At 44.0% G+C, this 272407-nt stretch overlaps 19 protein-coding genes and 2 long non-coding RNA genes across 50 annotated transcripts; 12 read left to right on the forward strand and 9 right to left on the reverse strand.

The window, feature by feature from the left end:
- The first annotated feature begins 519 nt into the window (after nucleotides 1-519).
- Nucleotides 520-54859, forward strand: LOC120953519 (filamin-A). 13 transcript variants are annotated; one of them, XM_040373527.2, is made up of 19 exons: nucleotides 520-587; nucleotides 3301-3786; nucleotides 9989-10358; nucleotides 18382-18868; nucleotides 19357-19371; nucleotides 20183-21724; nucleotides 21819-22057; nucleotides 22128-22694; nucleotides 22928-24060; nucleotides 24172-24305; nucleotides 24395-24527; nucleotides 35042-35221; nucleotides 35291-35516; nucleotides 50928-51238; nucleotides 51343-52291; nucleotides 52379-52618; nucleotides 52686-52879; nucleotides 52982-53630; nucleotides 53705-54859. In XM_040373527.2, exons 2-19 carry the CDS (start codon nucleotides 3769-3771, stop codon nucleotides 53887-53889), a joined length of 7572 nt encoding a protein of 2523 aa, XP_040229461.2. In that variant the 5' UTR covers nucleotides 520-587; nucleotides 3301-3768; the 3' UTR covers nucleotides 53890-54859. The 13 variants fall into 13 exon arrangements, with proteins under 13 accessions (XP_040229461.2, XP_049463383.1, XP_049463384.1 ...); XM_049607426.1 differs by lacking the exon at nucleotides 19357-19371 and having other exon boundaries at nucleotides 521-587; XM_049607427.1 differs by lacking the exon at nucleotides 22128-22694 and having other exon boundaries at nucleotides 524-587.
- Nucleotides 54860-61051: 6192 nt separating this feature from the next.
- On the forward strand, nucleotides 61052-62015 carry LOC120950397 (probable U3 small nucleolar RNA-associated protein 11). The gene has a single exon (XM_040368385.2). The coding sequence runs from the start codon at nucleotides 61156-61158 to the stop codon at nucleotides 61912-61914; it is 759 nt and encodes a 252-aa protein (XP_040224319.2). The 5' UTR covers nucleotides 61052-61155; the 3' UTR covers nucleotides 61915-62015.
- A 118-nt stretch (nucleotides 62016-62133) lies between these two features.
- On the reverse strand, nucleotides 62134-64016 carry LOC120950396 (DNA-binding protein Ets97D). Its single transcript, XM_040368384.2, has 3 exons — nucleotides 62714-64016; nucleotides 62529-62642; nucleotides 62134-62456 (listed from the first exon to the last, which is right to left on the reverse strand). Exons 1-3 carry the CDS (start codon nucleotides 63897-63899, stop codon nucleotides 62170-62172), a joined length of 1587 nt encoding a protein of 528 aa, XP_040224318.1. The 5' UTR covers nucleotides 63900-64016; the 3' UTR covers nucleotides 62134-62169.
- A 71-nt stretch (nucleotides 64017-64087) lies between these two features.
- Nucleotides 64088-66215, forward strand: LOC120951546 (uncharacterized). Its single transcript, XM_040370322.2, has 2 exons — nucleotides 64088-64366; nucleotides 64458-66215. Exons 1-2 carry the CDS (start codon nucleotides 64268-64270, stop codon nucleotides 66135-66137), a joined length of 1779 nt encoding a protein of 592 aa, XP_040226256.2. The 5' UTR covers nucleotides 64088-64267; the 3' UTR covers nucleotides 66138-66215.
- A 188-nt stretch (nucleotides 66216-66403) lies between these two features.
- Nucleotides 66404-72975, reverse strand: LOC120949224 (alpha-tocopherol transfer protein-like). 2 transcript variants are annotated; one of them, XM_040366369.2, is made up of 4 exons: nucleotides 72654-72975; nucleotides 67609-67805; nucleotides 67367-67526; nucleotides 66404-67301 (listed from the first exon to the last, which is right to left on the reverse strand). In XM_040366369.2, the coding sequence occupies exons 2-4, from the start codon at nucleotides 67784-67786 to the stop codon at nucleotides 66638-66640; spliced, it is 1002 nt and encodes a 333-aa protein (XP_040222303.1). In that variant the 5' UTR covers nucleotides 67787-67805; nucleotides 72654-72975; the 3' UTR covers nucleotides 66404-66637. The 2 variants fall into 2 exon arrangements, with proteins under 2 accessions (XP_040222303.1, XP_040222305.2); XM_040366371.2 differs by lacking the exon at nucleotides 72654-72975 and adding an exon at nucleotides 68369-68400.
- Nucleotides 72976-73555: 580 nt separating this feature from the next.
- On the forward strand, nucleotides 73556-74824 carry LOC120949225 (uncharacterized). Its single transcript, XM_040366372.2, has 2 exons — nucleotides 73556-73751; nucleotides 73836-74824. Exons 1-2 carry the CDS (start codon nucleotides 73700-73702, stop codon nucleotides 74792-74794), a joined length of 1011 nt encoding a protein of 336 aa, XP_040222306.2. The 5' UTR covers nucleotides 73556-73699; the 3' UTR covers nucleotides 74795-74824.
- A 14-nt stretch (nucleotides 74825-74838) lies between these two features.
- On the reverse strand, nucleotides 74839-77116 carry LOC120949223 (traB domain-containing protein). Its single transcript, XM_040366367.2, has 3 exons — nucleotides 76856-77116; nucleotides 76576-76780; nucleotides 74839-76505 (listed from the first exon to the last, which is right to left on the reverse strand). The coding sequence occupies exons 2-3, from the start codon at nucleotides 76682-76684 to the stop codon at nucleotides 75154-75156; spliced, it is 1461 nt and encodes a 486-aa protein (XP_040222301.2). The 5' UTR covers nucleotides 76685-76780; nucleotides 76856-77116; the 3' UTR covers nucleotides 74839-75153.
- An 8765-nt stretch (nucleotides 77117-85881) lies between these two features.
- On the reverse strand, nucleotides 85882-120619 carry LOC120947939 (metastasis-associated protein MTA1). Of its 9 annotated transcripts, XM_040363787.2 has the most exons (15): nucleotides 120275-120616; nucleotides 117869-118025; nucleotides 116886-117148; nucleotides 110879-111040; nucleotides 102363-102470; nucleotides 89588-89805; nucleotides 89123-89443; nucleotides 88845-89033; nucleotides 88358-88630; nucleotides 87974-88278; nucleotides 87633-87895; nucleotides 86924-87559; nucleotides 86717-86844; nucleotides 86513-86628; nucleotides 85882-86410 (listed from the first exon to the last, which is right to left on the reverse strand). In XM_040363787.2, exons 3-15 carry the CDS (start codon nucleotides 116911-116913, stop codon nucleotides 85882-85884), a joined length of 3276 nt encoding a protein of 1091 aa, XP_040219721.2. In that variant the 5' UTR covers nucleotides 116914-117148; nucleotides 117869-118025; nucleotides 120275-120616. The 9 variants fall into 9 exon arrangements, with proteins under 9 accessions (XP_040219721.2, XP_049464009.1, XP_040219722.2 ...); XM_049608052.1 differs by having other exon boundaries at nucleotides 116886-118025; nucleotides 120275-120619; XM_040363788.2 differs by having other exon boundaries at nucleotides 116886-118025; nucleotides 120529-120616.
- Nucleotides 120620-123547: 2928 nt separating this feature from the next.
- LOC120961732 (protein hairless) lies at nucleotides 123548-157243 on the reverse strand. 4 transcript variants are annotated; one of them, XM_040385737.2, is made up of 6 exons: nucleotides 156857-157243; nucleotides 151698-152221; nucleotides 149204-151275; nucleotides 131099-131245; nucleotides 127949-130996; nucleotides 123548-127651 (listed from the first exon to the last, which is right to left on the reverse strand). In XM_040385737.2, the coding sequence occupies exons 3-6, from the start codon at nucleotides 150054-150056 to the stop codon at nucleotides 127623-127625; spliced, it is 4077 nt and encodes a 1358-aa protein (XP_040241671.2). In that variant the 5' UTR covers nucleotides 150057-151275; nucleotides 151698-152221; nucleotides 156857-157243; the 3' UTR covers nucleotides 123548-127622. The 4 variants fall into 4 exon arrangements, with proteins under 4 accessions (XP_040241671.2, XP_040241668.2, XP_040241667.2 ...); XM_040385734.2 differs by having other exon boundaries at nucleotides 151698-152240; XM_040385733.2 differs by having other exon boundaries at nucleotides 151698-152245.
- Nucleotides 157244-160433: 3190 nt separating this feature from the next.
- Nucleotides 160434-166511, reverse strand: LOC120949834 (serine/arginine repetitive matrix protein 2). Its single transcript, XM_040367387.2, has 4 exons — nucleotides 166168-166511; nucleotides 163206-166083; nucleotides 161366-162648; nucleotides 160434-161281 (listed from the first exon to the last, which is right to left on the reverse strand). Exons 1-4 carry the CDS (start codon nucleotides 166178-166180, stop codon nucleotides 160821-160823), a joined length of 4635 nt encoding a protein of 1544 aa, XP_040223321.2. The 5' UTR covers nucleotides 166181-166511; the 3' UTR covers nucleotides 160434-160820.
- Nucleotides 166512-167034: 523 nt separating this feature from the next.
- On the forward strand, nucleotides 167035-173055 carry LOC120953412 (zinc finger CCCH domain-containing protein 13-like). Its single transcript, XM_040373310.2, has 3 exons — nucleotides 167035-167248; nucleotides 167331-170632; nucleotides 170718-173055. Exons 1-3 carry the CDS (start codon nucleotides 167218-167220, stop codon nucleotides 172809-172811), a joined length of 5427 nt encoding a protein of 1808 aa, XP_040229244.2. The 5' UTR covers nucleotides 167035-167217; the 3' UTR covers nucleotides 172812-173055.
- An 866-nt stretch (nucleotides 173056-173921) lies between these two features.
- Nucleotides 173922-177780, reverse strand: LOC120953413 (rRNA 2'-O-methyltransferase fibrillarin-like). The gene is made up of 3 exons (XM_040373311.2): nucleotides 177678-177780; nucleotides 176713-177160; nucleotides 173922-175650 (listed from the first exon to the last, which is right to left on the reverse strand). Exons 2-3 carry the CDS (start codon nucleotides 177125-177127, stop codon nucleotides 175493-175495), a joined length of 573 nt encoding a protein of 190 aa, XP_040229245.1. The 5' UTR covers nucleotides 177128-177160; nucleotides 177678-177780; the 3' UTR covers nucleotides 173922-175492.
- Nucleotides 177781-181651: 3871 nt separating this feature from the next.
- Nucleotides 181652-184425, forward strand: LOC120949041 (synaptic vesicle glycoprotein 2B-like). The gene is made up of 5 exons (XM_040365999.2): nucleotides 181652-182398; nucleotides 182476-182535; nucleotides 182612-182936; nucleotides 183011-184006; nucleotides 184079-184425. Exons 1-5 carry the CDS (start codon nucleotides 182260-182262, stop codon nucleotides 184287-184289), a joined length of 1731 nt encoding a protein of 576 aa, XP_040221933.2. The 5' UTR covers nucleotides 181652-182259; the 3' UTR covers nucleotides 184290-184425.
- Nucleotides 184426-184868: 443 nt separating this feature from the next.
- LOC120949040 (probable ATP-dependent RNA helicase DDX43) lies at nucleotides 184869-188004 on the forward strand. 3 transcript variants are annotated; one of them, XM_040365996.2, is made up of 3 exons: nucleotides 184869-184979; nucleotides 185037-185518; nucleotides 185588-188004. In XM_040365996.2, the coding sequence occupies exons 2-3, from the start codon at nucleotides 185230-185232 to the stop codon at nucleotides 187438-187440; spliced, it is 2142 nt and encodes a 713-aa protein (XP_040221930.2). In that variant the 5' UTR covers nucleotides 184869-184979; nucleotides 185037-185229; the 3' UTR covers nucleotides 187441-188004. The 3 variants fall into 3 exon arrangements, with proteins under 3 accessions (XP_040221930.2, XP_040221932.2, XP_040221931.2); XM_040365998.2 differs by having other exon boundaries at nucleotides 185157-185518; XM_040365997.2 differs by having other exon boundaries at nucleotides 184870-184979; nucleotides 185046-185518.
- LOC120949042 (succinate--CoA ligase [GDP-forming] subunit beta, mitochondrial) lies at nucleotides 188002-190404 on the reverse strand. Of its 2 annotated transcripts, none has more exons than XM_040366002.2 (5): nucleotides 190279-190404; nucleotides 189685-189846; nucleotides 189467-189602; nucleotides 189283-189382; nucleotides 188002-189202 (listed from the first exon to the last, which is right to left on the reverse strand). In XM_040366002.2, exons 2-5 carry the CDS (start codon nucleotides 189745-189747, stop codon nucleotides 188230-188232), a joined length of 1272 nt encoding a protein of 423 aa, XP_040221936.2. In that variant the 5' UTR covers nucleotides 189748-189846; nucleotides 190279-190404; the 3' UTR covers nucleotides 188002-188229. The 2 variants fall into 2 exon arrangements, with proteins under 2 accessions (XP_040221936.2, XP_040221938.2); XM_040366004.2 differs by having other exon boundaries at nucleotides 189685-189841; nucleotides 190279-190396.
- Nucleotides 190405-197505: 7101 nt separating this feature from the next.
- Nucleotides 197506-228297, reverse strand: LOC120953835 (uncharacterized protein ZK757.2-like). The gene is made up of 4 exons (XM_040374132.2): nucleotides 226632-228297; nucleotides 222286-222396; nucleotides 217405-217629; nucleotides 197506-199434 (listed from the first exon to the last, which is right to left on the reverse strand). The coding sequence occupies exons 1-4, from the start codon at nucleotides 226690-226692 to the stop codon at nucleotides 198518-198520; spliced, it is 1314 nt and encodes a 437-aa protein (XP_040230066.1). The 5' UTR covers nucleotides 226693-228297; the 3' UTR covers nucleotides 197506-198517.
- Nucleotides 213413-216747, forward strand: LOC120953836 (uncharacterized). 2 transcript variants are annotated; one of them, XR_005751413.2, is made up of 2 exons: nucleotides 213413-215851; nucleotides 216252-216747. It is a non-coding gene; the product is annotated as an uncharacterized LOC120953836 (long non-coding RNA). The 2 variants fall into 2 exon arrangements; XR_005751414.2 differs by having other exon boundaries at nucleotides 213413-215828.
- A 170-nt stretch (nucleotides 228298-228467) lies between the features above and the next one.
- On the forward strand, nucleotides 228468-231108 carry LOC125906874 (uncharacterized). The gene is made up of 2 exons (XR_007452187.1): nucleotides 228468-229964; nucleotides 230056-231108. It is a non-coding gene; the product is annotated as an uncharacterized LOC125906874 (long non-coding RNA).
- A 15342-nt stretch (nucleotides 231109-246450) lies between these two features.
- Nucleotides 246451-258378, forward strand: LOC120953194 (odorant receptor Or2-like). Of its 2 annotated transcripts, none has more exons than XM_049606096.1 (5): nucleotides 246451-247380; nucleotides 256861-257115; nucleotides 257184-257283; nucleotides 257949-258209; nucleotides 258279-258378. In XM_049606096.1, exons 1-5 carry the CDS (start codon nucleotides 246860-246862, stop codon nucleotides 258342-258344), a joined length of 1203 nt encoding a protein of 400 aa, XP_049462053.1. In that variant the 5' UTR covers nucleotides 246451-246859; the 3' UTR covers nucleotides 258345-258378. The 2 variants fall into 2 exon arrangements, with proteins under 2 accessions (XP_049462053.1, XP_040228872.2); XM_040372938.2 differs by lacking the exons at nucleotides 256861-257115; nucleotides 257184-257283; nucleotides 257949-258209; nucleotides 258279-258378 and adding exons at nucleotides 247446-247700; nucleotides 247765-247864; nucleotides 247924-248184; nucleotides 248255-248334.
- LOC120953670 (odorant receptor 22b-like) lies at nucleotides 251334-252165 on the forward strand. Its single transcript, XM_040373826.2, has 4 exons — nucleotides 251334-251446; nucleotides 251514-251613; nucleotides 251672-251932; nucleotides 252005-252165. Exons 1-4 carry the CDS (start codon nucleotides 251334-251336, stop codon nucleotides 252068-252070), a joined length of 540 nt encoding a protein of 179 aa, XP_040229760.2. The 3' UTR covers nucleotides 252071-252165.
- Nucleotides 258379-265983: 7605 nt separating the features above from the next.
- LOC120953677 (odorant receptor Or2-like) lies at nucleotides 265984-269772 on the forward strand. The gene is made up of 4 exons (XM_049606095.1): nucleotides 265984-266647; nucleotides 266723-266977; nucleotides 267046-267145; nucleotides 268259-269772. Exons 1-4 carry the CDS (start codon nucleotides 266136-266138, stop codon nucleotides 268652-268654), a joined length of 1263 nt encoding a protein of 420 aa, XP_049462052.1. The 5' UTR covers nucleotides 265984-266135; the 3' UTR covers nucleotides 268655-269772.
- The last annotated feature ends 2635 nt before the right edge of the window (nucleotides 269773-272407 follow it).

The raw sequence follows: 272407 nt of genomic DNA on the forward strand, positions 1-272407 counted from the left end.
TATTGGGAAATGCAAAAGTAAATGTTAACTCAGAAAATTTAAATTATTACCTACAAAACACATATTTTTTTTATAAAACTCTGTTCTACTCTCTCTTATGTCCATTTTTTGTAGACCGTGACATTTTTGAAAAATTGTAAGTGTTATGTTAGTGCAATAATATAATAAAATAACAAACTATATATAATTGACCTCAATTAACCGTATGATTGTGCTAAAATGCGTTAAACGAGAAAAACTTTCAAAAATATCAATGCGCAATACTCATTATACCATCACAATAAAAAAAGGAAAAAAATACTCATCAATTGGGAAAACTAAAACTTCGCCGAATTGTCTAATTTGTTCGAGACTGATCAAAGCACAAATTTTGACCAAACCGAACTACGATCACTGTGCGAACGTACAACCCAAGACCGCTTACTAGCCGGCAGGGAAGAAACGTTACACTCGCTTCACAGGTACTATGCAGCAGATCGTAGTTAACGTTGTCGGTTCGATCGGTAAGCACGCGCTCAAGATCTTTAGTACAATACCGTGCAGAACGGTCATTTTTCAATGCGCAGCGCATCGCTTCTTCTACCCAGGTGGACTAATCGTAATAGTGCGCTAATCAAAACCAGAAACAATTAATGGGCGTAATCCGTGTGAAAGTAAAGTGATTTGAAGGATAATATTGTGTATGGGAAAATGATACCCGTAGTGCGTGTGTGATGTGATTCGATGGCGCACCGGAAATACACAGCACACCTGAAAACGTGCATCGCATCAAGAGACAGATGACGCAAGTGTTATGAAAGCAGGGAAAATTTACGAAACGAACAATCCACAACCTAACTAAAAAGGGTTACCTTATCACTCCCAGAGTTCATTAGAACCAAACATTTTCCATTTACCGTACGAACACGGTGTCGACGCCAAAACCCCACATCCAACTGGTCAGTTACAAGGCCGAGCTGAGGCCGGGCATACGACAACGTGAATCACAGCGTGCAGTGTGAAAATCGTTTTTCCACGCAGCTAGCGATCGCGAAGATCTCAGTTTCTATTCGCGTCCTACCACACGCGTACGCGTTGCCTTGCTTCAAATTTCCGCACGGGAAAATGTCGGTGGAAAACGGCGGTGAAACAGAGTATTCAACACAAGTGCAACTGCCACACGCACACATGCCTGCTCGTTCGTTAAAATGTCTGTGTACGATCGCTCCGTAAACCGTCCCTGCTCGAGTTTGTTTGTTTTCCCGTTCTGCCATTTGCGTGAGCGTGAGCACCACTATCAAGCGCACATCTACGACAATCTGAGCACGGAAAACAAGGGCAAAAATGGGAGATGTTTAGGTGAAACTGGGAGAACTGTTCATCTTCTGAACACTACGGCATTGTGCAGGAGAGAAGAAGGAAGCCGAGGTGCTTACTGGTCGACAGCTAAGGGGAGAGGCAGAATCCAAGACACTAGACTCTGACAGACGTTAGTTCGCCCATCGTTCGGAAGGGAAGGTTGATCCAATTTGGCACCCGAAAAACGCTTAGCATTGACATATTTTCTGGCATGTGACGCCCGTTAGCAGGCAGCTGCCGTTTGGCAACGGTACGTTCCCACCACCGATTGGCCAGTAATAAACTAGCGAACAAGTTATGATCGATGAAACGAAGCATGGAGGGAAAATTTAAATCCTTGGAGTAATATCGCTACCAGTCAAATGAATCATTTAGATCGTGAAAAAACACTGTCTTATAAATAGCTCAACAGTGTACTTTAATGATTTTTAAAGTTTTACAATTGTAATATGCAATTGAATGATGCGCAAAAGCATTATACTAATTTGAAGAAGCTGCAGTGTCATTAAAAGTCAAGCCGGAAATAAACAGTCGCCCATGTGCAACAGACACCCAGACACTTCTTCCGAATGTCCCACAACATGGCGAAAAAAATCCTAACAGCTATATAAACAATGTCTACCGAGGCAGCGAAAGCTAACGACCGCCAGTGACACTTGTGAACGAATTAAAGTGAGAAAAAGAAAAGGGAAGAACAAAAACACTTCGGACGTATTTGTTCTGGCTGCACAACAACCGTTTGCCGAAAATAGAAGCGCTTCCGTAGGCCGTGCAATGCACCTTTTCTTGCCATCGGATGCAGTTTGCACTGTGGCTCACCTGTTTCATGGTGTGATGGCGCAGTCGTCAGTCGAACGGCACAGCTGTGTCTGCGGATGTGTTGATGTGATCGTATCTACTCTATTGATCTGGTACAAGGGAGGGTTCATCGTTAATCAAACTTTTAATTTATATCAGATTGAAGTGGTTTGGGTTGCTTAAATTATATTTATTAAATTGTTTTTCTTATGATTCATTCATATCCTTGGGAAGTGCATATCCGTTTTTCACCGGCACGAGATCAACCAGTAGGAAGTAGTAGCAGAAGCAGTGCGGATGAATTGAGTGGTTGAGTTATTTTTAAACCTTGCGCCGTCACAGACATTGGACCATCGTGTCTCACCCCTGCACTTTCGCTGGCGGTAATGGAAATGGGAGTGTAGTGTCGATCGTAGTCGGCTGCCGGTTTTGTGTTACAGTGAATCGCGTCCACTTTCATTCACCTGACTTAGGGGAGTGTGTAGTGCGTAGCTTGTTGTGGTGCTAGCAGAAGCAGATAGGAAGAACAAAAAGTGTCTTCAAGTGTGCTACATTTGTGATACTTACGACACACAGTACTCTACGCGCTCAATTAAGGAAACGATCTGGTAAATGACTTGACGATTGTGTGACGAGCAGCTGAAGATCAGTGCACAGTGTTATCCAGAACACTTCAACACCTAACGCAGAACCACTCCCTGAGCACGGTACAAAGGAAAGGTTGTAAATTATCCTTCTGCAACCTATCATCCTCCTTCCTTCCCCTGAAACTTTTCACATCCACTCCCTGATGTTCCTTGTTGGTGATGTGCGTAATCAAAATGTGCTATGTGTACGTGTGAGAGCGTTTTTATTAGCATCAAACAGTTTCGCGAACCGTTTCACTGACTAAATATACCGACTCCGGTCTTCTAGGCTGGTTATTAACACGGTAGCGAGTACGGGAATGTTCCGGAACAGATCAAGCTGCACAGACACATTTGCGTGGGTGCAGGAAAAACAAGAGACTATACTACTATGTAACAGGTCGTGCTAAAACCTTTCCTTGTGTTAAACGTCTATGTACCATTTCTACGCGGCAGACCCAATAATGGATGTGTGAAACAAAACGTGACATATGTGCAATGTGTAGTATTTGTATGTCGTTTCGTTTATCTTCTTCAGGTTGATTGCTGTTTATTTTTATCCAACCGTGTGATTAATTGTGAATAGAGCGCATCCTGCAGAGACTTTCATGTAAACAAAAGAATAACACGACTATTTTCGGGTTCTGCATCATACGCCTCCCTTCCACCACCGTGAAAACACGTGCCAGCAAACGACCTTGCTGTGGCGTGACTCATACAAAACAACAGTGTAATTAGTGTAATGTTTAGTGTAGAGCACAGAGTCTAGCGAGTGCACGCAGCAGGACGTGAAAGTAAACCACTGACCCACCACATATAACACTCTTTGGGGGAGACACCCACAACGCACATCTCATCACACAGCAGCTAGCTACAGCAGTGAAGCGATCCTCAGAGCAGAGTAGAACGTGGAATACTATCACCATCACCACTACCCGCCTTCCTTCTACTACAGACACTCTACACCACTCCGTTTAGCGGCAAACGTACCATTTACTCCGATAAAATGGATATTCAAGTGCAGGTATTTTCCGATATTCCTCTCCCCCCCCCCCTCCCCCCTCTCCCCTGTTGTTAGTGAAAGGCTTCGCTTGGGTAATACACTACTTGGTTTTCCTAAAAAGGAGGCAAGGGCACAGACGCATACTTATGAACATGGTATTAATTTTCACATATTACTATTTCGGTACAGTGTGTTCAATTCACATAAAACATAAAGTCTCGAAAGAGAGAATGTTCAATTTTCATGGTAATGAATATTTTATGCACAAACAATAAGTTATCATTACTTTTTGCTGTGCGTAGCAGAATCATATCAGAATATACATACAAAGCATAGAGTAATTTGCCAATAATGGCACACTTAAGGGAACAGTGAATGTCACATATACATGTACAATGTCTAAGATGAATAAAATCAAATTTTGCATGATATGTGTGGTATAATTTCTGTTTAATAAATAGTATTTATATTATATTTTATGCTGAAACAATGGATAAGGAAATAAGGACGGATAGAATGACAAAAATACTATTTTGAAAATCCTTAATCCAATTTATGCACTCTATTGGACGCTGTTACATAACATTTTAATCAAAATATACCGTTTAAATGGCTAACCTTATGTTGTGATGCACAATTCATAACGGTTTGACCTCCATTTCAAATCCATTCGATTGGATGACATTCGGTCACAATATCGTCATTAGTATTTTAAAATTCGAAAAAGTATTAACAAAATAAATCAATAGAATATGAAACAATGTTCATCTACGTTTTATAAATAATTGAAATTACGGTACAGTACAACATAGTGTACAATAATTGGTTGGTGTGCAACACTAGGCAAATTGTTTCATCTGTATTAAGGAAAAGATCTTCTGAATCGTTCATATTTTATCTTCCACAATCTAATTAATGCAAATTGCCAACCTAAATAGAAACAGTTTGTTTAGATATCACATCATGCTTGTTTGATAGCGAATTCAAGCTATGACATCCTTAAAATGTACATATAATACATCAAAGTTGAAAACACGAAATACGATTAAACTAATGTACCGCAGCATTGGAGAAATTGTAAGTAATCCATTAGTTTTGCCATACTAAATTACGTTGATTGTTTACACGAAACTCATCTGTTTCCGGATGGCTTTCATCAAGCAGAAAACACAAACAGTAGGGTTGCCTATTCACTCAGGAAATCATCGAAATTTTGCTGCCTAACATATGCAAATTTTGCACCACTATCTGCTTCCCTGCCGGGTGTATATTCTTTCTTCAATCTTTGCCGATCTAAACATATTTGCAGGATGTGAATCAGCTGCTCGTAGTATGTTATACAGAACCAAAACACGCTTCTGCGAACCACTGTCTGTTCGCTTTCCGTTGAACCATGATCGTCGTGACTAATGCGCGAAATGTTTAGTCGGAAAAATATTGACCACCATCTGCGTTCTGGTTGATGGTAGCGGAAAGAGCATCTTCAATTTGAAAACGCGTTTAGCTTTGAAAACCATCCTATATGACCTGACAGCAAAGGACAGGCGTAGGTGTTCGAAAGATGAACAGGTTGTACTGTTTCTCGGACAAACAACAAGCCTGTTGCACATCATACGATCATATGAAGTAAATACGACGATTGAAGTTTGCCATTTTCAGCCCAATGTTTGTTTGGTTGAACACTCTTTCTCGTAATGTTTATGACGCCGCAATCCTAGGCCCTGATTAAACGTTTTGATCTGACTTAAACAAAGATTTTAAATTTTAGAAAGATTTAGATAAGCCAATGTTGAACTATTCGATCACAAATATTTTTTTAGTTTAGAATATATAAACTTATTAATTTACTACAAAACACTCAGAAAAAAAATTATGGTTCAAATATTCTAAATTCTATTTCTAGATTTCTCAAAATTCTATCAAAATGGATTGGTTTAAAATCTTAATCAATTTTTCTGAACATCATTGTGGAGGAACTAAAACAAGACTTCACATGTTTTAATAGATGATTTGTTAAATATTCAGTAGCTCATTTTGGATGCTGTTGGTTCGCTCATTGAGGTATAGTTTTCATAAAGGTTCCCAAAAATTACTCTACGAAATACATGGTTAGAGTACGTATGATAAGAGCTGTATTTGGCTTTAAATTATTTCTTCTCCTTCTTCTTCTCTGGTGCAACAACCGTTGTCGGTCAAGGCCTACCTGTACCACTAGTGAGCTTGGCTATAAGTGACTTATTGAAAACCCATAGCAGAATGATCAATCCTATGTATGGCAGGCGTGGTCCAGACTGGGATTGAACCCACGATATGCATGTTGTTAAGTCGTGTACCGCTGGACCTGTTCATATTAAACACATCACATTAAATTACTTCAAAGCCATAATATTACATGATGAAGTATCAAATATAAAGAAAATTATACTTCAGAGCTAAATGATTAAATCCATATGGGTCCTTTTATAAAACTAAATAGTAAAAAAAACGAAAATCATATCTGATAGCTCCCGAACAAGTCGCGTAACGATATAGAAATTACTTTCTCATAGAAGTCAAAAAATGTTTAATCGCCGAGTTTCGCTTTGTTTACGACTCGCAGCAACAATATCATATACAATTTTTGACCAGATTTACTTTTATTTCCACACTGTGTCTAGCAGGTGGTGATTACAACACAGTGGTTTCATTATGGTCATGATTGTCCATGCTTACTCTATTTTAAATTAATCTAATTTCTGTTTAAAATCTTTTTTTCTTTCAGCTATGTTGTATCGGCACTAGCCTGTGGCTGAAAAATACACAAACAAATTGTTGATAATTTGATAGCAATATAAAAGAATATATAAATATTTAACAAAGAGTGTAATGAAAAGGCAATACGAAATTGTACGACCACGATCGAGTGTATCACCTACTAAAGCATTTCTACACTTAACACAGTGGAAACAAATGTAGGACATAAAATCGTTCAAATAAATTTACAGCGATCAATAATTTGGAAGTTAAGTCAATTTGTGTTTGAATTGTATAGATCTAGTCCAATAAAAAAAAAAGATCGATCTGATGAATAGTCATAGCTGGCATGGCTCATATCATTTTTTGTAAATCAATTCATGTACAGTTTGCTATCAATATTATGCATGATAATTATTGTTCAAAATATGATGCATAATTTGTGCAACAATCAATTGCTGTACGTTATACATAATAACCAGTTCCGCTTATGGAAGAATCCATTACTACGAAAATGAGCCCATGACGTGCATGTGCAGCTCTTCCTCAGGACTGTCCTCAAGTCCACATAAAAAATTTGATGCAAACTCTGCAATAACCAGAATTTATTCTGTTTTTATGATGGTTATAAATGTCGCGTTATTGCTTTTGCAATGGTCATGGTAATTTGAGATGAGATTTTTACAGAAAATATTGAATTATTAAAATAAAATATGTCTACAAATGCGATCAATTTATTCACATACTGAGAGGCTGTTAACTATGTAGTTAACATGTAAAACTTTGTATTTTAACAAATGAACTTGTGTGAAAACAGCCCCATTTCGTACTTTGTTTCCATTTGATTGATAAATGTTTACAGAGATTAGGTCTTAAGTCATATGACTTAAGTCATATGCTATATAGCATCATGTTAAGTCGAGTAAATTTATTTTTTTACCCCACCAACAGTACGACCATTGCCCATTGTGTGACGCTATCTTGCAGCCTGCTGGCAGGCTCTGCCATGCTCTCTTTGCTCTCTCTTCTTCATTCAAAACGAACCGCGCAGCGCGAATCGACGCACTTGCCTAGACGTACGCCCGCATTCCGAGCCCGCGAGCGTTTCTTTCTGTGTTTGTGTTTTGTGCGTTTGTGGCCCAATCTTGGTCATTGTTGTCCAATCAATATTGCTCGATCGGTTAGTGATTGCTACTAGTGCTGTTAGTCTCTCGCTGGTGCGTTTGTGTGTGGTGATACTCTTCCCTAGCAGTGCGCAGAAGTAGGCGAATCGCTTCTTTTATCTGCCACCGACAACAATAACAACCCGCGTGGCGACAGCTGTCTAAAAGGTAAACAACCACACACCACTTGCCGGTTCGCCAAGGAATCTAGCAGTGACACAGAGACATGTTTAGCCATCATCATCAAGCCCTCAGCAAAAGTACATACAGATTTTGTCAGTACAAACAGCAACACTGCCAAAGAAAATGTGCACAAATGTGAGATAAAATAACACCGCAGTGTTTGCCGGTAGTGCAATAGAAGAACGTGACGATTGCCGTGACGAGAGCACAAGGGGGGTGAATTTATTTCAGTGATGTGCAACAGTACGCTTATGTGGCTCTGGATGGTGTAGCAGCACGGTTGGATCTCGCGCATAGGAAGTTGAATGCCACGGAATGGGATCGATGTAAAAAGGTTCGAGAAAGTGAAAGATAAAGAACTGGCCGCGTGTGGTTCGGTTCTGTTCTCTCTTTTTCTCGCGGTGCGCCGCGGGCTTACCGTGTGTGGTGGGCTCACATACACTGGCAGCGCCCAGACCGGTCACAGTTGGTTCTGTCCGGTCTTGGATTCTGTTTTCATCCGCTGAGAGAGAGCCGGATGATCTCAAAAGGCTGATGAGGAGGACAATAAAAATGTATATTCCCTCACACGTACGCACCCCTAGAATGAAGCGGTAAAGAAAAGGTGCCCGGAATCTGTGGGAGCTTTGGGAAGAAGACCGATGGGCTTACAGAGTTTGTGTGTGTGTCTGTGAGGGTGAAAGAAGGCGTACCACATTCGACATTGTGTATTCGCTTCTGCCACGGTGGCTTCAGCACAGAACGGGCAGTTGCTGTGGTTTCGGGGTGGTGGTTTAATTAGCGTTTTTGTGCTCTAGCCTAACGCCAAATTGTGGGGCTAGATCACATCTCTAGCTCTCTCACCATTCGGGCTCACGGTGATCGGTGCTTCGACGCCAATTTTTCGGTGTTTAAATGCGGAACCACACCACCACCCGACCGGGTTTGGCCTCATGCTTCCCTTTAAAGCGTCAGGAATTCTGGAACCAAATAAATTATACTCAAAATACCATGGGAACACTTCCCATGAAAGTCGACGACAGACAAAGAGCAGCATACACAGAACAAAGACAGCGGTTGAGCCTCAAGAGCTCGTGAAGTGATTGGTCTTTTTTGTTTATCGCAAAAATATGCAACGCTTCAATGAATTCAACACAAATACAAATACTTCCAATCACTCAAACCCCACAAGTAAGAGGGCAGTCGTTTAAACGGTGCAAAAGTTGAGACGATAAACCCCCATCAAACTGATAGCACGCCCAGTCACTCCACCCCTCACCCAACAAAAAAAAACAATTATTTATAAATAGGCCCATATAGGCCTGATTATTCATTGGAGGTGGCTTTACTGATCGTTACAATAGATTCGAAAAAAAGTCCAAGTGAAAACGTGGATCTCTTCGTCCTTTGACTCATTAATTTCTATGAATATTTTGTGTGAATCAACATGCATTCGCGGGCTGATTTTGAATGGATTTAGTGAATCAACATACTCTGCCGTATAGTCCCCATACCTGTGTGAACCTCTTGCACCTGTGTTGAGTCATTCGCTTGAACTCGTCATTGATGTATTCCTTGAATCCGCCAACCTGGACGTATGCGAGATATAAAAAGAATCTCTTTTTGCATGAGTAATTTAAGTACTTATCTCATAATTTAGGTTAATGATTGAGGAATTCAGGCTTTCGAGGTATTACATACTTTTTTATTATATAGGAACCGCTTTCCTTGCACAGTTTATTACCCTAAAAGAGACTCGAACAATATTCACAAACTGTTTATCTACATTGCAATAACCTGGTTTACTCAAAAGCTCGCCTAAAACCAGACTATAAATTACTATCCCCTTCTCGTACGACTCGGACAACCGACGCCGTCCAACATACAGGATCATATAAAAACACCGCCCATGCACATCCTTAAATATCCCCCCAACCCCTTTAATATCTATATGTATTGTATGCATTTATGTTCCCCGCAGTGCAGCTTTACTTCTCTTTTCTCTTTTGCTCCAACATACGAACCAGAGCTGTAATAGTTACGTTTCTGTTTCACTCTTACCTTCTCTTTTCACTGCTCGGCGATTGTTGTTATCATGTTGCGACGTTGCGACTTGCTGGCTGATATATTTGGCTACGTTCCAAAAAACATTGGCCGCCGGACAGGGCGCCCCGCAGTACTACCAGGAACTGCAGCAGCAGCAGCAGCCCCGCGACTACGACGACCCGGACGCGGACGAAGAGGCGGAGATGGAGGCGGAGCGAGATTTGGCCGAGGACGCGCAGTGGAAGCGAATACAGCAAAACACGTTCACGCGCTGGGCCAATGAGCACCTGAAGATCATCAACCAGACAATTGCCAATCTCGAGAGCGATCTCTCCGACGGGCTGAGGCTGATCGCGCTCATCGAGGTCCTGTCACAGAAGCGCATGAGCAAACACAACAAGCGACCAACCTTCCGCAGCCAGAAGCTGGAGAATGTGTCCGTCGCGCTCAAGTTCCTCGAAGTTGAGGGTATCAAAATTGTCAACATCGGTAAGTACCAGTCGAAAGGAATTGATTTCAAATTGTTACCAATGTAAAGTTTTGTAACATCACACGTTGCGAATTACTTAGTCCCACTTTGTTAATAAGTACTCCCGCTACATCGTTCACAAACACACGCTTAATCTTCCCAGCGTTTAAAAATTCGAAGATGAAAATTTGTTCATTTTAGAATTGGACAAAGCTTCACTGCCACTCGCATACATACCGGCAGCTGCTGTGGGGCAGAGAAGCACACCAAAGCTTTACCAAACATTGCAATAAAACGAACCCCTCTCGACATTGTTATGCTCGATGCGTCTGTTTTTTCGGGTGCGTGTTGTAGTGTTGTTTCATTTTTGACGGGCCAGTAGTTGTGGCCACTCAATTTGGTTGAAACTGGCCACGAAGGGAAGCATCGCTTGATTTTGCAAACTGTGCCTGCAGTCGGTCTAACCTGTTTGTGCGCATCTTCCACGTGCCTTCGCCACTCTCCCGAACTTGGACTGAAATTTCATTATTGAGTGGTCGGATCGGTCCGGTCGAATGAAACCAAACGATTCTGCCGTAAAGATGGCAGCGTGAGAATGCGAAGATGAGATAACGAAGAACAAAATGAGCTTGGCATAAAGAAGAACGTCATCCCGAAGTGGCCATGCGACATACAATGCCATGCAAACGGATGATTTCTCTCGCTTTGCCATTATGAAGGCGAGTAGGAAGTTACCACGGCAAGGCTAAGTAAGGGTGATCCCAAAGGCTTCGTTTCGAGGCAACACACTATATAGCAGTGGCAGAGCATAGCGATTCACCCAAGTTGGTGCTACAAACAAGTTGTTTTTTTTTCGTTGGCACGCAAACCCAACATCCGTCAGGGGCATGGCAGTTTAGCGAAACGACAAAAAAATGAACGAGGAACGGAATGGCAATTCACAAGTTTTTGGAAACAGCGATAGAGAGGAAGCGTTTTGCAAGCTTTTCTTTCCGTCAGTGTTTTTATGGCGTTTTGTGTTCTTTTGCCCGTTCGTCCCAACTCTGGATACCTCTTTGTTAGCTGTGTGTGCACTTTGCGTAGTTTATTTTTAAAGCACGCGAGCACACGGCGCTGCGTCAAACGTTTTTCGTTAACGTTAGACTTCAACGATTCGGCGACAACGAACTTAGTGTGTGTAGTAGTAGGTACGGGCTGAATGTGCACTCTCTTGCATTCGGAATGCAATGTGTGGTGCGATACGATATGGTACAATATGTACGGGAAGGAGAGCAAGCGCACAGCAGCAAGTAAGCAAGCGATCGTTTTGGCTTTAGCGTTTATGGAATTGTCTTACCAAAACCACACACGCGCGACTTGTGGCGAAGATGGCGTGACGGTGGCAAGTTGTTTTACAAATCGCTCGGTTAATTAGTTGTGCGTTTTATCGCTTCACTAGGTGCCGAATCGAGCGCAACTAAGCACTTTGCGGACACTCACATATACGGTGATTGCGGCCGACTTTGGACCAGTGGCGTCGTAAATATGTCCTCTCGCGTTACCAACGCATCCGTCCGTCCCGGGTCACACCTGAGCAGAGAAAGCCCCGCAACGCAAGATGCGGCACGGAATTCAATCAAAGCTGAAGAATAACAATAATCTCCCTGTCGAAGAAGAAGAAGCGCGAAATATTTGCTCACCTTTGACAACCGGTTGTTCGGCTCATTGACTGACACTGGATCTGCCTGCGTATCTGTGGCTTCGTTGCAATTAGGGAAAAGTCGGTCGAATGCTTCCAACTTGTTGGAATGCAATTCATCGTCATATTCAACCCAGTCTCAAATGGCAAGTCTGGCTGTATCTGTCAGAGTTGAGTCAAAAGTGATCTTTGCTGATAGTGGTGTAAATGTAGTTTGTCGGAGAAATACAACCCGTTTCAGTGGGCCGGGGGTTTAGTTATTTCTAATTTACGATTCACCTTTTAACAACGTCCCATATATTACCGGTTGTTTAGTTTAGGTATTACTTGTCCTTGAAAAGTTTTGTTCACTTCACTCGATTATCTACTGGGTGGTAGGAGTCATGGCAATTCATGAAGGAGCTGTTTCTAATCATTTAATATGTAAATGATGACGCTTCTACTTCATGGAACTATTTGTGTTCATTTTATACCCGTGCTACTTTCGTGCCTTTCCTTTCAGTTGTATTTTTTAAACTACTATTTGTCCTCAACCAACAAGTCTGCAATTATTTATTTAACGTTATTTCCTTTGGGTCATATATCAACTGTATCTTATCAGTCACCGATCGTCACTGAACACTACTCGCAAATCACACCCCAAATAATCAATAGCTAGACCTGCATGTAACTTCACGCCTAACACCACAAAGGTTCTTTTTTATTTGAACAGCTGCTTTTGTGTTGCCATTGCCGGGTGCGGCGGCGTCTGATGCATTCTGCACACAAAAATGCACTTTTACTGTCCTTCACCGACCGCCACCCAGTGCAAGTGCTTAGACTCGCTGGGTGTGGAGACACGTTTCGATCGTGTTATTTATTTTCCAGACAGTGACATACACACTCAGATTGGTTCAGCATACATACAAGCTTTTAAAAAAGATTAACGAACTCCTCGAGCATGTCGGGGGCTGTGTGTGACCGAATTTGACCGACACCGTGTTACAGTCGGCAGTATCGCATGCAAACATTCACACTCAACTGCGATAATGCGAGACGTCGCGATTCGCTCGGACGAAACAGACATTAGGTCACTTAGCGCACTTTTTAGCGCGGTGGGTCATCAGAACAGTTGTTGCGGTTGATGGCGTCACGCGTTGGCATTTAATCGAATGCAGCAAATGAAACGCGCTGTGGCTTCGTCTGCATGACGTAATCGAGTTCCAATCTAGGGGCAGGATGTGATCATGGTGGTTTTTGTTTTTAACTTTTTACACTTTTGCCCCATTTTGCATCCAAACACAGCCATAAACACATGCTGAAGGCAAGCAAAGCGTGATGTGTTTTGCACAAACCCCAAGCAAACCACTGGTGAGTATGTGTGTTCGAAAATTATGATTGACAATCAATCATTATCAACCTCGAGCCTGAAGTAAACCCGCACGAAATTGATCGATTGATTCATTCCCTCGAAATGCGAGTAGAGTAAAAATTGCTCTGCATGAGTGCAACAGTTTTGGTTTTATTTTTGAGGACTTGTCGATGACATTGCTCAGCAACTACTCAGCCACAATGTTACAGGCCAACACCCGTTCCATTCCCGAGCGGCGCGCATATCGAAAAATAAAACTCGGTCGCCCAACTTTCCCAGATTTGGTTCAAAAACTGTCATGAAAACCGGCAACAGCCCCATTCGTCGGTGGGCATATGCGTGAAATTTATGCGCAACATTCTCCGATGCTACGGCCCGCCTCTACCCTCATCATCGTCTCAACTACCTTGCACTTATTTCCATTGAATTGATCTCACCCAAACAAACACGAGAAATGACGGGAAACTCGACCGAAACGTGCCGGGGTGCTGAATATAATATGGACAACCTAACCCAATAAAATAAAGCTTCTTTGCTTTTTTGGGATTCTCGGGCGCGCACCCGATCGACAACGGCAACCATCGTTTTGTGTTGGCCTTGCCGCTTATGGTCTAGTTGCCAGCGCCAACGCGGGAGTGGGATCGGTGTATGTATATACATTTCGTTCATATTTGGATGCAGACACGATCGACGATCGAGGCGAAACCCATGCGCTGAAACAGGTTCTTAGCTAGAGCATCGCGCGAGCGGGACGAGGTGATGAATGCCGGCATGTGACGCTTACTACTGCGGTATGCTTCGGTTCTTCAAGCTCTGCTCGTGGCACTTGAGAGGCTGTTGCTTCTATCTTGTGCTTAGCACGAGCCGGCGCTCAGCCACACTTGATCTTGAACCGTTTGCCGGCGCCCGATGACGCAATCAGTGAGATTTTCCCCCAGCTCTGATCACGTACGAACGACGTGCCTGAAATCTGATGCGCCAGAAATATGGGGGAGCCCGACGACGACGACGACGCGATAAATGCAGGAAACTGACGTGGCAAATTTGCATCCTTTTTGCAACATTGAAGATGAGCCGGTAAAGTGGGCAAGCAACATCAGCACCACCCGGTGTATCGCGGGAAGCACGTCAGCCGAAGCGAAACACTCCTATACCATGGCGTAAGAGTGTGAAAGCATACCATGGGAGAGCGGCCAATCTCTAGCACCGGCCGCAGTGCAGCAGACCGTAAACGTACATCCCGGACACGTCCAATCGTGGATGTCCGATGAAGGATGAGGGGTTTTCGGTGTGAGCCTCTGAATAACATTCACTGAATAACTCTTTTAAGCTTCCCTCTTGTGATGATTTCACATCCGTTAGCTCTAGCAGCTCTAACTGACTGTTCTGCTGGTGTGGGAATGTCTTATCAAATTTATTCACGATGTATTCTATTGCCCCGACAAAATAGAGCGTAATATGCATTTTGTCATTTCCCAGCCCAAAGAATAACATTCTTTTGTTGAACTTTTATTTTAACTGACGTCTTTTCTAGACTTTAGTGGATTGATTTGCGGTTCCGTGGTAAAGGTGTTCAATGCACGGTTCATGAGAAACATGTCTTCACCATATGGGTTGTAAAATTAACTATTTTGTTATCGGTTGATCTATGGATAAAAAGATCCAATTTGGCTTCGGCAGCCCATAGGGTGCAAACAAGCAGTGCAATTAATGTTTCAATTTTTCGATAATTTAATTATAATGTAATGTTTTGATAAAGAATTTAAAATATTGAAACTCGCCGTTCTAAAAACGCACACAAATGTAACTCGTTCAGAGGCTTCTCCACCCCAAACCGAGTCCATCTCGATCACTTTCCCTTTCGATCGCACCAACCACAACGACCACGGTGTGTTGGAGTAGGCTTACTGTGCGATTACGATTGTTTATGGGGCTATGTGGCTTCAAATGGGCCAGAGTGTAAGTATGCAAGTAAAAACAGACGGACTGTGGTAGCCCCATGATCATGTTGCTGGATACGCACATACGCATAATAACCAGTGCATGGCAAGCGGAACGTATTGTGGGTAGTTTTAGTTTTTTGTTTTTTACATTGCATTATTCGCCCTTCTTCTGTTGCTACTGACAACGTCCAGTTTGTCTACCAGTGGCCATAGCAGGCACAAGAAACAACCCTGACTTGATGACTCAAATGCTAAATATAGGCAAAGCAAGCTTCCAAGGAAATTCGGTGCCTTTTATGCTCTCTGCCTCTGTGTCCATCCGCGTGCGTGTATTCGTGTGCCCAGTGTGCTTCTACATCACGTGCCCTCGTAGGCTGATTCCAGTTTGCTCCCTTCCACCGCGTCCGTAAACACCCCATAAGAGGAGTTGGGCTTTTTTTTGCTGGGGAGCCTCTCGCCAACAGCCACATTACCCATGATTGCATTCGGCAGAACGGCGATACAGAAGAGTAAGCCAAACCGCTCAGGCTGTCTGTGGAATTCGCGATGAAGTTTGCAGCTGCCGATACGAGAGGATGATGTGTGCGTTTATGCACGTACGAGTAGACTGTTTTAAGTTTAGCGATTGCCATTGCCAGCCGGCCCAGCATCGACTGCAAGAGTAGGCGCCGTTTTGAGCGCCCGTTTTGTGAATCTAGTAATAGGGAAAAAACGGAATAGGGAAAAAATATATGCGATATGCAATATATAGGAATTACACCGTCATGTAGCCCAGACAACAGAGTTGGGGAAGTATGGGTGGGTTCGACACTGTGGGTAAGATCGACATCTTGCTGTTTTAGTATTTATAGAACATTTTGAAGAAAAACAATTAGCACATATTATATATATTAACTGTTTCGTATATTTGAGTCACATTTCCCTTATCAGAAATCTGTCAATTGTCCAAAAACAGCAAAATAAACATATGGTGTTTCTTGCCGATGTAAATTTTTACTTCTAGGACTTAAGGAATTGTGGCGTTTTTTTTCAACAAAATTATAGTTTTCGTGTTAATAGTATTGTTTTATAAACACTATTGATTAGTTCTGTATCAAAGTGCGTAATTTTTATATTAAACTATATAGTACAAAATGTCACTAAAACTTGTGTGGCCAATGGGGGTAAAATCGACACACTTTGTAGTAGTGCAATGCTTATTTGTAGCATGTTAACTTCTTTTTTAAATCGTATAGGCACTTTATATTTTCTACAGATGTCCCGTAATTATGTACGGCGGTAATGATCATGCTGAGCAAATACTCAATGAAAAATACCTTAAAAGATTTAAAACTCGCGATGTCAACAAACCAAGGAGTTTATAATTTTGGAATTTAGCTATCATTCTCTCATAGAACGTTTGTCACACTCGGATTCAAAATATGTACTTACTATATGGTTTAGGCTTATTAAAATTAATATTGTTATGGCTTCGACCGTATGTTAGGCTTACTTTAGGCCGGTTTAGGCTTAACTGAAGAAAAAATAGTCGGTATGGAATCACATTGACCGATGTTCGACTTTTGGCTTTCGAGTTGCCAGATAAAAATATAATTGAATACCCTATCGACTTTATTAAAAAAAGAAGATTGCTGGAAGATACTGGCTACAAGGTTTTTTTTAAAGGTATCTTAACCATTCATTCCGTAAACCAGATGCTATCTCCGCAGCTTCTACTATATGGAGTCTGATCCCATGCTATTTGTAACGATTTTTTTGTTCTTGCTTGAAGTTGAAATGAAGTTATTTCTTTCGCATATTTCAATACTGTTTTGTGTTAATTTTTCTAAAAATTGGTACGAAATACTTTTGATGTTCAAAATGAAAAACCACTGGCCATCTGAGTTTGTTATTTTAAAAGTTATGACCAATGGTGTTAGTCTCTATCAAAACTGCAGTCTTGATGCAACAAAAACACACTTTTTATTTTATCAAAATGTTATAAAAATTAATCCAAGAACCGTAGTTTCTCGTATGGTGGTACATAATGAATCAAAAAAGCTTTTTCAATGACTACTAGTAAGTTTACATTGGCAAAAGTATTGCAATCAGGGGAAAACCTCAAGGTGTCGAAACTACCCCCAGTTCCCCTACATGCTGAAAAGATAAGTTTGCAAAATAATCATTCAGCCACTTTCCCAAACTCGATCGAAGAAGAATGATAGTTGCCGTTGCCTAAATACAACGGTTACTTTAATTTATTCCATGAGTATCCTGCTCAGTTATACGTACAATATGGCAAAATGTCCAAAAAACATCCAAGTAATCCACCATTTTATGTCATGTTGATAATCGTAACGATCGTTCCCGTATTCGATCGAGTTTGAGAAAGTTGCTGATCATAAAAATCATTCTTTAGTATCATTATGAGTAAACCTTCATCCTTTTAACAACTGAAATCTACAGTGGCTCACTAAATTTAAGGTACAGGTGTATATGATCTGTACTATAAGATAACTTTTACAGTCCGTAAATTAGTTTATCCCAAAACCTTGTCCCTTTTGCGACAGTTGTGTTGGCATTACCTTTGTTAATTGATTAGTGATTCAATCAATTAAAATAAGACGTTTAAGCATGTTGAAGCCATTTTTTAGGCCAAGTATAATGTTGGAATAAAATAGGATGTTAAATGGTTTGACTGGCTGACTTAAACCTGAAAGGTGACACATTTGTAGATGTAATCATATATTGTATCTTATAGAGGTTGTTCTATTGTATGACTTCAAATTCTGGGGTTTTTGTAAATTTTATCTTAAATATAACATACAAAGTATGATAACATTACATTTTCAATCAAATGGTTATCAATACAAGATTATCTATCAAATGGTATCAACATCAATTAGAAAACCATCAATTAGATTAGAATACCATCTATCATTTAGAATAGAGTGTACCATTATTCACTGTATGCTTTCGACTCACAACATAGTATAAAAAAGTATATAAATGATTTATCATTGACTGCTTTCTAATGTATAAAAAATAAATTTTATAATTTCGTTTATACTTTCCATTCATGCTCCTTGCAGATTCTTCCGACATTGTAGACTGTAAGCTGAAGCTTATTATGGGTCTGATTTGGACGTTGATTTTGCACTATTCCATCTCGTTGCCGATGTGGGAGGGCGACGAGAATGGCGACAATCTGGCCAACGGCAACGGGGCCTCGCCGAAGCAACGGCTGATGAACTGGATACACCGGCTGGTGCCGGATCTCCCCATCAACAACTTCACCTCGGACTGGACCAACGGTAAAGCGGTCGGAGCTTTGGTGGATGCCGTTGCCCCTGGTCTCTGCCCGGACTGGCCAATGTGGGACCCGAAGGACGCGGTACAGAATGCGGCCGAAGCCATGGGTTTGGCAGATGACTGGTTGAACGTTCGCCAGCTGATACGACCGGAGGAGATGGTGAATCCCAATATTGACGAACAGTCCATGATGACCTATTTGTCCCAGTATCCGAACGCGAAGTTGAAGCCAGGAGCTCCGCTACGTCCCCGCACTAACCATAGCAGGTGAGTCGCGCTAAAGTAACAATGCCAAATCAGGTAAAGATCGACTGAAAAGGATCTGAACCAAGGGTGAGGGATCCAAATAGTTGATCACCCTAGAACAACTATCGTAGATATCATGTTGCTCTCGCATCCGTCCCACCCTTTGCTCATTTGGAATGGATTTTGGATAACTACTACCGTGATTAGTTGCATCTTTGTACTTCCCATTATTTCATCTTCATTTCCATTTTTTACGTAAATTGGTAGCCGTAGATTTATTAATACAATCCCACACCATCAATCAAACACTTGCCGATACACACACACACACACATTCTTCCACCTTAAATGCACAACCAGTTCGTTCGATTGCGGTTCTACGATCACAGCTGTGTGGTATCTATCTTTCTGTATCTTTTCTTCTTTTCTTTTTTTTCTTTTTACCCTTCTTTTGCTCGACATTGACCTTACAATTTCGATGTATGCACACTTACCCTTTTACATTGCAGTGTTCCACCGCCGCGGTAAGTTGCTGCTGCAAAGGAAATGTACCAACTAGCGACTAGCGATTATAATTTATTGATTTCAAGCAATGTTACCATTTGTTTTACGCTGCCCGTTTACCCACGTTGCTATAGATTCTTATGTATACTGTCGCGTCTGCTCACGATCTGCTCTCTCGGAACTCACGATTTTGGACAACAGTAACGATTAAATTATGGAAAAAGCAAATTTGTTCCCTTCAAAAGACGACCAAAACGCACACCTGCAACATAGCGCCTGAATTAACCCATCAGATAGTGTGCTAATGTTGTGTTTTGTTATTTCTATAACGGTTGATTTTCTTGCTGAATAGCTGCCATACATTTAAACAATAATATTTCTACATGCTTTAGTGTTTCTAGGTCTTAGATGGCCTCTTTTAGAACTCTCTTTGCTTGAATGGGAAACGTGGAAGAAACACGACTTAACGTGAATAGGAAAAGTTTTGGAAAAGAGTTTGGAATTGGAAGTCAGAAATTCAAAAGAAAATGCATCAAAAAAGCAACGAAAGTTGTCTACATTTACATGGTTTTCTTCTTTGTTTCTCCTTTACTGGCTATATGTGTGATCCTTTACGTGCTGGCTATTTGTGTGAATATGTTTTGCGTGAATGTGTGATGTTCCTGTAAATAGTTAAAGCTTTAATAGCAAACTGATTTACCTCATGACTTGTGTGCAACCGGCATCCTCAAAGTGATTGGATAAAAATTAAAAAAAAGTAATTTTAGCCGTCATATCATACCACCTTACTTATTTGCGTTTCGTGCGTTCCCTTTATCATCCGTCCAACAGGGTGCGCGCGTATGGGCCAGGAATCGAACCGACCGGTCCGACAGTTGGAGCTCCAGCTAACTTTACCGTCGAAACGTTCTCCGCTGGAAAGGGCAACGTCGATGTAGCTGTACACAATCCCAACGGTAACCCGGAAAAGGTGGACTGCCGCTTTAACAACGATAAAAACCTGACCTACTCCGTTTCGTACATTCCGAAACTGGAGGGACCGCACAAGGTGTACGTAAAGTTCAACGGCCGCGATATCCCCAAGAGCCCCTACGAGGTGCAGGTAGAAAGCCAAGCCGGTGATGCATCCAAGGTGACGGCGACTGGTCCGGGCCTGCTTCCGGATGGCGTTGTAGTCGGCAAGCAAACGTACTTCGACATCACAACGAAGGACGCCGGCAAGGGTACACCCGAGGTGATCATTCTCGATCCAGCGAACCACAAGACATCGGTAGCAGCCAAGCTGCGCCAGGTCGGCACGGACCAATGGCGATGCGAGTACACGGCCAAGCAGGTGGGACTACACTCAGTGAACGTGTTCTTCTGCGGCCAACAGATCCGGGGAAGTCCTTACGGGGTACGCGTCGCCCCTGTGTGTGATCCGCGAAAGGTCCGTGCAAGCGGACGGGGTCTACAGCCCGTCGGTGTGCGGGTAAACGACGACGATGTCACGTTCCGCATCTTTACCGAGGGCGCTGGCGAAGGCATCCCAGAGGTAAAGATATTTGGCCCGGGAGGGGTGGTACCGGAGCACAGCATTCGCAAGCTCGATGCTACCACGTACGAGGCACAATACATTCCACTGAAGGAGGGTCGCTACAAGATCCTGGTACTGTACGGTAGCCAGGAAATCCCAAAGTCCCCGTTCGAGGTGACGGTGGGGCCACAGAAACACACCTCAATTGTGGCGTACGGCCCAGGGCTGAAGTCCGGCATGGTCGGTCAGCCGGCCTGTTTTGTTGTTGAGACGAATGGGGAAACTGGCAACCTGGGATTCAGCATTGCCGGACCCTCGCAGGCCGAAATCGAGTGTCACGACAATGGGGACGGGTCAGCACTAGTCAAATATCATCCGACCGCGCCTGGCGAGTACGCCGTGCACATACTTTGCGATAACGAGGACATTCCCAAGAGCCCTCACATCGCCCAGGTGCTCCCGAAGGCGGACGATTTCCATCCGGAGCTGGTGAAGGTGAGCGGCCCGGGTGTGGAGAAGAATGGAGGCGTGATCGTGGGTAAACCAACGGAATTCACCGTGGACGCGACGCGAGCCGGTTCGGCACCGCTGGAGGTGAAAATTAACGACGTTTTCTCCAACACCATTGCGCACAAGATCGCCCAAACTGAGAGCGGTATGAAGAAGATCACCTACACCGCCCCCTCGGCCGAACCGGTCACGGTAGAGGTGAACTACGGTGGCGTTGCCGTGCCCCAGTCACCCTTCCGTGTGAACGTTTCCACTCCACTGGACGCGTCGAAGGTGCAGTTCTTCGGGCCTTGGTTGGAGCCCGGCGTCAAGCCGAACGCGGCCACTCACTTCAACGTGGATGCCAGGTAACGGAAGTCACACTCACGGTACGAGCGAGGGGTCTAAGCATTAACTTTTATGTCTCTCTTTTTATGTTGTTGCGCTGATTGAATTCGAAAGGGCTGCCGGTAATGGACTGCTGGAGGTGAATCTGGTGCACGAGGAATCGAAGCAGAAAGTACCGGTACGCATCATCGACAACAACGATAATACGTACGCGGTGGAGGTAATTCCACCGCTACACGGCACCTACTCGACCAACCTGCTGTACGGCGGGCTGAAGGTACCGATGTCACCGAAAGTCACCGTCGCACCACCGGTCGATGTGTCAAAGATAAAGGTGGATGGGCTGGAGCCAAGTAAGTATTGTCCAGTGGGGTTTCGCACTCATGTTCACATGAGCATTTCCATCTCGATTCGATCTGTTAGCTGCACCGCTGAACAGCCTGCAACAGTTCCGCGTCATCACAAATGGCATCGGGAAGGCAGATCTGGCCGTCACTATCACAAGCCCTTCGGGGAATCGGGTGAAAGCGCACGTCATACCGACTGCGGAAGGTTTTCTGGTGAACTTTACCCCGACCCAGCTGGGCGAATACCTGCTAAGTGTGAGTTTCGGTGGCACTCCTATTACTCCGCAACCGTTCCGATTGCAATGCCTGGTGGGGTCCGATTCGCGCAAGGTTCAAGCTAGCGGGCCAGGGCTGGTGCGGGGAATCATTAACCGGCCGGCCGAGTTCATGATTGACACGCGCGGTGCTGGCCAGGGTGGGCTGGGCGTAACGGTCGAAGGTCCCTGCGAAGCGGCAATCAACTGCCGCGATAACGGCGATGGAACGTGCAACGTGGCCTATCTGCCGACGGAGATCGGCGACTACACGATAAACATCACGTTCAACGATGACCATATCGCCGGTTCGCCATACCAGGCTATCATTGTGCCGGAACCGAACCTCAACAAGATACGCGTCTCTGGAATGGGCATACAGCCACACGGTATTGTGTGCATGTAGTGGGTTTTCTGTGTTTTGCTGGCTTTTTTTTTATTCAGCTAATCCCGAATCGCATCATTAGGACGAAATTCGTTTTGCTCCCTTTGCATCACAAGTTGTTTTGATTTCTTTAGCTTAATTTGTTGCATTTTTGTTCGCATGTTTTGCAGTGTTTTGTAGCGTACACTTAGTTGATACTACGCATGTACTAAATAAGCTATAAATGCATACTTTTAGGTGTGGTGATGAACGCTCCCACGGATTTCCTCGTCGATATGAGCAAGGTTGGCAATGACGTAGACAGGTCCAAGCTTTCGTGCAACATCTTCGACCCGAGGGGTAACGAAATACCCAGCAAGCTGGTGCCAAGTGATTCCGCCGATGACGTGTTCCGCATCATGTACACACCTTTCGAGGCCGGGCGGCACACGATCGATCTGCTGTATGATAACGTGCCCGTGCCAGGATCACCGTTCGTTGTGAATGTAAAATCTGGATGCGATCCGAGCCGATGCCGCGCGTACGGCCCAGGCCTGGAAAGTGCAATGACCGATAAGATGGCCACATTTACGGTCGAAACACGTGGTGCCGGTGCTGGCGGCCTATCGCTAGCGATCGAAGGGCCATCCGAGGCCAAAATGAGCTGTACCGACAATCGGGACGGCTCCTGCGACGTGGAGTACATGCCCACCGAACCGGGCGAGTACGACGTTACGATTCGCTATGCAGACAAGCACATCCCCGGGTCACCATTCAGAGTTGTCGTCAACGAATCGACGCGCCCGGAGAAGGTAAAAGTGTACGGACCGGGCATAGAGCATGGCCAGGTATACGACGGACTGCCGGCACAGTTCTTTATCGATTGTAGTGGAGCCGGTCCGGGCAAGATCGCGGTAAAGCTGAGCTCATCGGAAGGCAAACCGATCGCAACGCAAGTGCAGGATAAGGGCGATGGTGTGTACGGTGTCACGTACGTTCCACCCAAGGAGGGTTCCGTAATCACGGCGAACGTTTGCTTTGCGGACCAGGACGTCAGCTGCAGTCCGTTCGTAATGACCGTTGCTCCAGCGCCGAACGACGTCCCGGTGAAGGTGTATGGTGATGCGACGACAAAAAAAGCCCTGCCCGCATCTTTACCGGCCAAGTTCCAGATCGATGCGCCGAAAACCAAAGCCAAAGAGGACATCAACGTCAGTATCAAGGGCCCGGACGGGAAACCTCTGGTACCGAAAATGGAACAGGAAGCGGACGGAACCTACGGTGTTTCGTTCGTGCCGGATGAATGCGGCCCATACAATGTCAGTATTAAGTGCGGTGGAAAGGACGTACTTGGTTCGCCCTTCTTATTGCAAGCCATCCCTACTGGAGAGGTGAGTTGGTGTGTTGCAAAAGGCAGCCCATTTCGTCAGCAAACATAAAAAAAAAAACATTTGTTAGAACAATTTGAGCACTAAACGTATGATTCATGTTTATTTACGCAGGCTGACAAGTGCAAAATGGTTCAAGCCGTCCCAGTCAACCAAGAGTACGGGAAGAAGAACCACTTTGCCGTTGATGCCCGGGAAGCAGGAACTGGTGCAGTGACGTGCAAAATTGTTTCTCACTCTGAGGCGAGGTTAGTATAGCTTGTGTTAAGAAAAGAAGGAAAAACGAACAACAATAGCAATGTTTGCGACCTTCACATCCATTGCTTTCTGTCGACAGTGACGTGGACATTGATATTATCGAGAAAGACGGGTTCTTCGATATTTTCTATGTGCTCAAGGACCCTGGAGACTACGATCTGGATATCAAGTTTGGCGGTCAAAACATCCCGAACGGAACGTTCACTATCAAGGTATATTAACCCATTCTTTATTTACTATATTCCTTTTTCTCATATCCCTGCGTCTCTTTGTTCAAGGCATCTGCCGTAGTCACAACGTTTAAAGTGATTGCCAGTCACATTGTTTGAAACGTGACTAACTGGATTAGAATGAGCGATTTGTTGTTTATTTTTGAGTGATGTTTAGTCGTGTGATTGTTATTATTCTTCGATCTGGTTTTTTCATCTCTCAAGCAGGGTGAAATCAATAATGCAATTGCTGTTGATGCTGCTTTTGAGATCTCTTTTGTTTAGGTAAGAGGATCGTCTATCTGACAACATTACCTCACAGCAGCCGTTCACGTGTGGTTTTGAAATCATTTTTTCGTGGTTATTTATGAAACAGAAAAGTGTGCAGAGTGTGCAGGATAAGGGAATCATATGCTTTGTTTTTTCATGATATGCTCATGAACAACCTTTGTTGTGGGAGCTTTACTTGCGGCTCGTTATGAGAACACAGTATTCTTTGTGTGTTGAAGGTATCCAATCAAAAACAAGCGTATGGCTGTCATATGAATTTAACATCATGTATAAACAAAACAATATATATATCTTCCGGATTAATGGAACCTCTTAATACACAAAAATACGATAACTCGTTCGGCTGTTTGTTACATTGTGGAACAAGCGGTGGTAATAAATAAACAAAATTCAAAAACTAAACTTAAGCGAGACACATGATGCAAACACTTACACACTTTTGCTTATTGTTGACAGAGTTTGTGCTACAGATCGTCTACACTTGTTCAAAACTGAACTGGAAAGAAATCATTCATTACGGCATAATGCCTAGCTTTTGCTTGCCAATGCCACCGCTGCCATTTAACGAGTTGCATGCAGTTTTGGAACGCTTTTCAAATTGACTTCTAAACAAAAAACGAATTGCCAATGCTTTTTCACAAACCTTTCTCATTCGTGAGGTAGTAACGCATGTGCAAATGAAACATTCCGTTTCCTAGCTATTTATCATTCCATCTCACATGAGACGAAACGAATCATCTGTAGTTTTGAGCGAATCTTCTTCCCTTTCGTAAAATTTCGCTTTCTCCCAGCACAACACTGCCACTGCGATTACCAACGCCATGTGACACTCGCTTTCGTCAACCATCACACGCTACTCACCGTTCATCCTTTTCCCCGATCCTTTGCGTCGCAATACTAACAATTTGTCCCACCGTTGGCTGGCCCTTCCGTCGGCTCGGTCGGTCGGTGATTCGCGTGCGTCAAGAAGAAATATCTTCTGAATGGAAATAAATCATGAAATGTATAATTTTTTATACATACACACCTCCACATCATCATCATGCGCCACCCACTCTCGAGCACTCTGCTCCGTTGCACGGGAAGCACCAGTTGGTGTGCCATTCTTCTACAAATTCGCTCCGCTCCATCCACATCAGCATGTTAGCATGATTCCCTAAATACGGAGGGTCAAAAATAGCATTTCTCTCGCGTGGAAATTTTGCCCATCTCTTGCAACCTGTAAGCAGCCGACATGCCGTACCGTGGTAGATGACCGACAAGTGGCAAGTGTCTCTTTTCATTCATGTTGCATCTGCTTGGGAGCGAAGATTATCAGGCATGTGAATAAGTTGTAAATGAATAATTTTCTATTCTAATACCACTATACGCACCATTCAAATGTACATTTCTTCTTCAAGAAGCACACACAGCTAACTCACACTTATTCATACAATAGATAATGTCAAACGCTGAACTGGCAACGTGATGTGTTTGTTTGTTTATTTACTCTTCTGTCCAAACCGTGTGAGGGTTGCAATTTATTCAGCCTGTCCAACCAAACGGAAAAGTTCAACTTAAATCCATCTAAATGGTTTCTCTCATGGTAAAAATGAAGTTGATACACCCTCACACACTCACACACACAATCCCGCATTATGAAGTGGCGATCAACAGTTCACCATCCTATACTGGCTGATTGGTTCACACTCGAACGCACGCACCTTTGCACGAACGCTTTTCTGTTTCATAAATGACTTCGAACTCTCCCTGCTCAACCACGCGTGTGCCATTATGTTGCTGCCCTAACGCTGCCCGAATGAAGCTGCACAGAATATAATGTTTTGGCTAATCATGTACGAATGCTGCAACGCTAACCGCTAAGCATTCTCTAGTTGCAAGCGGCTTAAGCAAACATGCGCCGCCGTGTTATTCTAGAAAGAAACATGATCAGCGCCGATCGTTTGATTTGATCTTCTGTGTTTACTTGTGCAAGTTGTTTGCATCCCTTCGGGTAAGCGTCACGGGCAGGTAGGTGTTTCTCTGTTTTTGATTGAGAAAATTTATTGGGAAGCTAAATTTACGCATTATTCACCATTATATTGGTCTAACCTAAAAAAACAGACAAAAACTCTTCGATGAAAGTAGATTACAAGTTAGTGTAACTATTATTAGTTGAATTTTAGTTTTAAAAAATGACAATATCGTAATTAAATCGGCCATACTACCCAGCCTCTACGAAAGTTCCTTAATAGCTCGTTCAAAGTGCTTAAAACTAGCTCAGAAGGTTATAATGTAACCAATTCGTGCGTAAAGAAAAAATGAGCTGATAAATTGATGTGAGAGCTGTCAGTACAAAAGCCGTAAATCTTTAAGGCAGTTATTTTAATGCATTCATTGGACCTGCTGTCGACGAAACGACATGCTCTTAAAGTGAACAATTAACCTGACAATATGAGTTTACCAAGGGTCTTCCTTTGCGGTGAAAGGACCCTCGCATGTTGTACAACATAATTTGAGGCAAAAGTTAATGATTACTTCCCAGATGGTCAAGTGGAGGTGGTGCCTCTCGGTTTGGTGCATACAGTGAGAGCGATCGTAACGCCACACTGTGTACATATCACTCAAATATTGCGACAATTAGTGCAGAGTGCCTGTTTGTCGGTGGCGTACTGCCACCAGACGGGAACGAAAATGCGCCAACTATGCTTCGCCTCGCGTAATTAATGTGCTGGCTGGGCGTACACTTCCTAGAGAGGATGGTACGCAAAATAGTATATGGAACGCTTTCAGTTAAGATGTCGGTGTGTCAAAAGCAACAGTTCTTGAGCATCATTCGTAGTGGTTGGATGTTTTATAGATACACGCTTACCACTCGCCTTCTACTTAGGGTAGAAATTTGTCGCCAGCTCTAATCTCCCATTTTGTCCACATCAGTTTACCAAGAGATCTGAGCGATAATGTGAATCGTTCTGTTCAAGACTATAGACAAACACTTACATTTTAACTATTAGTACACCTCTTCGGCTTTGTTTGATTGTTTGATCACTACATTTCTATATCATTTTTCTGATTTTTCTGAGCGCTGTTTGATTGTGAGCGCTGAATTTGTAGTTATAGTTTCATTGATTTATTTATTTTTTATTCATTCATGCATTTATTTATTTATTTATTTATTTATTTATTTATTTGTTTATTTATTTATTTATTTATTTATTTGCGTGCATTCAATTAGGTTTGATTATTTGATCACAAAATTTTTATGGCATTTTTCTGTGTTTGAATATGAGATATGACTTTGTGGTTATAGTTTTTACTGTTTATATATTTATTATATATTTAGTTATTTATTTATAAAAACCGTATTCTCATAAATTTTGACACAACATTATTAACAAAACGTGTAACTAAATACCATAAAATAAGAAAAAGTGGACATCCTAAACCAAAATAGTAAATGACAAATTCTCATATCTTATCATTTCTCTCGTTATATATAGCAAGCAATAAAAGCGGGAGACATTTTTTTTGCACGATTTTTTTTTATTCAGGAGGAATTTTGCACGAATATATTATATCTAAATATACCAAAAGTAACCGATTATGCGAGCCAACCTCGCATAAAGAGATACAAAAAACTGCGTTTTAGATACATTTTTAATACGATCAACGATGTTGTAATGAAAAGAAAGGTGGAAAAACTCGAAGAGCAAAAGAGATTTTTTTTTATATGTGCCACTCGCTCAAAAGGTAGAAATTTTAATGTGACGAACAAGTCACTGGAACGAATTTGACTCATTATGCGAAGGTCCACTGTATTGGTCGTAAAGTTACACACAACAAATTAGATTGTGGGAGCTATGGCGGCAGTTGAATTCCGGATAAGATGTGTTGTTTCTTGGGGCATATAAGTTGATCGATGAAAACAACTCCAGAGAGTCAATTTTGGCAGATCGGAGTCAATGATCAGATTCAGCAGAATGGAAATGAAAGCTCTTTCCAGGTATAACCCCAACAAGAAGCATGATCCATTACGATCGAGCAATGGAAGATGTAGTAGTATTTCTACTATCCTCTTGAAGTTGCTTGATTACCACAAAACACATCGAATAAACTAATTTTCTTTCATATGCTGCCAACTGATTTCGTACGCTTTGAAATATCGTAAAATAGCACTGGAAACAGAACAAATTTATTTTGTATCCTCCCTTTCCACACATTAAAAAAAAACCATGCGCCTCCATCGACAAATGCAACCGTTACGGTCGACAAAAATCAACAACTGTTTATTGATTTTACTTGTATGCGCAGAAAGCCTGACAAAACAATGTTGAATTGTGAATGCACAGATCGTTTTATAGTTGCTACTCGATCATGCACAAACCACATACGTGTTTATTTTAGCAGTAGCAAAAGCAGTGGAATTGCATCATTTGCACCAACCTACGTATTATTGCAGTTTCACCATCGGGTTCGGCCTGTACTATTTTTTTTTTGTATAAAATGTGTTGCTTAATGCATTGATAAGCACCAAAAAGTACGCTTTTATAATTCATACAATTGTTGAACAAAATCATGCATTGCTGCTTGCTCCTACAAATTCACTCTTTGGCAAAATTACAGTTTATCCGTAAAAGACTACATGGTATTAGTTCCTTTCGAGCTTCCCTTGAATATTCAGCTCAAGGTCTCGCATACCAACAACATCGTTTTGCACATTTTGATTGGATTTTGTGTCTCCCCTTACAATCTTACAATTGGATGACCTAGTAATGTAGGTGACCAACCACGCAAAACACACATATCCGCACACATACCGATTGCAATCATACGTTTTTCCCGAGTGTCTGCTCAAAATGATGCCGTCGGCCAACACTATGCTAGAGTATTGCCAGTGAGATCTTTCAACTAAGTGCCTTAGATGTACGGCAAAAAATACAGCTCGATATCCATCTTAATGAATTTGTGTCACCATAAAGCAGACTCCTACACACTTACACAACCACACGGTATACATGTCCACTATCCCGTGACGATCTCCAATTGCCTGATCGGTACGGGGCACGCGCTCTCCGGCGGTGGTAGACATATGTCTCGTATGCGGGGGTTTTATACGATGGGCGTTAAGAGTACGGTTTGTGGTGGTTGGCAGGGAAAACGCGTGGAAAAGGTGTCCGTCCCTCTGCTGAGCCGGAACCCGAACGAATCCGAACCATCCGAAGTGTGCACCAAACGCGAACGATCGTGTGCGTCGGGCTTCGGGCGAGGTGTTTATTTTTCCACCCTCCGAATGGTCACGATCGCTGCGACCGGTCGGGGCAACTATTTCGACCGCATGTATATTTCCCCGCCAGCGGCAGCCCGAAAAGAGATTTTGCCTTGGCCCATCGAACTCCCTCAACCCCTCCTGCCAAACAATAGCGATCTACATCGTCCAGCAGAGCAAGAGCGGCTTGTTGTTGTTGGCGAAGATACGCCGCTGCGATCAAGAGCTAAAACATCGCCCGCACTTCTGTTTGGACGTTTCAGAGGAAAAGTCACACAGCCAGTTTGTGGTTAGCAAAGTAGTAGCGCGTTAGTTCTTATCGTTAATTACAACGTGTTTGTGCTTGTGTCTGTGTGTATTGAAGTACATTGGTGTGCTCTAAGAAGTCGCGGTACGTGCGAAAATAATCCCAGATATTAGGTGAAAGGTGAATAGTTTTCCCCCAATCAGGTGATCGTGCGATTAATTATTTAAACCGAACATTAGTCTTACGTGGTGCATTTAGCTTCTTTAATCAGAGGATTTATTGTACGTTACATAAACATTCAAAACGTAATATTTGTCCAAACTTTTGCTTTATTTTAATGGCGTAATGGTGTTTTTTTTGCAAAGGCGATAAAATATTTCAACATATTACGACGACCTGCCCAGCCGAGCGGGAAGATACTTGTACGATGACTAAAAACAAACATTCCTTCTGGTTCGCATCGTGTTTGCGTGCAGCCAAAAGTCCACCGAATAAAATACATAGCAGCTGTTGTTAGTCTCTCGACTCTGGTGACCGGTTTGTGCTACCTAAGCGTGGCCGGCCCTTCCAGCAAGTGAGTGGAGTGAACGTGAACATCATCACGGTCCAATTTAGCCGGTCGCGGTCACGTTAAGAGTCTGGCTCTGGCTTAAGATGGCGATGAAAAACGAACCGTTGCGAATGGACATTTCTTTTCCGCTCAAACGAGCCGAATGGATTGAAATATTTTCAGGGACCGTAAAACCGCACTGTTCTTACGAAATGTTTACGCCTTGACATGTCAAGAAACTTGTAGCAGTAGGTAGGGAGCAGCAGGACAAGCGGTATTTTGGATTCGAATGGAATTCTAGATTATTCCAAACCATGACGAATCGTTCAAGTTTGTCTTTCATGATGTAAACGCAATTGTAACATAGTATTGGTTTTTTTAAATCATTTTTGCACGAAAGGAATGTAGTAGTGTAAAATTTCTTAAGTTGAACATTGATAAAAGCAGAACAAATATGTATGATATTCTTCGTAAATATAGGACCACCTTGACTTTGAACGTAATCTGAATGTTTAAGACGGTGGTTGGCCGATATGTGATTTGATTTTGAGCGTAATTTTCTTAGTCACCGCAGAACGTAGTCATAAATAATTGTTGCAGGTTTGATATTTCCTTATTGTAGCTTGATAATACCGCTAATATCTCAACACGGTTTAGCAACATTCAAGCAGGTTCACATCCATACGGATTCAGTTTTATATACACACTCTAGACATGTTTAAGCCGGTCTCGTGGTACAGTCGTCAACTCGTACGACTTAACAACATGCCCGTCATGGGTTCATGCTCCGAATGGACCGTGCTCCCATATGTAGGACTGACTAGACTGCTATAGGGGGGTTATCCAAAAAGTCACTGAAACCCAACCCCACAAGTGGTACAGGCAGGCCTTGACCGACAACGGTTGTTGAGCTAAAAGAAGAATAAGAAGAAGACATGTGCCACAAGCTGGAAACTAGGCATTAAGCTGAACTAGGTGCAACCTATGAAATCTGAAGAAATCTAATAATTAAATTACTTTTTTCTGTAATATCAAGAACAACAAATAAAAGACGTATGTAATGGTCTGCTAGACTTACGTATCAGATCGATATGCCAAAGCATTGCTTCCATACTATACAAAGCTTCATATGTTTCAATCTACCCTTTCGCTTGATACTTCTTCATGCTTATCCTATACGTTTCATTTAACGTGGCCAATATGCTGCGCCAAGGATAATGCCCTGAAAGCGAAATCTTCAACAGTCGATTAGACTCACAAATCCACAATGAGGAATGACTGAAAAAGTTGTCGGCAATTTGTTGTGCGCTTTCACCACCGTTACAATGTTCTCTGCTGCTTCTGCAGTCTTCGTCAATATAAACCCAAACCCACCGGTGTATTACGAAACGATGCAGCATGTCTAATCCGGCTCTACGAATAATTAATCGCAAGTCGGCACGGTATGCTTGCTTAATTGCTTGTGTTTCGCTTTGCAACACTCCCCCTGGGCGCCCCGCTTTACCAATTGTCCCATTCTTTGCCTGTCAACCGTCGAACGGCGTAAATGAGCTATCGCTGAACCGGTGCCATTTTGTTGCTCATTCTGTTGCCCGCTGCAAGTCCGGCCGATGAAAAAAGATTGCTGAATGAAAAATAAGAACACTCATGCTGCCGGTGTGTTGCTGCTTCTGCTGCTAGACTGTCGACGGTAGAGCACAGTGTATCTTTACGGGGAATACTAGTATATTCTACCGTAGAGCGCAGCTGCAGGGAATTGTGATCGGACCGTCAGCGTTGATTATATCCTCACGCCACGCTCACACACAGGTGGCACCATTTGGTTGCGGCCAGCACATTTTGCGCATTTTGCCTGGGTGTCAATGGGCGAAGAAAATTCTGGCATGCCGATCATATGTCCTTGCAAACTGTTCGCGAGCTCGTGAAGGTATCTCAAGCATGATGTTTACGGAATGATAACTGGCTGCTGGTTGATTGAATGCGCTTGGACTTTGTTGTTTAGATGATTCGTCGTTTTCATTAATTCATATTTTCGACAGCAGGGCCAACAAACGAAGTTCGCTCGGATTGTGTCTTAATTGTAGTTTTATTTCTGGCCCCAACAATATTGAAACTGATATTTTGATCGGTTCTAACATCACAAGAAAAACATCAATCTTTACGGATTTCGTTGCATTACGAAACTTAAGCAAAGACAAAACAACCTCCCTTAAACTAATATCAAGTATCGCGGTTTCATCGAGGAAAAATCGTCTAGCTGCGTCTTGTGAAACCGACCCTGCTACATTCAAAAGGACTCTTCCCTCACCTCGCATCGCTTCGCGTGGAGGCGTTTGGAAGCAAATGACATTAATTTTATATGCCACAGTAGCGTGCGCCTTGCGCCAGTTCGTTAGTGCCGGCTGTAAGGGGTCATGCGTGAAAAGATTTAGAATGCGACTCTTGACACGACGTCGACGTCCGAATACAAACTTGTGTTGCCGGAGAAAAATAGAACTTTGAGCTAAATATATAAAATACGTTCCATTCTCGCATCGTAAGAATGAATATAATGATCATTTCGAGACCGTAAAGCGGTTTCGCTTGACAAACGAATCAGAGGAAAGTTTCACGAGTGTTTATCAACTTGCTGATTGATGTGAGTAGGTGCATTCGACTTACAAAATGTGGCGTCAACAGCGCATACTGTCACTTGAAATCAAGAATATCCGATTGTGATTTGTGTTCAAGGGCTATTACTTTTGCTTGCTTCCTGCTTCTTATTGAAAATAAAGCTTTCTTTTTGTGGAAATCATTTTCATTTTGTAGCAAAAGTAGAATAGCTTAAGGACGAACATGAGATTAAACGATGTATGTATTGGTCGTCTGTTACAGAAGCCTCAACGCAATTATTGTTGATTTGTTTTTCATTGCTGCTTTCATTAGAGCAATCTCCAGGGTTGTATGTATGATTTAAAATATAGAAAAATATTATTAGACAACATTGTTCAATCTAATATAAGTGTTCGAAAAAACGCGATAAGATAATTAAAATAGTCCACGATGATCTCTAATCCCACGGTCATGGAAATAGCTGTGTGACCTTGACCTAGTTCTATTCAGGACAGCATGGACAGGTGTCATAGATCAAGAAGTGCCAAAGTTTTACGAAACACCACCAAAATGGAGCCAATTAAATTAATTGCATTGTTCGTACAGCTTCCAAGCCAGAGCCTCTCACTACATACAATTAGTGACGCACAATTTAATCCCTGCAGCCGCAAATGTGCAGCGTTTCCCAAATACACTGCAGCTTGCCTACCTTTAGGCGCTTTTCTCTAGTACGACCACGCTACTACCAGCAGCTTCTCATTTGCAACATTCCGCTTTCCATCGCTTTCTACTTGTTGTTTGTGTGTAAGACAGCAATGCCGCAAAGCGTGGGTGAGCTCCGTCTTTTAATCTTTTTTGATGAGAAAAATTCGTTGCCCGTTATTCATCGTTTCCAAGGGTTCTTAAATTAGCCCAGCGGCCCGAGCTAACAGGCAAGCGATCGGGGACATCTGTGCAGGTCCGTAACAAGCTGGTAACGTGCGCGAGCATAGCGACTAGCGTCGTGCACTTTTCTCCATCGCACAACGACGCGGAGCGGAGAATATCCCGCGAACCGACTGACCCCGGTGTGACACCTGTCTCCGATACGTCTTATTAATATGTGCCGAGTATGCGCGCCCGGCAGCCGAACGTGTCTACGTACGGGCACGCAAACAGGCGACACAGCACCCGCAGCGTTGCCTTTGAAATCGCTTTTCGTTGTTAATCGTGCTGTTCAACAGCGCGTTATTTCAAAGCTAATCCATCCGAACCGGACCGGGTGGGGTTACAGGTTTTTAGAGACACCCAACCGGCGGGGAGGGAGAATCCAACGGAAACGGGAGGACTCCGTTGTGGGCGACGTGCCAAAGCGCTCCGTGCTGAGTTCACCGGGGCTCGCGTGTCTTCGACGACGCAGTGGTCGTGGAACTAGCGTACTAAAATATAGAACGACAGATGCTATGCATTCCCCTGGACCGTGTCCCTTTTTATATCTGGGAACTATGTCAATGCGTAGTGCGACACATGAGACACTGCGCGAGAATGTGTCCCTTCCCGTTCAACGCAATTCTTGCTGTATTGTCATTTCCGTTTCTTTGCTTCATTTGCAGGCTGTTGACAACGTAGAAGAGGAGCAGGTGACCAAAAGTGCTACCAGCTCCAGCAAAACTACTTCATCAGCTATCTCCGAAAACCATAGCTATCAGCACCAGGAGTCCTACATCGAGCAGGTCTCTTCGGTGTCCAAATCTAAACAGTACATCCAGCAAACCGCTAGTGAAGAATTCCTTGTAAGTTCGAAGCATCCGATGTACGCCTTACCGTTCGATCGCTAATTGTGTGTCTTGTCCTTTCGACAGGTCCGCGAACGTCTCGTCAACGGCAAACACGACAGCGTTTCAACGCTCAACAGTGTGCAGCAGTTGTCCGCATCCACCACCACCACTTCCAACAGCAGCGCAACAAACGGTAACGGAACAACCGAGCACGATAACCACTTGAACGGGACAACACAGTCGTCGAGCCGCTTCCACGTCTTCAAACTCGACCGCCTAAACACTCCCCAGACCGGTGGCACAGTAACAGGTAGGTGATAATGGAGCTGCTCTCAAACACTGAAGATAATCTTTCACCTCATATTACCTCTCGTGCCGGTTGTACAATGAAGCCAACGATCCATTGGCTTGTTTGTCAACTATTACGATTTCATCGATGTCTGCCCATCAGCGGCATTTATTTACAATCCCGTCAATACAAGCTATGAGACAAGTTAACGCCACGTCAATCAAAGCACGACGCTTTGGTTTCGTTTCCATGATGGCGGTAGCATGTCATCCTTCGGACGGTCGGGTGACACATTGTAAACCGCCACTTAATGATGCTGCGATACACGCTTGGCACACACATCATTCCTGTCGATCATTCATCTAACTGCCCGAAACCGGGAAGTGGAACAGTACCCCGAGCACGAACGTTGTAGTGCATGGGCGCAGTATGCGCACTGTCTCGCGTAACGTGCGATCAACCGAGCACAGATGGTGCCGATCAAGCGAGCACGTGCCTCGGGTCGCCTACTAGGACGGTGTGACACGATCCAACCACCGGACGGAAAGTGACCATCTTGCGCACATTGAGTAACGATGAGAATTTAAGGAATGTAAATGGTTTCCTTCGTTAAGCACGGACGGGTGAAACAGAAGTCACTCACTCTCTCTAGGGTGGGAGGGTTAGATTGGATGCTTACTTCTCTCGCTTGTGATGAGTTAGCGAAAGATTTATGCAGTCTTTGATTGACGTGTGGTAGGTTGGTTCCAATGTTCAACGGTAGCTCTAACTTTAATTGCTTTGTTTTACCGTATCAGACGACCCCGAGATGCGATTCATTTCTTACTAATTGCACGAATGCAATGAATGTGATTTTAATTGTGTTGTGGTATTTTACCCATTACGTACCATATGTTCTATGTTTCGTACAAGCTTAAGCACCCGATATACTGTACACGCTATAGGAGCGAGATAACTTCTGCTCTCGTTCGTTATTTATCGTATCATGCGAGTTGAAACAACGCGTCCCAATAAACAACGAAGCCTGCCAACATACTAATGGGAACACTCATCAAAATCCATGTGGTGTTGCCAACGTGTGGCGCGTTCCGGTAGAAACCGCTCCGGAAACAAACATGTCACATTCCATTACTCAGACCATCCGGGGTCCGACGGCTGCAGATTGGGGACGAACGAAAAAAATGTCCACCCACGACGCTGCGCATCTTTATGATTGTTCGCTTCTTTACGTAAACAACACGAGCAAAGGAACATCAATTCGCATAACTGTCGCCATTTGTCGTTGCACCCGTTGCTGGTGGTTTGGTTGGACCGACCGGCGCTTGTTCGGGCCTTGTGGAGTGGATGATATACGCCGACGGATCAGGAAACGGTTGAACAGTCATCTTTGGCGCTACGGTACTATCGTTGCGGTGGGGAGGATCAACAGACGCAACGCAACGGCTACCGATCCGCTAGGAGTACAATTTTGTATTTTTCGTTTATTTTCTCCCTCTCTTTCTTTCTTTCGTCCTTTCTCTCTCTCTCTCTCTCTCTTTATCTCTCTCGAAATGACATTTGCTTCTATTGGAGCGCTTACGTAATGGCACGTCGTTTCTCTTACCTTTTTTTATCGTGTCCTGGCCCGATCAAGGCAAAGCGGAAGAACACACAAAATAATCCCTTACCTTGTTCTGTTGGGATTGCAGTAGGCTATGCGAACACTGGTCTAGTAGACGCGGTTCACGCGTAAGGTTGCCACCGGACACAGATGGCGCGTCTGCTCATATATTTAACAACGGTCGGTGGATCGTTCGTTGCCCACATAATACGGCCGATAAAGATGATTTCTGTCTTCGCGCTACACATCCGCTCCAGCGAATTTTTGGCTTGTTTTCGTTCGCCGATTATTTATCTAACTGGCCAACTGGCCTCACGTTCCGGTCATCATGCTACATCAAAGATTTTAATCTAGTATTAAAAAGAAAAGTCGGACATTCGGAAAATTATACCGTGGTAGTCGTATAGTGGCTAGCCTAGCCGCCGGGTTTAGGATGGATTCTTTTATCGTGCCAGTTGGATCATCGTTTCCGTTCGGTTCTGACTTACCATTGATGCGGCAGAATGCTTGCTTATTTGCTCTCGATCTCGGTCGCAAAAAAAGATAAAGCGCGCATACACACCGGGTGTTCGATGGCGTTGCGCTGGGGGGTTAGGCAAACATTCATCCTGGCGATCTGGCCAACGGCTGAAAGTTATTTTAAACGCGTTCGGGCCGTACACTTGCATGCCTGACTGCAGAAGATGATCTTGCGTATGCCATATCATTTATCACGTCTACCTTTATCACAAAAGCCACAGTCCACGCAAAATGATTGACGTAGTTAAATAGTTGAATGTTTGATGAACAAAATTTAGCTAGTACAAGCAATATTAGGTTAACATTATATTGCCTTTAAACACGTTTACGTACTAAATGTACACGTAAAACTGGTTGAGGTTTGTAGATTCAAAAAACTGCACCTTGAATCGCGTTCAGTGTGTTGGAATTCCTTTTCCACTAATTCCGGCATGTCAGCCAAAATAAGGTCTTTCGTCTGTTTTCCTCCCTAAGAAACATCCGTAACACGTCCCACTACATCCAAAGATGAGCGAATATAACGAATGAAAGTATCATTCAATCGGCAACTCATCAGGAATCTGTTGCAACATCTTCTGAAGGCGACATCAGCCGTTCTACCATCAGGCGGAAAAGGATTGACACGACACGAGCAGGAGGCAACCCCATAGAGGCAGGCAACGGAAGCGTGAATCGGGGATTTATCACGAGTTGGGGACAAACCGTCGCACGGAACGGTCGAGATCACCTCGATGCCGGCGGCGATCGGTGATATAAATATCCGCTCCGGATACAGTCCAGCAACGTTTCGGTGGACGTTACGTTGCCCCGGGGGCTATAAAAGTTTTCGTCTGCAGCTGCCGCGAAAAGAGTTAGCACTGCTTTCTGCTCTGGTCGGCACCCGCAAACGACGCGCGCTGGTCGCTGGTCGGCAGCATATCAACGCGGCATCATCACTTGGGCCGCTTTGGGCACAATACACTCCTTCCCCACCCCAACACCCACCCACTTCCTTTCTCGCCCACGACGAAGCTAGCGACAACGCCGAGGAACGTTGATGTTGCGCCGGACATTTCTCGACTCGCACAAATTATGACACGCACTGATGGTAGATGATGGAAGATCGTAGATGATACCTGCCACGGATGAGGTAAAATATATGTGGAAATGGCTTCTTTCGGTAGCTGATAGATTTGCCTGCTCGTGCGAGCAACTGAATGCTGTGGCGAGACAGTGTATTTTGTAGCCGTTTTCAAACTTTAAGCTGCATTTCAACCTTTACTTACAAGCTTTGCCACGATCGCCATCGCCTGGGTTTTGTTGAATCGATTGACGTAAAAGACACATTTAAATCATGCTCAAATGTATCATTCATCACGAGAGAGACAGATTTGTTTTGTGTTGAAAACCGCCCATATTTTCTGGTGTCTCGCCCAATCCCTGCTGCAACGCGACGGCCAAAATAACGGCTATGATAACCACCAAGCTGTCTTGTCATCCCAAAAACAAAACCCATTAAATCAACACATTTTATTATTACTCACATGAGTGGCACGAGTGAAGCAGCCAGCTGTAGCAAAACCAACCTCCGACAGATCATTCTTTTTGCCGAGCGGACTATTATATCACGATGTGGAATAGTCCGCCGAGAATGGTATGTGCTTGTGTGATAAATAACAACCAGTAATGATCACCGGTTGCGTAAGCAGTGAACGCAAAACTACACGCTTACACTCGAACGCATCCCATCGAAACGGAAAACGTTTGACGAAAATAATCGCAATCCTGCAGCAATGGTACAGGTTGACCTTGCAAAACTTCCACACCACTATTACACGGCCACATGGACACGCGGAGGATCAACCATTCGAGATCCTTTTAACTATCATCGCTCTATGGACAGCTACAGCGCGCGCTGTGTAGCGTTAATGGAGACGCCTGGCCACTGTCAACGTTGTTGATGATTCCGTCCGTAGCTTTCGCTCAGTCTGTCACCAACGATGGATACAGTGATGCATCGTGGCAGCTGTGAAGGTTACCGGTTTGGTAATAAATCATTGCAGGTGGTGCTGTACGCTTCGAAACAGGTTAGGGCCTCCGCCGTGCACTATTTGGAAGCTTTAGTTTAACCTGATGAAACCATGTGTTGGATGATTTTGGTACCTTTTTGTTTTTAACGTTCATTAGCATCGGGTGTGAATTAAAGATGTATTTTTTATATATTTTACCTTACTTTCAATCAGTGCTATACATTCAGACTTCACAGTACAATTCATGCATGTACTAAATCCAAAAGAGAGAACGCACTGTATAGACCGTTGCTGGACGGACATTTGGAAATGACAAAGAAACATGTTACACAAAAAATCTATTCGGAAATCTTTGCGATCAAAACATGATTGCAATTCAACTATGCATAAACTAAGCATCAAAACTTGTGATTGATTGTAAGAACTATGCTTAAGGGCACCATGGCAAACATCAACGAATTGGTGCTGTTTCTTTCTAGTAAAACTAACTCCCCGATCGTAGTACAATGCGTGTAAACCAAGCCCTAGTCCGATGGAAATTTTGTAGTTTTAAAACAACGGAAATTTCATATTTATATCAAATAGCAAATTACTCAACAGGTAGCTGTACCCGAAGGGGAGAACTGAGACCAGGTAGAATAGAAAGGACATTCAACGTTCCTAACACATTGATATTATTATAAGGGACTTCTCCACGATGCAACCTATTTATGTTCATCCGTCAAATAGGACATAGGTAATGCTATCTTGCCCTTTCCGCAAGTAACTGTTTTAATATCATACACCTATTGGAAAACACCTTCACACAATCACATAAAACACCTTTACTTACACTCGTTGCAAAGTGTATTCCTTCCTTTAGCGAAACGCTCCCCATCAACATTCTACCGTTTTAAAAAGAGTTGTAAAAAATACCGTGCAAAATACGCTACGAAATACAATCCAATTTTAGCTGAGCTTACGTCACGTCAACAAATTGCTCAAAATCATCTATTGCAACCCGATGCACTGTTGATAAAGATGTTACTTTAACGAATTACTACTGCTCACTCTGCACACAAACAGTGGTGCCACCCCCCCCCCCCCCCCCACGCAACGGAAGAAAACGCTCATCCTTTCCCAGATCACTATCGGGCAGGCAGGGGTTTTGCTATCCTGCCTTCCTACCTTCCTTCCTAACGCGATTGCATTTATTATCGCAACGGGCAGGATCCAAGCCGAATGACGTTCACCACCATCGAATGACGCGTGGTGTGGTGGAAGCTGCCACCGATCGCCACGCACGGGCAAACGGAAAATGTTAATTAAATCACCAGCAAATAGTATTTTAATTAAAGCTACTAATTTGTGCCGAGCGCCGCCGATGCAGCAGCATCCAAATGTTTTTTTTCTTGTTTTTTTTTCGTCCATTCGCTGGAATCGCCATGGCTGTCGCCATCGTCGTTTGCATTTATTTATGCCACTCCGGTGCGAAACAAAATACCACCACACCATATGCACATGGCTGAAGAGGAATACAAAATGGATGCGATGCGGCAATTGTGGAGAAACGGGCTGTGCTAAAACGGCTGACAAACGGGATGCTACTTATTTTAAACTCACGTACCATTTGCTTTAATTTTCTATATATTTGTGAGAAATAATTAACGTACTGAGCAAGTAAAATTGCTCCAAGCCATATTTGTGTCTCTTTTTATGTTCTTCCCGAATGTTTAAATCTCATGCGTGTCCCCCATGCCTGCTGCATACGGCAACAATATGTCCCTGATACATATACCTAGTCCGTGTTTGTGTTAGTGGCACATTTTTCCACGGCAACATCCCCATTTTACCACTCGCATTCTTTCGGAAGTTCGCTCCCTCCTCCCTCCTCCCCTAAAATGGCCCCCGCCAGCCCCCCGCCCTGTTCGGACAGAATGATTGAGCAGCATAGGCATGAACGACACGAACGCCCAACAGCAGCAAGAGAGTCCGAAGGGAGGAGGCGAATGTGTCTCCATACACTGTGGCAAACGGAGGATTGCGCAGTTGTCACCCGTTTCATCGGCTCCAAAAATATACTGTCAACCACCGGCGTGTCGTGGCGTTCGCGGCACGATGGCACGATCTTGCGGCCGACTGTCGGAACCTGCTCGTTTTACCTGCTGCCTACATGTTTCCTGGGAAAGGGACGGTGGATCTCGGCAGTGCCGGGCGTTGTGAGCGGTCAATATATGAACGAATAGCCGGAGCAGCACACACAGTGTGAAGCTGCCGTCACACACACCTAACACTCTTTGGTCGGGGCGATCCGTACGCACCCGTCTTGTTATAAAAATGCATAAATTTATGGTACACCAGCGCTACCGCTACTACCGACGGCACAGCAAATCCCCGACAGTCGTCCCGATCGCAGGGAAATGTAAAGTGGCGAAATAAAAATTTCCTGCCATAAGTTTACCTCCATCCCGCAGAATGCCGATCGCACGGATCGTGTTGGTAGGCAAAGAAGTGTGATGGGTAGGGAAGGTGAGACATGGTACACGCAATACAGGCGCCAACGAATGTTTCTTGTTTCTTTTCTGGCTCCCTGAACATCTTGAATGTGTGAGGAGCGAATGTGAAATATCTTGGCGGAAATGTACCCTTCATGGTTTGATACCCGATTAACGATATGCCTAAATCGAGGTGACTTGACAAATTTTGTACACGTGCCACCGGACACGTGGTAAAATATATGTGAATCACCCTCAAATGTCATTGCAACGCTCGCAACCATCAACTAAAAGAAGTGTGCAATGTTACTACAAGTTGCTGCCGCACACGTTTCGTCCATTCGCCGAAATCGTCCATTCCCAGCCGGAGACTCATACTTGGCGGCAGTTTCCGATCGATGGCGTCATAAACATGGTGACTGAACAGCCCGGAAGAAACTTCCAATTTATTCCGGTGTTTGAAATAGATACCATCATCACCATCATCACCATCATCATCATCAGACGGAAGCCGTTGTCACATACACTTAAACCTTCATCCAAATCTCCTCCGTTCCGTGACATTGCTGCATGGAAAACAGTTTGCAGTGCGCGTAGAGCTCGAAAACCGCGGTTGTTTGGTGACAAACATGGCCCGACCGGCCAACGGCGCCGTCCCAATTTCGGACGGATCTTGTTCTTGCCTTTTTTTGCCTCGTTCCGCCGGAAACACCGAAAAATCCGCTCTAAAACAGCCATCTAATGGACGAACATTGCTGGCCGCACAGGAAACGACTTTGCAGCTCTGAGTGTGCGTTACCGTCACTGCGAACACACAGTTATGGAAAATGGTGATATTTTGTGTGTTAGTTGTATCGGCTCTTCACCACACCGATTCAACGATCATTCGATCTCCTTCCCCACATGTTGATCTTCCAACGCCAGTATAGAAACGATCATTTTTGTCTATATCTCACTCTCTCCTCTTTCCTCTCTTTCTTCATCTCCTCTTCTCTCTCTCACACACACACACACACTCCCTATTGCACTACACTATGCTGTGTAGCTATCCCGTTTTTCGTCTGCTCCGTTGCTCCATGATTCGTTTTCCTTCGCTTTTTGTTACACTGCGTATTTTCCATGTGTGTGTGTGTGTGGTAGGAGAGAATTTACACACTTTTCTTTTTGGCGGGGACACTCGGAACGGATTTGCTTCTTCTTCTTTTTTTCACGATTGGCTCACCCGTGGTAAGGGGAAAGATTCAAGCGCCTTTGCTTGTTGCTTTTAAAATGTGAGGAAAATGGGGAGAATTTGGAGAAAAAAATGAGCAAATCATAGCCGATTGCGCTCACCAAAATACCAAAACCAAAGCGAGCGCTCGCAACGAGCATGAACGAGGCGGGTTGTGGGGGGGGGGGGGGGCTGGTTGCCAACGTTTCGGGTCCGGTTCGGTGCGCGCGCTCTCCACACTGGAAGCTGCGAAGACCTCTATCGGTCGGTCGGGCTGGCTGGCTGTGCTATGCCAAATGCTTCAGAATCGCGTGTCCGGCCGCCCGTTTATCAGTTGACGTTCAGTATTCAGCTCAGTAGCACGCTTACGGCGGAAGGCTCAGGTTGATTTGACTTTTTTTTTATTCGACTGGTGCGGCGAATGCTACACACTCCATACACGACGACCGTCGATCGATCCGTATTTAGTAACGATCCCGCGCCTCAGCCACCAGCATTTAAGCTTGAGTGAGTGTGTGATCTGTCACGCCTAATACCCACCTACACCCCACCCCTCTGTGTGTGTGTACGTGTGTGTGTTTGAGGTCATGTGAATGTGTGTCGGTGTGGGTGGGTGTGTGTGTGCGCATCCTTGGTAATTGGGAAAGGAAAGCTTAAAGGAATAGCATTGCAAGTGTGCGAACCTCGATCGATTGTGCATTTCTCAACTTGTTCGGGTGTGAATGTGATCATATAAGGGAAAACATAACTCCAGATGCAGATACAACTGCGAGTGATCGATGCATGTGAATCAAAATGATCGGAAGTGCCGTTAAAAAATGCTGGTGATTGAGGGTTTTCAATTGTTGCGGTTCAAATCGATTTCGATCCAAAAATCGATCACTTGTTATTCCTGTGTCGCAAGGACCTTGTTAACGGATATCAGTGGACAGGGTTTTTTTGCGTTTTTTACGTTGCGATGACTCATCACAGGTGGACCGCATCCCTGCCGTTGGATGCTCAGAAGCAAGTGTTAATAGTGCCCCGACTCCGTGCCCTTCAAGCGCTTTCCGTTCTTTCCTTGGTCGTCCACCAAAGCTGCCCGATCATGCTGCCCAGGATACTGTTGCCGCCGTGTGGTTGCAGCTGTTCGTTTTAATTACGCTGCAGCACTGTCCGAGTTACATAATTTCGAGCCAAATAAGGGTCTCATGCCCGATGCTTCCATGCGTTGGAATTAGGTTTGCGACAATTTGCGACAGCTTTTGTACAGCTTGCTCAGCAGCCCGTTCCATGATACCCGCTAGTGTCTCTGAACTTAGCTTGTAGCGGTAGCGTAAAGACGTGCAGAAGTGGAAGAAAAAAGGGCCACCACGCACGCCATTTTTACCCGTCTTTCAAAAGATATTTTAAGAACGTTGTGCATCATTTGTTTGTCCATTTGAAATTTCGCATTCAATTCGGTTCGGGTCTCGATGATTCAGAGTCGTAATAAATTCGACAGCTGCTCCCGCACTCCACATGAAATCGCTGCTCCCCTTATACTCTTCCACCTACAACACGCACAGACACACACTCACATTCACGCACATACACATACACATACATCTTCTCATACACATGCACACATACTCCTAGGGGTCGATGCGAAGGTGCTCCTCAGGTGACAGCATCCTGGACGCATTCTGGCGGTTCTGGTGGCGCGTAATAAACGTACTTTGAACGAACTTTGTTTGTTTCCCCCCAATCCCCCTCCACCCCCCTACCCCTCTTCCCACCGGCCAAATGCTTCCCAAACGCAATGTCCTGTGCTAATCGTAGCGGAAAGTGGAAAATGAACGTATCCTTTTTACTAGCCTGACGAGTGTGTACGCGTAAAGTCGTCTAGGTTCGGTGAGCGCGCGGTCCGACGAAACGGCGAACGAAGTATCTACTAAGCAGCACCTCGCGGCCACGAGGAGATAACGAGTGTCCTTTCCATCGTCCGATCCGATTCTTAACCCTCGCCACCCTCCCTACCCTTTAGTCAGCTCTTTCGCCCCGACCGCCTCGGCCGTCCCGATAGCGATCAAACCCGCGAGCAATCATGTGGAGTGACGACGAGGAGCAGGGCACTGAACCGGTTGAGGCGACATGGGAAGAGCACAGTCAGTTCTATCGAAGCTTTTCGCGCTTCATGTCCGTGTCCGAGCACGATCGGCGCGAGATGGTGCGGGTGTTCTTCATCGAGCAGGACGTGCCGGTGTTGGAATCCTCGGATATCGACTTCGTCCCGACCAACATGCTGAGCGGATTCTTTCTCCACACGCATAAAGGTAATGGCAGCAGCAGCAGCAGCAGCAGTAGTTGGGCAGACAAGAAAGTTGTGTCCGGACCGCCGACTAGCGTTTGCGTAGAGTGCGTTGATTTTGCTTGCCTTACATTTCAGCCGATCGTACAAACGATCGACAGAGGGGTACGCCTGACAATAGTTCTTACAAAATCACAACGCACTAGTGCATGTTGAAATTTAAACACAGAGGGGAAATGTCAAAAATCAAGTTTTACTAACTCTTTGCAATCTCAACAACGAGCATGATCGTACGACGACCAAGTGGGTGGTGCTAATCGTAACACACGCAACACTTCGAAACAAACACCCTTTAAGCGTGTGGGAAATTTATTACGATTACGGCGCACCCGATGGGAATCCCTCTCGATCGACGATTAAATTTCATTCGAGCAATAAAACACATTCTACAACGATTCATTCACCGTCGATGAAGCATACGATCTCTTCCCACAAACCACTTGGCCAGTTGGCCAAAAGTGGCAAGCTGCTCGGGTGCAGCAATTTGTAGTGTGCCACGGGCACGCGCTCCCCCTCCCTAAAATACATTTAAAAAAACCCGTTCGTTCGCAAGAAGGTACCAAATGTCAGCAGTTGGCGCGAGCACTTGTGCCAGAGAACTCACAGGGTACAAGCGTCGCGTGCCGTGGGGATTTTAAGCGACTTGTTGATTGCCCACTGCGAACACACTCGAAACTAATCCATCCGAACCACTCTCGTGGTGCCGACTGTGTTCAGTTCGGACAGATATCGGGACCGACGAAGCTAACGAAAGTGGCTTTAAGGCCTGTTTATCGTTTTCGATCATTTTTTCAGCACTTCACGTGAGCGCCAGACTTGTGGTCTCACTAATCGTCTCGCGTTTCCGACGGTTGCGGGCGAACGAAAACGAAGGTATCCAAGGCATGACGGGTGTCGGAAGAATCGCACACACTTTAGGTACTAAAATAAACAACACTTGCTCTCGGCGTGTTAACACCTGAGGGCTTGGGTGGTTTTTTAATGAGGAGGCCAGAAATGCGTAACAAATACAACGCACCAGGGATTCCAATGCGCTTAGTGTGATCCTGTGGGGCGGAAAACTATTATGGAAAAATGAAATCCATATTTTAAATGTTTGCAAGAGAAATTCTTAAACATAGCCAACACTTCAGCAAAATTCACCTTCGATATGATACAACGTCATACAGTGCTTTGTCACCTTATATTTAATGTTTAGCTCTGTTAACCGCTCGGCATTCACAATTATAATTTATGTGCAGCTCACAGACACACACACACACATTTAAACAAACCGTAGAAGATCACACCACAGCGCTTCACACGCTTCGCCCCATCGCGCCAACTAAATGATCGAAACGCACATACACACTCACACAAATGAAATGGCCTGCTGCGTGACCTTTCGAACATTTGAAATAATAAATTTTACTTTCCCTCCATCAGGGATGCTGTTGGAGGTCATATCTATTTTCACTTACTCCAACACGTGAGTTTGGGTTTTTTTTCCGATAAATTCAAAACACTGTGCTGAGGGGATGGAGTTTAAAGATAAATGTAAATAAGCGGATTTATTTTATTAAATAAATTTGAAATAGATAGAATTTCAAAAGGGTGCGCCTGGTACTTTGTACATTTACGCTTTGTGTAGGTGAAATGATCAGTAAATATGAATAATGTATTCCTGATTTAAACGTTTTCATTCGCTGAAGAAAATTGTAAAATGTATTGTAAAATTGTTGCTTTCAAAACAAATTACAAAAGTTAAATATACGTACCGCGCTCGAAAAACGAAACCGATTTCCCCATGCGGTAAAACGATCTTGAAATATTCCTCATTCTACTTCTGCGCGGAATCCGATCAAACCGATACGGGTTTTCCCCCTCCCCAATCGAACCTAAACAAGCCAATAAAACCTCATCGGAAGCGCAAACTAGCGTAAACAACGGGCGTGTTTACTCGGTTCGCTTCATCTTTATACAATCGGCTTATGATTGCTGGCGGAGCAGCCAGCCGGAGGAAGTAACAAACAGGTGGAATGCTCTGCCTCTAAGTAGAATGTACATAAACGCTTGCCTCTGCGCCCACACACCGATCCTCGGAGTCGATGCCGACATGCGGGGCGGGAAATGGTTTAAAGTGAATAAACATTCGAACTGTTTTTACACAAGCTCTCGCACAAAGTTATGCTGTCGCATGATCGCCCACAAAAGCAACAGTGTGTAGCATTAGCGTTTCGTTGCAGTAGTTCACACACACGTTTCGTTCCGATCGCAGACTGTCCCGAAGCTGTGCTGTTTTCGTTCATCATTTCTGCTCAGCTTCATTGTAAAAAGCTACCACCACCCACGCAAAACACGAATTACCAGTGTCGCTAACAACCGATTCTTTCGATTGTTTGCCCCGAAATGAGTAACGACACGACATGCGACTACACGACACACGGGTATCATCGTTTCCGGGTGTGGGAATGGGAAAAAGAAAACGGGACCAAACTGAAAAATCATCCCCCGACCCCCTGCGCGCGCGTCACACGTCGGTCCCGCGACGATGGGCAACCAATCTTCTACAAATAAACAAACACCCATGCTGGCAACCAAAACAATGCTGGCAAGTGTGTACTGCCGTTGGGTTTGGTGGGTCGGTGTATATGTGTGTGTGTGCAAACGCATTCACGCTGGATAGGACTTGTGTGGTAGAATCAATCCTCCAAATTCCCTAACGCTGATGGAGAATCAAAAATGTTCGGTGACCATGGAGCTTTATGCGTTGTCTTTCACTTTTTGACTCGCTAATGCAATGCGCAGAGAATATCGGATCGAGCAAATGGAGCAAACGATTTTCTAAAAAAACACAAAAATAAACTATGATGGCGCGAGATCACCAGCCACATGATGCCATGTGCGGTGAGGTTGTGTGAGTGTCTTTTTATTTCCTTTAGTCACCCATCGCTAGTTCTCTGGAGGGCGGACCGGGACCCCACGGCTGGTGCAAAACCGTACGAAGGCCAGTCCAATTTTGTCGCTCGAAACGGCACGCGCTTAGAGTGAAACCAACTCACTCAAGAGCGGAACCAGTATCGGTGTGTATCACGCACAACCTCTGCGGGGCCCAGATGATGCGGGTGCCTAGTTGCTAGCGATGGGGGAGCGCGCAGGGTCCAACATTTCTACGGATCCATCCAAATAAATTGTGCCAAAAAAACAACAGGTGTACCCAATATGTATCCCAATGTTCAGTGCTGAACCCCACCCCTTAGGGCGGTTGAGAGGGGGAGCAGAAGGGAAAGAGGGGGAGAGGGGGGTCCGAAAGTCAAAGAACGGCCGAGAAAGCACACGGTTTTTTGATTGCATTCATGCGGGGGAACGACGAACCGAACCGAACCGAGAAGCGCGCTGAGCACATGACGTCGTCAGCTCAGCTCAGCGCGACTAAGCGCGCAGGAATTTTTATAAAAATATCCCTGGAATGGATCACACTTTTTTCAACATTCATTATGAGCTGTGATGGCTAGCGGTGATGATGATGATGATGATAATGATGACGATGAGGAAGAAGAGACGAAAAGGCATGAAAAAGACTTAGTAGTGGATTTAGCACCAAAGAGACGAAGATCGGGGTCGAAGCTATGGGTAACACATGGTTGCGGACGGTTGTGTAACGTGTTGTTGTTTTTTTGTCTTAAGCCCTCCACAAACCCAAATGGGGGTGGTGATTGTGGCGACATCCTTTTGATACGTGTAGGATGATAAATGTTCCCCTCCGGTAGCGCGCGCGAGAGATCGTCAGCTCTACCCCGAACGCGGTGGTGCGTGTTGTTTTTCTTTTAATTGGAATTTAACATTCCTTCTGTGTTTCCTTGTCGTCGCTTGGCACTACAAATCAAAAGCATATTTTTGGACTCTTTTCGGCTTGTTCAACATTGTTTCTGTCGATGAAATGTGTAGCACTTTGTTGAAAAAAAAGAAAAGCGTATTGTTTGACATATCTATTAGATGAACAGTAGATTCAACGGTAGATTTCGCTTTCGTCCAGTTAATTTTGCAGTTATCCACTAGAATTTCGTAATACCTCGATCATTGCTTCTACAACCTATAGAATAGAATAGTTACAGTCATACAGGATGGTGTAACTATAATGTATACAAATATGTGCGGTCTGAGAGAGTGGACATACTTATGCGGATTTTTCACTTATGTTCACTCTTTAGTCTGACTTCACTAGTGGGTTTAGGCAGGCCTTGACCGACAATGGTTGTTGTGCGAATGAAGAAGAAGAAGATAATTAGTTCGAATGTATTATTGTCAGATTATTTTACAATATTCAGATTTATTTTGGCTCTGTTATATCCTATTAAACCCTTCAGATTTACCTAAATTCGTTTGGTGGCATTACATTTAAAATAATTAAAAAAGGGCATTAATGTTACAGAAAATAATGACAAATTTTTTCATTTTATTCTAAATTATTTTAGTCTTACTGATTACTCTTAAATTCTGTATAATTTAGTTCAGCGATCGGCATGGTATGGCTTAACCGTTTATATATTTCATAGAACTTTCACACATGTTTGCTCTTCGTTTAAAAATTTGGCTCTTCACGTGAAGCTCTGCGGACATTTTTGTAGATTTTGGCTCTTTCGGTCGCAAAGTTTGCCGATCGCTGATTTAGTTGTATCTTGGCCTTCAAGTTTAGCTTGTAAATGTTGAGAATTGCTTGGAAAATTCATTATTCTGTTCTAGTTAATATCGGTATTTTTTCAACGGACTTGTCTAATTGAACATAAAATTCTTATATCAAACATTAGTCAAACATTTCAAATTAGTTCACCAGATTAATCCATGCAAATTAAATGTTGTCTCTAAATTTCCCAGTGCTAAAGTTATAATCGTAAAGGGAACTGAACTTTTTAAACATTTCTTTTCTATAACATATTCCATTCTATTATGTCTATACAACATTATAAAAACATTATTACCGTATTTTTTAAATTTAAATATAAGTCTCCTTTCTCTAATGTCTCCGATGCTATATGCGTTACCATCTCGGTATCATCTCAATGACGTATATATTTTGATGTTTCGCCTAGGATGTTTAGACATCAGTCCTTCAAGAACTCCTTTCCATGAGTACCGATGAAACGAAACGGCTTTGGAAGCTATTTTATAATCATTCAGACAGATCTTTTATGTCTTTATAATTTCCAACGATACCATTTAAGCGTTATTATTATTGTTAAATAGAGAAATAATTGCAATCTCTTGGGCACCTGTTAATCAACGCACTCGTCCTTTCCTTCTGTCATCCACAGCCGAAGTCAAGATGCCGAGCGGAGAAGTCGATAAGCCGGTGATCGATGACAACCACGACGGTACCGTCTCGATCCGCTACGAGCCGAAGGAGGAAGGCATCCATGAGCTCGCGGTCAAGTACAACGGCGAGCACGTGCAGGGCTCCCCGTTCAAATTCCACGTCGACTCAATCTCCTCCGGGTACGTGACGGCGTACGGGCCCGGTCTGGTGCATGGCGTCACCGGTGAGCCAGCGCAGTTCATCATCTCCACCAAGGGTGCCGGCGCTGGTGGCCTGCAAATGGCCGTCGAAGGTCCTAGCAAAGCCGACGTGAGTATTTTCGGCCACTCCTTTCATTCACTTCCCTTCCATCGAATCATCCTTTGTTCATCTGCTCATCTTCTTTCCTTCGGTTTCCGTTCCGCCCTGTGCAGATTACCTACCATGACAACAAGGATGGTACGGTTTCTGTGTCGTACTTGCCGACCGCCCCTGGCGAGTACAAAATCTCCGTCCGCTTTGGTGACAAGCATATCAAGGGATCGCCCTACTTCGCGAAGATCACTGGCGAGGGCCGCAAGCGTAACCAGATTTCGGTCGGCTCCTGCTCGGAGGTGACGCTGCCCGGTGTGATCAGCGATAACGATCTGCGCTCGCTGAACGCCTCGATCCAGGCTCCGTCCGGGCTGGAGGAGCCGTGCTTCCTGAAGCGCATGCCCACCGGCAACATCGGCATCTCGTTCACGCCGCGCGAGATTGGCGAGCACACCGTGTCGGTGAAGCGTTTGGGCAAGCACATCGCCAACTCACCGTTCAAGGTGAACGTGTGCGAGCGCGAGGTGGGTGACGCGAAAAAGGTGATCGTGACGGGCAACGCGCTGAAGGAGGGAAAAACGCACCAGGACAACGTGTTCTCGATCGATACGCGCAACGCCGGCTACGGTGGGCTGTCGCTCTCGATCGAGGGCCCGAGTAAGGCGGAGATCCAGTGCACGGACAAGGACGACGGCACGCTCAACATCGCGTACAAACCGACCGAGCCGGGCTACTACATCGTGAACCTCAAGTTCGCCGACCATCACGTCACCGGATCGCCGTTCACGGTGAAGGTTTCGGGCGAGGGCACCAACCGGCAGCGCGAGAAGATCCAGCGCCAGCGGGAGGCCGTGCCGATCACCGAGGTGGGCAGCCAGTGCAAGCTGACGTTCAAGATGCCCGGCATTACGTCGTTCGATCTGTCCGCCACGGTCACGTCGCCGGGTGGCGTGAGCGAGGATGCCGAGATCCAGGAGATTGAGGATGGCCTGTACGCGGTGCACTTCATCCCGAAGGAGCTGGGCGTGCACACGGTTTCGGTCAAGTACAAGCAGATCCATATTCCTGGTACGTTGTTGGCTGTTGCTGTTGTACCCCTGCCCCACGTCCAGTGGCCATTTTGTAACTGTTTTCCTTTCCTCCCGATCGCGATAGGATCGCCATTCCAGTTTACCGTTGGTCCGCTGAAGGATACCGGCGCGCATCTGGTCAAGGCCGGCGGTCCGGGTCTGGAGCACGGCGAACAGGGCGTACCGGCCGAGTTTAACGTATGGACGCGCGAAGCTGGCGGTGGCACTTTGGCCATCTCCGTGGAGGGCCCCAGCAAGGCAGAGATCGAGTTCAAGGATCGCAAGGACGGCTCCTGCGATGTTTCGTACGTCGTCAGTGAACCAGGTACCAGGCTGTGTGCTGTCTGGCCCGTTGGCATTCCACTAACAATGTTCTTGCTCTTCCTCATAAGGCGACTACCGCATCGGCTTGAAGTTCAACGATCGCCATATTCCGGACTCTCCGTTCAAGGTTTACATTTCGCCGGCCATGGGCGAGGCCCACAAGCTAGAGGTGGCTCAGTTCCCGACTGGCTGCGTACAAGCTGACAAGCCGGCCCAGTTTATGGTCCGTAAGAACGGTGCCAAGGGAGAGCTTGACGCGAAGGTAAGTGTCCGACCGGCCTGGGTAGCAGAGGAGCAGCAGCAAACCACAAACCTTCATCCCTTTAACATACTATTCCCTCCATCCGCTCTTTTTCTTCTGTAGGTCGTTGCTCCCTCGAACAACGAGGACGATTGTTTCATCCAGCTGATCGACCAGGATCAGTACTCGGTGCGGTTCTATCCGCGCGAGAACGGCATCCACGCGATCCACGTCAAGTTCAACGGTGTGCACATACCCGGCTCGCCGTACCGCATCAAGGTGGGCAAGGACGACGTCGATCCGGCGGCCGTGCACGCCTCTGGTAAGGGTCTCGGCGACGTCAAGACGGGCGAGAAGACCGATCTGATCATTGACACGTGCAATGCCGGCGCCGGCACGCTGGCCGTCACCATCGACGGTCCGGCCAAGGTGGCGATGGACTGCACGGAGGTGGAGGAGGGCTACAAGGTGCGGTACACGCCACTGCTGCCGGGTCACTACTACATGACGATCAAGTACAACCAGATGCACATCGTTGGATCACCGTTCAAGATCAACTGTACCGGCGAGAGTCTCGCCGAGGCAGGCGGACAGGAAACGTCCTCGGTCATTGTGGAAACCGTGGCGAAGGTATCGAAGGGTGGCAACCGGACCGGTGTCATTTTGCCAATCTTCAAATCGGACGCCAGCAAAATTCAGTCCAAGGGCATGGGTCTCAAGAAGGCGTACATGGGCAAGCAGAACCAGTTTACGATCAATGCCGGCGATGCGGGTAAGTGAAGCGTAACACGCACGACCGGCTTGCAGATTAATATGCTGCCATTGTTTTTTGTTTTCGCTTCGCAGGCAACAACATCCTTTTCGTGGGCATTTACGGACCGAAAGGACCGTGCGATGAGGTGTTCATCAAGCACACCGGACGCAACCAGTACACGGTCAACTACCTGGTTCGCGAGCGCGGCGATTACATTCTGCTTGTGAAATGGGGCGATGACCACATCCCCGGCTCACCGTTTAAGGTTGAAGTTTAAAGACCGTACAACCGTACAACCTCACAGACGCGCCATATCCAACACCACCACTACCACCCCCTCTGCCAAGCGACATCTGACATCGGAAGCACTCGCACACGAGGCAACGGTTTCTGTTTCCCCTTTTGCTCCCATTTTTATCCACCACCATGTGCGCGAACAGCATGGTCACTTGACGTTCTTCTTCAACATCCCATCCACCATCCACCAATCCCGATCGTAGCGGCGCCTCACAGACGCACGCAAGCCATAGGATGGATGCCTCTGTCCCCGTAAGTGTCGCGGAGAATAGCGAGCCCGAAAGCAGTCCTTGCCCCGTGTATGCTTTTAAAGTAGTGTGGTTAAGTTAAAGAAGCCGCTCTTTTGATCCAACATGTTATCGTTTTATCGCGTTCTTCTATCCCAACACTGTTGTACTGCATCCATTCGGTTAGGAAGGTCGGTATTAAGACATGCATGAGCGCTTCGATCGTAAAATGAAAGCAGATCGTTGTTTTACGTCCATTTTAATTACAACGCTCCCCCTCTTTCGCCTCTTATTCTACACTTACAATTGTTCAACTGATTGTTTTTTATAAGTTTTCCATCGCACGCTGATGCGTACCGTTTTTATGTTACTTGCTATAAGTAAGATCCGTTACTTTCAAACATCAAACATGCAAGTACGGTCGAAACCGCCAATCATCAGGTTAAGTGTTTATGTTTGTATTCATGTTTTATTTTTTTACATATATACTATTCGTATGCGGTAGCGCATTCACTCAATCCTTTCCACTATGCAGCGCTTTGGATTTTAATTTATTACGGTTATTCTTTCGTGTATTTTGTTTTTAGTCCCCATTCGTACCCCATAAAGCCCACACTCCCTGTGGAAACTATGATCACAGTCTAAATAAGGTTTAAGTAAAAGTTGTCAAATCGAAACATTAAAAAGAGACAAAAAAATAAATAAAGCGATTGTGTAAACGAATTTCTTCTGTTGTTTCATAATGCCCTTCCTCTTTCCCCTCTAATTTGCATTCCACGTGGTTAATTAAAAAATTGTATTCGTCTTCGAATAGCATTGAAATGTCTGATGCGGGCTTTTATGTACAGGAGAAAGGACATTTTTCCCAAAACCGCGGGATATTTTACAATATTTGAATTCACCACTGCGTATAAAACAAACCCTGTAAATGGGTTCCGGTCTAGGCTATGTTACATGTAATGCGGATTGCATGGCTCTAAGGCGAAATATATTCATCCGAATTACTCACGTCGTACTGATTGCATATCTAATAGGCGCCTTAATTCTCATCATCAATCTTTTATCCTTTATGCTCAGATAATTTAAAACCAAGCTAGCTCTTAATTATTTTCTTTAATTTCATTCATTCAATTTTCGTAATCTGGAGTCAATATTTACGCCTATTTAAAATCAAAAACATACTACCGGGGCATCCAAAACGTTTGATGATTCACATCCCCCACAGGCGTTACGCGTTACACCACCATAACGCGCAGAGCTGTGCCAAAACAAGCACAAAGAAGAAGCAGAGTCCTGAATTTGACGTTTGTTCCAATTGTCAAGCGACCGACCACCACATTCGACAGTTGGCAGCTGAAGAGTATAGACGGGTTCAAATTAAAGTGACGGTTAAAACAAGTGTGCGAAAGCAAAAAAAAAAAGTGTTGTTCACCTCAGGTTTGGAGCTGTTATAAAAAAAAAAAAAAAATCACATAAGGGAAAAGCGACAAAAACCACAAGAGGTGGTCACAAGGTAGGAGACATGGGGGTCCAGGACCCGGGAGGGGGCATTCCCCTCGGGAATTATTATGAGCTTTTGGAGGGGCAAATTGAGCCCAAAAGAAAAATGGGAAAAAATATTAAAAGACTAGCTATTGGGAACGAGTCTTCGGAAGAAGAGGTCTTTTTAGTAATGGAAGCAATTAATTCAAACAGAGATTTGAACAAAGTGAACCCATTTTTGGTATCAAAGAAAATAGAAAATGCAATTGGCACTAAAGCCCTTAAAGTATCTCGGCTGAGAGAGGGAAAGTTACTAATTAAAGTAGCCAACAAGAAACAGGCAAACAAACTAAAAGATCTAAAAAAACTAACGGACGGTCGAGGCGAGGTAAATGTGCTAACAAAAGAACATCCAACCCTCAATACAAGCAAAGGAGTAATCCGATGCCCTGACATAGAATTCATGACGGAGGCTGAAATCATGGAGGGACTGAGCGAACAACGTGTCGTAGAGGTCAATATCCTCAAAAGGAAAGTTGATAACGAATTGAAAAACACACGTACGGCAATCATCACATTCAACTCAGGCAAAATACCTCGCATGGTCGACTTTGGACTGTACCCAGTAAAGGTTGAACTGTACATCCCTCGGCCAATGAGGTGCATTACTTGCATGAAATTAGGACACACAAAAAAATGGTGCAAGAATGAGAAAACATGTGCTAACTGCAGTTTACCGGTACACGAAACCTCTTGCAAAGAAACAAAATGCGTGTCATGCGGGGAGGCCCACAACACGCTGGACAAAAACTGTCCTGTTTTCTTGGACGAAGTAGAAATAAATAAAATAAAGACAGAGAACAGAATTACGTATGGAGAAGCCAAACGCATACGGAGACGTCAATGCCCTACCATCCCAAAAAATTACACAACCGAACACTCATACGCTCAGAAGACCAAAGCAAAGACAAATGCTCCATCACCAAAACCATCCACTAGCAGAAACAGCGATACCAATACTACAGAAAACAACCAAAACACAAACACAGAAATAAATAACCTACCAACAGAAAAAGTACACATCAATAACACCCTCACCACTCCACAGAACAATATAAATACAAATATCACGAAAGATACAGAAATCATTTACGATCTGGATGCCCTATCCGATACCTCTATCGGGTCAAAGGACTCCATTTACGTTCAAGAGATTAACAATACTCCTACAACCAACAAATGCACAAAAACAACTGACTCCAAAATAACAGACACATACATGCACGAACCAAATTCAGACAACGAAAAATTCGAAATTTTCAACTAGAAAAGATTCATGTACCAAATAAAAATAAAAAATTCAAATCCTCTACATCTACCAATATAATGAAAGGCTTTCAATATATTACAAGCCAATATACAAGGATGGAAGAATAATAAAGACGAGATAAGAGAATTACTCCTCAAAGAAAAAATAGATGTAGCATGCCTACAAGAAACGTGGTTGAACACCAACACATACAACTCAATAAAGATACCTCAATTTCACGCCATTGCTCAAAACAGAGAGGACGGGTATGGTGGAAGCCTAGTGCTTATTCGCAACACACTCAACTACGAACAAATTGACATCATCGCTCCTAACCCATACATACAAGTTGCGGCAATAAAAATCAAACGTTCGGGTTTAGTCATCGCTTCGATATACGTGAAACCGAATACACCTGCTCAGCAGTTCAATTCGCTATGTAATAGAATTTTTTCTAGACTAAAAAAAAGCAACCGAACAATTATAGTAGGCGACTTTAATGCACACAGCACAGAATGGGGAAATCATTACTCAAATGGCAAAGGAAAGTCTCTTCTAGACACAATCATAAAATCTAACATGAAAATTATACATAATAAGGAATACACCTTCATTAACCCGGACCCCAATAAACGAAATTCGGCCATTGACCTCACAATAACATCGAGACAGCTTTCAACGGTTACACAGAGAAAGGTTACCGACATGCATGTAGGTAACAGTGGTCATCGGGTAATAATATCCTCGCTAGATGAGACTCCATCTCCCCCAAACCAAAGAGTAATTTATAATAACAAAAAAATAGATAGTCTAGTAAGAGTTTTACCATTTAAACAAAACACCAGCATCGACACTATAACTACTGACATCAACAAAATTATCAAGAACAACATGTCCAAATCCACGTTCATCCCCAAATCATGGTGGACAGACGAGGTTCGGGAGGCATGGACCAATAAAAATGAAGCTAGGAAACTTTACAATAACAATCACACTATAGATAATCACATAGAATATAAGAGAAAGCTGGCAAAATTTCGATTCCTAATGAAAAGAGGTAAAACAAGCAGCATCGAAAAAAAAATAAAAGAGGTGGACTCTCAAACATCATCTGAAAAACTCTGGAGGCTAATGGGGACCATTCAGGGAAAGCCACCAAAATCAAACATAATTGCCAAAGACACCGAAAAAGCCAAAGAATTTTTAAAAATAAACTTCAATAGCAACGATAATAAAATAAGATCCCCTTCTCCAAGATTCATAAGTGATGTAAATATCTTAGACGAGCAGAAATGGGATAGAATCATAAGATCTAAACGAAACTCTTCCCCTGGTGTAGACAAAATAAGTTACAACATACTAAAGCTACTGAACAGAGATAACACACATGCAATTATAAAAGACATTAACACTATGTACAAAACGGGAAAAATAGATAAAAAGCTAAGAAGAATCAAAATTGTTGCTATCAATAAGCCAGGAAAAGATGCTAACAATGTGGCAAATTATAGACCAATTGCCTTGTTGCCAACCATAACAAAGGTCACAAATACAGCTATACTAGAAAATATTCAGCTCATAACGGAAAAATACCAACTTCTACCTTCAACATCATTTGGCTTCCGGAAAAATCGAGCAACAACATCAGCAGTCGATTTTCTGACTAATAATTTAAAAAAAAATAACCGGAATAACAAACACACTGCCGTCATTTTTATTGATGTACAAAATGCGTATAACAGTGTAGATGTAAATATTTTAGCTGAAACTATGACAAGAAATATGATATCTCCCGAAGATATCAGATGGGTAAAAAACTTCTTGACCAACCGATGGGTTGAAATAGATTCAGATGGCCAAACAATTAGAAGAAGGATATCCAACGGTCTCCCACAAGGTGATGTGTTATCTCCGTTATTATTCAACCTATACACCAGCGACTGCCATGCTTTAAATGCAAATAAAATCAAGCTAATACAGTATGCAGACGATTTTGCATTGATAGAAAACGGAATTTCCCTACAACAACTAAAAACCAAACTACAACGGTCCCTGAACCAACTAGCTAACATGCTTGCAACACTAAAACTAAATATCAACATAGAAAAAACCAAAGTAATGACGTTCACGAAAGAGAATAATTATATTAAAATGAAAATGAACGGAGTCCCGATCGAGAGGGTCAAATCACACCGCTTTCTGGGAATAGAAATAGATGACAAATTGAAATTCCACTCCCACATAAAAAATCAAATAACGAAAGCGAAGAAGAAAATAAATTTCATTCAAATAGTCTGCAACAATAAAAACAATATAAACCCTGGTAAAACCATACAACTTCACCAATCTCTAGTGAGAGGCACTTTAGAGTACGGGATATCTCTCAGCAAAAATGCCAACAAGAACGTGTTAAATTCCCTTAATCCCATACTAAACCAAACCTTACGTAAAGTAACAGGCTGCTGTAAAACCACTCCCATCAACACACTCCTCGCAATTTCAGCAGAAATACCGTTCAATATAAGAAGTTCATTACTAGTAGAAAAACAACTCGCAAAAGCAATAGCCCATTCACTTTTTAATCCCCAATACCTCAACATCCATAGAAACACACCCCCTCGTAAATTATCAGCTCAAGAACAAACATATATAGCCAACAAAAGTATATACGATAACATAGCCCGACATGAGTTCAATCACTCCAAAAATAGTCACTTCCTCACCAATATCAACACCTCCATCCCTGATATAGACAAAAGCAAAAACAACTACAACATAACTGTTCTAAGACAAAAAAGCTTAGAAATCATAAACAGTCAACCAGGAGTAAAAATATACACTGATGGAAGCATAATAGATGATAAATGTGGCATCGGAGTTTACATAAAGATGACCAACAAAGAAATCAAATTATCAGAGGGACTCTACCATCCGACTTCCATTTGCACAACTGAACTATATTCCATAGACCTTGCTTTAGAAACCGCCAGCAAAGAAAACATAAAAAATTGTACCTTATATACAGACAGTCTAGCAGCATGCTACATACTGCTGGCAGCGCAGCAAGAAATGCATATTGACGAACTAATCAGCAAAATCTTGCACAATTGTGAAAGAACACAATGCCATATTCAATGGATCCCCAGCCATGTGGGTATCCCGGGGAATGAAATTGCAGATAGGCTAGCAAGAATGGGTACCACAATTCAAACAATACAAAACAAACTAAGATTATCAGATGCCATAACCCTCTTCACTAACAGAGCTAGGACGGAAGCCAACACTTGGTATTCCCAAACATGCCTTACTAAAGGAAAGAAATTCGCAAAATATCAGAAATCGATTCCCAAAAAAATGTGGCACCATAACCTGAAACTCCCCCCAAAAGAAATCAAAATAATCAATAGGCTAATCGCTGGTCATGATTATGGAAATTACTGGCTTCATAAGATGAAATTAGTCGACCATGGAACATGTTCGATTTGCAACAAAGATGATACAGGATCACATAGAGTGTTTGACTGCCAGAAATATGAGATAGAGAGAAACAGACAAGAAAAACTCAATGAAGAAAACTTCATAAAGGCATGGAAAACCAAAAACATAAAAATTTTGAAAATAGTCACAGAATTCATCAAAGACAATAAGATAACGTTCTAAAATAACGTTTTTTTTTCAAATTATCAAATATGAACTACCTTAGAATCCTACCCGAACTCATAAACGCAACAACTCATAAACAGAACAACAGTCAGAAAAAACAACACAAGGTTCACAAAAAGGAACACAGAGACAAAAATAACGAATCGATAGAACAAATCAAACGACAGAAAGGAATAAAAGAAAAGAAGGACATATAGCCTCAGTAGCTGGTCCTAAACTAAAGAGGTTCGCAGTAAAACGCAACCACGGACTAGTAGCGGAGGGCCCAGGAAGCTGGACTCCGTATACCGAACCGGGGTATAACCTCAAAAAGAGAAGAAGAAGAAGAAGAAGACCGACCACCAGTGTGGCCAGATTATTAGTAATAATTATTATTATTATTATATCGGGAACGCAAAAACCGCGTAACTCGGGAACAGACTGTAAATCGGTATTTCTGGTCACTCTGCCGACCATCACCAGCTCACAACACGCGTTCATTGTTTACGCGCATTCTCGGTGAAGTCGACGAAATATTCGCACCTCTGCTGTATCTTTTGCACCGTGTATAAAGCCGTCCGCCACCATGTCCAGCTGGAAGAAGGCGACCAAAACGAACCAGAAGGTGCACCGCGAACGGGCGCAACCTTCCGCCCGGCAGCATCTCGGGCTGCTGGAAAAGAAGAAAGACTACAAGCTACGCGCCCGAGACCGCAATCAGAAGGAAGCCACACTGAAGTTGCTCCGCAAACGGGCCTTGAACAAGAATCCGGATGAGTTTTATCACCACATGATCAACTCCAAGATCCAGGAGGGCGAACATCATGAGCTGGAAAAGGGCGACGAGTTTACCAAGGATCAGATCAAGCTAATGCAAACGCAGGATTACAAGTATGTTGCGATGAAGCGAACGGTAGAGGCAAACAAAATCCGTCGCCTGCAGGGCCAGCTCCACATGACCGACGTGGTAAACGAGACGCCCAACAAGCACATCTTCTTCGTGGAGGACGAGCAGGAGGCGACGGAATTTAATCTTGCCGAACGACTGGACACACACCCAGATCTGGTGGGCCGTCGGTCCAATCGTCCCCGGCTGAAAGATCTGAGCAAGCTGAAGCTGGCCGTCGGCCCGGAGGACATCGCGCGCATAAACCAGGAGCGTGACCTATCGTACAGGGAGCTGATGCGACGCATTGACCGCGAGAAGGAGCTAACCGTGGTGCAGAAAACGCTCGAGATCAAGCGTGCGCTAAAGCAGAAGCGTGCCCTGAAGCCTAAATTGGTGGCAAAGGGAACGCCCCACCAGGCGCCACAGTTTAAGTTTAAGTTTGAACGAAAGCGGTAAGGTTTGTTTCCGGTTTTTTTTTTTGTATATTTAACTTATGTACAAAATGCATTCGAAATACGCAATGTTAAATAAAGGAAATGTAATTGGAAGCAACCCGATCCATCCGTATCGTTAATTGTAACTATCGCACTTTTGATCGCTTAATATTTGTACAAAATGAATCGCTGCAGCTCAACTCTGTGGTGCAGGACAGAGTAGCATGTATTCTAAAACCATCCAAGAAAGGGACGCACAAAAGCACCACTGCCTAGATCAATCGAAATCAACGTCATAATTCTTCGTCCCGTACTGATTATCGGGATTCCCTTCGTTGACCAGGGAGGCCAATTCCGAAGCATCGTACCCGAGCAGCTCGCGCAGATCGCACACGAACTTGTACACGAACCGTTTGCCGTGCACCTTCGAAATCATGTCCCCGTCGTAGTAGTAGCGTAAGGCGCGAGACAGCTTCTCATAGTTCATCGTCGGCTTGTTCTTGCGCTCGCCCCACAGCTGAGCGACCTGTTCCGGATTGCACAGCTTGAACTCTCCATCGGTACCTGTGGGAGGGTGAACCGACAGTATGAAGACAGTTGTGGGGCTGTTTGGGCCACTCTTCGCTGCTATCTTACCTATCCACTGAATAATGGTGCGGTGTTCCCGGTCGGTGAGAATTTCCAGCAGAAACTGCCACAGCTGGATCTGTCCATTGTTTCCCGTGCGGTTGCCACAGTAGCTGAACTCATCTGCAAAAGCGACCAAATGGGTAAAGTGCTGTAGCTATTCTATCACTATTCCCATGCCCATTGCTACCTACCGTTCTTGCTGCTGCCAATGTTTGGCTTGGGGAGCTTCCGCCGGATGGTCATTTCAACTAGATCTTCCCCATCGACGGGCTTCTGCAGGGTGGCCACGATCTTGTGCCGTCGCAGCAGCTCCAAATGCATCCAAAACAGGCCGCCCGGATCGTTCGGTGCTTTCAGTTTGAAATCGTCCAGATCCAGCTCGCACAGCTCCTTGCCACTGATGCTCCAGTCCTGCAGCTTGATCCCGTTCAGGTTGAACGTCCGGACCGCCCACTGGATCCAGTGTTTTACCTGCGCCACCGTCCACTCATTCGGATCGTCCGGAATGTTCAGGCGCTGCTGGTCGCGCTTGAACGCACTGTCGTACACCCAGGGCAGGCAAGCCGCCGGTTCGTCGCCCATCTCCCCATCCGACTCGTCGCACTCGTCCAGCGAATTCTCCCCAAAGCCCAACACCTCCTCCTTGATCGCCGGGATCAGCTTAAGGCCGCCCTTGTCGCCCTGGACCTGCCGTTCCTTCTTGCGCTCCTTCTCACGCTCTTCCACACTGACCGAGTTGATGATGGCCGCCACGGCATTGGCCGTCTCCTGTGCTTCCTTCGTCAGGCCGGCGGGTGCCTTCGCGCCGGACCCGTCTCGCTCGCCCGTCCCGCTCGCGGGTTCCGCCGCATTCTCTTTCGCGCTGGCCGCTTCCGCCTCGGCCACCGCTGCGGCAATCGCTTCGGCTGCGGCCGCCTCCTCTTCCGCGGCCCGCTTGGCGGCGGCGGCCGCTTCCGCCTCCTTTGCGGCTTGCTCGATTTCGCGCTGGTAGGATTCGAGCACCTCATCGGTGGGTTTCAGCACGTCCGCGATGTTGATGCGCCGCTTGGTCGGCTGGACCTGTACGTTGATCTGCACCAGCCCCTCGCCCTGCACGCACTGGTCGACGAGGTTCTTGTGCGACTCGAGCATGGTCGAGCCCTGGAGCCAGAACTCGTAGTGCTTGAGCGAAAGCCCAATCCGCCGCTCGACCAACCCCCGCAGGGTGGACAAATTCTCGCGCAAATCCATATGCACCACAATCACGTCGTCGTCATCATCGCCCAGGAACAGGTCGTTTCCGGTCGGCAGGAAATCGGCGGTCGACATCATCAAACCATCCTCCCCGAGGGGCAGCGGTAAGTCCGGCACCTCCAGCTTTATATTAAGCGGATCCATCGCTTACAAATCGTACACGAACCCGCGTCCTGCCAGTAGTATCCACTGCTTGCTGTGCGATTTTTCACTCACAATGTGGCACCCCGCACACGCCAAATGTTGCTGGCACTGCTTGTTGTGTGTGGCACCACATCAAAACAAAAACCTGTTCTGGGCGACCTGTCAGTGCGGTCGCTAGCTGTCAAACGGGCCAAGCGCGATCATATCAACAAAATGTAGGATCGTGTTTCGTTTCGGTTTTATTGTTAGTTTGTGTCTTTTGGTTTTCGTTTACTGTTTCGTTTCCGTAATTATTGTTAGGGAAAAAGGGGCTAAATTTTGAAAGCGAATTTTGCGATGAAAATTCCGAACCGTAGTGCTGGCGCAAAATGTCCACCGGTGTCCCAAAGACTACCAACGTCGAGGAAGTGTTGCCGAACGATGAAGATTTAGGGCGACGAAACTGCAGCTGGCGTGAGCTGCTGCGGGTACGCGTTTGTTTATATTCTACCTAACGTTGTGGTTGCAAAACATGTAATATTGTTAATAACTATCCTTCCGTTCTCTTTTGCATGGTAGAAGTACGAAGAGCCCATCGGCTCGACGGAAAACCCATCGGATCAGAGCATGGACATCGACACGGCCATGGTGATGCTCGACCAGGAGATGAGCGACGAAAGCTCGGTCAGCGATGTCGTCGAGGCCTCGACCGAGGAGCAGAGCGCCGAAGAGAACCCGGAAGAGATCAAGCAACAGCTGCGGCGGGCGGTGCCGTTGCGCCAGCGCGAATGGGAGGCGAACGGGCTGAAGGAGATACTGGACGACAACGAGTTCCGGATGGTGAGCCACGAAAAGGTTGAGAATTGGTTGCGAAACCACATGCACACCATCACCGGCAACTACAATGTGCACTACCAGACGCAGCAAGTAACCACGGTAACGGAAACGCGCATGGACGCTGACGCAGACTCGCTCTACTCGGTCGACACGGCGCAGTACATTCGCTCGAACAAGCAGATTAGCAACAAGCTCAAAGTGACCACCATGATCAAACAGTACTCGGTAACGAGCTCCGTCCGGCGTCTCACCTCGCTCGGCATCGGCTTCGAGGAGCAACAGAAGGCGGATGCGCAAGCCGCACGTTTATCGCTGGAGCAGCGTGTCCACAGCAAATCGGACAGTGCGTGTGATGCAAAGAATCCTCCCAGACCGCGGTACAACTATCACCCGGGGCAGAAGATACCGCCCGCACAGCACCATCGGCCGTCGGGGCTGGCGGCGCTTGAGCCACCGAAGGATAGGCCAAATAGGCGTAAAGTGTTTAAGAAAACTGTTCCCCGCAAGCGACCAGGAGCGAGTGGGGTGAACCGTTCATTCGATCGCGCTTCACCAAGCAGCAAGAAGCAGCAGCAACCGTACGATCAGGACCAAGTGTACGCCAAAGCACTGGAACAGTGCGCGCGGATAAAGAAAAACAAAGCATTTTGTCGGCGCAAGGTCTCGAAACGGGCTGCCGCTGCTAGCCGAATGCAGAACACTTCCACCTCATCCTCGTCCGACAGTGACAGTGATGAAGTATTTTTTGCTCCAGTAGCGTCCTCGCGCGGGCATCGGGCACCCAACGCCGCATCAATCCGTCCGACGAAATCGGCGCAACACACCGTCCAACCGCAGCCACCATTGGTGGTAACGCCGGAAAAGTCCGTCACGCCTAGGAAAACGTCACCGACCGAGCGGGAGATACTGGAACCATTTCAGTCGATCACGCTAAGCGCTTCCAAGCGGCCGCGACCACATCAGCCCGAATCGTCGGCCATTTGTCCGCCCAAACCCGTCCGATTGAACGAGCAGGAAAGGAAACGGGTCGGCATCCAGCGGGACGGTTGCTATCACGACGAGGGACTGGTTATCTACCGACCGAAGGCAATCCGTCCAAACTGTCCCACCACCACGCGGATCAACCTGCGCGCGAAAGATCTCACGCTGACGGGCGTCACCAAGCAGCGTCATTTGGACAAATTTCAACACTTCAACTACAACATCCACCCGAACTCGACCGTGTGCTTCTATCCGAGCGAATCGTCCGACAGCGCGGACGACCGGGACGGTGGTGGTGGTGGTGGTGCGCCGGAAGCAAAGCTGAACGGTACCGCAAACGACACTTCGTACGATGATGATGATCCTATCCTCACATTCCATCCACGCAATACCAAGCTGCTGAACGTGGTGGAAATTCCCCACCGGCGGCGTGTTACCTGAAGCCTGAAGCCCGTGTCTTGCCAAAATGTCCCGAAACAAAAAAAAAATATACACACGAATCTCTTTGTCCAAACTTTAGCTTAACTGCGTTTGCTCTTTCTTTAACTTGAACGAACGAAAAGGGTATAGTTTAAAACAAAATATCAATTAACTTCGAATACCATCAGTGGATCAGGGGGAAAGCTTGGTCTAATGGTAAGAGCATTGGTGCCCTTTTTTCGTCTGAACTTGCATGGCCAAGAAGAGGGTAAGGGTACTAAAATGTGTAGGAATTTTAAGTTTCGTAACTTTATTAATTGCAAACACAAAAAACACACACATACACACAGTAGCAAATACAAATCCTACACAAAGTATATAGAAAAAAACGACTTGATACACGGGACCAGTGTGAAACTACCTTAATTCTTAAACACATCCTACATACTACGAATCATTCCTTCCGGACGTTCCCAAAACCTTTGCCATGCTTCAAAGCCCGTTCAAACCGCAATCAGTGATCAATCCACCTCCAGCTTCCGGAAGCTACCGGCCAACCCGTACGTCGAGTTATCGCTAGCGCCCGTGCACCCGTTCAGCGGCTCCTTCAGTGCACCGACCGAACCCTCCTTGGCCGCGTCCGAGTACATGCCCAAATTGACCGACATCTCGTCGTCCGCGAGCAGCCGCCCGCGGTACGCTTCCAGCTCCAGCTTCCACAGCCGTATCATCTCCGCCATCGGCATCTCGCCGCCGTACTCTTTCGGCAGCAGCCGCTTCTCCAGCTCGATGTCCTTAATGTCGGTGTACAGCCGGATGCGCTCGCGCAGCTTCTGCGAGATCAGCGACATGCCAAAGTCGACCGCCACCTTCATCGCCGGATTGATGTTGCACCCGTACATCTCGCGATGGCGCATCGGCAGTATCTTTTCGCCATTTTTCGCAATCCTTACCGCTTCCTTGATCGTGAACAGCGTTAGATACGGCAGCCCAATGCCGGTGCCGACGCCGGCATGAATGAAACCCCGGATCTGGTTCTCCTCGTCCGCCATCAGCGTTTCGTAGCAAATGCCGTGAATCTTCAGCATATCGGCGTTGGTGTACTCCCGCAGATCGAACACGCCCGGTCGGTAGAAGATCACCCGTCGACCTTCACGATCGCGCTCCGGCAAGGCAAACATATAGCTGAAACGCACGCGACAACATGAAAATCAGCACATTCTTACAGGAAGCTTGAATAGCTCACTTACCCCTGGTCGATCAGCTTGGCCATCTTGGGAAGTCGGCAGTCGAGATTTTTAAATGCGCCCTCAAACGCATTCTTCAGCAGTACGTACCGCTCGATGTTTTCCTGTACGACCGGAATTTGGAACTTTTTCGCGCGCAGAAACTTAAGGAAAAAGTTTGCATCTACAACAGGTGCAACGGAGAGGGGGGGAGGGGGATAAGTAAGTTGCGTTTGAGACGGGAGACTCTCACAAACCGAACTCACCCATTCGAATCTTGACGATGCGAGGATTCTTTTCAGCCCATTCGCGCAGCATCTGAAGCGCATGGTCGCGTGTGGCTTGCGTTTCACGCAGCTCCTCTTTGGCGATTAGGCGCAACTCGTCCGAGAGCGTGAAGCGGTACGCGTCCGCTTTCGTGATGGCTTTCGTACCTTTCTTCATTGTGTGTGTTGTTTTCGTCCTGTGGAAAAAGGAAAGTCCTTAACATTAGTGAACAATTGTACACCTTTTCTAAACCACAACAAGGAGAAATAATATCGAAATAAATAATAATACAATAGCGACAAACTTCAACCATACAAAGTCTATATTATTGTGATACAATCTTGCAATATCTTAGCCACGCAATGTTCGACGGTACACTTTTAGACCGTCACTAAACGAGATCTAGTTTCGTTTTGCCCGTGGGCGACCTATTAGCTCAATATTTAGCCGACGCTGGTGTTGTATAATCGTTCACCATTGCCTCCACAACAATCGGATTGTCCCGTGATTGAAACTGTACCGCAGAAACTCGACACGGCTTTACTTTTACCACAAAACTTTCCTTTCATTTTTTTTTCAGTGGTATGTGTTATAAACTCGGCCCCTAACGTCTAACATCAATCGACTAGATGTGTCCACGTGTTCCGACTTGTACAAGAGCCTTACAAGAGTTTGTAGCTTATATTTAGCTGCTTTTAGCTCATTTTCATCTTAGCATAATCAACAAAAAGCCTCAAAACTAATTCAACATAACCTCACCATAAGAAATTACGCATATTTTAGTCCAATCCATCTGATTCGAGCCCAAATAGCCTACTGATGCGAATTTCCACACCAAAACGCAATCCCAGTTCCCGACGACTCCACTCCACGACACCACCACCACCAACAGTTCAATGTCACCGGGAGACCAGTTTGCGCGGCTTGGCCAAACCCTGCTTTCCTTTCCCCTCACCGGGGAGCGAAGCAGTCCGGCGCAACAATTCGGCTTTTTCGCTCTCCACTTCCCAAATTCCCAAACGAAAGCGAATGTGCGATGACGCTAAGAGCGTGTCGATGGCACACGTACACATGTACACTAAAGGACACTTGCGCACTACGAACAGGTTTTTGGCGCAAGTTCAAAAGGATCTTCAGCGAGTGACGCGGCAATACGGGCGCAATATATATTACACTGCTGCACACGCGACGGTCACGATCACTTTGCGACGGAATCCTTCTTTTTATGTACAGCTCACCCTTAATGTAGGTCACTGGGCGACGGCAGTGATCATGGTTTCAAGATTAATCGGTACCGCTGTTTAAAAAAAATAAGTCCCTTCCCCACATCCAGACATCATTCCACCACCACACCACCACACCACCGTACACATACAACCACCGTTGCGCAAGCTTTAACCACTGGCGTCACAAATCAATCTGTCCGACGATCAACGTGTGTTCAACAACGCGTGGTCGTCGCATGGACCAAGAAGTGGCCAGGATGATGATGAGGATGTGGGGAATACATATTGTTTCTTGTTTTTGCTGAAATCTGCACACACCAACACACCAATCATAACCGCGACAGTCGGGCACTCTCTCGGCGGGGTGATGATTCAACCATTTTTCAATCAGCAATGTGGTAATATGTCAATGTGTACCACACCACCGGAGACTGTCCGTTTTGCACGTGTTGCAACAACAATTCGATCTGGCGACCAGAAGAACTCTTCTCAATCTGTCCTACACTGCAACAAACACAACACACACCGGGGTGTTGTTTGCTCAACCATCGAACAAACAAAAGCCGCACACCGCGGGTATTGCAACAGACATTGGAGATTTGCCGTTTGGTTGGTTGCTAAATTCGATTGGAGGGGAGCAGGGACTTTGTTCGAAGTTGTTAGGCATTCCCTATAGGGCATGGTACTAATTGAATATTGTTCGCATTCAAACTAAGCCGAAGTGGAATGAAAAAAGCCTTTCTGCCGTACAACGATTGCAGCAGTACGAATCTTTTATGAGAACTTTCACTATAGTTGCATTTGCATTAGATTAATTGCATTAGATTAATAAGCTGCATGGTAAGGGTGCCTTGAAACAGTACATTCCCATATACTCAACCCAAATATGTTAGCTTACTCCGTGCGTTTTGTTAGAACAGTTAGAATTTCGTCGCCATTTGGTTGCATCCTTTGAATCGGATGGTTCCATATTTTAACAGCACAAAAAGGCTTTAACCAAGAAAACTAGATATAAACAAGATCGCGATCGTTTTATGTAAAAGGAAAATCATTGAAGAAGATTAGAAGTCCTAGCCAAGAAGTTTAGAAAAAGTGTAAAAAAAAAGCTATGCATACAACACCTAATAACACGGATCTCCTCATTTTTCCGTTACATCTTAGCTGATCATAAAAAATAGCTTTAAACGTTTTGTAATTTATGTGGATTTTTTTTCTGTATGATAATGAACCTATCATCTCTTTGAAGTTTAGTAGTAGTACTTGAATTGTGTACATGCAATAAGAGTCATTGAGAATTTAACAACTGGAACTGAAAATATGGCCAACAAAGAGCAAAATATAATTTAATATTGATTTTACTCTTGTTAAGCAATAATTTGTTCAGTTAATGTTCGCGAAGCGAAATCACGACACACGTCCTCATATTATAATTCTTATTGATATTATTATTCCTAATCTTACAAGAATCAACCTAACCCCAACATGCGATACACACTTCGGAGCACTATAAAAGGATCACTATCACTGTTACCGGTACGATCGCCCAAACAGATGATCAATATTCTTCTTCTTAATCGACTCTAATCTTTAAAAAAATGAGAAAATACCACACACACACACAAAACCACCTGATCCAGTATATATTGGCAGACGAATTTATGTAGAATCAAACCACTTCCGGGGTGAATGATTGTGTTCAGGTTATAAGTATTTCGTGACCCCCAATCGCACGCGGCTCACGCGGTGGGATGTTCTTATGAAAATTTGAATATTCAAATGTATGTAATCTTCGCGGGTGCACACACACACACATACGTTCGCGGTATTCTACTTTTGTATTCATAAAACTCTGCTACATTTCATGAACCGGTTTCCAAAAACCATTCTCATCTGGCATGTTGTAGTATCCCCGTGTCACCGTAACCGTTCAAGGAAAGTTCCGGCATCTTTTGACGATAAACCTTGTCTTGGAATAATCAAATTGAATACTTGATAGCACAGTTCAGTGACATAAACATGCTTCATCAACATTAGTTATGTGGGGTGTGACGAAGATTACAAAGATGGTTTTAGATACAATGCCATTACTTTCTCACACGCGAGTAGAGTAGAAGCATGCGGATGCGACTATTGGCAATTTTGATCTGAAACGGAGCAGCAAATTTAACATACAATTGTGGCAGTGAACGTTTCTTCCATTGATATTGTAGTTTTTTCAACACGCTGCGAACAATTGACACAGCTTCAATGGATGCTTTATAGGTAAAGCTTTGAACGGTACTGAAAATAATACACCACAAGAAATGCAACTCGTGAAACTACCTTCGGCTCATGGTCAAGCGGTGCATCGATCAACCCTAGCCAGGTGCATCACTGCAACCATGTGCAGATTGCGGTGGAAAGGCAGGTGGGACAGACCACATTGCTCAACAACAGCGCAAAACAGCGCCTCACATCCAAGAGATGCATCACGCTCTTTGTCTATGTGTATCTTTCACCGGAGACACCCGGTAGGTCGAACAGACAGACACACACACACACACCTCCTCGATCCCTGGAGGGATTCGCTCTCGTTTCAAGGTTGCGTAGCGTTCAAAGGGCAAATAACCGTTGTTGGTCCCATGCTTGCGCAATCCGTCCCAGTGCGTATGCAAACTGCACATGAAAGCGCAAGTTTCGCTTGGCCTGCATTTGCGATGCACTTGAAGCCAACACACACTCACACACACGCACATTCCCGTTCACATCATCATAATCATCATCAGCATCATTACCATCATCCTGAGCAGCACGATCAAGCGGGTGGCAATTTGCCTTCTTGTGCAGGGTGTAATCAACGCGCCACACCACCCGACATGCATTAGAATGAAATGTGTTCCGGGGGAGGGAAACCAGTCCTTGAAGGTTTCTCGATATAGGCGCTGTAATCGATAGACCTGTGCGGTGGGGCCACAGCAACCACTGTCCGCCCCAAATGCACCCCTAAACGGGCGGATAACGCCGAAAGGGTAGGGGTGCAGTGTGTCCGCGTCAACGATCATAACCGCAAATGATCATACTGTTTTGTCCGTAGCCTTCTTTGATGGATTGACAGAAGGTGTACAAAAAGGTTGAACTTTTTCTCTTCCCTTCTCTCTATCTCACGATCCCTCTTAATGTCTCTCTACTGCACCATAAAGGTGCGTTGATGTATATGCTTCGAAAAAATGCAATAAAAATAAGAATTAATTGGACATCTCTAAGTCTTTCTTTGATACTCCTCGTAAGAACTAATTAACCGAAGGGGCAATTAGACACAAAATGGAGATGTAAGAAGAATTTTCCATTTCAACGTAATGTTGATTTGATTATTCATCAAATTATGATCAGCCTAAAGGCAAATGGGATAAGGAAACGTTACTTATTTTTCCTTTTAGCGTATCTGTACAATACACTACAGAGAAACAATTATATGGCAATTGCTAAAGGTTAGCGGTCTTATACTTTATACTACATCATCGAACCTCAACTGGGTTTGCCTGTATCCAGGGATCAAAGGGCATACAGTTTTATTGCGCACACAGGTAACGCACTGCTCATAAAGATCCATCACCAGCAGTTAAGAAATGGCAAGGACCTTGACGAGAAAAAGTGGTATGTGATCAACGTGTGTTTAAATAATAGTTATTATCATTCACCATCACACACACCTTCCTGTTCCCTTTTGATCGTACGGCTTAGGGGCAGTTCAAGAGCTGTGATCACGGACACGGCTGTGTACTTCTTCCCCTCTCTTATACACATTAGAACTATATTAGCATTAAAAACTACAAACTTACCTTTGGTTGAAGAGGATGAGTTAATATTCCGTCGAATTTGGTACACTATAGAGAATACTCAAGACGATTCAAGAGGTAGCACAAAAATAAGTAGTAAACAAACTCAAACGCATCAATGACTAAGCGTTCATCTCATCTTCACGCGTTCAAGTCACTAAAACCACGCTTCCGTTCGACGCCGCAATATGGGCTGGGCTGGGCTGGGCTAGACCGGGCAGGTGGTGCTAGGCGAACTCTGTTCCAAGATAAGCCAACTTCGCGCAACAATACGATCACCTCCGCGCAGTGAGCCGGTTAAACAACGAGTGAGCGCGATCGAGCGCGATCTAGCACCACCGGTTTTCGCGCGACTTCTTCGATGGGGGAGGGGAGAAGGAGTTTTTTTTCATTGGCGAGTTGGGGTAAGCACTGTATTAAAAAAAAAAACGCGCTTTGCAAAACACCCCGGAACCGGTGGTTTACGTTCTACGCTACGGGTCTGCTGAGCCGGCAGCTTTGTTTCGTGCCAGTGACGCAATGTGTTTTGGTTATTTTTCCTTCTGTTAGCTTGTACGATGTCTCAGCCATGGTGTGCTGTTCTAGTGACATTTTTCGTTTGCAAACGATTGTGTTTCGTTGTTTGCATAGATCAGCATTTAACCATAGAAAGTACCACGTAACGGTGAAAGCACAACATGCTTACAAAAGAGTTGTTTTTTTTTTTGTGTATTCGGGAAATCCGCTGACAATCCACACTTGATGGTGTTTACATTCATATACTACTTCATGAAAAGAGAAAATAGTTACGGCATTCCTTACTATCCCGATTTAGTGTCGTTCTTTTGTGTCCGGGACCGAATATCTTGAATTCATATTGCGAAACAACTGCAGCCCAGCACAAACCTTTTCAAAAAGGTATCTTAAGGCAAGGTGTATGTATTTTCTTGAGAAACTGGCAACACTGCGCAGGGCAAACGTCAGTGTCACCAATCGCAACACAAAACATTGACAGACAGCGCGATAATCGGGCGAAAGAAAACGTGCCGCATGTTGTGGAATTTTGCACCATGGCTTCGGTAGCTGCTAAAAAGCGTAAAAGCGGAGTAGACATTAAAATCGGTAAGAAACCATCCGTAAAAAGCATTGTCCTTTCATGCACTCCATCTATCAAGTGGCTAATGAGTTAAATTCTTGAGAATTCAGAAGAAAACTGGGATCCCGATGTCACCGTACCGCCCAGGGAGCTAGACGGCGACGACAACGACGATGAGCCGGATAACGTTGCAGAAGGCTCTACCCAAACGAAGGAAGTTGTAGCAGCACTGTGCAAGCAACGGCTCATACCGAGCGATCTGGAACTGCAACTGCAACAGTACTTCAAGGAGCGTCCGCGCATTAAGCCTCTGCCACTGTCACAATCGTGTGTAGACATCGATCTAACCGATCCGGATGAAGAAACGTGGATCATTCAATGCCCTGCCAGCGTTGACGTCAAAGCCGAACTGATGAACAAGAAACTCAATCTGACCGCTCCGCGTTCCACCATCAAAAACTGTTCCGTTCCGCTCGAGGCACACGTACAGTACAACAGGAACGAGCGGGTAGTGGGCCTGCAGTCTGGTACACGCGTAAAATCCTTCGTACCGGTCGGGTTTGTACGCATCCATGAAGCACTGCCTCCGCTGGCCGAACCAGTGCTGCAAGACGCGAGTAATGTCAGCGATGTTACTGTACCCTATCCAGAAGAGCTTCGCGAGCGGCATCCTCTGCTCGGCTACGATTTCAAAGAGTATTTAGCATTACCTAAACGCGTACGGAAGCGGCTCGCGTTAGCTCAGCAGAAGGCCGAACTATTGTACAAAAACACGCCCCTAGTGGCCAGCAACCAATCTCCGCAAACAGCAGACAATGCTCGAACAGCAGGTACTGGCGAACAGACTGTATCGGTGAAACCGGTGCCACCTGTCGGAACTCCCTCCAAGTCCAGGAAGCGAAAAGAGCCCCCTCCCGTGGAGGAAAATGCATTGGAAGTAGTACCAATCAAACAAGAACCACCTTCACCGAAACGGAAGAAGCAACAGAACGACGAAGAGGTGCAAACAGTTAGCGTTAAGCAGGAGGTAACGATGGAAGACGACATTTCCTGGTTGCTCAACATTTAGAGCTTTCAATAAACGGTACCTCAAATCGATCTTACACTTCGCTGTAACTGATGTGGAACTGATAACTGTGGCTTTATTTTCTAAACTTTATCTCCCTCGCATCTCTCTGGCACCTTGCGTTAGATTGTGCGTCAGTTCTGATTTTAACTCCCTGGAATGCTGGCAATAAAGGTAAGGTAAAGTCTTTTGGTGCATTTAGCGAGAAGAGATATGGAACTTCCTTGCATCTACTGCCACCACCACCTCCCACGCGCCTACACTCGATTAATATGTATAGTTTGATTCTGTGCTGTGGCCATCGCATAGTTAGCCTCACGACATGTTCTCGAGCCCGTTCTGCCAAGAAATCCGAAAATCAATCATAGGAAAAGTCGCTCGAACCGGGGACGAGCGAATCGGAACACACCGTATGCCGCGAGCCCGAGCAAACCATACTTGACAGTGTACTTCACCATACGATGCCCAAAGCTGGCCGGTGGAATCGTTATGATCGACTCGATATTGCTGATCTCAACCTTGCCCCAGTGCTTGGCGATGCCGGCAGCGTGGCCAATACCCACTACTCCCACCACTCGTATCGGCTCGGAACGTCCGTCGACCGGGTTGATCTGCGGCCGTGCGGCCAGCTGCAGCGAATGGCACAGGTAGAGATCCCGCTCGTGGATGAACACTCGCCCGAAGGCGGGATACTCGCCGGCCATTTCGAGCATTATCTCCTCGAGCAGGTCCTTCCGCTTGCATTGCTCCACCTCCTCGATACTAATGTCGTCATCGATGAACAGCAGCTTCGGAAGCAGTTTGATCGTTTGCCAGAGGGACAGGCCGCGCAGGGCACGGTGCAGCGTCACTTTGATCTCGCGGTCGCCAAGCTGTATGACGCAGTTCGGGATCTGCTGAGCCTCCTTGACCGCGCACCGAAACTCTCCTCCCGGCGCCATGCCTAGCTTCTTGGTGAACTTAGCGTTCATGTTTAACAGCAGAATGTAGAATATGCCATTGACCATACCATTCGTCCGGATGATCTGACGCATTTTGGCCACGTTCATATCTTTCGCTTCCTCCAGCAGCGTTTTCTCGTCGTACTTTAAAATATGCACACGGGACGGGCACAGCTCTAGCATTAATACGTGTGGACGTACGTTTCGCATCACCAGCGAAACGTCCCGCTGGGAGCTTTCGCTAAAATGAGCCGTTCCAACCAAGTACACCTTCGTACCGTCCGGCTTCGTTAGCAGTGTTACCGTCTCTGGAAGATTTCGGTCAAACTCCTCCAGTGTCGCGTACAGTGGAATCGCCGAATCGCTTCCACTTTCTACTGGCAGCTGCGATACGTTAGCCGTTGTGTCGCGAGAATCCTTCTCGCCCTGGGTCGTCGTGGTGGACGTGTCGGACTGCGACATGTTAACACTGACATCGGGAGCTCGGGGCGTGCTAGCCGTCAGCACCTCGCCATCCTCTTCCGAGGAGCTCACGAACGATAACGTTACATTGTTGATCGTATCAGACAGCTCACCGGCAGCGCTCAGATCCAGGCTGAGCGTGCTGGCGGTGCTATTCAGTGCGGTTGTGTCTCCTATCGTGTCGCCCGTCTGGTCAAGATTGTTATTGCGCAAACTGTCCAGTAAATGCAGTGTAGAATCTTTTGCATTTTTCTTCTGTTTGGCTCGAAGTGCCTCATTCCAGTCACCAGTCAGATTCACGTTTTCGATATCTGCGGCCATAAGGGAAAGATTTAGTTTGGAAATTATATGGGATCACCAGATAAACCATTTACCACCTACCACTATTGCTCAGGTCGGAATTATTTAACTTGTCCGAATCAAGCGTAGAGTTGAACGTCTGATCCAGCGCACTGTTGTATTCCGAGGACGAGCTGATCGGAGAAGACATTGCGCCCCGTAATCACAGATGGCAAGCAGGCACAAACTCCACGTTATCACTACCTCAACGAATCGTGATAAACTTTTGCACGAATATCGCTGGACGCTGGATGTAACGATGTGAACAAAAAAAAACTCTTCCTGAATGAGCCACGCACTCAAACGCGTTAATGTTATTCACCTGGAATTTTGTTTCTGAACGTCAGCAAAGTGACACACGATGGTTGCTTGATAACGAAAATGTAAACATGAAACGAGTGGGAGTTGCGTGTTAACGATAGGCGAGGATCGATCGATCGAAGATAAGCCTTTTGTCCTTTAACTGATAACGAACGGACTGACCAGCGTAACGTAGAGTTTTATTTGTAGAAATATTTACAATCTCTCACGAGCACTTTACGGGCCAACAATTTGTTTTGCATGATGTGTCGCCCGTATAACATAGTTAGAGTTTTTGACGTACAGAAATCGTTGCTTCTCGCTCATTTTCTCTACCCATCCTTTACAGACAAAGGTGGAAGGAGGCAGCCATGGACCAAGCCAACTGGAGAACGGTTGACAGCCTTCTTTCTCGTGTGAACACGGCGTGCTCAACGGTGAATGAGCCACCAAAGAATTGGAAAATAGAAGAAGATCCCAAGTGCCACAAATCCACTAAACGACCACTAAACGGCTTCTAAACGACTCAAGTTCTCTACCTAAACGGAATATAGAAAGATTTCGTTTAGCAGACGGCAAACGACTCATACATTCTAAAAATAGCGAAAAAGCTAGTGGCGCTTTCGGTTGGTGGGATACCCCAACCAGTTGACCCAAGTGCCACAAATCCACTAAACGACCACTAAACGGCTTCTAAACGACTCAAGTTCTCTACCTAAACGGAATATAGAAAGACTTCGTTTAGCAGACGGCAAACGACTCATGCATTCTAAAAATAGCAAAAAAGCTGGTGGCGCCATCTGTTGGTGGGATACCCCAACCAGTTGAGCTTCATCGCTTGGAGGAGAGCTTTCTCATTTCCTCTGTACTGTTGTATGGTTTCGCATTGAAGTTATGTTTAGGGGCGCCACAAAAGTGGTCCCTAATTTTTTAAAGAAATACGCAACACGCTTTGCGAACTACGTTTTTGGTAGAATTCGATTTATTCTTTTCTTTTAAGCCGCGGAACGGTGAGTTCGGGAGAGACGCGAAAATTAGTGTTGTTCGTTCGAGAGTTGCCGGAGAAGAAGTGTGTGTTGGGTAAGCCGGACGGATATGCGCGTGTCGGTGTTGAAACGTTTAGGACGAGAGAGAGCGTGTATGGAGCAAGCCACCGTTTTTATAGCTGCGGTGCAGCATGCTACCACTGTTTGTCCTGCTCTAGCTTTGTGTGCAGTCCCTGCCTAACTAGCCCGTTAAACATTTTCTGTCGGTAGTTCTAGGTGTGCGCACCAGATGGAACTCTGGTCGCTACAGGATTCCCCTCCTAGAGCGGTGTTACTGGTATCGTAGAGGAAAGCGAGTTTCCGTTGAGCCCTGGTAACACCGGTCGATACGATCGATTCCATATGTCGTAGGATAGGTGGTGGTGGGGCGAGCTGGCGGTTGGTGCAGCTGGCGGTCGATGCTGCTGCAGGTAGCGACGGTGCATGCGAAATCGATTAAGTGCACTTTCGGGCTTTCAGCGTTCAGGTCGGTGTCGACGGCGGAGACATCGAAGTCGTGTTTTGCCGGCTCGTCAACTGTTGTTCGGGCGATGGCAGTTGGGACATCGGAGTTATGCGCGCGTCCGGTCATCGGCGGGCGATCGAGTGACGGTATCACGAGGCCGATATGGTCGTGGTCGTTCGTTGCTTGGGTTGGTTTCAGGCGGTTGACGGAGATTAGCGTAGCTGTCCGTTACAAAGATCTGAAACGACTTCGAAAATTTGTGTAAGTGCTTGGTATGAAGCGTGATACGTTTGTTGCGGCGACGGTCGAATGATATGTTGCTATGGGCGAGCAACTGTTCCAATCGGTCAAAGTGCCAGACGGTGTCCTGTAGGAACGTTGAAACAAGTGTCGATACGTTTCGGTTTGATATCGTTCGGGTCAGCAGGTAAGCACATTGGTGCTGGTCGATAGCGGTTACCCTGGCTGAGCGAAAAAGTACCCGATGATGTCTGGGCAAGTGGATGAGCAGGAAAGCAGACGAATCCTGTTCCCCCTTACGGTCCTGCCAAACGAATCGTAGTGTCATCGGTTGGGCGAAGGATCTCGCTTTAGGGTTCGAGTAGCGGTCGATGTGGGGATTATGCTTCGAGGTCGGCATACGTAGCGTGTAGCGTTTTCGGTCGGGCCGCTGTGCGGCAGATTCGGTATCGATTCGATTAATCGCTTAGGTGTCGGCATCGGTAGCGACGAAGAAACGTGGGAAGGCGATCATTTTCCGTTGATACTTATCATCGGAAGTTTTTGATGGTTCGTGGTTAGGAAGTCGATTGCGTACTGTTTCGTTGCGGTCCATGGTGGCACGAACAAAGAGACCGGCAGTTAACGCCTCCTGACCGAATAGGTAGTGGTCGGTAGATTGTTCGAAAGCTAATAGAAAGCTTGGGTGCCTGGCGCGGACTGGAAGGTAGTCGTCTTCGGCGGTCCGGATGCGAGGTCGGTTATCGGTCGGTTGCGAGGTACCGCATGGTCGGCGGTCGGCGGCGGTTTTCCCGTTGGGGTAGCACATCATTTTTTTATTCGCTGCAGAATGTTCGCAGTTAGTTGTAAAAGGGTGGATCTTACATAGCACGATGATGATGACGTATGATCGTTGTCGTGGTGACGGCGTGCGTAGTGGCGTCTTCGCGGGGCCTGCTGTCAGCGGCCCTCCCGGTCGGGTAGATCCACGCGAACACGATGATGGCGGCAGCGGCTCTCTCGTCTATGGTGTTAAGCGGTGATGATGACGCAAACACTCCTGGTTGTCTCCACGTTCATGCACGGGTAGAGGTGAGAACGATGAAGTGCGTCGGTTCGCATGATGGTGTGCGTCGTCCTTTTTCGTGAGCAGCAAATGGTGTCTTCTCACATACGGCGGAATTGTGTAGACAAAATGGCGGCGTCGTCTTTCTTGTCGGCTGGATCCAAGCGGGTTCGCCTTCGAGCTAAATAATCGTGATGGCGGCGATGTGTCACTACTGCTACGGCTGGGTAATTTGCGTGCGCAACTCGACGTTGGTGTCCTCCTTCTTGATCGCACCCGTAGATCGAAGCACACACAAACGGAAAATTCCCAGTAGCACGAGGTATAGAAACAGCTTGCGAGGTGGTGATCGGCGTCGAGGAGACCACCAGCGGAGATTGTCGTCGATCCGCTTCCAAGAATTGCGTCGATTGCGTCAGCCGTCGAAAGAAGGATGGAATTTTTCTGCTGCGCCGATGATGGTGTGTGTGCGCTTGTCGCGCTTCGAGGCGGCGCGCGTGTGTGCGGGTGGTTCTTTTGTTCGCTGAATGCAGAAACGCTCCGTGTAGCTACGGGCGCACTAACACGGCGTTGCTGCGTTTTTTCGTCGGCCCGCACTCAACGTCCTGTGAATGATGAAAGGGCGCTCGTTGCACACTTTACAGGGAAAGGGGGGAGGAGGCCAGCTGCGTTGCCGGTACCTCTAACGCTGGTAGCACTCCCGGTCGTAGGCACACACACACACGCGTTGTCTTCTCTGCGTCGATCTCCGATGCCGGTGGCACGTTTTAACACGTTCAACGCGGTACAAGTTTGCGATGCGTAGTACACACACACACTCACGTACGAATTCGCGGCGTCGGTTGCGGATCACGTCGGGGTCACCAGTTTTAGGGGATCCCGACGGCATGCCGCGGCGGGTTGCAAATCACGTCGGGGTCACCAGTTTTAGGGGATCCCGACGGCATGCCGCGGCGGGTTGCAAATCACGTCGGGGTCACCAGTTTTAGGGGCGCCACAAAAGTGGTCCCTAATTTTTTAAAGAAATACGCAACACGCTTTGCGAACTACGTTTTTGGTAGAATTCGATTTATTCTTTTCTTTTAAGCCGCGGAACGGTGAGTTCGGGAGAGACGCGAAAATTAGTGTTGTTCGTTCGAGAGTTGCCGGAGAAGAAGTGTGTGTTGGGTAAGCCGGACGGATATGCGCGTGTCGGTGTTGAAACGTTTAGGACGAGAGAGAGCGTGTATGGAGCAAGCCACCGTTTTTATAGCTGCGGTGCAGCATGCTACCACTGTTTGTCCTGCTCTAGCTTTGTGTGCAGTCCCTGCCTAACTAGCCCGTTAAACATTTTCTGTCGGTAGTTCTAGGTGTGCGCACCAGATGGAACTCTGGTCGCTACATATGCATCGCTAGAACTAGAACGGCGATACAATTGTTTAAATACTAAACTCCAATGGAAACCACCAGCACTGAAGCAAGTGAGATTTGAGTAATGGTCGTTGTTGTTGATACCCACGTATCTGACCACACGACCATTCATATAGATTTTTGCTCGGAAAGTTAGAAGGCTATATAGGTCATGATAAGAAGAAACTTGTCGAAACACATTGCAAGAAAAGGATAGCAATATAATGATTAGTTTTAATACGCCATCTATTGATCAAACCAATGAAGCTGTGGAGCTTTCATTTTTTTTCTATGGATATTCAATTTTCCAGTCGTTTAAGCTTAATCTGTGGCGCTTGGGTGGGCTCATCAAAAACCGGCACGGAATAATTACATTAATAAAAGCACTGTTAATAGTTTATTCTTTTATTACCGGCTTTATCAGATGCCCTCAGGAACACAAGGCCCCCAGGGAATGCAGGCAGTACATAAAACGCCACCACCGGATCAGCTGAAGCAATAGCAGAACACGTGTATGAGTAAGTGAGATGACGAAGCGAAGATGCTAATATGGCAATATATGAAATGAAGGAGCCCGTGGGGACAATGAGGGAGAGATGGAGGGAGTGGCGGAGTGTATTTATTATTTTGGTCATTTAATTTTGTCCACCAACACAGTCGTAGCCAGTGCCAGCTTTTTGGCGGCCATCTTGAACTCTCAAAACCCCTCACAACACCTTTAAAAAACGCTCGCCAGAGAAAAAATCGCACCGATTTGGAGCGTTCGCGGGCTCACAAACTGCAGTACAGGTAGTCCCGGAGATACATGGTACCTCTTATACGCGGATTTGGAGATACGCGTTTTTCTCAATTTGGCAATTATTTGATCAAATTATACTAATTTGACACATCAATTGTAAGATTCCAAATAATTACCCTTTTGTTAAAAACCATTTCAAAAGGTTTAAAACTGTTACATTAAGTCAGAACTATATCGAATAATTTACTATGTGACTAAAACCACCTTTTACTTCCAAAAGTATCCTAAAATAAATGATGTTTTGGTGGGAAATTACGAGATTCGACTTACGCGGAAATTCGATATATACGGTATTTTGCAATCGTTTTTGATCCCCATTAACCGTGTATCTCGTGGACCTCCTGTAATTTGTTGCCCGAATTGGATTGATTTACAATTAATCGTTCATTACTATGCCACATTGTCAACGAGCCCAAGGTTGCTACAGCTTTTTGAAATGCATTCAAATGTTGTAGCCGTTGCGCGCGCTTCAATTCCCATTCTAAGTGATTGTACTGGTGGGAACAAGGATGAAGGGAATGGAAAGCTTTATTTTATTTTCAATCCCCGAAAAGGAATTTAACAGATGTGGCTTTTTTTGCAATCATAATTTCATACCTCTTTCGTCACAGGTAAAAACACTGGTGATTTTGAGCAAACGGGGAACAGCACTGGTGAATTTGAACAAATGCGGAAATACCACTTTCTCAATGATGTATTTCAAAGCACAACGGAAGTAATTGCATTTTATATGTCTTTTTATCATGTAGGGAAAATGTTTTCTTATGCACCTTTAAACCATTCGACAATCGACAGTTATTCCCACGCGGGTCGTGCAGCAGATCCCACCAGGGAGCCACTGAACCGTTGCTGTGCTGTACTTGCCCTTCGCACATAGCTTTCACTGCCTTCAATGTTACAACTGCACACTTTATATCTCTCTTCCGTTTTCTTTTCTGTTCCACGGCATAGGAACAGGCAGTCATTTGCATGCCCTTCTGCCTAATGCGATACGCACTTTCTATTACTTACACTCTTTTTCTTTCTATCTGGCCACGCACTCGATCCAGCATCTTCAATTAATACAAAACAGCCTCCTCGACCTACTAGTCATTCTCTTACAAGCTGTTAGTATTTTATCATTTTTACAAGAAAAATCTATTTTAAGGATTGGTACTTTGATTTACTAAATTACTTGCTCAACGCAATAAACTTCTCTGTTATTCGGCATGTTATTTACTGCACATCACCACCTTCACTCTACACGAAACATGTGTGACTATCGCAAAAGTGTTGTGTATAATCAATTGATGTAGTAAAACAATATAAAAGTGAAAGTAGAACATATAGCCACCGCTTCGGTAAACATTTACAACGAGCATTGTCTATGTCGTATAAATTGTATAAATTGAATGAACTGTAGATGGAAAGTTTTCTTACTTGCGGGACGATGTTTCGATGAACCACATGGCGAAGGAAAACAAACCAAAGAAGATAAAGGATGATACTTTTAGTTTAAATAATTCGAGACAAATTGCGAAGCATGAAAATAACGTACATAGCACATCGAAGCATATTTCATTCCATTCCTCATCTACCAGGCATACAGCAGCATCCACCTTATTATGCGCTTCCCCTACATTCTATTCTTTTATCATTTCGTTTTGCTACTCAGTCTTTATTCGGCATGGTAGTTCTAAATTCTGAAAATAAAAGGGTGAGTAGTAAAGAATGAATTATGATCTTTAATTTAACTCAACTTAATTTAAGGACTCAAATTCAACCTTAGAAAAGGGAAAGAAAGGGAAAAGAAAAAAGATAAAAACAATATTGCAATGCCGCGCAAACTATGAGTTAGTTACCTGCCTTTACAATATTATGTTTCTTTACTTTGTATTGTTAATTGGATGCTACCGTTAGCGCATCCATGCAAAAGCATCCATGTGGTTTGTTGTTTCGTGTTCTCCCATTGAGTTTCTATTCCCGAACAAGCTGCTGCCTGTTTGGATTGGAGGCTATATTTTAGAAAGGTTTCAAATAAAAGGCTTGGGTGTATAGTTATTTCCTTCCTTTCCTTTGCCATCATCCTATGGAATGGGAAAAGACACCCTAGCATAGAGCGTTGTTTGCCGTTCTGTACCCTTCGTACTAATTAGACAGAGATGGATAATGATTCCCACACTTTTGGCCATCGCTGCAATTGTTCATTTGTTTGGTGTTTCAACACATTATACGTTAATTTTAACGGAATTTTAAAATGAATGGTCTTTATACCACCCTCACAATGCTCCTCTAATCGCTGATCGTCCATCATGCATGGCTAAAATTTGGGTTGGGTGTTTCTCCTCGGTTGGAAACTCAGAAGGAAGAATCTCTAGCTGCATGTTTAATAACGCATGCATGTGTAGCAATCTTTGAGCGTGCTATTATCAACCGTTCGAAAGGTATCATTCTACCATTTTGACAATACGCGGTGTCTCACTCACTTGTTTTTGAGTTATTCTTTCCATATACACATTCTTCCCTCCTTAACGAAGATCGGTCATATGTAGCTCAGCTCTTGACTATTTCTTTCATCATACCATACCACCGATCGGCCATAAGATAGTCTGCTACTACTGTGCAAATGTATGTAAATGTGTGTATTTCGAGACATTAACCGAACTTTTTGTTTACGTACCTTCACTTTACGTTCATATTCGTCACTAGTTGTAATATTATTTTTTTGTTTTATATTTTGTTGCAGCTTTGTCTCCGTTCCGATCATGCACTTGTGCATGAGTACGCCAGTACGGTGTTTATCTCTATCGCTTCATTGCCCTTTTCCGTGGCTCCTAGCCCTAGCCTGCATGCTACACGCATCTACTAGAAACTGTAGATGGATCTGTATGGGGGGAGGGGAGTGGACCTGCGGACCCTTTCCCGGGTGTCCGGTGGGTGGTCCGTGTTAATTCATTCCCTCTGTCCAGTCCTTCGTAATGCTTCTATTAACTGATTTATTTACTTCTAAGTCGTCCATCTAATTTAGATCATTTCATTATCAACTAAAATTAAGAGCATCCTGCTCCTGCTCTACCATCCTCACTTAACTGCTTTCTTTCTTCCCTTCCAAAGACCCCGTTATTTTCTTTTAGCGTCATTTTTGTGTGTGTGTGTGTGTTTTTTTTTCATTCTAACTAATTCTTACTTTTCTGCTGTGGCTTCTATTTGCTTTGCTTCCTAACGCTTACGTGTATGATCCCTTCCATTTCGTTTGTTGTGTATGTTGCTAGATGTCGCTAGTTTGTAGCTGTCAGTATCCCCTTAGTCTTTTCCGGTTTTAAAAACTAAACCTACTCAAAACATAGATTTTACACACGAACCAATTGAAACAAAATGGTACGTCCTTCTCTGTCACCAGCGCCACACACTAGCCAGTGAGTGTGATTAGCTGCTGTTTGTACAACACAACGATTCTTGCAAAACATGCAGAGCCATATCTGACAAAATCTGACAATCTGATCTCTTTGAAATTTTCAATCACATGCCAAGGAATTGCAAACATTCCAAAGCTGAGTTTGCTTCCCTGTTAACAGCATTCATTGCCATCGTCATATTCATTTCTGTTTTTAGCTTATTAATTGAGCAGTGCTTCCATCGTGTAAGGATGTGGCGGTTGTTGTTGAGATTGGTTCTGTTGTCGTTGTAAAAGACTATGTTGATGATAGTTGCTGTGGTGTGATATCGGTGGCGCCAGTTGCGAAGAATGCTGTTGATGATGCTGTTGATATTGCTGATGCTGAAGCAGCAGTTGCTGTTGCTGTAATTGATGTTGCTGTAGTTGGGAACTGTTGTAGTGGCGCAAATTGGGCTCATGTAGATGCTGTTGCTGTTGCTGCTGCATTCCTTGCTGAGTGGTCTGGGGATGTGGTAGGTGAAGGTGGGAATGATACTGCTGATGCGAGTGCCGTTGTGAATTGGACTGTTGCTGACGTTGGTGCTGTTGCTGTAGTTGTGGCTGTTGTTGCTGTTGCTGTTGCTGTTGCTGTTGCTGTTGATGATGATGCTGATGAAGATGGTGGTGATGCTGCTGCTGGGAAAAGTGCATGTTCTTCGGCGGTTCGGGTCAGTCTAAGATTACAACCTGCAGATCACTTTTATTGCTGTCGGTAGCGATCACACCACTAGCACCACTACCTCCACCTCCGCTACTGCTGCTATTTCCACTATTGTTGTTACTACTGCTACTGTTCGTTAGACCAGTCACGCCGGAAGACACTAGCGACGTTCCGGTGGATCCTCCAGACAGTGAAGGTACGCCTCCCACTGGCGATATAACAGAGCCTCCCGCTGCTCCCAGCGTTCCACTGAGAGCGAGAGTCGAGGCCGCTGACAGTGGATGAACTCCTGCCAGGGCTGCTGCCGCCGCTAGGTTGAGATTTAGATTCGCTGAGGTGGGATGTTGCACAGCACTCGCCGCAGCTAGTTGTGCCGCGTGACCCAGCTGGGCCGTGAGCTGCGCCGGCAGACTAGGTGTCACAGACGCCACTGGCAAGAGGGCTGCCACGATCGCCGAGTACTTGGGATGCAAATTTCGCCAAGGTTTTCGTGCTGCACGACGCAACTCTACTATTGGAATTTCCCGCCGTAGTTTACTGTCGAAAATGAATTAAATATATAGTTAGTGAAACATGTCCGATCGGATTGTGCTTAGAAAGATATAAGGGGTTTTGTTCTACGAAAAAAACAACACATACCGGCCAGCTTTGGTGGAACGGTAGAACACATCATCCGGAGCATCGTTCCAGCTGATCACCTGTTTTCGTCCCGAACCAGTTCGAGCCATTTGGGCAATTTTTGGTTTTCCATTCATCTGTAAGGGATCATGATCATGATCATAAAACCAATTTAAATGCTGTTCTCATTTCACTCTCACGAGTTTTTTTGGTTTTTCGACTTACATGATGTCGAGGAAGAGGTTGTCCAGCGGATTGAGCAGCTGCAATCATAGCCGCATATTGTTCGGGAGTGGGCCGATGTGACGGTCTGGGATCTTTATTAGGCCGCTTAGCCGGCGGTGCCACAGTAGCTGAAATAATAGATTATTTTACGTTTTAGAGTAAGGTTAATACATGAAAATAAAGCAACAATAAAAAACACATTCTTACCATCGATACCATTTGCATCTTCGTATGGACGTCGTTTCAATGACGTCGCCCCAGATGAACTCCCTGTTGGGGTCGGCCCGCGCGGTGGACTGCTAGTCGACATAGCGCTTGCATGTAGATTAATCGCTGGCATACCACTATTAGCGATTGTCCCGGTAGTCACACCTGTACTACCCGTGCTTCCGCTTCCAGCCACAGCAGAGCAAGCAGCCCCAACGGAGTTGCTGTTTGTACCACTGACTACAATCGGCGTTACCGCTAGTCCCCCGGACCCGACCAACGGAGCTAATTTACTGCCCAACGCACCACCCACCGTTCCCGGAAGTGTTGCTGCGCCACCCAGAATACCCGCCGCCGGCGAGGTGACCGCATTCGGTGGTTTGCCAGCCTCTTCACCCTTATTTGGTATCCGGTCGTACAACAGTGTGCCGTCCGGAGCTTTCGGTGGTTTCGGAAAAGCTACCACATCTGGCTTGGGCATGTTTTCTTTCGGTGTTAATACCAACCATTCGTTAACACTAACGCCCGGGTTTCCAAGTCTGTTTGCAATCTGTGTCACGCTGCCGCGATCCTTCTTGCGGAACGTAAGCAACCGACGGATGTCCGATGCACTTTTCCCAGCTTCGGCGTTAGCAACTGCAAGTGTGATTTACATGTTACACAGTTACCGATGGTACCTGTTTTTTTCGGGATGTATTGTATTACTTACACTCTTGCTTCACGCTGGCAATGTTGATCGCGTAAGACGGTTGACGGGCCGCCTTCTTCGAACGTATAATGTGACGACATAACCGCCGTGACAACCGCGTCGTTAGAGTCGTGTGCAAATAGAATGCAGTTCGAGTTTTCATTATAGGCCGAGGTGAACCAGATCGTATCTGTATGCCGTGCGCTTGTGCGTAGTGCCTAGCGAGATGGGCCTTCAGTTTAAACTCCTTACCACAGTTCACAATCGAACATTTAAAGGAAGGGCTGAAATGATGACGAAGCACAAATGGAACAGGTTCAAATGTCGTTTTTCTTCTTCTTATTCTTCTTCGGCACACATACCTATGCGGTCGATGGTTACTTAAACCGCCCGGGGATGCTGTGGCCACGGTCGCACCTCCAAGCCCTCCAATAGGACCGGAACTAGCCACTATTGTTAGATCGTCGTCAATATCGCTCCCGGGGTTACGCTTCTTCAGCGAAACTGGTGAAGCATTGCTGCTACTGGTGTTGATCGTGGCCACCGGATCGACCTCCCCGTTGTCCGCTAGCCTAGATGCAACCTTAAGGCCTCCGTAACGCTTCCAATAGGTCCAACAGTTCTGACACAGCCGATTGTTGAGGTGCACTGGACCCCAGGAGTACCACTAGTAGGGAAACAAAATGCCGGTTAATGCAGTGGGTTACAGCACCCCGCTCATGCACATTTTCCTATTTAATTAGTACCTGCGGCGAAGCCATAGTAGCACAAGATTCACATGCCTTGGTACTGCTATAAATCATCATGTCCACGCTGCCCCCGTTAGAATTTCCATTCAATATGCCCTTGTTGTTGTTTGTTATCAATGCCGGGCTCGGTTTGGTGTAGTTCGGAATGTAGACCTGCTTCAACTTGGATTCCGCTTCGACCGCCTTCACACGTTTCTGCTGCACGTAGCGATCCGTCGTTTTCCACATGTAGTAGTATTCCACTATGCTTTTTAACGTCTTCCACGGCAGCTGAAATAACAATCAAAGAAAAGGATCGTTACTATTTTTTCAACAACCATTTGCAGCATGCCCACACACTCGGTACACTATTCTTCAGCCAATTGTGACCATTGTCTACCAGATACTGGACACTAGCTCGCTACTTAACTCACAGATACAGAGACAGGGGGAAGGGGGGAATGATAGAAAATCCTCAAAAGGTACTTTACTGCCATTTACTCACAAAGTCGTTTCTGATATCATTGAAGTCCTTGCCGTACTTATCGAGCGCATCTTCGAACAGGTTCGCCTCAGAGGAGCTCCATTCCTCCATCTCGTCCCGGCAAAGAACAGGCCCACTCGATGGAACCAGCGAACACATTGCAGTCTCTATCGAATAGTTGTGTTTGTGGAGTGTGTCCATAGCATGAAACTGCGGATTATAAAACGTCGAATACGGTAAGCGACTAGGGTGATATTTCGCAAGCTAACACAGGAGGATGTTCATCGCTCCCCACTCACCAAGGTAATATCACGGCTTGCAGCTGCAGCGGACATATGCAGGGACGGTTGCTTGACAGAGCTGGTACAGTCGAGCGCCCTCGCAAAGGTGCCTACCGAACGCGAAACTACCAGAAACTGATCGATCTTCTTGTCGGTAAGCGAATGCTGCGGCGTCCAAACAAGCGTCTCCAATTCCTCTAGGTTGCGTTCATCCTTTTCGCCTGGTTTCAGCATTTGCTGCAGATCTGTCTGATAACGAGCACCGACACGAATTTCGCCCTTATCCGCTAGCAACGTTTTCTGAGTCGGATCGAATACGAGGCAGTAAAAAAACGTGTCCTGCAAGAGCGAGATAAAGGAAATTAAACAGTAGGTAAACCGCACTAAGTTCATCCTAACATTGACCAACAACACGTCGGATTTACTCGATCACCAGTTTCATAATGTCGCCGGTTTGGAAATCGATCCTTTACTACTACTCACGTCTTTGTTCAAGTAACTGAGCAATGATTCCTCTTCGTTCAGCAGCGTTACGGAACACCTTCCCCGTATCTGGGTGGCGGGAAGTGTTTCGACTTGGCGCGACAGGAACAGTTCTCGCTGCTTCATCTGATGTCGTTGTTTTGGGTTAAGATGTTCCCCCCGTTCACTGCCGCCTCCACCATTGTTGGGACTGTTGTTTCGTTCCTCCTCCAAAGCGACTGTAAATGGAATGTTAAAACAAGGAACTACAGTTAAAGATTGTACATAAAAATATGAAAAATATAATTTAAGTAACATAAACACCGAGAATCATTGCATCAAATAAATGGTATCGGCAGAAACGATTAATAGCTATTCGCGTGAAACCCTCAACTCAATTACTGCCGATATTGTTAGAAAGATTTAAAAAAAATAATTCCTTATATTTATGTATGTGCCAGGCGAAATTCAAATTAATTAACCCTGCACATAACGTGCATTTGCCGGTTTTTAGTATAGATGCTAGGAAAGCAAGCAAGCTATCCAACTACGGACAGCGTAACGAGCTACGCACATACACAGTAAGGAGGAAAATATATCATCCTCCTTTTGCTTCCTTCCCCAATGTACTCTAAAGCCGCGGCGCAACGGAGAAATCGTCGCTTGACTCTTTCGCTGCTTGCCATCATCAGCAGCATCGTGCGAAACAACAACCGGAAGGCGACCGTATTAATTAAGCATGCATGCAATCAATTTCATGCATGTTCGCGTCATCGTCGTTTTAGCGTTTGGCCAGTATGGGCAGCATCATCGTATACGCATTTGATGCACCGCACCATGCTAAGCCCGTTGCACTCCCACCTACACATGCAATCATGAATCCGGAGCCTAAGCTTCTATGTGCTTTTAGAGTTAGCGAAAACGTAAAATTTTCTCTCTGATATCACAAATTAAGCAAGCAATATGTAAGTTAAGAGCGAGGTAAAAGTGAACTGATTTAGAATCACTTTGTGTGTGTTTTTCTTTGTTTTACCGAGGCTTTGAGCTTAAAGGCCGAACAATCGGGTTAATATAATGACAATCAAGGAATCAATTACAAACTATCTTCTTTTAATTAAAATTGAAAAATTGTAGTATTTTTGTGACTGTTTTTTTGTTGTTGTTTCCGTTCAAACCCTACTAGGGCATTTTTCATCCACATTTGCCTTAACATCTCTCAATTGTCTGCTGCTCCGTTGCACTACGTGATATCGCGGCCATTGCGACTGGAAACGTGCGCTGGTCGAATTTGCAACGCCGCATTGTGAAGGATTTTCTATCAAATACACGTCCAACCACCATCCCCACCCACCGTCCATATCCGCACAAACGTTCGAACGATTTCGATTTTCCCACAGCATTCTATATAAAGCATCACGAGCTGCAGGGTGTTATGGTAAGGACCGCACTGCCGCCTTCACTCAACATCCCAGCCCCTCCCCCCACCCTCGCCACCACTCACCCATTCCTTCCATTTCACTCCCTCATCACGCACATAATGACGCTGTATTTGCGCTTTGTTTACGCACACCATTACGCATGCAAGTCCGTTTGCTGCTGTTTGCCTGATTTCGGATTCCAGCACAACACACAAATCAATGGTGTCCTTTTCTGTTCTTCCGACCTGATCCCCGCCGCCGCCACAGCCGACGACACCACCATCTGCCATTTCCGTCCCGTACCGACGATGCTTTGGGTTCCGATATCCCTTCTTGCTTGGGTGGAAACTGGTTGGCTTTTCCCTTCTATTTTGCGAGTGCAATTTAAACGCAACCCGGGCGCAATGTGTACGCAAGCAAATAGGCCTCACACTCACGTGTACACATACAAATACATAAGCAGCCAGGGTACACCGACCGGTGCGGTGTGTGAGCGTGGAAAACCTTTGCCGCAGTTTCTACAAAGCTCGCGCGCCTTGTCTGCCCGGGTTAGAAGAGTGAGCCAAAAAACGGTAGGGATAGGGTGTTGTGCTTCGCAGGTCCACTGCCTGTCTCAGTGTAAAGGACTTTGAAGCAGAAATTTAATATACGCGGGTATATTCGTATTCTAGCGCGTCCGTACGTGTATCTGGGTTTCGGTTTTAGTTTATTTTCTTCTTTTTTTACGTAAGGGAAAGGTTGTTAGCTTGAGAGGTGGACCGGACCAGGGCGGTTCGAGGTGGTGGTTGAGGTTAGAATTGATGAGGCTTTTTTTTAGCATGCATCCCATTGCGCCAGTCACACCGAGCAGAACGAGAAGGTGATGGTGCTGGTGGAGTGGTTGAGTGTGAGTGCCCACTTCAGTTTTTGGCGAAATTCGATTTTTGGTTCACCGTCGCACCTCTCCCTCCCCACATCAATTACCTTCCAGCTCCCCGGGGGCCGACCGAGCGCTTCATCCTGTCCCATATTGCGGGAAAGCTGCCGAAGCGTGGAAAAGTTTGACAGACTTCCATGGCAACATGACGACCAGTATTAGTTATTGGGCTTAGGCCTGCAATGGGGTTGTGCGTTAATCGACCACGATCACTATGGAACCAATTCTGGCTGACTTTCTCATCTTTAACGAATATTACACATAATGTGGAAGTTGATGATGTATTTGAATATCCGTAGTACATACTTTGTTTTTCTTTTTTCAACGTTATTTGAATGTTGGTACTTAATATGAGCTTTATATTATTCTAAATAATCCATTAAAATGTAGTTAAACTAAAACGTAGGACACCAAACGTTAAATAACCTTTTTTCTTTTTCTGTCTTTCGTTGAACATATACATTTGACACACAAGTGCAGGATTTGTTTAGTATGTTCAAAATTAAGTAAATTAAGAATCAACTAGAACAAGCAAGTTCAACACAAATATATAATTGCCACCCCTGATGGTAACAACAGGGTTGCTAAGGATACCGCACAACCGCACATCAGTGCCTAAAAAAAAATAGTAAAAATAAATAAAACAACATGGAAGCACTTTCATCTTTCATTTTGGGGCGAAAAGTGTCGCTGCTATCGCATATCGACGGCAGAAAACCACCTTTTTCATCCGCCCCTGGAGACGACTTTTTTTATCCAAGTAAACGGAGCGTAACTGACGCGGGAAGGATAATGCAGGTCCCGCGCATGGTGAGATATATTTTCCACAGTTGCGTTTGCGTTTTGCAAGTACCCAAAACTCGATGACGGCGGCATTGACGTTGGCGATAGGTATTGCCGAATAAAAGGCAGAAACGGCAAGGGACAGGGTGCCAAATTTAGGAGTTTGGATGGCAGGGCGGGGAGATTGAACCAAACTTTCACCAATGAAGGAGAAAGGTGCGTGAAGGGGTGCGAGAGTGTATGAGAGAAAGAGCGAATGAAACTGAGTGCTCAATATTTAATGAAATTTCTCCCACTTTTCTAATTGCGCAGGAGAACAAACCATCTACCCCGATGACGGACTCTTCTGCTATTACCCGATCCAATATAGACGCTGGGCCCCGGGAAAACCACGCTACATCGCAACCTTCCACTAGATGGAAGCGTTTCCAGGGCGGAAAATGAAAGCAGCAACGTGTACGAGGAGCGCACCGTGACGGTTTTTGTGTATCGAAAATTTTCGTATAATCTTCTCCCTTCTGCATTTCCACCCTTGTGGTGGTGCCCTTTCTTCACAGAAAAAACGGCATCAAAAACACAACCGATTCCGGCATGCCGGGCACTAGTGTAGTGTTTGGGCAGAGGAAATGTGTGGCTGGAAAAAAGGGGAATGTGGTGACGGGAAACCCATTTTCGCGAATGGAGATGAAAAAAGGATCTGAGCCCGGCGCTGCTGCTCTGCAATGTTTGCGGCGGTATCCGGTCGCTCTTTTGGTTAGAGGATTTACATATCAGTTACGCACACACATACACACAAATATCGTGTACGCAGCAGTACATCCCACATACATGCATAACGAGCGAAATGACTTGTGGTGAGGTATCCATCCAAGTAAACGGAGCATAAACGGCACACGCACCCGATCAAGCGTCCATTCAACACGGAAACAGTGCCACCAACTGGCTACAGATGGCGCTGTATAATCCCACGAGAGCAGTGTCGAGGTGTTTTGGGAAATGCTACGAATTTTCACCTTTAAACGGGAAAAGGATTGAAATAGAATATAAGATAATTTATTTCTATGTGCAGAGCTTTTAACGAAGTCTACCAATCTTTCGAATTTGATATGTCACTAAAGTCCTTTAAAGACCGCATATGCGCCAGAACATAGTCGACAAGTTAGGTTAAGTAACCTAAGTTACACCGTTTTCCAGCCCAAGTAAACAATGGTAAGCTGCTTTTGAACATTGTTCAACTATAAGTAATCATTTGTCGGTCAACTGAAATGCTGATACTTTTCCGAACTTCGTTCAATCGTAAGGAAACCGCGTTAGCGATGGGTAGACGCGAACAAGCCGACACGAAACAAACTGTATCGATTTTGGCCAGAAACTCCTGCCAGTGCTTTACGCGAATACGGGAAATATGTTAGTGTTTTTACTAAATTTGACCATTTCTGGAGTGACGTAAACGCAAAACTGCACTGATCGCACTGTGAAACGTAAAAAAAACAGTTTTATGAAAAAAAAATCAGAACCACGGAAAAAAAAACAAATTATCCCTTCTTATCTGGTGGTACAATCGTCAACTCGAACGACTTAACAACATGCCCGTCATGGCTTCAAGCCCCGAATGGACCGTGCCGCCATACGTAGGACTGACTATCCTGCTATGGGGGGGAATCAATAAAGTCACTGAAAGCCAAGTAGTGGTACAGGCAGGCTTTGACCGACAACGGTTGTTGAGCCAAACAAAGAAGAAGAAGGAGTGGCAATAAAACTCATTTGAAACTAGCTTACCGATTTCGATCATATTTAATCTTTTTGCGAACGATATTACCTGATTTTCACTGTATAAATAAAGCAACAACAAAAATATCAAATATAAAAAAATCTTTGTTTTGACTCAAAATCACGGAAGCAAATAAACCCCCAATTAACCTATTACGTTTAATGCGACAAAGTTTCGACTGTAAAACGAATTAAACATCAAACAGTGTAAGTTAGAGAAATTCGCAGCTGTATATGATTTGATTGCATTGAAACATAAAATTAACCAATGCATTTCTACGTTATACTTAAATAACTCAGCCATTTAACCCCCTCCTTCGAAACATTGTCCCTTCTCGATGGTATTTTGTAACATTTTAAAGTACCATTTAAATCTGATAAAGTGCAAAATCAATAATCAAACTCATTCGCACCTGCCCACCCGACCCCGATGTGCGCGACAGTGGAACAACAGTTGTTCCCGGGAAAAAAAGCTGACCGCTCTCAGCGGTCAACCACAAAACCACAATTACCAGTCGCGTGCGTTTCTCGATGGCGCCAGTTCAACAAGTGATGATAAAAGCGATTTTAAAAAGATGAAATAAAAATACCATGCCCGCGTTGCACCGCAGCACACCAAAACATAATTATTATGCTCCAGTTCCATATCCACACAATTCCGGCCACTGTCGCTCCGGGACCTTCTCTGCCTAGTTAGCGTGATTTATTCATCACGAGGCGCGCTCTTGTTTTTCAATTGAATCATTTCATTCGCTTTCAGTGCAACATTGAAATGTGAATTGATACGTGGGGCAGAATTTTATCGTAAAAATGGAGCATCTGATTTCCGACACTGGCGACATGGCGGCCGCATATGCAAGCGCAACTCCCGCCCCACACGCACCTCATATTATTTATTATATCCCAACATACCTTTCAGCAATATTCACAATGAACTTTCAACAATCGATAAAATGGCCAAGGGCATAATGCAAAGGCTATCTCAGAAAATTGAAAAACATGTCAATCATTGGTTCCTCTTTAAATATGTTTAACAGCATGGGTTTGACTGTGGTAATTGAAGAAGGTTGAGGTATTCAATTCAGAATATATGGCCAACAGCAAATTAATTCACATACAAAATTTCTGTGATGGATAGTCACTATGTGATCATTATGACTAGAAATAAAACAAAAATACTTTGCAATCGCCAGAGAAATTATTAGTATCGTAAGAATGGTAATAGTCGGCCAATCAGAAACGATTGTAAAGGATTTCTTACCAAAGGAGGAGGATCCTAATAAGGGTAGTGAGTAAGTGAGTTAAACGTTCCGTTTAACGGTAATAAGGGAGGTTATATTCCACACAAGATTCCACGCAGATCGGATCCCATAAGTCCCATAATTACGTGATACAAATATAGCTAGATACACTGTTTCTGCAAAAAGGGACCTGCCCGTAACTATACGCGTACAAATCTCGACAATACAGTAGGTGACCGCTAACTGGATGTGTTTTAACTGGAGTGCTTTTTAACTGGAGGTTCGCTAACTGGAGTGATTCTCAGTTAACGAACACTTAAACGTCAAAACATGATACATCCGGAATCTCATGAAGAGAAATTTGTCGCAAATGTGCATTTTTCAAACATATTTATGGTTTCTTGCCTACGTTTGCTATTAATTTATGTTATTACACGAATTACTATACTTTATATCAACATAAATGAAAAAAAGTTTGGTATTATAAAATCCAATAAATTTAGCACACTTGGATTTTTTACTTCCTTCGAGTTGCTCTTCTTTATTTCGTCTCGTCCGCCGGTGACAGCTGTCATCGACCAGGTCTATATACACGCGCCATGAGGTGTGGTTAGGTAGCATTTACACGTATCACGCTCAAGGTTTACATTTTCTCATCTGCAAGGTTTACAGTATGTTTATTCCAGTCAACGCCAATCAAAACAATCAATCCATAGAAACGTCACTCCAGTTAGCGAACATTGTTCGTTAACTGGAGCTTGTTTACCTCTCAGTTAGCGGTCACCTACTGTATATACTAAAGCTTTAACGATGCCTCAAGCTAAGAGTACAAAGTTTTTCAAGCTTTTGCTAATCGAACAATAAAAAAATGATCTTTCTAAACATTTCACTCAGCTTATTTCTTTGCGAATCAACGATTCATATTTCCTTTTTCATTAAAAAATGACTGATGATGTATACATTATATACTACGCGTTGATGATTTTATAAACCACGATAATCTGCTGGAATTTAATTTGAGGAATTAAACTATGTCTTACAAATGTGTCCACGATACGATAAGTAGTGCTAACACAAACCCATAACTTTAACAATTTCTAGATATCAGGAATAGTGTTTTTCAACCACAAAAGAAAAATCTGCACAGTAAGAGCGAGGACGAGTAACAATGTGAGTGCGTAAATTCATTTTACTTTCCTCTTTACCAACGGTGTATTTTTTTTCTCTTTGATTTATATGTGTCTATGTGTGTGTGTGCATTTTCATTTTTGTTGCTTTTCCTTCGGAGCTGTTTTTCATTTTGAGTACATAGCGCTCCAACAAAACACACACACGCGTTCAAACTTTGTTCACCCAACCAACCAACGGGGGACACCGGAGGGCGCGCCGAAAAAAAAACGCGCGATACGGAAGCATTTCCACCACCGAAAGCCACCGAGAGCATCAGCATTGGAGAGAAAGCGCTTTTAGCTTCTGGAAAGGTCCTGGAGCAGGGGCAGGGGCAGGGAAGGGAAGAACGAAAGAATTATTGGGTATACACTGGTGTAGGGGGTAACCAGTAAGCAGTAACGGACGCGTTGGTTACACGATGGGAGAAAGAGAGTGCCCCACTGATGCCACCCTTCGACACCGTGTACACGACGACGACCACCGACCCCCCCCCCCCTCCCCGCTGCTGCTCTCGAGATTCACCTCGAATGTATAGAACCAAGTTTTGGAGTCGACCGGGGAGAAGTGCAGAATAAAGTTTGCTGATGGAGTTTCGGTCGGTGGATGCGATGGATCAACGAGGGGTGACTACGGGGTCGGAAAATTCATTGCCGTTGCTCTTGCGTTCTTTCGCGGAGTGGGAGCGAAGCTGGGGCCAAAAGCGGAGGGGGGGGGGGGGGGCGAAAAAAGGGATCAAGAATGGAGGCTGCGAGACCGAATCAAAATGGAATGAAAGTACGCAGTGGTGATGGAGGTGGGTGTTGCTGGCACAAAAGTGAGATTGTTAAAGCCGAACTTCTCCAATGAGCCCACCAAGTGCGAGTGGACGATGGGTTTGGAACGAGTTTAAATGGGAGACTGGGAGAGACAGCGCGACTACTACACCCGACTACTACCACTACTACTACTACACAGCAAGGCATGGGCAAGGGAATGGGAAAATTGAACAAGATAGAAAGAACGAGAAAACGAGAGAAAAGAACGCGGGTTTACATTATTTTCCGCATACATCGAACACAAACCCCGAAATCCAACGCTGAAAGAACGCCCAACTCCCCTTGTCGTACGCTCAAAAGAAGTGGGAAATGCGCGAGCGGTCTTGAAAAAACGGAACTGCACCCCCAACTAACCCATACACTTTTACACGGTGGTCACACACCGGGTCATGGACAGGGAAATTGGTAAAATTTGTATTCGATGCTACACAGGACGAGGAGAAAGAAATTCGACCCATAAGAAAACACTAGCTGCTGATGATGATGATGATGTGGTTGGTGGGTGGTTGGTTGATAGGAAAATATCCCCCCCCCCCCCCACCCTCACCCTCGGAAGATGCAAAAGAAGAACCGACGTAGTCGGCTGAGCAAATCCGACACAACACAACATGGCAACGACACGAATACCCCGAAATGTTGTTGCAACGGTACCGGTTTGCTGTATTGCACTTTAATTGTACTTGTATGTGTGAATCTGCGTGCGTGTGCTTGTGAGCTGTATGTGAGCTGCGAGAGGACACAATCGCCGTCCCCGGTGAGGAAACGCAAACCATCATATGATGGCGGCGAGCCGATCGCGCCAAAGAAGGAAGCCACACAGCGTGCAAAAGAGAAGGGCACACTGAAAGATCCACCTAAAACAGACCATAGGTCCTGGGGACCTAAACCTGCAACAGGAAGATGGAGTGGAAGTCCACCGACCAGGAAAAGCCATCGGTGGCGATATATATTTCGTCGCATTTCCTCTTCCTTGTCCATGGCCAGGCCATAGGCGTCCTTCGACTATGGGTTTCTTCTCGTCCGGGACACACTAAACATACACATACACACATACATACTTGCACACTCAGACGCGATACTGTAGAAGGACATGGTGCACAGATGGGGGGATGGGGTTTGAGGTCGTTTTGGAAGGGTTAAAACGGAAACGAAGGATGGGGTCAACGTTTGTACCACCAAGCCATCAACCGACGATGCGAATCGATGCCGCGGCCGGTGTATGTACAATACTTGTGCCTGAGTTAGTGTTTGTGTGTTGAGGCGCGATCGGTGCGTTATCCTGTGTATATATATAACACTATGCGCGCGACAAACTTTAGAATGGATTGACAAGTTTCGGCAACACCAACAGTGGAAAAAGGAACAGGTCGAAAACAGGTCTAGTATGCAACAGAACTACGAAATATGCTGTTGGTGTTTTTTTTTCTTGTTTGGTCTAGGCATTTGACAATTATTTGTTTCCAAATGTTGTCAACTGTCAAACTCATGTTGCGGGGACATGTTTGTTGCAAGAGATTTCTGTCGATTTGTTACATGTTTAATGCAGAAATATTTTCGATTTAGTTTTATGTAATCTTTAGGAGCAAACACGTACACAGTTTATTTTTTGTAAATAAATAGAAACATCTCAATATATTGCTCTTGTTGTCGCAACATATTCATAGACCAAGGCGTTAATATCACAGAAGGATGCTTAGTTCTTACTTGATATCACCTTTACATAGTGCGTGATATTTGACTCAATTTGTAATAGTTGACTTAATTTGTGAATCAATTATTATGATTTCAATGAAGATTAATATGAATAGTCCTTAATAAGAAAATATAAATAGTTAACGTATGAACGTAAGTAGTAAGCGAAGAAGAGCAAAATACTCTTTCACGAACAAAAACCTTCAAACTTGACGTAAACGAAAAGCTCAATTCGTACATGCATTACTATAAACACGTTCATATGCCCTGGTCAAATGATTCACTCAAGTCACAACATATTGTGATTGAGATATCACATGAAATCGTTGAAACGTGACAACATAGTGTCAACAATTTCATACGACACCATTTTGTCATTGGAACAAGTTAACCACCTTTCCATCCCTGTTCACGATTTATTTCTATGGCCTTTGTTCTTGAAACTTATCAATGTAGGTGTCACTTGTGGATTGTGGGAGGATTGTGAGCGCCTAAAGGAAGGACTCGGAACCACCACCGTCGTGCTTTTGGGCATTCATGATGTTGATGATGATGTTGATGATGATGATGATGACGATGGTGGTGACGTTCGTCGATTGGTATTTGTGCTGCAGTTGCTGCTTGCTTTCCAAAATCATAGGAAACGTTCAACAGCAGTAACCTGGCGTCAACCATAGCGTTTCACTTGAGCCCTTAACAAGATTGTGAACCATGTTTGGTGATTGTAAGCCGAAACAGGGTTTACGTCAACAATGACAACAACACGAATGTAAGAGACGTGAAAAAACGTCTAGAGCAAGAATAATTGAGAAAATCGCTCAACTCTCTGCGCTTTCTGAAAAATTCCATCCGTAGCAAACCTATTGGTCGTCAACCTCGTATTGAGATCGTCGCATCTTAGGAAGCATACTTGCCAAACGTATATGTAAAAAGAAAACGGTACAACAAAAAGACAAACAGAGAGAAAGGGAGCATCGCCATCCAGCGAGATTGGCGATTAGTTTGGCAACGTCATTGACGACACATGGCGACATTTAGCTTTTCCCATAGCCACAATATTTCATTCCTCTTTGCAGCTCCACGGTCTCCACTGTTACCACTTTCTACTGTTTCCACATTTCTTCTCGACCTGTTATCCTGTTGCCAACGTAAATGCAAATAAACTACACACCGTCACTAACCCTCTGCAAACCCAGCCCTGCGATCCCATGATGCGAGTGTACCAAAGGTGGAAAAGAAGCCAGACAAAGGGAAGCTGCTTTCATGCGCTAACCAACCTGCAATCACCCACCGCAGGTGGCTTGGGTGCGCATGTGTGTATCTTTAATTTTGAATCTCCCGTGAAAGGAATGAAAGCCTCACCCCTATTTCAAACGGGGATTTCGTCACCGTAGATTGATTATATACATACTACCACACGCTGCCATCGACTCTCATCGGAAACGCATCACAATTTCCGGTTCTTGAGAATGCAACTGGAAGGATGCTATCAGCACATTGGTCATCTGTCGACTGCCTGCCTATGTTGTACCAACATCCAGGTTAATATCTTCCAATCAGATGCGGGTTTCAAAACGCATGCTCATTTTAATATTGAAACGTTTAAATTTTGGAAAACATTCATATGCCCGCATTTTATGCACTTGTTTATCTTATGCCTAGATTATAAAGCGTAGGATAATGAAAAAAGTATATGATGAAGCATAATTTGTGCAGTGGACTGAACAACAACAACGATACAATTCATTGAACACATTTAACACATTTTTTCACCGCCGCCCAGACCATTGAAAGTTTGTTAAAATTCAAACAAACAAACGAAACAAAACACTCACCCAGATGCACTGAGTATAATTTATAAAAAAATAGTTAAGCGAAATAAATAAGCTGTCGCATGTAAACAGATAGCAACATCCTTCGAATACAACTGATCATGATAATCATTGCTTTATCATTTAAACATATTACCAAAAAACGCAAAGCACGATAATTCCCTAATTACTAACTCGCGATGAATTTCAACGGTTCTTGCATGCAAATTAACTTGGCCAGAAAAAGGAGTAACCACACACATACACGCAGTACTCGCACACATAAATGAACATTCCAACCACGCCCAAACTGAACCCCCAGAATACATTCCAGGCGATGAAAAAGAAGCACAAGGAAAGAAAATGTGTGTAGCGAACACTATCGTAGAGTCGGAGGAAAACGCTACTGCTGGTATGTGATGGACCCGGCAGATACTCCCGAGAAGATGGCAAATTATTGCTGTAGTGGCATCTTCACAGCGGAACTCGCGCGTAAAGAAGATTCGATGTACAGAGCACAGCACACAAAAACTCGTTCCGCGACTATAGCCTTTCTAACTGCAATTATCTTCCCGGCTCTGGAACAACTTGGAGCTGAGGGACGACCGGGTGGCGATGGATGGCGCACGGAACGAGCATGGAAAGGTTTCAATCAAATAAAAACTTTCCTGTTCCGCACTCGATTTGGCTGGACCTCACTAAAGGCTGCTGATCATCATCATCAGGGTCGAGGGTTCACCCGTTTTCGTCATCGGTGCTTGGTTAACGAAAGTAGCCTTAAAATAACGAGACTATCTGCCACCAAGCGCTGGCGATACCAGCGATAAGGAGTTTCGAAGCGTCTTAAAACTTTCAATATCCTCCAGCAAAAGCACCAAGCTCGCAAACACACAAACAAAGAAGACGTTATCGCTTTCCGTGTGGCTCGACTCATCCTCCACAGTTTTCTTTTCGTCTTGAACATCAAGACATGATCTTGAAACTCGAAATGAGGACTCAAACGGCCAAGTAGCTGGCTGCTGCATCGCGGGGGATTCAGAGCTCATTCTATTCCACGTTTAAAATTTGAAATTGAAAATTTAGCATGCCATACTTTGGTGGCAACTCTAACGAAAGCGAGGGTAGAAAAGGAAAATAACAAGTAGCATGAAAAAAACAACACAAAAACGGGAACACTAACCTAGGGCAGGATCTAGCACCGCCTGAGCAGCCTGCTCCTCGCTGACGGGTGTCTTGAGCCACATCTTCTTTAACTTCATCGCCGCCGGGGAGTCCTCGGATGTGGCCACTGGAAAGAGAAGGGAGGCAAAGTAAAACATGAAACAACGCCATGATTAAGGATTCGTTCGTTCGCTCCGTCGCTCGTTTTACGAATATGTTGATGTGCCTGTGGTTGTTAAAGGAACGTGCATACTGTCAGTGCTAGCGTTTGCTTCTTGTAGTGTGTTTAGCTTATCTGTGGGAAGCTATCAGTCAGTCAACCATTTTCTTGTCGCAGTGCTTTCTCAAAAGTTTCCAACGGTAGCTAACTAGTGCGGAATTGTAATTCTTTTCGATTTAACTTTTGGCATTTTGCTTCATTGTGGCAGCAGCGTTAAATTAACTGTTGGAGTTTAGTTAATCGATGCAAGTAGAGTTTGAATAACTTAAGCTTTCACTGAACTATACTCCGTTTCATCTTTTGTCTACAATTCAGGTGCTTTAGCTGGCGCTAATAGTTCTTCAATTTTCTTCTACAAACAAATGAAAATTTAAATGTAAATGTATAATTTATTATTTGTGGTAAATTGTCTAATACATGAAATAAGCTTCAATTATAAAATTAAGAATTACAATAACACTTATGATTCAACTAAACTTAAATCAGAAAAATATCAAGTTCTTAAAATTACATTCAAATAATTTTTAGTTGTTTTCTTATGGAGAGTTTGTTTGGACAATAAATTACGCAATCATAATTTGTAACACAAATTTGAACAAGTTTTCCAATCTTTTAAATCAAAAACTTGCTTTTCTCGTGTTCTTTTTTGGTTCATATTTAAAATCATTCCACGATATCATTATTTTAAAAAAATCATTTCATTAGGGTTTAGCGCGTTGAAGGTTGTCTGTCATAAATAATCTTTGAAAACTACCCGTAGATGAGCTACCCGCATTGCACATTAGAGGTTAAAATAATGCCCACACTTTAGCACGACCAAACTCCAGTGCCGTTACCGGAATTTGTGTTGCTGTAGTTTAGACCCTTTCGTACATTCGCTATGTACTACTGGTCTTGCTTTCCTACCTCCCATCGCCGGAAAATCAATAATCTCAACGCTCACCGGCTAGAATAATAGTTTCTACCTACACTACCACCACACTAAGCGGCATAGGGACGTATGAGCATAACGAAACTAACCGAAATTCGCTCATCTGATCAGAGGACCTTCCTGTGCGTGTCTGTACGTGTACAAGATTGCCCCAATGCAACGGAGGGGACATTTTCCGCAGGTACATGCGGTTGGACCACTATTGCTATCGCTCCCAGAACATTATCTCCTCGCCAACTCGTGGAATAGGAATGGGGAAATAAATGCACCTCCAATATCCGCCTGTACACACTCTGCCGCAGTAGCGATTATTCGCTTCAAAAGAAAAGCTCGTCGTGTAGCACCACCACACATGGGAACGATGCACCTACTATCATGTACAGGTGTGTGCATGTGGCCACGAATGTTGGACTTTAACGGGAAGCTTGTGCCCTTGGTTACAGGTATACGTATACGAGCGCGGGCTTTCGTATCATACGCACAATGGGATTTAATCTTCTCCCTGAGTCAACGTATCGCAACTAGTCTCTCCACCTTTCAATAATGTTCGAGCAGCTCGGTACAGACAGCTTGCTCTCTGAATTTTGAGACGCACCACCAGCAAAGCTCCGCAAATTTCGACTTTCTCTATGTTAGACCAACACCATCATCAATGACTGCACCTTCCGCGAAATCAATTCAAAATCAAACCCAGGCAAGCTTCCGCTAACGGTAGCTGAAACAGTGTACTCCACCACCTTGGTTTCTTCCACCTGCTCTAGTCGGTACGATGGCGGCAGCACCAAACCGATGTGTGCGTAGAGACCAGAGTTTATGTGCATCGCATCTCACTCAACGCAGCAGCATCCCAGCAGCATCCTCATACTTTTAGCGATTTTCTATATATATATATATATGTACACGTGCGTATCTTTATTGCACACTGGTGCATTTGCGATGCAAGCCTGGGTGATGATGCACCCGCAACACCATGGTTCAGTGGAACGAGTGTTCTATCCGAGCGCTCCCTCAATCCCAAACCTTGATGCGCCACACGACGGGTCCAAACACCCACCACCATCGGGGAAAGTTTAGTTAGTTTCACCAAACCTCCACCCGTCCAAACCCAACGCAAGCAGAGCCTGACGGGCGGCGGAAGATTGCGCTTTTATATAAACATATTTTGTGTGGAAAACTTCCGAATTATATGTACACACACACACAGTTCGCATGAGTCTGGTGCAGCGCGGGAGTTGCAGTAAAGGACGAGAAGAATGTGAGGATGATGCATATATGGCTGCCGCGAGAACGCTCTTGCATACGTGTGCAGCAAGCAGCAGCAGTCCGGTTCAGCCCGGGTGCTGGTGTGCCTCTCCGAAAAGGTTGTTGAGGATCCCATCCTTATGGCCCTAGTAGCACGAGGTGTATCGCTATAGCCACCACAGGCCGGCGGGCCCCGTTGTGACGATGACGATGACTATGAACGCGAGCCCCGGGAAAACTCGGAGAAAGAGGTTCCATCACTTGGCGCACATATGTACGGACACAGCAGCAGTACCAACAGGCCCTGGGTGGGGAAAGTTCGGCGCACATCACCTACCGGCCGGATGCAATTCAAGCACCATAAAAATCGCGCAACGTTTGCATGAACGGGGCGGTAAAGGCTAACGCAAAAGCAAGGATATTTTAACTTCTCGAGTGTTCCAGCAGCAAAATTAACCAAACTAAAGCAAACCAACCTACCGACAGATGCATTGTACGACTGTGCAGGAGGAGCAAGAGAGAAAATAACAGTTCAATTTGTTACATCCTTTCCTCCAAACAGAGAGAACAAATTCGCTAGTGTTTTAGTGCTTCCTGTAAAGGATTGGAAAGTTCCGATGATACAATGAAAAACCTCACAATACAGAGGATACATTTTTTTTTATTACAAATCTTACCGACACACGCAACACATGTTTGAATGCATATGTTAATACATTGACGTATCAGTAGTCATAGCAATTTGACGTTTTCGTCAAATGTCTACGTCTTTGAGTTAAAACAACTGAGCGAAGTAAAATAAATATGAATGATGTACCGAGCATATATTAGAAGTACAACATTTAATGATGTAAATAAATATTATCCCACGTTCAGAAATTGTTTAAGCTAATTTTCCGGGGTTTGTTTTGCCTTAACCGTTGTTTTGCCCTTAGCGAATAATGCATGTTAATTCACATGTAGTATTCATTATCTTCTTGATTAAGGAACTTAAATTCCTCTACCGTTACAGAACTTAAATACAACATTCAAACAAAAACGATTGATTTACACCTGTTGAGGAACGTGGAAAATAAACAAGGCAGAATATTTTTTCCCCGAAAAGATGTATTTACTGTTTGCCCAAAAGTGTGTCTTGATTCAGCGAGGCTGATTTGAAAAAGGACGCAAATCTTCTCCTGCGCTTTTTTTATATCTTTTTCCCTCGTCATTTCGGGATCTACTCGGTTTGCGCTTCGTGTACCTTAAGCATTCTAGTTTAGTACTGGTCGTTGGATATCTCGTTGCGCTATGTGACAACAACACCCAACATTTGATGTCTTGCAAACGAAACATGATGACTGAGTGGCAATGTTGGCAATGTGGTTAAATGAGCATATGAAAAGAATTGATCAATTAATATTTTTGATTATTTTGGTAGTCGCATATGATTGATTATCTGTACATTGCTACGATCTTCTTTTGATTTAAAGAAACATTCAAACATTTTGTGTTGTTTCTTATTATGATTCCAAAGACTTTTCAACTCAGTGTAAAGTGTACAAGCATTTTAACTCCGGCCCGAATACTACCAACGGTAGAACGACCGACGAGACTTGCTCGTGAACGCGAAATTGCAATCCGGCAGCGGGGACGCGATCGATCAAAGGGCGTTGGGATGCCACGCCACGTAATGCCTGGACCGGGGGACAAGAGTTAACGAGAATTTTCGACCGTTTGCGGTTATCGAAGCCGTTAAGGCGACACACAAAAGGGCTGACGACTAGTTGGCTGCCTTTGACAACCGTACACTGAAGCCCAGCGACGAAAACTGCGCCCAGGGCTACGCGAGACGAACCCGGAATGGTGGTGGCTGTACAGGAAGTAATATTTGAAACACATATTTGCACTAAATCTCGTATAATATAACTCGCCGCCCGCCTTCTATCCTATCGCCTCAATTCGCCTTACTTTCTCCTTCTTCTACATGGTTGCATTTGCGAAGCTTTCTTTACGAATCTGTGGGGATAACTCGCGATAGCCCGCACGGTCTAGTGTTCGAAATTCACCTGTGTAGCTGTATTGGTGCATTCGGCAATCCCCACCAAATGAGTCTCCGGAATCTAGTGAAAACCACGAGCCCACATACACATATTAACAGCCCCCAATGCAAATAGCCGCCAAGTCCGTCGCTGGAGTAGCAACTGAACCAGGCACGCACTTTTCAATGCAAATTCAATCCAGGGTTTACAACTATAGCTATTATATACGCTGCCGGTTTCTACAGCACCTCTTCTGCATCCATACCACCCCTCAACAACGCAACCTAGCTCACAAGCACACAAGATACCCCGAAAATCCTCAGATCTACGCTTAAAATATAGTCCTTGTCGTGCGAACAAGACGGCCAATTGGACGGGAGAATCGGTGAGTGAGTGAGTGGGCACTGCAGATTCCGGGATGTTGCATACATTACCACCCTCACGCACTTACGTGCGTGCACGCACACACACACACACAGACGCACGCGGGGATGCTTTTTCCCGGGGAGAAAATCAACCGCAGCAAATGCACAAGATAGGATGCACCTGGGCCACCACTCGCTAGTGTCTGCACTGAGAAAGGCATTTCTGATTAAACGCAACAGCGAGTAGTTTTTGTACCGTCATCGTTAGAAACGGAGGTGATGCAGAGAGAGATTGTGTGTGTGGCCATGTGTGTGTATACCATACACCACGACGAACGCCATCCCGTCCTCTCATTAAAGATACGATTTTGAACGGTGGTGTACATGGGAGCAAGCAGTGCAAGAAATATGTTACACTGCCGGGGAAGCCGTCGTCTGGAAAGATGGACATCCACAGGACGGACGGAAACATGGAACAAGGCTAATAATTAATTAAAACAAACCAGCGGAAGCACCAGCAACGCTCACAACAATGCCACACACCAGGTTGTAGGGTGCTTAGGGCAATAGGAAATGCACATTTTGCCAGGATAGCAGCAGGCGTATACGCACGTGTACATACGCCATATAAACCCGTTGCATTTCACATCTGCATAGAGTTGCTGCAACGACCCAGACAACGGTGACCGGGCGAACATTTACGCGCATCCTCATGGCAACAACTAATTCAAGTGTGAACTTTCGGTAAAAGCTGCCTTTTTTGAGTATTCGTCATTTATTGTTGTTAAACTATTTAAATGCATGACAGTTTTTGAATATATTGATGTTCTCCCTTATTGCTTTTTTTAATACATTTACTTATATCTTTGCAAGCTTTTATGGTTTTAAAGCCATGGCGTCATCTGCACTTTCAACTTTGTGTACTCATATATTTTACAGATAGGTGGGGAGATAGGTTGGACTGCAACAACTACAGGGGTATTACGGTGTTGAATACCGCCTATAAAATATTCTCCCTGATCCTTCAGGATCGCCTTGTCCCGCACGTCGAAGAGATAGTAGGAAACTATCAAAGAGGATTCCGAAACGGAAAATCAACCACTGATCAGATCTTCACCATGCGGCAGATCTTGGAGAAGATGGCTGAATACAGAAACGACACATACCATCTCTTCATTGACTTCAAAGTCGCATATGATAGCATAGCGCGGGTAAAACTGTATGACGCTATGAGCTCTTTTGGAATCCCGGCCAAACTGATAAGGCTAGTTAGAATGACTATGACCAACGTCACATGCCAGGTGAGGATGGATGGAAAACTCTCAGGACCTTTTGCTACCACCAAAGGTCTGCGCCAGGGGGACGGGCTTGCTTGTCTCTTATTCAACCTGGCGCTAGAGAGGGCCATCCGTGACTCGAGGGTGGAGACTACGGGAACCATCTTCTATAAGTCAACCCAGATCCTGGCATACGCTGATGATATAGACATCATTGGTCTGCGGCTCTCCTATGTAGCAGAAGCCTACCAAGGGATCGAGCAGGCGGCAGAGAGCCTCGGATTGCAGATAAACGAGGCAAAGACCAAACTGATGGTGGCAACATCAGCGGGCCCACCAACAAATAATCAGAATCTACGTAGGCGTGACGTACAGATAGGTGAACGCACTTTTGAAGTCGTCCCACAATTCACCTATCTTGGGTCAAAGGTCAGCAACGACAACAGCATGGAAGCTGAGTTGCGCACAAGGATGCTGGCTGCCAACCGGTCATTCTACAGCCTGAAAAATAAGTTCACCTCCAAGAACCTGTCGCGACGGACGAAGCTGGGACTATATAGTACCTATATAGTACCAGTACTCACATACGCCTCTGAGACATGGACACTGTCCAAATCTGACGAAACCCTCTTAGCCGCGTTCGAGAGGAAGATGCTCAGAAGGATACTTGGCCCCGTATGTGTGGAAGGACAATGGAGGAGCCGCTATAATGACGAGCTATACGAGATGTACGGCGACCTCACTGTCCTACAGCGTATAAAGCTCGCCAGGCTCCGGTGGGCTGGCCATGTTATACGCATGGAAACGGACGACCCAGCCCGTAAAGTCTTTTTAGGCCGTCCACAAGGACAGAGGAGGCGTGGTAGGCCCAAATTGAGGTGGCAAGATGGCGTGGAGGCGTCCGCCATTAAGGCCGGGATAACGGACTGGCAGAAGAAGGCGCGAGACCGTGAGCGGTTTCGGACACTCCTGAGGCAGGCCAAGACCGCAAAGCGGTTGTAGTGCCGGATAAGTAAGTAAGTAAGTAATATTTCACTTTTTTTTTCTCACTTTATATCAAGACCGCGGGACACTATCGTTAAGCCATTTCCCGAACACTGATGTACACATGGGATACGTGTAAACAATTTGTTAGACCGCATGTTTTGGTGATGGAACAGTGTGTTCGAGAAATGTGCTGCAGATTCAGCATTGCTGCATACGAATTTAGGTATCATCAACGTTTTCAAGTATCATTCCGTAGTTTTGGCATTGTTTAAGAATGGTTCGGAATAGTGTTCCACGGTCTTGAGAAACCCCCGAATTAGCAACGACATTACACATAGCCATTAAATAAATCGAGTAAGTGGCAGTTACCAACTCCTAAGAAGCTTGATCCAGTACTCATTCTAACCGGACTACGTACATGTGTGTGAATATATTGTAAGGAATTCTGAACAAGCATCATTAAAAAATCCATTTGTGACCAGTTACTACTAATGCCGACGTGGTTCAATCATTACCTGTGCCATCCTCTATTCCTAAGATTAACTACACTACTATAGACAAAATATGTTTCATGGAACCAGTTCTTGAAAAAAGGATCAAAATCAGACAGTCTACACATATACCGGACAGCCTACACGTGGGTAGAAATATGATGGTGTGCAAATGGAATGGATGTGGTTGGTTAATAGCGCCATAACATACATGTGATTCAGAAATATCGCAGCATTAAAGTTGAAATGCTGCGTTTCACACTGCTCATTATCGTTCTTTGTCCATGGAAAAGGGCGATAAACGTGAAACATATTTTGAATCTAACTATTTGCTCTATGTACTTTTCTAAACGCATCATACCTTAGATAGCCTTGCTAAGGGCACGTAGTCTAAAGTACAATTAAAGTATGCATAATGGTGTCATTTAAACTATGGTATGAGGTTGGTTGACAAATGTTCCCAATTCTACCACAATTCTGAAAAACGCGAATCGATAAAAAAGAACCCCAGTTTATTTTTCTTTTACATTTTCAATACATCCTTTTAAAATACAACTCTGTTTCTTGAAACAACCACTTGTCTTGCGACAGTAACTTGTCACATTATAATAAACGATTACGATTTTGTCATACAGCCTCATTATTAATTGGTAAAATTTGTAAAGACTTTCATAAAAATAAACAGAACTGCTTTTCCTCTCATTTGATCATCAAGCTAAGCATGACAGCGTTGCATAAACACCAAGACTCATTGTTCCTTGCTAAATTGTTAAAATGTGTGCAACATTTATGGCAAGGGTTTATTTAATCAAACAAGAGACTATGGATTGTGCAACTTGAAACATACATTTTTAAATATCTTCATTAATATTAGTGACGTTTTGGGGGAACGGAAACCAGACCTCAAATAGCTAAACAAACAAACAAAAAAGCATAAAACCATCATACCAACTGTGGCAACAGGCCAAAAGGTTATCAACAGCATAACTACTATTACTTACTCTGGTGCTTATCGGCTAACTGCACAAGCGGCGTCGGAAGATCCCTTCGCCTGTAGAAGCACATCACTTTGGCTTCAACATTGCCGCTCGGTGTTTTGTTGAGTTCATCGATACGCCGAATCTGGTACGGTGTCGTCGGCGATGTCTCCACGTAGACATAGTCTGTAAGTAAGTATAATGTATATATATGTATGATTAGAACACATTTCACATTTCAAAATTCTGCTATGGGTATACACATAAGTTACAGAGGATCAAATCCATCACAGGCTTAAGACAAACCTGCACCGCCCACGATTGTTAAGTCAAATAACATAGCGATAGCGATGGCGTGTAATAAATTAGTTATTTCAACTCTCATTTGACACATTGTAAAAGGGCGAGCATAATTACTGAAAAGATAAATTAACACAATTCCACTACAAGAAGGCCACACACGCACACGGGTGTCCGGTGAATTGTAAACAATAAAATAACAAATAACAAACATAAATATATCAAAGTTAAATTATTTCATTTGAAGAGAACATTTCTTTTTGTATTTCTTGCTATGCTGGGTGTCTCCTAACTTTTCAGTGCGCGTGCCGAATTGGTTCAAAAGAATGTGAAAGCCTGCCGTTTTAACGATTACTTTCAATTCATGAGTGACCATTAATAGTTTGGTATGAATGGAACAAAAAAGCAGCAAATGTTAAATATTTAGCGTACAGTGTAGTCAAATTGGAACGCGGACATTCCGGCCAATACAGGCTTTCGAGACTTATTGAATACCACACAGCCAGATAATCAGTCCGTCCTACAGGAGGACGGTCCATATAAAGCTTGAAACCATGACAGACTATGGCTCAATAACTTTGACGACTTTACTATGGCTCAATAAGTTGAAGACTGCACCATGCGACGAGTTTATACCAGTGCTGCAAAATGTCACTGTAAATGTCATAAAAAATCTGACTGAAACAAAATCCATATCAGCGTTACGTACTCAATTGTGATAACCAGAGGTGATACTCAAAACGGTTCGTGTGACCACTACATGCTTCATGACATTTTTACGACCATCGCTTGGTCAGTCACTATGTCATGACTTTTTTTTACTGTGATCAGCTTTGCAAAATGTCACTGACATAGTCATGACAAATTCTGGCTGAAACAAAATCATGTCAGAGTCACGAGCTGTACTGTGATGATCAGAGGCGAGCCTCAAACAGTTGGCAGCACTGTTCACAGCCAGAAAAAAATAATGATTATGCTTGCGCCGGCATTAAGCTAAGCTTGTCAGTCAGAGTACCGCGTTGGACTCAAGAATTCGCATGTCGCGTTCGGCATGTCAAGGCGCACTTTTATTGAGTATCAGCAATGAGTATCAAGCTACCATGTTCACTGTTTTCGTTGGTGAAAATCACGTGATGCTCATGACATTTTGCCGCACTGGTTTATACATCACAGTTGCAACTCGAATATTTTTTTCTTTTTATTTCGCCAAACTGATTTCTACTTTGCGCATAAATATTATACCACTATTCTATGTTTAATACCAAACATTTTGATACGACGATCTGTGAATGGAAGTCAGATGCACCGTATTGCACAGCAAATACATTAATCAAGTTGTATGGCTGCTATCAACTTGATTTTTTAAATCTATACACATTGTAGTGGAAATCTATACATTTATCTTTCCATTCCTAGGCATTTTCCGTGTTTGGCTGAATAGCAGAGTGATACTACCAATAGTCAAACAATTAGAATTATTAAACGCATCGTCATAATAGCGCATCGTGTGTTTGTATTGATTGAAAAGGTATAAAATATTGTACAAGCAAAACACAGCAAAGCTCAATCGGTTTTCGCATAGCCAGCATAACTGACTGACGACAAGCGGAAAGTAGAACATCGAACTCAGCAACACAACGAGGCCACCGGCATAAAGCAACCACACCGATCACACTATTTTGCGGCCTTTCATTGCGTTGCCTTTCATGTTCCGCGCTCCGTATGCCAGCTTTCTATGTTTCCTCTTACTCTATTGTGTTGATGGCCCAAGCCCAAGAAAAGAACAACAATCCGCCGATACATACACGATGGTCACAACAGACGATAGTATGGGAGAATTAAGCTAAGTTTTGCAACAACAAAAAATAATCAAACGATAAGCACAACGTGTAAGAAAATTTGCTTGCGTAACTAGCAACCAGCAAACACCCAGTCGATGCCTATTGGGTCTGCAATACGCGGTCACTTTGCTGTGTGAATGTTTTACTTTGTTTGCTGCCAGACCAGCCACCCAGCCGTATTATTTTTACATTCATCATGTTCGTGCGATGGCTAACTACAACGTTATGAAAGTGTGTTAAATGCTCCACAATTTGCATCTGGCCCGCGCTAATATTTATTATGTATTTTCTTACAAACTTTAATTCGTCGCTATTAAACCTTGGGAGTCTGAAACCATAGCTGAGAGGTCCGTGTAACTAACTGCCAAAATGATATTCTTCACACTGCTTCCGAATTGCTGTTCAGCCGAGAAGTTGAGAGATCCGAGAACTCAATCACGGATGCGTTACGAAGATGATAAAACAAGCACACACACACACAAAACGAACCACTTCCCAGCCCAGCGGGACGATGAACTCAGTCGATTGATGCTTTACGTTAGTGATTACTGTTCACTTACTGTTCACTCGCCGCTGCATTCTATCTATCTATCTCATCTGAGAACGATTCGCCAACCCCACTAAACTGCGGTTCGTTTCAGTCGATACTGATTATAACAAAACAATTCTAATCATATGCTTTTGAAGTCTAATGGAGAAATAGAACCACTTAAATTTAGTTAAGTTCAAACAATATGGTGTTATCGTACTCATGTAGTTTCGCTTTGTATTTATAAACAAGTTGTAAATATCATATTTTGATGAAATAATATAACTAAATAAAATAGTAATAAGTTAATGGTTCACAGCATACCCTGGCCAGTGAGGGAGTTTATTTATTAATGAGCCGTTGGTTCTGTCCAAAATAAAACGTTCCATTCGATATTTTTACCGTACGCCAACGATCGGATCTATACAAGTTAAAATTAATTGCTGCGTCTAGCAGCATACTACTGTTACGTATCACATAAATTTCCGTAAGCTTTCATTTTAACTGCTTCTAACATGCAAAACGGTACTTCCACTATATCAATTCTCATTAAAAATATGTTTCATTCCCAAATCCCCACAGTATATTAGCATTTCCCGACACCATCCAATCGTCACATTGCTTTAATGCTCCTTTTTTCTTTTTCTTCTTCCCCTGTCCCGCTTTACTGTTCCCCCCCGTGACCACCCGTGGTGCACCCGTAATCTCCCCCTTATTTTATCCATATCACAAACCTATGTTGGAAAGTTGTTGACCCTGAACCGAATGAGAAGCGCAGTAAGCAAGTCACGCAGGAAAAGAACATGCGGTAGTCCCAAAAAATCGAAAGAGGCAAAGAAGTGCAAAAACCAAACGCCGAGCGAATGGAAACGTAAAGACGGAAAGGCAAACACGAAATGAAGCCGGGACGCCACCCCGCTTATTCTTCTTTCCGTCATCGGCGGTTATGGCGGCGCATAAAACGAAGCCCTTGCCGTGTACAGCATTGTCCAGTCCCGAGCATTACTGACCATCTTACGGTGGAGGTCTTAGCATTAGCACAAGGAAGAGAGTACCCTAACACAACGTGGATCAATTTCCCTGCCCTGGGTGAGTGGTAGAGCGTGGATGTATCGAATACCAACCGACCTACCGTTAAAGTTTGTTAGTTTATCGTGTAGTTGTAATACGAGCAAGGTACGAAGAACTATCCATAGTCAATATATCAGTCATGTTATTTTGAAAATCTTTGGAAAAAAAAACATTCTTGGTTTGCTTTTTTTTAATAACACCGAAAATTGTCTTCTGATTTGGTGTATTTTCGATAACACAACACGAAGGAACGTAGAAGGAAATTATTACCTAGTTCAGCATAAACTTTCCATATTTTTTTTTTTTGCTCAACAAAGATCATTAAAGAATCGACACATGGATGGCAAACAAAAAGATCAATTTATGTTTGTAAGACTAATGACTAATGAGTATTTGAACGAACAAAACAAACACATAATTCAATTTGTAAAGTTGTAAACGATATCAGATAAGTTATTTATAACACTTTTCAATAATTATAACATATCCTGTTTATAGCATGAAGCTTCAAGAATCGTAGATGATCCGAACAAATCCTCTAGCACCTGCTTTCGTTAGCTGTATATCTGCGTTTTTTCCGTTACTTTTGCTTTTTTTGATGAAAAAAGAAAAAAAAACACAATGACAAATGCTGCATCCCAACAAACCGTTGAAGCAATTTTTAGACAAATCGGAGAAGGGGTCGCAGAATGTTTAACAGCAGTTACATACGAGTGTACGAGATTGGTTCTATTTTTAATACCATCTCTTTTGGTCTGCACGCAATTCACGTCGACAATTGATGCGTTCGATCGAATTTGGAAAGAATCTGCTTTATCGAACTACCCAGGCACACCGTTTTCTAAAATAAAAGCCTTATTAATACAATTAGTTCTGATGTTTTTCAACCTTTTTTTACATTCCCCATTTCTAAATATTCAAAATACACATGTTTAAGCTTGTTTACTTACAGGAAACTTTTAATAACTTTATCTTTATTTTAATATTTGACTAGTTTAACAACTTTGTACATTCATTTCGTATCTTATTCCACAATCTTCTTGTTGATTGTGTGTGGCATTTTTAAATATTGATAGTTTGGATTAATGTTCTTTTTATCATTTCCAAATTAAAAAACACCTATTTGGAGTTTACAGATACATCGGACACCAAGATGTAGAATAAATCCTGCAGTAGTTTTTTGTATGCTTTACGATTGGAAAATGCCATAATTGAACAGTTCAGAACCCAAGGATGGTCACCAATGACAATATGACATTATTTATGATAAAGTATAGCAAACATTGCTGATTTCAATTCAATAAGTAATCCATCAAATCCGACAACCGTCAGTCAAGCAAGCTGTTAATTCTAGTACAAATATTACAGTACCTCATTGCGAAATCAATATTGCTCGAATCTTTCACGTATAATTGGCGTCTTGTGGACGAGCAAACATTAAATGTAATTTTTTGATTGTCTCCTTATCAATTCGATTCATCGAAGCAAGAGCAGCTATAATTATTGTAGGTGTGCATACGCCACAATGACTAAAACATTCGTCACTCGTCAAAAACGTTTGAGTAAAACTATGACTGGGCCGGTCTAGTGGTACAGTCATAAACTCGAACGACTTAACAACATGCCCGTCATGGGTTCAAGCCCCGAATAGACCGTGCCCCCATACGTAGGACTGACTATCCTGCTATGGTAACAATAAGTCACTGAAAGCCAAGCTCACTTCACCTCACCAGTAGGTACAGGCAGGCCTTGACCAACAGCGGTTGTTGTGCCAAAGAAGAAGAAAACTATGACTAACGCATTAGGATTTTCTATGCATGTACGTCTATATATGGTTTATGACGACACAAAACAAAGATGAAAATCTAAACTTGCAGTGCCTATCAAAACAAAACCAATTTACCAATATTTATCTCGCCCAATAATTGAATGAAATGTTGTATTTGACAATTTTAACATTGTACTGAAAAATCACAGTATTTTCCTCAGCGAAATCTTTCGCGGCTAATATTAAATTAGTATTGTATAGTTCTGTACTCCAGGGGCCTTCAAACATTTCAGAACTGGTCAAATTTTCTGATATTCAAATCAATTTATAATCTTGGGTTAATAAAACAATATTGTGTACGTAAAAATAGTAAAAAAAAAAAACAAAAACTATCATCTCTAAGGTATTAGCAGACTATTACACCGAAAATTCCCTACTTATTATAGTTTGGAGATCCCCGGTGTTGTACCCCATATCCTTTTCTGATTTTCCCGCAAAAAAAAAATCGAACCCCTTACTTACCTCCGACACGGTACATGTTGGTTGTCATAGTTGTTGTTTATTTAGCCGTTTTTTCGTAAAAAATGTAAAAATTTCTCCCACACACTGAAGCGCCTTAAAAAGGCGCTTAGCAACTAAAATCCTACTGGAGCACCGTGGATCCAATTTTTCCGCCGAAAATATAGCAAGTTCACTTTTTAACGGTTTCTCGTCTCTTTTGCACAATTTTTTCGGCAATTGCAATTGCGGATGCTCTTCCGGTTCTGCGTCCTTTCTAAACACACCTTTGCAGGAAGAGAAAAAATAACACTCACTAGAGCGCGAAGATTTTGAGTGAATCAAACCAGCACACGCACACAGCGGCGCCAAACTTTCCACCTCCAATTTCCCTCCTTTTCACTGTTGCTTTCACGAACATAAACAATGCACCTTCCTACTCGGCCTCTTCACCGTGCGGTGAAAATCGCACACAACACTCTCACTAGCGCACAGGCACGCACGCGGGACGAACACTTTGCAACGACACACTCCCGCCCACAACGATAAGCCCTTTTTGGTAGCGCCCCTTCTATCTGATCGCTCTCCTTTTAGCCGTACTTAATTTACACTGCAAGTGAACCCCGAAAATGGCGCCTCCTGGCAATTCCTTCTTCAACACAGCGCCAACAGCAAACCAAGCGTTACCTCAAACGAGACGAGACACACAAAAAACCCTCACACATACACACGCACGCGCACGTATCGGTAGCTCAACGTAGAGACACACTCACAAACACTTCCTACGCGTCCGTCGTGCTTTTTGCTTCTCTACTTTTTCTTTTCGCTTTCGCTGCTGCTTGTTGACAATTGGTGACGTTTTTTTCTCTGCCAGCATAGGGGTATGAGGAAAGCTTTTATGCTGCACAAAGCATCCGCAGACACCTGTGTTCTAGATTCCGTAGCAATCGGAAGCTTTGCAGCAGCAGCTGCAGCAGTTTGATTTTCACAACCCAAAGTTAACTCACTGTAGTGACGTCAACAACTGTGTCCCGCATCACGCAGCGAACAGTTGATCGTCTGGGTGCGTTTTTATCCCGATTACTGTGCACTCAAACGGGACCTGTCCCAAACAAATTCCCAGCCGTCTCCCGTTTCAATGTCCTTCATGAGCACTGCTGCTTTCTGAAATAAAAGGAATGAAATAAGTTAATTTTTTCATTTTTTCTCTTTTCACGCGTATTCGTGAATTGCCCCACTCCTCCTTAATCAATCATAATATTTGATGAATACACAGATTAAGCTGCACACAGCACACCGTTACCAAAAGTCTGAAGTTAATCAAACCCCATTTCCAATCGCCAGTTCAGGTGTACCCAACCCACATAATATTAGTCATTTTTATGATCACCTTAAAAATGCAAATATTTGTTCATGTAACTGTGGGGAAGAATATTAACCAAAATCTGCGGGGAACGAAAGTGGTGATAACATTTCTTTTCCGTCAAACTTTGCGTGTACATTCCCTTACGACGCATCCTCTTTCCTGCTTAGTTCCACTCAGGATACTTTTTCTACCCGTACCTTTGGGTAACATTTTCTTGCTTTTCTTTCTTTTGCTCTGCTCCCTACACGTCCATAAACCCTAGTAGGCATCGCGCGACCGGTGGACGCGCATCGAGAATGACATACACATTCATACACACACGCGCGCGCACACATCCACACACAACATGCATAGCAAACCAGCGCGGCGAGTGCAAAAATGAAACACCAAAGGGCAAAACCGGATAACGGTGATAACTGGAATAGTCTTCGAGATGACATTCTTCGTATTCTTTGCCTCGCACACAACCACACATACGCTTTTGCGTGTTCTCTAGGGGCTGTAGCAAAATCATGAAGTTAGCCGAGACACATTGTACACATTTTAGCACACATCCACCAACCAACTTGCATAAAAAAAAGGTTGCGCTTATCATCAAGCTTCTTTTTCGCTTCTTGTTTTCTTGTTTTCATCCCCATAAGCACATAACCTATGCACGCTCGTATCGTCACCGCCCGCACTGGACCAACACTGGACTGCCCCGATCGGCCGATTAATTTCTCGCGACATATTCCGCACACACCACATCCAGAGCGCATTGCACTATTTATTGAACCTTGCTCTTCATGCGTGCATAACTGTCGCGCGTCTGTGTGTATTTGTGTATGGGTACAGCGTGTGCACGAATTGGAGCCCTCGCTCTGGTTTCAAGAAAGTTAAAAAGAGCCCATGTATACTGCACAACCCCACACAGCCAACCGAAGAAGACCGGCCGACAGTTGCGCGATAAGGGATTTTTTAAGGTTACGTTTTGCTGCTCGCTTTGCTGCCCTTGTCTAGTCTTCGCATCTGCTAATCATCCGTTTCCTCGCTTCCTGCTTTCTCGCTGATCGTTGGCTTGTGTGTGGCTTTTTTTTCTTTTCCGTCGACTTTTCTTCCTCGCACTCTGTTTCGCTTTCACACGCTGCTCCGCTATTATATCCATTGCCATACCGACTACACAGGATTGGAAGGGGGCGATCACTAAAAAAACCATAGCTACACTTGAAACAACGCGTACGCACGCACTTGCCTGCTATGTCGCGCGCTGCTCTCTTTTGCAGAGCGCACACCATCGTCTTCTCATTACCGCCGCTGACGATGGCGGCTCACTGAGAGCACAAAATTGCACAGAACCTGACTAAAAAAAACAACTACTATCGACGATCCCGCCGTCAATGTGTTGAGAATCAGCCAACCGAAACGCGACACAGAACCTTCGACTTTCCTCTTTGCGTATCCGACTGCACTCGATACTCGCCCCTTTCCCCGCAACATGGGACACATTTCTTCACGTCCCGTCTTCTGGCACATTTCCGTCTCCGTCTCCACGCTGCGCGAATTTGCGGTGAATTGATTATGCTAAGAAAATCCGTAGCATTTCCTTCAAAACCCATTATTGCGCTATCGCGATTCGCGCACACACAGATACACACACACATACCAGACACATTAACGTTATTGGGCAACCAGCAACGGGGTTTGGGACGGTTGATGCTATTTTACACGGTTGGTGGAAAGCACCAGAAATTTCATCGGATGCCCTAATGCTTTTCACACGTTATTCCTTTGTCGGACTCACTCACATCTCACCCACCGCTACGCGAAAACCAAATTCAACAAGGTAGAACAAGCCTCCAACGCGACAGTCCCCATCCTTCCTCCTCTTCCAAATCTGTTCCTCAACCCTACTCTACCGTTCATTATGATAATGCGAACCATTTGGACCGTGGCGAAAGCGTCCACCGTACCCCTCCGATTTCTCCCACATCTCAACACCAACCACGCTTACTTTCTTCGGCGAGGAATTCCGGACACACACTTCCGGCTAACGCACACCGATACATACCGTATCAACGTAGCCGGTTGATTCGCACGGTACGTAACGTCACTACCAATCGAGGAAGTCACAATAATACATATAGGCACAAGAATGAACCACGAAACGGCCGAATGAAGAAAGTTGCGGCAGAGAGGAAAAAAAAGTACCGGGTACCGTTATTTCACGCGTCCAGTCTGTCCCGCCGTCGATCGCCCGACGCACACGGTACAGTACTCGGGATATTTTACCGCTCACACTTGCCCAACAGAATCCCCGCGTACTTTTTTCTAATTGTTTTTCTGCAGCACGCACGGCAGGACGCGTCGTTCGCTTTTTCCAAGCTCCGCCATTTTGATTCACGGGTAAGGTGAAACTGGCCCAAGCAGCGGATTGCTCTGCACATGACGTTTCGGACAGAATCTTCAGTTGTTCGAACTGATTCCCAAATAACAAAACACAAATGTTCCGACAGTTTCGAACAAAAGCATTCAAATGTTCGATATTGTCCGTTTATTTTTATTACTGTCCGACGTGCCGTCTGTGTCATTAATTTTGCACACGGCATTCAAGATTATTTTAAAAACTGCTATTAAAAAAACTATCATACCAAACAAGTGAAAGAAAAAGTTCTATCAGATTAAACGTAACAGGTAAAACCACCGACAAACCGACGTGACACTTCGAACAAAATTAGCTTCAAAATTTGTCCCCTTATTTCAAATGAAAATACGTTAAACACTAGCGGCATCTCTATAATGATTCGCTTACTACACTGACACAGAGGAGAAACTTCTAAAACCCCTTTATGTTTTTCTCCCCAACTTCCAACGAAGAATACTTCTCACATAATTTGTATTGATTTGGAAACCTATCAAATGATTTTTCTGGGTATTTTGTCCAATTATTTGCATCTTGCCTAGCACTTCCTCTGCCATTTGTATTTGGAAAAGTTGTTTCCATCTAAGCAGCCTCGAACAGAGCTCATTTTGACAAAGGTGATCGCTTTCAGTGCAAATAACAGTTCTTTCGTGTGGGACAATTTTGTAACGCAAGTGTCACGTCGGTTTGTCGGTGGTAAAACTGCTCAAACAGCGACAAAGTGCTTTTTTTCTTATATATTTCTTCTTTTCTCTCTTTGGATGCACGAACCATATGCCAGGCATAGCACTCTCATATAGTCCGAGCTAACTGTAAGCCCACAGGTCTGAAGTCTCCAAACACTTGCGAACCTGCAGAGCAGCCCGCGATGATTTTATAAATGATTTAAAAAAAAGTTTTTTTGTTTAACTATTTCAACCAATTTTTTAATTTTTAAGACAAAAATCAAGCTTTAACAATAGAAAGCTGACCCTCAACAACGTCATTTGTGAAGAATGTTACGCACGAGCAGAAAAGTTTGAAGACCTCAGCCAAAAGTAAGTAAGAACATCTTAGTCCAGCTTATGACCATTTGATGTGCCCAAATAAGAACAAGTTTTTTGTCTGATTTTCTTTTTATTTATCGGTTGATAATAATTGTAATTTACTTATATCGATAGCTATAAAATTGACGGAAAAAGAAATACTGTACAACTATTACTTCTGTGCCTAAATGAACAAGCTTTTTTTATAATTTCCACGTATGTTCTCACCGCTAGAGTCTGTTTCTCTTTACAAATCTTCCAATTGTGTATTACAAATGTGTGCTCCGCTCCTAATTCCGCCGTCTCGCAGATGTGCTGAGTAATTCGCCTACGATATCGATGCAGGTGCTTCGATCGTTCCGAGCAAGTGCACTGCCCCTACCGGGAGGACCAGCAGTTTGACCAGAGCCAGTCCGATTCACACATCATGCAACGAATTGAATTGCAGCATTGGAAATAACTGACTTAAATAACATATTAATGCAATTCTCCGAGGAAATGAGCTCATTACCTAACTAAGCGTCCAATAACTTAGAATCGAAGAGCGAGACTTCGAATTAAAAGAAAGAAAAAAAAAACAAACAAACAAAATAATAATCAAATCCTAATGAAATCTTACAGTTCCGTTCAGTGTCGATCAATTGTCTTTACATGCTTTTCTTCTTCAAGCGTTTGCGCTTGCGTTTCCTCTTCTTTTGTGTTACGCAGGAAGCGCTCCATCTCTTGGAACCATTTATTTACCATCTTTAAGCATACGTGACTGTTTGTATGTTGAGTTGCGTGAATCAAAACAGCATATTTTAGCTAAATTAGCGATCAAAGAGGGAAACATAAATAATTTAGGTTTAATAATGAACCGGGATTACTCTTCAACTTGAGCTGAGTTGAGCTGAGATGTATGAAAACAAACTATTTCGTACTATTTTGATTACTTCGTATTTTGTGTTCTTTTCGCTACACAAACTGTTTCAATCCCATGTTCGGTTTCCGAGCAACATTCTATACGATCATATGACACGCTTCTACTCTTTCTGTCTGCTAATGATTTATGATATTTATGGAAGAATGTATGCTGTTTTGTTCCCACTGTATATGCTACTCCCCATAATATGTGTTTCTGTTGTGTTCGTACTGTTTTGTCCCCTCTTTTACTGATTTGATCTTGTACTGTGGAGTTCCTGTTCATTCGACATAAAACACTGTTTCATTTTTTCCGTACCATCATTATTGATGCTTTCTTGTTCCACGTTTCGTTTGTTCCATCTTCACTCTGCCTCTCGGAATACAATACATTTACACATGCGTTCTTATGCGTTAAACTAAATCATATATTTATAATAATATAGTTAATATTTATATATGACATTTTACTGTAAATCTTTATAGTAACTTTTACTCCAAATATATAGCAATATATTGTAGATTTTTACAAAAAAAGGAAATCTTTCAGTTTTCTGTTTTGTTGGTTTTGTTCTGTTTGTTCCACGTACAAATATTTGCTTCTTAGCGTCTAATTAATTTCTCTTCGTCATTCTTTACACTTAAATATATGTGTTTTCCTTTTCCGCCACGTTTACACGTTTTTTTTTCTTAATGGATTTGTTTTTCAAGTATTCTACACACATTTTTTCTTATCCGTTTTTTTTTTCCTTACACCATAGATTAAGCTTTGCTTTTGCACCATATACCGGCGCAGGCCACATTTCAGCAGTTTCCAATCAGTCCCACAACGATACAAGGTAGTAATAATATCTACACTAAAAGCCCACCTCGACAATACATCAACATTTCGCTGCCAACGAGTAAAACCACATTTGTGAAACCGTTTTGCCAGGAGCCCAACCTGTGGCCGGGTCCTTTTGTTTTTTTGTTATTTTTTTTTGTTCAGCCCATTTAGTTTTTCCATGACCAAAAAGAGGCCAATTTTATCCTCTTGCTTATTTTTTCATTTTCGCTGGGTCGGTTTGTTTGCTATTTTTAGGTTGTTTAATTACGCACTTTTGATTCGTTGTGTTTTGGAGCTTTTTTGCCACATTAGTATTACTCACTTACTTTCCAGTTGCATATAAATTGGGCGCATATACTTTTCGTTCAGTAGCTGATTCGTCGTATTCCAGTCTATGTTGCGTAGTTTCTAAATAAATAAGATAAATTAACAAATGCGCAACTCGCATCCGGAAATGCAAACCGGCGATGGTACGCTGTGTGTCCCCTTAGATATCGTTAAACCGGTAGTTGTTGCCAGCAGAAAATTACATTTCAGTTGTTCTATTATGTTGTTTGTTTGTTTTTGTTCAGTTAATTACTTGCACATACTGTATTCATAATGCTGACCGACTAAATCGTTTCAAAACCCGAGCAAAAGCGAGCTACAATCTATACAAATAGCCGAGAGAGAGTATAAGGAATAGAGAGATCCTTAAAAGCGACAAATATTAGTACAGCTGCAGCCATGTCACAAAATTAATCTCACCCTCTTCTATTGAAGTTGTGTGTTCTTGTATGTTTTGCGTATGTCATTTGTACAAAAGAGAAAACAAAAAAAAATCTTGTCCATTTGTACGATGACGAGGAGTTTTAAAAACACTTCTATTGGAATGTGCGGTAGAGTCCTGACGTTTTCGTTGTCTTCAAACGTTTGTTTCGTTAAAAATGCATATTTAATTACAAGAAGCTTAACGCTACTGTCCCGTTTCACACCCGATGAGTTCCCGATGGATAATATTAGCTGACTGATAGAATATGAAATCTATAGTTGATCGAAACCTTCTTTGCCTGAATCGTGCGCCACTGCCGTACGTGTCGTTTCTTCGAAACGCATCGTTCGTTCATCTTGATCTCTCTTCACGCCAACAATGTTCACGCGTTCAAACGATTGATCGCGAAGATTTGTTAGTTGGTGAGAGATCGAGTTGAAAGAACGAATAAAATCAATTGTAAAACCATTGAGATCGCATCCCCATCTAATCCGGATGTACCAGGTTTCATTTCATCTCGTTCCACGTGTATCCAACTTTTGGCACCTACATCTCCATTAATCATCGAGTTTTTACTTTTTTTCTACTTTAACTGTGTTACTATAACTGTTGGTCAATGAATGAAGAGCATCAGGTGATTATAATTTAAATTGCTGAACAATGTTTCTGAAGTATACTGAAGTTATTTTGCTCATGCTTAAATTTAGTCTCATTCTGTGTCAATGGTATAAAGACTGGCGCTAGCCAGTTCAATTGACACACACTGAGAGTAAATAGAAGCACCATAAGTAAAACAAAAATGTTTAACGAACGACTTTTACTACAGATTGGTCTGACGATGCTCAAAACTTTAGGGAATTAGTATCCTTCTGAATATCATAAGAGCAATCAGTAATATGAAAAAAGGGATTTTAACAATACCAAACAGAATCATGTTCATACATCGGCCAACAAATTAGCGTATAAAACATGATAATATTGTGTATTGGTTGACGAAAACAAAAGAACGAATTTATAACAATTTCACACTCACATTGTGTGAAAAGAATACCTGATTGATCATGAAAAAGAAATTTAAATTCCTTGTTATTTGCTGAAAACTGATTAAAACACTATCCAAAGCTCCAGAAAATATTGATTCTGTCCATTCATCGACCGAAATTACGTTTGGCGCCTGTTTAAAAACTGTTTCAAAAATTCTCGCTCAATTATCGTTTTACCTGTCGTAAAAACGTCACGACAGTTACCATTTGCAATAAGTTAATATGTTCGGTGACATTTTTCTATCATTTTCTCCAAAGTTCTGTTCTGAATATAACTTGTTTTGTATCGATTGTTTCAATGCTCGGTATGTATGTATATCCAGTAGCTTAGTTTTCTGAGTTTAGTTTATGTAGTTGGTTTGTTTGTTTGTTTGTTTGTTTGTTTTGTTTTCATTTTCATCCAAGGCACGCATTATGTTTTTGTTACTAGATTTTGTTCATTGTTCACGTCTGCAAGAGGTTAAATTTTGTTTATCAAACTTTTGACGATTCTAATGCCGTAAAAATGTTTTCATCTCCGGGTTTACATTTCTCTTTCGCTTAAGGACAATACAATAAGCATATCAATGCCTCTCTCTCTCTATTAAACTTTGGACACGTGATTGTATATAAATGTGTTTGTAAAGTTTTGTATATATAGTATTCAATGTACTCGTTTCTGAATCGCAAATAGTTCTATAATAAACTGTCGCCCCCCATCAAAGTGGTTGTATAAAAATAGCGAAAAATATTTCCTCTATCTTTGTTCGATATCTGGTTTCTTCTGTATGTGTATGTGGGTGTGTATTTATTTGTTTTAGTATCATGAATATCTCTCTATATGCGCTGTTTTGTCTCTTCCAATCCTCGTTTGTATGGTGTAAATAGTGCACACGCTAAATATTCTACAATTTATTTGTTTCAGTCTGTAGCAAAAGACAAGGAGCATGGAACAAAATACATTTCTGATTTTTGTTTCATATGTCTAACAACAATAGCATCTACCCACATAGCAGAGTTTTTGTTATGTTTTCTCACGCACTGTCCAAGACTAAAATAAAATCATTTTCATTACGCTCAATTTCGTTTTTGCTCTTGTTATTTGCTACGTGAGATTCCAGTTCACCATGATAAAACTACTGCTTGATGGAAAAGTGTGCGCACCACTTTCACTTTAACCAGCTTGTCGTTCTCATTCACCTTTTGTTCTGCAATATCGTTTATATTTTCACTTCAAACACATGTATCACTAACATCAAATGCATATACACCGGAAAAGCCCTTGATAGCGCAAAGTGTTGCACATTATAGACAGACCATTACAATATCATCAATAGCCGTTTGAACATGATGCGCTGAGCAAATTAAAGTATAGCTTGAAACAACGCTGGAACATTGAAACATGACACAATTTGTCATCTTTGCCAAGATTACTGATTCAAATAATTAATACTCGAATCTGACCAATTTTTAAATTATTATCCAGAGCATACTTCAACACAAGTACAAGGACACAAAACCCACGGAGCTATGAGACTCCATTTGCTATAAATATCAGACACGTCTATGTCGAAAGCAATAAACAAAATATCCAACTAAAGAAACAAGTCATTCAAAGATAAATATATTTAAAATTGAATAAAGCGAAAAACTGGTCAAGTTTATGGAAAAAAGCCTTTTTCATGGCCAAAATAATAAGCCAAAAAAACTTCTCATTTTCCAACGGTTTACATTGTTCCTACAGTTGAAGCCCTTCTCTTTGTTTTGTTGTTTTTCTTAATGTTTCAAAACAACAAATATGATTATACACGTAAAATAGACAGTACATGCAAACCCAATGATATTTGTTTCATGTGATTGAGTATGCCAACATACACACACACACACCCACCAGCGACCAAACACGGGCGTTTAAATGTTACTTAGCAAAAATAGTATGTCTCTATGCAGTTGATTCCTTTCCAGTGTTTCTTTTTTTGTTTACAAAATGTTCTCTCTATTTCTCTTCACTTGCTCCATGCTCTACCATGCATGGTGCTAAGTCTTTCTGTACGGTAGCACAAAATAAGGACAAGCCTAAGGTTTGTCTGAAAAGTTGCTGTTATAATTTATGCCGTTTTCTTAAAACTAGTGGCTCGCGATTCTCGTGCTGCTTTCATTCCTAACCAAAAGTTTATCGGTAGGTAATACCTGCCACAAAATGAATAATCACAGCGACTCCATTACATTCATTTTGGACCCAACATTACGTGATATACCCCACCTTCTTTGTTGTCCTTGTGCCCGTTTTCTACTGATGTTTTGGTCAACTTGCTTCTTAAGCAAGTGAACAAGAAGTCGTCAGATCTTTTGTACGATCTACGCAACAAAAGAATTCAGATCACTTGCGGCTGTACCTTCTGCTGTTGCTGCTGCTACTGTTGCTGCTGCTGCTGTTATTTGTTATTCGCCTTTGGCTGATGTTGATTTTTTCCTAGTGTTTGGACAGGTTTAATGGAACGTCTGCAAATTTGTATAAAAATAAACGAAAATTAGATTACGTATTAAACATAAACAAAAGCTATGTTAGAAACAAAAAAACTGAATTGATTGAGAAAATATCGAAGCTTTAACGAATAGGTTTGAACGCCACAAAAACAAAAGCTGCTCAGCAAACAGGGTAAAATGAACAAACTATTAAAAACAAAACACCACAAAACTCCACAGACGCATTCGATTTGGGAATTGATAAGGAAGTATGTAAAGATGTTAGTAATTTCTTAATCTTACATGATGATCGCAGTCCTTCATTGCACTCACCATTGCTGGTCTCATCTTTGGCGGTTGCCGACGCTATCCCCGATACTGCAGCAGTCGAACGAGCGGAATGGTCGGGATGATGTTGATATCCGACAGCATCTGTAGGCCAACTCGATCCACTCGGTGACGTAAACGCACTACCACCGTTGATGATATCGCGCGAGGATGAGGAAAGTGCCGTGACGCTATAGTTGAGGGCTGCTGTTGAGCTAGGTGTGGCTAGGATGGAATGTTGTAGTCGTTGCGATTCTGCAGGATCCGTGATTGACGATCCAGATGCGGGCTGTGGTGGCGGTGGTGGTGGAGAGGGTGGACTCCGATCAATAAGACGTCGATCAGCTGAGGAGATGTTTGGCGCGACGGATGAAGGTGGCGGGGCTTGATGATGCGGTTGTATCATGTGCGGTGGACCGTGCGGTGCCACCCCCGGTAGCCCTGGGTAGTGCATCCAAAGCGGCGTGCGATATGCAGCCATTGTGGCCGCAGTGTACATTTGCTGGTAGTACGTAAGTGTCGCGGGATGGAATGGAACGGAAGAGGTAGCAGCGGCTACGGCTGCAGCATTCATCAAAGAAGATGAGGAGGGCGCGCCCAACTGAGCGGCTTGATACAGGGGGTAGAAAGCATTCGGCACAGGATGGTGCGCTGTTGGCGATGCAATTACCGTGTTCGGTCTTATTACTCCGGCGGGCGAGGAGGGCGTTGTGCCGTAGTGGTTTAAAGAAGCCCCATCAACCGAGTCCGACCCTTCTGGGTGGAGATCTTTTTTGTGTGAAGAGCTGGAAGCGTTCGAGTTGGAACGCTCGCGCGATGGTGAGGAGGAAGAAGGTGAATGCCCACCGGAAAAGGGCTGTCGTAAGGCGGCCGTCTTTTTCGGAACCGTTCGTATGGTAGAGCCTGGCGACGTGCCAGTCGTAAGCGAGGCCATGGCAGACGTTGGTGTGGAAGCGTGGCTCGTTGTTACGCCACCGCCACCACTACTTGGAGATGCACGGGGCGATGAGGACGTACCGGCAGTACGATTATGATGCTGCGATCCCAATGGTGGCGGAGGTGACAGTTGAGTTCCACGGCCAAAGTTTAATGGTGACGCGCGAGAATAATGCTGCGGTGACCCATTGCTGGTAGGAGGGGAATGTCCTTGACTGCTGCTTCCACCAAGCTGGTAACCAGGCCGGTAGGAAATTGCCGATCGTGCACCTCCCGTTGCTGCACCAGATCCAGAATATGGTGGTGTGGTCGCTGAATCGTTCGTACTCGGTGAAGGGGAAAAACGGGAAGACGAAGGTGCAGACGAGTAGCTACTTGGGCTGCCACCGTACGGGTGCTGTCGGTAGCGTGAAAATCCGCCTGATGAAGCAGAACCCGGCGTATGATGAAGCCCATGATGTGAATGTTGCGCAGATGTATGCGACTGCTGTTGCTGTTGGTGCTGATGCTGATGCTGCGGCTGCTGATGATGATGATGCTCAGGACTAGGACTGAGGTCTGGGGAACGGATCGTATTAGCACACGGATCCACGCTGCTCCCTCCGGAGGTAACCCCAGGAGATGCTGCAGTGCCACTCCCTCCACCGTAGCTAGGGGACCGTTTCTTGGCGCCATATCCGTACCGAGTAGATCCAAGCTGGCCCTGATAATGTGCGTGATTGATGGATTCCGCCATTATCGGAGATTTGGAGCCAACGGCTAACGGTTCCTTCCCCAAGTACAGTGATCCCTGATACTGGTGGTGTGGTGACAGTGGATGCTGCGGATGGTGATAGAGATGATGACTAGCTGTTGATGTGACCGACGCCACCGATACGTCCGTTTTGCGTTGCATCGCATCAGAGGGGGAGAAGTTCGCAGAGGACGATGTTTCACCGCTACTGCTTGTGTTGTGCCCCAGCAGTGACGTTATGCTATAACTGCTAAATGGTCTTGATACAGGAGCCGGAACTGGAGGAGCAGTATTCGTTACAGGAGATATGCCACTTCCAGCTCCATTAATTGGCTGTTTTCCACCGGTCCCGGTTGTACCGTTAGCAATAGATCCAGAACCGTTAAGGTGTCCGTTTGTTTTGCTGTTACTGCTGCTGCTGTTGCTGCTGCTATTACTGCCACTGCTGGCGCCACCATTCAGCGGACTTCCCGTACCATTCGTGGTCAGTGTCGTCAGGGGCGTTGCAGTTGTTGCCGTCACAATGACAGGCGTACCTGCAGCAGACCCTGCCTTCGGACGAGATCTTTTGGTGCTGCTCGTGCCACTGCTACCAGCATCGTCCAGTGAAACCTTCTCCAGCTCCCGCAAGATTCTTTTGCGTGGAGAAACATGCTGCGAAGCGGCCGAACTGGCAAACACAGAGCTGCGAAAACTTGTCGAGCTAGTACTGTTCCCCCGTTCTGCTATTGTTCCGAGACGAAACGGGCCAATTGCTGTACCTGCTCCAGCAGAAGCTCCCGGGGCGTTGATGGACTTTGTCTGCTGGTGCTCGACCAGTGTTTTAATGATTGAAGCTAGATCCTTTCCCTCGGGACGCTTGCAACGGGAAGGTCTACAATGTGTGCCCCCGTTTGCTGGCGGATGATGACCATTGCTTTGCTTGTGATCATCATCCTCCACCATGGGCCCATCCTGCTTTGTGCCTTTCCGCTTCTTTACATTGTTTTCACCCGCTGCCGTCGTCTCCTCAGATGTGTCCATCGGTGTAGTGCCATTGCACTTATCCCGAAGATTCTCGGTGATTTCACCATCTTCTTGCCCAGTTGCCGATTGTGCCTCCTTGTGATCGGAATCATCCTTCTTGGCATTTCCATTTTCCACTGTTGTTGTTTTTTGCGCTTGAGGCTTTGATTTAATTTCCAGTGGAAGATGGGAGTCGTAAGGACGGCGTCGTTTGCGCCGACACCATGACCGGCGATCGTGCGTAAGATGACCACGTGCTTTTAGCGGGCGAAAGTAGTAAAGCGAAAGCTCCTTCGAAATGTTCGGACGAGGATTCGCCTGCTTCCAGCAATGATCCCGCTGCCAGGGCGAAGACTGGATGGAGCTGTTGTCATCTGAAACTGCAAGAGAAGGATATTAAAAGAATGTTATATTTGTTGTTAAAATTATGTTATATTGGTTGTTAAATTGCTTCTAGTATGAATAGTATTATCAATACTTACAGCTGAGTGAAGTAGAACTTTCATGCTTATGAAAGTTGGCACTGGTAGAGGAAACGGTCGGTGGCCAATAGGTTTTACGCGGAACCGAAATCCAGCTGGTTTTTTCACCCTCTCGTGCACGGGCAAGTTCCAGGATGAATTTTCCGTCTGTAAAAAGAGATTCCAAAATGAATAACTTACCAAAAACCATAACATTGTTAATTCGCGCGACTGTTAAGTTCAATATTGAGTTGTTTTTACCACCTTCCTACCACAAGGAAATTTATAAAGCACATGAGTAACCGCTAGTTGCCATATGTTTACTTTAGAGCAATGCGTTGGAGATCCTTGTTAATGCAATTTAATGTGTCAGTCGGATGTGTGTACATACGTTTGGGCCACAGTAAGTAAAAAAGAAGTTTCAACAATCGCTCGATCGCGAACTAGTACGCGTACGCGTACGCAAACCGTATCACACTTGATCTGTAACATTCACCCATCACGCGATCATGCGGCAGCGAACCGAAACCGGCAAACAGTACAGAGCGAACGCATCTACTTAAGGAATGTGCTTTCCCGTGGAACAAAAGAAGCTGCACGTTCCGTTCATTTTCAGCCGTGACGTGAAGGTGGTTGGTTAGTTTGAGAAGAAGAAAAAACAACAAGCATATTTCACCTCCTAAGCACTTGTTGTGTCGCTTTTAGAGTGTGTATCGCCTTTCTCTATTGTTTTTCCGCCCTCAAGCGCAAACGGCGCGATCATGTGTTATTGTTTTTCAGCCCCGTACTGTGCCCGTATTTGAGTGTGTGTGGCTGTGCTGCACGCAAACGATTTACTATGATTTCACCAGCAAGAACTAGCAATGGCTTTTCCTCAACATTACTCACTCTATTAAGAAGCTTTTTGTCCTTTCTATCGCTCATTCGCCAAGCGAAACAATGGCGGGTGCAGGGAAGGTAGAGAGAAATCAAAACTCCACAAAAAGAAACCATTTTGATCAAAGATTTAACAAAAAAAACACCTTATTCCCGAGCAAGCGCAAACTGAATGTAACAATCTCCAATACGACATCTGAAAAATAAGCCTAGCCCAACGTATCTCTGCACGCCCTCTACTTCTATGCAGCATTATGTTGAGTACTGGTTCGCTGCTGCAGTACACATACAAGCTCGGTAATGTAGCACAATAATAGACCGTGGAGTGGGTTTGGCCGATTGTTTAGCGAAAGAAGAGATATTTTAACGGGACAGTGTGCTGTGGCGCTGAAAATAAGAGATGACAGAAAATTAGCCCAAGTCAAAAGGGCCATGCTGCTGCTGCTACTACTGCTTTCCACTACAGTTGTGCCCCGATGACTGCCGAAGCGACGTCTGTTGATTGCATCGCATTACTTTCCTCGCAGACTACGCAAGCCCTTAGGGTCTGTCAACTAACTGGTCGCCGTTAGTCAGTTTGGTTATGGATGACACAAATGCGATAGAAGCCAATGTTCCAAGCTTTTGAAGAAACTAATGTACTTTTAGTTTAGTTGCATAGTATAAAGTTCGTGCAACTGTCCGTAAGCTTATTTAAGTAAAGCTTACAGCATCATGATATAATAACGAACGAAGACAAACCACGACTCGGTTGTTGGGAAATTGTACACTGATCCGTACGGATATGTTCATCATTTGAGCCTCACTGCAGAATATATGACTTAGCTAGTGGCAATATTTTACAACCATAGTGTGGGAAAGCCAGGCGCAATTCACATCGGATTCATTTAAATCCATTCCACTCGATTAAGGAACAAGCTTCGCATTATCTCGTCCACTAATGCGTTTTATTACGCCCAAAAAAAAACTTCAAATTAGAGAAATCACGTGGAAGAGAATGAAGAATAGACACACGCACACACACACAGTCTACACTGTGGCCACACAATTCGTGGGAGACACTCTTCCGGTTAGTTGATACGGATTGAAAGAAGGCAGTCCACCACCATACGGTTCTTCTCCATGCAGGCCAGAACTTCTCGTCCAGTACCGTTGATGAATCGTAGGAGTATAAAAAGGCACTTGCCAACATTGGAGAGACACCCGCGATCAAGATATACGCCTGCTTTAAACGGTGGAAAGAAGTGAGATGATCAAATCATATAATCATCGCCATCGTCGTAAGTCGTCCTCGTCGTCGTAGTCGTCGTCATCATCATCATCATCTGCCCACACCCAAAATGGCCCCCAGCAGCACCGTTCGGGTTCGAGCGTTTCGGGGAAGCGTTTGATTGGGTTAACACCAGCCAACGAATTTCTCTCCCGATTAATGGGAATGTTACAGATCTTCCCGTGCGGAGGAGGCTTCAGCGCGCTCGTTTACTTTTTCTTTCATGAATGCTTATTTAACTTAGTCGATGTTTCTGCAGCTTTATGGCGAATAATACGATCATTGAATGAGTGCCTTCAGGCTACTAGATAGTTTTTCTTCTTCAACCATTTGCAGTCGGTTGGATTAATTCTTGAATGAAACGATGTAGGATAGAGGGTCGACTGTATGTTCACTTTCAATCAACACTACAAGCAACTTATAGGCAAAGATGTTCTATCGAGTTATCGAATTATGGAATGATATGATAGGAATAGGTTTAGGATGTGTTGTTTTGCGTGTCCTTTACTCGTAGTGTTACTGATTAACTTGACTATCGTAAACAACGTTGTATTGGGAACCGTTATTAAGCTTCATAGGAATGCTTTTAGTGCAAGAGGTTGGCATTATTGATTTGTTAAATTTAAGCTTAATCTTACCGCGCTAGATCGGTCATATATCAAAAAGGAATCTCTATATTAGTCATGATGCGCAAATTCAACGAGATTTCAAATACCTTTACCTATACCTTTTCTTCGGCGCTTCACTATTACATTAAAAAACTAGAAGGTTACCTATTCTACCGTAGCGTTAGTTGATAAGACAATTTTACTTAATAATCACAGTAAAAAGCTTGTAAAGACCGCAATCTGATACTTTTATTAGACAGGGCTGATTATAAATATTTTTAAAATACAAAAAACGCCATTCATATGGCACTTGACATCAAATCATCAGCCAAATCAGAAAAATTGTAAAATGAGGAAATCCCCGTAAATCCGTAACCGCATGCGTTGAGTATCTCTTAAACCGGGAGACGACGGTGAATGCCTTAAAGCCAGCGCTAGTTACTTTTATGCTAATTACTAAGGATATATTTGATTGAAAATGCTGACCAATTAACACAAGCTCGTGGGTGAGCAAATCGCATTAATCAATTTACAAACGCTGCTACCATGCACCACTCATAATTTGCCAACAAAAACATTACGCATTGCCACAACAAAAAAAACTGTTTGTGAGCTGAAAAGTGGTGCGAGGTTAGAGATGTTTGCCTGCTTACTTTGCTGTAAAAGTAGGCACAGGATAAAGCTTTAACTGTCTGCATGGCAGCGCACCACAGCTGAACACCGGCCAGCATCTGCTTGTTTGCCGTCATCATCATCATCATCATCATCATCACCGTCATTATCGTCAATCGTCATCTCAGCGACGCGATCGAGCCATCTCGCCCTGTGTGGAATGGATGGTGTGCGCTGTTGACAGTAGCGCAGGACAGACAGAAAGGTAAAAGAAGAAAGCACCGCTCCACGCCCGAGTGACAGACCGGGACAAAGCATAACCAGAGCATTCGCCTAAAAGCCGGCCACCAGCCTACGCGCGCGCGAAGAGATCGTTTGCTGTACATCGTTGCACTGCGCAGGGGAAGGGCGGGGATGGCTTTTGAACGAACGTGTGTGTTGCCGCCGTTGCTGCTGCCCCTGCCTGCTGCTGTCCCGCGCTGTTTGGGTTTGTTAGACCGATTCCGCTTTCTCTCTCTCCTCTCCATGCCGGTACTGCTCGCACCCATTCACCCATCTCCCTTCTTCCCGCGCGGCTTTATCGTGCGGGGCGCGCGCGAGCACACACATATGCAGGCGAACGGTGGTGGCTCGTGCCTAAACGCCTTTAGTTGTGCGCACGTGCCCTTTTGCGGTCGCGAGAAGAGCAACATAAGCAACTTTAGCTGCAGCGCGAAAGGAAACGGCAAATGGGCTGAAAGCGTTCCTACATTATACATTCTCAAAGAGGCACGGGTGCGATTTTACTACCAACCTCCCCACCAGCACACACATATACACTACGGCGACGCCGTTACCATAGCAGTAACCCCTGCCCCTCCTCACACCCCACGACGTACCCACGAAGCACGTATATTCCTTCCTCTCTCCTTTCGTACCGTTTCGTATGGACTGTTGGTGAATGGAATCTTTCGGGCTGTGTGCGGTAGCATTAGATTTAATCCCGCCACGCATAAGCATAAGCAAGCACAGTAATGTGCGGAATATTTGTCCGTTTGATGTATTATTCGCTTTTCGAAACGTACAGGATCTTCATCTTGAAAAGGGACTTGATAATATATCTTTCATTTTTGCCATCCTTTGCCGGCATACAGCATGATCGCTTTTTAAATTATGTGTTTGTATTGTTTTGTACGAAGTTCTGTTTTTGCGCACCACATTGAAATAATCAACAAAAAATTAACAAATCCAGGTAGGGGTGTTATTCTACATGTGCCAATATTCAACTATGCCGCTTTGTTAAAAAAGAAAACATTATTAGAAACAATTAGTGGCAAACATAAGATAAATCACTGCCGCGAATAGGTTGACAGATGCAGCTAGGATAGCAATAAAAGCACTCTGGTATTATATTCACCTGTATGAATTACCAAAGGAGAGATATAGATGTCATAAGTATGGATGGTTAATTCGATCGATGCGTCTACAAGATCGTAAAAAATCAACTCCCAACAGGATCGTCGTCACGCGTAGCAAAGGCCTTAATCTGACTGCGCCAAGTTACTAGCTCGGTATAACGTTTCGAAAGACCATATAGAACGACATGCCCGCCTAGGTCGCTGCGCCAAAATGAAGATGCATGCAAGGATTAACATGAACGTTACGATATAAAAAAATGTAATCATATGATCGTTGGTTGCATAATCCTGAAGAGGAGGATATTTTTGAGGAGCTATGGCACAGAAAACATCCCCCCCAGCCTCGACGGCTGGCGTGAAGAGACACATCCTAAAAACTACGACCAACAAAACAGTAGGGTGACAAATAGGCATAGAAAATGAGCCTACTACCGCAGAGAGAGAGTGATAGAAAGAGAAAGAGAGAGCGCCGCTAGTGTAGATGGATGGATGGGGATGAACAAGACAATAAAGCGAGCACGCGTCCCTTGTAAAAAGCAAGGCGTAGGTAATGAAAACATCAACAATAAGTTTACTTTCCCTCACTGCCGCCGCCCCAACCAACGCCAACAGGGGCGCACTCTGTGCGTTTCGTCGTCTCTTTCGCGCACCAAGGAAAATCTGTTCCGCTTTCTCTCTATTACCACCGCTTAAGTAGTGTAGTACCACCGGCCAAATGGTACTGGGTACGCGTGTTCCCTTGCATAGGCACGTTCCACGGAGCAGCATATAGCAGCAGTGTGCCCTTACCGGTCTAGTGCCTTTTACGAACCCCGGCCACCCCTTTTCCGTTCTCCGTCCATTCAAACACAGCGCCTTTGAAAGCAGCATAACCCTCCTCCTCCTGTGTGTGACCACGCGCACAGAGCATTGATTACACACGCTTACTACTCGCACACACAAACACACACACACATATGTCATATTCATTTTATATACGTGCTCTGTTCGTTTCCACCCGTTCATTTCCCTCGGACAAGCAGCGGGTAGGGGGGGTGAGGGAAGGGTAGAACCTTTAGTGCAAACACCAAACGCGCGCGCGTGTCACAATCATTACGACACACCCACACCCGCCGATTGCTCCCACAAACGGCACCCCTCGTCCAGCTTCGCTGCACAAACACAGTAAGTCATCTCATTCGTTTTAGCTGACATCTGCATTTTCCTTTCTCTTTCTTTCTTCTTTCTCTCTCTCTCTCTCTTTCTCTCTCTTTCTCTCTTTTTATCTTGCTCTGTTACCACTATTAAGCATGCATGCGCTGTCGGAATGTTCGACCACGACCTGTCTTTTTGACGGTAGCGGTTGGTACACATTGCTATTCCTCTTGTTTGAGAACCAGACGCTAAAACGCTAATAGATTACTCCCCGTAGTAGTTTGCATAAACCAACATTCTGCAGACTATCCCGTGCGTTGTACACAACACCAAAGGGCGTGTTTGCCACCCAAACCTATTTCTTATCCGCACACTAGACCATTCTGAGGCGGAGACGATCGCGATTTTATTCTCCTAAATAATATTTTAATCATAGTTGTTAAAATAATGCGCTGCCTAACTTTATGCATGCTTGCTACACACTCACACACACTCACACACATACAAAATGCACCCAATTCCGCTGCACCGTACCATCATTGTGTTTCGTTCGTTCCTTCCCGCTCACACCGATGATCGCCTACAAGCGGGTGCATGTTCTTCTGTCTCGCTTTCGCCCCAATTTCCCAACGTATTTCCCACCAGCAAACGTGCCGCACCGCACTCTACAAAACAGCACTACCATTACTGCATTTACGCACACACACACACTCACACACACACGCTCGCTTGCATATATCCATCAAATATCAGCGCGCGCGCCTACTGTGAACGAAGAGGAAACGGGTGTATGTTCCCTTCGATACCGGATGGAAAAAAAGAAGCAGAACCAAAACCGACGCGTCGTTCGCACCGACCCCGCCGTCCGGCCGTCCCATTTCACCGGCCGGCTCTTCCTCCGACCACTGCACCAACACATTCTGGAAGCCCTTTTCAGAACGTTTCCCCCGGCATTTCCGGTACCGGCGCGTCTGTTTTCGTGCTGAAGCATTGCATGTGTCCTTTTCGTGCACCCCTTTTTGGTCGAGCATGGTCTAGGTTTGTTGCCTTCCCTTTCACAAGCTACAGCACAACACTTGGCCCTTGTGCTCTGAGTGTGATGTGTGTATGTGTTTGTGTGTTTGTGTGTTTGTGTGTGTGTGTGTGTGTGGGTAGTAAGTTCGTTCCGGAGGGTGAGGGTTTGTTTTCTTCAACATCTTTCACGCTCTTCCTCTCTCGCTCGCTGGCTCCTTCTATCTCTCTCGCTCAACCACACACACATACACGCACGCACGCTCCACAAATGATCCCTCCAATATCTCTGCTTCGTACATTTCCCTACGCGGCACACGACAAAAACACCAAATATGCGGCAGATGGCCAAGCACCTTTTTTCCTCCATATTTTTTTCGCTCTTCCTCCCTTGTTCAAATCTAGTTCTCTTTCGCGTGTTGTTTTTTGTTTGCTGTCTTGTGCCCCAAAAGAGAAGAGAAAAGAAACCAAACCATTTTTTGAAGAAAAAAAACATAAAATAAAAATGTTCCCCTTTCAAGGTGCTATTTTGCGGTGTACGTGCGGTGTGAAAACAGAGATTAATGTGCAAATTGCAATACGTCGTATAGTACCTTCGAATAGTCAGCATCTAGCAGCGCATACATTGCGCAGACACATTAACAATAGCTTAAACAACGAATGTTTCCATTTCATATTGTACGAATGAAGGAAACCATAACCATCATAAAGAAACTTCAAACTAACCTTCAGTTACATGATCCTCGAGCAAGAAACAGGTGCAGCATAGTTTGTTTGCTGTAGTTTGCACTGAATTGAAGCATAAGGCGTGCGGACACTTACAGTGTTTCAATCGCGAATATGTTGGGGCAGTCCTCCACTGTACAAGAGTCAGCAAAAAACTAGCAACAACGCCATGATTGCCACCACGTCACCTGCACCAGACTGCTATATGGTTTTTGTTATTCTCAACTTCTGAGAACGATTTCAACGTAGGAAAAGCGGGGTAAAATGGGCATGTGGGGCAAAATGGGCACCCTCTATTTAAGCATTATTTCACTACAAAGATACATTCCAATGCTCAAAATGTATTCATTAGAGTGTTCTGTGAACACCATGTAAGTTACATAACCCTTACATAACAAATAACCAAGAAAAATGTTAAATAAGATTTAGTAGCATATTGATGTAATTTTTGCCACTTCGAAAATAAGCTTAAACCAATGTCACAGGGATGCATGGAAGTTTTACATGATATATTTTCAAAGATATGATATTTCTACACAATTTGTCTCAAGAAAGCAAGGAGATTGAATGCGTATTTTTACTAATACAACAACAAAAAATACAAAAATGCTTCACGTGGGGCTAAATGGGCAGATGCTTTTGACATTTGGCGCTTGGTGAGGCTATAGTGTTGTATTTGTCGCCTCAATAATGATGACAAGCACAGCTTCAAAAGATTCGATTTTGTAGATTAAAACGTGTAAAAACTGTTTTAATTTTGATAATATATTTTTGGAAGAATTTTAAGGGCTTTCCTGAACAGCAAAACAAAAGATAGGGCGAGAATACATTTCACGAAACGTGCGCAAAAGCATAGACCATTGCCTAAGCGCAGTTGTTGTGGCCCATATTGCCTCAGTGTTTTGACGTTTCACAGTTTGTTTACATATGCCAATTTTACCCCGCGTGTCAAAATAGCTCCTCGTAAAACTATTTACAGTTTTTTTTTCAAGTTTTTAAGTTATTTTCCATATGACTCTAGATAGTCGAAGTCTTTACAGAGAGAGTAAGCCTCTGAATATGCTGTTTCAAACAAGCGTTTGAACAACATAGGAGGATACATCATCTCTCGCAAGAAGAAGAAGAAGAAGAAGAAGAAGAAGAAGTTATTTTCATTCTAGGTGGCAATTTTAATCCATAGATAAATGGCGTAGGCTTACAATAATGTAAGAGTAATTGTGTTTTGTGGTATATTCAAAGGAATATTCAGTAAACTGCTTAACATGCCCATTTTGCCCTGCTTTCTCTTACCAAGAAACACGTACAAAGTTTCACAACCCCAGTCAGCAACAACGAAGATCTTGAGACGGAGAGAATGATACATTGTTGTTTCGAAAAAGCGTTACAAATGTTTTCCTTACTATACTATTGTCGCCTTTAATGACCAACCCCCAGTCCTGTAGGGACACGGCGTCTTCCGCAAGTAAGTGCCAATGGAAAAATGATCGCCCTTTTTCGTTTATTACTCGCATTGTTTTGATGAAAGTTGAAAACATGAAACATAACTGAGGTTTCAAACATGTAATGTGAACAAATAACAGCGTCACTGTGGGCATCAGTTCGAGCAGTGCTCGATCAACAACAATCAAACCTTCATTTAAACAAATAATTTCCTTTATAAAAAATCCGATCGTGGGGAGTTGAGTGAAACCGGTGCATTGTTTAACATAAACATGTTCCTATGCAAACAATAAACGTAGTAGAGCAAGTGTTTGCCTTGATACAAACAAACCAGAACCAAGCTCAGCACAGCACGTGTTCGATAGCTCTAGTGAGCATATAGCCTAATTATTTATTTACGGCGAGCCGTTCCTCGAGTGCCATCTGCGTTATTATCAAGATACAAGCATAGAACATAAACATCGCCAACATATTTTTGCACATTCTTACATTCGATGTTATGCTTCCCAAAGGAAAACTTCCTAATCAAGCCCGATTTCCTTACCACCGAATAGTAGTAGTTCACCGTTCTCACAAACACAGCGTTAGGAGGGTGAGAAGTAACAAAAGAAAACAGGAGAAAGGTGAATGAAGAAAACATTTGAACACGCAACACAGAGACCTCGCTACTCCCCCAAACGGCGGCAAAACAGGGAAGGGTCGGACAGTTTTCTCCAAGTTGGCGCGCGCACACGCCCGAGACAAGTGTGTTCTACGAACCGAAACATTTTGCGCTCGTGCCCCAATCATGGTTGTTTTTTTTTTTGTTTTTGTTTCTGTGTGTGTGTGTGTGTGTCTTGTGTTTTTACTGTGGCTGACTGACTGCTGTTGGGTGTTGCTGCTGCTGTCATTCCCCCTCTCTAGCACTATCACACACCCCACCACCGCCTTATCCATCATCCTTTCTCATTGGCCCTTACTGACGGTAATCTTAACTATCGTCGTTGCCTTCTGTTTCACTCAGATTTCCATCCCGCGCCGAGGGGAGCTTTTTTGCTGTTGCTGCTGTTGTTGTTATTGTCGTTGTTGTTGTTGTTAACTTTGCTGAAACCAATTTTAAAGGAGCCCCTGCCAAGCTTGCAGCAACTATTTTTTCTTCATTTCGCTACTACAGTGTACAACGCGCGGCTGTGGAGCGTTTACCGCCGCCCAACAACCATGACTACGGCCGGCAGTAGTGGCGGCTGTTGTTGTAAAGTTATCTTTCTTTTCTTCTTTGTATGCCGACCCTTCATGCCTGCCTAGCGTGATCGTACGTGCCCCGTTTTAAAGCACTTCTTTGGCATCTCTTTTATTGCCTTAGCACACACACACCTGTTGGACCCGCAGAGCAGAGCGCCCCAAACAGTCTCGGTCTTGGTCAATTTATGTTTCGGTACCCTACTCCGCTCAGACCGATTGGAAAAATACACGAGAGCGCGTGCTTACAAAGCTCGCAAAAAAAATATTTTGTATCATAGTGAAATTTTGAAAATTTGATAAGTGTGCTACGTAATATTATTCAGATTCAGCAAAATCTTCAGTATTTTCCCACTCCTACAAAGATTCACAACCCAAGTGACATTTGCTCGAAAATGTTTTCCCATATCTGCTCGATTAGTACTCAATACGCTTGAAATTGTGGATTTGTGTGTGATCAAGTGTGTTGAAAGCGCCAAGATTTGATGTGTTCGTAAATTAGACGTTCCTCTATCGATGGACGATGCCGTCGAGCTCATTTTCATTCATAGCTCTGGTTTTTTTATGAAAAACAAAAGATAATTTTATGTGACGTTATTCAATAAAAAATTGGATATTATTTAAGTATAAAATGGGAACATGACCAACTGTAACGATAGGAAACATCATTTCCGAGCGAATCTAGAATAAGGTAACGAAAAAGCCGCATCACAGTTGATCTTAAAAGATTTTTCTGAATTCCTTAAACTGATGCAGTTTAAGGGAAGTTTAAGGCTCCAGATTAAGGGAATTTGCTCGAATTCCCGATTTTATTCGTTCTCGATAGTGTCAATTGGGAAAGGACGCGCATGCTAAAAATATTGATTATTCCGTTCGGCTTCTTAATCCATCTGCAATAACATTTTACATTACATTAAGCTTCTATTAGTGGTGTGTAAATCCTGTAAAATACCAAATCACTCCAAACACATCACTGAGGTGGTGTGATGGGGTGCTTAATCGTATCTCTATCTCCTTGCCTTCAACGAACACCATTCACACGAATGGTTTATAGATCTTTATCATGTTATCTCTTACAATTTCATTGCCTTATTTTTACCACCAAACCACACAACACAAAGAGGCTCTACAAACAGTATGCGATAGTAGTTTGTCAGAACCCTACCACAACTTCCAAAAACACTTACCACCATCGCGTCTGTTACTTTCTTTGCAAAACGTTTCCGTACGATTAAATGCCAGAAAAATGGGGCGCATAAATGCCTTGTTGGGAAAGGGTGTTTTGTTTTGCTTCTTCGCGCACTATTATTCGCAAGGTGAGATCGCAAGGAGATGAGCGCAGCAACGCGAAACCGTAGGCCGAACGGCTTGAAAAGCTGGGAGTCGCCCAACCACCAGGCCAGCGACAGACGTGTCATTGCGTCGAGCACTATTTGGAGCCTTCGCACAAAGCAAAGGCAAAAGGTAAAAGAAAACCATACTCATAGCAGGGAAGCAGAAGGTAGAGAAACGAGAGAAAAAAACGTTACCGGCGAGAGAAAAGTAGTAGCAAAGCCAGCAGCGACCGCCGACTCCGGTCCTTTTGCATTTCCCATCTTACGATCTTTGGTTCACCACCAGGCGCAGGCGAAAGGAGGAGGAAGCAACCGATGAAGGGAGGAGGAGTGCTCTCCAGGTTCCGCGATCTTTGGCTTTGGCACGAGCCACGACCACCACCGGCTCTTGTATTTGTTCGCAAGATCGCTGGATCCGGGTGCTCGAGTCTCTCTGTGTGTCATGCAGCGCGTGCCACACATCTTCCTTCTCGTTCCATCCCGCTGTGTTCGACATCTTTCTCTGTTGGTGATCGTTTCAAATCCAAGAAGGTAACAAACCCGAGGAGAAACATCGCGTAGAGTGGACGGGCAAATAAATTAAGAAAACTCACACACACACACACACACACACACACACACACACACACACACACACACACACTTTCAGCCCCCAGCCCCCATATAAAGCAAGTGTACGAAAGGAGCGCGAGCAGTACGATCGCCGCCAAGATGAGAAGGAGCGATCGAGCAAAAGGTGGCAGTGTTGGTGGTGGTGGCGTAGGGTGGAAGTGGAATGTAGCACGAGCCCAATTTCGTCCCCCCCGTCCCCCGTCCCTCACTCTCACTCTTCTATTTTCACCTACTCTTTCCTCAAAGCATTTCCTCACTTTACTTTCCTACCCCCATTCCAGCAATCTTCATCTTAATCTTGCGCCTGTCATCAGTTGAATATCCATCTCAAACTCTTTCTCCCAACCGCCTTGCTTGCTCTGTGTGTCTCCCTCTTTTTCTCTTTGCAACTTCCTCTCTCTCTCTTTCTCTCTATCCCGTTCTCCATCTTTCGCTCTCTTTCATACCAAAACATTGCTCCCCAATAGTATAAAGCCTCCTCCCTCCCCTCCCTTTCCTCCCGCTACCCAACCCAAGCAACGAATGTTTCTGTTCAGCAAAGCCTACTTTAGAAGGCTGGTCATATTTCTTTTCGTACGAGCCACACTCGCTCACCTTCATTCTTTCTCTTTCTCTCTGGCCATTCTTTGTATCGGTTGTGCTTCGCGTATCGCGTTTATCTTATCCTTCGCAATGGTAGTGTGGCGGGGCACAGGGTTTGGAGGGAACGAGGGTAGTTATGCTCAACTTTAATAGTAGAAAAAGGTGCACCCATTATTCGTTAAAGCCACTTGCTTCCTAGCTTTAGTTGGTGTCATCGTCACCATCATCGTTGTGTCCCTCTCTCCGTGTCTCTCTCGCTCTTTATCTAACCTGTGCCCTTGTTTCTTTCAATCTGACCCCCCCCAGCGAGGTGTTGTTTGCATCTTTGCATCGACTTGAGGAGCTTTTCACTTTTTAAACACTTTAAACAACAAGAAAACACAACAGAGCGAGGAACTAAAAACGCAGGTGTTAAGCCCGATAGTGATGTCTGGGGACATTATTGATCGATCGCACTATACCTTTCTGTGATTATGTGTGCTATGGTTGTGCTTTGAATAAAAAAAACAGTTTATTTGTCCAATTAATCAGAGCAAGGCTCCCCAATTCACATTTTCGAGCATGAATAACCGGGAATTCGAGCAATGTCCCTTAAATTGGAGCCTAAAACTTGATTACAAACTTCTTTAAAATCAACTGTGATGCGGCTTTTTCGTTGGTTTCTTCTAGATTCGCTCGAAAATGGTGAGTCCTATCGTAATAGTTGGTCATGTACCCATTTTATACTTAAATAATACCGATTTTTTCATCAAAAATCAAAGCTGTTAATGTAAAATGAGTCGTCCACCGATAGAAGATAGTCTAATTTACGAACACACCAAATCTTGGCGCTTTTAACACACTTGATCACACACAAATCCACAATTTCAGGCGTATCGAGTACTAATCGAGCAGATATGGAATAACAATTTCGAGCAAAGATCACTTGGGTCGGTATGATACTGTTGGTCGTACTTACTCCTACCAACCTGTTGGATAAAAACATACGCTTAACCTACCTTTCCTGACCACTACCTAAACGCTAGTGCAACGATTCAAATTTTACAAAAACCCTTTTTCTATATATTTATCATAAAATTTATTACATTGTTGATCGAAATGTGAGAATCCTGGTGACATAGGTCATGAGTGTATTCATATTTTGTATGTACAGTACAGTACTTGACTGAAATAAACATACCAAACTTTTTTTTTCATTCATTTTAAGATAAAGTATAGTAATTCGTGTGATGGCATAAATCAATAGTAAACGTAGGCAAAAGACTCTAAATTTGTGTGAAAAATGCACATTTGCAACAAATTTCTCTTCATGAGATTCCGGATGTTTCATGTTTTGACGTTTAAGTGTTTTTTAACTGAGAATCACTCCAGTTAGCGAACCTCCAATTAAAAAAAACACTCCAGTTAAAACACATCCAGTTAGCGGATAATCACATTTTGCAACATCAAGACAATGCTATGAGAAAAGGTACCACCAACTGGCACAGTTTTGACAATCTGATATATCGGTGCAGCATATTTTTTGTATTCTTTCTTGTTCCGGTGTTTACTGTTGCCAAAACTCTGTTATCGCTAGTATAATTCTTCAACAACCTAATAGGTAAAACGTACATAATTAAACGAAAGGAATAATATTCCTAGTTGTGACATGTGCTCATTAGGGTCGCTTTCCCACACACATTCACTAAAAATGTACGAAAAATGCCGCTACAAAGGTTGCGCCACAACAAAACAATCCTCATCAAAGTGGTGGCCATCAATTCGTGCTAATAATGTTGTTAAAAATTAAATTATCATAATGGTCCCACCAAAAGCTGCAAAAAACTTTCCTACATCCATGCCTAATGTCAAGCGCAGATAGCGAAAAGAAGAGACGCACGTCTCGACGATTAGACGCACTTTCGCGCCAATACGCTGCACGACGACGTTTAATTGCATAATTAGGAATGGAGAGGATTTTTTTTTCTTTCAGTATATTTCCTGCAAACACCTGAGGAAGCTTTCCTTTCGAGAGCCAATCGGTTACTTTCACCATCTGTCACCGTGTGTGAAATGGTGGAAAATCTGGCGGCGCGCTGAAAGCGACTCATCCTCTAAACGCTCGATCGTGAACAACGGCACGACTTTTCCTCCCATCGGTCGAGGGGGTTATACCGATAACGGTGGTGCTGTATGCAAAGGTATTATAGCACTTCCAGATAGTTTTATTTGCAATGTTCTCTACAAAATCTAGCACCAGAGACAATAAAAGCAATCAATCATTAATGTATAGCAATACAATGCATAAGAAATGGTGCACACATGCTTATTATTTCATTCCTGGTGCTTAGAACAATGTAAAATACGGTTGAAATCATTCCTGTCTCATATAGTGTTCGTGCCGGAAAGCCTCAATTCTATTGTCTTCCCAATGGAGCACACCTATACACACCTCAGATATTGTGTGTTTTATGTTATATTTTCGGGAATCTCGAGTCTCTTCTACCAGTCTCTACTTTCCTAACGCCTTCCCCTAGCAATCCTTTGCTACCTCACTCAACACACGCACACTAGCGTACAGGAACGTGAAGAATATTTCTGGCAAGCTTTGTCGATTTCCAACTTAAGGGGTAAAAATCAAACCCTCCTGGGCGGTTTGCCACGGAGGTTTGCCCCGCTAGCCAAGAGGCGCAGCCGGGCAGATACCCAGGAGAGAAATAGGGGGCAAAATTCGTATGCTTGACCGCGGCCGCACGTTTTAATTCTCTCACGCATACTAATATTCTCCCATGGTATATTGTTCTTGCTCGTCAGCCAGGAAGCCTCCCTCCTGCGCGCCTAACTTATGTGCCATTGTTTCACGCCCTCGTGGCTCCTCCAATGTTTTCTACCATCACTTCCGTTACGCTTCGCAAACAACTTCCAGCCGTATACCGGGATGCGAATGGTACGATATAAGGTAGCAGTGCCGGCGGCTCTGTGAACAAGTCAACGAGCACGAGCCTTTCTTGATATATTTGAGCTTGTGGTGAGGAACGGTTCTTTTTTTTATTTTATTTTTTTTTAGGTAAGCATTCAAGTTTGATATTGTTCATGTTTTACAACAACAAAAATATATTTTCTTTTAAAAGCGGGTAATCTTTGCATATTTGTTTATATGGATCTAGTGTGATGCATCCGTATGCAAGCCCCGAGTTCGTACTATAGTTTTACTTTCCTTGAAACTTGTTTTTGCGAGTTTACAACCATACACACGCACACGCACACACACATACACTACACTACATTCCAAAACGGACGACACGGCCCTGTGTGACTGATTTAATTCTATTAGTTGTCTTTTCTCCTTAAATTAACCCCTCACCACACCGCAACGATAGAGAAGAAGTGAACGATAGCGAAACGAACTAATTCCAGAGCGGTGTAAATTACGAGTCTGGCGAACGAAATAAGTGCACAGTGTTCAGCCCCACCTACGCGAACACACTTAAGTGATTCAAATGGCTAAAGCGGCGTATGGAACCGAGAAACGTCGGTGGCTGCGGCGATTGTGCTGTGAGGTGGATTGAAATCTGATTGGAATTTCCAAGAAATATACTCACTAGACGTCACATTGAAAAGTACCCCAATGCAGCACGCTGGAATAGTGTTTAAGAGCATGTTGTCAAAGTTGCTTAACTTTACACATTAAACGCAATAGATCGTGACTGTTTCACGTTTCATGCGTACTACTACCACAACGCGTATGAAAATGACGCGTTCGCACAAACGATTCATCAGCTTTTCAGAGCCTTGCTAGAGGTTCTGATGTCAATGCTAGACGATCACCATTTTAAACGCAACCCGTAAATCCTACTGATTTCGCGACAGCATGCGCTGTGCGTTGATTACAACGACATGTCAGTGGACTTTAGTCTAGGCGCTCGGATCTCGGAATTCTAGAAGAAAACAAACACCGTCCAAATGCGTACTGTTAATATACCTTCTTTTAACATTCAGTGAAACGTCAAACATCGCGGCAAAAGTAAAAAAAAATCACACACACCTCCTCCCCGAAAACCAGCGTATTCCTGTCGTTTCCAAAGCCAAAACGGTCAAGAGATAAGCGACTGGGACAAGAAGTTTGGAAACGTAAGAAACGAAGTCGAAATCGCACCATACAAACCACCACCACAACGTCAGTCCGAGCTTGCTTATCGCCCCCGAACCAGCCTCCAGCGGCGAAAATAGCTGGACGCGGTTGGAAGTTGCATGTGTGGCATATGGTTGCGGTGACCTTATCGAGAGGTGACCGGAGGTGTGGTCGCGCGTAATCGTGACGCACACAAAACGTACCTTCTCCTCCTCTCTCATCGAACGGCAAGGCAAGCAAATGCGTTGCAAAGATAGTGCCCAATTGGGCCCGAACACAAACATAGAGATGAAAATGGCATTTTGTTTGGCACTCCAAAACCACTCCAACGCAGAAATGTGTACGAGGTTTTATTTAACTAAACCAACATGCATGATCACTCTGAAAATTTGAATGTATCGCCCCCCATCTGCTTCAAAAGTCGGGAGCGGACTGTATATAAATAAAAAATTTCCAATACAGTACAGACCTTCAATTTAAACGGACCAGCAATGTTGGATTCGACGGGTCGGTACACTAACAACCTTTAAGATAAGCCGTGACTAATTTAGATTGTGCCAGAAATCCCCACACAGAAGGCATTATTAAGCTTTTTGAATGATGTGTCACTTTTACAACTGGCACATAAATATCTGGACTTCAATCCACTAGCCATGGATTCCTATCAGAGCTGTAGGAGGGAAGTAGAAATCCGCACCCAGTTCACAAAAGGTACGGCGCAAGGGAAGTACAGCGTACAGCGCGAATGATAGATAACGGAAGAATCGAATAAAAGAAGTCTATTTTTAGATGACCAAAGAACTCCCAAATCAACCGTGCGATAAGCGAAGCCTTGTGGAAGAAGACGGGGCTCGGTGCGATAACTGCTGCTCGATCGCCAATCAATGATTTAACATTTTTCGGCCCCCAGCCATGCCCCGCCACCTCTTACTAACGGCTGGCCGGATCGAAGGACGCATATCACAATCTGATGGATCGGACCCGTTATCAGCCGACGGTGTGCTTTTAGCTTTATACTGCCAGTCGTATAATGATTTGTTGAAATTTGCAAGAGATTAACACGTCTTCATAAAACGGGAATCATACCCAGTTTTCCTGGTATCTGGTCTTCGGTTTTTGATTGAATGGTCAGGTACTGTAAATGCGTAACACACTACAGACCAAAATGAAACCCTCAGCAAAAGTCGTCACTTACCTTTGAAAAACTGCAGCCTGCCACCGTGCGCCGTCGTGCCCGTCCCAGTAGCGGAGGAGCCGGTTCCATTCAGCACGGCTCTTCCGCCAGCATTGACCGCTCCGACGGCTTTACTGGCTGGTTTTGCTGGAGTGCTGCTGCTGCTGCTGCCGCCGTTGGTGGCATTATTCCGTTCATTGGATGCGGCCGCTGCCGCGATCGACTTAAGTGCTCGCTCTTTCGGATGCACCACGCTGGAAAAGTTGGACGAGACGGGCGATGCCACCGCAAGCGATTGAACCGTCTCGGCCATCGGCTCGGACTTCGGTGGAGTGGATTTGGCAGGCCCGTCCAAGGACGACGGCGACAGGGAAGCTGCATTGGAAGAGCTTGCACTTGAGAGGGGTGATCCGTCCAGCGAGGGGCTCCGCTTAAGTGTAGGAAGTGGCGACCGGATTTCGCCATCTGTCCGTCGCCCCGTCTTTCCTTCGCCAGCAGCAGGTGTGCTGCTTGCTTCCTTCGGTGACGAACCTGCCACTGCCGGAGTTGGTTTTGCACCGTGTCCGCTCCCAACCTCGGAGCACGGTGATGACGATGGTGCCGGAGTGGCTGCAGGTGACGACGACGCGGGAGATTTTGCCTCTTCCTTGACCGGTACTGCGGCAGATCGCGGGGGAGTCTTCTCATCGGGGCAGCTAAAATTGGCCACCTGGTCCGACATGTCGGCGTTGCATTTTGTCAATATTTGGCTGAGGATTTCTTTGTGCTGCTGCTGCTGCCCGAGTTCAATCGATTCGGAATGGCGCGCGGCAACGTAACTGCTGGCGGTCGGTTGTAGATCTTGCGATGCCGGCGAGGGGTTGATAACGTACATGGCGTCACTGACGGCACACAACAATCGCGCACGGCGGCTCCGGCGAACACCGGAAGGACACACGACTGACTGGTCGCTTCTAGAGCACCAAACCCGTACGTGGTGGTTGATTGCACATGCACCGGATGCACTGAATGCCAGATTGCAATCGCTGAGCACGGATAAAGCTGGACAGGCAAAGCAATACGCTGCTGTCGTTGTATTTCGTCTTCATTTCTACTCAGCTTTTATTACCAACCTGACCGATGGTCAGTGTGGTCTGCAACCTTTTCTGATAGCTAGTAGTAACAATCGAGATCGTAATTACGTTAGCCAGCCCTTGACAGTGTCATGTAGTCTTGGATTTCTCTCTCTATCTCCCTTTGTTGGTGTTGTTGTGCTCTTTCCCACGCACACGAGTAGTAGTTACAGGTCTAGATTTATAAAAATGAGCGAATCTTTTTCATTTTGTTTGGGAAGCAGGAATATAATATACGTCAAATTTAATGGCGCTTATCTGTTGGTGTGCAAGTTCAATTTTGTGTCCTCTGCATTTCCTTCACTCTTGTTCATTAGGCCATAATTCGCATCAATTTTCAGGCACTCGGGTGGAATCGCTTGAAAAGGTAAATAAATGGCCGTCTGTGTATTGTACGAATCGTTGGCTACGTGCTCGTTCGAATAGATTACTCCTGTCCTGGCCATTTACACATACAATCTGCGTAGCGGTACACTTTCTCACATGTCAGGACGAAATCCATCCTCCTCGCTTTAGGATCATTCACACACTGATATGCAATGCCGTCAATTGCCTTTGCTTTAGCGCAAAGTTTGTCGCCGTTTTCGATTGTACACTCGTCGTTGCCCCAGGAAACGCTGGAATGTGTATGTATATGCGTTGCTGCTGCTTAATGGTGCTTCTTTTGCGTGGCCTGCTGCTACTCATTCAAACCCCAAACGAAACACCTTATGCTAGTGTCTTTTGCACTGCTGTGACGTTCAAGCCGTGGACATGAACATTCCGAAACGATTGCAATTAATAAGCACCCTCTGTAAACCGGCAGCGAGGAAGAGTGGGGAGGATGCAGTCTGGCGTGTGGCAGGATGTAGTTCCAACCTCAAGAACATTCAGAACATTCGCCCCCAGGTCGTACAACTGCAGTGCAACGGATGCTGCTGCTGCCGGTCTACACGACACACCAATGCAGTAGAACGATTTCCGCACGTCGAGTGCTGATTTCTAAGTACGGTGTGAGAGAGAGAAGGAGAGAAAAAGATGGATAGAGGAAAAGAATATTTAGGAAAAATCATAACAACGTTCAATAAAAAAGATTGCTGCGAAATGAATTTTAATGATAAAATAGGTAGCAAAGTAAAGCAAATTCCTTCAGTTTTAGCGTTTAATATTTTGCTTAGGCCGCGTGTAAGCCCATGCAGTTGTGATTGTCAAGAAATAAACAAAATTAAAACTTTAACAAAGGAGGCAACCGTTCTCCCCGGTTCTAACCACTAATGTGAATAATATATTTGTTTAATGATAACTTGCATTTTAAAACTCGACGTAAAATATTTGTATACTTATTTTTTATTCGAATGCCCATTGACAAATGGAAAAGCTAATAGTTTAGATAAATCGATTAACATTTCATTCATTATACTTACCAAAACCAAAGCACATCGTTGATGATGGTGGAGATCAAATTCGATGCATTTCGTTTTTTATAGAAATATGGTCCCCATCGTGAAGAATCCTCTCTGAGCTTGATCTGTAGAAACTTTCGTTGCTACCACTAGCTACCATCCGTACACTTAGATGACTATTCGCCGGAAGTGTGGTTAAGCTTTGTCGAACGCGTTTGTCATTGGGCTTACTGCGGTCACTATAAATTATTACTGCTGTTCACTGGTGAATGAGTGCTTCCCTTTTCCTAGATGTGCCACTTTAAGCAGGGCACTTTTGTAAAACGTTTCCACCAGCAATGTACATGAACAGTCGGGGACACACGAAATTGAACAATAAGAAAAACGGTTTGCTCGCCACATCAACACAACACGCGTAGGCACAGAGAACTATGAGTGCGATTTTGTACACTGAACTTTATCGGATGAATGTGTGGCACTATTTCTTGACGATAAGTTGCACAGCAGCAAGCATTCACATTGTAATTATCACGACGTTACACTACCTGTTTGCACAAATAAAAACTATTCTGGATAAGAGAAAAATGGTTAAACACGAATTAATTCCATGATACACACACACACACACGATTATGATTAACACACACCAATGGAAGTACGTATGCTTATGGACTAAATTTAAGTGTTTCCGAGTGATAACAACAAAATGAACATGTTCTTGCCACCTTCCTGATTCTAACAGCTACGTACGTCTCACAGAATTGTGAGGACGAATCAAGCATACTTGGGAAAAAAAAACTTTCGCTACCTCACCGAACGACACGCACACACATGAAACGCCCCAATAGGATGCACAGAAACGCATACATACATCCGACTATCCCAACCTCTGTGCATCCAACAGCAGCAGCAGCAACCGCTGCTCACACTTGGTAAGCTACCTAATCGATTGTTCGTCGTAGTGGCCCTCGGTTCGAAATTTTCACCTGTTTTCCATGGACGAAAAAAACTAACTCGAACTAACAAATCGAGCACAGCCACACTACCGAACACTTCCAACACCCATAAAAGCACCGACATTCCCACACGGAGATTCACCCCGTGCATTCGCCACCGTCCTGCAGCATGCCACCTGTCAACTCGATTGTTTTCGTACAAACATACACGCACGCACACACTCAGATCCACACACAGGCGCACACACACACGTAACCTGTTTAGTCTATCTCTGCTACACGCCTGAAGGCAAGACGGCACACGGTTTTGTAATGGGAACGTCGTTTTGCGATCAAAACAATGCATAAATGACTAAAAGCGAGAACAAGCAGCAAACAATGTGTGCTAAATCACCATCGACCCTTAACCAGCACACTTCGACAGCTTTTGTGTTGCTTCTTTTACTGCTGCTGCTTGGATTCACATTTCCAATCAAAGCATGCGCGCGCGCACTTGTTGGATACCGTATATACATACACACACACATACACATACCACAGATACAACGTATTTACGAAAATTTTGCGTCTTCTCCGATCCCGCCTCCAACCCATTTTTTACACCGTCCTCGCGGGTGTATTTTCACCCTCGCTGCTAGTACTTTCTTTATGCTTTGTAGCAGCAGTGCCCAAAACAAAGCGGTAAAACGTCCAGCAGTGCAAACACAAGGAACTAAATCTTACCAACGATAGGACGATTTAACAGGTGTAAGCGACAAATGATAGGGCGAAGTTCAATTGTCCTGTTTTTCACGCTATCACCAAGGGGTTCCTCAAACCAAACAGATATTACACACATTAATCTCCTACTGGCGACGGACGAAATTGCGACAAACCGACCGATTCGTTATGATCCAAATTTCTCGTGGGAGATTCCGGTGATCATGTTTCCTGCATTCCACGGCGGTACACTCTATCACCGAATGCAAGACACAACATATGTGCAAGCGTGTGCGTGAGTAAATACATATACATGTTGCTTATCCTCTCGCTTCGGGGACAATTTTCGGTACCTAAAACGCCATCGTCATCATCATCATCATCATCATCATCGTCGTCACATCGTCGTGGGCTCTGATAGTGAGAAGCATGTACGAGCAAACAGGAGCAGGATGACAGCGAGCCAAAGCACAAGAACGAGAAGGAAAGAAAGCGTGCCTTCCTTAAAAAGATAGCAGCCGCGAATAAACCACTAACCGAAAGAGACGAACCGGTTCGCAGTTTCGTGGATACAACGCACGCGATGCCGCGCTCACACCACACTTGTCCATGATATATTCCTACCTTCCCCCCCCCCCCCCCCCCCCCCGGCAGTCCGGCAACCACAACGTTTCCGGCGGGCAGCCATCACCGTGATCACATCATCCCCGACGCCGTCTCCGTTCAACAAGTTTCCAACACATTTCACAGAGGCTGCCCCCAACGCAGCCACGGTTGTCTAGTTGGCCAGTCAACAACACATGATCATTCTGCCCGACTCGCCATTGCCACGAAATACTTCCTTCAGCTCACGCCCTGTTAGGCCAACTTGGAGAAAGGATGATTCAGTGGCAAGCCAACGAACAGACCGACGCATTCCGGATGCGCTCCTGCGCGGTGACTTTTAGTGACTTTAAAGCGCGAATAAAACAATCATTCTAAACCACAACTAATCCTTCCACCATCATAACCTCCCCACCAATCCTTGTTGTCGCCCCTCACGGTGAAGCGGGTCCCTCGAAGGGTGCATTCGCTCCTGTCACCGGGATATTCACCGCTCACCAGCTCCGTTTCTCATTGCGTGAGAATTTTGCGCTCACCATACGAGTGAATACCGCGAGCTAAAGCGAGATAGCAGCAAGCCAACATAGCAATACTCTTTCTCGCTCACCCTCTCCACACAGTTTCCTCGACATTGTACAACCATGGAAGGTGAAAAGGAATACCAAATGAGAATGAAAGACGCACTTACACACACACACACACACACACACACACACACACACCCATACACAGAGCCACATACACGCAGGTACCCAGGATGGCATGGAAAAGCAAAAGTAAAAACACACGATTTTATATCCACCGCACATATCTCAGCGAGCACACACGCACACACTTGCAAACAGACCGTTCCTACACGCACAACCTGGCACGCACGCATACGGTGAGCCGCCTACTGCTGCTACACTGCCGTACGAATTCTTTCCGTTTTCCGTTAAACACACGGATTCTTGACGGTGACGTTTGTCTCGTTCGCTCAACTATCGGCCATTCCTTTTTCGCAGCAGTGGCCCGGGTCCGCTCACGCCGTCTTCAGGCACCTCATTATTCCACCTTCACGTATTATTCTCCAATTCATTCCCGTTTGCTTCTGCTTTGGAGCTCCCTGCGCTCACATTGATAATGCCCGATGATGCCGCCGATGTTGGTGTAGGTTTTGCCACATCCCCACATACTCCTACACACCCGTCCTGGCATGCCACGACCTGCCCTGCCCTGCCCTGCTATTCCCGCTGCTACCACGATCAATCGCTTCCAAAAGGGAAACTTCCTTCCGACATCGTCATCCGATCGGTGTGTTCTTGGACGGCAGACACACACCTTCCTCTCGCAACTGCCATAAGTATAGGAAGTCGTCGAGGAATGGGGAAGGGGTGGAAGAGGGAGGGGTGGGATGGAAATATGTGAGAAGCGGCCGTTTTGCCGGAATCGGTTCACCACTCACACCACTCCTTCGGCAGGGGTAGCCTGCAACTTAAACCCATTCTATGCTGCCTTCTTTTTCGCTCGTCCGCCGTTCGTCCCGCTTTTGCCCACAAGTGCTTTGCTAGGTCGGATCTTTTTAAATCAAATGCCGAACCACACCATTACCTCCACTCACTTCTCCCTGCTCACACCTAAGCGCGCACACACACACAAACACATATACACACTCAAGAAACCGAATTTGAAACGTCACAAACAGAAACAACAAACATGGCACCGTTGGAAGACGAGGGCGAGAGTTTACGCGACGCGGCGGGCGACGGCTGGTGGGCAACAACGGTGTCGAATTATTCGCGCATCACGGTGCAAAACTGAACGTAGAACGACAGAACCGTGCACCACCGCGTTCTCATATTTTGCCTACGCATTTTTCCCATTTTTTCTTTTTTCTTTCGTTGAGGTTTCACATTCTATAGCTCACACGCACACATACGCGCGCTCACACACACACACACACGTAGCGCCGGCTCTCGTGTACAGTGGCCGCTGCAGACGACGAGAAAGGGCAACGCGCAAAGGGACTGCCCGTCTGCATCGAACGCCAAAACACACATACACACACACACACCTAGCAACGCCAGCACACGCACACAGTGGTAGCGACGGCGACTACCGTCAGTTGATCTCGTCGATCGTCTCTCCAACGTCCAAAGGCAGGCCGTGGAATCCGTTGAAACAAAACGAGAGCATTAAGTTCGCACCATACTGTTGCATTTTATGGAACCAAACTTCGGATGATTCTTATCCATAGGATAAAAAAAAACCATCCACTTCACGGGACGAAAATACTGTTTTCAAAAGTAATATTTCATGTTACTTTCCGTCAACCATAGTATCCAGACCGTTTTGATTCGCTCTCTCACTCTCTCTCTCTCCCTTCCCCGCATTCGCCCCTAGTGAGTTGTTACAAGTGAGAGCGCTGCTACGAAACCAAATGATAACTTCTCACTGTGGCCGATCTTTCATTTACTGTTCATACGCTCGGATGATTGCTTTGTAGAATGTTTTGTTGCAGCACAGTAAATGCACTAAACCACCACCATTGCACTGCACCGTCGTTCGGATATCTAACGTGCACATATTGATATTACATGCCATTCACATCGTTCCACTACTATTCGCGAGAGATTCATGAACGATTGCAAGAGGGAGCGAGCAATAGAATCGAGTGAGAGATTTGACAGCCAAGCTACAGCAAACACAACGTAGTTTCTTTTCACTTTTGCACCCCGTTCTTCGCAATGAGTTGGAATAATTCCCCGAGCCACTATTGTTTTTTTCTTCACATTTTCAATCCTCAATTATGAGCATGATGTGCACCACATTTTTTTTCGCTTTCGAGTTGCTCTACCGTACAACTATCGTCCCCACATTTTCGAACCGTAAGAATACATCTGCTTTCTACACAATTAAAAACACAGTTCGCAGCGCACTTACACCGTCCGGATCGATGCTTGCGATAGCCGGAGTAAACGGCAACTATACGGAATCCAGGCGAGCGACCTGTACACGACGGCAGACACAAAAAATACCGTCCGTCCTTTCCCTCGGATGGAGCGAGCGCGTTTCTCTGGAAAAGCTTTCCACAACACAACAAACGTACACTGGCGCTGGCAGCAATCCGTCTCAGTCGTGTGCGTTGGCAAAAGAGAGCCAACACCGACCGAAAGGGTACTTCTCTTCCTTTCGTGTACGTTTGAACTGGCACCGTGCAAAAGAGATAACACCGCCCGACGACGAGTGAACACTGCCGCTCATTCGTTTTTGTAGGCGACTCGCTCCAGTACGAGATGGCGCAATCGTGAGAGCCGTTCGGCGGAGCGAGATGCACCGATTATTCCCACGTTGTGACTCTCAAAAAGCGTAGCTGCCATTTTATGTTTTCAATCTGCTTTGCGCCCGTTTTCGACTGTAGAGAGAGCAGGAAGGCAAGAGAGTGCGCGAAAGAGAGCGAGTGAGAGAAGTGTGTGAGAAGAGAGCGAGAGCGGGTTCATTTCAGGCGCACGCATCGGCAATCCGCTATAGCAACGTAGGACGATGAATTTCCCTTCTCTCCCATTTGATCCAGCGTGTTGTCTGATGTTGGGAAAATTCCCATCGGCGTGGGAAACTGTCGCTTAACGATCGCCGTTGAGCGTGGGAAAAGGGAATTTTGAGAGAATGTTTAACATTTTTCAACGGTCAACGGTTTTTCATTGGCCAACGAAAGTTACAAACGAGTCCAATCACTTCAAGCAATCGAATGTTTAATAGAAAAAAATGCAAATGGTTACAAAACAAAGTGGTTGCTTCTTCCGATTTCTCTATAGCGGTAGATTGCAATGAAAGAAAATGTAGAAGAAAAAAAACACTGTCGCTGCCGCCAAGTTGAATGAAATTTCAAGGTGTTCCACACTTATTCCGGGAACCATAGTTAAAACCAAAAGAACGTAAAAGAATTCCATTTAATCCATTTCCAAAGAGCGGCTTGTGTGCGGATGGATGATATTTCTTTCGATCGGCCGGCGGGAAGTGCTGTTTCACTCTATCATATCGAGAACGAACGATGAGAAGCACACGACAGAGCGAGAGAAGAATGTTTCTCCCACGGTTTTCGACTGCCGGTTCACTCACATGGTGCAAACAATTTTTCTCACCCTTGTACGCGCTTCTGACTCACTGCGATGACGATGCCCAGAATGGTGTGCGTGAGCGAGTGAGTGAGAAAGAACATCAAGCCTCAACCGTGTACGAACTGCAACGTATGCAGTTGAATGTTCAGAACACTATTCCATGGGGCAGACGTACGAATTTTACTGCTTTATTCTCGTTGAGTACAAATCTATCGGCTGGATGTAAAACAGAGCATGAAGAACTTTCCCCAATTTATGTACTACATATTGCATCAAGCATGGTTTGTGAACCTGTTTCTCCTAGCATAACTATCCTTTTCTCTTTCACACCCTTTAGATGCAATAGAACCGGCGTAAATAGACAGGCGGTTCGTTATTTCCTTCCGCTACCAGCATAGATGCACTTCCTGTGTCACTATTTCCGAAATAGGCCTGATTTTATAACGCGTATCTTTGTGTGAGTGTTGGTAGCTTTAAAGCGATTGTTTAAATTTCCTCTGTCTTCAAACACAGTAGTAGTACGTTTCCTGTCAGTGTAGCTGCATTTAGTTGCGCGAAACCGAAAAAAATAAATAAATGCATATATCGTCCAACCGGCAACAAAAAAAAAAACCCCCGAATGCAAGAAGGGCCAAAAAACTTCTTCTTAACGGCCAGACTCGAAGGATCCCAGGAAGTGATACCATTTCCCATTTCCTTGCCCGCCCTTGCGCCGTTTCCGTTGCTCAGGCATGGTCGGAGCTGTGGTTGTGTGTGTGTGTGTCTGTTTTTTTTATTCGCTCCGAATGTCCATACCGCTATTAAAACCGCTTCCTATTTCTCCCATTCCTGCTGCACAGTCGGTTCATTGCACGGGAACAAAACGCGACTACGAAAAAGGAAGCGCAGCCAATGTGTGTACCGAACGTTGTTTGCTGTGTGCATGTGTGCATACGTGCGCTAACAGAGCCAGCAAAAGCAAACGAGAAGGAAAGCGACCAAAATGATGCATCAAGAGAGATGCGCGAATGCATCTCATCTTCCCATGCCACTGTTGCAAACCCCCAGAATGGTGTGTGTGTATGTGTGTTCTTTTTGCTAGTTTTGTTATTGATTTTATTTTCGCCCTTCTGCCCTTCTCGCCTTCGCCTTTTCCTTCATTTGCTTTACACGGTTTCATCTTTTTTCTTCTCTCTCTCTCTCTCTCCCCTTCTCGTTTCCACTCATCACCATGGTGATTCGAAAATTTGGTTCCCATGCAAAGCACTTTCTTCCCAGGGTCTGCTCTGCATCCCTTTTAGCAACGTTTCCTTCCCAGGGAGGTGTGTTCGCTTGTTTTCTCTGGCCCATCATAACCGAACAAACTAGCTCCTGATAAGCTCATCTCGGGGGTATGGAATCGTGTTTTTTTTTGTTTTGCCTTCACAATAAAGCATGAGAATTTGTGAGTCCATCCAGCAACCGTAAGTTTTTGAATATGAATATATTAATATATGAGTATAATGTAGAACACCAAGCACAAAAAGGGGAAATAAAGGGTGTAGAATGGAAAGGTTTCAGTTTGTTTATAATAAAATAATTGTAGTTAAATTTATCAAAACAAAAGTTCAAGTAAAACGTTCAATAGTATCAGCTTTAATTACTATTATTACAGTTATTGAAATGATTATGAAAAGTTCAGTTTTTTTAACATTCTATAGATGACACAGGTAGTGGTGGGTCATACGATTCATTTCTCGACCCGACCCGGAGTCGGGTGCGAGCCAGTCGGAATCGGTTCCGACCCGTGGGTGCAACGGGTGCGCCAAGTGGCGAGTCGCTATCAAATCCAACCCGCGGGTGCAACGAGTTCAAGTCGACCCGAATGATGAGTAGGTGCAAGAAAGCATAAGCCACTCCAACCCGTTGGTGCAGTTCGGGTCGGGTATTGAACCTACCTAGACTCGACCCGACCCGAACTCGCTGCACCAACGGGTCGGAGTCGGTTATGCTTTTTCGCACCTACTCATCAGTCGAGTAGACCCGAACTCGCCTTGGCCCATTCCGACCCGAACTCGTTGCACCAACGGGTCGGAGTGGCTTATGCATTCTTGCAGCTACCGGAGTCGTTGAACCTACTTGTACCTTTCGGGTCGACTCGAACGATTCCGGGTCGCTTACGGATGGCTTTCGGGTCGACCCGCTCATCACTAGTTTGCACATGTTGCTAAAGTAATTTTTTAAAGGCATGAGACACAATGGACGTAAGATATGGACCTGCAAACAATACAAGACCACGCGAGTTAGCACACAAATTAAACAAACAAAAACGATACAAATTATCGTATCTCAACTGATAAACTTTCTCAACAGTGAAAACAGCTTATAGAAAAACGAATGTGGATCAAATGTACTCGTTCCGAAATAATTGCATACAATTTGCATACCAAACAAAACAAATACTTTCCTTTTGTTGCAGTGTATTCTTTTTTGTATTGTTATCATATAAAGGATTACAACTGAGAGCTTTTAATGTCTAACAGATTAATAATTGTTAATGCTTCCATACTCCTGCTATCATTAAGGCAATTCTTCTATGTCAAAAAGTGTAAAAAAGAACTCTCTTATATAGTACGTGATAATAATTCTGTTTAAAAAAAGCAGCCTGGCCTTCTTTCCATCGATACCACCAAAAGAACGAAGCAAAGTTAATATAGAAACATCAATTAGTAAACATAACTCAGGACAAAGACTAAAAATAATAATATATGAGATGCTAGGTACATCCATCCTCTTATTTTCCGGCCGGCCTAAATGGATCGAACCTTCTTTTACTGCTGCTGGTCTCGGTGTTTCATCTGCAGCTCAAATCGTCGATTCGTGCGTACACCTTTCAAAATCTTCAATTGTTTTGAGCGCAGTTGCTCAACCGGATGTCCTCCGACAGCGCTTGTGATCGCCGCTCCCGAGGCCCCAGCCGAAGCGGCACTTGTATCAGGTGCAATATGTTTCGGTTTAAATGTTGCCTGGAATTGCTTCAATCGGTTAGCCATCTTATCCGCATCACTTCGGATGGGCTTCTTGGCGGTGGTACTGGTTGCCGTTGTCGTGGACGGCACATGACGATCAGCCGCACTAGGTGCCTTTACTGCGGTTGACGTTGAGGGTGCTCCCTTGATACCTGACACGAACAGCCCTGCCGAGGGTACTGGTATGCCCCCACCACCAGCTGATTTGAAAAGGAAAGGTTTCGTCGTGGATGATGATGCTTCTTTTTTGCCCGATAATGGTGCTATAAGAAAGAGACATAACGGTAAAATTAAATCTGCCTAATGTCCATTTTTATCATCCTACGTGCCCCGCCGCCCTCACTTACCTTCAGCTGTGCTGGAATCATTTGTAGCGGCAACGGGTCGGGCAGGAATCTTTGTTGCCGGACTGGCCGATGCGAGTATATGTTTAGCTCGGGTCTCTTTGCGCTTCATGAAATCTGCGATCGACTCCATGCGATTGAAATGGTTTGCGTGAATGTTTTTAAAGTTCGGCAACTTGCTGATCTTGTTGTTTCGCTTCAGATCGGATGATTTATGCTCAGACAGTGAGCGCTTTCGTGGCTTGCGCAACTTTTCCCCGATGCTTGTGCCATGACTGCTCTCATTTCCTTCTGCTCGTTCTTGCTGCTGCTGGCCCTGCAAGCTTTTCTGTACCAATCGTTCGTCGATCGTTTCGACCAGCACGGTGCTGTTTGCCGGACTATGAAATGTAACATTTCTTTTCATTGTAGTATCGACTGCACTGGTGGATAGTGATCGTTTACGACCCGCTCGCTGCAGCTCCTCGTGTGTTTCGTGGGCTTCTTCATCTAACGATACCACGAGTTTGGGCGTACTTGTCACACTGCCACCTTTTTCGCTCCGCAGAAGTTCAGTGTTCTTCTCGTTGCAAAATGCCGCCACCGCCGGACTGTCCATAATTTCAATAATTTCCGGTGGCTTATCCGGTGAGCATTTGTCCGCTGATGCCTGTACAGCTGATATAGATTCTGGCGTACGTGGCGTAGCAGCAGCAGTTGCTGCTGCAGCAACAGCAACCACCGGGCGAGGAGTGTCGGCCGTTATATCAATGACAGGAACACCGGAAGACGACGACACCTGGTTCGGTTTCACGGGTGAAAACGTTTCATTCATTTCATTGACGGCAGGCATGGTTACTGTCGATGGATTCGACGAATGGTCAGTAGATTCTTCCAACATCGACGCATAGCTAGCCTCATGCGTCGGGGATGGGCTTTTGATGCACTCAGCGATATTGTTCACCTGATCCTCCAAATATTCGATTCCTCCAAATGAGGTATTCGCTAGCATCTCATCATCTTCCGGTGTCGCAACCTTTGATATGACATTTGCTGTGGGAACACCTTCGGACACTCGCTCTGACCCAGGCTCCTCAACGACAGCATTTGGAGCCGACTCATCAACATTATTCTCGGGGACGGTTTTGCAATCGTTTGTAGTGTTCATTTCATTATCTGTTGCGGAATTTGTTATGCTCTCCAGTGTTTTTTCAACTGTAGAAGTTTCTTTGTTTTGCTGCTCTAGCGAGGTTTCAATCAATGCCGCACCTTCACCTTCAACGTGCTGTTTGATCGTTGATTCTGATCTGTAATAAGATGATACATTTAGATAATACATTAATTTGGTACTTCAAAAGTAGAATAGAATGGACTCGCTCCTATTAGACAAAATCGTTTATTTGTTGCCATAAATATTATTATCATTAAATCTCTACATTATTGCTAGTACCATCGAGATCTGTGCTAGTGGCGGCTTCATGCCATGGTTAAAACATTAATACATTAATCACTTAATTAGTAAGAATAATATTGTAAAAAAATAATATTGCAATGTTTTACATTAAACATTAAAATTTCCAATCAAAAGCAATATTTAAGAAAATAGTTATAATTATACAGTTTACAATCAGTAACTACAATTACTATTTCATAATCAGCAACTGAGTATGTAATCAAGTGAAATAATATATAAATTTAAAATATTCTTCTTCTTTATGGACCATTACAGGCTTGCTAAAGTTATTCACGTCACTGTCCGAAAGCAATCATTAAAAATGTAATGTATAAATTGACTTAAAACAAAGAACTCCATTTAGCAACATCGTAGTAAACTGCCCTTAAGATAGCTGCAGACCAAACTTACCGTTCTGCTTCTGAGATGACATTATCTATTTTATCAGAACTCAATATGTCGCCTGTTTCGCCCGATGCTTCACCGTCCGGTCTATTGGGTTGTTCGTCTGAGATTACAGGTGCTGTGTCAGTTTGCTGGGAGGAGGGTGATTCATTTGTCTCTACGGGCGCTATCGACTCAACATTGTGTTCCGGTTTCTCTTCTTGTGCATTAATTTCATCCTCCTGTTTCTTTGAATCCATTCCCACTTCAACAATGTCTGCCCTTGAAACACTATCCCCATCCTTGAAGCAATCTTCCTGCTCTTTACCCTTCCCAATCTGCTGTTGTTCTTCATCGACCGGTGCTGGAGGTGTTTCATACTCCGTTTCTAATTTAGTAGCAGTGTCTATGCCCGATTCAAGAGTTTCTTTCGTTACTACATTCGGTTCTTCTGCTTGCTTCGTTCCTACGTAAACATTAGTTTCCTCAGCAGATACCCCTTCAACAGATACACTATCACCCCCAGCTTCGCCCTTTACTGCAGAATCCCCAGCAATTTCCATTTGTAAAGAAACACTTCCCTCCGCAGCTATTTCCTGTTCGACAGAGGGTGTCGCTTGTTCAGTTTCTCCCTCTTCTGGTGTCAATACAGGAAGCTTCCCTTGAGCGGACGGAACGGCAACCTTCGATTTGCGCCCAGAGGATGGTACATCATCTGTATCGAAAAACTTTTTCGGTATTATTTTCCGACCAGATCGACTGCTGCTGCCATCCTCCACTGTTTTGTCGCGTTTTGGTGTTACGCTTTCGGTAGCCTTGGCATCGCCTTTTAATTTTGCACTTTCTACCAACGGCATTTCCTTTGCTGTCGTAGGTTTACCAAAACCAATAGAAGTACGGAGGATGACCGGTTCCGTGCCGATCTGGACACAATCCGTTTGGTCGCTTGAATGATGATGATCATCCACACCTCGTCTGGTTATAAAATCATTTTTCTTCCGCTCCTTAACCTGTTGTGGGTCAATTTCCACGGGAAGGGTGGAGGCTTTTTTCGCGATTTTTGCTGACAACGGTACGCTCTTGGATGGTGTGCCAGTGGCATTAGTTTTAGCGGTTTCACTTGCATGTTTCTGTACGGTACCGTCTACGCCGCTAGTTTCATCCATTTTTTCATCGATTAATGTAGGGGAAGAGGAGCCTGTGATGTGGACAAAGGAGTCACTATCCCCATCTTCAAATCCAAACATTTTCTTCGGTTTGATTTTTCTTCCGGATCGTGAAACCGTCCCATCGGGGGTATTTTCGATTTGGACTGATTCTGCAACACTGTCCAATCCGCTGCTTTGCTTTGGTGTTTCCACCTTGGCAGAGGCACTACCCGTGTTCTTCTTTTTTGTTGGCGACAAAATCGTCTCGATGGATGCTTCGTCAGTGCTATCAACCTTTCTTTTCCTTCTACTATCGTTCAAAGCTTTACCATCCGACACAGTCGGTTCCATTGTCATTTCAAACCCAAACACTCTTTTTGGCTTAATTTTTCGACCCGAACGTGACATAGACTCTTCGGATGCGAGAGATGGGTCCTTTTGAATGACGGAATCAGGTTTATGTGATGCACTGCACGTCGAATCCGTATCCGAAATCTGTTCTTCAGATAGTAGTTTCTCCTTTTTGTCCAATCTACGGCCGGGAGTTTTTGTGACACGTTTTGATACGTTCACCTCTGACAAATCATTTTCAGTGTCCACAACAGCATCCATCTTACGACGGCCTGGTGTTTTAGGGGCCACTTGCTCCACAATGGCACTTTCAGCATGCAGCACATTTACGACCGATTTTCCAACCCTGCGCCCCGGTGTTTTCGGTACCACTAGCTCCAAAGTAGGACTTTCCTCACGCGATAGTTTTGCTGCTACATTTATCGTGGATCTACCAGCACGCCGTCCGGGAGTTGGTGCAGCTTTTATGTTATCTTTTGCATCCGTTTCCGACCCGCTCTTCCCATCTTTGTCAACTGCTACCGCCTTGGGACGGCCCAAACGGCCAGGAGTTTTTGGCGGAATTGGTTCGGCAGTCGGTGGACTGTCAGTGCGTAATGTTTTTACAGCGGAACCACCCATCAAAGATTTGGCTGCTCGTTTCCCTGGAGTCTTCGGGAGCGATTGCAGCTCCGGCACAGGGCTTTCCGGTCGTAAAGCATCGGCCGCCTCATCGCCAAATAAAGCGGTTGCAGCTTTGCGTCGGGGAGTCCTAGCCGCCAACGCTACACTCTTCTTTTCTGCTTCCGGCTCGTCCGGCACTACGGATTTGGCGCGCCGTCCCGGTGTCTTCCGCTGCTTTGCTTCGTCTTCACCAGCGTTGGTGCTGACTGCCGCCTTGGCCGGAGTTTTAGCTCGCCCGGGAGTTTTAGCAGCCTTAACCTTGGTTGGCTCTTCTCTTTCCGATACAAGTATTTTGCGAGGACTGGTTAACACCTCACTCTCGAATTCCATCAACTTGATAGGGACTTTTATTTTGCGTCCCGATTTAGAGATACCAGCACCCTCGTCGACCGTGGATGCACTTGGCTTCGGCTCCTTTGGCTCGTCCCGTTTCGGTGTGCCCGCTGGTTCTTTCACTGCTTTTCTGGCCGACGTAATGGTTTTGCGTGAGCGTCTTACCTCTTCCGGCGAAGCTGGGTCTTTTGCCGCTGCCCGCTTTCCGGGTGTACCGGCTGCTTCGGTGTCTTTCTTTGCCCTTGGTGCGGTGGATTTTCTAGTTTCGCTGGGCGATGCACACCCCGCCCGTTCTGGCGAGTCAAGGTGTGCCGGACGCCTCACCTTTCGACCAGATTTCGTGATTGCATCTTTCAAAACAATGTCTTCCACCTTCAGAGGACGCTTTTTCGGCGTCGATTCCGTTTCGGCTGAAAGTAAACATACACACACACAATTGTGTAACAACTGTTGTACTTTGTGCTCCCATGTGAGGCTGGCAGAAGTACACTCACCCAAACGATTCATCACGGATGCAGCTGACCAAAACGCGGTATTTTATTCCGAAGAAAAGTGTTTGCTCAAACGCACAACCTTACCACCACGCAACACTCTAGCGTTATCGGGAAACGACACTGTTGATGAATGATATGCACTGTTGCTCAATTATGCTATCCGTCACAAGTAACGCGTTCGACGAAACGAAGGCGCAAAAACTATTTGTATGAAGGTAAGGAGCTGTTCTTAAGGCAAAATTTTCTGCTCACTATTCGGTACTACCACCGTAGGCTGGCGTCGTACGTTTGGTCTTTGTTATTTGTCCGTTTTTTTCGTCTGCAGAAATTCGTTTGCAACCGACCAGAGTAGTTGACTAGATTGCCGTCGATGCTCTAGCGCCACATAACGGTGTTACGTATGTCAAAGTGACAATGTCGCATCGTTTGAATTATTTCAACACAACCGTTATTTTTAATGCTCATATAAATAAATAAATAAACATAATAAATGTTTCAGTAGAACCGTAAGACAGCGATTATCTAAATCTATGGAAATATAGTACACAGTTATTTATGTTTTATTGTACTATTTAAAATATTGCATTGTAGAGTTTTCATAAGTTAAAGTGAATCAATTTACGTTTATTTTTCATTCTATAGAGATAGGCTGTTTTTGTTCTATCTTCATCTTTGACCTAAAGAGCATTGTATACTCAATATGAAATAATGGTTATGAGATATGATGCTTGAAATACGCGCCAAATTGCATGTTTTCCCCAAACACATCGTCCAAGGCGGGCTTCTACGGTAACGCATAAAAACGTTACGAGGCGTTACGTAGATTCCAGCAATTGCCAAATTCGAAAAGTAACGACACCACAGCTGTCAAATTGCACCAGACAGCAAATCGCAGCAGACAGCGAGCAGAACAAGCGTGGAAAAAACGTGGATTGCGGTGTAGGAAAACGATCATCGTGAAGAGTCCTAATTGTATCGTAAAATTTCGTTTGTGAAGTGAAAGATTCGTTAATTGGTTGTGCTGTAAGTGTGGAAAACAAACATTCAACCATGAATCAGGACGAGGAAGTTCCAACGAGAGGTAAGCGCGGGTTCCTTTCAAGTGCAAAGTCTTGCCGGCAGAGCAGGAAGCGCTGATGGTTGTGTTTTTCCAATCTTTTCAGTGACTCGTGGTGCTCTTCGTCGGCGTTCGGTTGACCAGGAAGCTACCCCGCAGAAGCCGGCCGGCGCAGCCACCGGTGGTACGCCAAAGAAATCAGCCAGCACCACGAAGAAAGTTAATGCCTTGAATGCGATACAGGAGACCGAAGGCCGTCCGTCTACACCGACTGTGGGGCGCAATACGCGCCGTCGTATGTCGGAGACGTCAGATACCCCAACAATCTTGCCCAACAAGCTGGTGCAGAATCTGAAGGAAGCTGAAATCGGTGCCGAACCGGGTCGACGTTCGCGTAATACATCTCTCACGGAGGAGAACTTGAACGAGCTGAACGCTGCATATGAGGGAGCCAGCAGTGTGTTGCCAACCCGTTCACGTACGCCAGCCCGCCTCCGGGCGTCGAACGAAGCTCTGGCCTCAATGAACTCTCCACAACCGGCTGTACGTCGCTCCACTCGTCGCAACAGTGTCACCTCCGATGACGGTTCCGTACAGTCGCTTCCTGTCACTACCCCGAAGCTTACTTCCGGTTTGCGTGTGCTGAAGGATGACACCATCATCGAAGAGGACGCCAGTGATGATCGAGCTGAATCGGTATCATCGGAGGCATCGACGCGAACTACCCGACGCCAGTCGACAGCAGCGAAGAAATCAGCTTCACCCAGTCCTCGTAGAACTGCTGAGAGCCCTGTGAGTAGCGTGAAAACGGATGCAACACCACCTCGCGCAATGAAAACTCCGCGCGTATCATTGTCTCCACTAATGTTGCCCAAAGGGTCGCCACGTTATAAAAACGTTTCCTTCTGTGACGACTCCAAACAGGATGACAGCCATAGTTCTTTCCCCAAAACGCCTACATCGGTGTCGAAGGAAGTTGTCATTGTCGTGAATGATTTACGCAACTCCGATCTCAAAGGAGTGTCGCCGAAAGTGGACAGAGAAGTTAATTTGCCTGGGAAGTCGGAGCCAACTGGGGATCAATTGAAATCAAGTCCTAAGTCTCCGAAGAGCGAGAGTTTCGTAGGCGACTCTGTCCCAGAGATGAAAGCGAACGATGAATCAAGCAGCATTGCAGCCTCTCCCAAACCTGGAAAGGATACGATCGAGCAGCCTAACTCGACCAGCAAGGATAAAATGAATTCTTCATCAACTGTTCTGATTGATAATGGCACTGAGGCAATCGATAGCTCTAATAATGTCAGTGGAATTGAGTTATTGGAGTCGTCTGTGGTGGAAATTTCAGACAGCATAATGGAAGCTAACACCAGTGTCAAAGATACCAGTAGTGTAGCGAACAAATCCACTTCGGAGGGAGAGAAACTTTCACAATCTTGGTCACAATCTGTTCGACGTTCCGCTACCAAGGGCATTGATGAATTCAGCGTCCGAAAGCAGGAAGAACAGGAACGGCTGGAAGAGGAGACAGAAAAGCTTCAAAATGCACCACTGAAATCGCCTTTAAAGTCACGCTCGCCGGCAGCCAAGGCTGCATCAGCCGATGAAAGAATCGATGAAGATAACGACGATGAACTGGAAGACGAAGAAGAGGCGCAGGATAAAAATGAGTTGTTGGACGACGAGGCGGTAGAAATGGAGGGTTATGAGTCCGGCGATTCGTTGGCCAGCGATTTGAGACGCGAAATGGAGGAAAATGAAATTATGGATCAGGGTGAGGATCTGGGCAGTGAAGATACGGAAGAGAACGATGAACAGGAGGAGGACGAGGAAGACGGCAATGACTCGTGGATCGTTTCGTCTGGCGATGAGGCAGAACAGCTGAACGAGGATGAACTGTTGAAGGATACGGAAGATGAAGATCTGCAAACGAAAAACGCTAGTGTGAAGGACAAGGAAAAAACGAAAACTCCCAAACGCCGACGAATTATAGAAATGGTTGATGATAGTGACGAGGACACGAAGGCTTCGGACGAGGAACGCAAGGAAACCGCCAAGTCTCCAAAGAACTTAAGTTCCAAACGTTCGTTAACACCAGTTGGAGGCAAAGAAAATAACACTCCCACCAAAAAATTTAATCTTTCTCAAATCAATGATGCTGTTCAAAACAAGAATCAGGATAAGCTTGCCAATAATACACCAGCTAAAAACGATACCTCAATGGAATCCTCCACCGATGAGCAGCAAGTGGGTAATGGTAATGAGACCATGCTTCCAGCCACACCTGCTCATAAAACGCCCTCAAAGGATACAGGAGCTGCATTGCATTCAGCCACAAAATCATTATCGAATTCAAAGCACGGAAATGGCGAAAAGGAGGTAGCTGCAGAAGATGATGAAAACGATACCAGTGGGAATAGTGAGACAATGTTTCAGGATGCTGAGGATGGTGGGGAAACTGTGCAAAAAAGCGATGATGCGATGGAAAAAGATGTCTCCTTGTCTAAATCACCTACAAAGTCTGTCATTGCATCTCGCAAAAGTTTTCCGGCTGCTTCTATAACCACGAAGGACGTGATTGGCCGTAAAAGCCTCCCCGCGAATGCTAATATGCAAGCCGCCATCCAGTCTGAAACAGACGAAGGTGGTGAGTCTAGCCAGCCAGACGCGACTCAAAATGATGAAGTGGAAGAAGCAGAAGCTTTGGTGGAGAACGTTGAGGTTGAAAATGCGGAACATGATGATAAAACACAAGCTAAACCTGCGCCAGCCGAATTTACGCTGGATCAACCTGCGGATGAAGCGCCAACAAAACCGGGAAGAAAATCTATGCCCGCCGTACCGCTGATTTCTGCACAGTTTTATATCGGAGCATCGAAGAAACGGGCTACTATTGGTGGTGAGGATGCTCACGTCCAGACGTCAACACCGAAGTCAAATCAATCCCTTTCGGGCAAGGACAAAGGGAAGAAAACGCCAGTAGAAAAGAAGGCCACCACTGCGAACGGAGGATCAACAGTGTTAAATCCATTTGCCCAGGCCAAGAATAAGGCAAGATTGTCGTTGGATTCGGGAGCAGGACAACAGAAACCCGAGAAAAAGGATAAACTACGCCGGTCGCTGCCGTCACAGTTCGTGGAAGAGCCGATGGAGGTTGATGAAGCACCGATGAATGAGAACGTTGCAGAAAAACCATCAAAACCAGACGATGATAAGGAGATGAATGACGAAGTGGAGATTGTGGAGAACCAAGAACCAGAGAACGGCAAACAACAGTCCAAGGCGCCAAAACCAAAACGAAAGGCTCTTGAAGATTACGATCTTGCTAACATATTATCTCGCTGCAACGAGGTCATTCGTGAGGACAAAGAGCGTAAGAGGGAGGTTGCGTCCGCAATTCGTAAGAAAAAGGTAAGATAAAATGGCGTTTGTATTAGTATGACTGTTTTGTTTGTTTTTCCGGTGTCTAATTTCATAACAATTTTCATCCAAACAGGAAGAGAAAAAGCGTCAGCGCGAGTTGGAGAAGCAGGAAGAACTCGAGGCGGTCAAGGCTGCAGCTGCCGCTGCCGCTGCTGCTGGTGCTGCTGCTGCTGCTGGTTCCGGGGGTACAACAAACGTTGATGATGGTGGCTTAAACAGCAGTACAACCGGTAACGATTCCCTCAGCCAGGGTGGAGAGGGCTTAAAGAAGAAAAAGAAGAGAAAGCCCAAGGTAAAGAACTATCTGTTGGAGGAGCTGGCTGAAACGAAAAAGGAACGGTTGGAGCAGGCGCTGCGTCACAAGCTGGAAGTAATCGAGCGCCGTAAGCAGCGTAAGAAGGAGCGCCAGCTTGAGCAACAGAAACAGTTGGACAAAGAAAATGGAAACGCAACGGGCACAAGCGGCGGCATCGGAGCAAAGCTGGAAAAAATTAAAAAGAAACAAAAAGCTAAATCAAACCAGGAATCCAGTGACAAATCAAAGAATCCACCGGTACGCGTAGCTCTGTCGGCGTTCGCGGTGTTTAATCAATTGCAGAATCATCCAGAACAGGTACAATCTTTGGAAGATAAAACACAAAAATCAGAAAAATCAGAGCTGATGGCACCAGCAGTAGAAAAGAAACAGCACAAGAAATCACCCAAGAAGGAGGAAGCTTCTGATCCACAACCAGAAGCTAAAGAAGCTGCCAAGACAGATAAGGTTGCTGTCGCTGATGAGAAAGCAAAGCAAGCGAATCCCCTTAAAGACTCCGAACAAACTAAGAAGAAAAAGCGAACGGAACGTCAACTCGATGGATCCGGTCCGTCTTTCTCCGATGAGAAAATATCAAGCACGGATGTCGTCGTAGCAGCTTCTACGAAGAAGGCGACGCCGGCAGTTCAAACTCAGTCCGAGTCGAGTGTTGTAAAGAGCGATAGCAAAATCAATCCTCTCCTATCAAAATCTGCCAGTGATGGATTGGTGCAGGAAGTCGAGAAGCTGACGAAAAAACAAAAACGCAAATTAGCAGCAATGGAAACGACACCAACAAATCCGCAAAAAGACGTTACGCCCGAGGATGTCCCCGCCAAGGAGATGAAAGCGTCTAGCTTTGAAGAAGCTCAGACAAACTCTGTCGGTGCTAAGCGTAAGGAAAAGATGCGAAATCAAACGATGGTGGAGTCGGATACAGTTCCAAAGCAAAAGAAAAACAAAAAACAAACTACTCAGAACGGACATGCAGAAGATCACAGTAGTAACTTGGCTGGCGCAAAGTCAGCAAGTGCCATGCATGAGAACCACACAGATGGCCAAGAAGTGGTAGAGAAGAAAAAGAAAAAAGCGAAAAAACATCATGCAGTACAGCCAAAGATCGACACGGACCAAGATCATAGCACGGTTGACCAATCGCGCAAACAAACAGCTATCCTGGAGCGAGAATCCACCACGACAGCATCTGCCGTGCCGACTAAGAAGCGCAAGCGAGAACAGACTGACAGTCCTGCTGCAACAGTCGCATCAACACCGCGTCCGGCGAAACACACTAAGTTGCGCGTTCTGCAGCGTATTGAAAGCGGCGGCTTCTTCGAAGAAAACGTGACACCCGACAAGATACGGCTGAAGCGTAACTTTGGCTTCCAGGAGCAGCAGGCTACACCAGCCAAGCAGCTTGGCTTCAGAGTCTCTTCCCTTCTGCCGACCGATCAGAATGAGCTGCGGGCCGTGGCGTCGTCGTCCAAAACGCATACTCTGGACGGACGGATGAAGTCAAAGCACGGAGGTTCTGTCCTATCTGGACCGCCGAGCCGTAGCCTTCCGCTTCCGGTGTGGACCAGTTCGGGTGTATTCATCGAATCCTCTGTGGACGACAACGGCAACACTGATGGAAAGCAGCGAAAGCTACAGCAAGGCTCCAATCACAAGCCAGACACGGGGTATATCCAGTTGAAGGGTCAGGGAAAAGCAGATTTCCGCCTCAAAACGCTGCGGCCAGGACCAGCGACAGAAAAACCCCATCGCGTCGATCCAAGCACTACCGAACAATCTGTGCTGAACTTCAAGCGTAAACAGCTTTTGGAGAAGACAGCACATCTGCGCGAAAAGAAGAAGAGCAATCGTGTGTAGAACTCCTATGAGCGGCACACGATGATTGATCATTGCATCTTCTCTTCTATGGGTTATGTATGTACATAAGGTTTTGTTTTTTTTTTTTTTTCAATTTTTCTTCAATTATTCCCATTCACATTATCCTGTTTTATTCAACGCTCACGAAGAGCCGTAGAAATGATCGTTGATAATATTGGCTTAAAAATGAATAAGGAACTAAACTATAGAAATAGATGTTAATAAAATTGCGATAAACTCATGAGATCGTGTTGTTGTGTCAGAAAAGTTTATGAAAGAAGCTACTCCATACATGAAAGAAGATCCATTTTACTTGATCAATATGTATGTAAGTTTTATATAGAGGATCAGACAGATAGTACCGTATTTTAGCGTGTGTAAGAACCCCCCGACAAATTAATAATTTTAAACTCTTTTTACTATTAATTTTACCATGTTTAAAAGCAACGATATCAGTTTTTTTCCAAGATACAAATTTGATTCACATAGTTTTATTTGAATGATCATATCAACAACCGTTTTCGGCAAAGACATACATAGTGGATACGTGAAGGTGAAAAGCTTTGGCTGATCCATCCATTAATTGTCCAACAGTTTATGGCCGCGATACATCGATACATAGTTGCGGTTTATTTATCTCGACACATAAAACAATGTTATGGAAATGTTGAATCAAGCGTTTAAATAGATGAAATTAGGAATTGAAATGGGCTATTCTGGATTCTGGAATGACCTTCTTGAAACGGGTGAGGCAGAATAAGCAGCTTAAACTAGGATACAGGAGACGCCTAAAACAAACGTGCCCCACACTCATTAGCCTTCACGCCGTGCTCCTCTACGAACATGGACCCTAGACATCCCGGGCGGTTGAGACGGATACCTGTCACACCCTCCCTGTCGGATGTGATCGAGACCTGGCGACCAGCGGAAGGAGACCTGCAACACTGGATCAACTCTACCCAGCGTTTTCTGTGAGCAGCAGTCAAGAAGCGAGGGAAACAGCGGGCCACTCGCGTAGCCCCATATTTCAAGCGAGGAAACGATTAAGATGGTCAATTGCAAGCAAACGAGGAAGAAAATAATTTCGGAAACATGAACACAATAACGATGTTTGTCATTTCACACGGTTTATATATTTCTGCGTATGTTTCACATGCTTTTTCCGGCTAATCTTGTGTTTAATGCTACGCCGTTGCTGAGTGGAGAGCCGTAAACTGTTTCCTGCCTTTGATATACGCATACTGTGTTCTGCTGCTTTGTTTCACTACCTTATATTTCCGCCGAGTTTGGTCCGGATAGTACAATTTTCCGCTTCGATTGTTAGTTAAAGTATTTTACCCATTTCACATCCCCTCCCCTGCATGCTTTCGTCATTCAACTCCATATACCACCGTTTAGCTGGTTTTACAGTACGATAAAAGCTAAACCCATTAAATTTGTCTGTTGTTCAGTATCTTTTCCTGCAGTTATAGCTTTAAAAGTGCATGTTTAACGGTATACGTACGTAATAATTAATCAGAGTGGAACGAATGGAAAACTTCGTTGAAGGAATATCAAACCCTAATTCTTCTGCGGAGGCCTCTGGAGAAACGAAATCATAAAAAAAGGAAAAGAGGCACTCGCCCTAAACACGCGTTAGATCGATTAGCACATTATTAAATTATACAAACAAAAAACGAATGGAATCAGTCTCGTCAAATGTACACGATAAAAGGATACCGACACGCGATTCGAGAGAAGAGCATCCGATAGCTAAAAAGAGCGGTAAATACAAACAACAGATTACTACTGTACAATCAGCATCATTCTGTCTGTTCTTCGTCGCATGCTGCGATGCATATATACCACACTTCTCTGTCTCTCTGTCTATGCATCGGAGTGCTGATGTGTATGTGTGTCAAATACGCACATACTCACACACAACCATGTACGCGCGTCATCTATCTACCTGCTTCTGCTTTTTCTCTCTTTCTCTGTTCGCTAACGGACACAAATAGAAATGCAATAGAACTCTCGGTCTTTCGTTACAACAAACCGCGAAAGGGAGGTCTCTCCTGTCTGTACTCTAAAACTCTACTACCGGGGAGAGAGAAGGATGGATTCTGTTCTGCTCTGCTGTAGCGATTTCTGTTTTACTTTGTTGCCGCCGTCCTGCTCTCTTCGCTGATTGGAATTCTGCGCGTCACACTGCCTCTCCCTTTCTCTGCTTCTAACGAGTAACGTGTTTAGCTTTCATGTTTTGCCGGTTGCTTTTTCTTACGTGGTAAAAACTGTCTCTCCTCTCAACACGAATTCACTTTGCCGTATTAGAAGAAAAATCTTGTACTTCAGCTTTCTTGCCGGGAGAACCCTTCGTTATCGGTGCTGGGGGATATTTATGATCATGACTGGATAGTTTTCTCTTTTGCATATTATCGCACGACTGGTTACTTTTCTGTGTTTTTACTGTTTCTCGTTTCTTTTTCCACACATCGTTTTGTATTGTGTTTATATATGTTAATATATATATGTAGGTATATATATATATGATTTTACGTACTGCAGCTCACTTTGCCCGTTTCTCTTCTCCTTTCCACAGCTGCTTCCATCGATCAACGCACATCGCACGTGTCTGTGTACGTGAGCTGATACCGCCGCCGCGCAGTTGACATCATTGAAACACCGTTTCCCCGAGTGCCACTTTAGAAGGGCATGGAAACACCGTCACGCCGCCGGTCGTCCTCGCGGTCCCGCCGGTCATCGTTAATGATGGTATTGATCATGTCCCGTGCACGATCAATGTTCAGCTGATCGCCCATCACCGACACATTATTGGCGCCGTTCTCGTTGCGAGCCTTGTCTGTTAAGAGTTGTTTGGTAAGCGGGGAGAGAGAGTCGGGTTTGTAAAGAGAAGCAACACACACACGCACAAAACCATCTCATAACGCGATTGTCTGCCGCGAAGTAACATCTTTGGAGCAAGAGGAGGAAGTAGGAACTGGCGAATGGATGGGAAGGGAGAAGAAAGGCACAAGGAAAGTTGGATAGGCTGACGGGTGGTTCGTGTATGTGTGCTGTTGCGCGCGTACGTCGAATGCAATCGACAGAGCCGACACACTGCGCAGCACGCACAACGCACCACACGCACACACCCATGGAAGAGAGGTACGGTTATTTTACTGATTCTTCATTCTCTATCTCTCTTGCTCCAGTTCCATACCTCTTGCCCACAGAGAGGGATAATAGGGCGATAGCGAAAAGAAGGGGGATATGCCTTCACACGGGCTTCGCTACTATACACATTCAATTTCCTGCAGCCTGCTTTTTTTTTGTTTCAGCGCCGGTTACAAGCGATCAGCGTACACACAAAATGAAGAGTTCATATGACGACGTCACAGCTTGCCGTAACAGGATTGTTCTGCATATAGCAACGTTTCCCACGCAGACTACTAACATGTGAGCCATAACGGTGTACAATGTACGAACTAAACTAATCGTTCCAACAAGTACTGTAAACGTTCTGTTTGCCTTATTTTTTTTCCTCTGTCCGAGTACCGACACACTGTGTAGAGGATGCGCTTTTCGACCATTAGAAACCGGAATTCGTTTGCCAGCGCGTCTCGCGTTCCAACCAAGCAGTGCTATTATTTCAACAAAACCGAAACAACGCCTTCCCCGATACGGAAGGAAGGGAACGGAACGACGGTACGTGTGGGGGTTCGACTCGTTCCGTTTGCTGTCGAATTAACGCGCGCAGCATCCGGAGCGTGCGGGGTCTCGGGGAACCATTACTGAACAGGACAGAGCGCTGTACCACCAATAGCATCATCGTGCTGCTGCAGCCTTTTTGCCAGAGTTCTCACACATCATCCTTCTTTTCTCTACGTTACATCTTCTACTAAAGCAATCAATACACGCTTACCAATCTGCACCGACACACGGCAACGGTCCTGAATCTCACGGATCTTGTTACCGCCACGACCGATTATGAACTTAACCTTGTCGGCTTCGACCTCGAACACTTCGGTCTTGGCGGTAGCCGGGTCAATCCTCGGCGGTCCTCGGCTGCCGCCGCCACCGCCGCCTCCGCCGCCGTTTCCACGGTAGCCACCGCCGCCGCCGCCTCCACGGTAGCCGCCATCATCGTCACGGCGACCTCCGTAGCCGCCCGAGCGGTAGCCTCCACCGCCACCGCCATTACGGTCGTATCCGCCGCGGTCGCTACGGTAGTCCCGACGTTCCCGGTCGTAGCTGTAGCTATCGCCGCCGCCGCCTCCGCCACCACCACCACCGCCATAGCCGCGGTCGGAATCGTCACGTTCTCTCCAGTCTGGCATGTTTGAATTGGTTTTTTGCTTTAAATTTCCGTACTGCAGGGGATAAATGCAATTTTAAAATAAAACACAAAATTACTTCGCTAATATGCACTTCTTTCCATCGCAAGACAACTGGCTTGACTCATTGGTAAACGTAAAATTCAATACAGTTATCGAATACCAACAGCGATTTGATTTGGTTCAAACTGGAAAAACTACCAATATGCTGTTCGGACCGAAAACAAAATGGTGCCCAGGCGCGTGGAGACAAGAAAAGAGTAAGTTTTTCACACGCGCAGTTAGTGCTGGCAGCGCCGCTACTCGGATGGTGAGAGTAACAACCGAAGCTTGCCCTCTCTACACGGTGCCAAACGCACACACACATACAACGAATTTAACTTCTAATCCACACGGCGGCAGTGAGTCGCAATTGGCCATGTTTCTGTTAACTCAACGTTCAAAACTGCTAATCGTACCAAAAACAACCATTTAATCGCTTAACAAATAAGTTTTTGCTTCTAGAGCCACATTTGCCTGCTAATTACACAGAAACAAAAAAATGGTACAGTACCTGTAACGCCGCAGCTTAGCTTCCACACACAACCTTTTCTACGGACCTACAAAACGGAAATGGCGAAAATGAGCTGTTTCACGGAGTTCCCGGATAATCGAACCGCAGGGATAATTTGACGGGCGCCACTGACAACTGAATTTAGCTTCGTTAAAATTCACAAGGTGTATATACATACGCATTTAAAGTTCTTCGTTTTATCCGTTTTAACCGTCAACGGTGGATGGAGTTTTCTTGGTAATTGGTGAAGAATTTTAGAATTAAAACATAATTAACACATTCACATTCCAAGGCACTTCCGATGCTGATGTGCTGTTCGATAACTGTCAGAGCGCAGCCAACAAATGTTTAAGAACATGATGAATATTGTTGGACTGTAGTCTTTATACGTTTTCATGTTGTGTGCTTTGCCTTCAGAGCGGAATATGCAAACGCTCCTTACGAATCAGATATCCGGACGGTGACGAAGACTCGTTGGATGTGTGCAGCATGAAGGATTCAATTCCCACTTCAATTGAAGGCTGGTAAGGCCGCGAGCACGACATCATCGATCGAGAGCAGGAACAAAAAGAAGAAACGAAGCAGTTTATATTGTTGTAGCGCATGTACATTCTACAGTAGAACGTCGATTATCCGGGGACGGATTAACCGGCGGGCGGCTTAACCGTGCGCATAAATCTAACAGCTGACGTACAGCGAAAGCAAAGTGTTATAAATGACAAGGTGAAGTTGTTCAGAGCAAAATGACATTTCTCGACTTGACATTTCTCTTCCGGGGGCTCCGGTATAAAAATCGGGGAGGGCTGGTGCGGGGTAATTTATTTATTTATTTATTTATTTATTTAAATCAAAGTTATCGGGCAGTATGCCTAAATAACTTAATGCTTACAGAGTACAAGTTTACATTATGGCCCTAGAACTAACATGAATATGCTGACGCAGCTGACTAACGGATTGATTGAAATCTGCTGATAACCCTAACCTATTATACACATCAATCATTTTGAGCAGTGGATCATTGGCACCAAAACCAGTCGATCTAAAAGGGCTTCTTAGTAGCTCTCTACTTCTAAGACCTCTAGAGGGAGTAGAAAAGCAAATAAAATTTAAAATGTCAGGTGCATCAAAATCTCCAATTAATAATTTATGCATAAAAGTTATCTGAGCCGTAGTTCTCCTATGCTGTAAAGTCTCTAAGCCGAATAGTAAACACCGAACATTATACGAAGGACGTGAAATTTGGTTTGACCAGGGAAGACGATGAAACATTACACGTGTGATTTTTTTCTGAATTTTTTCAATTTTATCTATGTATGTGATTTGATGGGGACACCAAACTACACTGGCAAATTCCAGGATGGGACGGACTAGAGAACAGTATAATGTTTTTAAACTGAAAGGATCTTTAAAGTCGGCCGAGACACGTAAGACAAATCCTAACAGTTTAAGAGCTTTAGTGACGATAGTTTGATAATGGCTAGATAAACTAAGCTTACTGTCTAAAATAACTCCTAAGTCCCGAACCTGAGAAAAACGTGGAACGCTGTCTTCATTGATTTTGTAGTTATAAATAATAGGATTTTTTTTCTTTGAGAATGTTATACAACTACATTTGCTAACATTAAGTAACATTTCATTATTAAAACACCATGCAGAAAAATAGTTTAACGAGTCTTGTAACATTTCACAGTCGTCAGAATATTTAACAGGTAGGAACATTTTTAGATCGTCAGCATATAATAACAATTTAACATGAGGAATAGCAAACACGACATCGTTAATAAATATAATAAATAGTAAAGGTCCTAATATACTCCCTTGAGGAACACCAGATAAATTATGGAATGTGGCAGATAAACTAGTTCCTATCTTAACGTTAATGCAACGATCAGTTAAATAACTTCTTAACCACTCAACAACATTTGTGTGAACACCATACTTTGATAATTTAGATAGCAATAGAAAGTGGTTGACCTTGTCAAAAGCAGCGCAGAAGTCAGTATAAATGACGTCAACCTGTAAGCCCTTGTCAATATAGGAGTGGCAAAAGTTAAGTAAGTATATTAGATTGGTCTCAATCGATCGTTTCGGCATAAAGCCATGTTGAACATTAGAAATTAATGGTGAAAAGGCTTGGAGCATATGACGAGACATTATCTTTTCAAACAGTTTACTGCACGCACATAACATAGAAATTCCTCTATAATTGCACACATTACTTTTGTCAGATTTTTTATAAACAGGAAACATCCACGATGATTTCCAAAGACGCGGGAAGCATTTCGATTGCAAGGATTTGTTGAATAGTTTGGTCAGTATGGGAATGAGAGCAGCCTTGCAATTAATGAGAATTGCGCTGGGAATATTGTCAGGCCCAGGTGCGTAGGAAAGCTTCAACAACGAAATAGCAGATTCCACCTCATCATCGTTGATTAGTGGTGTGCATAAATTAACCTCATCATTTATGAAGGATAAAGCCGATGTTGAGTTAGACGGAACCGAGGAATTGTTGGTGTACACAGAAGAGAAATATGAGGCAAATGCATTGCAAAACTCTTCATCTCCGGTAATGGTGTTTCCCTCAAACTGCATCGAGGAAGGAAGTCGTCCACAGGATTCCTTATCTTTAGCAAATTTCCAGAATGATGTGGGATGTCTTTTGATATTGATTTCAATTTTCCTGACGTAGTTGGCGTAGGCGGTTCGGTTCAGCTGCTTATATATTTTTGAGGCGCGAGCAAAATTTATTTGATTAGTGCTGTTTTTTAGTCGATGCAGTTTTTTAAGGGCCCGTGATCTTCGACGTTTAGCCAAACGTAGTGCAGAATTGGTCCATGGTGGATGAGCACGAACATTAAACCGTGGGATGAATTGTTCATACAGTTCATTCATTTGAGAAGAAAATTCAGCCACACTGTCGTTGATGTCGTCATGGTCAGCGATAGAGTCCCAGTTGATTTGGTTAAGTGCAGAAACGAGATCAGTGAAATTAGTTCGTCTAAAATTGAAATCTGCTTGACGTGGGGGTTTAGATGACGGCACACTGTATTGCGGGAGCGTGAAGTATGTAAGTAAAGCTGGATGATGTCCATCAGGTTCAACAATGATGAAATGAAATTTGTGTGCAGAGAATGACAGATGTCCCCCACAATGTCGCCCAGCAAAAGCGATAAAAATCAACCTTCTAAATACATTATCCTTGAGCGAAAGTTTGCAGCGATAATCAATTGGGTAACCAGTTTCTTGTGCAGCTCGGTAGTGTCTAGGGGTATTTTCGAAATTCATTTTTGTTCATGAACAGTTGTTAAACCTACAGTCATTGATTAAAATAATATTCTACTAACGATTAATCGATTGATTCTAGGTGAATTAATAATAAAACTAGTGAATTTGATATGTTTTATATGCGTTTGACATTTCTTGGACCATTATCCGTGCAAATCGATTAACCGGCAACCGTCCGGTCCAAGGTGTTATAAATGAAATACATACAAATACTAAATACATTATCCTTGGTCTAAATACATTATCCTTGGTCCGGTCCCGAGCTGCCCGGATAATCGACGCTCTACTGTACGTACATGCGTTTTTTTATCTTAGCTTAAAATGATTATTCTGTAATCTCAATAATTATTTTCGCAATTGACTGCTCCATTATTTCGACGGCTTGAAGTCTAATGCAACGATTGAGTAAGAAATCTAATGCAAATGATTTTTGAAATAATACCATTTGAATACATTTACAGCTCACTAGTACTGGTCGATGTTATATAAAAAAATGTCGAAAATGTCAATTGGGATATTTGGCGTACCGTCCTACGCGGACATGCCGGCCTTTCAGGCTTGCGAGACTGAATTCATTACCACGCAACGCAGCTGGACAGTCCATCCTAATCTTGAACCCAAGACGAGCATGTTATTGAGTCTTCGAGTTGTTGACTGTACCACGGGACCGTACTGGTCGAATGTACAGGAATAATTAACAGCGAAGATTGTTGTATTTTTTGTCTTTTAAATCACACATTACATGTACCTTTTTAGCTATCTCTAAGGCGTGATGACTGCAATAAGCACATAAGTTGTAAACCAAATCGTTTGGACCCCAAAAAATAAACGAAGAAAAAAAAACATGTCCATGTAGACCATATGGAAAATGGCGCGCTTGTTTAAACAGAAATGATCATCAGTATTCTAATGATAGCATTTATGTCGTCATTTAGAATACATCGCAACGGCGTCCAGTGCGGGATCACACTGTTGCACGCCACAAATGCCCGCGCCCGCGCGGAAGCTGATTGCTGCTGCCAGTGGGGCCAGCAGATTATGGATCTTTGTTTAATTTCATACCCCCCCGATCTGATAAAAAGCGACTTGACGGCAGTCTGGAGTCTTGTTGTTAGGTTAAACAGTAACAGTTTGTTTTACGAGCTCTCCCGCGAGTACTGGGAGGTTTGTTTCCCGGTGCAACCGTTGAGTGAAGATTTACAGCTCACCTTATCCACCGGGTGGGACGAATGATGGCAGGGTGGACGGCAAGAGGAGGTGCAGAATTTCTATCATGGTACCGCGGTGATATAAAGAGATGAAATCAGCAAAACTGCCGAGATTCCGCCCCGATTTGACAGGAAGAAAGTCAGCTATTCGCTCTTTAATCTTAGACACTGTAAGTCAGTTTGGCAAGATGACCCCAAATATGGACGAAGCGATAGAAAAGCTCCCTGGTAAGCGGTTTGGTTGTTAGATTTTGAACGAGAATGGTCGGTACATTTGCAGTTTTTTTGTCCCATTGTTCTACCAGAACCTAAAGATGTCACATACCAGCGTCCCGTAAAGCTTGACGACGCTCTCTTGATGACCAGTAAGTATTTTAATGTGGTAGTTGCGTGACCAATCTTGATTCCAGCATCGCTTTTCTGTCTCCTGTTCGGTTACAGAATTCGGCATCTATAATCTGTGCTTGATTACGATTTCTGGTACTATCCTGGCGGCAGTGCTGCTGGAAACGTTGGGCATCAGTTATGTACTGCCTGTTGCAGAATGTGATTTGATGTTGACTACCAAAGAAAAGGGTATCTTAAGTGCAATTTCGTTTGCTGGCATTATCAGCAGCTCTCACCTATGGGGCTTCTTGGCCGATACCAGAGGGAGAAGAACGGTTATACTGCCGACACTGTTTCTTGCATTTGCGTCTACCGTCCTGTCCAGCTTTACGACCAATTTTTGGTTAATCACGATTACGCGCTTCTTTACAGGATTTTTGTGAGTATCAAAATCAGTGCAAAGAAGTGATTTTTCAGCAACGATTAAGAATCAACGGTTAACAATTTTTACAGCATTTCCGGCTCATCGGCAACGATCTACGCCTACCTTGGAGAGTTTCACGCGAAATCCAACAGCTCCCGTGCCATAATGGGAGCGTCTTTTGTGTTCGGAGTAGGCTGCATTCTGCTGCCTCTGATCGCATGGTCTGTTATTAATCAGGAGTGGGAATATACCCTTCCCCTGCTCAATATTGTTTATAGGCCATGGCGCCTGTTTATCGTGGTGTGCGGATTGCCCAGTCTCGTCTGTGGGCTAGCATTGCTTTACTTTCCCGAGAGTCCAAAGTTTTTGTTCTCCCGAGGGCATGAACAGGATACAATCATGATTATGCACAAAATGTACCGATGGAACACTGGCGGTAAGGGTCCCAAACTGGCGCTTACTTCGCTGCTACAGGAGACTGAAGCGCAGCAAACCAAAATTCGCCGCGAAGAATCAGCCAACAATAAAAGTGTTCTACGGCTGCTAAAACAAATGTGGCAGCAAACGGCACCGTTGTTTATGGGCCAGTACTTGAAGCGAACCACCATCATTTGTGTGCTACAGTTTGGCATTTACCTGACATCGAACGGAATGTACATGTTCTTTCCGGACATTTTGAACCGCATCGCCGAACTGGAGGATCAAGGTGTCGGCCGCACCACTATCTGTCAGGCGGTCTACGCGACACAGGTCGATATAAGCCAGCTACAGCAGCACGACGTTAATGCGACAGCACTGCCCGAAGTGTGCCATCAAAAGCTGGATATTTCCGCCTATGAGCATTCGTTCGTGCTGGAAACTATTTACGCGCTAGGCTTTGCCGTAATAGGACTTATTATCAATGCGGTTGGCAAGCTTCCGATCTTGGTGTTCATATTTGGTGTTTGCGGCATTAGCGGGATACTCATCGTGTTCATAGATCTACCATTGCTTGCCATCTGGTTCTATGTAATCCTGCTAACTTGTGGGTTCTGCATCAGCGTAGTCAATGCATGCACGGTAGACCTTTTCCCGACTAACTTGCGGTAAGCGATCGCGAACAGCTCAATGCTCTGTGTCATGTGAAGCACACTCAATTGTTTCTTTTTCTTTTACAGTGCCATGGCGGTGTGCATTTCGCTAATGTTTGGAAGATTGGGAAGCGTCGTTGGTGCGAATATTGTCGGGTTTCTGCTGGATTCACAGTGCGAGCTAACGTTCTGGATATCGGGCATTTCACTGATAGGTTGCGGAGTGCTGTCCTTTTTCATTCCCAACATTTACAAACGAAATGCGTTGGAAGATAGAATCAGTATTTCATCACGATAAACATCCAGTGCAGTCAGTGTCCGGGATGGCAACATCATAATAATTCACTATCGTAATAGCTTTTAAGCTTAAACCTGATTCACCATAGAGACTGAAATATACCAATCGTTTTGTAGAGCAAAAGAATGTCCGCATAGATTGGAATGAGTGGCGTTTCATACTACTTACCAACAATTTAGACATAACATTTTAAAGTAACTAGTTGACAAACGCAAGAGTCCGTATAGAGGTAGTAACTCCAGATAAGTAAGCAAGATAACTAAAACTGTTGTGTATATGCTCAAACGAACGAACAATCAGCGCTAATAATGGAACATTGCCGGAATAGATTCGTAAAGAAAAAAAAATACAATTTTAATTTGCCATACATATTTCAAGTGTTCTCAAGTCAAGATTCAAGTCTATTTTATGTCTATTTCGCTTGCACACTTGCTGATCAATTCTAGTGGAATGAACAAAAGATGAAATCAATGCAACTAAAATTTACAGTGTACGTTTCCTCCGAATTGTGTTGTTTATCAACTGTCATTCTTTCCGCCTTGCATGTTGCCGGTTCACTCGTCTGTACGTTCTACCTAAACGCATTGCCTACCGCGAGTTGAAAGGTGCAAGGTTGCATTTTTATATATCGGTGTGAAAAGTAGACGAACGTAATCCAATATAACAAAAAATCACCGCAAAGCGTAAATTGTAAGTCATTCCATCTCTTCCCCAAACATATCCCCATACATATCTTTACTCAAATAGCCATTACAGCTATTGTTGTGCTGTATTTGCGTGATGCGTACATTTCGCTGAAGTGTGTATGCTATTGTTTAGTGACGGCCATTTATTCCATTTCCATTGGACATACATTTACTGCTGCAGTCAGCGAATTTGGCGCTGAACGGCTTGTCATCGAAAAAAAAAAACAAAAAACCATCAGGGGAAGGACCGCATCATGTGGGACGACGAATGTTGGGACGACGATGCATCCCAGGCACGATCTGCGACTACGGTAGCTGCGGTATCACAACAGTACCAACGTGAACCAGATGCACCACCACCGAAGTCGTACGAGCCTGAGAAGAGATCGTATCAACGTGAAAGACGTACTCGAGAGCATACAGCGTCTCATGGTGACAGTATTCGGATAGAGGTACGCGGAAACGTTGTACCGCGAATCATTGGAAAACAAGGCGCCACCATACGGGACTTACGCTCCCGGACCAACGCACGCATCGATGTTGGTAAGACGCTTTTGCTGCAAACTTTCTTCTTAACGTTCGTGATGTTTATTGTTCTTGGCTCTTCCGCAGATCACGATCGGAGCGCGAGCGAAATGGGAACGGTCACCATCTCCGGGGATCCGGAGAGCGTCGAAGCAGCTCGAAAGGCCGTTTACGAGATTATGAATTCATCAGACTCGTCGCGTCCTCCGAGATCGGGATACAGTGGTGGTTCGTCTAACGATCGACGTGATCGACGTGATGATCGTGGCAATCGTTACGAAGACTCGGATAGAGGAGGTTGGTCAAGGTCCGGTGAAAGTTCGTACGGTGGTCGTGGCGGTGGTGGACGAGATCGAGATCGTCCAGGTAGAAATTACAACGACTTCTACGGATCTAGCGATCGGTCGGGAAACGCTGGTGGTGGTGGTGGTCACAGCCGATATTCGTCTCATTCTCATGCAGATGCGTATGCTACAAGCGACGAAATAATCGACTGGGCGTCGCTGAATAAAGAAGCCGACGAGGCATTCAAGGAACGGTGGGCAAAGTGTCCTCCGCTCGTGAAAATGTTCTACAACGAACGCGAAGAGGTGGCAAACATGAGACCGGAGCAAGTAGCAGCGTTCCGGGAGGCGAACAACAATATCGTGGTAGAGCGTACCTTCAAGGACGAAAAGGATAATGAACGGAAGCCGATACCGAATCCGGTCAGCGAATTTCATCAGGCGTTCGGAGAATATCCAGACCTCATGGAGGAGCTTCGCAAGCAGAAGTTTACCACTCCGACCCCAATTCAAGCACAAGCGTGGCCTATACTGCTGCGCGGCGAAGATCTGATCGGAATCGCACAGACCGGTACGGGTAAAACGCTGGCCTTCCTGCTTCCCGCGCTCATTCACATCGAGGGGCAACCGATCCCTCGGGGTGAGCGGGGCGGACCGAACGTGCTCGTGCTGGCACCGACCCGCGAGCTCGCCTTGCAGATTGAGAAGGAGGTAGCAAAGTATCAATTCCGTGGCATAAAGGCCGTCTGCCTGTACGGTGGCGGTGATCGCCGGGCGCAAATCAACGTCGTCCGAAATGGGGTCGAAATTTTGATTGCCACACCGGGTCGTTTGAACGATCTTGTGCAGGAAGGCGTGGTGGATGTGTCGACCATCACGTACCTCATACTGGACGAAGCGGATCGTATGCTGGACATGGGCTTCGAGCCGCAGATCCGCAAAGTGCTGCTGGACGTGCGTCCCGACCGTCAAACGGTGATGACCAGCGCCACCTGGCCCGATGGCGTCCGCCGGCTGGCTCAGAGCTACATGCACGATCCAATCCAGGTGTACATCGGAACGCTAGATCTGGCCGCCACGCACACCGTAACGCAGGTGATCGAGGTGATGGATGAGGAGGATAAGTTCCAACGCATCAACGAGTTTGTCCGGGACATGCAGCCAACGGATAAGGTGATCATTTTCTGCGGTAAGAAAACGCGTGCCGACGATCTGTCGTCCGAGTTTATCCTGAGCAACATCTCGTGCCAAGCGATTCACGGCAACCGTGAACAGAGTGACCGCGAACAAGCACTGGAGGACATTAAGAATGGTACGGTGAAGATACTCATCGCTACCGACGTGGCGTCCCGGGGGCTTGACATCGAGGACATTACGCACGTGGTGAATTATGATTTTCCACGCAATATCGAAGAGTACGTCCATCGTGTGGGCCGTACGGGGCGTGCTGGACGGACCGGCATTTCGTTAAGCTTCATGACGCGCTCCGACTGGGGTGTGGCTGGTGAGCTGATCAAAATTCTGAAGGAAGCAGACCAAGAGGTACCGGACGAGGTGCGCGATATGGCACGCCGGTTTGAGGCTCGCAAGGAGCGCGATGGCGGTGGCGGTCGTGGCGGAAGGGGACGCGGATTCGGTGGAAATCGCCGATGGTAGACGACCGTTTTTTTTTTATTCTAAAGTTACCCACCGACGTAAGTTTCCGCTTACATTTACTTGTGGTCACTCGTGGAGCGTAATCTTCTTTAACCAAGCACTCCCAAGAGAACTGCCTGTTGCTGCTCATCTCTGCGCACAACGTGACTACATGTTCTACTTCTTACTCGTATTTTTTCCAAGATTCCTTTATTAATGTGCGAAGCACTTAGTGTGTAGGAGAAAGGACATAGGGTCTACTTTATTACCATCTGTTTCCTTCCAATGCAGAATGTGATTCAAGAAGACTATTAAATATATCGACGGTAATACCTTACCTTAGAGGGTGAACTTAAAAAAATGGACTCAGTTAACCAGCTGCTGCATCGTAACGGATTGTAAACGTAGCAAATGAATTCGAATATTATCATTTAAGTGTAAGTGCCTTCGACGTCATGGATGATCGATGTAAAGGGATTAATTGTGAGTGCTTCATGGCGTCTCATATGAACTGCTGATCCTTGTGATTATAATGAATTTGAGTTACTGAAATAAAACTACATAGCAAAACGCGCTAGCCTCTTGGATGCTGTTTTGGTGTTTTTTTCAGCCTACCACCTAGAAGAAGAAACCTTTATTTTGGTAAAAAAGACTTTATTTAAACTAGAAAAATGCAACACATGTGTAATGTTTCAAAAGCACCACTTTCCCTTTGCAAAGCAGAACACAATATTCCTACAGCGCCACAGTAAGGGCCCTTCCGGAAGACTGGTCAGGTTTTCGCTTCGCTTTGGTTCACTCCAAACCAGCTCAAACCGTTCTGATCGACTGTACCGCTTTCTTTGCTGCCTCGTCGAGATCGTGCGCGGACTCAATTTTCAGTCCGGACTGCTCCAGACTCTTTTTGGCCGCCTGCACGTTCGTTCCCTCTAGACGCACGATCAGCGGCACTTGCAGGTTCATCGTTTTCGTAGCATTCACGATACCGTTGGCGATCGTGGCACAATTGACGATTCCTCCGAACACGTTCACCAGAATGGCTTTCACATTCGTGTCCGAGGTAAGTATTTGGAACGCCTTCAGCACCTGATCCTCCTTGACGTTGCCACCGACGTCGAGGAAGTTGGCCGGACTGCCACCGTTCAGCTTGATTATGTCCATGGTTGCCATTGCCAGGCCGGCTCCGTTCACGAGACAACCAATGTTGCCCTCCATCGCAATGTAGTTCAGGTTGTATTTGGACGCTTCGACCTCCTTCGGATCGGTGTCTTCGTGTACTTCCATCGCAAAAATGTCCTTCTGCCGGAACTGTGCGTTGTCGTCGAAGTTTAGCTTCGCGTCGACCGAAATAACTCGCCCGTCGTCCGTCTCGGCGAGTGGATTAATTTCAATCTGCACCGCGTCTACCTTGGTGAACAGTCCGTACAGTTTCGTTATTTCGTCTGCCGCTTTGTCGACGAGAGGACCTTTGAATTCGAGAAATCTGGCAACATCGATCGCTTGCTCGCGCGAAATACCGCTGGTAATGTCAATCGGGATGGTTTTGATACGGTTGGGCGTTTCTTCGGCTACCGCCTCAATGTCCATACCACCGTCCGGCGAAGCGATCAAAACCGGACCATTGTGCTCACGATCCATTACGATCGAAAGGTACGTTTCGCGCACGATATTGATGCTATCCGCCACCATCACCTTCTTCACGAGGATGCCATCCTTTGGCGTTTGCTTTGTGATGAGTTTGTGGCCGACCATTTTCTCCACCAACGGGATGACTTCCGCGCGGCTGGTCGAGTAATAATGCAACAACGCTTTGTAAATTACACTTGAACGAATGCATCAAGATAGTCCAAGTAATGTACTTACTTCTTCGTGATGTGCACGCCACCCTTGAATCCATTATCGAAGTGACCTTTGCCACGACCACCCGCTAAGATTTGTGCTTTTACGACGTACTCGTTTACATCTAAGGCGAGCGAGAAAATTACAACAACAAATTACATTACGAGCAAATGGAAAACGGCACTGCATTAGAATGTTTGCTACTTACCGAAATCTTTCAACACATCCGCATCCTTTTTGCCCTCAAGGATACGGAAGTTTTGTATGGCCACTCCACTCTCTTCCAGCAGCTTCTTGCTTTGATACTCCAGCAAGTTTAAGTTTCGCTTCGGAACGCGGAAACACTGCAAGCGGTATGGTAGAACGATAGAAACATCATTCAAGGCGGTAATAAATATTAGACTTTTTACTTTCCTTTTTACTTACCGTCTGAATGGTGGGTTTTGCTAGATGCTTGCAAAATTTGGACAGGGAAGCTAATGCAGCCATATTGGTATAGAACCGTCGTGTGCTCGTTTCGGTGTTTCTTATCGCGCTGTCGAGACGAACTACCAACGATCTGGGCCAGCAGGACGGTCGGGCTCTGGACTGGACCGTATGGAACGTACGCCGTGTATGTGTGTGTGATAATCAAAATAAGCGATTAGATTGTAGCTCTTAGCAAAATGCGGTGTGGGTGATGGATGGTTGAGATAGCTCTGCTCTCTAGCACGTATGTATGCAAATTAAACGACTATAAAAGCATAAGAACCAGCGAAATAAAAAAAAACTGTACACGAAACGGCTGGATGGACATTACAAATAATTGCAACCGATTTGCGAACAATCGTGAACACAATTCGCAGTTCATACACTATTTCCCTGTTAGCAGACTATTACGACATCACAACAGTTGCCGGCAGCACATGCGGTTTTGAAGAGCCGGTCACGCTGCCAGCAAAAGGATGGTCGCCACAGTCCAACTCTGTTTTTTATCGTACAAGCTATGTGCTGCAGTCCATTAATAAACACTCACAGTACCTGTGATAAATGATTGCTGCCGGAAGAATTCACGTAAAACACTACTCCCACAGTGATTCTAACATGAAATTGTGAGAAATAGAACGATTATTGCTGTTGGAATGTTTTGGTTGAATGCAGGAAAAGGTTGGCTCATATGATTCGTATGAAGCACAAGATGTGTACAACCAGCCGATGTATCTGTTTCGTTCTGTTGGTATTAAATGCATTTAATAATCAATTCATTGCACAGCTGCAAAAAGCATACAATTTACTGCAAATAGTTGATGTTTTTTTTCAAACTGTCGTGATAATTTAATATCTTTTCAATACAATTTCAAGAAGCATATTAATTGCACCTTTTGTATAGCAACCTTGCAGTAACCGTTTCAAATGTCAATTTTGCCTGTTCGTAAACAGATGTGTTTACAGTGATGCAAACACTACACTGTACCCATTTCTAATGTGGTGATCAATTTAATACCATTTTGCTCGTTTATTTTCTCCTATTCATTTCTTTTATTGCTACTACCACCCCGCATTGAGCTCTCGTCAGTATTCGTTTCCTCCCTTCATGGGAATGTTTGATGAACGTATTCCAACCTTTTTTCCAGGATACGAATGGATCTAGCGGGTCTTATTCGTTGAATATTTCTTTAATTAGGATATTTAGTTTACAACCGGTCAATAAACAAATTATAGGACACACTCTTTCTTACAAAACAGAAGAAGAAGAATTCTACAAATTATTAATCATTTTCAAATTGCAAGTACAGCCAGAATAGAATAGTTGAACGCTTTTTAGTTGGCATGTTTTTTAGTTGAACGCTCGATAGTTGGCTTGGACAATCCTATAACAAATTTTACAAAAAGGTTCTCATTTTCAATCTCTCACTATAGAGCGTTACTTTTTCACTCCTATAGTGAGACGAAGTTGGTTAGTGAGTTGATGGTAGGTGCGGATAGCTTGGATGATTTTTGTACCGTGATGGTTCCTTGCACACTTCGGTGCACATAGCGATTCATCGATGTAGGCGTTGGACGAAAAACGACAAACCATAAACAATCCTATAACAAATTTTACAAAAAGGTTCTCATTTTCAATCTCTCACTATAGAGCGTTACTTTTTCACTCCTATAGTGAGACGAAGTTGGTTAGTGAGTTGATGGTAGGTGCGGATAGCTTGGATGATTTTTGTACCGTGATGGTTCCTTGCACACTTCGGTGCACATAGCGATTCATCGATGTAGGCGTTGGACGAAAAACGACAAACCATAAACAATCATTCAAATACCGTCCATACGTGTATAAAGTTGTGTAAGGCCGCAAATACGCAAATTCAGGATCAGTACATCGTCGAAAACTCCGAACAGAATTGGCTACTGCGAGCTGTCGAGAACCTCAAAGCGCTACGACTCATTAATCAGTAGGGGAAAGCGGGGCAAAATGGGCATGTGGGGCAAAATGGGCACCCTCTATTTAAGCATTATTTGACCACAAAGCTACTTTCCAATGCTCAAAATGTATTCATTAGAGTGTTTTATGAACACCATGTAAGTTTCATAACCCTAACACAAAAAATAACCAAGAAAAGTGCAAAATAAGGTTTAGTAGCATATTGATGTAATTTTTGTCACTTCGAAAATAAGCTTAACCCAGTGTCATAGGGATGCGTTGAAGTTTTACATTATATATTATTAAAGATATGATATTTCTATACAATTTGTCTGAAGAAAGCAAGGCGATCGAATGCGTATTTTTACTAATATAACATAAAATACAAAAATGCTTCACGTGGGGCAAAATGGGCAGTTACGCTTGGGGCAAAATGGGCAGATACTTTTGACAAATGGCGTTTGGTGAGGCTATGGTGTTGTATTTGTCGCCTCAATAATGATAACAGACACAGCTTCAAAAGAATCGATTTTGTAGATTTAAACGTGTTTAAACTGTTTTAATTTTGATAACATATTTTTGGAAGAATTTTAAGGGCTTTCCTGACCAGCAAAACAAAAAATAGAACGAAAATACAATTCACGAAACGGTGCGCAAAAGCATAGACCATTACCTAAGCGCAGTTGTTGTGGCCCATTTTACCCCAATGTTTTGACGTTTCACAGTTTGTTTACATATGCCCATTTTGCCCCAGGGATATGCCCATTTTACCCCGCGTGTCAAAATAGCTTCTCGTAAAACATCAACTTTTATTTTACACTGTTTTCATGATTTTAAGTTGTTTTCATTCTATGTTGCAATTTTAATCCATAGATAAATAGTGGAGGCATACAATAATGCATGAATAATTGTGTTTTGAGGCATATTCAATGGAATATTCAGTAATCTGCTTAACATGCCCATTTTGCCCCGCTTTCCCCTACCTGTGCGAAAGACGCCGCGGATGGCGCTGACGACGTTTCCGAGTATGCCGCATTCAGGCGACTTGGTACAGATACAGCCAAACCTGCTACAATGTGTCATATCCGCAGCCGAAATATTTTCCCTGGAGCACTCTTATGCTTTCGATGTGCTGGACAACGCATTAGGAAACGTGAACCGAGTGAACAACGAACAACGAAGTGTGTACTATGTAATTACCGCAGCAGTGGACAAATACGGTTTGACAGAACAATCCAGTGGAGAGGAGACACACAATAAACAAATATATTTCCTCGATAGACCTGGTGACACCGGGAATCCGTTTTGGCTCGAAACTATTCTAGGGTGTCATCAATCAAAAATTGCAATCGCAGTGGTTTCGAATGGAATTACTGCTACTGACCGGGGGACGTACGCTACACTCTACATTCAAGTTATCGTTCAATCGGGACACTAACAGATCCTGTAACATCCGTGTATAGTCAGCACAGGCTGAATTGATGCAACATGCATAATTGGTCCTACCCAAGTGCCACAAATCCACTAAACGACCACTAAACGGCTTCTAAACGACTCAAGCACTCTACCTAAACGGAATATAGAAAGACTTCGTTTAGCAGACGGCAAACGACTCATGCATTCTAAAAATAGCAAAAAGCTGGCGGCGCTCTCTGTTGGTGGGATACCCCAACCAGTTGAGCTTCATCGCTTGGAGGAGAGCTTTCTCATTTCCTCTGTACTGTTGTATGGTTTCGCATTGAAGTTATGCATCGCTAGAACTAGAACGGCGATACGATTGTTTAAATACTAAACTCCAATGGAAACCACCAGCACTGAAGCAAGTGAGATTTGAGTAATGGTCGTTGGTGTCGGTACCCACGTATCTGACCACACGACCATTCATATAGATTTTTGCTCGGAAAGTTAGAAGGCTATATAGGTTGAAATTTGTCGAAACACATTGCAAGAAAAGGATAGCAATTAAATATTCAGTTTTAATACGCCATCTATTGATCAAACCAATGAAGCTGTGGAGCTTTAATTTTTTTTATATGGATATTCAATTTTCCAGTCGTTTAAGCTTAATCTGTGGCGCTTGGGTAGGGAACGGACATCCATAAGCAGCAGCTATGCTCTAGAACAAGGGTCTCCAAACTTTTCAGTTCGCGGGCTTAATTGCCTCACATATAATGGTGTTGAGGGCCATTTTTCCGTTGCCTGTATCTAATGCGGACGTTTAAAATTTGTCTTGATAAGAATATACCAACATAATATACAAATATACAAATCTTCTAAAGCATTCTATTATTTAAGCATGGTCTACGTATGTGAAAGGCAACAATAACATTTTCTTTAAAAGTAATCTCAATAATTAACTACTTATTTTAACCTTTACAAAGTCGCCACGGGCTGTAGTTTGGAGACCCCTGCTCTAGAAGCTCGCGCACTCGATTGCGCCCTGTAGGACGTTATGGGAAATCGCCGAACGTGATAAGGTGGTGTTGGTATGTGGCGACTTTCGACAGATACTGCCAATCGTTCCGGGTGGTACCAATGTCCAGGTCCTGCAGCAGTGTATCCGACGGAGCATGCTGAGGGCAAATTCAGGGTATTGTGTTTGCGGGAAAACATGCCGACAGCCCAAACTGTTCAAGATGCTGAAGAGCGGAAAGAGTTCGCAGAATACGACATTCCCGGGATTTGATAAGGCGTATGCCAAGATACCATGGGACTTGATTTTACCTGGAACATCTGATCCGAAATGTATAGTAAATTTAGCAAGCCCACTTGCACGCGTTGGATTGCCCCTAGCACGCTAGTTCCGTCTAGTGGGGGGTACTCGGAATCGGACCTACCCGGAATAGATTCCGGAGTTGACTCCGAAGCCGATTCCTGTATTGACTCCGGAGCGAAATCAGTCCGGGAATCTCCATGAGAACGGATCTTTTACAAGTTAATTTTGATTTTTTGTGGTTATCAATACGTAGTATGATTGGACCCAAACGCCTATTTTTATGGCGATGCCGAAACTGACTCCGTTTGGAAGCCGATTCTAATTTAGGAGCCAATTCGGATTTGAGAGCCGATTTCGATTCCGGAACCGATTCCGCAACCGATTCCGATTCCGGAGTCGATTCCGGAATCAATTCTGGAGTCGATTCCGGAATCGATTCCGGAAACTGATTCCGAACCTACTATCCGGAATCGATTCCAGAAAACTGCGGAGCTAGCCGGAATCGATTCCGACAAAAACATTATTTATCCCATCACTACTTCCGTCTGCTATACGATCGTTAAGGAATTAGGGAATGCACCATGTTTAAGGGTTCCAAACGGTTCTTAATTAAAACCAATCCTATTATTCATTCCATGTTAGCATACAAATTCTATCAATCTTTGAACATTGACAAATTTCGTATCTTTAAGAACAAGTAAGTGAAATAGTGAGTCTAACGGTAATTGGCTTCAAACCACGTGCCGCCATTCGTAAAAAAAACTATAGTAAAAAAACGGAACATTTAACGTGTTTTTTCACAAACGAGTTCTCTCAAATAGGATTTCCTGCATCTTCCACCACTTGAAGTAAAGAGTAAACGGATGATAAAAATGATTAATTGAAATAGATGAAGCAAACTAATAATAAGCAATATCATGTAATTAGTCATTGCATCAACAATGTCTAACCGGACTGGGGGAGGAGATGCTTCCAGTGTACGATAGTGTTTCTATTCGCACACACAGTGACGGTTCCATTATCGATTACACTGGGGTGCACTGATAAGATACGGAGACGTTTATGCCTCCAAGCATTACCTTCCGACATTTGCTGCTATTGTGTAGCGCTTTGTTCTGAGTGGCTCGGCAAATAGCTGCTGACCAGCCGCGGTGGTGACTAAGCATCGGGTATGGGGCGTAAGCATTTTCCATGGGACTTCAAATTTCGACCATGAACGACACCATACTGTGAATCTTATCAACGAGCGTCGAGCGAAGCATTAAGTTCCTGGTTCCACCTTGCACGGTGAAAAGATTAATTTTCACTTCTGTCGATGACACGAACCACACTTGATAGGAGGTTTTAGAGGAAGCAGTTTTTAGTCAAATTTTAAATGGTCGTACAGCACACTACACAGCTCGAGCATGACTCGCTAAGGTAAAAGCAAAGATTCGATAAGTAACTCGAACCACCGTCAAGTTTATTGTTTGAAACTTGCAAAACCCCAAACGTGTCAAACGTGCTTTTCTCACAATTATTCTACCGTTTTAATGCAAATCATAAAACAAACTAACAACCAAAAGGGAGGCATTATTTTCTTTTTTCCTCAAATGACAAAATTCTTTTGTATTTTCATTTATTTTCACTATTATCGTGTAGGTGTTTGTTTTTTCACTTCTCGTTTCAACTCTCACTTACAATACAAAGGATAATAATTAGATCAATAATAATATTAAAAATAATCATAATAGTAGTAGCAGTAATCATCATAATAGTAGTAGCAGTAGCAATAGTAGTAGTAGGAGTAATTACAGTCGTTACATACTAGCAACTCCCAGCAATAAGCTGTGGTTTGTAGTTCTCTGCCCTTGGGTTTCTTACTGAACTTAAAGAATAAGACTAGCATTTGGTTTGTTGTTGTTGTTGTATGTGTGTTTGTGTTGGAACTTTTTTATAGACTAATTACTTTCCGACCTAGGAAGGAGGCAAAAGTGTGCGCAAAAGATGACAAAAAACAAACCGTTCTTATATTGCTTGTGTATCTGACACCTGTGTGGTATGTCTGTGGCAAAAAAGAAGGTTTGTTTTTCTCTTCTTGTGATAGCAGCAGCACGAGGCGCACGTACGCCGTGCGAACCCACACACATACACACACACACTTACCCACACGGGGTTACCTTCTATATTTTATGTTCCTGCTCTTTGCTACGCCTGATTATTGTTGCTCACAATCGTTTCGCAAGGGTCACTTCTCTGTAGCGTTTATCTTATCGTTCTTGACGTTATATTTTGTTTCTGTCGTTTGCTTCAAATGTTAGAAAGATAGGAAAATCAGCGACATCAACATAAAAACTGCACATCATGCTACGACGGTGATGGCCATCAACCATCAACCAATAGTATCATGCATGCCAAAAACATCCTATTACTATGACCCCGCCCGTCAGCAGCATCCATCATCATCACCACCACCACACCACCTGTGCTTTCACCATGGTTACGACGATCAGGTCGATTACATGGGCTGGTGGGATTTTTTTTACATCTATCTTACAAGAATAGTAGTAAACAACAGAGACTGAAAAAAACTGCACCCCACACACAATCATGTTGCATCTGCATTCTGTTCAACACCCTCCACACCTAAGCCGCAGGTATTGTTGCAGATTTTGACAAGGATCACATACACACACACATATTAAACATCTTAACTGTACTATCCTCGCTTTTAGTGCTTAATTGGTTCGATCCATCTTCCTGTCCTACCTGCCACATCTTTGTTTGCTTTCTTTTCAGATATTTAAACTCTGGTTAGTGTTTTCAAATCCATTTAAAATCTAATTTAAGGTACGCGCATTTATATTACAAGTTTAATTTAACTACATTCGTGCGTGCATGCATGCATGCGTGCGTGCGTGCGTATTGTGTTGCTGTTTTTTGCACATTTCAATTCCCTACCCTACCCTACACATACAAGCTATCTATTGTCGATTCCGTCATATAGTTATCATTGCCATCTAATGCATTTCCTGTTGTGCTGGACCATGTTCGCGCGGATGATGCATTGTGTTGTTAGCCGAGTGTATGATCACTGTGTGCAACATTATTGTACTGCTTCTTTCGTAGTTAAATGCATCTGACACGGGGGAGTTGCTCTCTCTCTCTCTCTCTCTCTCTCTCTCTCTCTCTCTCTCTCTCTCTCTTTCTTTCTCATATTCACATATACTTCTCTTTCTCTTATCTATGACACGCACGCTTTCAAACCACATTCGTCCAATTTAAAGTAACGCTCCCCAAACTGTGGACCCACAACTTTATATCTTCAGTATAACAGGAATCGTTTAACAGGTATGCGCACACTTAAGCGAGCTGACGTTTCGCCGCATACATTTTATGATATGGCTTGTTTTTTTTTGTCCTTATTTGCCTTTAAACCGTGAGCTGCACTTGTGCTATTAGGTAAAAGCTGGCCCAAAACGCAAAGACTTTGCAACAGGATATGATTGGTCATTTACAGATATGAAATTAGAGTGGAATACGGGAAGGATATTTTTCAAAAAAGAAGTTTAAGAAGTAAAAAAATGAATCGAAACATCCGAAATGATAAAACTCTGTTGTACTGATTTAAAGCAATGGCGCAATCAACTCTAGAGCAATGTAGGGCTTTCCATCCACTAATTATAAAGTACGGAGGGAGGATTTTGCTTATATAGAAAATAGAATTAGACACGACCGGACGAGATCGATCTGGGAAACTATGTACATAAAAAAGTAAGGAAATTAAAGCAGATTAGATTGAGGCTGCCCAAACCGTGATCTCTTTTTCAATTCATCGCTGTTTAACGTGAGAACGTAGGGAACGGAGTAGGATTGGGAGTGTGGGGGGGTTTGGTTATCTTCTCCCAGTTTTATCACACGCATGGTTTTGTGGCTCCCCACATAGTTCACCGTATTTAAAGCATTGTGTTATAGCAGCCGTACAAAACTAAACCTTCCTCTGTGTGAAACACTGCTGTGTACACTGTATTTACAGGATGTCGAGAAGGACGAGAAGCAAATGATACACTGCTGGCAGCTGCTGCGGCTCCCCAAAGCCGGCCGGTTGTGCACATTTACCGTTCTCACTATCTCCCGCGCTTGGACGCTTTACGCCGTTTCCGAGCCCATCAGGAACCGTTTGCGTTGCGATGATCATCCAGCGAATGGCAGGTGGCTGATGGGTTTGGCGTCGCGCATCCCGGTACCGTCGCCATCGGTGTCAGCCCTGTTGCCAGGCTCGATGGTCGGTGCGGTACGCTAAAGGACGCTAACTTTCTAGCCCCCATCGTCAACGGTACGCCCATGGTCGGCGATATGGCAAGTGTGGGCGATGGCGTGGACGACAGCGAGGACGTGGAGCAGCAGGACGACGACGACGACGCGGAAGACGAGGAGGACGCGGACAGCGGCGACGGGGACGAAGGAGGTGATGTCGGTGTCGTCGGTAGTTTCAGCGTTAACCGTGGTGGCACAAATCGACCTCCGTTGAATCCGCACCGATAGCTGGCGGTCGACAGCGACGACGAGGAGCTGGACGAGGCAGATGAGGACGAACTGGCCACACTGCATCCACTGTCGCGGTTGTTGTTGTTGTTGTTCTTGCAATCATCGTCCGCATCGCCCTCCATTGGGGTGTCCGGCTCCTCGGCCGTGATCCCGTCCTGCGTGGTTGCTGCGGCGGCCGCCGCACACCGTAGCTGGCGGCGGGTGGCCACCATCTCCTCTTCGTTGAGCGGGTTGAACTTGCCGCAGTTATCGATGAGGAAGAACGGCGGCTGGCTGGTCGGTGGGGCAGCCATCGTCGGGGACGGTGGCGGCGGTTCCAGTTTGCCATCCGCTATTAGATTTTGCTCCAGCTCGAGCAGCTGGCCCATGAAGTTGAGGTTGGGAGAGATGATTGGGCGGGCAAGCTTCACGAGCTGGTATGCCTCGATCAGCGACAGACCCTTGTAGCGCATGACGTAGGCGATCGCGATCGTAGCGCTGCGGCTAATGCCAGCCTGACAGTGCAGCAGCACGGTCGAACCCTTTTTCCGGGCTTCCTCTGTAAAGGAGAGAGAAAGAAACATAAGGGGAATGGTTAGCGAATGGTTCTGCCATTTAAACTACATATTTGCTAACATTAAGTTGAATGGAAATCCGATTTTATTTAACATACAAATGAAAGTCACTTGTTTGTGAGTTTAAGCTAACGGAAATAATTGCACGGACTACTAACGCCTACAGTCAACTAACATGTATCGCTAGCGAGGATTATAGGGATAGACCTTCAGATTGTACATAATCTTTGAGTTATTACAGAACTCACTATGGCAAAGCCTTTCGTTCATATTCCGTTAAAAAAGGGGAAGAAGTTATCCCTTCATCCACTTTCATCATCGCCAGTGTCACTAACCATGTCCCGGGAGGCCACAGGAGAGTGTTTTTTTTCGGCTAAAAACAGATCAAAATGGTGCACTTCAGCACCCCGGATGTAATAGATGCAATCCTAAAACGCTATTACACCCTCCAGGAGCAGCAGCAGCCGCAGCAGTCGGGACCGTTTTATTTTCCTTCCTGTGGGAATCGACGATCAACGGCTGCATTGTGTTTCGTTTGGGTGAAAGTATGACTCATGCAGTCATGCTCCGCATGCTGCTGGCACAGGCACAGCGTGTGTCAGTGGTTTTTTTTAGGGTGCGTTACCGTGCTACGGGCACGATTCCTTCCTTCCGCTTGTTCTCGGGGAAGCGCTATTTCACGCACGACCGCACGCCAAAGAGAGTGAAGGAGGAAGGCGGATAGTGCGCGGGACAACAGGCAAGCCAACGCTAATATAGCAGCTGATGATAGAAGGTTAGACGTGATGCTAACGGCTCAAAGAGCCCAGGCCAGCCAGGAAGTGGCATTGAGGGTGGGTAAGCAGTTTAGTTTTTGGTTGTTTGTTTTCGTTGGTAAAATTCGTCATTATTTTCCTCGTCCCGTGGCCAGAATGTTTAAACCAAACTTCCCAAACCGGCACGTAGCGTCTAAACAAACGGAAGCACTGCTTGTCACGGCCACTCTCTTGAAAGGAACTGGTTCGAATAAAAAAAAGCAAAAAAGCGCTCATCAACTCGACAATGTGGTGTCAATTCTGTTTAAAAAAATTGAAACCGTCACAATAACGGACGTGTACTCCCCCCCCCCCCCCCCCCCCCTGCCCATGCCCATTGGTTGTTGGTGTTCCGTTTTGGGTGTTAGAAAAGTGACAAGTTTTGGTGTCAAAGTTTTATTCAAATGGGTCAAGAATAAATAAAAAAAGCCCTTAGAACACCGAACAGAATCTTCGACGGGACTTCAACTGCAGCAGCAGCGCTCAATCGTTGATTGGCCCCGTATTGTATTTGAGGGGTGTGTTTGTGTTCCATTCGGCTTTTATTGCTGGGCGCGCACTACCAGTCACACTTGACTGGTTACAAAGAATGAACCGTTTTGGTGCACCACCGACCGTTCGCGATCGATGACTCAAACAACACAATGTCCCAGCCGTTTGGACCGGAAAGAACCAAACACCGGAAAGTGAGAAGCGGGTGAAAAGAACTGACGCGTACCACGCGAACTAAGCGCCATAGCACATCTTTTCTGCGATCTACGCAAAATAAAGAAGCAACAAACGGCAACAAAACAACTGATGTCAATATGGCCACTTTTAACACTTCACCATGCCGCTCCGCTCGGGTCCGGGTGGTCGGTCCGCTACGGGTGTGTTATGAATGTGGGAGCAAAGCTGCTTCCTCCGGCTGCCCTACGCGGACGGCCGAATAAAACGGCAACCTTCCCCCGCTTGCGCTACCCTCGGTCGATCGAATTCGTGAATCCATTTTCGGTGGTAGCGGTTTTATTTCGGGACGGTGGGACGGTGAGTCATAGCCTCCCGGATGAGTGCGTTGTTGCTTGCCGCCGGCCGCCGCCACGCGTGCATCGTAAAATGTGCCTCCTCCTCGCCGGACCGTGCGATCAACCGCCACACCCCGGGATAGGGTACGAGGGGCGGCTGGTTTTAAATCATCACCAACCCACGCCGATGTAGACGATACTCGTTGGAGAAAATTACGATTCGATTCGATTTTTTCGTTTCAAATATCCCTTAATACTAGTGTGTGAGGTGCAACAGCTTGTTTATCGCCATTGCAAATTTTGCTGCTGCTGCTGCTCGATGTACAAGAGTTCGCCCGAGTTGCCCAAACAGTGGCCACTGCTGCCACCCTCCGTTCCATTAATCAATCACTTCCGGATGACGTACAGTGGCAGTAAATGAAAAAGGGAAATGGGGTAAACATCCGTGAAACTGTTGAAAACTCGACAAAAATCCTGGCGCGCTGGCCGAAAGGGCCATTATACAAATTAGAGCACTTTTTTAATCACGTCACGGTAGCGCACCAGGCCGGTCCAGGCTGCAATAACAAAGGATTTATATTATCCCTTTCGTTCACGGTTCGTTTTCGCCGACTCATTCAGAGCACGACGCAGGGACAGCAGTGTGGCGACACAAACTTGCGCTGTAAATGTCTTAAATGGCACATCGAAATTGAAAAGACCCAGATGAAGGGCTCAGCGTGTTGGTGTAGAATAACCATCGTACAACATTAACCGTTGTTTGGTCGTTCAAAGATGGATGGAATTGAAATGGAGGAATCAGAACATGCTACCGGATCAAACACCCGGTGACATTTGATCCTTTTCTGTCCTCCGAACAAAACATCCACTTCCGCGGGCAGGACATAGAGCGAGAGGGAATGGAGGAAATCAATGCTTTTTAATCTGCCGACGAATGGCGTGATACCCCCCGTTACACAAATAGGGATTGCATTGCACTGACAAAGGCACTAGAGTAGGTGGTGTGTGCATGTCTGTTTGAGAGTGTGTGTGTGTTTTTTTCCTCAATCTGTTATCCTTGGGTAATGTTTTGATAACTCGGGACAGGATGAACATAAAAAAATGTAACACACCAAAAGCTCGGGCAGGATGCGTGCGTGAGTCATCTGGCGACAGCATCCCCTTATTGCTGTTCTATTGCGTGTCCTGCGTTTCTTTACCCTGTTTCACTGAGCAACTGCGCACTCGATGATGATTCATCCTTTGGGTTTGTGCCAGGACTGCCTGCTGCTGCTGCTGCTGCTGCTGCTGACAGCTTGATGATGTAGTTGTAGATGACAATGGCGGCTGTTGATGGCTGCTGCAATTGTGGTGGTCTGCTGGTGGTCTGCAGTTTACAAAATGCTCCAGAAATACAGACATCATCGTTACTGTCGCATGACGCCGTCCGTAAGGTGGACAGAAGGCAACGAATTAGTAATCAATTAATCATCTGGCAGAGATGATCTTTGCCATCGATCTTGTGTAATGCGCCTTCGATTCCGATTCTGACATCATCGGATTCCAACGAAAGACAAACGAAGTGCGGTGCGGATCGAATTTCTTCCCAAAGGCAGAGATGCGATGGATGACATCAGAAACAACACACCCTCCCCCTCCATGTCCCGCCTTCATCACGTTGGATGATGTTTGAGTGGTCATTGGAGTGAAGTGTCCTTCTTCTCACAGTACCGACATGAGATGTACACAATTCCGCCACCAGCTTCCCGAGAAAGGTTTGTTCTCCGAGGGCGTGTTTATGCGCTGCCTAAGACCTTGTGAAGATGATCTTCGAAGGCGTTGCGGGAGGGACGGCGATCATTTACCTTTTGCATCTTTGGGGCAGCTCGAAATGACTCATGTGTGTTGATGGGATGTGTTGGGCGCCCGACGCTCCAGGAATGAAAAGCGCATCACCAAGCAAACACAACAAATAAGCATTGGATTGGAGTGTCGATTGTTGAGCTCAATATTGTGTTTTCATTGCCACAACCATTCACCAAATGAACACCAAATGAAACAAAATACAATAAAAACATGCTGATACACAATAAGTATCGCAGTGCTGGTGGTTTTACCCCATTCAAAAATTGAAACCTTTTGATTCACGATCTGCATACATCGTGTGTCAACACACTAACCCTTGCCTGAAAGCCGGGGAACGGATGTCGCTGCACGGGCTGCCTTTTTGAATGAACGACGACTCCCCGCGCGTGCATGCACATATCTCTCCGCGTGTCTTTACACGCGCCTGATTCGCGGATGTTAATTAGAATCGTTTGGCGTTCCTCCCACCGGTCCTCTCTTTTGGGATGTGTAGAATAAACAGAGTGCATCATTTTGTGCTGGATGATGTGTGTGTTGGATTCGTTGCTGGATGCTGCTGCTATTTGCACGATGGGTAATGGGTTCTACCACTATCTCTATCTTCCATCCCCTCCGGCGGCAAAGCATGTTTATTGACAGATCACGCGTCGGCGGTGTATGATTCATTCATGGCAGGTTTGAAATTTTCCATTTATTCCACACCATTGCACCAAGTGCTGTTATAATTCATGAGTTAGGGATTCAAGGCTTCTTTCTCCCCCATTCCTTCCTTCCCTGGTCGTTGCTCGACTTTGGACTAGCATTGTTAGTTCATTCTTTTTCAAACGTTCAGAGGAATGGAATTCAACGGAAGGGTTTTCCCCTAATACCAACCAAAGGAATCATCATTGCTATAGCGAAGCAAAAAAAAAAAAAAGAACCCACTATGCGTTACATCCATTCCAGGGGAAGCAGGGTAAGCAAACTGCGTCCTGCCACCTTCACGTCACAGGAAATTGTAATAAAATGCATTCCTCGAATACTTACATGACATGCAACGTGTGTACGTCGTCCTTGCGTTTGGGCTGCAATTGCCAACACGCGGACTGTGTGGATTCCCCCTAACTGGCTAGGACAATCATTTTTCTCTATTAGCAGCAGATGTGAAAGTGGCTCGGTATACACCATATTTACACCATTCTCCATCGCGGGGATTGTGCAAATATTCTCAAACTATAAAGCGACTCATTGCGCAAAGAGGCGAGAAGGGTATTAAAAGGTTGATTGTTGCTACTTCCCTATCCAGCCCATCCAGAAATCAGCCAACAGCAGAGGAGGTTTCTTATCACAACGACACTTTGGAAGCATCCGAAAAGTGATCTATCTGTTGATGGTGCCGATGATAGTTGCATCCATTTATTTCCCACACAGCACAGAGTGCGAAAGAGAATAGAAGTGTTCCTTCATGCCTGTCCCTGATATGGGCGCAGATCATTAATCTTCTGACAGTGAAGGGCCACAGTTTGGTCGGGGAGGGATGACATGAAGCTATTACTCTTGGCCGCGTTTGTGTTTTGGCACCCAACGGTCTAATTCAATAAGGACGATTTGGTGCTGCTTCGCCACTGTCCGATTCGATTGCAGGCAATTTAACACCTCTCCCGAAGCGCCCTACCAAAACGGTCGGTAGGATTTTATTGGACTAATTTAATCGGTGTGAATAACGAAATAAGAGAGAAGAACAAATATGTTGGAAAATGGGGGAAAACAATGTACGCTTTTGCTGGCTTTTATTAATTTCTTCAATGTACAAACATTTCAACGGTTAAAAAAACTAACTGGTGGTACGGTACATCATTGCTTTGCTTCTATGCTGTGTAAAGATTTCACATGTTACCGTCAAGCGGTCGCTGCCAAACGGCAGAGTCGCTGGAATGTGGAAGCGGCCCGGTCAACTTTCAGAGCCTCGGAAGCCCAAACGCGAAGCGTTGCTGGGAACCAACCATCAAAAGAGTGCGCGTATTGGTGAAATCTTTTGCCAAACCAATACATTGGCAAAACCAAACACGTCCTCACTTGGTTCCTACTCCCAGCAGTACAGCCCGCACAAAGGGGTCGCTCTGGTGGAGCAGCAACACCTAGCTATGACGGTGTGGTGTGGTTGAATGTGTGTCCACCAAACCGGTTGTCTGTGCGTGTGTGTGTCTGTGCGGTGCTGCAATGGCTGTTGCTGAAACGTTCGTTTGGCCCGCAAGAGAGCGGTGGCCTTTGCCATGACGTCACGCCATTAGGCAAAGGTCATTCGAGGAGATTGCTATTGCTTTGCCCAAGAAGTCTGCGCAAGATGAGTCACACACCGACAGTACCACACTGCAGCAGAGGTGGCTTTTGTGTGTTCTTCGCCAACATTAGTTGGTCAAAATCGTGACAGGCGGGAAAAAGGGGTATGCCGTCAGAGGCGGGGCGGGGCGACAATTGAGTTCAAGAGGGGGTTTCCTTTTTGACTAAACTGCTACAATCGCTCAACTATGCTCAACGAAAGGTGTTATAACGATTAACAATAGTGAAGTACGTTTTTCTCGACGTTCTTACAAAGGACACAAGAGTAATGAACACATATGTGCAAGACTTTACTCATCGCTTTTCCGACCTGAGATTTCCCTGTGCGCAGCATAGCCCTGCAGCCGAAATTGCCAGACACGTATTTTCCCTTGTTTCTTTGCGTTAAGAAACTCGTAAAATTCATGACGGTAATGTCGGCTAGCAAAAACAGGAGCAGAGGCCGCATCAGCAGGTCGTACATACACATTGCAGAACCTTCAAACCAACATTGACGGCACAGCAGGGGCAGATCGTATTATCGGAAAGCAAACTGTAATTGAAAATATTGGTAACAGACGGTTCCCGAGGGGTGTTTATGGCTTTCCGGTTCCATTTCCCAATGGTTTATTCCCTTCTCGCTCGCCAAGAAGGTTACACACACTCTTTGGATTGGTCCGTTTCTCCCACAAAAACGAGCAAACGAGATACCTAGCATCTGCAGTTGATGGGCCCACAACAACGCAAGTTGGTCGTTTTCGAGCATTTACATAGTACCTTCAAGTGGCAAGCGATTCGTCTCGTTAGCTTCCCGGAAGGAACAACGAAATGCCAGATGCTGCCACTCGAAGGCAGCGTAGCTTCGAAAGACGCGAATCTTGCAAATCCCTAGAAATTGGTCATAATCGGATTGTGCAATGGAAACGTTTGCTAAGCACACGAATGCTTGTCGTCCTTAAGGATCTGTTGTCGAATACGTTTGCTCAAAACATATATAGTAAATAACATGCAGGACTTCTGACATAAATAAGATCACAGCATCAGTTCAATTCAATCACGAAATCCCTCAAGTTGTGAAACAAAAACCTTCCCCCTTTTCAACCTCAGCATCTAATTAACAAATTCACTTTTTGTGTCCGAGAATGATTGGCACGCTGCGTGCGTCCGTACATCCAGGCTTCCCTGTTTTTTCCTTACTTTTGTATATGTTGTTTTTCATTCCTCAACCCTCCTGCGCATATCCCTTAGAGTGGTTTGTTCGCTCTTACGCTCATTCAACCCGAACCCAAAAACATCAACCATCGCATCAAAACCGCATCAAACAAATCGCATGAAAACAAGTCCATTTCCGCACGGCCGTCATCGTCGTCAACGGCCACGACGGCCCGATTAGCAGCAGATGGAAGTTCAATCCTCCCTCGTCCATTAAAAAAATACCCTAGTAGCGGAGTCACGAAATGAGTCACCGCGACCGACTTCATCTGGTCTAGCAGTTCTTGCGTAGCAGCATCCCCTTTCTTTAGCTCTATCAGTGTTTTCCGGCTTTTGAGACCAGTGACGGTGGTTAGCAACATTTGGCAAGCAGGGCGACCTCCTCTTCCGGTCTGTAAGGACCGCTTGTATTGTATTGGGTTTTAATTTAAACCAGGGTAAATTAAGCTCGGTTTAACGATGCATTTTTTATGTTATTTCGTTTCCTTTCTGTTACTTTGCAACAACCCCACCACCCTCGATGGTCTCCGTTTAGCGCCTAAATGATGCTGTGCTTCCGGGGTAGTTACGGCGGATGAACATATCTTGCCCTTTCGAGAGCGCCCAGGGCGTTAATGGGACACGTGTGCGTCAACCTCACAGCGACGTTGGCGATCGTCGATAATGGTTGCTGCTCCATTTGCTTCGGTTTAGTAAATTCGAAGGGACAAAGCGATTGCGGAATTGGGGTGGTGTGATAGGTCCTCCTGATTTGTGCGAATCCCGACCCATAGGACGGCGTACCAGATAGAGGAAGCTGTACGCACCTTCACGAGCAAAACACTATCTGGAAGAGCGCACACTGCCTGTTTTCAGTGTCTCATGGACGGCGTGGAGTGTGATGGGTAAACAATGATGGTAAACATGCCTGCAAAAGGCGCCACATTAAGCGCAGACGCTCCCAAACACACACACACACATTCACAATTCATCAATTTGCCCCAATGACGCTACTGGGCAAGCGATCACTTGGCACTGCGAACAAACCGCACGCCCTTCGAGGACATGTGTGCATTTGGCTCCGTGCGAGAAGATCCTTTTGCGATAACCAACTCAGTACGGCTGCCGCGTGTTTAGACACCACTAGAAGTTAAGTTGAGTGATGATGACGTTGACGGGGAGCGAACGAAACGGGTACTGCGCCATTCAGCGCTCTGATGCGATGACTCGTCGTCAAACAAACTGCGGCGAGCAGGTTGCCGTCCCCGATCAGGATGGGTTTCTTACACTCTTGTTCCCTACTTTACTATCATCGCTTCCAACATCAACAGCCTAGGGCACAGGTTGTAATTGTAACGTTATCTTCCCACTAAGGTGCACGGCGTAAAACGATGAACAATCGTAAAGGATTCATTAATTATGGTTGGCAGTTTTTAGGAAAAAAACGAAGTGTTTATTTAAAAACCTTTCATAATGCGTACAGACAATTTCGACCTAAAAATGATAAGCTAAAAGGTGGGCTTATTTACTAAGAAGATATCATAGGAAACACATTCATGTTATACGAAAGTGTGAAAAAGAGTTACCAAGCAATTAGGAAACAGTTGCCGAGCTCATAGAATGAGAAGCTTGTTGTCATTGCTGTCCGTTTTGCTCCGAGATGGATAGGGCCACAATAAATCTATTCAAGTCGGAAATAACATGTCTAAGCATCGCATCGTCTGCCCGGGGCTCAAGTGTAGTAAACATTGTGTAAACTTCTTATATGCGACGGCCCGGTTGGTGGTTCTTATCAACGTAACAACCATCCCCGTACAGCGAGGAACAACACGGTTTGCTGTTATGACACTATCTAAGTTGTTACATACTGGTATATGCTCTCAAGCCTCACACACATCACAGAAGCTACGTTTATTTATTGTTCTTGCTTCGCGTCATCGTGTTACTCGAACCATATTATCACCTTTAGCACGATTCGTGATAAATAGACTAAACCATAGTAAAGAAACTACATAATAGCACCGTTCACTGCATAAGAGCCACCATCAGCTAAAGGGAGAGGAAAAAAAGGAAAACAATAGTACTAACCGCTACCTTCCTGTTATGCTTTCCCTTTAGCTGCGACTACCGCTTGTCTTCCGTCTAACTATTGATTTGAGTTGTTATTTCTGTCACACCCAACGAATAACACCGTCAACGTCTTATCGATCAGCCAGCACACCACTGGGTGAGTTGGTAGTGCAGGGAATGCGCGGGCTATTGAATAACACTTCAGGCTGTGAGCTGCGAGGAGCCAAGTGAGTCATCCGCACGACCACAAGCTATCGGATCGATTGAAACCAGCATAGAAGGGTTGTCCATTTGGGAGGGGGGTGAAAAAACACAGTGCTCCGCTTTCGTTGCTCCCGATTCCAGTGCTAGAACAATTCTGTTCCAAGGACTTGTGGCACACGCTCGTGAGTAGTGTATGGTTCCTGTCCTTGGGTGTGTATACTCCTGCCGTGGTGACAGATATGCCAACAGACTCTTATCGTTTAGTCGACATGACGGTGCTTACCAAGTTCAATATACCAAACGTTGAGCATTTGATTTGTGGGATAAAGGTTCCTTTGTATACCAGATTTGGTTATTAATGACCTGTTTTTCCTACTAAATTTAAACAATAACAGCTTAAGGTCGCTTTAAACCTTGCGTGAAAGTGAACGGGACATTTTGGCGTTTTCTACTATATTTCATGAAATAATAATCAGAATATGGCTTACCGTACACCCAAAGGAAGGATATTCAATTCCCAAACTATTTAGAATGTTAAGCATATTGAAATGATCAATTAAATGCATTTTCCTGTTATTCTCCGCTGGTCATTATTGTTTCACCGTGAAAAAAGCGGAGAATCACAAGGAAATGCACTTAATTTAAATTCAATTCAATATGTTTTGCAGCCAAAATAGATGGGGAATTTAATATCCTTTCTTTTGGTGTACAATAAGCCATATTCTGATTAATATTTCATAAAATATAGTAGAAACCCCCAACATTTCACGTTCATTTTTACTAGAACTGTACTCCTGGCTTTCTTTCTAAAGCTATCTTGAACTGTTACTCCAACCGAGTTTAAAATAAATAAATGATTTCACAGCAATCAAACTATCCAAAGCACACTCGAGCGTACAATGTAAGCACCCTTTTATCATACGCAATAAGTCTTCCTAGTCTTGTCTTTGTAGTCATGTGTTTTGCTTGGGCTTAAGCTCCTAGACCCCACTACACTACATCGCCATCCGAGACACTGCAGGTGATTGCGTGTCCATAATTAACTGGCACGTTAAATAGTTTATGAGTGGCGCTTGGGCAAGAAAATCTTGCAACAGTCTCCTAGACTTCCGCTGTGTTAAAAAAAGTAGTACATAACAAAATAACCACTTATGGAAGCTACACATATTTAATGCAAGTAGAAGAAATATTCATTATGTGCCACAGCTCAGCTTGTGCCTTAGCTAGAAGTTTTCCAAGAAGGATGGGTAAATCCTTCCAATTTTATCAACCGAATTCCCAGCTGAAACCCGTTTCGCTGCTCTCCCCTTCACATGCCAAGGATCATGGAAAATGGTACATTTAGCATATTTAATCCTCCGTTTGCATCGTTTGGGTATAACATTCCCCTTTAAATAGGGGCTCCGAAATCCCGGGTAAGACAGCAAATTTAGATAAATTTTAGATAAATATTTAGATAGGCACCAACGACAAGCGCCTGTGACACGTTGGTTGTGCTTTACGGTGCGCTCTTTAGGGGCAATACTCCTTCAATGCGCATCAAACCGTTTATCATGAACCAGGAAGAACCGTGCTCGTGAACAGGGAATCACCATCGAGAGCAGAGTGGTGTTTCCCCGATAAAAGCTACTCAAATACGAGGGGGTAGCCAGTGGTAAGTGGTGCCGAAAACATACATCGATTTAAAACATCCCAAAACATCACTCAGACATCCGGTCGCACGAAAAAAAGGGGAAACCGACGAGGACTCTGGGAATTAATTCCATCGCCAATTTCCGTCGGATCTTTCACTAACCATATCCCTCTAGCTCCCTTGGGTCGACACACACGATCTGTCTCTCTCTCTCTCTCTTTCTGTGTTTTGGGGGGAGGTTTTCACCTCTACAGTGCGCGACCTGTAGCATTAAAATGTCGTACAGTGTGTGTTGTGCACCCTCGATGCTCGTGCTTCATGTTGTCGTTCTACATACATGCCAGTGCGTGTGTGTGTGTGTGTGTGTGTAGTGCTGCGGTTTATTTACATAATCGTTCGACCGGCCAACCGTTCCGTGGCCACTGACTCATCCCCGAACCGCATTGTATGCGCGATGTTTGGGAACACTCTAGGTGCAATCGTTATCGTGCAAACGACGTTTGTTCAGCTGCTACTTTTCCGCCGGTGCGCCGTGTCGTTGCTGGTGGTGCTCCCAGACCCTCTTGTTCTTGGCTCGCGCAATGATTTATTTTGGTTCTACGGAGGGGACTTTGCATGCTTTGGTGCCCATAACCTCGGGGTGGTAGGGTGAAAAAATGATGTACTGACTCTGCTCGGTACGATGGTTGATCGACATTTTTCCATACAGCGTCACGTTGTGTCTACACCCCTAGGATGTTGATCGATCGCAAACGGGCGATGCCGATAAGAAGCAGCCAAGGATGATGATACCATCACCACCACCACCACACTATCACCGCCAAAATAAAGGACGACTTCCTCCCACGTGACCGTGTGATATGGCGGCCATGTGCTAATCGAGTACAGTGTTGCGATCGACTATTATTATTAGCACCCAATTATAACCCACATGCGCACCAGCCTGCCTTATTACACATCGCACCCGTTCGATAACTGGCGACACCGTCAACCAGTTGAGGGGTGCATTTAACCTTATCCCCGCAACAGCAACACCCCAAAAGCCGGGCCCGCCGTTGACGATGGCTTCAAGTACAATCGATGGCAATTGAAAACAGGCCCAACAAACAACATGACGGTGAGTGATGAATCATCGCCAGCACCACCCGGTAGGGCGACGCGGAGTGCGACATCACGATAGAGAAGGAGGCCTTTCTTGAGGGGTGTGTGTGTGTGTGTGTGTGTACGCGATAGTGTACATTTGGTCCGTAGGTGTGACCGGGATACTCTCTACCAGCCCGCATAAAAATAGTGTGCCAGTCGATTTAGACCGGCAGCGCGTTGTGGTGAAATGTGCTCTAAATATTCGTGATTAGAAAGGGAACGGCGAAAGACGAACACGGGCTTGCCCCCGTAATGCGACAGGACGGAAACAGAAGCTGAGAGGCATGCAGGTGCTGGGTTGTAGTGGGTTTTTGTGGAGTCTTTTATTGATCTCTTCAACCTTATTAAAAGTTACAGCTACACTTTCAACTGCATTTCTATTTTTACCCATTTTTTACTTCTAATACACACGAGCAGAAACGAGTTGCATACAAATGATATGGGAATTATCCCTGTGGCCTGCTAAACCCATCTTCATACGCAATAGATGGGGGGAATGCACCGTTCAAATTTGGAAGGATAAGGAAACAGCGATAAGTTATTCACGGCTATCTATTGATATCATATGGCATAATCAATTGCGCCGTCCTCTCGTCCCCTTGTTGACTGGTTGGTTTATTATCATATCGTTCCCTATCGGGGCCATTTTCCCCCTCTTTCGAAGCTCGGATGCCTGTAATGTGTCATCTCGTTGAACGCAATGCCCGACGACCAAATTAGAACACGTGTCCTTTTTGTCGCAGCTTATCGGAAATATTCTGCTGCAGGTGCTTGGAAAAAAAACTGACTACACGTGGCAGCCAGCGGGAAGAGTGAGGATTACTGTTATATCGACATCGCGCTGCCCGTCATGTAAATCGGAAGCCGTGGAATGTAGGTAAAGCCCCATGTTACATAGTTAGCTACCATTTGCGCACGCTTCATGCACACACACACCCTCTATCTCTCTCGCTTTCTTTAGAGAGTGGAAAGGAAGGATCCTTCCTTCCCTCTCTTTCCCTCAAAATGTTACTTTTTCTGTTTTGCTTCTAAGCAACGCGCTACCGTTTAATTGAGCCCAGTCACGTAAGTCGGGTCTATTCTATTTCGGGTTCAACTTCGTTGCCCTCTTCTGGATGGATTGCTGCTAGCTACTCGGGTACCTTAGCTTGCTGGACTGGCGGAAAATACTCTGACTTTGGTGCTTCCGAGAGGGCCAGTACCAAATCCAGACCATGAGAATTTTTAATAGCGACGGCACAGAACACGCAACCCTATAATTCGCAGCCCACAAACACACCGGCAGCCGACCTATGAGTCATTCGCAGTATCATTACGCCAGCTAACCAAAGTTTCCTTCCTTCCTCTTCGAAGGGAAAGCCTTGTCCCTGCAGTGAATTTGGCAGCATAGAAATTCGGGAAATCGTGCTCAGATTCATTCCCCCATTTGTGGGGCTTCATTGTTGAAGGTGAAATGTGACCCTCGCACTCAAACTTGTTGGGCGGGCGTGTGGTTTACGCTACATTCAATTCAGTGCGTGCTGTAACCCGCAATGAGGTCCCGAAATGTTTGCCCCAATTTTGCGCTACATTCGCACGCGACTTCTAGCCTTTTGATGTGACCTCTGTTATAGATTTTTGGGCTGCGACATTATGCTGGTGGTTGCAAATTCCTTTACAAATTTGCCCCCCCCCCCCCCCCCCCACAGATAGGGGGAACATAGTAGCAACCTACCACTGTCTCTGTCAAACATGGCTATATGCTCTTCCTTTTTCTACTATAAACTAGTAGCGTCATTACCTGCACTACTGCAACGATGACCCTGTTACTGCTATTGGTCACAGGTTGATGTTCTCTGATATTTTGTTGTAGTTGGGTTCGCCATTAACTCCCGAAGTGTCGATGAACAGTCGTCCCGTGGCCATCGAAGGACGCCAAATCTCGCTCGCGTGGCATTTTTCGCTCGAGCAACTTGAGCCCGCTGTGTCTGTCTGTCTGTGTGTGTGTTGCTTTAGTTTACTTTGCGTCATTCGCGCGCTCGGCTCGGTTCGGTTCGCAGGTCTTGCGCGCCACTACGACACGGTCGCGATTACGAGCGCGCAACTTCCCCCCGTTAACCGAGCGCCTTTGCGCACCAACAGCCTCCCCTTCCACCCATTCGTTGGCCATGGTCATGTGGCAACGGTTTGGCCATGTGTGTGGTAGTAGAGCGTGAGTAAAGTGAACCAGCAGCAGCAGCAGCACCACCAGCGTTTCATATCGTGCCATTTAATTGTGTTTAAATACAGCTCGTGACTCATCGCAAACATACCGCAATGCAAGCGAGCTACAGGCAAGGCAGGCGACTCGGCGAAGGGTGATGAAGCCGCTCTCTTCTAGCTCCCTTGCCCCTTCCTATTTCGCTCTATCTCTCTATCTCTCTCACTCTATTGTTTGCTCGCTCGCACTCTAGTGTGCGGTCCGTGTCGAAAACACGCAAATATACAAACGCATACTACACACCGTCGCTTCGCTATCAGTTTACGAAGCAACAGAGCACCCAGTCACCCTTTGTGCTCCCCCCTACCTTCTAACCTTCCTCTATTTTCTCTCAGCTTCACCACCAACCCTCCCCCCCCCCCCTCCATCACAGCTGGCGAGAATGCCATATTTACCCAACAACCTTTGACGAACAAGTGAGAGCGAATGTACAGCATTACTTACCGCGATTTGGTAGTGCTGGTATAGTAGAGAGCTTAGTGTTGCGCGGTGTTGTACACGCCCGAAGGCACTCATACAGCAGTGTAGGTTATATACAATGGGTAGCAGGTTCTAAACAAGGGGTTTCGGAGCAGGTGCACTAGGGCAGGATTGTGCTACTAAGCAGCGACCGAGCCACTTAACGCAGTGCTAAGCAAAGGAAATGGTGTGCTGACATTTGCCTTATTTGTTGGAAGCTCTCTCGGTGAGTCGTCACGGGTGCATATCGACTTAATCCATCATAGCTGTCCGTGCCAATGCGTACCACTGGGCCGAGTATTTGGCCTCATTCGTGTAATCCTATATGCGCTTGAAAGGGATTTACGCAGATGTCTCTATTTGGAGAAGGCAACGTCTTATATTGACGCATTGTTAAAAGTGTCCCAATGCCCTTCGGGGTGCGAGAAGAAGGTGAAATACTATCACAAAGGCCACTCTTGTTACGTTGGAGATGATCATCACGAACAATTTACCCCCCCCCCCCCCCCCCCCGCCGAATGGGACTCAGTACATATTTTAGTGTCCTACGTACTTGTACCCAACAAACAAAGCCCTCAAAGCCACACCACAAGAAACTGATAAAGCTGGCCACACACCACAGAAAGACGGACTGCTGCTGCACACTCACCGCACCACTAGCAACAGATAAGCGTTAACAACGTACAACCACACCACCGTATGTTCTTTCCGGTGACAGCTGTGAAGAGCACTGCTTTTCGGTTTCCCATACTAATCATCATGAATTGCGCGGTTAGGAATGAACAAAGGAGGCGGACTTTTGGGAGCGTGGTAAGGACCGCATGTGTACTCCACACTTTCGACTGGCAGCATATCACAACACATCGCTAGAACACATATCGAGACCCCCAGACGGCATGGCTCCCGGAAGTTGGAGCTATTTGGTGGCCCATTTTACAAGACCACTGCCTGCATCTGCTATTAATACACGCGTGCTGGACCATTTAAACTGCTCTGGTTTAGAGGAGCATTGCAATTCTGAGCAATAACTCAAATGACCTCAAGATGTAGTAATTAGTATAACGGTCTATACCTAACGGTAAACATTTAAGGAAATCCTAATCCAACGAGGCAACCAAGGTTTCGTCAGGCGTGCTCCGCGAAAGAGAACACCGACGGAGGTGTGACCACGTGTACACTACACGGTAAAATTAGATCCTTCCTAGATTGTCCCCAAACAAGTTCCGCACACGTTCCGGGTGGCCGTCGCCACATCGCAAGGTCGTCCAGAACATAGCTACACTTCCTGCTTCCCGCGCCTCTACACCGGAAGAGTTCAAGGCAGGAGTTGGTGTAGATCTTGCCGAAAAGAAACCAGCCCGTTGGTTGGCTACCGTCCAACAGCTGGCCACGGCACCAAAGGCGTTTATAGCGTTGTAGCCAAAGTAAATGACACCACAAAGCGAATTTATGAATTCGCAACAAATACTACCGACACACCACCGGGCAACACACGAAGGTGAGAAGAGAGCAGGGAGTGAGGTAAGCGAAAATGATAGAGAGAGAGAGAGAGAGAGAGAGAGAGAGAGAGAGAGAGAGAGAGCGATTGAGAGAGGGACGAACAAAATCAAACAACCAAAGCATTTACACTAAAGCGACGGTGATGATGATGGTGGTGGTTGATGTCATTGCTATATTTGAACCACACAACCACTTCTCGCATGAGCAACGAGCAACGCACACACAACAGTTGGCAACCATACCCCTGCCCCAAGCCACCCTCTTTAGTCACCCTCTCTCCCTATTCTCTCTTTCACTTGCAATCATCGATGACTACGAAGACGGCAACGGTAACGGTCGATACGAAGTTACTTTGCGGTGTTTTACATTCGATGGTACTATTACTTTTTATTCGTTAAAAAACACACACCTTTCGTTATAGACTACGACAGATGGCAGATGGTGGAATGCACTAATAAATAAGGCGGATTTCCAGCGGGTCCAAAATGCAGTTGTTTGGCTGGTGGAAGCAGCGCAAGAGCCGTTTCTCTTCATCTGGTTCAGGTGACCCGCGACAGGCGACGAGAGTTGACGATCACCCAGCCTGCCGCATTGGAAATGGATACATGGCACAATCCTCTCTCCCCCCCCCCCTTCCGGCTCCTCCAATACTACCGGCACATTCCGATGTGTTTAAAATTAAAATCTTACGTATCGTGGACGATGCGATCATCCTTATACTCCGTGAGGCAAAGAATAAAAAAAAAATAAGGAAGGACAGTGGCAAAGAAGTAACAACATGTACATCCCCCTCCTCCGCAGATGAAAGATGGGCCTGGCTGCACCGTGTGTGTTGGATGTGTGTTTTGGTAAGGATTTTCCCCGGTTGGGCTGGGCGGGTCGGTTATGAAAATAAACTCCCAAAAATCGTCAAACAACGTTTTGCTTTATGTTTTTTCACGCAAATTCGCCATTTGTGAAGACGATAAAGAATGCGTCAACCTGGCGGGATAGGTTGCGTTTTTGTTATTACTGTCTGTAGTGTTTGTTTCTTGGTGTTTCTTTGTCATCTCCTTCTCCTCCTCCCTCGGTAGGCTCCATCTTGGGACACGCGCATGAATTTAAATTTCTTTGCGATAGTATGGGTTGTTTTTGTTTTGTTGTTGTTCGTCTGTGAGTGTTCTGCTTGCTGTTTTGGGTTAGTGATTTCCTACGTCTCAGCGTTGAATCATCAGCGGATCGAGAAACGCGCCTCGATGCTATCGTAGGGGGTAGAGGAGTAGGTGTGATCGTACGGATGAGTACGATGAGATCAGAAAATGCGGGAAAAGCAACATCGTTAACATTTCATTCAACTTTGCCAATTAACAGCAACCTCAGCGATAGGCGGTAGTTTCTATCCGGCCTTGAGGATTTGGCCATATACACCGTGCGGGCAACACCTGTTGCAACTTTTCTCAGCACGGTGCTTTTGACAAAGCAAAATGCTGTCCCGTGCCATGCACCACCACCCACTAAATCTATATCTATCCAAACAGATGCTGACAGATGCGGTGTACATGTACTGTTCAACATAAAAACGCTTAAAAACTTACCGATAAAGTCGAAGGCTTCCTGGAAGTACTGCTTGATGTTTTGATGCGGCGTGTCGCTGGCCGGGATCTGTTTGTACTTGAGGCCGGGCTTCAGCTGACCACTCGGCTGCTGGCAGGTGACGTTAAGTACGCAGTTTGCACCGACAGTTGACGGATCGATCGCGTCCCGACCGTTGCCGAGCAGCAGATGGGGGAAAACGTGTGATGCTGGGTGCGATTCGATGTCTGTGAAGAGGGAAAGTGAGATACAGAAATGAAGGGCATGCAGTTTAAGCTCAAGATAATGATTTATCGTTCGATGCATTTCAAAGTACCATAGACAATCCGACATGGCTGCAGTGAGATTATACCATTTTACGACTTAAATGTATCATTATTCTCCACCCCAAAAGAATGTCACAATTTTGCGCAACAGCAAACGAAGATCGACTCTCCGCGAATCCACACCAAGGCAAAGGTAAAAGAAGACACGAAAAACGTGACTTACACTTTGGATTCACCATTCGGCCCGTTTGGTTCGTTTTTGGGGTTGATTTGCAAACGAGAAAAGAAGTTTGAAGCGCAACAATCCAAATCGATCGAAACCTAACAGAGAATGTATGCTTTTCTAATGAAGCGATTTATTTGGTGTGAGAGGCAGATTCAGACAAAAAACACCAAACAAACAAGAACTAAACTTCGTTCCCGAACGATTTCGTTCCATATGAACCGATGCGAATGAATTTGTCCTTCCCGAACTGAAAACTGACGGGCATGAAGTTGAATCGAGAGACGCTAATGTTGTTGCGCGTGATTCAATGAACTCGCGAAGTGGTTGCGCTTAAGCGCGGTGGCGGCAGCGGCTTCGTTATCGCCCCGGGACCTAAACCAGTGTGTGTATAACGAAAATTGTCTCCCCATTCATAAACTGGAAACTTCCGCACTGGACGAGCATCGGACCATAAATATAGCTGACGTATAGGAGGCACCACTCGGGTTGAACCATTTTTAGCCGCCTAGGAACAGTTATGCACGATGTGTTTGTACATGTGTGTGTGTTTGTGGGCAACTGTTGGAATATATTTATCCAAGCAGTACCTTCGCAAACACTTTCGACCGATCGTAACGAACAGGCAGGCGAGAGAATGGCGTGGCCAGAACGTGCTATCGCGGGAAGTGCGTAGTCTGCGGTTCAATTAAAGTTCAATGATATGCTGCCATACTACGTGCTGCCGAGCTCTACCACACATACCAACTGTCGATACACATATCGGTTGATTGGTCACTTCTGCTGCCTGCTGGTTGGTTTTATTAGGTCTGCATTTATGGTGCACAAGTCGTCAGTTTTCACCCTTGTTGAGGCACTCGATTGAGAGCAACACCGATATTTGATCAATTGAATATCCAGACATGGTTTTAGAGGTGTTTTTTTGGAGGTGATATTAATAGATGAATCGAACATTGAGTAGTGTTTTTTGAAATTGGTTTCTTTTCCAAACCGAAAATAGAACTCATGTTTTTCTCGCTATTGCTATATCTTTTACTACATTGAAGGCATGGAGATAAGGACTTTAACTTAAAAACTAATCCAATCAGATGACATAGTCTTTCCATCCTAACGATTTAGCTCTCTTCTTGAGCTGTTAGATTCGAAGACATGTGAAAGAAGCCAAAAGTTTTCATAAAAATGAACAAACTTCAAAACATTTATTCTTGCCTCCTGAGCGTACGCACGGCTATAAACACATGCCATAGAACTCGATCGCAAGAAGTGTGATGTGGGCTCGAAGCATAAAAAACTCGCAGAAATATATCACTCCAGCCGCCAGTCCCACACATAACGCCTTCTAGTTGGGCTAAGACCACCAAACAGACCGTGGCCTGCGACCGTAGGCACACTGTACAGATGTGCAATATGTGGTAGTTTCCAGCAACGCTAAAAGGCATCACATTCCGGAGTGCAATTTTTCTTTCTACACAAAGCGAGGCAGTTGGCAGTTCAACGCCAAAAACAAATTGCCAGCCAGGATCAGAGAGTTTGTTATACTGAGATCTGATGGGTTTGCGCTTTGCTCTTAGCGTCTGCAACCCTCTGCAATGCACATACACACACACACTAATGCAACCACCCATACAGACACACACAAATGCGTGCTCACATTTCCTTGGCAAACCGCACCAAAGGGCCGATCGCTATGGGAGGACGCAATCACACACACACACGGGCGGACATACATACACCGGTACACGAAGAGAACCCGTTGGCAACGTTGGGAGACACCTTTGCGCGGTTGCAGGTGGAGTTTACCTGAGCAAGGGTGGCGCAGCAGCGCACGGCAGGGAAGGAAAGTGACGCGAAAAGTTGTCCGACCGGCCTTGAAACCGGATACGGCGGTAGCGGCGGCAGCGACGGTTGATTTTCTGGATGCCTGTATCTTGTCGTCATGCTCGCAGCATAAGCCGAACGCGCAACACAACACATCTATTCGGGTTTCTTGCTTGACCCGCTCTCTGGACTTGTGTTTTTTCTTCACCGTTCCCCAACGACTTTCTCGTTTGTTTTTTCCCCTCAACCGTGGCGTGCGCTTGCATTTGTGTGTATTTAATATGTGTGAATATACACACCGCACACACACACACAAGCGCGCGCGCACAAGAAACAGGTGAAATCATTCCATGGAACGCAACCAGGAAGAAACGCATTTCCAGCCGGTTCGGGCAACATGAAAACCTTTGCCATGGTGGCAGATGATGCTTACCTAAAACACATATTGAGTGGTACCGCCCGAATCGATGATCAATCGGGCGGCACACAAACATTCTCCGTTACGGTCTGTCTGGTAGGACACACGTTGGATCTCTCGTACGGTTGTTGCCACGCTCGCTAATTACCCTCTTGGCGGGGGTGTATTTTTAGCCAAGCGCTCTAATTTTGTACATCCTTTTACCCGGACCACCGACCGAGATGGCTGCGTTGCTGCGTTGCGTCTCGGATCTCGTACGTTGCTGAAATATATTCGCCAGGATCAAGCGTGAAACACCTCACCAAGTAACATCTTCCCCAACAGTGACGCATTAATTGTGCAAAAAACAAATCTGCTTTCTCGCCTGCCCTAGCAGTGGAGTACATTCAGTTCGTACGGCGTCGTGGTCCATCCCATCCACGTGTGTTGTCATCGGAGCCGGGATGATGATGTCATGGCTGCCAGAGACTGACGCTCCAGCGTAAAATGTGACATTTTTATTGTACGTTTGTTTTGAGCGTTTTTTTCGTTTTTCAAAAAACGGCGAAGACGACCACTGGAACCCACCGACGCACTAGTCCGGAAGCAGGTGGGAGCGAGCAAGAGAAAAAAAACCTTTAAAATATCGGTTGCCATTTCGGGCAGGTCGGTGTGTTAGCTCGACTCCACATCAAGCCCCGCTTCTACTATAACTTCTTCTACTTCTACTTTGTGGTTAAAAAAGTCGAAACAAATACAAACAGAACGACAAACAACAGACAAAGGCAGCGCGGTTGAAGTAAATAACTTTGCACAAAAAGTATAGCTTGTCCGTCAATCTTTCTCGTGGCGATGAGTCAGATCGGACCCGTCTCCGCACGCTTTTCTAAAACATTGTTGAAAGCGCGCGTCTGCAAGATATTATACCCCACCGGGTGACAACGGTCTGATTGAGGTTTCTATACATAAAAATAAATAAATATATAAATGACAGCCAACACAGTGACATCATATTGTCCATCTGGTTTGTTCGTACACGCGATGATGAGACCACACCACCCGGTCAACCAACGGGATCATTGGGGACGGATTTGGCCGGAACACGCAATCCATCAATTGGATAATCGTCTACAGCCTAAGAAACGCACCGCCTTATCAACAGAACCGTCCAAACCGGCCCCGCACTCTCGGGGTCGGGTCGGTCGAGCGAGGACCGCATGATTGGTGTAATTTAAGTATCCCGCTCCCGGAGTCACAACAATTGCTGCACGTTACGCAACTGTTTAGCGCCTTTCGAACGACCGTTGCCACTATCGTTGCTTTGCGAGAGAGGTACCGGCTGTTTACCTCGGGCTAGGGGAAATCAGCATCCTCCTCTTCGTCACATCGTCCGAACATCAACGAGCCAGAGAGCAAAGGACTCTCCCCTTGCCGCGTTCGCAAGAAGCGGTGGCGAAAAGATTACGAAACCATGCAAATCTGCGACGTGCACACACGTCATCGGGCTGAAGAAAAACAAATCAACCCAAAAGGGGCGAACTTACGAGGCCGAAAGGCCATCTCGCTAGACCATTATCTGCAGACCCCGTTATCCGCCGCCACACCACCTTCATTGAAACGGCCAACGATGGTGATGGCACAAAAATGGGAAAAGAACCACAAAATAAAATAAAATAGTACACACATTGCTCGGGTTTGTTTTGACATGACACCGGGTGGCTGTGTGGATGATGGCTCCCATGATCCGGCACTTGACGTCATAACACACACCAAACAAGCACACAACAATCACTACGCGTTTGGCAGATTACAAGTGTCAAATGGCTGCAGTCAACTAATGGTGTTGTGTTGCGCCGCTTTGTATACGTTACATTTGTTGTGGTTTGTTGTGTATATTCTCGGCGCGTCATCGCTGGCTTTATTTTGCGATCGCGATCGGGGATGCACTCAAGACCCTTCCCGTCTCCTCCTCTCCCCCCACCTCTTCCATTCCCCAACATCCTTTCTGTTCCATTGTTGAAGGGAATGGACTTTTGTGTGAATGGAAATGGTTTTCCTCCAGATACTATCTGCCAGCCGGGCACCAGATGTCGATCGCATCTCACGTTTCCCCAAAAGCCCCATTCCCGCTGTCGGCATTCGGAGCATTCATTCAATCGTAGCAGAACTCAAAACTTACCATACGCTACCGCAGGACTAGAGCAGCTGCGCGCCAGAGGAACTCGGGTGCTGGAGGCAATGGATGAATCATCGCAACTATCTTTGTGCCGTTTGTGCTGACCGTGGATGGCTGCCGATCGGTGATGAAAAGAGACAGAATAGGAAAGAAATAGAACAAATTAAAAGAGACGAAAACAAACGGAAGCAAAACAAACCGGAAAGCGAAAGTTTATTTGCAACACACAGCAGAGCGTACAACATCAAGGGGCGCGATTTTTTAGTTTTCTCCCTCTCCGTCATGGTCGGTGGTGAATTTATGTTCTTCTCGCCAGTCTTTTTATCCATCTAAGCTGAAGCTGATGGGAGAGTGATCAACGTGATCGCTGGAGCATGGCCATTTATGCTTCACGGCTCTGTAGCGTTCGGTTGATCGGTATGCTGCGGCGTTTAGCAGCAATTATTTGCTTCTGTTCGGATTCTTCGCAACCACCGTCACGGAGAAATCACACACTAGCCTGCACACTGCCATGCCAGGTGTGTGTACCTGGACTAGCTTTTGGAAGCGTTGCACACACAGCATAAAACAATTGCGGGATGGCGAAACCCACACCAGCATGGTATCTACCTCTCCCCGAGCACACGATCGTCGATCGATCGGCGGCCCGCTCAGGCGTGAAACCTTTAAAGGTCGTTCAAATGCCGCCAGGAAGATGGAATTGAGGCGCGAGAGCTGAGAGCATTCCCGCTCGCGGCCCAGTTTGCGCGTGTAGGCAAACCTCCGATCTTCTCCGAGCCCGTACCAAACTGGTTCTCTCGCACAGGCACACCGAGGCCCACAGTTGCTGCTTGCAAAGGAATGCGCCCCCTGTGGGCTGGTGGTGGTAGTTTGTCAGTGAGCTGGCGCACTTTCCAGCCAGAAAAGTCGTGACTACAGCAAGGCGGTAGTTTGGTTCGTTGGGGCAGCAGTTTGTCTGCTTTTTTTCGCCCCTCTTCGGTAACTGATCGCTTACTACAGGCCTGTGGTCTAACTGTTTTTTTTTCTTCTGGATTCCTTTAGATTGAAAGTGTTCATACCCGCTGTTGCTCACACAAATCACAAATCGGAATATTTTTTACAGCGAACTGGACGAACAGAAAGAGCTGCTACGAAGTAGCATGAATGCTTAGTGTACTCGCTTTATCTTTCAGTTTTCAATAAATACACAGAGGGCCACAAATCTCACGCGGATTCTCCCTCCGAAACCGGCAACAACCAAAACCATGAGTCATGCCGTACTGAGCCTGTGTTGAAATGCGTAGATCGTGAGGCAATTTCACCACTTGAGAGGAAAGGTGGGCGGAAGGTTCGTAGCATAAACAGACCGTACCGAATCGTCGGTCGAAAGTTTAAGAGATGGCGGGAAGGTGGCCGCACTGGAGGTCAAAGTGTGTTGCCCGAATAGAAGCTCGTCGATACACGGCGCTCACAGTTCGAGCGAGCTGATTCCAACAGTCCGAATGGTCGTGCTGCGGGGCCATAGGCAGACGTACAGTGCGCGAGCGCAGACAGCTGAAAATAAATCCTCTTTATTGCTACACTTCGTTTCATCATTAGCAAATCGAGCGTAAATCAGCGTGATTTATGTGCGAAACAGTAAAACGGATCAGCTTTCTGATTCATTCCCGCTTGTCTCTGTGTTTGAGGCTACTCAGTGCGCGGCTACTAACCTTTCCGATTCGGAAAACTTGTTAGTGGGCCGGTTACCGCATCAATTAGTGTAACGTCCCCTAGAAATACACCCGCAATGACCCGTCCATCCAATCTGATCTACACTCTTCCCTCTTCCCATGTGAGTGTATGTGTGTGTGTTGGCGTCCTTGCTTTGGGGATAGCGCGGAAAAGATGGATTAGAGTTTAAAAATAGTCCCGCAAGAAGGTCCCACCGCCTGCATCATTCCTTTCGATCAATTCACGATCGTGCCGCAGCAAGCAGCGCGGAGACCAGTTGCCTCAGACAGCCAGCGCTCCATCTGTTCACCACAGACGGCACGGCTCGACTGGGATCCGAAAGACCCATCACACGCAGCAACCCATTCGTCTCGTAGCTTTCTCTTCCATTCCCTGGGATCGTCCCCAGTAATGTGAATCCGTGGACAGAGCGGGCGGTGGATACGCGGATGCGGATTATTTTCATCCCGCTTCATACGTCCACACACACGCACAGAAACACACATAGCATCTTTACTGGTCGTTCTTTTTCTTCCCATTTTGCGGTTAGGATCAAGATCGTGCGATAGTAAAGTGCACGCGAACTCGTGCACGAAACTCTTTCCCGGTTTCATTCCCACCACATACAAACCCGCCCGCTCGTGGCGTGTGCTCTTTCTGCGATGTTCGAGACACACTACCCCTGGCGTACGGCCAACGGGTGATGACTCATCTTCGAAATCGAAATTGGCCAGCAGGGGGGAAGAGGTTGTATCTTGAATAGCGCAACGCTATTCGCTGCTATTTCTAGACATCAAAAATGCTTCTGCTCTTAGGTGCTCTTGCGGCGGCTCGACCCCACCGCAGGAGGGCTCCCTTTATTTACCACCCAGTGATTCCCGCTCTCCTCCCCCTCGTGCCCGTCATGATTTCCTTGCTAATGGTGATTGGTGTGTCCCGCTCTTTAGATTGGCCTGCTCACGGTTCGTAGGAACCTGCGGAAATGAAGCTCTAGTCAACGGACAACGAACTGACAAACTGGTGTGAGTTCACTGGCAGACAAATGTATCATTAGCAGTGGCCACAAACTGTACTTCAAGAATGTTTTGACGTTTGTTTTGTAGAAGAGGTTTTGGATCAAATTAGTATTGCTTTTTCATTTTAATCTCTTTCAATATTGTTCAATTTATGCAATTTTGTGGCTAATGTTATTTTTCCAAACTGGGAGTTTTGAAGCATTGTGGCGAAAAATACACGTTAACCTTTATAAATTATTCTCCAACCCAACCCAACCCGTATCGTTTCGATGCCTTGTAATTGTGTCAAAATACAGGAAAAGAAACTATTTCTGGTGCTATCCCTATGCTCGCTGGGTGGGTTTCAATCTGCGAGAGAAGGGTAAATGTGGTGGTATTACTAACCGCAAATAGTTACTACCATTACCTCGCAACCTTTCGCGTCTTACAGCCCTGTTCGTGCAGGATTGTTGTTGTTGTTGTTGTTATGTTTTGGTGGTTGGGTATGTGTCGCACCGACCCCATCCTGCCCCATCTGCCCGTTTCAACCGTCGCCATCAAAACACGCTCGCCGTGGAACCTTCTGCGGTATTCTTTATCCATCCATTTCATCTTCACGATCGAGACCATTGCCGTCGTCGTCGTCATCGTCGCAGTGATGATTCATTGCGGGTTGTCGGTGGAATGTCAAACTTATTTGCGCCCGACATGCCATGTATTAAAAAACCGACAAACGTGAAGGTTGGTGACACTCGTGCTTACCTGCACACCTTGCGAGCGAAGTATTAGATTTTGTTTCGCTTTCGATTGCGGAACAAGAGTGCAGAGTTTAGCGAATTTTGAAACTACAATTGGTAGTATTTTAAGCAAAATGTAAACATATTTGAATTCTAAATTAAATACCATTTGAACTCTTCTGCAAGGAATCGCTTATTCGGAGAATGCATTCAACACATCAGTCAGCATCTTCGATTGTTACAACTTATGCAGTCGTCGAACGCGCTGAACCTCGTGTTCGATTCTTCGATGGCAGCGGGCATAAGACCGGGAAGTGCCCGCGAGGGATGGAGAATTCGCGGTAAACGCACATTCAGCAATTTCCGCACCAGAAAGCTCGCAACCCAGAGTGCCCAGAGAGCAAAGCGGGACGACATTGCCGCCGCCACGTTTCTTGGTACTTCATTTCTCGGAGCTGTCGATGAAATACTTCGCCGACCCGGAGGATGAATCGTTATGATTTGTTCCAAGAATTGAGCGCTGCAGCACTGCATATTAGATTACATTGTATAGATAGTGGCTTAAAAGAGTGCGTAGTTGCTTCTCGGTGGCAATTTTGATAATCTTTGTGGATTATCTTACCCATCATAAAGCAAATTAAAATAAATAGTCTTTAATCCTCAGCCAATGACATACGCGTCTTCCGCTGTGATCAACCCACTCACCATTGTTTTCAACGTGAAATTCAAACACATCGTTAGCAGGTTTCACGAGTGTGATGAATTCAATGGCCCCCTAATCATCAATCAATGTTGACATTTGCTAACGAAACACACAATCATTAGAAACTTCCGCGTACTGTGTTTTTACGCGTGCTACGATAGCACCGAGGAAAAGCGTCCGGTCGAAGAAAAGCGCGTCAGTGATCTGTAGTATGTATCTTACCGTGTTTATCTGTCGGCATAAACCGTAGCATCAGGCAGGGCGATTTATGTTTCATTCTCATTTTGCTGGACGTTTTGAAGGGGTTGCTGGTGCTGCTGCTGCTGCGCCCGGTACTGCCCGGCGTGACGGATGAGGCTGCGCCCGCTGCTAGCGGTTCGTCGTCGTCGGCGTCACTCGGGCAGCTGGGTCCGGGGCGCCTGTCAGTTGCGGTGATTGTATTTATCTTTACACTTGATGGTCACCGGTGGGTGGACAAGGCACTACCAGGGGGTGGAACTAATGGCCCTAACAGGTGATCTTGAGAGAAACGGGGGAGAAGGGGGGAGGGGGAACTTTCACGTCACTATTCAACAAGAGCTTTAGGCACGTACACACATCCACACTTGGTCGATAAAACACCGAACTCACTCGCGGATGTCAAGAACAAGAACGAACTATTACCACGATGCGACATTCGCGACTTGGTAGATGCTCTTAGCCAGATCGCTTTGCGCAGCTTACGCAGCTTAACGAGCGCCAATTGTACGAAGAATAATGTGCCACCGAACGGTTTTACAACTGGGAGGCACTGGCGTTGATGCGATTTGCACACGACTACTAGCAGAACACGCAATAGCTGTTTTTTTCTTTTTCTTCTTGTTTTGCGTTACTCCTCTCTACACTAGATTGCCGACTTGCTCAAACCGAAATGAATCACACCTGCAGTATGCACTCGCGTGCGCTCATCATCATAAGAGAGCCTCGTTATGTAAGGTATTTTTTTCGCATACACCTCTCCTCTCACTCTTCCTCCCTCACTTGTATTCGCTGTTCTGCGAACTTGTTTGTTTCACGATCGAGGTTGTTAACGCAACAACCCAGTGCGGACACTAGAAGAAACTTGCTTCGTACTCTAGCCCTGGTTCACTGTGTATTCCATGCACGGGGCTACTGCTAAACCGCCAAGGGTTTGTGCTGTGTTTCGTCTTCCCCTACTGGATATGAACCTTACGACAGGGCAAACCAATCACTCTTTACACGCTTTTCTTACGGAAAGCAGCACTGCTCTATGGAAAATGCTTCAGCTGACGTGATTTAGCCGTGTTTCCGTTCGCCGTCTTCGCTACGATGATCCACTTCCACTGACACGACACACAATAGTGCGCGCGCCTACTTCGCAACCACTTGCCTATGGATGATGAAAACTGAATCACCACTGTGGTTCCAGCCCGCAAGCAGACGGCTATGAATCATCGGCGCACTTTTTGGGCTTTTTTTCTTCTTCCAGCAATCGATTCGTTCGATTACTCACTACACTCAAGCTTGTGTGACTCGTTCAACGCGGTGTTGATGACTTTCGGTGCACAACGCAGAACAATCCCGAGTGATGATGATAACACACGTCTTAGGCGAACACTTTATAGATGAACAGTAAGTCAAATATATATTTGTTTCCGCGCTGTCTCTCGGCTGGTGTTGCTGGTGTTTTGCTGGTAATCCAAAAAGGGAAGGCAAACTATACGGCTACGAGGACAACAGAACTGAGCGTCAACCAGAAAGCAGAAACCGAAGGTAGCCTGTTTGCTATAACATCCACCCAAACCGAAACGAGAAATCGAACCGAACGAACAAAATGTTACGGATCTCCGGTGGCGTTTAGGATCGACGCGGACGCTTGGTTTTTTGCGAATGAATGGAATGATTGTGTTGGCTTTTACGACGGCCAACGGGTGAAAAGTGAACCACACGCACACAGCTATACGCGGCACAGTGAGTGGTGACGTGAAGCATTCTGGTCAAAACCTATGTGAGTGTGTGTCCAATGTTAGGTGCGATTGAATTCATTGGAATTTTCTTTTATTTTGTAGAAATCGAACTTACTTCCACCTTTTTTAATAATGAACATAATAAACCTGTTACTATAATTTATTTACCACATTCACTAACCATTTATTGACGCTGTAGTGCTGAGAAAATATACGTATGAATTGTATTTATTTGTACGCATAATTGTGTGTAGCAAAAACTGAATACAATAACAAAACAGCAAAAATATTGCCATATTATAATGCCACGTACAAATCATATTTTGCACGCACGCTCACTGTCCAGCATGTGCTACGACTACGACGCACACAATCACAAACCATTGGAAGGGAAAGGAACGACCAACGGTGTAGTGTGACGTCATTGGAAGAAGAGTAGAAACGGTCGGGAGGGCGGAGGGAAGGACGACATCAATCAAATCGAGCTCTCTAATGCGATGCGTCGCACGTGTCGCGAGTGTGTAGGTCTCACGCATACGCTTGCACGCACACGCATACAAACAAACGTACGCGTACACACACACACACACACACACACACACACATACGGTTCGTTCGTTTCGTAAGCTGATGATAATTACATTGGTCCACAGCTGGTTTTAGCCGCAGAGAATAAGTAAACAATATTAAGAATAGAATTGCTTAAAAGGTCTGCGAATCAGCAGTATTTTTTCTAGCTTTATTGAACCTTTTGCGAGGCTGCATAGTTTCCCTGTCGATGTAGATTCCATTTGCATAACGATACACACTACTTGATTAGTGGGGTTTGGGATAGGAATACACACACACATACATTGGCTTGTTCGGACAGCTGCTTCGCGGGAGATGCTACCCAAAGAATGAAATCATCACACTTGCTCGTTCTGCCCAACGAGCCACGGAGCGTCGACCGAGCGAGAAAGCATATGCTGGTTTGGTACCCTGTGTAAGCCAAGTGTGCAATAGGTGAGTGTTTTGGATGTGTTGGTGTAAGAAAGATTTAATACAGGGAGTCTTCTACTGCATCAGGCGAGTAGAAACCTGTCCAAAAATCAATTTTAAGCTACCGTTTTACACTATTAATTAGGATTTTCTTGTGATTTTTATGGTGTTTTAAAACGTGACTGCTCGCAAACTACTTTCATCCATCGTTACCGCTATCGTCAGTAATAATGAAACTGAACGAATATTTGAATGATGCTCTCCTACCGTTTTACCTTTCTATTAAACACGCGTCTGAGTGTGTGTGTGCATTAGTGCTGTTTACATTCTATCGCAACACCACTACAACCGTACCGCGGTAACAGCTTTTGCACGTGTTGACAGCCCGCTCGCTGCTATGACTCATCTTGCCAGGCTCGGCCGCGCGCTTCCCGCCGCTCTTTCCGCCCTCTACTGCAACGTTCCACAAACATCGAGTGGCTATGGCGCAGCGCGTTCTGCAGCGCTTGCTTCAATGTGTGTCTGTTGGATTTCGATGTCACGAACTCGATTCGCCGTTTGCTTTCGTCACTTACCTTGCACTGGCTGGGGGTTGCAACGCGGGCTGGTTGGTTTCTTCTTTGCGCTTCGCGGCCACCGTCTAGCATTTCCTCCTTTATGTACACCGGTTGTCCATTTTTGCGTTTCTTTCTCTACAGTGTCTCACCCCCTGCTTATCCCTCTATCCGTGTCTGTATCGTGCCTGGCGGGCCTCCGCCGCATCGTTATGGCTGTCTGGATTCTCCAGAAGTAACCCCACCATCCACACACGGCTTTTTGGTTGGTTTGCAATGTTGTCTATTTCAATTCCCAGCAGTACCGGTAAGCAGTGGAATTTTACCGACAGAATCATCACGGAATCAAGCGGGCGGACGATAAACAAATGGTCGCTACACGTGACACCGCCGCTCAGGGTGCTGTGTTTCCCGCGCGGATGAATATCGATAAGCCCTCTCACCTGGGTCAAATCCAGCTCTTCATACATATTGCTATGTCATTTAGACAATCAGCACAGCAGAACAGTGATAAACAACCCGGCCCAAGCAGTCCAGCTCGGAAATGTCTTACTGGCCTCACGCCATGTGAGTAGCGGTTTGTGTTTCCTACAATCCAACTGTGGTGCTCGCCACGAGCAGCACAAAACTACCCACCAAAATGTAATTGAACGACTATAATCTGCTGACGCAAGCAGAAACCGTAATAAACCGACACGTTAGGTTGCAATTAGCTTCATTGAAGCTTCTGGTTTCATTCAAGTCCATTCAACACTTCGCTGCACACGCACGCAGCTACCATGGTCGGGGGGGCGTGGGCAATATCGTTTCTCATCCAGCGAGGCCATAGCTTAGCTGAGCTGCGGTTCGTGGCAGGTCATTGCATTATCAACTATCTGTAACGCTACCCGATTCTGCCGTGCCTGGTTCGTATGATTCATCGCTGAGGCGATGTCTGACAATCGAGCCGAATTCACTCTCGATTTGACGACGGAGGCTCGTCAAATGTGAAATGGTTGACGGTGCAGCAATATTGCAACCATCCTTTTCCGTTTCGTTTTGACCAGTAATGCATTACAATTTCATCACCATTGCAGCATCGTGGTTAGCGTCTGTTACTTATTCGGCTAATTTATAATTTGCTTTATCTTTTAGTATCCTTATGCTTGATGGTGAAATATAACAGATAAATATGGAATACTTGTTTTTGTAAGAATATCTTAACATGTGTTTCTAGATTTTTTGTTTCTACTTTTCTTTGTTACAATTTGCAATCTTTGATATTTATTTCCATTTACGTGTAATGGATGTTTCGTGTTTTAATTATTTAATGATACTACACACAATGTATGTGTGTTCTAAGAAGCAAAACAAAAACATAAATCCATCGTTATTTTGAATCCGATTGGTCTATGGCCTCGGTAGTATAAAAAAAACACAAGTAGTAACAAATTTTAGAGATTGTAAACAAAGCAGGAAGTGAATCATTTCACTTCAATTGCAATTCGTATATAACAAACACCAAATGCATCGCTGCGTTCATAACATTAACGATAGTAATTCTGATGATAATTTAACCATTTCAATGCCAGCAAATAAAACGCACGGAGTCAATGGACGACAAATTGCATATCGATCGCCATATGCAATAACGTCAGCAGTTCCGAACAATTCTCCCACTCGTCCAATCAACAATGCAATGTCATTGTTTCCGTCCAGTGGCTCACGCAGTAGCGGAAAAGCAGTTAGATATGTTTACCTGCGCTCAGCTAACGTCGATGACATAGCATGTACTTGTTCGGTTTCGTACAGGTACTTTGCTGGTTTGAACCCGTTCAGTACAGTCCGTTCCCGCGATACGCAGTACTCGAGTACTGTGGATTCGGAAACTCGCGGAGTTTCGATATTTGATGGATCTTTGAGTAAAACGTAATTAATTTAGTTTGCGTGCCTCCCAAATGTGTTGAAGATTGACTGATTAAAACTGGTTGTGCACAGGATCATTCCGCAATCACACGTCTTGTATTTATTTTCGTACCTACACGGTAAATGTCATTTCTAGCTCATAATTTGCTGAATACGGAACACGGCTATTAATAGCAGGACCTTGTTTGGCTTTGTGCTATCGGGTTGGAGCATTTAGCGACCTGTGTGCCAATTAATGTAAGATAAATTAACCTTCTCGCAAAGGAGCACATACGCCACCCAGCTTATCGGAGAACGGAGGAAATGCGGTGTTATCAAAAGCCGCCTCAAACGTTCGAGGCGAATGATAAAAATAAAACTTTTCATTCTCTTATCATGCCCGGTGGAAAGTTCTTTTAAATCGATGACTTCACCTGTGCCTTTCGATTGCTTGTGGTTTGTGGCGCGCTGTAAGCTTCATACGCGTGACGTTATCTTTCGGCAACGATGAAATGGTAGTTTTGTGATGTTTAAAGTGCAACCGTTTGCACAAACCGTTGTGTAGATTCCGGATTCGAGACAAACAAGGATGGTTACTAATCAAATTTTTTTCGCGTCTTCACATCAACAATACCTTTGCCTCTTTTTGAGTATAGGTACATTTCACATCGTCGCTACCCTGGAATGATGATCCTATTTCCTAGAATTTATAAGCGTCATCCTTTACCTGTGATAGTCGTTGCCTGCCGAATACGCCTTTTTTGGGAAAAGACATGTATTACTTTTCCTATGTCGCTACCTTTTCGTGCTGGTATATTTCAACACTTCAGGACAATTAGGGGATCCTAACAGTAGCAAGGTGCTATCCGTTGTTCGGCGGCATGATCCTTGTCTGCGCATGGCTCATGGTACTTAACAAAGAAAGCGAAACGAACAGGAATGGGTAAAAAAGTGGTAAAATTTTTGCACAAGATGCTAGACAAAAAATCACCAGTCAGTCAGTTTTACCGCAATCTTTTCTTGCTGCTAGCAAACATCCGGTGACCAAACATCTCGAGAGGCGACGGAGGCGTTTAGTGTTGGGATGGCATGGGATGGTAAACAGCTGCTTTGGCCAGGAGCCACAAGCCCTCCAATTGATGAAGCATGCTCGATAAGATATCGCTAGCTCTAGCTCTATGTTTGGATTCAGTATTCAAACAGTAACTAATTTTGTTTAGTTTAGTTTTGCTACGTTGCCCGATTTTTCTCATGCGGTTAGTGAAATGTAATGAAATTGTAATTAAATTAAAGCAAATTTTTGATAAACCCTTCATTCTTTGGAATTATACTGTTATGTTTTTATATCCTTACTTAATTGTTATTACATCTATAAGGGGGAAGCGGGGCAAAATGGACCAGTTAAGTATTTTGATCTGTAACTTATTGGTTAAACCACTTTTCACTGTTATGTTGACGGCAATGGACACTTTAACGTCTTACTCATGAAAAAAAATAAGTATACGCATTAATAACAAATATATATGTTTAAAATGACTTTAAAAAATCAACATCAAAAGTCGTGAAAATGTATTGTGTGGGGTAAAATGATCTTGCTGTGGGGCAAAATGGTCTTACACGAAAAGTCAAAATACATGAATGGTTTAAGCTCTTGCATCTTGGTAGAATTGTGAGAGTAGAGATTTATGTATAGTATTTCAGTGATTTGTTGAATTATAATTTATTAAAATACTGGAATATTTTAATAGTTCACGTATTGTCAGTAATTTTTCTTGTCGATGTGGTATGTATACCACTCGATTGGGTATGTTCGATCCACTCGATATGTTCGATCCACTGCAGGTTTCGTGGATAATAAAGTGAATATTATAAGAAACTTTCTATAGAAATTTTACAATGGATAGAAATATTCGATCCGTCCTACGGGTATCTGCATTTTGCTTGATCAAACCCGCTATTCACCTACTAGCCAACGTATGAATTTCTTATATTGCTAAATAATAAGGGGAAGAAGTCCATTACAAACATTTCCATAACATGAATTCCATTACAAGCATTTGTAGCATCCACCATTGTAGATCTTACTTACATAACATACAGGACATGGATTCTAATGTCGTCATCGAAGCTCGGTTTATTTGGTTTTAGCATCACGTGTATCCATACTTGGTCGAGGATCTGGGTAATCCGAAGCTACTTTAGATAGTGTGCGCAAGAACCGTTTACGGGTTGATGATCCGGCTTTACCGTCTTTCGACCCACCAGCCGTAATCGCACACACGGCTTTTCTCGCCATCGGAGAGCAATAAAAGTTTCGGACTAGACGCATTTCGGCTTCGAAATACTTCACAGATGATGTCATATGAGATGCCCCGGCTACCGGCTACGATGAACCTCGGATGACTAACGGGTACAAGAGCAGTCTCATTGGCAACTAACCATCTGTGTGATCGATCGAAGTGTGTGCTTTACGAATTTGTCAATAAATTCTAGACTGTCAGCATCGCAAAGTAAAAGCCGGGAGGATTTTTTGAAACTATCGAAGGGAAAAAGAAACGATGCGTAAAAGGGGTTTCCTTTTCGAAAAGGTACCACAGACGGAAATCTCTTTTTTACCGGAAGCACACATCAGGGGTCGGTAGGGGATTAATACAATCAAGGAGAAAACCAAGGATTATTCATAGCACTGGTGCACTTGGCCCGTGTTGGCTTCGTGATTCACTAAAAACGACGATTGTTGGTGACAAAGAACAGACCGATTCTAGTGATGTTCGGAATGTATCTCTTACCGATGCTGGCAAGTCCGAGTCATACGTATTGCGTCGTTTTACTTTGTTTACTTGACCACACTCGGTGGGACCTTGGGTGGCCGGGAAACGCTTCCTTAAAAGGGGGTCATATGGTTTCGGCTGGGGGAGCGCGATGACGCTGTTCTGCGGTGCCGTAGTAAATTTATGACCCCACACTTTGTGGCCATCGTTGGTTGGTTAAGAAATCGGGAAATGCTTTCTATGTTAGTCGTTGCTCGCCAGATATGACGCAATTGTTTGTAACATGATGAACGAATGCTAGAAGAGACGATCTGGTGATATGTTCTTGATCGTGTGATTCCTAGGTTCTGGAATGCTTCGACGTACTTCCGCCTGGCAGACACAACGGAACAAACGCTAATGTGCATCTTTCTCCTATGACTCAGCTGTTACTAATCACCGGAAAGGTTGACGAGAGACATCGGTTCTGAACAGACGCATCGGAATGCGTTTGGTGGCGGGCGGAAAACAGTGGCAGTGCCAGTGGCAAACGACTTTACCGGGTGGTGTTGTAAATGCCTTCGAACCCATAGTTCACAGCCGACAAATGTGGATCTGATTCATTGAGAAGAATGATTTGCCACGGTTGGGTGGGCTGGGCGTGCTAGCGCTGAGCCGTTCAGTATGGCCCTTTCGAACGATGCGGTGTGAAAATGTCTGGCAACATTTGACATTTCGGTGGAAAGGCGTTAATGTCGATTTGTTTATGCGTTCGATTTGCTTTGATGTTTGAAATGTTTCTGTTTAGAGTGAAAATAGGGGCGTGCTCTTGCATTGCGGTAGTTTGATTTGATGTCGTTGTGATTCACGATAAAAATGAACCTTACGAATTATTGGTTACGAAAAGCGTGCGGTACGATCAGGCCGTATAATATTTCAGTTAGCAGGATTAATATTAACAGGACCTTAATATTAACATAGAACAAATAAACGTTATTTAACGTTGCCTTTTTTAAACTAGGCCCATTTTACTTGTGGACAGGATAGGCAAAAGCTTTATCTTGATAACTTTATTTTCAGAATGAAGTTGTTATAACTAGATAACTTAATATATACGAAATATTTCAACACGTTACCTTTGAGGAAATTGATATATATATATAGATAGTCAGTCCTACGTATGACGGCACGGTCCATTTGGGGATTGAACCCATGACGGGCATGTTGTTAAGTCGTACGAGTTGACGACTGTACTACGAGATCGGCTATATATATATATATATATATATATATATATATATATATATATATATATATATATATATATATATATATATATATATATATATATATATATATATATATATATATATATATATATATATATATATATATATATATATATATATATATATATATATATATATATATATACACACATATATATATATATATATATATATATATATATATATATATATATATATATATATATATATATATATATATATTCAATATATATATACAACAATATATATATATATATATATATATATTCTTGATCCAAGTTGCTGAACTAACTAGCAAACTAACTAGCGCTAGTACTAAAAGCAGTTGAAACGTACTATGGCCTTTAAAAACATCCATTTAACGATTTTCCACACGTTGACATTTATTTTTATCGAGATATTTTTTATTGTCTTTTAATTGTTGAAATTTATTTTTAAACATAGTTTAAATAGCAGTGGAGTGATTTCTTTTAACAAAATGAAATTTATTTGAAATAAATTTAATATGTTGTGCAAAAATATTTATAAATGATATAATTATATCATTCAACATATTTGCGTGAAAAAAGCAATCATACACACATACTGCATTCACAATACTCCGGTTCATTATGTTAATCGTATGCTTCCAACTGTTTGGCTTCCTGGTTTCAGCGCAATGGTAAACCAGTCACGGTAATGCCGACTCTAAAACACCGAACACCGAGTGCATCCTCATGAAGTGAAAGTATAGACATGAGTACCGGCAACGGGCACAACTGTCTGCAAGCATCCTTGAGGTGCTACACTTGAAGGTGAAACATACCATGTGCCGCCATTCCGTGTCTGTTTATGGAAATGGTTCTGTGAGCTCTCGTGCTTCTTGTGTTTAACTGCCTCCCGACTTCAGCGGTAAACAACGACCTTCCGCCTCTGTTGATCTGCCGGGCCGGAAGACTGAGCGCAAGAGAGCAGAGTCGTAGAGCCGTAGACAGATCGGCACAGATTTAACCGGGGCCCGAACATGCGCCATCCCGAGCCATGACTCATTGTGAGGGAAGCGGGTGGCCGTTCGTTTGCTTTCCATTTCGGTTCGATGCGCATGAGCTGCGTTGTAGCATCGGTGCGAACCACTCAGACATCTCGGCCCAAAGCACCTATGCTTTTGTTTCTGTTGCTGGTTGTTTGTGGGATTGAAAATAAACGCACGCAAAAGCATCGAAAGATTGATCCGGCATCGGTGCCGGCATCGTGCATCAGCTGCCTTTGGCGTTTGCTGTGCTTCATGATTGATTAGCACCGAACCGAATGGCCGTTGGAGTAGCACGTCCATTGCCCGCTCCCAGCCGTATACAGTCGGACGGAGGATTTACTGCCGTTCGCCGGACAGTCGAAAGAATTTCGTCTTGCGCAAACGGCCCATAGTCGCCGAGAGTGGGAGATGTACGCAACTAGAAGGACAAAGCGTGTGAATCATGCACGTTTTCGTCGGTTTGTTGCTTGACACCTTTCACGGTCGGACGTATTTCATCGCTAACCGCTGGCCGCTTAACCCTTCGGTAAAACGCAACGAAAGTTTTGGTTGGAAATTGTTTAATAACACTACAAAAAATCATGATTAATAGTTTGATATGTGTTTTTTTACATCTGTTTTTTTTTACAACAATTAAGACACATGTTAGGTTTTTGGATTCAAACAAAAATTTAGATTTCAAACTAGTTCCAAATGTTATGTACATTCATTAGCAGTTATTGTGTAGAATAGATCGATAAGAATAGAATGTTTAGAATAGATAAGATAAGTTAAAATAGCTTACCATTCCCTGAATTTACATAGAAGAGTTAATCAGGTATCAGAATTGGTGCGGATATTTGCCAAGCCCCAAAAAGGTGGAGCCCTGAGCTACAAGTATTTGCCCGTCACCGTGATTCCAGCACACGCGACACACGATCACGGAGCATACAGGAAAACGAGCGTGCAGATCGTTCGACGGTGCACGGGGGCAAAGTCAAACCCTTCTGCCAGGAGCTGCAGGCAGTTGGGTTGACACAGTTGGGCAAAAGTGGGCTATATCAAAAGCGACCCAATAGAAAATGCCATCCAGAGGGTGTAAACACAACGGCCACGATCATGCAATTGTTCCCAAAAGGGTCTAGCAAAAGGGTCGGACAATCGGGGACGGGGACAACGCGGTCAGTATTAGATCATCCTGCTGCTCATTACTCATAGCCCGTGTCTCATTATCTGTCAGGCGGAATTTATTTGCTTTATTTTCGTTTGCTCCCAGCAGTCGTCCTGTTGTATTCGTTTCAGTCTTCGAGCGTGAAACCACCCTCGAAAGGTACATATTTAACTGCACGAGCGACGATTGCGAAGCGATCGTCAACGCTCTCAAGGATTATTCTTTGTTGGTTTGCATGTGAGTCACCGCCCCTTGTGACGTGTGGCTGCTGGTGCGGCTCGACCCAAGGATGGAGTGTATCGGCGTCAGTAAAGTTAATTACTTCTGTATTTTTAGTATTCTTGCATCCGATTTTGCTGCCATCTGAGGCAGCTTGCTGGGTATACCCGCTGAGGTTATGGAAATAATTGTTGTAATTGGATAGAATTGCAAGTGATTCCATCATGATTCAATCGTATTTCAAAGATGCCGACCAATGCCCAAAACACGCTCGTTTGTGGCGGATTAGCACGAACGCTCATTTCTTTGTTAGTGTGCTTAGTTCGGGTGCATTTAAGTTGAGATCATAATTAGATCATTGTTTAGTTTACTCAGGCGATTCCCTTAATGACTGGACGGGGCTTGTTTCAGCACGGAACTGTTTGGTTGCTGTAAGACTGGAGATCAGCATACATCACGATTGCTGTGACGTGGATGAAACTCTGTGTTGGGATAGGACACGAATCGTCATCATACTGCGCATATTATTACAAGTAACTGTTTACGTTAACTATCCTCTGCAATGTTAGAGAAAACAATAAAAGATAAGAATATATTTTATTTGCTCAAGCTAACCATACCCACAGAACAGTAGTAGGAGTGAGTCACATTTGTCTTACGATGTTCTAGGTGTAAACGCGTACAGTCGAGTAATCCGTTTACCCTACGATTGGTTTTAACATGACAAGTACAACGGCGAACACGTAAACATACTGCGCATGCTGACAGCACAGCCATTCGAAGCCAAAATTGGGACATTTGCCGAACGCGGTAAAATGTTCGCACCTGTTCGACGCCGATCGTGATCGAGTCGGCGGTCCTGGTTGCTTGGGTGCGTTGTTATGACTAATTCACCTGTGGAGGAGGTAAATCACGGAGCGATGCACCTTTTACGGGTCACCGAAGGGTCGCGCCAGTTTCGTGGCCCGGCATTACCGTATGCGTTACACACGGGTACAATGTTCGATGTGCACCGGGGGTTACATCGATGACTAACCGGCGTGGCGCTTGGACTAATGGATATTCAGGTCAGCACGGACTGAATATTTGACGATCGTTGTAAAATCGTTCAAAGGCAGAGCGTCAGAGTGACGTTTGTTTATTTCGTTTGCTTTGTTTGTCATCCTGTAGCGTTTAAGGTGTAGACTGTTGCAAAGATCTTGTCTGCTCTGGCAAGGATGCATACGATGTTTGCTGTGAAGTAGTCCAAGACGAATGTCCCTGTCCGGCCGGTATGACAACAATGGGTGGTTGTGTCAAGTTCCGCACCTGTCACCGACGACGATCGCGCGTTAATCACACGCTCACACTCACTCCCCAGCAGGGGGTGACACGATGGGTGGTGGTTTGGTACGGTTTGCTAATTTTAACACACCTCGAAGCACCCCTTCCTCATTTAATCGCTTTTCTGACGACATTTACATAAAGGAAGGAAACAGAAATCACCCAGAAAAGAAGCGCAAATTACCCCCCTTTCGCCTCCCCTTCTGCTGAAACATTCTACAGCTGTTGCCACTAATGCCCGCTCGCTAGAACTACCACTGTCTGATGTCCGGCTGAGCACAAATTAAGAAACGAAAGGTGTCAATGCGTACCGCAGCCACAACACGCCGCCCGGTAACGCTCGAGCGTACTTGTGTGACAGAATTTTATTGGTCTTGGCAGTGAGTAGGATTTAAAGTAATCCTAGCATTTGTTAAGCCGTTACCAATTCGCGGAAAAGGAGTTAGTAGCCTATAAAAAGAAAGAGAGTAGTAAATTGTGCGGCCACTCGGTCCACCGAATGGCAAAGAATGACGGTCCGGTTTAAATCACAAACCCATCACATGCCCTGGCCACCTGTACACGGTTGGCTGTCGAAAATGGCATCATCAAACATCCTGATACGGAACGAACTAGACAGGCGTAAAGATAAAGGTTTATGTGTTAAAAACGATGAGCTGTACGCATAACTTCCGCCAAGCTCATTAGTAATGCATCCCCTGTGCTCTCGCCCATGGCACGCCAGTAATTTCTTTGATCTTTTCAGCAGTGACTCAGAACGAACTGCTACTGGATCGTGTCACCGATGGCTCAGTGTGTTGGAATGTTGGAAAGAAGTTGTCGAATGTGTCTGGAAGGGAGTATTAGTGAGGCAAATATAAACGGAGAATTGTGTGTTTACAACTGCAATTTAAAGATTTCATTAACTTTAAGCTTAATTTCAGTGCGGTATCATAAAATGATTGTTTCTTTAGATGGAATCGGTTCGGACTTGTATGTGAAACATGATACAACTCTTTAATGCACCTTGGGATACATTAAAACACGTCCTTGTTTACCATTTTTTCGTGCAGGTACTCGAATCTAATTCTAGCTTTGAGGCTAAAATAATCTAGGCTGAAAATCGAAGGCTAGTTTTGTGTGTGGTTTTGTATGAAGTCTTAACATGGCATTAGCCATCAAACTGTCAAACTCCATATAAAAAGCTTGCAAGTTTCGTGAAAGGCCCCTGAGATAAATTATTCCGATTAATCAAAGGTTTTTATTGATACTTTAAAGGGTTATATTACTCATTTACCTGGGTTATTTGTTGATTCAAATAACTTATTCATCCTCTATTTGGCGTAAATATTCTACGTGGACATGCCGGTATGTACAGATTTTCGAGATTTTTTCAGTACCATGCACGCGGATAGTCAGTACTTGATATGGGAAGACGGCTCATATGATGCTTGAACCCACGACGGGCATGTTGTTTTGTCGTGCGAATTGCCGACTGTACGACGAGACCGTCCCGAAACTGAATCAAATAACTAATGAATATTAAAATAATAAATCACGCTTAATTTGGTATGATATGGTTATTGAATTTTACATTTAACACAAGTGGAGATGAAAATATATCTCCCACCATAGGGCATTACATTGCCACACACATACACTAATATTGTCAGCCATACTACTCAACTTCCCGTAGTTGGCACGGAAGAAGGTGCGCAACACGCAAATGATCCAACGCTTGTAGCATAAAAAGTGCACACCTTGCTGCGCACCTTCTCTACCGACAGGCAGGCGCCTGCTTTGCGATTCGAGTTGTGCTTCCTAATAGCAAGCGATCGGTTCCATCGAGTCCACAGATGACCATGAACGTGTCATACTCACACACACACACATTCACACAGCAGAGGGTGGCATGATGGAGAATGGTACGAAAAAAAGGGTGTGCGTACGGCGAAGGAATTGACGATAAGTAAGAAGTCTCGCACGATGACTCAGGTCTGGCCAACCAACTAGCTCAGGCTCAAATGACCTTTTCGCGGAAGTGCTGGAGTGCGTTTGGACAAACGGCTCCAAGCGCCAAGGACGCTTTGCCAGGACTGGTTTGCACGGCTTTCTGTGACGAGCCCTAAATTACCTTCCGTAAGAGGGGTGCGTATGGGCTCGGCGAATAGTGTGGTATCACCACGGGACGACGGAAGCAATTTCGAGAGCAACGATCCCGGCGGTATAATGCACGATTAAACAAGGTGTCCACTGGTGAAGGTCATCTCGTCGCGGAGAGGCTCGAGTGGGTTGCAATAAGGAAATCTTTATCTCCAATCGCTTGACGTACCTCTCCTCCATAGGTTGAGTTATTGGGGGGAGGGGCGACACAATAGAGTGGTTTTATCTGGTGGCAGATGGATGGAAAGCTTCTCTTTTGTAACTCACCGATCAAGTAGGCAACGTTCAAACAATCCTTGCTGCGAAATACGCGGAAGCATACTATCATAGAAACGAAAAGCGTGAATCATGCGTGTCACTTTCGGAGCGGAAGGTATTGTGCGCATTTTTCATGTGTGATAGGACCATGGAAAATGCGCTTACGATCTTCTTTCAATACTATCATCTGAAATGATGGTGAATCAGCCATGCTGGTCGATGTTAGCGATGGCCATAAAATTTGGAATTCTCGTTTTGCTGACCGTTGGTCCGGGAAATACCGTACGCAAACATCCTCCAAGCCTCTCATCTTCGATGTGTCTATTGTTGTACGCTTTAATGGGATTTTACCTTTTTTGAAATGGTCGTCCGGTTAATTGAGTACGGGTCTCAAGTGGATTTTGTATCAGAACAGACAAAAAAAGCTCCGAGCTCTGCTTCTGTAGCCATGTATTGTGGTGGGAAATAAAAAATGTTACCTTAAGCTCGCCCATAAGCTTGAAATCGATCAAAAAACAAGGCATGGTTCTGAAGGGGAGAGAGACAAAAACTGATTATTGTTGCTGTAAGCGATCGGGTTATCCTTAAGGCTATTCGTAGAGTTCCTTCCATTAAGGAAAAGGTCCAAGCTTGAATGCATATGTAAATGAGTAGCGAATAAATCATTATTTTACAGTGCTGACATTATTCATATATTTGAAGCATTCACTTTCAACAGTGAAGTATAAAAAGTAGAATGTAGAACTAATTTTCATTAATTTTATTTTAGCTCGAATATCTGTAGAACGTTTATAAATCGCTGAGCTAATGCAATAAACTACATGTTCAAATTGAGACTAGAGACTATCCAATATTTTTAGTAAGTTCAATCAGCGTAGAAGAGAGCTGATTCTATATGGATTCCAATCGTACTATCACTAACTGTAGATTGGTAACAAAAATACAAAACACAAACCCTGCATTCGACTAACTGTTTTCCGACTCACTCTTTTGAGATTCACTTTGTACTGCCTGAGTCCCGGCTTTATGATTTATAGCATCCCGATCCCCATGCACCATTAATTATGCAATAAAAATTGCAGTAAAATGAATTTGCTCATTAGCAGTAAAACGAATTATGCTGTGTTGCTGCCTTTATTACGGATCAGCTTTAGAGCTATGCCAACATGAAACCAACTGGTACCGATTGAATGTTGTTTGCCATGGAGCGCAAACCCAAGGTTTAAAGGTATTTTGTCTGAAATTAACAATGATGATCTTTTCAAAAGGCCTTCACTGCTGCAAGTGCTGTTAAGGGTTGTATCGCAAAAACTCTGAAATTATTTGCATCGTTGCATTTGCAGCTTTTATAAATCCAGATGGGATTGTTCCTCATCTAGATATTTTGTTATGACGGAGTAGAAGCATACTGATAATACCAAGACAGAAGCGTTAAAACGTTCAACAACCTTACTGTTTGACTATAGGTACTTAATATACATAATTTAAGATAACAATGATTTTTATAAGAATTTAGAAAAAACGGTATTACTATGAAAGAATGATCATTGAGTAAGATCATAGCGCCTTCATCACAAACACACGTGTATTCATCAGAACTCATTCCATGAGTCACTAATTCTACAGGAAATCCTACAGACGCATCTGCGGGGGAGCTGTATGTGCACGTTCGATTTGGGTGTTTGACATTTGTTCGCAAAACGCGTGATCCGTGAACCTAGCCATCTAAACCTGCCAGCAGACACGAGGATTCAGTTCCAGACTGATGATGTTATTCTGTTATCATGCTCACGATGACGATCATCCCGCTAGCCAACGAGCCAATGAGGGCCTACAGGCGGGACCTACGGCTATCGTCTACAAAAATAATTAGCTGCGATTATACAGAGGAGTGATGAAGCCTGTAAAATCCAAAACAACAGGCACAAACCTACGGGTAAATATTTATAAGATGCGATCAAGCAAGAATGTTTTTTTTTGTTTGCCTCATGTACAGCAGGTGCATCATGGAGTGATCTCGCTCGACTGGAATCGCGTCCCGCAGGTGACTCACAACTGCGAACGGGTACTGTACCGGCTGTGTCATACGGTTAATTGGTTCCAGGGTGTCATGCACGGTGTTTGCAATTAGGAAAAACTCATTCATGACGCGAAAGGTCGTCACGGCATCGGCAGCGAAGGTCGTCGAGCCGGTGGCCGATCTGAACGGCGTTCTAGATTTCCGTTCGCAGCCGCGCACTGACTCACGGCACCATGTATTTCATGGTATTTAGTCACCTGCTTATGAGTCGCCTTTTTCCACCCTTGCAGAATGGTTCGCTATCAAGTGAAACTAGTTTCGATAAGCTAAAATAGCATGTCTAATATGCTGCTTTCGATGCTTGTTCACAACCGGTGTACGGTGGGTGCCGAATGATCCGCCAAACTGCGTTTGGTCATTGTACACGTGGTTCAATGGCACCTATTTGCTAAGGCTTGCGTCATGGCGTTGTAGGCATGGAGTGCCGCTGTGAGTGCAGCTGATAATGTTTGTTGGTAAAGATACGAACGATAGTCGTCGATAAGAGTTTTAAGAGACAACGCAGCGCAGTAACTGTGGAAGGAAACGGTGGAAGGTGGGTGAAATGACTCGCATGGTTTATCTGAACGCCGGTGCGATCGTCTGGCAATCTAGAGCAAGTATTTATTTTTGGTTGCCTTGGTTGGTGTGACTCAAATAAGGGGGAAGATCAAATATCGCTTGGTGGACCTGAATGGTATTAATCCGTAAGTTATGATCTCGTTGAGATATCTCTGACAGAGATCAACAACATTGTGACGTCCATTGCACGCCAAGTCTTGCCCCGTCCGTACAACGTTCTCCAATAGGTGGTAAACAAAATGCGCATTTAGTAGTGTTGCTTCTCAGTAGATAGGGCGCTCAATGTGGGTGGGTTCCCTTGTGAAGTAGACACGGCGGGAGGTTGATTCACTTGTCGCCACAAACAACTCTAATGTCATTAATTTTTAATATGTTCATAGTCCTAAATATATTGCTAGCGTGGCACCATGGCATTACTGATGTTAGAATGCTTTACCTTACCATAGGGACCTTTGGAGGTAAACAACAAACTTGTTTTGGAAAATGTAGTAAGGTACTGAGTAAGAATCGTCGCAAGTAGTTCTTCTATTTCATCAGATGTAAAACCCGTGATTATTAGAAAGAATATTTTTATGCATTTTGAAAATGCTGTAAAAGATGAAGACTCATGCTATACTTGGTACTGCACTTGGATGACATTCATACTCCAGGATGCTCGGTCTCTGGCTGCAGCCTCCCATGCATGTAGACACCCGATCTTCGACAGATCTCGCTTCATCTCGCTGATCCAGCCATCGAGTGCGCTGTGCTCCCCTGCCCCGAACTGGAGATCGCTGTCGAAAACCTTCTTGGTGGGGCATTAGTCCGGCATAAGTAAAAATAGGAAATAATAATCTGCTTTTTATCTTACACCGTGTGCAATTTATTTAGTCGTCAAGCTGCTCACAGTTGAAGGTTTATTAGCACATTATCTAGATTCTAGAATGCCAGACAATGTATTTAAATCTCGGGTGAAAAGATTCAGGGATTCATAAATCTCAAAAGATATCTCAAAAGAGCTTCTGCTTATTTTTCTTCTTGATGTAACGACCTACGTGGTCATCCCAGCCTATACATGCTATCGAAACTTAGTGCCTCGCAGCCGAATAGTTATCCTTTCTTACCATAGTCAGACTTGAACGCACGACGGACCTGTTGTTAAGTCGTTCGAGTTAAACACTATACCACTTTTTGCTTACTTATCCGGTGCTTCAACCGCTTTGCGTTCTTGACCTGCCTCAGGAGTTTCCGAACTTCAGGAGTGTCGTTGTTGTTTAAAGCCTGCTAGAATCACTAGTGGGTTTGTCTTTCAGTGACTCATTCATTACCTTAGTATGTAAGTAAGGCTCGAGTTGAGTTGAGACCGGCCCGTCCCTGTAATCAGTCTATCAATATCGTATACATATTAGTTACAGAAAGAACTTATTTGAATATCCTTACTGATCAGATAATCGAAATTGATTATGTTAATCTAGAGGATATTTTTTGCGTGTGTTTTATGGCTACTGTCGATTGATTGCATTGAAGGCAGGGTAGACAAAGTATTATATATCATTTGGATACGAAAGCTAAGATAGAAAATACTAAGTAAGTAGAAATATACATATTTTATACTTCGTAGTCCACTTATTACTAAAATACAGAGCTTAAATTACCATTACAGTAGGTAATTCAGTAGTCGTAATTTATATTTTCCTTATCAATGCTTGAAAACTATTCAATTTTTCACAATAAACCTCAACCATGTATCAATTCAATCCCTTTACACCATGACATACTTTGCTGACCCCTGGTTTCAGCTAATGGTATTTATTTGATTGGAAAAAAATGTGATATTCATCAGCTGTTAGAACGACTGGTTAGTTATACGTCCAATTAGGCCATTCTTGACTTGATATATTCCTGGTGATGCAGTTGTGATACTTTGTTACAGATTCGATTGAACACAGCAATAACATCTGGAGCAGTTTTTTGCCTGAAGCCACGCAGTGAGTAGACAACAAAATCTTCCAATTAAAACACGTATCATAAGAATGTGACCAATTATGGATTGTTGGAAGAAAGTAAAGGGAGCTTCATATCTAAAATTATACCTTAAAAGAATGCAACTTGCATAGCTACAGGCGATGAGAGTATGTATAGCTACATCGATCGATTATATACAAGAAAGTATTGGTAGGCGAATGATGTACCGATATTTTTGCTAATTGGCTGCGATATAAAAATGAAATACTCGTTAGTCGCAGAAACACTCTTTTGTGGTCAGTACACAGTGCAACAGTTTGTAAATTCACATTATCAATGGATAGCAACAGTAAGAAAGATACATTTCCTCTAATTCAGATTTCCACTAAGATGTTACAAATTATCCGTTTGTGGAATGAATCATCTGGGCAAAGAATGTCGACATTCGGTGCGCTATTGATTGCCGTGTTCCCAATAATGTGGCTTATCCCTAGCTGGTTGTTTATAGTAAGCTCGCAGGACAATATCAAGCGTTTGATGAAGGCGATCAACGAACAGATAGTGTTTTGTATAGTGTTTTTGAAATTTAGCTTCTATGCAATTCATTTTCGTCGTTGGGAGCAGTTATTTTACGATCTGCAACGTTCGTTCAGCACCGTTGTGAACAATCCCAGTCTCGAGATACAAACCATATTGGGACACGTAACGAAATCGACCCATAAGCTCACTAAATACTATTGCTCTATAGTAAGCTTCAACGGTGCTGCGTACGGCTTATTTCCAATGTTGTTCATAGTGGTTAAATATGCCGTGACGGGCTCGTACGACGTACCGCTTTCAACACCGATTGAAGGAAAGTGAGTATAAATTTGAAGATTGCCCAAAAACTTTAATTTAGAATTTAATTCTGTTTGTCTTGCAGCTATTTTATCCCCGGTTTTCGTACAAACTTTTGGGTTTGGTTGCCCTTTAATTTAGCCCAAAATATGGTGCTGCAGTGTCATAGCTTTGCTGTAATTACCATTGAATGCTTCACATGGAATCTTGTGTATGCCACATCCTGTATGTTTCGAATCCTGCAAATCCAAGCCACCGAGCTTTTAGATCGAAGTCGGGATAAAAAAGAATGGAACATCAAGTTTAAAACATTCATAGCTCTGCATGATTCTGTGCTGAGGTATTAAATGAATTTTGTTTGAATAATGTTTTCTTCAGCTGTAGTGCTGTGTCTTTTGTAACAGATCGGCTAGGACACTGGAGGCAATTTTGAGCGGTCAGATATTATTACTTTATGTTTCTACAATTTTGGCTGTATGTCTTGGAATGGTAGTGCTGACCCTGGTAAGTTGCTGTGCTATGTTACTAGCAGAAGTTCATCTCAACCCCTGCATTTATTTTAGGCCATCGAAGATGTTTATCTCCTGTTAACAACGTTTGTCGCATTTGGCTACTGTATGTTTCAAATGTTTTCTTTCTCTTATCTCGGCACTGAGCTCATAGAGCAAAGCGAAGCAGTAGCGGATGGGATTTTCAATAGCAAATGGTATGAGGAGGATGTAAAAGTACAGAAAGATCTTAGCTTCGTACTGATGCGAGCAAAGAAGCCGGTAAGATTGACTGCAGCAAAGTTGTTCGTTGTAACACGTGACTCCTTCACCCAGGTAAGGCGTGAACCTTATATGTTATTAGCTATAGTTTCTATCAGTTAACTGCTGTTTTGATATTTTGTAGGTTATGAAACAGGCGTACACTATATTTGCATTGATGTCCCAATTTCTGGACGACATTGCGAATTAAACTTTTTATCTAAGCAGTGCGTGCGACATCACAATAGCACAATATCATTGTGAACGAGCGCATGTTTTGCTATGAATTTTAGTAGTTAATTTAGTAGATCAAAATCTAAATAACCATCATCGTCAGATTTTGCGGAGCGCCTGAAAGTATACACTGTGATGTTTTATAACAGCTTCTACAGGTTATGGTTAGATGTAGCTTGCTGATGTTAAAAAAAATGTTTCAATAAATCATATTACACGCTTGTCTTGCTTAATCCAGTTTGTAGCTTGGCAAGAATTAAGCTATATTTACATCAATAGTCAACACTTAGAAATTTAAATAAAATTACTGGTTTACTGATGAGTTTCAAACTCGTGCAATTGAACCAACCATTATTTTTACATAGAAATTATTTGAATTTGAAATTTGACGCCACTGCAGAGGTTTTATGTTTATGGTTTTATATAAAAAAAAAATTATGTAGTTCAATTTATTGTTTGATAATTTTTCAATTTGTTTCCTTCATCCCAGGGTTTCTCAAGGTATTTTATGCATATTTCCTGTATTGGATTGAATTCGTATTTAATGTATTTAATGTTCGTTTCTCAAGTTCCGATAGTTTATTGATAACGTTCCATGCTTATTAAAATAGATTATTTAAACGCTTTAGAAATCGTGGGACAAATCCAAACAATTTCAGGAAAAAAACAAATTTCCTTGGAAAACAACTCAAAAGCTTTGTGATAGTCTAATTCATTATTTGGAAGCAGACAGTTGAATACGTAGGGCAAACAGCAATTAAAAAAAAAACAAAGTATAATAAAATTAATATTTAAATAAACTTTTTACAAAGTTTAGCATTAAATAACGCTTAATTTTGTTTATGTTTTATTTATTTTCATAAATTTTCATTGTGCTTTTACGATATGGTCCATCATGCAAAGGTCAATCAAAGTAAAAAATATAAATTCCTAAAGTAATGTTAATGATTTTTTTATAAATTTATGATCGCTTCTCAATTTAATGGTGTCTAAAGTGAGCTGTTGAATTTTAACAATAAATAAAAAAAATCATAGAATGATGAAAGAATTGTTCAAAAGTACCTTCAAATACATTAAATCTACTTTCATTTCATATGGTTACTAGAAACTAACGAGTTGGGGTGACCAGTTGTATTTTGGCTAAACATTCTACTTGACATTTTCACTACTTGTGAGAGTAGAGTCATCAGTTTGCATAAAATCGCGTTTGTGAGAATACTTAAGTGGATCTCTTGGTATTCCATAGAGTTAAATGAAAATGCAGGATTTCACACTTTATCTCAAAACCGTGGGATACTTTCCCAAATCGTTCTTAAACAATGCCAAAACTACGGCATGATGCTTGAAAACGTTGATAATAATATCTGTATTCATTGGATGCAATGGTGAATCTGCGGCACCTTTCTCGAACACACTGTTCCACGCCCAGGACATGTGCTTCAACAAATTATTTACACACATAACCCCTGTCGACATCAATGTATTGAAAACGCCTTATTATTGTTATTTTTTTTATCAAATAAGAGTATTAAAACAGTTGAAACCACTGTCTTTAAACATTTTAATTTTAAAACGTGCAATTACTCTTTGTTTAAACTGTTAACATTCTGTTAACTGTTAAACATTCGCAACAGTTAAGTTATAAATGACTCAGACTATATGTTTCTTTGTGCTGCAATTATTATGGAAACTGATAATTAAGTCTTTCTCTGGTTATCGAGATTCTTCTATGTGGAATGATGAATCAAACCAACAACTATCAAGATAATAAACATTCAACAAGGACTAATCATCTTTGTAGTTCGTTCTTAAATAAACAAACTTGCACTACCGTTTGAAACGTTTATTAACATGTGAAGCTTTACCGTATAATTATTCCATTTCGTTGTGTGTAGTAGTGATCAGCATGGACTCAAGCATTGGGGGAAAGAGCAGTAGAACCTAGAGAGCAGTACGTTCAAGATGAACTTGCTTGAGTAATGCATAGATATGCTATCCGTATCGGATAACACCTGGTAGGCAGGCTTGTAATGCAGCATAACGCATAGGGACCAACAACTTTATAAATGTTGAAAAAATGTAGATCCATCGTTTGTTATGCTGTAGGAGACAGGGCGTTACCTGGTAAATGATAGATGACGTCTTAATAACTACAACAGCACTAATTATCAGCAATATAAAAGGGGAATCAGTGTCTTAAAAACACTCATTTGTGTTTAGTTTACAGTGAAACAGTTTGTGTTTCTTAACTCAAAATGAAGCCTAGCTGCAAGGAAGGTGTATTTCCCTTAATAAACCTCAGCATAAAGCTATTGAAAATAGTTGGTTTTTGGAACAAAACGACGGGGCAAAGGATTTCAGTTATTGGTTTACTGGCAGTTATATTGTATCTTTTAGCGTGGCTTATCCCAAACTGGCTGTTCATAGTGAGCTCGCAGGACAATATAACACGACTGATAAAAGCGACCAACGAGCAAATACTGTACTTTATTGCCTTCTTCAAGTTGTACTTCTACGTAATACATTATCGACGCTGGGAGAAGCTGTTTTACGATCTGCAAATTGCGTTTAGCTCGGTTATGACCAACCCGAGCCCCGAAATTCAAGGAATATTGGGACACGTAACGAAATCGACCCATAACCTTACCAAATACTACAGTTATGTAGTAAATTTCAACTGTGCATGGTACGGTGTGTTCCGAATGTTGTTCATAGTGGTTAAATATGCCGTGACGGGCTCGTACGACGTGCCGCTTTCAACACCGATCGAAGCAAAGTATGCAATGGCAAATAAAACTTAAAATTAGTGAAACACTGTAATCTGAAATTGTGATAATTTGTTTTGCAGGTATTTTATTCCCGGCCTGCATACAAACTTTTGGGTTTGGTTGCCGGTGACTTTAGGACTAAATGTACTGCTGGAGTGGCATAGCTTAGCTTTGGTTTTCGTTGAAACCTTCATATGGAATCTTGTGTATGCCACATCCTGTATGTTTCGAATTCTGCAAATCCTGGCCAACGAGCTTTCAGATCGAAAACGGAATGAAGGAATATGGACAGTAGAGTTTGAAAAATTCTCAACTTTACATGATTCTGTGTTGAGGTGGACAATAAAATCAAATCGCAAAATCCTCCAGATGCTACAGTGAAGTGTGTTTTTTTTGTAACAGATCGGCTGGGACACTGGAGGAAATTCTTAGCGGACACATGCTTTTGCTTTATGTATCGACCATATTTTCCCTATGCCTGTCGATGGTTGTTTTGTCTTTGGTAAGTTGCAGTTATATGTTGTTAAGTAATCTTTTCTTATTGAACCTCTTTGTTTTAGCCCATCGATGACTTTATTTTGCTGCTAACAACATTTGTCGCATTTGGCTACTGTATTTTTCAAACCTTTTCCTTCTCTTACCTCGGCACTGAGCTCATTGAGCAAAGCGAAGCAGTAGCGGATGCAATTTTCCACAGCAAATGGTACACGCAGAAGCTGAACAGACAGAAAGACATGTGTTTCTTGATGATGCGAGCAAATAAGCCGGTTAAATTGACTGCCGCCAAGTTGTTCGTTGTAACACGCGATTCCTTCACCCAGGTAAATTGTGAATTCTTTGCACTGAATGTTTTTTTTTTTTATAAACTAACAATCCTGTTGGTGTTTTTGTAGGTGATTAAACAGGCATACACAATCTTTACATTGATGTCACAGTTTTTGGACAACCCTGTGAATTAAAATATTTGGATTGTAGAGAATCATACAATTGCGTATCCAATCAATTATAATTGACAGTGCTCTAATAAACGCAAGATTTGCAACATATATCGGAAACATCTCAAATGAAATACCTTAATTTGTGCGTTTGGGATTGACAGCGACGAAGGAATGAAGATTCGACTTTTTTGCTACAAATAATGGATTTAATGATAGAGTGTCTGTTTGTTGATGATAGAAGCGTGTGAACATAATAATGATGTAGAATCACATAATCTAATATCTGTTGTAATATTCGTTATTGCACTCCATTATTTATGCACACTGCAATGTATTTCTTTGCAATGTGTTTGTATGGGGTTGTGAGCTCTTTCGGTGCGGTCAGCAGCCTCGTGAGTTAAAATATGTTTTGCACTTCATGTCCTATATATCTTCTATTTGGCGTAACGATCAACGCGGTCATACTGGCCTATAAAGGCTTTCGAGACTTATTTGATACGACGCAGTCAGTCCTTGCTACGGTGCGCGGGTCCTTATCAGACTTGAACTCATGGTGGGCATGTTGTTAAGTGGTATTTTCTATATTTTATTCCAGTAGTAATTAATACTTTGAGAAAATTCCCCTATTGATTATTTTTGTCCAACAGGAACCGCAAACGGTAATTTTACCACTTTCACATGGAAATGTGAAATAAATCAATAACAAGAATCTTGTTTCAAACACTATTCATGTTTCAAATAAGCAAATGCCAGTGTTGTGTTTGGTAGCGACCGATGGTGGAGGGGGAGGGGGGGGGGGGGAGAAGGAAGGGCTATGTCGATTTGTTTATGATCCTATGAAGCACAGTCTTACTCCTACTATGATTTAGGCCATTGGTGATGATCTCGATAAGATCTTGACTATCATTTGCGGTTCGTTTTATTTTATTTTACATCTGTACCCATAACACAATTAACAATAAACAATACAGAGTTTCGAGGCACAGTTTTTCCCTGTCTTTAAAAAAGGAGACAAATCTGATGTATGTAATTATCGCGGAATCTCTATGTTATGTGATTGTAGTAAGCTGTTTGAAAATGTTATGTTCCGCCACATGTCCTACACTTTCCTGCCTGTTATTTCTGTTATGCAACACGGCTTCATGCCTAAACGTTCGATAGAAACACACCTACTTCATTTGCTCCAATTTTGCTACTCCAGTATTGACAAGGGATGATCCATCCTCCAGGATGATGTCATTTATATCGAGTTCTGCGCTGCCTCTGACAAGGTCAACCATTACATATTGCTTGCTAAATTATTGAAATATGGTGCACACTCAAAACTTTTAGCATGGTTAGAAAGCTACCCAATGAACCGTTGCATTAATGTAAAAATTGGAACAACTTTTTTAGACCCTTTCTGTAACTTTTCTGGTGTTCCACAAGGAAGCATATTAGGGCCACTTATTATATTTATTAACGATATTGTGTTTGCTATTCCCAACATCAATGTTTTACTATATGCAGACAATCTTAAGATGTTCCTTGCTGTTGAAAATTTAAATGACTGCGAAAAGCTTCAAGATTCCGTAAACTGTTTTTTCGCGTGGTGCCATGACAACGAAATGTTTGTGAAAATACAAAAATGTACCTGCATTACTTTCTCTAGGAAAAGGATTCCAATAACTTTTAATTACAAAATTGGTCATGACTGTGGTTCGTGATTTAGGAATAATGTTAGACAGTAAACTTATATGATCGTGCCATTTCCACACAATCGTGTCAAGAGCGTTAAATGCGTTAGGTTTTATTCTACGTGCTTCTTCCGACTTTAAAGATTCTTTCTGTCTTAAATCGTTATACTGTGCCGTAGTCCATCCTATACTAGAATTTGCTTGCGTTGTTTGGTGTCCAAACCAAGTTACCTATATAGACATGATAGAAAAAGTTCAGAAAAAGGTGACACGCGCTATGTTTGTCGTCTTCCTTTGTCAAACCAAATGCCACGCCCCTCGTACCATGTTAGGTGTCAGTTATTTGGTCTCGAAACTTTAGAACACAGGAGAAAGAATGCTCAATGTATTATCATGCATATATTATTAAATGGAAATGGTGTACCTGAAATTTTCAATCTAATCAGCTTTTCTGCACCTACTAGGGACCTTAGAAGCAGGCCTTTAATCAGGATCCCATTTCGATCTTCTTCATTTGGCGCCAACGACCCCTTAATTAAAATGTGTGTCTGCTACAACAGACTTGAATCATCTGCAGATTTTCATATCCCTGATTCTCGCCTTCGTAGATATTAATTTCAGATGTCAGATGTAAAGGTCTAGTGTTATTTATGTTTAAGTTGTTTACTAATTAAGAATATGTATCGGTTATTTAGGCCCATTGCCCGAAAACGAAAATAAATAAATATATAAATAATAATAATAATAATAATAATAATAATAATAATAATAATAATAATAATAATAATAATAATAATAATAATAATAATAATAATAATAATAATAATAATAATAATAATAATAATAATAATAATAATAATAATAAAAATAAAAATAATAATAATAATAATAATAATAATAATAGTAATAATAATAATAATAATAATAATAATAATAATAATAATAATAATAATAATAATAATAATAAAAATAATGATAATAATAATAATAATAATAATAATAATAAAAATATTGATAATAATAATAATAACAATAATAATAATAATAATAATAATAATAATAATAATAATAATAATAATAATAATAATAATAATAATAATAATAATAATAAAAATAAAAATAATAATAATAATAATAATAATAATAATAGTAATAATAATAATAATAATAATAATAATAATACTAATAATAATAATAATAATAATAAAAATCAAAATAAAAATAAAAATAACAACAATAATAATAATAATAATAATAATAATAATAATAATAATAATAATAATAAATAATAATAATAATAATAATAATAATAATAATACTAATTATAATAATAATAATAATAATAAAAATCAAAATAAAAATAAAAATAACAATAATAATAATAATAATAATAATAATAATAACAATAAGAACAATAATAATAATAATAATAATAATAATAATAATAATAATAATAATAATAATAATAATAATAATAATAATAAAAATAATAATAATAATAATAATAATAATAATAATAATAATAATAATAATCATAATAATAATAATAATAATAATAATAATAATAATAATAATAATAATAATAATAATAAAAATAATGATAATAATAATAATAATAATAATAATAATAAAAATATTGATAATAACAATAATAATAATAATAATAATAATAATAATAATAATAATAATAATAATAATAATAATAATAATAATAATAATAATAATAATAATAATAATAATCATCATAATAATAATAATAATAACACTGATATTTGCGAAGCAATGCGGCCCGCGAACTAAGGTTTGGAGACCCCTGACTTAGATAATTACAACTTGTATCATTTATAACGAGTGTACATGTGAATGCGTTGGTTAGATAAGTAAGGGTCTAAGATATATGTAAGAATAGAACAGGGATACCAGATATTTAATTCGTAATTTATGTTTGACGATACTTAGTTTTCGCCAATATGAACACGTAAGATCAACCCTTACTGGTAACAGTTATTTATACTACCGATAAAAGATATATTCCATTTAAATGAGAATTAAGCAGTTATGTAAGCTTACCATTGTGGTTATTTATGGATTTGTTTCACTTTCCAACTGGTACCACAGCAGTTGTGGTCATTTTTAAAATATATTAAATTTAATAAAACAAATAATAACTGTCGCTATTTTAGCTTGAACATTGGCAAACACATCCAATTATTCAGCTATCCAATCAAAACACTTGGCACAACAATATGGCCAATTAGGCATGTATGGAAAATGCCAATGTGGTAGATTTGTTGTTGAAAGGATTGCTAGGAATTAAATCAGTCAATTTCTAGCACATTTACCAACCTTGAGAATAGGTATGGCCTTCATAATCTACAATAGGGAATACAGAGTGATACATATTTTATCATTCTCATACCTTTTCTCCTACAGATGTTTTAATTGGCAGCAATATAAAAGGAGACTCATCGTCGATCGGCGGCACTCATTCGTGAATAGTAAAACAATTTAAACGCTCAGTGCCTCAAAAAACAGCAAAAATTGACATTATGAGTAAGCAAGGTGAATTTCCGCTGGTAAAACTCTCTACAAAGTTGTTAAGAATCATTCGTTTTTGGAACGATTCCCCGGGACAAAGGATTCCTTCCTTCGGTTTGCTGGTTACTGCCATATATCCACTAATATGGCTTATCCCTAGCTGGTTGTTTCTTGTGAGCTCGCAGGACAATATCACACGTTTCATGAAGGCAGCTAACGAGCTGATAGTGTTCTCCCTTATCTTCTGCAAGTTGTGCTTCTACGCAATTCATTTTCGTCGTTGGGAGAAGCTGTTTTACGATCTGCAACGTTCGTTCAGCAGCGTTCTGAACAATCCAAGTCTGGAGATTCAAACTATATTGGGACACGTAACGAAATCGACTCATAACCTTACTAAATACTACTGTTCTACAGTAAGCTTCAACTGTGCTGCGTACGGCTTATTTCCAATGTTGTTCATAGTGGTTAAATATGCCGTGACGGGCTCGTACGACGTGCCGCTTTCAACACCGATTGAAGCAAAGTATGCAATGGCAAATAAAACTTAAAATAAGCCTGAAACACTGTAATCTGAAATTGTGATGATTTGTTTGGCAGCTATTTTATCCCCGGTCTGCGTACAAACTTTTGGGTTTGGTTGCCGGTGAATATAACACTAAGCGCGATGCTGGAGTTGCATGGCTTTGCTTTGTTTTTCGTTGAAACCTTCACATGGAATCTTGTGTATGCCACATCCTGTATGTTTCGAATCCTGCAAATCCTGGCCAACGAGCTTTCGCATCAATGTCGAAATGAAAAGGAATGGAATGGCAAGCTTAAAACATTCATAGCTCTGCATGATTCTGTGCTAAGGTAAGAAACAAATACATTTCGAATAACATGTACATACAGTAGCTATAATAGTGTGTATTCTACTACAGATCGGCTGAAACACTGGAGGAAATATTGAGTTTGCAGATGTTATTACTTTACATATCGACCATTTTGGCTCTGTGTCTGGGTATGGTCGTGCTGTCTTTGGTAAGTTGTTGCTTTTTTCAATCAAGATTTGGTCGATCATGCTTATGATCAAATTCTTAGAGTCGCTTGTTGATGTTTCTTCTTCTTCTTCTTTGGCACAACGACCGTTGTCGGTCAAGGCCTACCCACTGATGAAGTAAGCTTAGCTAGCTTTCTTTGACTTATTGATTACCCCCATAGCAGGATAGTCAAGTCTTACGTATGGCGGTACGGTCCATTTGAGGCTTGAACCCATGACGGGCATGTTGTTGAAGTTTAATATGTTTAAAACGGCACGCATGTTGTGCAACATTACAGTTTAAATCTGTTTTTTTTTTTTTAATTAAAAGATATTATACTTCTTCTTCTTTTGGCTCAACAACTGTTGTCGGTCAAGGCCTGTCTGTACCCACTTGTGGGGTTGGCTTTCAGTGACTTATGGATCATCCCCCATAGCAGGATAGTCAGTCCTACGTATGGCGGCACGGTCCATTTGAGGCTTGAACCCATGACGGGCATGTTGTTAAGTCGTACGAGTTGACGACTGTACTACGAGACCGGCTAGATATTATACTAGTTAAACTTAAAATGGTTAAGAACTCATGCTTGCCTAATGGAGTTTTTTAATGTTACCTTATCTCAATTTCAAAAATGATTTTTTTTCTCACGGAACGCTTTCGTTATAGGCTGTCAATGAGGTGTATGTGCTGTTGACTACCATGGCCGTATTTGGCTACTGTATTTTTCAAACCTTTTCCTTCTCTTACCTCGGCACTGAGCTCATTGAGCAAAGCGAAGCAGTAGCGGACGCAATTTTCCACAGCAAATGGTACACGCAGAAGCTGAACAGACAGAAAGACATGTGTTTCTTGATGATGCGAGCAAATAAGCCGGTTAAATTGACTGCCGCCAAGTTGTTCGTTGTAACACGCGATTCCTTCACCCAGGTAAATTGTGAATTCTTTGCACTGAATGTTTTTTTTTATAAACTAACAATCCTGTTGGTGTTTTTGTAGGTGATTAAACAGGCGTACACAATCTTTACATTGATGTCACAGTTTTTGGACAACCCTGTGAATTAAAATATTTGGATTGTAGAGAATCATACAATTGCGTATCCAATCAATTGTAATTGACAGTGCTCTAATAAACGCAAGATTTGCAAAATATATCGAAAATATCTCAAATGAAATACCTTAATTTGTGCGTTTGGGATTGACAGCGACGAAGGAATGAAGATTCAACTTTTTTGCTATAAATAATGGATTTAATGATAGAGTGTCTGTTTGTTGATGTTAGAAGCGTGTGAACATAATAATGATGTAGAATCACATAATCTAATATCTGTTGTAATATTCGTTATTGCACTCCATTATTTATGCACACTGCAATGTATTTCTTTGCAATGTGTTTGTATGGGGTTGTGAGCTCTTTCGGTGCGGTCAGCAGCCTCGTGAGTTAAAATATGTTTTGCACTTCATGTCCTATATATCTTCTATTTGTCGTAACGTTCAACGCGGTCATACTGGCCTATAAAGTCTTTCGCGATTTATTTGATACGACGCAGTCAGTTCATGCTACGGGGTGAGGGTCGTGTTTGGTACAGTTGCAGGTTCAAGCAGACTTAGCGACGGCGGGGGGCTTCATCGATTTGTTTATGATCCTATGAAGCACAGTCTTACTCCACTATGATTTGGGCCAATGGCGATGATCGCGATAAGATCTTGACTATGATAATACAATTAATTCTTGATTGTACCCATAATACAATTAACAATAAACTATACAGGGTTTCGAGTCACAGTTTTTATGCATTCTTAATCTATTAATATGTTTACTTGTACTTAGGGAATATGCTATTTGCACATGATGACAAATGATATTTACCTTGTTTAATACCTTTTTGGCGCTTTGTATAAGGGCAATTAATAAAAATCAAATCTAATTCAGGATTTAATGAATTATAGAAAAGGAATTTATAGCGTGTAGGAATTTATAAATGAATAATGTTTTAATTCATAAATCATTACGCTATTTGTATTATAACATTAATCCAAATTTATTTTTTGTTGAACAGCAAGCTTTGAGAAAAATAGTAGGCTATGATTATTAATGTGAGGTTCTTGAAATATAGTCTTGTTCCAACCAGCAACCTTTACACAGCTACTCTCTACAGGTTATGGGCCCAGACTCGAAAGTTTATTAAAGATCCAGAATATCGAAGACTTGAATCTAGAAAGTTTAGTGACAATGGCGCTTCCTAGCTCAAGCAATTCCTCGTCAAGTTTCGTCGGTTCGACAAGTATTCCCTCCATTGACCGTCTGCTCGGTCGGGATAATTGGACATCCTGGAAGTTTGCTACTAAAAAGTTTTTACAACTCGAAGGACTTTGGGAAGTAGTAAAACCTGTGCAAAAAAAGGATGGAACTTTCAAAACGGTGGACGAAAAAAAGGATTTGCAAGCCAGATTGAAGCTCATCCATTTACTCGACCCAACAATCTATGTCCATATTGAAGACGGGGGATCGGCTCGATCTGCTTGGCACAAATTGGAAATGGCGTTTGAGAATAAAAGGCTCACTAGGCAAATCGGCTTGCTTCACAAGCTGATTAAGTCTGATTTGGATTCATGTGACTCAATGAATTCATACGTGAATCAGGTAATATCCACGGCAAACCAACTAAATGCCATTGGTCTCAAGTTGCCCGACTTATGGGCAGGAATGATTCTTTTGGCTGGTTTACCGGAAAAGTATCGACCGATGATCTTGGCTATGGAGAATTCTGTTGTTCTGGGCGATCACAGGCGACTATGTGAAGACAAAACTTCTTCAAGAGAGGCCGTCACTACGTAACGAAAATGTTCAAACGTTAGCCACTAACAAACGTCGTGAAGTTTTCAAGCCAAAACAGCAGCCTTCTTCGTCAAAAGGTCCGCAATGCAGGAAATGTGGCCGGTATGGTCATATTGCGAAATTCTGCAAGGATGATCCAAAAGGAGGAACAACGTTGTGTACGGTGCAATCAACATTTGGAAACAGTGAAGCTAACGAGTGGAGTTTGGATTCGGCAGCGTATGCGCACATGACTAGCAACAAGGATTTCTTGAGAAACCTTCAAAACGCAACAGGTAAAGGAGTTGCTGCTAACGGAGGAACTCTGGACGTTGTCGCTCGTGGAACTGCTATAATACAATCGAAATGCATGTAAGAGACTGTAACGATCAGCGATGTAAAGCTGATTCCTGGTAGTAGGAAAGCTGGTAGAAAAGGGATGTACTGTTCGATTCCACCAAACACCAAAGGTTGTAAAGTATATAACCCTAGCGGCAAGTTGGTGCTTACTAGTATTCACAACAATAATCAGTTCAAGGTGGAACATGCAGAAGGCTCTGTCGTGTAACACAGCAGAAAGTTTCAAATTGTGGCATAAACGGATGGGGCATCTGGGAGCTGTGAATCTCAAGAAACTTGCTGGTGGATTGGCAACCGGCATCACATTGAAAAATATGGACGATGCGGATTGCAGAGTTTGCCCGTTAGGAAAACATTCGAAGTTACCGTTTCCGAAGAAAGCTTCTCGAGCTGAAAATGTCTTGGATATGGTTCATTCGGACATTAGTGGACCGATGGAAACGCACTCGCTTGGTGGACATCGATACTACATCACGTTCATCGTTGACAAGACGAGGCGTATATTCGTTTATTTCCTCAAGACGAAATCTAAAATAGAAGTTTTCGAAGTCTTCAAGAGATTCCACGTGATGGCGGAGTGTCAAAGCGGAAGGAAGCTTAAAACACTACGTACAGATAACGGTAAGGAATACATGAACAAATCCCTAACAACATTCTTGCAGAAAGAAGACATCCGCCATGAAACTTCGAACGGATACACACCACAGCAAAATGGACTGGCGGAACGTGCCAACAGAACTATCGTGGAAATGGTGCGTTTACTGTTCCAAGGAAACATTACCAAAGGTTTTTGGGCGGAGGCGGTTTCAACAGCAGTTTATCTTATCAATCGTTCTCCTACACGTGGACACAGTTTAACTGCTGAGGAAGCGAGGAATGGAAGAAAGCCTGACCTTTCACATCTGCGTGTGTATGGAACGAAAACGATGGTGATGATTCCGAAGGATAAGCGACGTAAATGGGATCCGAAATCTCATGAGTGCGTTCTGACTGGCTTTGATGAAGAAACGAAATGATATCGTCTGTATGACTATAAAAAGAAGCAAGCGATCATCAGCCGCGAAGGATTTTTTATAGATGAAGGTTGTTCATCGGACGTGAAAGTTACAGCAATGCAAGAGCCAAGAAGAACATTCGTTAGACTGGACATCGAGGAAAAAGCTGCAAACCAACCTGTGCAAATCGCGGTTCCCAATTTTGCACCTGATGCTGGATCAGACAGCACGTTGGAAGAAAATGATGCAGAAACCGATGGTGAACTCAATGAAAGTACGACAGACGACGAAAACGAATAGTACAGAAACGATGGTACAATCTGAAGGCGATTCGAGTGATTTTCTTGGGTTTTCCGGAAACGATGTCGATGGCTTTGTAGCAGTTGCATCTGGTATGTACAGTGAAACAGGTGCTGATCCTGTTTCACACCAAGAAGCACTCGCTAGGGATGATAGCAAAGAATGGCGGACTGCCATGCAGGAGGAGTATAACGCTCTGATGGAGAACAAAACCTGGACGCTAACTTCGCTCCCGAAAGGAAAACAAGCGATAAAATGCAAATGGGTGTATCGGACCAAATGCGATTCATCTGGAAATTTAACTCGATACAAGGCTCGTTTGATCGTCAAAGGATTCTCACAGCGAAAGGGGGAAGATTTTGATGAAACGTACGCTTCCGTGGTACAGCGGCGGATCTAAAGGTTGGCGGACTAGGCGGTCGCCTGGGGCCCGGCCGATTTAAGGGCCTCGTAGATCTCTAGTCTGTAGTATGCCGTAAGTCTACAAGTGGACAGAGTATTAGCGTCAAGGGCCCTCGGAAAGATGGTCGTTGGGGCCCCGTGGCTGGAGAACCATTTGCACCCTCCCCCCCATGCAGGCAACAATTTTAGAGCCTGTGACCGATGATCATAGGAGTCTCATGGCCACCTCCTTCCTCCGCCACAATTTAAGTATACTGTTCAATCTCCCAACAGCTGGCAGTACCCCCTCCTCCCGGTCATCAGTTAAAATTTACAGGGGCCTCAACTTTTTCCGCCTAGGGCCCCCAAGTCCCCTAATTCCCCGATCCTTGCGTGTATGTTGGCAGCAAAGGAGGTAAGATCATTATCGTTGCTATATACGTTGACGACATGATGATTTTTAGCAAAGATGTGGCATGGAAAAAGCAGCTGAAGAAACATCTTTGTAGTTGTTTCCGTATAAAGGATTTAGGAGCAGCACAGCACTGCCTAGGTATGAGGATTCAACGGACAAAAGACACCATCAAGTTGGATCAAAAAGTCTACATAGAATCTATTTTAAAGAGGTTCAATATGAATAAATGTAAACCAGTGACAGTTCCAATGAACAACAGCGAGAAGCTGACCAAGGAAGAAAGTCCGAAGAGTAACACTGAAACTGCTGCGATGAAAGATATGCCGTTTCAAGAAGCCGTTGGGTGTTTGATGTATTTGGCACAAAGTACTCGACCAGACATTCTGTACGCGGTGAACATGCTGAGTCGATTCAACAAAAATCCAGGACAAAAACACTGGAACGCAGTGAAGCATGCGCTATCTTCGAGGGACTTCTAATCTCAAATTGGCTTACAGAAAGAATGTAGATTCGAAAATTATCGGTTACTGTGATGCTGATTGGGGATCTGATCCAGATGAACGAAAATCCACCACTGCACAATGGGCATTTGCCGGGATGAAATTCAAAAACTCAACTTTGTAGTAGCGCAATTTTAAATAATAGGTTTTAATACTAAGGGTTAAACTAAGAAAAATACCAAATATGAGCTCTTTATCTTTTCTGGTTCTCTAGAAAAGACCTCTCAAAGTCGAGACTTGTTAAAAAAACGTAGAAAAATCTTCACTTTTTTGGAAAACTTTGAACCTTTGTAACTTTTTCAAATATGGACCGATTTTGATAAGTTTAGACATTTTAAAAAGAATATTTAGTCAACTTGATAAATACGTTAAAGATTTTGAGTCAAGTTAATTTAATGCTAAAATATACGATATTAACTGAAGAAACCCCGTGAAAATTGTTATCATTTTAATTTTTGACTTGATGCCATTATGAAAGTGGCGTAGAATGGCGTTGTCTCATATATGTTACATAATAGTGTAATATATATACTATCAAACTGTGAAGAATCATTCTGCGAAAGTTTGCGAACGCGAATTATATTGAAGTTTTTTCACATCAACTTTTTCTAAAAACAGACACATGCGTAACTAGGCGGTTCCATAGGTGCCTAGTGTAGCTTATTTCTTGTATTCTACAAAAATATATTCTACGTGCTTTTGATCACCTTTAATTTCCATTACAAAGCTGTGTATCTTAGTTTCAGCTCATGTACTTATCTAATATGTAAATTTCTATTCTAACCTAACTTTGTCATTAAATATAATGAAGCAAATCATAACCAAATACCTTTTGGTCCTACTCCAAATTAAAGACGGATGTAAGGAAAATAATTCTAAAATTATACGCATAACAAGAAATGTTATGAATGCACCAGCATCTTTTGGTGTTTTGGGAGAAGAAACTCCCAAGAGTCATGACAAACTAAATATAAGGATAGAGGGGAGTATGCTGCAAAGAATATTTTGCAAGAAAGAAAATGCATTTAGAAAGAAAATTTTGTATTATGAGCTGTATTCCTCTGGTTCGTTAGCCAGTTCAATATCAGTAGCTACACGCACTAAAACAAACACAGAGTTTAACTTTACAAATGAGGTAAATACTTTGTTTATAGCTATTGTTGAATTCTGATTTTTTCGAATAGTTGTAAAACCAAGAACATCAGATTTTTAGTTTTATTACCCCATTGAAGGCCTTGAAGGCCTTGACAAAGTATTGGATGAATATTGTGTGATATCAATGCCCAGGAAAATGTGTAATTCATATTTGTTTTAAACAACAGATTTAAAATTTTAACCTCCAAAGACAAACAATACAAGCTGCTTTTCATTACGAATTTGGGAACTTCTTTATTTCAATGTACCTGCTCTATCTAATTATTTAAATGCCTTTATTCGTGTCTTTAGAAATGTGAACTAGACGTCAGGAGCTTGTAATAGCATTCACCTAAGTTGTGTATGTAATTTCCGTGGAGAGGGATACTCTAATGAGTCTAAACTAAAAAAGTTGTGTATGTAATTTTTTTTTTATATATGTACTACCTGTGAGTAAAAGTGATGAGAATTAGGTACAATTGTCCTGTACAAAGCAGAAAATATTATCTTATTCAACATTATTGTGTTTTGTTCATATATTATTACAGTTCATTATTATTACATTACAGTATATTTTAAAATGGTTTATACTATTAGAAACAACAAATACAAGAAAAAAAACACACAAAATTAATAAAACTAAGCAAAGATCTCTTAAAACACTATTTTATGTAGCGCCACCTGGTGGTATGGATGCGAACTACATATAAAATGTTGTTTACTATCATAATACTTTACTACAAACGATAAAAACTAACAATTTCTGCAAAATTATTTTTATTCCGAAATTTGTTCTAAACTGCCCATTGTGCACTGGCAACATCGTTATGGTGCAAGGAGGAGCTATTTCATGGATGTGCAAGAAGCAACCGACGGTAGCCTTATCTACGTGGGAAGCTGAATACATGTCTGTATCGGTGGCGGTACAGGAAGCCTCATGGTGGTGCGAACTTTCTGTGAAACTGACGAATGCGGATGAAGTGATTGAAATTCGTTGTGACAACTGAAGCTGCGTTGCGATCCCGAAGAATGGTGGGTATCATCCACGTATAGAACAGGGATACCAGATATTTTATTCATAATTTTTGTTTTACGTTACTTAGTTTTCGCCAATATGAACACGTAAGATCAACCCTTACTGGTAACAGTTATTTATACAACCGATAAAAGATATACCATTTAAATAATAATCCATTTAAATGAGAATTAAGCAGTTATGCAAGCTCACCATTATGGTTATTTATGGATTTGTTTCACTTTCCAACTGGTACCAAAGCAATTGTGGTCATTTTTAAAATATATTAAATTTAATAAAACAAATAATAACTGTCGCTATTTTAGCTTGAACATTGGCAAACACATCCAATTATTCAGCTATCCAATCGAAACACTTGGCACAATACAGGGTTTCCTACGATTTATTGGTCAGTTCCCATGATTTTTTGGTGCGTTCCCACGATGTTTTGATCGTATCCTATAGATTTTTGGTTCGTTCCCATAATTTATTGGTATTTTCCGATTGGATATCAATACAACTGGACCAAAAAATTCTGGGAAACGGGCAAAAAATCGTGGGAACGCACCAAAAAAATATGGGAACTCACCAAAAATTGATGGGAACCAACCAATAAATCGTGGTAACCCTGTAATATGGCCAATTAGGCATGTATGGAAAATGCCAATTTGGTAGATTTGTTGTTGAAAGGATTGCTAGGAATTAAATCAGTAAATTTCTAGCACATTTACCAACCTTGAGAATAGGTATGGCCTTCATGATCTACAATAGGGAATACAGAGTGATACATATTTTATCATTCTCATACCTTTTCTCCTACAGATGTTTTAATTGGCAGCAATATAAAAGGAGACTCATCGTCAATCGTCGGCATTCATTCGTGAATAGTAAAACAATTTAAACGCTCAGTGCCTCAAAAAACAGCAAAAATTGACATTATGAGTAAGCAAGGTGAATTTCCGCTGCTAAAACTCTCTACAAAGTTGTTAGGAATCATTCGTTTTTGGAACGATTCCCCGGGACAAAGGATTCCTTCCTTCGGTTTGCTGGTTACTGCCATATATCCAGTAATATGGCTTATCCCTAGCTGGTTGTTTCTTGTGAGCTCCCAGGACAACATCACACGTTTCATGAAGGCAGCTAACGAGCTGATGGTGTTCTCCCTTATCTTCTGCAAGTTGTGCTTCTACGCAATTCATTTTCGTCGTTGGGAGAAGCTGTTTTACGATCTGCAACGTTCGTTCAGCAGCGTTCTGAAGAATCCAAGTCTGGAGATTCAAACTATATTGGGACATGTAACGAAATCGACCCATAAGCTCACTAAATACTACTGTTCTACAGTAAGCTTCAACTGTGCTGCGTACGGCTTATTTCCAATGTTGTTCATAGTGGTTAAATATGCCGTGACGGGCTCGTACGACGTGCCGCTTTCAACACCGATCGAGGCAAAGTATACAAAGGCAAATAAAACTTAAAATTAGCCTGAAACACTGTAATCTGAAATTGTGATACATTTGTTTTACAGCTATTTTATCCCCGGCCTGCGTACAAACTTTTGGGTTTGGTTGCCGGTGAATTTAACACTAAGCGCGATGCTGGAGTTGCATGGCTTTGCTTTGGTTTTCGTTGAAACCTTCACATGGAATCTTGTGTATGCCACATCCTGTATGTTTCGAATCCTGCAAATCCTGGCCAACGAGCTTTCGCATCAATGTCGAAATGAAAAGGAATGGAATGGCAAGCTTAAAACATTCATAGCTCTGCATGATTCTGTGCTAAGGTAAGAAACAAATACATTTCGAATAACATGTACGTACAGTAGCTATGATAGTGTGTATTCTACTACAGATCGGCTGAAACACTGGAGGAAATATTGAGTTTGCAGATGTTATTACTTTACATATCGACCATTTTGGCTCTGTGTCTGGGTATGGTCGTGCTGTCTTTGGTAAGTTGTTGCTTTTTTCAATCAAGATTTGGTCGATCATGCTTATGATCAAATTCTTAGAGTCGCTTGTTGATGTTTCTTCTTCTTCTTCTTTGGCACAACGACCGTTGTCGGTCAAGGCCTACCCACTGATGAAGTAAGCTTAGCTAGCTTTCTTTGACTTATTGATTACCCCCATAGCAGGATAGTCAAGTCTTACGTATGGCGGTACGGTCCATTTGAGGCTTGAACCCATGACGGGCATGTTGTTGAAGTTTAATATGTTTAAAACGGCACGCATGTTGTGCAACATTACAGTTTAAATCTGTTTTTTTTTTTTTTAATTAAAAGATATTATACTTCTTCTTCTTTTGGCTCAACAACTGTTGTCGGTCAAGGCCTGTCTGTACCCACTTGTGGGGTTGGCTTTCAGTGACTTATGGATCATCCCCCATAGCAGGATAGTCAGTCCTACGTATGGCGGCACGGTCAAACGAACCCATGACGGGCATGTTGTTAAGTCGTACGAGTTGACGACTGTACTACGAGACCGGCTTAATATCTAGTAGGACTACTTAAAAAATAATATCTACTAGTTAAACTTAAAATGGTTAAGAACTCATGCTTGCCTAATGGAATTTTTTAATGTTAAGGCCGGGCTACATTGATCGTACTCGCAAGTGTAATTTTGATTTTCACTAGCGCATCTGGCGGCGACCAGCGCAAGCTAGATGTCGGTATAATTTATGTGTCAAAATTATTCATGCTTGGTGTCTCATCAAGTTTTGACCAGGCTACTTGTATGCCGTTTGAAATGTTGATAAACGCCTACAAATTGGAACAAAGCAAGCCGTTAATTGTTGTTGGTGGACAAATCGTCATTCATACAAAGCGCTGGGCAACATTTTTCCCCATCTTCCAATATCTATCCATCATTGGGTAAAATTATAGGCTCCTCGACCCAAAACGTTTTTTGACAGATAAATTATACCAGCATGTAGCTTCAACCCGCCACCGCTAGATGGCGTACACGTTCACAAAAATTACACTACGGAGTACGATCAATGTAGCCCGGCCTTTACCTTATCTCAATTTCTAAAAAGATTTTTATCTCACGGAATGCTTTCGTTATAGGCTGTCAATGAGGTGTATGTGCTGTTGACTACCATGGCCGTATTTGGCTACTGTATTTTTCAAACCTTTTCCTTCTCTTACCTCGGCACTGAGCTCATTGAGCAAAGCGAAGCAGTAGCGGACGCAATTTTCCACAGCAAATGGTACACGCAGAAGCTGAACAGACAGAAAGACATGTGTTTCTTGATGATGCGAGCAAAGAGGCCGGTGAAATTGACTGCCGCCAAGTTGTTCGTTGTAACACGTGACTCCTTCACCCAGGTAAATTTTGATTTCGTTTTATTGAAAGAATGTGTTTATAAACCAACTATTGTTTTGGTGTTTCTACAGGTGATCAAACAGGCGTACACAATCTTTGCACTTATGTCACAGGTTTTGGACGACACAATGGGTTAAAAACGCTAGTTTGCACATTCTAACTCACGGCAGCGCTAACGTTAAGGCCGGGGGACATTGTCCGTACTCGCTAGTGTAATTTCGATTTTCACTAGCGCATCTGGCGACGGCTGACCGAAGCATTTTGCCAAACAATTTGGAGCCGCTTCAGAAAATATGTTATTTTTCCATATATTTTAATTGATTCCGACCAAAAAAGTTTTGTAAAAAGTAGATGCACATGTCCTGCACACATTGCATCCATTTTCGTGACAAAAAACGATGAAAAACTACTTAATTTTGAGATCCGGTATGACCATTTTCTCGATGACCAAAAAAAGCTTCCACCAGCCGCCACCAGATGCGCAAGTGAAAATCAAAATTACACTTGCGAGTACGCACAGTGTCCCCCGGCCTTTAGAATTTTAACTCATGAAGTAATATTTGTAATAGTACATACTAGAACACATGTATTATGTTTTTATTTATTTTTTTAATATGCGATTATAAGGCAATTACCACTGACGTTTCATTTTAATGCATTACTGTGTGGGATAATCTGCTTGCTATTAATTTGAGCAAAACATGTACAAAATTTTAATGAATTTTGATGCAATGCATCATTTAAGTAACTTTTGAATTATAAACAATAGAATATTTAAGGGGTTGATCATAACATAACTAACCATAACTAACGAAAATTCCCATGCAGCATCAATGTGGACTTGATGCGGTAGTTTTTGGATGTCGTATAAGCGTGTTCTAGCATCTACAACATCTTAACACTATTAAATTATAATCCGAGTATCGAAAGAAAGCCCAGTTCCGAATGGCCGAGCGGCAAGAAGCTACACATGATGCTGAAAACGAATACTGAGGAAAAAGTCGCTACCTTGATGCGTTTCGACCAGAGAGTGAAAAAGTACTTCGGGAACATGAACATATATGTCAGGAAACGGAAGTGGCGATCACTGGTTTCGGATCTGTCGGCAAAGTCACCATAACTCGAAGCGATCGTTGGAGGAGATGGAGCGGCTATTATTATCATATAAAAAAGTTATTATTCATGCAACAATTATTATAATAAAGTGCAGTACCATTGTAATTGCTTGAAGATACCTTCACTGAATTATATGCAATTTTCCCTGTTCAAATAAATAGCAGACAACAACCGTTGACGCTCATTTTTGAATTATTGAAATATTTCACGTGTTTTATCAAATATGCTAGCCACCGCTAGATGACGCCAGTGTAAAAATAAATTCCCAACCGACAATTTCAAATATTTCCGACGTCGGGTGTACGTCGTGTGAACGTTCACCCGACGTCGGGTGCTCGTCGCATTTAAGTCAATTTTTTTAAGGCATTTAAGGCATTTAAGAAATTCACCAAAATTAGGGCAGATTTTCTGGAGTTTTGTGCTCATGGTTTTTGTCTAGGATAATGGTTATAAAAAAGGTGGTTCAAAAAGTCGATACTCTCTCTCCCCCTTACTCTTTCCTTGTGGGTACCGTACAATCCAGCCAGCTTTTCTCACATGGTAGCTGGAGTGATATCGCTTGTCTGCTGTCTTTTTTATCCGTTCACCCAGATCATATATTCGCTTTGAGTTACGTTGCTTCCCCACGTCCTTCATTCCCACCTTTCCCTCAGCTGTTATTGGCGAATGCTTGACCTTGCCTTGTGTGCTTGACTTGGTTGTTTTTTCCTTCCCGTTTTTTTGGCTGCTTGATGCATTGCGCGTTGTCTACTGCCGTCGTTCGAATCCGGATTTGATCTACGCTCCAGTAGTCGTGTGGATGTATGAATAGATTTACGGTTGGAGCTATTTGCTGGATCGATCGTTTGCATGCCGCGCACGGGTTTTATATTGTTTTTTAGTACAGTTAGTTGCACTTGTGAAAATCAATAATAATAATAATGAATCAAAGGACGATCATCAATGCACTAGCACACACAGCATATCATGTGAAGCCAACCAATGCTTAAAATTGTCAAATATTGGAATGAGGGATGATGTCTTTGAACACATTTTTCTTTTCATTTTTTTTTTATTGTTTTTATTCAACAATGCACAATTCCTCCAATCCCCCCCCTCTCCATCCTTTCCACACAATAGGGATTGCAAGTAAGGATTTAACCACCATGTTGTACCGTCTTCTTCTTAATTAATGGGGGCTCCTCTCCGGAAGAGAGAAAGGCATGTCTCCCCTGCCTCTTGGTCGATGCTGTAAGTGAGGAGGCTGGCTTGCTCCTTTTCTAGCTTTTTTTCTGAAACGCATCATCGTTGCGGATGGTGCTGCGCGGCCATATCGATATCTGGAGCGTGGCATAGACAGTTGTATTCTAGCCCGTCGCTGCACTCGCCATTGACGCAGCATGTGTAAGTGACGTTTATGCTGCATTGTCGATAGCGCTGCGGCTGCGGTCGGGGATTGGTTGTGGCGACCGGCCCCCCGGGAGCCTCAAATGCCGGTGGTGCAGGTGGAGCCACGCGCCAAGCTGCTCCACGCTTCCCTACATTCTATGGATGGCTTAGCTGGTTTCGGGCCGTCCGTTATCGTGCTACCCGAACATAACACAACAACATTCCCGTCCTAGGTTCAAGCCCCGTATGGTCATAGTGGCCCAGGACTGGCTATCCCGCTATCTCGGTAAACCAATTAGTAACAGGTAAAGTCAACTCGCACGAATTAACGCAATGCTCGTCTTCGGTTCAATTCTCGTAAGGACCGCCTCTCGTAGCAAGGGCTGACTATCCGGCTGCCGGCGTAGGAAGGTATGACCGCGCAGGGTGTTAGCAAAGAAGAAGAACAACAGAAGATCAAAGCCCAAGAATGGTTGAGGCAGGTAGAAAAGCAATGGTGGTTGTGTCAAATAAGATAAAGATAAAGAAACTTTCTACAATCCTTCACTTATAAGATTGATGTAGACAATTCATTTTTGACAGAAATTACTTTCCAAAGTGTAGCTGGAAGGAAGAACATCGACCTACAAAAAATGCATGTTGCTCCCTTCCGGTATGCCATTCCCGTTCCTGTATGCTCCCTTCAGCTCGCTTCACTCTCCCTTCACTTCGTCCCCCATTGTTTAGAACCCATCGTCGCTCCGGAACAATGCGCGCTGCTGCACGCAACCCACACCTTCATCTTGGTGGCTGCGCACAACACTTTCATCCGTCCTGCACTGGCCTCTCAAGTGAATCCTTACGTGACTTACGAAGATTTTCCCAGTTAAAATGGTTTTGCAAGAATTGCGAAAAGGCATCAGCTTCACTTATCATCAAGGAACTAACATCAACAATCACGGATTCCTTGGCACTAATGAAAGTAGAACTAATTAAAGAGTTACCTTTTACGGAGAAAAGGGTTGTTGCCCCGACTAATATCCGTGCCTTAGAGTCAACACGCACACAGTTGTACGAGGGCACTCATCTCGGACAACACTCACACATTCAACGGGAAATACTCGAAAATCGCAACAGACCACTACTGCGAGGCACTAACACTGATGATAATGGTATTAAGATAAAAACCGTGGCTAATCCTGAACCTCGCTTTTGGCTATTTTTTACCAACATCAGTCCTGATGTGACTCCCGACGATATGGCAAATTGGGTTAAATCTAAGCTCAATACAAACGATATACTTGTTCGCCGGTTAACCAAGTATGATGCGGATCTGAGCCGACTAACATTCGTTTCCTTCAAAGTCGGCATCCTATCAACTTTGAAGAATGTGGCTCTGTCTCAAAATACTTGGCCAGCTGAAGTTG

This window comes from Anopheles coluzzii, chromosome 2 (genome assembly GCF_943734685.1).
Source record: "Anopheles coluzzii chromosome 2, AcolN3, whole genome shotgun sequence".
Classification (NCBI taxonomy): Eukaryota; Metazoa; Arthropoda; class Insecta; order Diptera; family Culicidae; genus Anopheles; species Anopheles coluzzii.

Excerpts from the sequence above, each read along its gene's own strand:
- LOC120953519 (XM_040373527.2), top strand. Across the intron at positions 21,725-21,818 it reads CACTTCAACGTGGATGCCAG|GGCTGCCGGTAATGGACTGC; the intron begins GTAACGGAAGTC and ends TGAATTCGAAAG. Across the intron at positions 35,222-35,290 it reads CCGCTAGTGAAGAATTCCTT|GTCCGCGAACGTCTCGTCAA; the intron begins GTAAGTTCGAAG and ends TCCTTTCGACAG.
- LOC120950397 (XM_040368385.2), top strand. The coding sequence starts at position 61,156 with ATGTCCAGCTGGAAGAAGGCGACCAAAACGAACCAGAAGGTGCACCGC.
- LOC120950396 (XM_040368384.2), bottom strand. The coding sequence starts at position 63,899 with ATGGATCCGCTTAATATAAAGCTGGAGGTGCCGGACTTACCGCTGCCC. Across the intron at positions 62,643-62,713 it reads CATTGGCAGCAGCAAGAACG|ATGAGTTCAGCTACTGTGGC; the intron begins GTAGGTAGCAAT and ends TCGCTTTTGCAG. Across the intron at positions 62,457-62,528 it reads CACCATTATTCAGTGGATAG|GTACCGATGGAGAGTTCAAG; the intron begins GTAAGATAGCAG and ends ACCCTCCCACAG.
- LOC120951546 (XM_040370322.2), top strand. The coding sequence starts at position 64,268 with ATGTCCACCGGTGTCCCAAAGACTACCAACGTCGAGGAAGTGTTGCCG. Across the intron at positions 64,367-64,457 it reads GCTGGCGTGAGCTGCTGCGG|AAGTACGAAGAGCCCATCGG; the intron begins GTACGCGTTTGT and ends TTTGCATGGTAG.
- LOC120949224 (XM_040366371.2), bottom strand. Across the intron at positions 67,527-67,608 it reads CATCGTCAAGATTCGAATGG|ATGCAAACTTTTTCCTTAAG; the intron begins GTGAGTTCGGTT and ends CACCTGTTGTAG. Across the intron at positions 67,302-67,366 it reads GCCAAGCTGATCGACCAGGG|CTATATGTTTGCCTTGCCGG; the intron begins GTAAGTGAGCTA and ends CGTGCGTTTCAG.
- LOC120949225 (XM_040366372.2), top strand. The coding sequence starts at position 73,700 with ATGGCTTCGGTAGCTGCTAAAAAGCGTAAAAGCGGAGTAGACATTAAA. Across the intron at positions 73,752-73,835 it reads CGGAGTAGACATTAAAATCG|AAGAAAACTGGGATCCCGAT; the intron begins GTAAGAAACCAT and ends TTGAGAATTCAG.
- LOC120949223 (XM_040366367.2), bottom strand. The coding sequence starts at position 76,684 with ATGTCTTCTCCGATCAGCTCGTCCTCGGAATACAACAGTGCGCTGGAT. Across the intron at positions 76,506-76,575 it reads TTCCGACCTGAGCAATAGTG|ATATCGAAAACGTGAATCTG; the intron begins GTAGGTGGTAAA and ends TTATGGCCGCAG.
- LOC120947939 (XM_049608052.1), bottom strand. The coding sequence starts at position 116,913 with ATGACAACCAACATGTACCGTGTCGGAG. Across the intron at positions 86,629-86,716 it reads AACCTCTTCCTCGACATCAT|ATGAATGGAAAACCAAAAAT; the intron begins GTAAGTCGAAAA and ends GATCCCTTACAG. Across the intron at positions 86,411-86,512 it reads CGTTCCACCAAAGCTGGCCG|TAAACTACGGCGGGAAATTC; the intron begins GTATGTGTTGTT and ends CATTTTCGACAG.
- LOC120961732 (XM_040385737.2), bottom strand. The coding sequence starts at position 150,056 with ATGTACGTTATCAACCCCTCGCCGGCATCGCAAGATCTACAACCGACC. Across the intron at positions 130,997-131,098 it reads AAGTTCTACTTCACTCAGCT|TTTCAGATGACAACAGCTCC; the intron begins GTAAGTATTGAT and ends CTTCTCTTGCAG. Across the intron at positions 127,652-127,948 it reads CAAAGATGAGACCAGCAATG|ACGTTCCATTAAACCTGTCC; the intron begins GTGAGTGCAATG and ends ACAAATTTGCAG.
- LOC120949834 (XM_040367387.2), bottom strand. Across the intron at positions 162,649-163,205 it reads GTCATCTCAGAAGCAGAACG|ATCAGAATCAACGATCAAAC; the intron begins GTAAGTTTGGTC and ends ATCTTATTACAG. Across the intron at positions 161,282-161,365 it reads TGATTCCAGCACAGCTGAAG|CACCATTATCGGGCAAAAAA; the intron begins GTAAGTGAGGGC and ends TCTTTCTTATAG.
- LOC120953412 (XM_040373310.2), top strand. The coding sequence starts at position 167,218 with ATGAATCAGGACGAGGAAGTTCCAACGAGAG. Across the intron at positions 167,249-167,330 it reads CGAGGAAGTTCCAACGAGAG|TGACTCGTGGTGCTCTTCGT; the intron begins GTAAGCGCGGGT and ends CAATCTTTTCAG. Across the intron at positions 170,633-170,717 it reads CCGCAATTCGTAAGAAAAAG|GAAGAGAAAAAGCGTCAGCG; the intron begins GTAAGATAAAAT and ends TCATCCAAACAG.
- LOC120953413 (XM_040373311.2), bottom strand. The coding sequence starts at position 177,127 with ATGCCAGACTGGAGAGAACGTGACGATTCCGACCGCGGCTATGGCGGT. Across the intron at positions 175,651-176,712 it reads CCGTGTGTCGGTGCAGATTG|ACAAGGCTCGCAACGAGAAC; the intron begins GTAAGCGTGTAT and ends AACTCTTAACAG.
- LOC120949041 (XM_040365999.2), top strand. The coding sequence starts at position 182,260 with ATGAAATCAGCAAAACTGCCGAGATTCCGCCCCGATTTGACAGGAAGA. Across the intron at positions 182,536-182,611 it reads CGACGCTCTCTTGATGACCA|AATTCGGCATCTATAATCTG; the intron begins GTAAGTATTTTA and ends GTTCGGTTACAG. Across the intron at positions 182,937-183,010 it reads CGCTTCTTTACAGGATTTTT|CATTTCCGGCTCATCGGCAA; the intron begins GTGAGTATCAAA and ends CAATTTTTACAG.
- LOC120949040 (XM_040365996.2), top strand. The coding sequence starts at position 185,230 with ATGTGGGACGACGAATGTTGGGACGACGATGCATCCCAGGCACGATCT. Across the intron at positions 185,519-185,587 it reads CAACGCACGCATCGATGTTG|ATCACGATCGGAGCGCGAGC; the intron begins GTAAGACGCTTT and ends GCTCTTCCGCAG.
- LOC120949042 (XM_040366002.2), bottom strand. The coding sequence starts at position 189,747 with ATGGCTGCATTAGCTTCCCTGTCCAAATTTTGCAAGCATCTAGCAAAA. Across the intron at positions 189,383-189,466 it reads GGATGTGTTGAAAGATTTCG|ATGTAAACGAGTACGTCGTA; the intron begins GTAAGTAGCAAA and ends CGCTCGCCTTAG. Across the intron at positions 189,203-189,282 it reads GGCGTGCACATCACGAAGAA|CCGCGCGGAAGTCATCCCGT; the intron begins GTAAGTACATTA and ends TTACTCGACCAG.
- LOC120953835 (XM_040374132.2), bottom strand. The coding sequence starts at position 226,692 with ATGAGAATGAAACATAAATCGCCCTGCCTGATGCTACGGTTTATGCCG. Across the intron at positions 222,397-226,631 it reads TATGCCGACAGATAAACACG|CCATCCACGGTCAGCACAAA; the intron begins GTAAGATACATA and ends ACCGATCGGCAG. Across the intron at positions 199,435-217,404 it reads GGAAGCCTTCGACTTTATCG|AGGAAGCCCGGAAAAAGGGT; the intron begins GTAAGTTTTTAA and ends TCTCCTTTACAG.
- LOC120953194 (XM_049606096.1), top strand. The coding sequence starts at position 246,860 with ATGGATAGCAACAGTAAGAAAGATACATTTCCTCTAATTCAGATTTCC. Across the intron at positions 247,381-256,860 it reads TCAACACCGATTGAAGGAAA|CTATTTTATCCCCGGTCTGC; the intron begins GTGAGTATAAAT and ends TTTGTTTGGCAG. Across the intron at positions 257,284-257,948 it reads GTATGGTCGTGCTGTCTTTG|GCTGTCAATGAGGTGTATGT; the intron begins GTAAGTTGTTGC and ends CTTTCGTTATAG.
- LOC120953670 (XM_040373826.2), top strand. The coding sequence starts at position 251,334 with ATGTTTCGAATTCTGCAAATCCTGGCCAACGAGCTTTCAGATCGAAAA. Across the intron at positions 251,447-251,513 it reads TTACATGATTCTGTGTTGAG|ATCGGCTGGGACACTGGAGG; the intron begins GTGGACAATAAA and ends TTTTTGTAACAG. Across the intron at positions 251,933-252,004 it reads CACGCGATTCCTTCACCCAG|GTGATTAAACAGGCATACAC; the intron begins GTAAATTGTGAA and ends GTGTTTTTGTAG.
- LOC120953677 (XM_049606095.1), top strand. The coding sequence starts at position 266,136 with ATGAGTAAGCAAGGTGAATTTCCGCTGCTAAAACTCTCTACAAAGTTG. Across the intron at positions 266,648-266,722 it reads TCAACACCGATCGAGGCAAA|CTATTTTATCCCCGGCCTGC; the intron begins GTATACAAAGGC and ends TTTGTTTTACAG. Across the intron at positions 266,978-267,045 it reads CTGCATGATTCTGTGCTAAG|ATCGGCTGAAACACTGGAGG; the intron begins GTAAGAAACAAA and ends ATTCTACTACAG.